Here is a 288,358-nt window from a genome sequence, read left to right as displayed (position 1 = left end):
CCAATGAGGGATATAACTTGTGGAGAGTGGGCATGGTCAAGGATGACTCCTGAGATTCTTGCTAGAGAAGCCTGGACTGTTGCATGTCAGAGGTCACCCATCTCTGTTATAAAATCTCAGTGGCTTCTACAGACATCTACGAGATTTGCATTGGCTAAGCATAGTGTGATGGATTTGGATCTGTTATAGTGACAATAACCTGCAGAAACTTTCAGAAGCAGAGGTTTTTCTGTATGCCTCCAGTACCAGGTCAATAAATATGCCTGGAGCCAAAACACACACGGAGAGGAGAAAACCCAAGGCCTACATTGAATTTTTTCAACGGCAGGAGCAGTTATCTAAAGGTGCAGCAGAAGCTGTAGAAGCCTCTTGGCAAATTTCCATGGCAGCGCCAGGCTGAGTTAAATAATTAATACATAGCTGGTATATTAATCTCAAATTTTAAAAGCTACAAATTCACATCCGCTTGATAGACTTCATCAAGAGGAGCCCATATTCAATGTCAACGGATATTGAGGGAATGAACGGCAGTGGGTGTCACACAGATCGCTCTCCAGACTCCTAATTCGCAAAGAAGGCACCTTCTCAGAATACTGAGAATGCAGTCGGAGGGCCTTTCATGACACGATTCAAATGACTGTGTGCCAGATTTAAAGTATATGAATATGCTGACGGTGTTGTCAGCCACCAAGAAAGGCAAGGGAATGAAAAACGAACTCTTGGGGGGCAGGGGAGATAATCAGCCTATATGTATATACAAAGATAAGCATATATTTCAAATACACTTGAGAAGATGTATTTTTAATGAAAGAATGAGAAGCAGATATCTCTTATCTTTCTTGCTTATGTTTCAATACAAGAAGAAAATAGGCTCATTTGAGCGTAAGGAATGGATACAGACATCCTATTACATTTTATTATGTAGTTAGTCTACGTTGGTGTAAGCTATACAGCTGTGTTAAAAAAACCCCTCATTGTTTATATTTTTGGTGTTCAGGGTTGCCTTGGTAAATTCCAAGGATCCCACATTCACATAGAATCAAAGAACCATAGAATTGTAGAGTTGACAGGGGCCGCACCTCTACAGTACTGGAATTTATCACCCAACGGGGTTCAAACCCACAACCCTGGGACTAAGAATCTCATGCTCTACCACGACCATTTAATGGTCATCTCCATTATGGCATGAGGCTTTTAGAGCTGTAGTGAATATTCAACAATGTTGATGTTTGAAACAAAACTATTTCAGCATGGCAGACATCATTCCAGAAAAAAAGAGACATGTACGCAGCCCAGATACTCACTTTTTAAAAACATTGCCCAACACTGTGGCTGGTGCTGGCACTTCTTACTTTTTTGAATTAGTCACATGGTTGACTCCACAGAGGCTGGCCCCTCTCTCACTGTCCTTGGAGCTTGCATACCGGTAACCTCCTCTGGCTGACATCCAGACAGACCAGGGAGATTTTCATAGGCTACATTTTCCCAAGAGTGGGTAAAATGCACAACCCCTCCCTCCTGCTTCCGCAGGGAAAAGAAAATAAGTCAGAAATTTATTTACATGATGTTTATTTCTGACATTACAGCACTAGAGAAAAATACGTCCTTTCAGTTCAGTTCTTCTAGCACGTCTGACAAACTTCCTGAACATGCGCACACAGAAGGTTTCAAATTACACTCTTCACAAAGACTTATCCAGCCTGTGAACGTCCTGGGAAATTCTTCTTTCCCACAGATAGGAGGATCATGTGATGTCAACAAACTGGCTGTCTGCAGCGGTGATGTTTCCATATACTGACAGACCCCACCCAATCAGGTCACATATAGTGAATTCTTTGTTTCTGCTGCTGTTCATTTCATTTCTATACCACATAGAATAATTAGCAAGAGAATAAAACTCATGTCTTAATACTGTGACTAAACTGATGATATCATTAGATATGATTAAGCTACATGATAATGTCACCAAGCATAAGGGCTTATCCACACTAACCTTCCTCCCCACTTTCCAGGCATGATCTGTGTCTGAGCACCTTTGTTGTTGTTGTTCCAGAACTTTCCCCATGAAAACCTGCTCTTTAAAGCTCAGATGGAGCAAATGACAATCTGTGAATAACACGAATTGACATTTCCTCTGATAGAGCACTAAAGAATGAGTTTTCGCTACTGCATATATTAATACTGCACAATTTGAAATATGAAATAATTGCAACAGACTTAGAAGCAGAGGTCTGTCACTCCCCACAGCTTGCATTCCAGCCTGCCTCCTGCCTTAGGCTGTTTACTTGGAGAGCTTCATTTATATCTTCTCTTTCACAAAGCCTGGGAACAAAAAAAAACAACCTTCCAAGATGGCGAATTTGCAGTTTCAGTACCTCTCATGTGATCTAAGGTTAAAACACATGTAAGCTAACAGAAAACAACAATAGTTAATTATCAACTTAGATAAATTTCAGAATCCCTTAGAATACTACAGTGGAATTTTCTTGTGTTAAACCCTTCCAGCAATACAGAGGCATTCCAATTTCAGTGTGAATCAAGAAAGAAAGGAAGGAAGGAAGGAAGGAAGGAAGGAAGGAAGGAAGGAAGGAAGGAAGGAAGGAAGGAAGGAAGGAAAACCATTATTTGAATTGAAATTTTAAGTGCAGGCCTGTACCTGGAATGAGCAGGGCAAAAGAAGTGTGGTTAAGCCCTCAATGAAGTCAGCTGAAGGATGGCAAATGGGGGAAGCCAAAGTAACTAAGAAAATTTAAGCAAGTGCTCTTGAAAGTCACTGAAAAATAGAAATATTTATTAGGTACTGTCTAAAATGTTGGTAAATGATGGGTAGCCCCAAAGGGAAGTTGCTCAGAAAAAATATTCAGGGTCTAGGCAGAGAAACAGCACATCCTCTTTGTGGCAAAGATGTATATTTAAATCAATGGGACTTAAAAGTGCTTCACTTTGCCTGGATCATGTCCAAATGTTTTTTAAAATAGCATGCAATTTGAGGTGACACAAAATGTGCCTAATCTGCTGGATAGTTAAGAAGCCATCCTGGCTTCACATTTTTGTGATGTTCTGAACATGACCAAGGGGTGTATATAGAATGGGTGTATCTAAAGAAAAGTGTGAGAGCATATGCTTTTTTAACCTTGTGCACACTAATAATGTATATAAAATTATTTCCTGCAGAACACCAGTGCAGTAATTTCGATTTGTCAGTTTTCTAAAAGGAGCAAAAGGAGATTATCCTGGTTGTTATGGAGCAGTCACAGAATGAAAATGTATTTCCAAAGGAAAACGCATCAGTGTAATGGAAGTTTGCAAAAGCAGTTTGGAGGTTGACATCATTGTTGGCACAGAGGGAATGGGGACTGCTGTGATACCATTAAGAAGCCCATGTTGTTAAAAATACAGCAAGTTTCTTTATGTACTGTTTCTGGTGGATCCAACATGAAATTTCACTTTTCAGCCCCTTTCAGTGTTCCTGAAATAGGTTTTCTTCACTTCTTTAATTCAGCTTGCTACAATACTGAATATATATATCCTATACAATTTCTTCAGAGATTCCTGAGTGCCAAAAGTGAACTATGGTTTCTAAATAGAGAAATTAACTGGCAGCCAGTTAATTTATTATATACGGTACCAGCTCACAAAACTGACAATCTGGATTTTGGTGCTGGGGATTCCATTAACATACAATAGATTCCAAAAGGAAAACACACACATAAATGGGATTTTAATTCCCACAGAATGTATCTTTTTCACCAAATACGCATTCATTTTGTGATTTAAATATGAAGACGGGAATATTTTTTCTCTATCAACTCTGCAAACAACATCAGTTTCATAATTATTTTAAAACAAAAAAAAAATCCTTCCAGTAGCACCTTAAAGACCAACTAAGTTAGTTCTTGGTATGAGCTTTCGTGTGCATGCACACTTCTTCAGATACACGAAGGTGCTACTGGAAGGAATTTTTTTTGTTTTGACTATGGCAGACCAACACGGCTACCTATCTGTAACTATAATTATTTTACTTACTGGACTCCTATCGAAAAAGGGCTTTCTGCTGTGTTCTGACTTATTTCCCAGTGAGCAGTTAAATGTTTGCACTTGTGTGTTTGTCTTTAGATCTGCTTTTAGGGCAATGCTGAAAGGAGTGCTGGGAACCTAAAGGGCAAATTCTGTCACCCTTGTTCCCTGGAGACTGTGATGGGCAGAACACTGCGTCACCACCCTGGAGAAGTTTGCCTGATCACGGCAAGGAGTACCTACTAGCACTGAGTACTCAGAAACATACTGTCTTTGAAAATGGAGGCTGAAAGCCAAAGAACTACAGTACCGTAGTGATGCTCATGAAGTAGAGTCTCCAGTTAGATTTCCACTTTCCCCCCGCTTTCAGCACCAGAGCTCCAACCATGCTCTACCACAAACTGCTTTTGAAAAACCCCTCAATTTCGGAAGCAAGTTGCCAAGTGGCAGAACCAGTGGCCATTTGACATAGACAAGATCAAAGTGCCCTTGGGACACATGGAACTGGTTGTCTGGTTCTTAGATCCCAGCTAGACACACCATTTTTTATGTTTGCGAGTAGAGCTTTTCTCCATGAATTGGCTATTCTTTCTTTTTCAAGCTATATAAGCTCATTCCCATCATATTTTGACAGATTGAATTCCATAAATTAATCACAGTCATGGGACTCATCTCTACCGCTGCAAATAAAACATTTTAAGTGTGCTTTAAGTGCAATATACAATGTGACACTAGATGGCAATGGTGAGCCTTGTGGAAAATTCAATGTATTGTTAAAAACGCTTTTTTAAAAAGCATTTTCAGAATAATGCAGTGGTTCCTCGGATTACATACACTTCAGGTTACATGCGCTTTAGGTTACAGACTCCGCTAACCCAGAAATAGTGCTTCAGGTTAAGAACTTTGCTTCAGGATGAGAACAGAAATCATGCTTTGGCGGCACGGCGGCAGCAGGAGGCCACATTAGCTAAAGTGGTGCTTCAGGTTAAGAACAGTTTCAGGTTAAGTACGGACCTCCGGAACGAATTAAGTACTTAACCCGAGGTACCACTGTAATAATAACAATGCGATCAAACATTAAAAACTTCCCTAAACAGGGCTGACTTCAGGTGTCTTCTAAAAGTCAGATAGTTGCTTATTTCCTTGACATCTGATGAGAGGGAGTTCCACAGGGCGGGCGCCACCGCTGAGAAGCTGGACCTCAGTGTCTGGGCTGAACGATGGGGGTAGAGATGCTCCTTCAGGTATATTGGGCCAAGGCACTTAAAGGTCAGCACCAACACTTCGAATTGTGCTCGGAAACGTACTGGGAACCAATGTAGGTCTTTCAGGAACGATGATATATGGTCTCAGCGGCCACTCAGCGGCCACTCCCAGTGCATTTAATCTCTCTGTCTCTTTCTGTCTATCTGTCTCTCTTTCTCTCTTTCTCTGTGTATGTGTGCATGAGTAATCAATGACTCTGAATTCTACAGGGTGCGGCTGTGTGTATAGAGTTGACAAGTATGGAGCTTATATGTAGGTAGGCTCTGCTCAGGTAGGTTTGGGTGAACCTACAGAGTTTAGGAGTGGAACCACTGGGCACAATCTCGCTCTGCTCTTCCAATGTGTTCATTTCTACAGTGCTAAACTAGGAAAACATACCGTATTTTTCCATGTATAAGACTAGGCTTTTTTCCTAAAAAATAATGTCGAAAATCAGGGGGCATCTTGTACATGGATACATCTCCACCCATTTTCTTAAATCTGAGCCCCCCAAAATGGGGGCCTCTTATACATGGGGGCATCTTATAGACATAAAAATACGGTACTTCCTTTTGTTCTGAACCTACATTTAGTCAATGTCTTTGGATGTTTCTATGTTTTTAATCTTTTGAGAGACTGAAAGAGACCAACAGTGAGCCAACAGTGTGACACGGCAGCTAAAAAAGCCAATGCAATTCTGGGCTGCATCAATAGGAGTATAGCATCTAGATCAAGGGAAGTAATAGTGCCACTGTATTCTGCTCTGGTCAGACCTCACCTGGAGTACTGTGTCCAGTTCTGGGCACCACAGTTCAAGAAGGACACTGACAAACTGGAACATGTCCAGAGGAGGGCAACCAAAGTGGTCAAAGGCCTGGAAACGATGCCTTATGAGGAACGGCTAAGGGAGCTGGGCATGTTTAGTCTGGAGAAGAGGAGGTTAAGGGGTGATATGATAGCCATGTTCAAATATATAAAAGGATGTCACATAGAGGAGGGAGAAAGGTTGTTTTCTGCTGCTCCAGAGAAGCGGATACGGAGCAATGGATCCAAACTACAAGAAAGAAGATTCCACCTAAACATTAGGAAGAACTTCCTGACAGTAAGAGCTGTTCGACAGTGGAATTTGCTGCCAAGGAGTGTGGTGGAGTCTCCTTCTTTGGAGGTCTTTAAGCAGAGGCTTGACAACCATATGTCAGGAGTGCTCTGATGGTGTTTCCTGCTTGGCAGGGGGTTGGACTCGATGGCCCTTGTGGTCTCTTCCGACTCTATGATTCTATGAAAGGGAGTGAGGAAGGATCTTACAAACCCTAGTCCCTCAGCTCTGCAAGTCCTTCTTTGTAAACAAAAACAACAAAAAAAGAACCTTTCATCTGACATTATAACTGGAACAAATTTTTGAGAAAACTGGTAGACACAACCTGTTAATTTCTTCTTAGACTGGAATGAGCCAGTAAGCAGAGTTATTAAAAACGATTGGACTACTTGCAGGGTACAATTATGCATTTAATGAGCCAAGGCATCTGTCCTGTAGCCGAGTCAAATCCAGCCGGTGTCTATCTGTGCTGAATTTGGCCCATTATCATTTAAATCTTAATCTTCATAAAATGGTAATTTATTTACTTGTGCGAATTCATTAGAATGGCAGATCAACCTTGTAAGCCTCTGCGTCCTTTCTCAAGGTTAGCAGGAGCTGTTGATTTTTCAACCTAATGGATTCTTGCAAGCAATTAAAACACCCTTTTTATGAAGATCAAGATTTAAGAGAAAATTATTGGAGTAATTACTTTCTGATGAATGCAGTCTGTGCTTTTTCATTGTTAGGAATGGATTGATTTGATAAGAGTGCAGCCTACATGACACTGAATATTTAGCACCAAAAGGTGCTTTATAAATACTTGCATATCGTCATGTTACTCAGATATAATTTGCGTGTTCAGACCCAGAAACCAACCCCCTAAATAAATTCAGACTTGACTCAAATTTTGGTTTTTGGCAGGATTTAGGCCACCACTTTATTGATTACAGAAAGTGACTGGTTGCATAGGCTCTGGTTCGACTAGCTCCCTGCCATTCAGGTAGCGCTGACCCAGGGATCCAGCATAGGTCAGCCAAGGGTGAACACCTGGATAAGCTGGGAACAGGCTATCCCCACCACCCAAATGTCCCCCTGGACTCAGGCACGGGCACAACCCCTTCTTAGGGGTTGGCCAAACCATTGAATCCCTGGATTCCTTTAACGGAATACCCTTCACATAGGAATGGTGAGAGCGTTCTCCCATCCCTATCACCTGAACCAAAGCCTATCCGCAACCTTACAAGTTGTGACGATTTGCTAGGTGGCAGGCGAAACCCAAATGGCAACAGCTAATCAGCCGGGGGGGGGGGGATTCATGGGACACCCCTGTCCCAATGTCAGACGACACCTAAATAGCAACGTCAAGCTCAAAGCCCTAAAAGTAGGGAAAGGTGGGCGTGTGTTCCAAATGAATGTGCTGAAAGAGGAAGCTCTGGGTCATGTGCATGGGCATAAATAGGTCCCTCAAACTGTTTGGACTGCATCTCATTGGCCAGATTGTACCCAGCTTCGAGGGACCTACCAATCGAGTGTTGTGGCTGACCAATTGTACCCACCCACAACACAGGGTGTCGGTTTCCAGGTCTCACCTCAATACATGCCCTCTTTAAGGGAGGACCCGATATACAGTGCTGAACTGGACACAGCAGAATAGCATGGCTTCAGTCCAGAAATAATTCAATGTGGGATGCACTGTGGAAAACATGGTAGACATAATAAACTCTGTAGAAGACAGAGGGCTAAAGGGGGGGGGACCTGGTGCAAGTCTTACCCCAACAGATAACTGGTACCATCAGCAGTCAAAGAGCATCATCAGTGCCCCCCCCCACTAGTGGCTAGATGCTGGTATTTTTCCCTGTAAGGATGGGAGCCTAAATTCAATTCAGTTTGCATTCAAAGGCAAAGCTAACGTGCACTTTCTGAAACAATATGTGAACTGAAACTCAGCTATCCTTCAAAATGTGCACATCTCTGAGTTCTCAGAAGCCTCTTTCTATAGTTTGGGTTGATTTTATGAAATGTTCATTGACTGCAGGAGGAATCCTATATCTGTTGGGATGAATGGGTTAGGCTCTGACACCTCAGCATGCTGCCAGGTGAAAATAATCCAGATAAAATTCTCAGAAAACTTCCATCAAATAGCAGCAAGAAAGTCCCTTAAGAGTCTTGGTCAATAAAAATAAATATTTATGTGATATTGGATAAATAAATATTTTTGTGTCAGGCAGATATAAGGACAGGGTGCAACTGCAAAAAGGCCAATTTTCTGGTCCTCACTTAATGGATCTAGATGGATTGGGGAACCTGTATATGAGTTGTTAGAAGTTCTTAAAGAGCAGACAGATTCATATGGGATCCCTTGTGAGTTAGTCACACGCAACACATTGTCACTGTCTATGGACTGAGGCCACCATTTGCTATTGAAGAAGTGTGTGCTCAAAGAGCATATTTGTAATATAAGTGGTGTAGACTTTCTGGCTCACAATTAATATTATTTTTCTAAAGAGCATTTTTAAAAGTGAACAATACAATAGTTGGACCGTTACATTTTTTAAAAAGGCCTTTTTCAAGGCTCCCACCCAGGAATCATGTGGCTTGAAGTCTCTCATTATTTGCTCTTAATAATTCATCAAAAATAGACCAGGAGAGCTTATATCCAGGTTAGGAAAAAATGAGGGACACCTCAAGTGAGGTGAGTGTTATGTGAGGGGAAATGCAAGAATGGCACAGTTTGAGTCAGGATACTGGCACAGATCCAGGCAGGAGAGGTCACGCTTAACTAACCAGCTGGAGTTCTCTAAGATATCCCTTCTATGTGAGATGAAGAAAATTCAGTGGATGGTGGAACATTGAGGCTGCCAAAAAGTATTTAACAAGATTCCATATAAGGGATTATGGGTTAAGGCAAAACTTTAAAGAAATTTACATCAGTGGTAAATTTTAAGTTTTCAAAAGGATTTAATGAACAATAATTTAGATATTCCATTTTGGGACTTCACTTCACAAAGCCTCTAAGTTATGTCTCCCCTTCAAGTTTAGGTGTCTCTCGAATGAAGATCAAACTATAGATTTCTGTTCAATATTCAGTTCCTATGGAGATTAGGCAGGACCCATCCATTGCTGTCCTATCAGGGGTATTATAAACTTACCCCTCTCCTTAAGGGCTTTTCTGCTTTATATAATAAGGAGCTATAAACCAGAGCTGGCTCTGACTTAGGTTTAAGGTTGTTTCCTCCCCTTCTACACTGAATATTAGGTTTTTAGTGTTGCATGAAATGGGTATTTAAATTGTTATGAAATGGATATCATAGATGGTTTTTATACTATATTTTGTTCAGACTTGGACTTTGTATTTTTTTGTGAACTGCTTTGTTGAGAATGGTTCTCAAAAAAGCACATTATAAAGTCTTTAAAAAAAGAAAGAAATGCTGATAGACATAATGAAGACTATTCAAGCTATGGGCATGATCCAGTCCTTGATGGCTATTTGTTCCACACCCAGAATGAAGACTCCACAATACAGGATTTAGTAACAGGTTGTATTTATTGAAATAAAACAACAGAAGAGGAGGAGGAGGAGGAGTAGTTTGGATTTGATATCCCACTTTATCACTACCCTAAGGAGTCTCAAAGCGGCTAACATTCTCCTTTCCCTTCCTCCCCCACAACAAACACTCTGTGAGGTGAGTGGGACTGAGAGACTTCAGAGAAGTGTGACTGGCCCAAGGTCACCCAGCAGCTGCATGTGGAGGAGCGGGGAAGTGAACCCGGTTCCCCAGATCACGAGTCCACCGCTCTTAACCACTACACCACACTGGCTTTCTTGTTCCAACTACGAATCCATCTAACGAATGCAGGTAGGCATAAACTGTACAGGCAGGTAGAAAATATCCTGCCTACTATGAAGGACCTAAGATAGACTCTCTTACCCATGCAGACATGATAGAAAGCAAATAGCATGTTCTGATAAGGACAATTGTGCATTTGTGACCTCACCAATGCCAAACACCCCTGCTATTCAGCATTCAGCTGCTGACCCATGCCAGGCCCCGAGTGCACCATATCAAGATGTCCTTACCCCCCACCCCCAGCTGGCCAACAATAGGAAGTGGCTTCTTGTTTCATGGTGCTGACCATATACCACTCTACTTCCCTGTCCTCATGAAATGCCCAGTAAACCAAACCAAATAAACCAAACAATCAGGATAAAACCCAAGCCCGCCATAAGCCGATCAAATGAAGCAAGCAGAAAAAGGTCAGGTAGGTTTCAGTGAAAAATCACTGCTCAAAGGGTTGGAGCAGGAAGGAAGGAAGACTTTGAGGACAGTCTATCTTTTGTAGGCAAGCTCTCTTCCAGCTTATTGGCTAATAGAGGCCATATAAAAAGAGTGAGTCAGCTTCATCTGAGCTGGAGCACTCACACCAGGGTCTGGGATGTGGAGGCTCAAACCAGAGACCCACCTATTCCAAACCAATTCCCATTGGATTTTAGGTTTAGATTGCTCCATTAGTGGATCACCAGTTGATCAACCCAAGATAGGTTTTGTTGTTGTTTTTATTGCTGTTTTGAGTGTTCCATTAATGGTTCATCTCCAATATACCCATCTCAGATTAGTACTATGTAATGTGTTGGATAAGGGACGCGGGTGGCGCTGTGGGTAAAAGCCTCAGCGCCTAGGGCTTGCCGATCGAAAAGTTGGTGGTTCGAATCCCCGTGGCAGGGTGTGCTCCCGTTGCTCAGTCCCAGCGCCTGCCAACCTAGCAGTTTGAAAGCACCCTCGGGTGCAAGTAGATAAATAGGGACCGCTTTCTAGCGGGAAGGTAAACGGTGTTTCCGTGTGCAGCTCTGGCTCGCCAGAGCAGCGATGTCACACTGGCCACGTGACCCGGAAGTGTCTTCGGACAGCGCTGGCCCCTGGCCTCTTGAGTGAGATGGGCGCACAACCCCAGAGTCTGGCAAGACTGCCCTGTATGGGCAGGGGTACCTTTACCTTTAATGTGTTGGATACGTCTTATTCTATCATTAGGCCAATCTGTATGCTTATCCTCATTCCCCCCCCTTTGCATAAGAACAACCACATTATAGAAATTGAATACATTATCTTCATACATAATCACAAGAATATATTATGGAGATCACTTTCATATTCTCTTCTTCCAGTCCTGTTCGTGATCCTTTGGAGATACTTGGCAAAATCAACACGTTTTAAAATACAGAAAAATAAAATAAATCCAGATTTAAACCATATCTCAGAGGTATTATCATGTAGAGTCAAGCTGTGTTTGGTTCATAGAAAATATGATCATGTTCAAGTATTTTTTTCCAACAGCAGGTGGTGCTAGCAGTTTCTGCATTTGCTGAACTTATATTATCTCAACAATACAGAAGGGTTTGCATACCAAAAGGGTATATTGTTGCCAGAAGAAAAACCCTATAATGTAGCGTTTGTCATGGTGGTTAGCATTGTTTACTAACAGGATCAGTTAAAATTGCTGAATATTCTTTCTTGAGCAACATTCCTGGCTTGGAATTCTGCTGAAAAAGAGGAAAAATGAGAGTTGGCTGAAGTGACATGAGCATTTTCAAAGAATCTGAATTCATATGTAATTCAGTAAAACAGAACTAAGATTCCAAATAACTGAAGAAAGCATCCTATGGGCACGGAATCACAAGATACTTTAAGCACTATGGGTGAAATAAAAGATATGGAGAGGAATGCAATGCAGCCCCTCCAAGTGTCCCTATTTTCCAGGGACAGACCCAGATTCTCAGAAGCTGCTCCGGTTTCTTATTTGATCCCAGAATGTCCCACTTTGCCTTAGGACGTCCCTGTTTTCACTGGAAAAATGTTGGAGAGCATGAGAATGTATAGGGATGGGCAAATGTGTCTATATCTGCTCCATGCCATTTTTTTCCTGTGTTTTTTAAAAACCTATAATTCCATTCTGTTTTGCTTCCACATTAATCAGCACTTCGAAACAAAAATCCTCTCAAAACACATAGTAAAATAAGTATCTTATTTTAAAATGCCCTGTACTTGGAAATCCCTGCCACAAGAAGTTAGATTATCTTCCTCTTCATTTGTATTCTGCCAGCGATTGAGAGCATTTATTTTTAAACAAGCTTTTGGTTCTGTTGCTTCTTAACGTACTTATTGTTAATGCTGCTTGTTGCGATCTTTGCAGTGGGGTGCTGCTGTTGCTGTTTTTAGTTTGATATTTTGTGCTCTAATAGATAGATGAGTCTTGCTTTTGTGTGTGTAAAGCCACGTTATGTGACTCCTTTGTGGAGGGGGAAAGTAGGACATGTGCTTTTAAAAATAATTAAATAATATGTATTTACATATGTATTTTTTCCTCAAAGACAAATTAAAATGCACATTTCCCCCTTAAAAGACATATTTAAATGTATATTTTGATACATGTAATCTGCTGAGAACTGTAGTAGAGCAGGCATGTCCAAACTTGGCCCTCCAGCTGTTTTGGGACTACAACTCCCATCATCCCTAGCTAACAGGACCAGTGGTCAGGGATGATGGGAATGGTAGTACCAAAGCAGCTGGGGAGCCAAGTTTGGCCATGCCTGTATTCTTCTCAATCCACATCTGTTCTGAGGTGTTGTACAAAATTTCACTGCATTCAAGTAACGTGCAGCTGCTCATATAGGTGGCTCTGGAAACCCAGAAGTGGGGAGGGGGGGACCTGTTCCATGTCTTGCAGGCCTTTTTCACCTGGCCTGGGAGAGCAGGGCTAGACTGACTCCAGCTACAAAAGCTGAGGCTGCTGGGGGATTGTTGTGGGGAGGAGAGTTGTCGATGGTGGTTGTTTTATATCTTTATTTCAGATGGTGTTGTAATTTTTGTGGAAATTGTTCAGTTTGGTTGTGTGTTTTTAATGTTTTATTTATTGTTCATGACTACTTTTGTTGTTGTAGTTATATATATATATTTCATGTTGTATGCCGCCTTGATAGATAGATAGATAGATAGATTCTTTATTGTCATTACACAAGTGCAACATTGCACAAGTGCAACGAAATTGGATGCCATCCCTTAAAAACAACAAAAGCAAAACAACAACAACAACCAAACAAACCACATTCCAGCCACACCCACACCCACACCCATCAAACTCCCAGGTCACACTATCGAGTTACAGCATTCAAAAAGGCCACAGCTCTTGGATAGAAACTATTTTTCAGTCTATTTGTCCTTGACTTGATGTTTCTATATCTCCTGCCAGAAGGCAGTAGTGCAAACAGACTGTATCCCGGGTGAGATGAATCCTGCAGGATGTTGTTTGCTTTCCTAAGACAACGGGAACCGTACAGTTCTTCCAAAGATGGGAGAGGATGACCAATAATCCTTTGGGCTGTGGTTATGACCTTCTGGAGCACCTTCCTCTCCCTAGCTGTACAACTGGAGAACCAAGCACAAATACAGTATGTGAGAATGCTCTCTATGGAGCCTCGGTAGAAGGACACCAGCAGTCTCTCACTCAGATTGTTCTTCTTTAAAAGTCTGAGGAAATAAATTCTCTGCTGGGCCTTCTTCACCAGAGCAGTGGTATTTGCGCTCCAAGTCATGCCCTGATCGATAGTCACTCCCAAAAACCTGAATTCCGCCACCCTCTCCACCCGTTCCCCGTTGATATACAAGGGCTGAATGTCCGCCTTTTTTTCCCTGTAATCCACCACCAATTCCTTGGTCTTAGCCGTATTAAGAGCCAGATTGTTCTCTCCACACCAAACACAGAGCCGCTCCACCTCGTCCCGATAGGCGGACTCATCCCCTCCTGAAATGAGCCCCACCACCGTAGTGTCATCAGCAAACTTGATGATTTTGTTGCTGGAATAGATGGCTGTACAGTCATACGTATAGAGGGTATAGAGCAGGGGACTCAACACACAACCCTGTGGTAAGCCGGTGTTAAGGCTAAGGGCTGTGGACATATGTGACCCTACTCTAAGCCTCTGAGAACGTTCTGACAAAAAATCCAAAACCCAGAGACAGGTGGAGTTGGAGAGTCCAATCGCCTCTAGCTTGGACACCAGTCTATGGGGGAGGATAGTGTTAAAAGCAGAGCTAAAATCCACAAACAGCAGCCTCACATAACTCCCCGGCTGCTCCAGATGGGACAGACCAGCATGGAGAGTGGTGGTGATAGCGTCTTCTGTGGATCTATTTGCCCTGTATGCAAACTGGTAGTTGTCAAAAGTTGATGGAAGACATGGTTTCAACTGTGGAAAAATGACATACAAATAAAATAATGTACGTATGCATGAATGTACCACAGGGAGGAAGAGCCACACACCCTCAATAGCATTTGGTTCCAGCTTGTAGTTTCTAGGAAGAAGATTCTAGAATGTATCAGAGCAACTTGGGAAAGGGCTTGGTGAACATGTGTTTGATACAGCTAATAATTGAATGCACACTTTCAAATTTCGCTTTTCAAAGGAATGGCCCTTTCATATACACAGTAATCATCTGCCCATCAGAATTACGTTTATTTTCTAATTTTCTTTCTAAGCTGCATCTGCTTTATCATTTAAGTTTTAATCTTAAACACAAGAATTTGTGTGATCTCAGGGTAATAAGGAGTCAACGATGAACTGGACACAAGGTGGCAATAACTGCTTTGGTCGTGAGACTTGAGATATACATTGTTCACAAGCAAACAGATGAACATAAAATAAACTATCTGCCAAAGTAACCTTGAAGTGTATATGCAGATCTATGATTCAGGAATTTGGCATTGCAGCGGGTATGAATGGTATATGAACGACTGATCTGTGAACTACTTTTTTGACAAATGTATCAATTCCACAATTTCTAAAGTTCAGCAGTAAATGTAGATCCTTATGTAGCCAAAACCATGTTGGGTATTTGTAGATTAGTTGTGCTGCAGAAAGCTTGCTGGGGAGACCACACAGTACAAGGAACGCAAAATAACTTTGCGTGGACAGGCGGAGTCCCCAGATCCCGCGCGGTCTGTTGGAATCAAGCCTTGTCAGAGGAATGTGCCACTCTCCAGGCACCCAGCTGATTTCCTTGTCGACCTCCCCGTCTGCGACTCCCGGCAGGAAACAGGCGAGGTCTCTTTTCGGTGATCCTTCTCAAATGTGAGAAGAATACACCACTCCTCCCCTCTCCTCCCTGCTATCCCCAGGGAGGGGAAAGAGACAGACAGAAATATATTTACATGCCTTTATTTCTGTCTTTTGCAGCAGTACAGAGAAACATGTCTGCACTCTCTTAACATCAACAGCAGAGAGTGATTAGACTCCTCCCATGTACTTCCAGTACAGGTCAGATGACACACTGAGCTAACATCCGGTGCTCAGTACAGTGAATGGACTGCCCCTTTCTTCCCACGGTAACAGTCACAAACATCAACATCCTGTTTGGCTTTACAGCCACCTGCTGAAGCTGCTGCTCGCTGCTGCATTGCTCCTTTTTGGTAACACGGTCCCCCCTTCATGTGGAATAACGACTCAAGACAACATGCTATGGGATTAAATTGGCCACAACTTTATTAAATTTCAAATGTGGGTAGACCTTGGCTCAGGCATTGGGCGTTCTCCCTCCCCAGTTCCCGGCCGGGGACCTAGGGAGCATCAGGGTTATCCAGTGTGTGGGGGGGGATGGGCCGGCTCTGGAGAACATATGTTCAAGCAGAGATAGCCGCCCCCGTTATGCCGCCGCCGCAGAGGAGAGCAATGACGACCTTTCAGCGTATGGTCAAAGCCTCCCTTCAGAAACCCCTTTAACGGGGAACCCTGGTATCGCCGCCGCAAAGAGGAAGATGGACAAAAGGATTCCGCCCAAGGCCTGATACCACCAAAGTTGTGACGTTTTGCTACGGGAAAGGTGAAACCTGCCAATGCAGGGAAATTCCTTTCCGGCCCTTTAACAGCGACCTTAACGTAGCAGCGCCCGCATACCTGTGAAGAAAAGTTAACCTGCAAAACCTGTGAAGAAAGGTTAACCTGCAAAATAAGACATTAACTGAGGGTGGGTAGGGTGGGAGAAGCTCTGGAGCCAAGTGAGGATTCTCAGGTAAAATCCTCCCTCTATTGTGTGGGCAGGTAATCCCTCCCCTACCTGGCCTGGTTTTCTTGGCAACGCTTCCCCCAGGTGGGGTTGGACAACTGACTGAGGTAGGCGGAGACCTCCAGGTATCCCACCTGAGGGAAGGCAAAGCCAAGCCTATGCTGTTGGAGCCGCTCCAGATCTAGGGGCTGCACGCGTCCACGCAAAGGGCACCCCCTGTTTTAAGCGGGGAGCGGTCATTAGCTAAGTTTTAATAACAATAACAAAAATTCCTTTTACACTTAATATATCAATAAACATGACCCAACCACCAACCCAACCACCAGGGTACTCAGAGAGCTAGGTGCTGCTCTTTATATACTATACCCAATTGCTGACACAGCTTAATTAACACAACATAGCAGCACCTGCTATACTGTTTCACAGCTGTAAAACAAGGTCACGTTATTTGCTCTTGCCCTTAAAGAAATACACATCTTGTGGAACAATAATGAACCTTCAAATTTAAAGAGACCATTCCACAAACCACGCCATCCATGTCACTCAAGAAGAAGGTTTCAGCAAGGTTGGGAGAACCCAAAGGGTTGCAGGAGGACCTTTTGTGGGGAAGGCTAATGGAAAGAAATCCTCAAACAGCCTAGTAAAGACTGAGTGTACAAAGGAGCCACAGAATGCTGACTAATGGCTTCGGTGGGGGTGTAAAACCAGGTGGGAGAGGGACAAAATGGCTGGCTAGCAGGAACACTGAAAAGGAGCAGACATCGCAGGAGTTTGTTGCAGGCCCTTCCCGTCCAATATGACTACAAATTTCCCCCAGGTCCAGTCCCATCTTCCCCATAGAAGAGCTATGACAGCCATTCCGCTACACCCCATAACAGTGCCATCCTTTCCACCCATAGAAAAACCAGGATGTGCATCTTCCAGGGCCGGGTTCCTGTGCAAGTCACAAGACCCGCATGAGATCGTGGCCTCAGAAAACATGCTCTTTGGGGGCTGTGCTCTCAGATGAGAGCATAGCGCCCTAAAACACATATTTTGGATGACTATGCGAGATTGTGGTGCAAGAATTTCTGTATGTTGTGAGTTTCTGCATGTGGAATTTGGGGCATCACCCTGTCTTTCACATCACACAGCAAAATAACTTATGCTGGCCCCAGTTAATGGTGGAAATGGAGAATGGTTTCATTGCTGATGCGGCTGGTCTCCTTGTAATTTCTCCTTTGGTCTCCCTGTCATTCACTCCTTCAGACGGTGGCAGGTGCTGATGTTCTACTGAATCCTTAGGTGAAATCCCTGTCACTAGGAATGGCTCCGGTCCTCACACACTCTGCTGCCTAGTTCCTAAGCTTAAAGGTAAAGGGAGCCCTGATCATTAGGTCCAGACGTGAACGACTCTGGGGTTGCGGCGCTCATCTCGCTTTATTGGCCGAAGGAGCCGGCCTACAGCTTCCAGGTCATGTGGCCAGCATGACTAAGCCGCTTCTGGTGAACCAGAGCAGCGCACGGAAACGCCGTTTACCTTCCCGCTGGAGTGGTACCTATTTATCTACTCGCACTTTGACGTGCTTTCGAACTGCCAGGTTGGCAGGAGCAGGGATTGAGCAACGGGAGCTCACCCCGTTGAGGGGATTCGAACCACCGACCTTATGATCGGCAAGTCCTAGGCTCTGTGGTTTAACCCACAGCGCCACCCGCCACTTATCCTTTGCCCATGGTGGAGAAACAGGTATCTATGCCATATGTATCATGTGATATCCACACCCATTCTACTAAGAATTATGAGCATTAGCAGTCAAAGAATTGGAGACTTTCTATAAACTTCATGCAAAATGATTATCATCATTGCCAAAATGGGTCTGTAGTAAATTATTGTCCACCTTTCCCATGAGGAAGTGAAATTCATTTGTTCGTTTACACATATTCCACACAGTCTTATCTAATTATTGATTTTTTAAATAGTAATTCTGATTAAGCATGTCTTCTTCGGTGAAGGAATCTCTTGGAAAGTTACACTTTCTTCTGACCCTGCCAGTCATTTTTCATCTGATTGTTTCTTATGTACTCTTCCAGATATTGAGTCTCATGCTAAGCATGAAAAATGGATATACTTCCAATCAGCATTTCTTACTCAGATATGAAGGTTTCACTTTTCTGGGATTGATGCTATGTAGCAAGTTCTTTTATGCAAGCCCCATTGAAGTGAATGAAAGCTGCATTTTATTTCAGATTTTGCAAGGTTTTGTAGGATTACAGTATTACATTCCACCACTACTGCATATTATTTCTCATACTGTTCATGAGACATTATTGCACTACAAAAAGTACAAACATTTGAATGTTATAATAACGCTGCTTAACATTTATGTAGCACTTTTGAATGCTCTAAGTACTTATTAGGAATGTCAAATCTTGAATGGAAAACCAGGACTGGGTCAGGTGAATTATCTATTGAGGTTATTAATATTGCACATATGGAAGCAAATTGGATGAATAAAAACTGGCTCTTCTTCGAAATACAAATTCTCCAGTCCAAAAATATGGTTCGAGAGCTTTACTACAAAACTTTACTCCAAAACAACTTAAAATAATAAAGTTACATTCAGATAGTTGCATATATTTAGTGCTATTTTTCAGCATGAACACCTCCCTCATTCTCTTAGAATGGCACCGACAAGAATAGTGCTGAACCCACCTTAGAGATGTCAGAACTGAGTTCCTGTGAGTTCCTCCTGAAAAAAGCCCTGAATAAACTGATCCCAGCATAGGTAAAATATCTTAGATTATTACAATCGTACATCCAGAGCTAAAAATCAAAGCTCTATCTCTCCTTCATTCCAGCCTCCATTAGCCCAAGACTGCTTTGTTAGAGAAAGATTAGCATGTCCATTCTCTCCAGTAGTTTGAGGACAAAGACTCACTCCACCCAAAATGGAAGCCCACAAATTAGTTTATGCATAGACTTGTAATCATATCTCTGTCATGTGATTCTTCTCCTTATGAGTGAAGCACCTAGATGCAGTCCCGTGATGCAGTCCTGCTTAATCATTAACCTGTTATGCTCTCTTCTCAGCTTTTTTTAAAAGCTTCAGTGGAAATTTCCATGCCACGCTCAACAGTACACATACAGACACATTGCAGAGCTATTTTCCATTTCATTTTGCATTGACCAATTAACATTTTCTTGGGTTGTACATGCCTAGCCTCAGAGTACTCTTTGAGCACAGAAGAGATTAGAGTGCAAGATGGAGTTCTACAACCAGCAAGAGTCATGGAGCCTCTTGGCCAAGCCTCTGTATCTGGCCCTCAGGACTCTTGCCACACCACATTCCCATTTCTCTACCCACACTGCATCTCAGGCCACTCCTCACACTGCCCCTTCTCACACCCTCCTGGTTTGGCTTTTCACCTGACTGGAATTTGTCCTTGGACTCTGACAATGCCCTGGATGGAAGACAGAAAGGAGTCTGAGTATTGAAACCAGCCCACTAGACATTTGGGCTGTACCCATTTTTGCCTCTAGCCTCATCCACCACTGCTGTGTGGACCTTGGAAGGTTGCCCAGAAAGGACTGTGGCCCTTGCGAAACAACAACTGACCTCAGAGTATTAGGGACTGCAGTTGCCAGATCATTATCTGTGTTACACGTACATTATCTCAATAACCATTTCAACAACAAACATGTCTCTCCTTTATTGGTCTCTACAATCACACCAGGCTTAGCTGTCAACTTTTCCCTTTTCTTGCGAGGAATCCTATTCGGAATAAGGGACTTTCCCTTTAAAAAAGGGAAACGTTGACAGCTATGACACCAGGAGCTCTAACTCTCTAACTTGACCCTTAAAGGAACACTCTTCCATGGTTTCTCGAGACAGACAGATACCAACGATGTGCTGGATTTCAACAACATTGGTCAATATTATTCTCCTTGTACTATAGATGGAAGGAGGGAAAAAAGTTAATTTCCAAGAGTATTTTCAAAATATCCATACCACTTATGTATGCCACTGTTAGAACAGTGTGGAAATCGAGCAGGTTTTGTATTTTAGGAGTTAGTAGGCCATGGAAATTAAATAGGTGTATATGCAAACTGCGGGAGGCAGTGGAAGACAGGAGTGCCTGGCGTGCTCTGGTCCATGGGGTCACAAAGAGTCGGACATGACTAAACAACTAAACAACAACAACAACAATATCTGGAGCAGGGTTTACTTTCAGATATTGCCTTGGAGTGATTTGCCAAATTTGGAGCAGCAATAAGTTATCACAGAGAGGGTGTAATTAAGGTATCACAAATGAATGTAATTATTTGGTGAGCTGTGTCTAAATTTCCTAGCAAACGGTGAGAAATATTTTGTTCCTTGCACGATTCTCTAGAATTCCCTGTAATTCTCACTGCCTATGGATGCATGGGAAAGTTTTCTTTTACTGCTTGATACCATGGCAGAAAGGTGCTGTCAAACACTGTAATTCTTTTGCAACGTTAGCTATGCAATTCCTCTGCATGCTTACTCAGAAGTAAGTCCCATAGTGTTCAATCGAGTTTTCTCTTGGGTTTGGGTAGACCCATTTCTTAGCAGAACCACGTAGGATTTGCACATATAAATAGGATTGCACTGATTTGTTTACATCATGTGATGTTGTAATGCTATAAGAGCATTATCATCCCCCAAAGTCCCTCTGTGGAATGGGGAGAGTGCACTTTTTACTCAAGGGCGCCTGCAGACATGTGTTTTATTGTGCATTCATGATGATTATATTGGGGTTGTAATACACAATCCCACTTTCAATACTTTATATGCCTGCAAAGGTTCCAGGGCAGACATAATGCTTCATTCCTGATCCTGTCACTTCCTGCATGGTTCCTACATCACAGGAGGTTGGCCCAGATGACATCAGGAGGTACCTTCCAACTATTCTCTGATTCTAAGGTTTTTGCAGTATAGTAGTTGCTACCAGGATTCAAATATATGGCTGAGCAAGAACCACCATCATACAAATCATCTGTAGAGCTAAGAAAACAGAGTAAGGCATATAAACATTAAGATTAGTCCTTTAAACGTTGCACTTTTGGAGATGCCCAGAGTTATAAAGTTGTATTTACGTTATATGTGGATCCATGAAAAAAAAATTCAAGTTCATTCTGTTTATTTTCTTCTCCTCTTCTCCCATCCTCTGCAGAGGTCGTTGACTTCCTTTTAAATTTGTCAAAATGGGTTGTCAGGACCTCATTTCCTGCTATATCTGTAAATGACTCTTCATAGAGCCAGAAATGCACAATTACTTCTTACCAGCAGCCTCATTTAAGTGTCAATATAAAGATATCTCCAGAATATATAATCAAATAATAGTATCAAATGTACCCGTTATAGCTTCCGCATCAGCAGTAAAGAAAATCATGCCAAATACTTAAAAGAGTTCTCCAACAATCCATTTTTGTTTGGAAATTTACAAATGGCTTTTATGAGAAACAAATCTTAGCATTCTCTAAGTGGGAGTATATATGTTTGTGTGTATATATATATATTTGGAAGCTAGAGGGCTGTTATAAAAATGCAAGTTTTAGTTACAAGTCACAGAGCCTTTTTTCATTTGCAAGTTGCAAGACTTGAGACTGCAAAGAGTTCCAGGAACATCAACCTTTCATACACACAAACACACGGCCATCTTCTCATTTGGGGAGATATTGGCAGCCAACTGTGCTATCTTCAGACAAAAAAAAAATACGTCTGTGATCCTCACTCAACCTACCTAGAAACTCCACTTAAGCATGTTCATTACTGGTTTGGCAGATGATGTAGTGAAATTTCAGGATTTACAGATAATGCTAAATTATTCAAGACAGTTAAGTGAGAGGCAGTCTGCGAGAAATTACCGAAGGATCTCATAACACCAAGAGCATAGGCAATGAAATGGCAGATAAAATTCAATGTTGGAAAAGACAAAATCATGTGCATCGGAAAAAGAATAACCACCTCAACATACTCTGAAGATTTTTAATCCAAACTTGCTATAAGTTTTCAGTAAAGACTCACTGGAATTACTGGCCTTTCTTAGCTCCTTGAAAAATCCATGTATTGTGTTGCAGCTATCTTCAAAGCAAAGAGACCAAAAGGGACACTCAGGAAAAGGATAATATCCTGCTGACCTTGTATGAGACAATGGTTTGGCTACACATTCATTAATTTTATTTATTTATTTATTTGCTATACTGCCTTCGTCCAAGGACCACAGGGCGATTAATATTATTGTGGGTAATATACCACCTGGTCAACTTTTTCTAGAAGCAAGCGTATGAGAGAGCTGGAAAAGTTACAAAGGAGGGAATAATGATTTGGTATAAAGTAAGTTCCCAGAACATGTGTGTGCCAAGATTCCTTTTTCACATATAAGTCTTGCTCATAGCTACTGCTGTTGCTGAAAATGAGCCATTGGTTTGGGAGAACTTTATAAAGTCCACAGGTTAATATGAAGCTACATAATTCTCATTTCCTAAACTAATAAGCTAATTGAAAATTGTTTGCAGAACTGCATACATTAATATATACATTAGGAGAGCTAGACCCCAAATACATATGAATTGTCATGCAGGTTTTTTTGTGTGTTTTTAAAGAAAAGAAATCATAATCTGATGTGCAAAATGAAGTACAACTGAAGTCTGGAAAAATCAGAATGTGAAATTGACAAATTCATCCATTTTTAGCCATCAGAACAACCATGGATTGAGGTGGTACTGGGATGGCTGATAGCAGATATAGGAATTTATGCAGAATGAGTTCTTACATGTCCTAGGATCAGTCGCCTAAGGCTAATTAATAATGGCATAATTGATCAGCCTCAAGATGTGATTCCATGATTACCTCTACCAATGGTAAAATCAGATTATTATTAGTTTACTTTAGTTTTTTATTATTTAATAATTTATATAAAGGTAAAGGTAAAGGGGGGACATGGGTGGTGCTGTGGGTTAAACCACAGAGCCTAGGACTTGCCAATCAGAAGGTCGGCGTTTCGAATCCCCGTGACGGGGTGAGCTCCCATTGCTTGGTCCCTGCTCCTGCCAACCTAGCAGTTCGAAAGCATGCCAAAAGTACAAGTAGATAAATAGGTACCGCTCCGGCGGGAAGGTAAATGGTGTTTCCGTGTGCTGCTCTGGTTTGCCAGAAGTGGCTTTGTCATGCTGGCCACATGACCCGGAAGCTGTCTGCGGACAAACGCCGGCTCCCTCGGCCTATGGAGTGAGATGAGCGCACAACCCCAGAGTCGGTCACGACTGGACCTAATGGTCAGGAGTACCTTTACCTTTACCTTTTAAAGGTAAAGGGACCCCTGACCATTAGGTCCAATTGTGGCCGACTCTGGGGTTGCGGTGCTCATCTCGCTTTATTGGCCAAGGGAGCCGGCGTACAGCTTCCGGGTCATGTGGCCAGCATGACTAAGCCGCTTCTGGCGAACCAGAGCACTGCACGGAAATGCCGTTTACCTTCCCGCCGGAGCGGTACCTATTTATCTACTTGCACTTTGACGTGCTTTTGAACTGCTAGGTTGGCAGGAGTATAATTTATATAGCTATCTTTAAATATTCCCTGGCTAGCTTACAAACAAAATGATGCTATTTGTTTGCTGCTGTGTATGTACCACAGTGCCACCAGGCAAAGGTGCCCAGCATGGAATGAGGCTTAAAGATAGGCAAGAACCTCTTGACTCATATTAGAATGGGCTTGCTTTGAAAGTTTAAGCATATAATTAGGGACATTCCACTTCTGAACAAACTTGTTTGGAAACTGTTTTTCCCCTGTTGAACTCAATAGCCCCCATTGCTATAGGTATGTATATTCATGCAGATGTGCTTCAGGATAAATGAATGAAAAATATGAATTGTGCTCGTTAATTTGAGTATCAGCATTTCTCAGCTCCCCAATAAAATCATAAAAAGGGAGCAGATATTTTGGTTAATCTGGAAGAGAATTTACATCTACTTTAGAACACATCTCAAGATTGTAAGCACACATATATCTCCAGAAGCCGTTGCAGTGTGGTTATTACTATCAACATATTCATTTTAAACTTTAGAAAATAGTTCTCAATAAAAAAAGTCTTCTGTGCTGTTTGCTTTTTATGTCTTCTTATAACATGATGTATTTTCCTTTTAAAGCTTCTGTTTAAATGATCATGTGACCCTCTCTGCTGAAATATGCTCTGAAGCAGTTAACAGTTCTAATGAAACTCTTGAGATATATATATATATATATATATATATATATATATATATATATGCACGTAGGAGCTTCTGTTGCTTTTACAGCCTTCAAGTCTTGCAGTCCAGTTTTAGTGTCAGTTTCAGTCAGATCAGTTTGGGGACAAATCTATAAATTCTTCAAAGTATTTGCCATTTGCCACTTACATTCCCTTTTGCTTTGATATTAGTTTTCCTTCTGTTTCAGGCTGAAAGCCAGAGGTGACCTTCTGTGGCACTATTGCGCTTTGGACAATGCAAAGCCGTAAAATGAAAAGGACAGGAATAAGACGGCAGCAAGGCAAGTCCAAATGAATAAATCTTGCCTTCTGCAAACCTCAAAGCATTCCCTCCCCCCTCGTATTTGATTATGTGGCATCAACAAAATTCAAGAGGTCGAGGGCCACTTTGGAGACGATTTCTTTTGAGTGGGTGTGCATGCAGAGGTCTACAGAGGAGAAGAGGAGGAGGAGGAGGAGTTCTCTTGCACAGGTGGAAATCTATTGCAAAATTTGGCAGGCCTCACTGGAGGTCACTGGCTTGATGGATCAGGAGTGGTAAGGAGACATCGGAAGTGCATTCCAACTGCACTTCATTGCTCCTAGTGGCATCTACATACAAATGAGTACTTTGTAGCACGTTCTTTTTTTAGAAAAAAAAAACCCAACAACTGCCCAGCTACTGTTTCAGCAACCACAGTCTAGAGTTTGATTAGAGTGTATGTGTATTACTATATCTGCAGCTTAAATCAGCATGGATTGTGGTAAAACTCAAGCTGCACTAATTCATGAGCAAACATTTAGTTGGTTGGTTAGAAATCTATTAAACATAAATGCAGGCCAAACCAGACCCTCCAAGTGTTCCTATTTTCCTAGGACATCCCTGATTTAGAGAAACCATCCCAATTTCTGATTGGCTGTTCCTTAAGGTAAAGGTAAAGGGACCCCTGATTGTTAGGTCCAGTCACAGACGACTCTGGGGTTGTGGCACTCATCTCGCTTTAGTGGCCGAAGGAGCCAGCGTGCAGCTTCCGGGTCATGAGGCCAGCATGACTAAGCCGCTTCTGGCAAACCAGAGCAGCGCACGGAAATGCTGTTTACCTTCCCACCAGAGTGGTACGTATTTATCTACTTGCACTTTGACGTGCTTTTGAACTGCTAGGTTGGCAGGAGCAGGGACCGAGCAACGGGAGCTCACCCCGTCACGGGGACTCGAACCACCGACCTTTGGATCAGCAAGCCCAAGAGGCTCAGTGGTTTAGACCACAGCGCCACCCACATCCCTTGAATTTTGCTTAGGATATCCCTATTTTCATTGGAGAAATGTTGGAGGGTATGGAGTTATCCAACCCCCGAGTTGTCTGAAGGCAATCCTGTAGAGTTAAGGATTTTTTAAAAAATGTTTTATGTTCCATTATGTTTTTTATATATGTTGGAAGCTGCCCAGAGTGCTGGGGCAACACAATAAGATGTGTGGGGTATAAATAATAAAATTGTCATTATGGATTGGGGTGTCCGTATTTTCATTGGAGAAATGTTGGAGGGTATGCTATGCCATCATTTTCCAAAAGTGACTGTTATTAATGATAGTCATTAGCAACTCTCCCCCTTGTTCAATATTGGGGGTGGGGGACAATGACACAGTTTAGTCAATAAGATGCCCGTTAAAAATATCTGGGGGTGTGCCACCACACACAATGGTAGGTGTGGAGTGCGGCATAAAACAAAATGGCTACCAAACCTGAAAGAGCAGAAAAGGAGGCAGAGCCACAAAATGCTGTGCAGTGTCTCCATCACTTTAAAAAAACACCTACACCAGTCACTGCCACACTTGCTCACGGAGAAACGGTGTTTGCACCTTTTCCCAGTTCTGATTTTTTTTGGGGGGGTGGGTCATCTATGCCTGAAATCCAAATGGAATGTGGACATGCTTATGACATGTGAGTTCAAGAGCAGTCCAAGTTGGTGGGAACGACAAACAGTTTCTCCTGCATTGTGGATTTTTGCTGGGGTATTTAGTGAGCTCTTTAATGAGCACCATGGGATGTATTGGCAGGTGTAAAGGTAAAAAGGTAAAGGACCCCTGGGTAGTTAAGTCCAGTCAAAAGTAACTATTATAATCACTTCTGGCACAATGGAACACCGTGACAGAAACCAGAGTGCACGGAAATGCCATTTACCTTCCCGCCGCATTGGTACCTATTTATCTACTTGCACTGGTGCTTTCAAACTGTTACGTTGGCAGGAACTGGGTCAGAGCAATGAGAGCTCACTCTGTCATGAGGATTCAAACTTCTGACCTTCTGATCAGCATGCCCAAGAGGCTCATGGTTTAGACCACAGCATCACTTGTGGGCACTGCAATGAGTAACCCACGATATATATTGTGTTGGAGTTGCTTTATACCAATGCACTTCAGTCAAAATTGTTCTCTTTGGGGTATATGCTAGAATGATAATGATAGTGTACCTATAACTGGTGCACAAATCATTTAGTATCACTGTACAAATTGGAACGAAATGCTAATGAGTCTAATTCCAACAATACTTTTAAAACATGCCAACGAAGTCTGTCTAAATTGGTTCTCTTTGGATCGGCCACTGCTGATCTTCATATGTTCATCTTCATATGTTCATTTATCACATTAAAATCTTTATTTTGACTGTTACACAGCACAGTATGCAATAGTGATTCATTTTCTAGTTGGGTTTTAAAATTGTTCATACAAGTCAGCTGGAATCGGCGTTCAGTGAACTAGCATCAAACTTGGATTTTACAGAGCCTGGGCAAACAAGTGAGTTTGACTGACAATATTTGCAAAGTGCAATGACACTTTCACAGTCGGGACCAGCTAATTCCATTGATTAGTCCAGTAGGAGAAAGTCAGAAAGTCACTCCTGTTAGCAGACACAACAAGCTAGGTCATTACAAAGTTGCCGGCAAAATGTCTCCATATTCTGCACTGGATGAAAGCCAGTCTGAAATTGATTATATAAATCATACCAGTACTTTGCCGAGTAAACTATAGCTGAGTGGCAACCACTTTTCAATACCCTTTGATGATAGCAGCGGTTTTGGAAATTACATGGCAGTTTTCAGGGTCATCTCTTGTCAGCTCTGGTTTTTCAGAGGATTAGTGGGGCATTATTATTGTGATTATTACAGCAACAGTTTAGAGATTCAAAGATACAGTAAGTTGTACAGGTGCCAAGCATTTTTTAAAACAATACTATCTAAATATTCCCAGAGTCAACCAGAAATGTAGCAGTTTTCCTAGCAATAGTTGGCGGCTCCATTATGCATGAAATATTCGTTGTTAATTAGCAGTGAATGTTAATTAGGTCAATGCAATTAGGTCATAGCCGCTGCTAATGTGCAATGTTTTCATAATCCTTCTTATGATTCTTCACAATTGCTTTGTGGGGTCCTCTTTGACACAATCAATTTTCTTTACTTCTTTGCATCACAATCTCATGTGCTGAATGCAGTCCTCATATATCTTGTTTCAAGACCACTTCCAGTCTGAGTGACTGAATGTGATTCATCCCTAGTTCTTGTGAGTGACAGATTTATGGGAAGTAATGAGAAGAAGAAGAAGAAGAAGAAGAAGAAGAAGAAGAAGAAGAAGAAGAAGAAGAAGAAGAGGAGGAGGAGGAGTTTGGATTTGATATCCCGCCTTTCACTCCCTTTAAGGAGTCTCAAAGCGGCTAACATTCTCCTTTCCCTTCCTCCCCCACAACAAACACTCTGTGAGGTGAGTGGGGCTGAGAGACTTCAAAGAAGTGTGACTGGCCCAATGTCACCCCGCAGCTGCATGTGGAGGAGCGGAGACACGAACCCGGTTCTCCAGATTACGAGACTACCGCTCTTAACCACTACACCACACTGGCTCTCGAGTGTGGTGTAGTGGTTAAGAGTGGTAGTCTCGTAATCTGGGGAGAATGACATAGACCCTCATAGACCCAAATAACAATAGGTAAGTGCAGATTGGGGGCAGGCATGGCTAAAAACATTCCAAACTGAGCATCCTCATGGCCATAGTGACGTGGAAGGAGTAATGTCTAATCTAGAGGGACCACACTGGGAACTGCCTCTTTCAGGTGAACATGGGCAGCTTCCAACATAGTTTCTTCATGTAAAAAATGCTTTCACTATCTTGCCCCATCTATGGGGATACATGGAGGGTATTGTTTGAACCAAATTAGGTAACTCAACAGCTCCTTTACTCTGCACTTCCCAAATAGTTCCGTGGACTTCCTTTTAAAAAGTTTCTTTTAACATTTTTCAGAGTCCCTTGCTGTGCAGATGCAACACATCACTCTCACCCAACAACTTTTTAAAAGCCTGTATAATAAAGCTACCCCTTCTGCATAGCTACACTATACTTTTTAAATCTTTGATAATAGTGCTCAGAAGCCTCTTTTAAGTAATAAGACAGAAGGGGTGAGGAAAATTAAGGCATGCCATTAGTTTACCTTGAATAAACTGGAAATCTGCCACAATGTCCATCAGAGTGCAACAGTGGGGATAATACACCAGATGAGTCTAGAAAGTCTCTATGCTGCACACATTTATTTGAGCCTATGGTCCCCAAAACAGCACCCAATGAAGAAATGTCAAAACTGAACTGGTATCATATTTGTAGGTGCAGAACAACCTAGAAATTACTGTGTTTGACCAGAAATGCTTTTTAACCTACAGCCACCTCCTAACTTTGTCACGTTACCAGTTTCATTTCATTTTCAAGAAACCTCTACAATATTTGCATCCCTTCCCAATTCTATATTATGTGTCGATGTGACAGAATAAATGTACAATCCTATTCTTCAGTCAAAGCAATCTATGAAAATGTCAGAGAAAATTGAATCCAGCAAGCCATTTGCTGCTATTTTTGTTAAGTCTGATCATTAATTAATACTGTATTGAGTGTTATTTCCCCCCAACCATTTTGTTTTCATCTTATGGTAGGCCCTTATTGCTCATATTTTTAAAGCTCTTATAGAAGTCGCCATAAGGGCCATTGAAGTCTAAAGAGAGTTTCTAATGCACTCTTCAAGGCTTCTTAGAGTGAGTCTTCATACAAACAAATAGACACATAGGGATGTTTTTCTATTCCATGTGGGACCCTAATAATGAAACACATGTTGAGCATTATAGAAAAGGTTTTGCACACAATTCCTTGTTTCTGCTTCTTTCCCACAATACCTGATTGTATAAAATGAACTTCTTATTTTTCTTCAAGCAGGAATGGAGAAGGAATTTGTGTGGTTCACATTTTTACAGTGAGCTGACTCAAACCAAGCCTCCCGAACTCACTTGTGGTTTGGAACACAACAACCATTTTGGTTACTGGTTTTGGGGCACTACAAGTGCACACAAAAACAAACCATATTTTCTTTCTTTTTAAAACAAAAGGTATTGTACAGAAACTGCATTGAGAGACAAAGCTTGTATTTTATGCAAAATGTTCGTAGTTTACATAAAAATTGTGCACAAAATGCACATAATATAAATGTGGACTTTTTGTGTGTCCATAAGGGAAAAAAATGAAGCGGGATGGAATGGACCTGTGTCAGCAAAACTGAAACAGGACAGAACTGAGTTGTTTGATCCATCCCTACAGGAAAGTAATAAATAATGGAAAGAGCAGGAGTTGTGGAAGCTAAATCAATATATCCCCATGTGAAAACCAGTGCTTCAACTCCACCATTACATGTCACACTATAGTGACACCTAGTGACAGAACATAGACATTGCATCATCTCAAGCCTAGCAACTAGTTTCCTTGGGCTCCTGACATTGTGCTTTTTCCCTGCTGCCTATCAACTCTCCATTAGCAAAGTATATGTTGCACAATCCGCAGCCACACAGGGGACCGAGGCAGAGTACAGTGGTACCTCGGGTTAAGAACTTAATTCATTCTGGAGGTCCGTTCTTAACCTGAAACTGTTCTTAACCTGCGATACCACTTTAGCTAATGGGGCCTCCTGCTGCTGCCGTGCGATTTCTGTTCTTATCCTGAAGCAAAGTTCTTAACCTGAGGTACTATTTCTGGGTTAGCGGAGTCTGTAACCTAAAACTTCTGTAACCCGAGGTACCACTGTATATGTCTTCATGGGGGGTGATTAGGGTGTAGACAGCTGTAGTGGCACAACATATCTCAGCAGTTTCCTGGGGATGCTGGTTGCTCATGCACAGTCTTATAAAGGCAACCCAAAAAGTGGTAAGAGATGGAAAAATCCAAGCACATGTTGTCCCCACCCCTGCAAGAGGACATATGTTTAAAATATAAAACCACCACAAGATTCAACAGCTAGGCACAAACCACCAAATTAGTTGTTACAAATTAATTTTGCCATGGTGGAACTAATAAATTACCAGTACTAAAGGCTTGCTAAGGAATCTTTACATCCTTGGGATTCCCCCTTGATCCTCTGCTCAACTGAAACAGTATTTGCTCTTCTCTGGTCATCTGGGAGTACACCTGTTCTTCTCAAATATAATAAGTAATGGCAGCACTATTTGCCCAGATGACTCCTTCAGGGTCCTGGGGTGAAGTCCATCAGGGCCTGCTGTCTTGAATTGATTCAGGTTGTCTAAGGACATCTAGTTAAAGACATAAAAAGGCTGTAAAAAAGCAAACAAAGAGATGTCTAGAGCTCCAAGAAGTGTTTAATTGTCTTTTTAAAAAATCTAGCCATAGTCAACTGTACTGCAAAAGAAGCCTTGATTTTCCCCCTCTCTCTCCAGCATGTGCTTTCAGACCAATCTCTAAGAGGGGGCATTTGATTAAATTAATGACAAGAGCATTTGAGACAAATTAAAGAGAAATGCTCTTTGCACAGCCTGTAGCTGGCTGATGGAATTTACTCCATAAGTAGGGGAAGGAGGTCATAGCTAGAATTTGAACTTATTTTTATGAGGTGAATGGAAGATTGCATTACAGGTAACAACATTAGCAAGTGCCCAAGAAGATAAAACTAATCAAATTCTTTGCTTCAGGATGTGAACACCTTGCTGCTGAGGCCATAATGAATTTGTTTCTTCTCTGATAGGTTTGTTTATGTTGATAGATAGATAGATAGATAGATAGATAGATAGATAGATAGATGATAGATAGATTAGATAGATAGATAGATAGATAGATAGATAGATAGATAGATGATATAGATGATAGATAGATGATGATGATGATAGATAGATAGATAGATAGATAGATAGATAGATAGATAGATAGATAGATAGATAGAGATAGATAGATAGATAGATAGAGATAGATAGATAGATAGATAGATAGATAGATAGATAGATAGATGATAGATTAGATAGATAGATAGATAGATAGATAGATAGATAGATAGATGATAGATAGATGATAGATAGATAGATAGATAGATAGATAGATAGATAGATAGATAGAGATAGACAGACAGATATGGTTGGGTCTCTCATGAGAAAATTGTGCATCCATAGGAGCTCTAGAATAAGGTGTGAGAAGAAGGGAAAAAACCACTTATCTCCTAGCTTCTTCCCATAATGTGGGGATGAGATTCAGATGGAACGCTATAAGCAAAGGGATGAGCTAAGCTGGTAAACTGCAGTGTCAATAGGCACCTGCCATCCAAGGATAGCAAATCATACAACTAGCAATATAGGCTGTAGTTCACAAGTGTTTATGCCATAATAAATTTGTTAGCTAATTTGTTTATTATTATTTTTTAAAATGCCTAAATTGCTTGTTATATGGCTGTATTCCTGGGAAGTGTATAATAGCAAGAATAGCATGTAAAAAAACACCCTAAACTGTGTGGGACTGAGTCAATACAAAGGCTTCACTCAAGCCAAACCTGTACATAGCTTCTAATCCACAGCAAAGGCCCTGCGTGGGTGCCTGCCTTGTGGAAGGAATGCTGATGGGCACATGGGACAGAGTCTCCACTGTGGTGGCCCTATATCTATGGAACTGGCCTCCAAGTGAGATCTAAAGTCATGTTTGTTCTCTGCCGCTTCCAGAGTGACTGGTCAGATTGTTGTTTAGATGTGCTGGTTCATTTTTAGCCTTTGGAATGTTCAAGGTTTTGAATTGTTTTGAAGGGTTTTTTAAAACTGATTTTTAATTTCAGGTTGTTTTGAAGTGTTATTGTATGCTGTCTTTGCCATTGTCTTAGGAGGGCCTTCTAAAAAGGAAGAAAAGTGGGGTGGGGGATGATGACACCACCGGGGATATCTGACAGGATGTACTTTGGTGCATTGCTCCCTTCCCCTTCTTGTACAAGGAAGTATGAAGATGAATGGAAGTTTTTACATGAGAGAAATCAAGAAATCAAGCTACTCTACCCCTCTGCAGAGAGGAAAATAAGAAGAACAGGTGTTTAGTCTTGCTTGGGACACAGTAGGATGGAACTTAACCCCCTCCCCCCTGGTTTCATTATGGGCATCCATTTGTTATTTTAATATTTTCTGTCTCACACAACCTGTGCCACCTATTAGATTGTCATTAAGAGTTTCTGCAATGAGTGCTGCTGTGCTAAACAATCAGAGTCCTTCGTTGGAGGAGCTATTTGGGTTTTGGACTCCAAATTTGATTGCCCCGGCTCACCTAAGGCTTAATAATGCAACAGTTGCCTGTGGGTTCCTGCCTTCTGTGGATACACTTTTACATTTCAATACAGAAATCATTAAGCTGCATAAATCTACAAAGTCAGTTAAGACAAGCTAAAATCAGACAAAACAAAATGCAACCTCCAGGAGGTAAATAATTTCAGCTGTGAAGGAAATGAGAAAAGAAAAGTGATAGCTGTGGAGAGCAGTTGAATACAGTTCAGATTATACGCAGATGGGAGCTGTGTGGTTTGTGTTCAGCATGGCTCCCTTCAGGGCAGAAAAGGGAAATGGACAAAGGCAGATACAAAATGCCATTGCAGGATAGTGACAATATGTCAGTGGGTGGGGTGGGCAGTCCTGAATTTATTAATTCTAATTCTAATTATTAATACTAATTCGCAACCAGTGGATCTTGCACTACTGGAACCAACCTCACCCACCACATGCTATTTTTAGTTGATTACATTCAATCAACTGTACAGTACAGTAGGTTGCTTTAGAGAGTGAGCATATAGCTCTGGTGTCATATCATTTGTGTATTACTATCTGATTATTTTTGGCTGTTGCCAATGCCAATTGGACATCCCTGGTAAATAGATGGCTCTATTATTACCCCTTTTTTGTGGGGATGGTGATGTCTTATATAAAAGGTGAAGGTGAATTGCTCATGTTTTCATTTGTCTGAAGCGCACTGGATTCCATGTGCAGCAGAGGGCAACAATGTCAGTCTGTGGAAGGCCAGTGCTTCTCCTTCCATAAATTTACTGTGCCTATGGAGGCAATGCCTGAAAAGGGCTTACTTGTTATAACGTAAGGAATGAATGGCACTATGGTCTAAACCACTGAGCCTCTTGGGCTTGCTGATCAGAAGGTTGGCGGTTTAAATCCATGCAACAGTGGTGAGTTCCAGTTGCTCTGTCCCAGCTCCTGCCAACCTAGCAGTTCGAAAGCATGTAGATAAATAGGTACCACTAAGGCGGGAAGGTAAACAGCATTTCCATGCACTGTGGCTTCCGTCCGGTGTCCCGTTGCACCAGAAGCGGTTTAGTCCTGCTGGCCACATGACCCAGAAAGCTGTCTATGGACAAATGCTGGCTCCCTTGGCCTGAATCCAGATGAGTGCCATACCCCATAGTCGCCTTTGACTGGACTTAACAGTCCAGGGGTCCTTTACCTTTACCTTACTTGTTATAATAAGATATGTCTACACAAGCTCTGTCTCATCAAACTGAACACCATCTCCCAACAACAAATAGTGGTCCCCTGGAATCTCAATAAGCCTCTTGTTACTGGCTGCCTCGGGACTGCAATTCTCCTGCAGTCCACCATCCATGGTTGGTAGTTCATAAGCTGGGCAAGTCTATAGTAAGAAGTCACAGTAATGGGAAAGGAACTTTGCTGCTAGGGAGTCAATGCATCTCAAGGAATCACAGTTCTATGTCTTCATTTGTTGCATGCACATTTTGAAACTCTCCCCTGCAAAAATAAAGCCGTTTACTTAGCTTCAGTTGATGGGGGAAATCCAGTTTTTTAATTTACATAATATACGTAGGGATAGGTGACTCGGTCAATTTTGAGCTCCCTCCATTTGTCATTTTCCAGTCGTAAATTTGGTTCTCCACACATCCTCATCGGTTTATATTTATAAAGTAATAAGTCATCATGAAAATTCACCAGCATTTTAGGACAAATTTATCCTAATTTATATTTTTGCAAAGCATTCCCCCTAAAATAATACATTTTTGTATGCTGTTTTCACTAAATGATGCACTGTTAGGCACACTTTACCTCAGCATATGCATTTTTTGTAGAGATCAGCGTTGCAACATCTGGAGAGTTTCAACTTTTGATAGCTCTGTTTCGGCTCACCTAATGTGAAAAATGTAGGATCTCTTTTAAAGGCAAACTGAATCAAATTTCTTCCTCATCCTAATTACAAGCAATAGGAAAGTTGCTCCCCTAGCCCATGTCCATATCATGAAATTGCATAGGTAACTCATTCATAATATCTAACCTACGCACAGCTCCATTTAAAAGTTGCAATCTTCTGTGACGAAGGTTGCCACTTTACAAATGTTTTGGCTGTGGCACATTTTTCAAGGCTTTAAGCTTCCCTTGACTAGCGGGGTCATTAAGATCATTCCCTGCCTTGCTTAGCTCTGACTCCTGCAGTGAGGCATTCAGGACAGAATCCCAGTAGCCGCTCCTAGGCAACATCAAATACTCCGTCTTCCATAGGAAATGACAGGACTGCCCTGTGTATCAGTGGTTTCACAACATGATGCTTTCCCACAGAATCTCCTGGCCTAAGAACCCTCATCCTTACTTGACAGTTGCGCAGCAAAGGGTTTCAGAGTAGGAGCCCAGTTACCACACTAGCTGGCTGACAGCTTGAACACAGCAAGGGCAGCCCAGGTCTCCTTTTGTAGTTATCTCCTTTACTACTTATCGAATTCTGTTCCCCCGACCACACTCAAAGGCTACCCAGAACAAAGATTCTGTTGGCCCCTGACCTGATAGCCAGTCCTGGGAGGTTCTTGGAGTCAATTGTCCACTTAGTTTACAGCACAGTCTTGAACATCTTGTACTCTGAAGTGGAAGGTGCTGCTGCTGTTTGTGATCCCAGTGATGAGCCTTGCTTACAACTGGGGACCTAGACTAAGATCCAAACTAGCACATTTTCTGCGGTAGTGTTCCAATTGCAAAACTCCCTCCACTTAGAGACACAGATGCCTACAATGGGTTTCCATCACATGATGAAAAGCCACTTGTTTTCCCAAGCTCTCAGATACCATGTTTAGATTAATACTGTCTGGTGGACTCCTTGTAATTTCTGGTTTTGTTCTTTTTAATGTTTCTGAGTTTTTTAATATCTGATTTATTCTGCTGTATTGGTATTACATATTTTATATTTTGTCATGTGCCACCCTGAGAAACTTCAGGCTGAACAGCAGAATATAAATTTAATATAATTGGATAACTTGAAATGAATAAATATCAGCCTTTACTCTATTGGCTTTTTTGTTGGCTTGAATGGTATTTTATGAATTCTGCAGGTGTTATTGTTGTGACTGTTGCAGGTAAACCACTTTGGGTCATGTGTGATATGCAATGAACACAAATGTCAAATCAATCAATCAATCCAATTGATGTCAGTGATGCTTATGAATCCGGTTTCCGTCACCTTGGCTTGGAAGAATATGTAGCCCAATTTTTTGTTTTGTTTTTAAGAGACCACTAGGAAAGTCTAATTCACTGGACCTCATTATTGATAGAAATGGCACACCAGAAGACTGCAGGTGGCATCATTTGTCTGTGTTCATGCATGAATGTATTACTTATAGTGCAAGTGCCTGATGAAAACAAAGATTCTTGAACTATTGTGGGAAATGGAGAGTTTAAAAACTGAGCTGCTTTCCCAAGCTGTGATGAATAAAGGCTACAAATAATTCCTCTAGATGTCAATAAACATGCCTCTTGCAGAAACATACAGAGAAGTAACAGTATCATGGGAACTAGAAATATATTCTGTATTCAGGAATGGAGATATTAGCTTCAGGTACAAAGGTGGGGGGGGGGAGTAGGAGCCCATAAATGTGGGCTGCTGAGATGAATCCCTTTTTAACTTGGTTCCTATTTTAGGTAGCTGACTGACAATCTTAATATTAGAAAACCAGCACATTTGGGTGGTTTCTCCTTTGCATTCTTACCAGGAATTGCTTACAACCAAAAGCTTTCGTGGGAAAGATCCCTGAATAACCATGTGGTGTTTACAGCTATGTCTGTGTGTTCTCTTTTACAGCCCTGTGCTGCTCTCCCAACAACCAAAGGACAAAACCTAATGTGGTATTTATTCTGCCAAGTAGTCCATAGGTGCAAAGCACTTCACAAACCACGGGCACGATGGCAAATGTTAGCTGCAGCTAAAGGCCCCTCCCTGTGTGACATTGGCACAGCTTCTTCCTGTGCTCAGAAAAGTGGATAAGGTGGGAGACTTGTATACTGAATGTACCCCATATTTTCATGAAGGAGTCTTCAGCCATATGAACTCCAACCCTCAGTTGGAAGAGGGAGAAACCAGCTGCTGTCTGTGAGAACTAAATCAACACCAGAAGCCTCAAATGATCTACCATCATAAAACGAGAGGAGACCATACTGACCAACCCCTTGTTTCATGTAGGCAATCCATGGTAGAATCAAAGAGTTGTTAAGCCACTTACTCCAACCACCCACTTATTATAGCTACAATATCCCCCACAAATGGCTGCCCAGCCTCTATCTGAAGGCTCTCTCCTTTAAGAGAGAGCCCACTATTCCTCTAAGTAATAGATTCCATTGTCAAACCATCAAAGAGTTTCTTTTCTCTCCATGGTCACTCAAAATCTTCCTTCCCGAGCAGAATCAAAGAAATGTGGCTCCTTTCCTACTATAAACCATGAAGGTAAAATTTGCAGGAATAAGTAATGCTTTCAAGGTGCGAAATTGAGCTCAGTCACACTGGTCAACTGGAAAGAGAATAAACTGAAAGGGAGATAACCAAGGACAAGTATATGTGTCCCAAGAGGTTAGTGAGCCATCCATTATTTGCTTAAACATAGATCAAAGTTTATATTTTGGGAAAGTATTGAAAATATGGATTTGGGGCCATATAAAGCAGTGGCGGTCAGCACTAACATAGCTGACCTTAAGAAGCAATTTGAGAAATTAATGGAGGACAACGGCATCAATGACTATTAGTCTGGTAACTAAAGAGAACCTCTGTATTCAGAGACAGAATACCACTGAATACTGAGTGGTGGAGGCACACATTAGGGAGGGATATTCATGCTTTACATCTGAGTTTCCAAGAGACACCTGGTTGGCATAATGGACACTTACCCCTTCCTGGGTGGGCACTTGTTGTGGCCTCTCACGCTTGGCTGCCATCTCTGGGCAGTGAGAACAGAGCACATATGGCCAGGCAGCTGTTAGGGCAGGGGTCTGCAACCCACGGCTCCGGAGCCGCATGTGGCTCTTTTACACCTTTGCCGCGGCTCCGGGGCGGATACTAGCGAGGGGGCATGTACGCTGGTCACTGTTTTGAAGGGGAGTGAAGAACACACACACAAAAAAGGTAACTTGTTAATTTAACGTTTATTTCTATGAGGAGGAGTAATTCTGAGGGGTCAAACAAAGAAATAATTTTAAAAAGTGACAAAAAAGTTATTTTTATAATGACGAGTTTTGCGGCTCCCAGTTTTTTTTTCTTCGGAAATGGGTCCAAGTGGCTCTTTTTGTCTTAAAGGTTGCAGACCCCTAACAGTTAGGGGAATTCCCCCTAGCTGCCTGGGCAGCTGGCTCGACTTCCTGCTGCATCTCAAATTGACCAATCATTGGCTTCTCCTGCGGGGGGGGGAGGTGTATCGCAGGCTGAAAGGGCATTGGCTGCACACGTTGGAACAGCTGCACCTTGGTCCAATTCAGTAAGACCATTTTTAAGTTCTTTTTTAAAAAATAATTTTTATTATTTTCCAATACAAAAATACAATTATACCAAATTTTCACAGATTTTCACAAATTTGATACTTTTTAGACTTCCTTCGGCTTCTCTGACAATCATCCATAATTACTTCTCAGTTTACGCATTTCTCTGTTTATATTGCCATTAAACTTCCCTCCCACTCCTGTTTTTTTTTTTTTAACAATATATCTCTGTTTTCACAGTGCTTCTTGAAATCCCACCGGTGTTGTTTGCACATCACATGTTCTTTTCAGATATTCAACAAATTTCCCCCAGTCCTCGATGAACTTTTGGTCTTGAAGATATCTAATTTTTCCGCTTAATCTGTCCAATTCTGCATAGTCAGTCAGCTTCAGTCTCCAGTCTTCTATTGTCGGTATCTCCTCTTGTTTCCATTTCTGGGCCAGTAGAATTCTTGCTGCTGTGGCTGCATATTGAAAAAGTTTACAGTCTTTTCTTCTAATTTCATTCCCTGTAATTCCTAGAAGAAAGGTCTCTGGTTTCTTTACAAATGTATATTTTAACATCTTTTTCATTTCGTTATAGATCATCTCCCAGAAACCCTTCACTTTCTTACATTCCCACCACATATGGCAAAACGTACCTTCTTTTTCTTTACATTTCCAACATTTGTTGCACGTCTTATACATTTTTGATAATTTTACCGGTCTAATATACCATCTGTAAAACATTTTCATGACATTTTCTTTAAGTACTGTACATGCAGTAAATCTTAAATTCTCTTTCCACAGTTTTTCCCAGTCCTCAAACTGAATATTATAACCAAAATCTCTGGCCCATTGTATCATTACCGATTTGACTTCCTCATCTTTGGTATTCCATTCCAACAATATTTTATACATTTTTGACAAGATTTTACAATTATTATTTATCACATCTGTCTGAAACTTTGAGTCTTTTTCAACATAACCCCTTTCTTTAATATCTTTTTTAAACATTTCATTTACCTGGAAATAGTGCAACCAATCATATACATGTTCTTTAACTTGTTCATATGGTTTTAGTTTCCATTTTCCTCCCTCTTTAATTATCATTTCGCCGTATGTGATCCATTTACCCCTCATATTTACTTTCTTTACACTCATAACCTCTAACGGTGATAACCAGTGTGGAACTTTCGGTTCTAATAGGTTTTTATACCTCTCCCATATTTCAATCAATGAACTCCGGAATATGTGGTTCCCAAAACCTTTATGGACTTTCTTCTTTTCAGCCCATAGATACGTGTGCCATCCAAATCTGTTATCAAAACACTCTAAGTCTAATAGTTCTTTATTCTCTAATTTTATCCATTCTCTCAACCAGCAAAGACATGCTGCTTCATAGTATACAGTGGTGCCTCGCAAGACGAAATTAATTCGTTCCGCAAGTCTCTTCGTCTTGCGGTTTTTTCGTCTTGCGATGCACGGTTTCCCATAGGAATGCATTGAAAATCAATTAATGCGTTCCTAGGGAAACCGCCCTCAGACCAGGTCCGGGGACAGTCTGTCCCCGGACCTCTTCTGAAGGCTGGGGGGCGGGGACAAGGGCTTTTCTTCCCACCCCCAGCATTTTAAAAAACCTGGGACAGCGGAGGACTTCTCCGCTGTCCGGGGCGATTTAAAAGCCCCTGGGAAGGCAGGCAGGGGGGACAAAGACTTTCGCCCCCCCGCCCGCCTTCAGAAGGTGTTCCCGCCCCCCGCCCGGCTTCGCAGCAGCGCTACGAAGCCCGGCGGCTGGGGCAGGTGTTCCCGCCCCCCCCCACCCTGCTTCGGAGCAGCGTTCCGAAGCGGGGTGGCTGGGGCAGGTGTTCCCGCCCCCCCCCGCCCGGCTTCGCAGCAGCGCTACGAAGCCCGGCGGCTGGGGCAGGTGTTCCCGCCCCCCCCCACCTTGCTTCGGAGCAGCGTTCCGAAGCGGGGTGGCTGGGGCAGGTGTTCCCGCCCCCCGCCCGGCTTCGCAGCAGCGCTACGAAGCCCGGCGGCTGGGGCAGGTGTTCCTGCCCCCCCCACCCCGCTTCGGAGCAGCGTTCCGAAGCGGGGTGGCTGGGGCAGGTGTTCCCGCCCCCCCGCCCGGCTTCGCAGCAGCGCTACGAAGCCCGGCGGCTGGGGCAGGTGTTCCTGCCCCCCCCACCCCGCTTCGGAGCAGCGTTCCGAAGCGGGGTGGCTGGGGCAGGTGTTCCCGCCCCCCCGCCCGGCTTCGCAGCAGCGCTACGAAGCCCAGCGGCTGGGGCAGGTGTCCGGGATCTCTTTTGAAGCAAGCGGCTGCGGAGAGACGCGATCTCCCCGCAGCCGCTTGCTTCAAAAGAGGTCCGGGATCTCTTTTGAAGCAAGCGGCTGCGGAGAGACGCGATCTCCCCGCAGCCGCTTGCTTCAAAAGAGGTCCGGGATCTCTTTTGAAGCAAGCGGCTGCGGAGAGACGCGATCTCCCCGCAGCCGCTTGCTTCAAAAGAGGTCCGGGATCTCTTTTGAAGCAAGCGGCTGCGGAGAGACGCGATCTCCCCGCAGCCGCTTGCTTCAAAAGAGGTCCGGGATCTCTTTTGAAGCAAGCGGCTGCGGAGAGAAGCGATCTCCCCGCAGCCGCTTGCTTCAAAAGAGGTCCGGGGGCAGCGGGAAGAGCTGCCCCCGGACCTCTTTTGAAGCAAGGGGCGGTGGGGAGAAGCGATCTCCCCGCCGCCCCTTGCTTCAAAAGAGAAGACCCGCTGTCCCCGGGGCAAGCTTCGTTTTGCGAAGCAAGCCCATAGGGAAATTCGTCTTGCGAGGCAACTCGAAAACGAAAAAACCTTTCGTTTTGCGAGTTTTTCGTCTCGCGAGGCGTTCGTCTTGCGGGGTACCACTGTAGTTTCAGATCTGACAGGGCGAAGCCTCCTCTTTCCTTTGCATCTGTTAATAATTTAAATTTAATTCTCGGCTTCTTGCCCTGCCAGATATATCTTGAAAGCACTCTTTGCCACTCTCTAAAGATTGCTACCCCCTTTAATATGGGGATAGTTTGAAATAGAAATAACATCTTTGGAAGGACACTCATTCTTATCATAGATATTCTACCCCAAAACGATAATTTCATTCTTCCCCACACTTCCAAGTCCCTCTTTATTCCGTTCCAAACCAGTGTATAATTATTTTGAAACAAATCAATATTCTTAGGAGTTAACCAAATTCCTAAATATTTGACTTTTTTCACCACCTCAATCTCTGTCCTTTGTTGCAATATTTCTATTGTACTTTGATCCATATTTTTTGTAATTATTTTAGTTTTTTTCTTGTTTAGTCTAAACCCTGCCACACTTCCAAATTTCTCAATCTCATCCAACACTTCTTTTACACTTTCTAAAGGTTCTTCAATTGTAATTACCAGATCATCAGCAAAGGCTTTTACTTTATATTCATTCTGGCCAACTGTTACCCGTTTTATTAGTTCATTTTGTCTCATTGACTTCAGGAAAACCTCTAGGACCATTATAAATAGTAATGGCAAAAGTGGACACTCCTGTCTAGTTCCTTTTGTTATTTTTATATCTTCTGTGGTTGACCATTTTTAAGTTCCTAAACTTTAGAGTCATTATTCTGAAAATTTTGTATTCTCTATTGTGGTCTTTGTTTCTTGAAACTTTGCTTCTTCAAACTGTTGTTCTGCTGTGTTAGGCAGTTTGAAAGTAAGTACACAGAACTAGTACATAGACTTCACCTGCATAGCAACTTGCTTCCCTAAGATATTTGCATTTTCAGCTACATTCCATCATCTGCATTGTGTGTGTGTGTGTGTGTGTGTGTGTAAATATATATAAATAAAGATATATAAATTATATAAAATGTAATTCATTATTTATACCCCACCCATCAGGCTGGACTTCCCCAGCCACTCTGGGTGGCTTCCAACAGAATATTAAAATACTGTAATGCATCAAACATTAAAAGCTTCCCTAAACAGGGTTGCCTTCAGATGTCTTCTAAAAGTCTGGTGGTGGTTGTTCTCTTTGACATCTGGTGGGAGGGCGTTCCACAGGGAGGGCGCCACTACCAAGAAGGCCCTCTGCCTGGTTCCCTGTGAGTTGGCTTCTCACAGTGAGGGAACCACCAGAAGGCCCTCGGAGCTGGACCTCAGTGTCTGGGTAGAACGATGGGGGTGGAGCCGCTCCTTCAAATATACTGGACATATATGTGTGTGTGTGTGTGTGTGTATGTAAAGGGATCCCTGACCGTTAAGTCCAGTCACAGACAACTCTGGGGTTGCGGTGCTCGTCTCGCTTTACTGGCTGAGGAGCAGGCGTTTGTCCGCAGACAGCTTCAGGGTCATGTGGCCAGCATGCCTAAGCTGCTTCTGGTGAACCAGAGCAACTGGATTTCTTCAAATCTCCATCTCTGCTTGCAATTATTTCCATTCCAAATCATCATTGTAGCATATTGAAACAACCTTGTATTTTCTGCATCTATTCATATTCTACACTGGCTCTGTTGATATTTTCTCACACCTGAATGTGTGAAGTGACTCCATTGTAACTCTTCCAGCTGTGTCCAATGAAATTCTCCTCAGACTGGACCCAGGGAAATCAGTGGAGCCATGTTAGCCATGTCAATGGGTTTACTCTGATTATGACAAACATTTGAGGCAGCATAGAAGTTCAGCCTTGGGCCTTTAATCTGTGATGGCCCATTCCCAAATGTAAATTGTCGCTTGATGTTTCAGCCATCAAGCAAGTATGAATTAATTAACTTGCTGCCCCTCACCTTAAGGTCCCAGGGAAGGTCACAACAATTCAAAATACACAATTAAAAACAGTTTAAAACACTGATCCCAAGAACTGCGAACTTTAGATAAGCTATTACCAAAGGAAAATGGAGAAAGAATGAATAGTCAGGGCAGAGAACCAACAACGTAATTGTAAAGGATAAACATTTCGAGACCAAGTAAAGGGTTTGGTTTATAAAAAATGCAAGATGAGAGTTCAAGGAGAAGCCAAGTAAGACAAAATAACAAGAAATAGTGGAAATACAACCTGCCTACGCAGGGCACAGATATCAGCTGAACTTCGGGGTGGGGGTACATTTGTCGTGAAAATGTTAATGCAAGGGGGGGGGGGAGAGACACTACAAAAAGGAACAAAAGCCAAGAGCCATTTGTTCTTGCTTGTGTTGTATGTGAATCCTTAACAAAAATATGAAAGCCTCAGTTTCTTTACAATGTCTTGAAAGTCAGAAGAATAAGATGAGGACATTAAAGGCATATTGTAGGCAGGTGTGATGAATTTTCAAGGTTTAATGGGCGGGAAATATGAGGTCAGTTCAACATATTACAATGATAATTTAGAATGGGAAAAGTTACAAGTGGAGAGGGAAACAATCTGTTAATTTTATTTTTATTTATGAATCATTTTTTTTAATTGCATGGTCAAAGTAGACAAATGTTCACATTCACTATTTTCACAGGTTGTTGTCATAAAGTGCAACGTTTTCTTCCCCTATGATAGTTATGTTCAAGTGAAAATCATTATTTTACTCAGTTTTTTCTTCTTCTATCTTATGAAATTAAAAAAGCCACCCTGTATTAGTTCATCTCTAACTTATTTCTTTGTCCTCTTGCATTTCCATTTTACTCATTTGTTGTCCAAGGCTGGATCTAGACACATCAAAGAAGCATTTCAGAAAAGCGTGTTGTAAACTTTGTTGAGAAATCGCGTTGGCAAAGATGAAAGTGCACACTGCCTTCTGCTGCCACAATGTTAGAATGCATATAAAATGATTTTTCTTTCCCCATCTACCTGAGTCCCGAGTTAAATTCTGACTTTGCTTTCCATCAGCATATTATTCACCAAGGCAATAACTTTCCTTTAACTTTTCCATCACCACCATCACCATTATCAGAAAATCATTTAGTGCAATCAGTGTGCTGTATGCTATTTCCAACAGGTGCATCCTTATCGCTTTTGATCTGAGTTTTATTGCTCTTATTTTTGGCATCAAAGGGATAAAGATAGCTGTTCAGTGGCTTATGTGATTTGTGGACTGGACAGCATGTAGCTGGTACAGCAATAGAAAACTTTCTTCTTTCAGAATCCCCTCTATGTTTGTTTTGTTATCAACTCTGTCAAGCAACATTCTTTTTCTTTGTAGAAACCCCCTTGCAACACATAACATTATATTAATCAAGTCTTTACAATTTGTGATCCAACAAGCCAAACACAGACCACCATGCATGTTTGTGGAAGGTAGGAAAAAGAGGGTACTTACTGAGCTCTTGATGGCTCCTGAGACATTGACAGCTTAATGGATTACAAGATATGCATGCATTTGCGGGCACTGTTTGAGTCCAATGGGCCCTGAAGCTGTGGCTAGCAATCAGCTGATTGGCGGTTACAATGGAGCTCCTTTGAAGCCAAGTAACTTGTCAATCAAGGGCTTTGCAAACACCAACAATCAGCTGATCACTGAGACAAAAGCTTTGGAGCCACTGCTGGAGCAAGTGGGCATTGCTTAACAAAAGTGGCATTGTGGGCCAAATGTGGAAGCCTGTCAGGCCTAATCAGGATTTACCTTTTTTAGCTCTTATCAATAACCTTTCTTTAGCACCTTGCTGCTTCAACAGAATTTGAACCAGATTTGGAGGTACCTCCTCAGGCAGAACATCTGAAAGTTCCTCACTAGCACCTTGCACTACTCTTTGGATCAAAAGCAAAACAAATGAGGCAAATTGAGAGGTTTTTGTTTTGGTGAAGCCAACTTTTTTAAAGGCCTGTGGAATTTCCATTCATTACTACACTGAATGTTTTGTGCCATCTGTGTTACTTTGTAAGTCAAATGAATGTGGACTATGCAATGTCTGAGTTATCAGCAGAACACCAGTGATGCTCATCATCATCATCCATTCACCCGCCCATCCTCACCTATGGTTACATTATGAACTGCTCAAAATATTGAAAATATGTGCCTTCAATTTGTATATGAAAGATTAACTTTAGGAAGCAGATATTCTTCCTTCTGCATTCCAAATTTTTTTTTTTTATTATTTTATTTTTTTTGCCTATCACACATCTTGTCTGGCAAAAACAAAGCAAAACAAAGCAAAAAAACCGTTGGTACTTCTAAAATATTTTGGAAAGCCTTCAGGTGAAAACAGATTTGAATAGGATAATTAACCTTGACAGTAATTTCTTCATAGCTGAGCCAAATAGCAGTCGAAAAGATGAATTCAGTTTTCACAGAGTACTAGGTTCTGATGGGCTGGAAAGAGGCTATAATGTCTTCATGGGAAGAATATTTTCTCAAAACATTTTTAAACAAAGTACTAAGAAGTCTTCCAACATGTATCTTGTTAATCAATGGCCTGGAAATAAGCATGCGTCTCACAGAAAGTAAATTGGAAAAGAGGACTTGTTCTTCACAGTATGCTATTCAGGAAGCTCCATTGAGATTATTTCTGAACCATCTTCAAAATGCCAGAGGTACCCAGCTAGAGTTACAACAAGCACTTGAGATGTCTGACATCATGTACACCACCATCTTTGATCTGCTGCCAGGCTGGATATGGCTTTAACAACAAAGAACAGATTTATGTAATCTGAAATATTCCTGTCCCAAATAAAAGGCTTCTGCCAGTAGTACCAACACTATTAATTACACTTCGAGTCCCAGGCTAGGAATATGAAAATGAATAGTGGTTTTGCTTCCAGAATGTCAAGAATAAAGCAGCCATGTGGGTTAATTAACACATTATAGCAATTAGAGTAAACACCTTCTATACAATATGGTTGTTGTGTTGTTCTCTCTATAATGTATTTGAGTCAATAGCCCTATCTGGGTTTTCTCCTGAATTGACAAGGGGGGAAGTAGGAAAGAATTAGATAGTTGCACCTCCTCAGTGCCATCCCTGTTGGTGTCTCTGCTGCCCTCCACACACTTTTAAATTAATTAACCAATGTATTTATTTTACAAATCTACAAACTGTTTCACAGCCGTTAAAGCCATTGAAGCAGGGTACAGTATGATAACACGATATAACATGACCAAAGATTCCAGTTCCAAAACCAGTAAAACCATGACTACAATTGTAAAACCATTATTCCATAAAATGGCTCTATCACGGTCATGGAACAGCAGCGGTCTGCACCAGGGAGCTGGCTGCACTCACGGGTGCTCCCTGTGTGACTTGGCGCGCAGATTGTGCAGGGATCTAAATTGCATGGGAGCTTCCACAAGCACAGCCATCTCCTTGCTGCGGACGTTTGCCCTCCAACGCATTGAGGGTGACAAGAGCCTAGCATGATGATGGAATGGAGAGAGGGAAGAGAGCAAACCCATCTCCACTCTCTTTCATGTGGTTGTCATCATGTGAGGGAATTGAATGTTCTAGCAGGGCCAGCTAGAGTCATCCTTTTAATCAGGTAAAGAGGTACGCAGTGTACACACATAAAGGGAAGACAGCAAATATTATGGGAAACATTGGGAGTTCCCATGATATACAGAGACACGTATTATACATGTATCTTACTCGTGGAATGTAGCTTACTCGTGGAATGTGTACCTCAGCTCCAACTTTCTAGACATGTAAATAGATGCAAGTGCTTATTTCTCGAGATGCCAAGGCACAGTAGATTTCTGTCGACACCTGCTTTTCAAGTTTTCTCTAAAGGCCTTCCATCCACTTTTTCAGAAAAGGACTCTGGGAATAATTAGCCAGGATGATTATGTCAGCTCAGCACAGTAATGACACGAAAAAATATGCCCGCAGTGAGATGTTTTAAAAACAGTTGTTTTCTTTGTCTGTTTTTCTAGTTTGTTTAGGGCTTAAAATTATCTCATTACCTAGCATAACCTGTTGTTGTTTTGCACAGTCCATTTCATGATGCTGTCACCATTTGCATCTATATTTCCTGTATTCAAAATGGAAGTAAAGCAAAAATGGAAGCAAGGAAGAGCAACTCCAGGAGATGTCTGAATGATTTGTCACTAGGCATGGCTTCACTAAAATAAATCCCTTGGAAACAATGGTGTTTCTATGTACACTTAACAGTCTACATACTGAAGTGTCCATGGCCCATATGACTTCCCTCAAACTCTTGGATCTTTGGGGGATAGGCTCCACATGCCATTCTGTTGTCACGTTGCTTGTTACAAGGGGAAAGGCTTTTCCTGCCCATTCTGGAAATACAGCTATAGAAACTCGTCTGACAAACTGCTTGTTTTGCTCTGTCCTTGGTTACATGCCAAAAGGTGGTGAAAACATTTTAAGTTGTAGTCAACTAAGTTTTACTTAGCATAGACCTACTGAATTTAACAAATGACTAAATTAGGTTAAATAATTTCAATGGGGCTATTCTGAATAAAAGCGAGATGAGTGCTGCAACTCCAGAGTTGTCCGTGACTGGACTTAATGGTCAGGGGTCCCTTTACCTTTATTCTGAATAAAACTCAGTTAGATACAGTTCTCCACATTTAGAACACATTCTGGAGTGGTGTGGTTTTTCAAAATTGTGCTGTGTTTGATATTTTCACTGTGTATAACACTTTTTTGAAACAGGAATTCATTTACATACTTGTAACCATAGCTGTCAACGTTTTCCTTTTTTTAAGGGAAATTCCCTTATTCCGAATAGGTTTCCTCACAAGAAAAGGGAAAAGTTGACAGCTATGCTTGTAACCAATCATCAGTCATGAATGTCACTGAGTGGCCTTGGCCAAATTACCCCCAAGCATAACTTACTTAATGGGAAACCCGTTTTCTCCCCGCTCTCTCTACAATTTTCCAATCACACTTGGATTCATTAAGCAGCAACCATATTAACTATCCAAGACAGGGAGCAGTCACAGTTTCAAATGTGGGGGTGGATTGGTGTAAGCAAATCAATATCATGCACCCACCATCCAAAATTTAATTATAAATAAGTGTTGAAGATTAGACTGCTATGATTAAGAGACAGGGGAAGGCATGACTAATACCTAGACTTTGCAAATGGGCAAAAGTGACATAGTGCAGTTGCTTTGCTGTTGCAAATTTTTGGAAAAGGAAATCTCTCCTTGGTTAGTGCATTTTGCTTGAACATAATGGAAAACAACAGCTGCAGTGCTGTAATTATGGGCATTTCAGCCATAAATCTATTCTTGAAAATGTTTCTCCAGTCACATTCCATTTTTATTCTCTATTTACTAGCCTTTTTATCTTCCTATTTTTCTTTTCGCAGCCCGAGATGTAAAACACAAGAGACCAAGTGCATTAAGCTCATTAATGTCAGCTAGGTTATAAACTAACAGATTCTAGGTTGATATGCTGACAGTGTAAGTTATGCAAAATACTTCAGTGCATTGAAAAGTATGTTTTAAGTATTTCTTTCAGTTGAAAATGCTCGGGTGGTATTTATCGTTTTGCAGTTCTCCTCTACTTCTTTCTCTCTGTTTATAACAGCGTCAGTTTCAAAGCCAAAAAAGATCGTGGTTGTCATATTCTTTCAAATGCCTGATTGATTAAATTCTGAAGTCACTGAGCCCACTGACAAGGTCACTTTGAGCTTGCTACATTTCTTTCAATGTGGCCATCAACCATTTGTACTTCAGAACATAATAAAAAGCTAGACAAGTAGCATGAAATACAGCTCAAGAATTAAGAACTTTATGCTCTGGTAGCTTACCTTGGAAACATCTGCACAACTGTGTGACCTCTGCTTTCAAAATTGAATATAATGACGGAGGATTAAATCCAGCTAGTTGTAAGAAGCAGATAGAAAACCAAGCATATTTTGTTCATCTGTTTACTCTTACACATTCTTCCAAAGAACTTGCCCCTACTTTTATTTTAAAAGGCAAGCCAATGGCGGAAACTACTTTGCGTTTTCAACATGGTCAATTCAACTGACATGTAACAGATTAGAAATCCTTGATAATTAATGCTACAATACTTTAATGGGCTTGAATTTGCAATCTGGTGCATCTAATGAACTTTTATGATTTATTTATTTCTGAAAAAGACATAAGGACACAGGAAGTTGCCTTAAAATAGGTCCGATCTTGGTCCATCTAGGGTGCTTGATGACAGTAAAATATGCTTGATGGCAGTTTCTGAAGACTTAACAGACAATGTTGCTGACATGAGCCTCTAAGTGGCTTTTACCTCATGCCAGATTTTCTAAACTCCTCCGGTGACAAATCCCAACTGTCTCTTTCACTGACAGTTAACTCCCAACTTGTCAGAACTTCCAGCCAATCAGAATCTGCTATCATCCAAAGCAATCAGAACACATTGACATGATTCAAGCCCCACCTACAAATTCTCAAAGTGATTATCTCTGGGTAAACCACTTGGGAAGCATCTATATGAAGTGGTATAAAGTATTATTTAAAAATAAAATAATAAATACACATTGCTTTGCGTTCTCCTGTTCTGTAGCTGTCATAGATTATACTTGATTCAGCCAGACAAGTCTAGCCACAGTCACAGACTGATGATTTTATTGCCTGGCCTTGATGTCTAGAAGTGTCTGGTCACCCTGTGACCTATAAGGCAGGGCCTGGACTTCTTCTTCCCCTTCTTCTTCTTCCCCTTCTTCCTCTTCTTCTTCTTCTTCTTCTTCCTCTTCTTCTTCTTCTTCTTCTTCTTCTTCTTCTTCTTCTTCTTCTTCTTCTTCTTCTTCTTCTTCCCCTTCTTCTTCCCCTTCTTCTTCTTCTTCTTCCCCTTCTTCTTCTTCTTCTTCTTCTTCTTCTTCTTCTTCTTCTTCTTCTTCTTCTTCTTCTTCCCTTGCTGCTCTCCTAGGAGGCAGCACAGAAGGCTTGATCAGTTCCACAAAGGCAACAGTCTGCACCATTTGGCACTTTGAGATCTCCAATCAGCCTTTGCAGAACTGGGGGAAACTACCCAAAGCCCTTCAGAGCCAGAGTCCAGGTATAAAGTCCTCCTCCGCAATGTGCATGCTAGTCTATGGAATATCTCCAGTAAGTTATTTATTTACTCATTATATCAATATCTTGCCCTTCCTTCCAGGGTGGCAAAGAAACAAATGATAAAACAAATATAATGATGATTAAAACATGAGGAAGGTATTCAGCAGACACCAAAGAGACAACAGAGAGCTGCCACAACAACATGAAAGGCCTGATTCCTATAGTGTGCAGAATGGACCTTCTGATAAGATGTGGCTGCAGGAGGCTTCACCTTCAGAGCACCTTTAGAGTTGATTGGGTCTACAAGGGGTATCACAAGGGACGCAGGTGGCGCTGTGGTCTAAACCACAGAGCCTAGGGCTTGCCGATCAGAAGGTCACCAGTTCAAATCCCCATGACGGGGTGAGCTCCCATTGTTCGGTCCCAGCTCCTGCCAACCTAGCAGTTCAAAAGCACATCAAATGCAAGTAGATAAATAGGTACCACTCCGGCGGGAAGGTAAATGGCATTTCCGGGTGCTGCTCTGATTCGCCAGAAGCGGCTTAGTCATGCTGGCCACATGACCCAGCGAACAAATGCTGGCTCCTTCAGCCTATAGAGTGAGATGAGCGTGCAACCCCAGAGTTGTCTGCAACTGGACCTAACAGTCAGGGGGTACCTTTACCTTTCTTCCACGTATCCTAGTCACAAGCTGTATAGGACTTTATATACCAATTAGCTGGGTAGCTAACTGGTGGTGATTTCCTGTAACAGTGAGCAGTGGAGCTGCCACACTTCTCATGAGTTGCAGATCCCTGGATAAACCAAAAGGCAGCCCCACATAAAATGCATTGCTGTAATCCAACCTGGAGGTTACCAGAGCATGGGCATTTGTGGTCAGACTATCCTGACTTGAACTGAGAAACATTTTACATTCTGACTACATGAAACTGCCCTCAGTGTACCATTGTGGATGCCAGATAAGCCTATACAATTGGGGATCTCTTCATGAGATCTTTATCAGGGAAGAGAAAGAGCTCTCGGGAATGCCTGCAATGGACACAGCATGAAATTATAGTGAAATAATCTTACTCATTTTTTCCCCTTTTGACAGATAATAGGCATTATTAGAGTCCCGAGACTCTCATCTTGCACCTGTGTGTGGTTTTTGAAAAAGAGAAAATTACTTCCCAGGGTTCCAAAAATAATTCTGCAAATGTGAGTTTAAGGCTGCAGTCCTAAGCACATGTATTATTGAATAGCTCCCATTTAATTCCCTGGGATTATTTCTGAATAGTCATGTGTGGGATTGCACAGCACATCTTTTATTTAGCTCCAATGGGGATGTTTCCATTTGGGAGTCTTTGTCTCTGCCCCACCCTTTCTCTCTCGATTTCTTTCTCTGAAAACTTCTGTCTCCCTTCCACCTATAAGACAACCATTAGAAAGGGGTACCCAAGCTTTCCATAACCTGGGCCTATTATATATCTCTTAGAATAAGTGACAGAATTGGTTATAGACTGAAACATGCTCATTATTTTCTATAATTTTCCTTAAAGTCTTCTAATGGCATCTTTACATAGAAGACTCTGAGGGATTTATTCATCCTTGGGTGAGGGGAATAAAGGCAGTTATATAAAAAGAAAAGGTAAATATTTGATATTGCAGTTGGGAAGATTACAGTGTTCATGTTATATGTATACATTCCCTCAATTGACAGAAATGCTTTGGGTAGGCAGTTCTCTGAGGTGCAGATCTGTAAACAGAATTCTGAACGCAACAGGACAAATGAGCATTTATGTTTATTGCTGGCAACTGGATGTTGCACTATATATTTCCACAAGACTGGGGCACAAAGTTGGTGGCATTTGTTGAAACATTCACTTAAGTGTCTTATTCTCCATTTTAAACATGAAATTTCAACAAATTCTCCGAGACAGTTCAGTATGTGGCTATATTCTGTTTTATAATACTGTTTTACTATTTTTATGTTGTATGTCTGTTATGATACTGCTTTACTGGTTTTATGCTGCATTATTTTTAATACTGCTCGGGCAATTTTAAACATTAGGCACTTTAGAAATGCTTTTTAAGAAGTACTAAAATAAAGGATGTCACATCACAGGACCCTTTAAACCTGAGGGCTACATTCTCTTCTGGAAACTTTCTCAGGCACAGGCCAGATGCAAAAGCGGGCAGAACAGAGCCCCAGATCAGACATATCTCCATCTATTGCTACAGCTCTTTTAGAAGTTGATCAGGCATAAGATCCAGGCAACGTGGGGTGGTTGGCCTATGTGATTTGTGAAAACCAGTAATGGCGTAATTTCACGTTCTGTGCTGGTACTTGAATCTACCAATCCACAAAATCCATTTTTACCCTCTGTCATATATTTTGTCTAAATAACCATTCTAATCATAACAATTGCATGGTTCTTGCTAATTCCACTAAGCAAGCTCATAATGGTATTTGTTGATTATGGCTAAATTCCTCAAGGTAATACTGAGCTAAGAATGTGCACTGCAGACATCTATGGAACACACTCGTCTCCAGCATAGATCTACCGTATTTTTCGCACCATAGGACGTACCGGACAATAGGACGCACCTTGTTTTAGAGGGGGGAGAACAAGGGGAAAAAATTCTCCCCCTCTCTGCACAGCGCCCCTTCAGCGAAGCGGCAGGAGGCACTGCGCAGAGAGGGGGAGAATTTCCCCCCTCTTGTTTTCCCGCTCTAAAACAAGGTGCCGTTTAAGGTGCGTTCAGGCGGCTACCTTGGAAGCCTGGAGAGTGAGACGGGTCGGTGCGCACCGACCCCTCTCACTCTCCAGGCATCAGGTTCCTTTCGACCTGCTCTTTGGGGCTGGCGGGGGGAAGCCCACCACCAGCCCCAAAGAGCAGGTCAGAGAGCAGCAGAAAGGCGCAGCGGAGAGGCTGCTGCGATAGTCGTGCGTCACCTTTCCAGCTGGGAGAGGATCGCGGGGCTATGGCTTCTTTAGCCCCGCACGCGCTCTCCCAGCTGAAGAGGTGGCGTGCGGCTAAAGAGGCTCCTGCCATAGCCGTGTGTCACCTCTCCAGCCGGGTGAGGGTAAGCAGGGCTTCTTCAGCCCCATGCGCGCTCTCCCAGCTGGAGAGGTGGCGCGCGGCTAGAGAGGCTCCTGCCATAGCCGTGTGTCACCTCTCCAGCCGGGAGGGGGTCGTGGGGCTTTGGCGTCTTCGCTCCATAGAACGCACACACATTTCCCCTTCATTTTTGAAGGGGGGAAAGTGCGTCCTATAGAGCGAAAAATACGGTATATATCAATAATTCTGTGAACACATATGTATGTAAAATATGGGTTATACAAGTCCATAAAAACCTTTAGGCTCAGACAGAGTAATCTGCTCATGCATTTTTACTACATTTGGTACAGAACTGAACAACCTTTGTGTGATTCTAAATCCAGATTTCTGTTGAAGGTTTCCCTGCATATATTTCTCTGCATATGGTCCAAGGCAATGTTTTGCCAGAGGTGGTAATATTTTTTTTTGTAAATTACAATATTTGTAATTAAATTTTTATGTGTACTGAAAGAAAACATTTCTTTGAACAGATGAAAACTACAGGTGTTTTTCTGTTTTCTGTCCACATTGTGGGGGGGGGGGAATCACTGCTCAGGTAAAAACCACACACATGCACAAGCCTTTCAGAATCTAGAGAATTGAATAGTCCCCGAGTTAATGCACAGGACACAGTTAATAAGCCTGAGCCTTGGGATCAAGGCTGCTGCACAGTCCTTGAATTTTCCTGATTCAGTTCTAGGCACAGGTTCTGGGTAAATATGGTTTTCAGGGTGTCTTTCACTATTGGAGAAGAGAGGATAGGCAGTTGGTACGTATTTTTTCTCTCCATTCCACTCCAGAATCTGTGAGTCTTTAGTAGTAATACCAGCTCAGCTTACTCTCCAATCTGCTGCTGCTGAATGCCAATTCAGCCCTTAATACAGGGGTCAGCAAACATTTTCTGCAGGGGGCCAGTCCACTGTACCTCAGACCTTGTGGGGGGCCGGACTACATTTTGGGTGGGGGGAATGAATGAATTCCTGTGCCCCACAAATAACCCAGAGGTGCATTTTAAATAAAAGGACACATTCTACTCATGTAAACACAAGCTGATTCCTGGACCATCCGCGGGCCGGATTTAGAAGGCAACTGGGCCAAATTCGGCCCCCAGGCCTTAGTTTGCCTACCCGTGCCTTGATACAACATGACTCATCTGTGACTTCATCATGGATGAGGGGGCCAAGCTGGCATGCCTCACGGAGACCACCATGATACTTAGTGGTCCCTGCCTGTTGCAGGAGGAAGTCAAGGGGTTTTGCCTAAGGTTTAGCTGCAGAACACACATTTTACCTAGAGAAGGTTGCTCTCACAGCTTGCATTAAAAAGGAGCTCAGGATGTAGGAGCAGTGAAAGATAATTACCTGAAAAACGTAGAGTGACACAGCCACTGGCAAAGAGAAAGGGTGGGATTCACCAAAGAAACTACATCAGAATAAGTCCTGAGTGAGGACTGAGGACTTTCACTTGCTCAATAGGGCTTCTCTACCCCCCCCCCCATGGCTCTTGGGGTCAGGGGAACCTCTAGAACACTGTATAGGGGGAGAGAGGATTGTTCCATCTGGCAAGCTGAAATGCTTGCACAAATGGAAGGTTCATAATAGAGCCACTTCCGAACCTGGGGAGGAGGTGGGGTTGCGGACTTCACGCCCACCCCACGTGCGCGGGGGCTGGCTTCAGCCCCCGCAAGACTGAGGGAATCCCGGCCGCATTGCCCACCCAGCCAGCCAATCGGTTGGCAGGGGGGGCGTGGCCTGCCCTATTTAGGACCGGCGCAGCCGGGGCTTGCCCTCTTTTCGCCGCGCCAGCCAGCTGATTTTCCCACCCTCCCTCCCTTTAGGCAGGTTCCTGACGGTGCTATGGGCTTTCGTCGTCGGTCGCCGCAAGGGGCCTGGTAGGAATTTTTCCCAATTGGCAATTTCAGCTGATCGGTTTTTCACCTACCTTGTAGCAACTCGTCACAACTCCTCGGCATTGGCAGTTAGGCATTGGTAAGGGTAGTCCGTTAGAGGATTCCGGGGGGGTGCGTGGCCCTGTCTGAAATCTATGGAGGTGTGGGCCTAAGGCACGCCCCCAAGCAGTGACCCGGGGGAGCTCCTAGTTGACGTGCCTCAGCAGGACTCCCTCTTTTGCTGTTAACCCATGCCGGTCTTCATGCAATCGGGCTGGAGCCAGTTAGTCGATAGGACCAATGCCTAAGCCAATACCTCTCATTCCTGAAATCAATAAAGTTGTGGCCTAATTCGCCCATTAACCTTAATACTTGGTGTCCTGTGTCATTATTTCTCCTTGCTGGGGGGGCGGGAACTCGCCACGCAATGCAACATTTAATTCCACCCAAAATATAGCTTGATGGATAAACAGCAAGGATAAACTCAGTATAATGCAGTTCATTATCTTATATGCCTTTTTGCGTTTGTTTTGTGAATACGAACGTGCGTGTTTTAAACAGAATTATATTGTTGCATCCAATATCTGCATTCAGCCAGTGTTAACACTTTAAAGCCCTCTACCATCACTTATAGGTTTACCAAGCAGATAATGCCATTAACCTGGGCAATTTAGCTCACGGTGCCCTTAAAATGAACAGCATTCCCTACTGCTGACTACTTGACAACACTTCAGCAATTTATTTTCTACTAACCTGAACAATATAAAAGCTCTCCACCTTTTAGCTATAAGCCCATTGGGACATGGTTCAACAAGATTCATTTGAAATAAATATCCACTGGTGTTGCTCACAATGTAAGCTAAACAATACACATTTTCACTTAATGTTATCGACTATCTTGGTGAGATGCATCTACTTAATTACCAATTATCATCTAAAGCAATGACTTCAGAGTGGGGTGGTATTGTGGGAGTGTTTGTAGAACTGGTGAACTCAATCTCTCCTGCAAATCTTGTTAATGTTTCTAATTAGTAGTGGTGACCAATTTCAGAACTGGGGGGAGGAAATTCCGATTCAGAAATCTCAGTCACATTGCAAGCCAGGATCAAACCTCCTCTGAATTAACTTCCCTTTGGATAGGGTTATATGTTGATTTAACAGTACTGTTCCATTTAACGGTAGGTTGCTCCTTATTTTTGACGTAAAAACTTTTCAGCCAGCCATAGATTTGCTGACTGCACAAAGAGACTACCAATGACTAGTATATTTTAAGAGCAGTATAGTGGATATATTTTTAAATTTAAAAAATGCAGTGACTTTTATAAATGTACAAATTGATCCTAAGTAGGTTTGCAGGAGGGACGCAGGTGGCGCTGTGGGTTAAAGCCTCAGCGCCTAGGACTTGCCGATCAAAAGGTCGGCGGTTCGAATCCCTGCGGCGGGGTGCGCTCCCGCTGCTCGGTCCCAGCGCCTGCCAACCTAGCAGTTCGAAAGCACCTCCGGGTGCAAGTAGATAAATAGGGACCGCTTACCAGCGGGAAGGTAAACGGCGTTTCCGTGTGCAGCTCTGGCTCGCCAGAGCAGCGATGTCACGCTGGCCACGTGACCCGGGAGTGTCTCCGGACAGCGCTGGCCCCTGGCCTCTTAAGTGAGATGGGCGCACAACCCCAGAGTCTGTCAAGACTGGCCCGTACGGGCAGGGGTGCCTTTACCTTTACCTTTAGGTTTGCAGGAACTCCCAGCATGGAGACACACATGTTAGAAAAAGCTTCAGCTTTTCAATTGCTGCTGCTTCTGTACCTAAGAAAGGCCTAGAGTCCATTTCATAAAAGGCAGAAACTCTAGCCTAGGGTTGTAGGGAAATTCATTCAGTCTGCTTTCTGCAGCAGACCAACACAGAACCCCAATATTCTTAAACTTGTTTGTGGATCTGGACACAACTTCCAACTCACGTCTCTAGATTATGCAATGCCATTTCATTATTCAAAAAGCGCACACAAATATGGATTTTACATAAAATATGAATACAAAATGTATATTTTATGAAGGAATGAACTGAAAAGTACTGATAACGTATATTTTACATTAAAAGTTCATAAAAATGCATGCAATCTAAATATGGACTTTTGGGGAGTGCTTTCAGAAATCTGCAAAAATGGGATGGAAAAGACCTGTGATTGAGCACCAGCAAAACAGAAATGGACACAATCTATTTCTTCTCTAGGAACAAAACAGTGAAGAGAGTTAAGGCCTGTGTAGTTGCCTGAAGTTGACTTTTATAACCAGACAAGGGACATCTATACCCTTTGTTTAATTGCATAAGAAAGGTTTTCTAATGTGGTGATGCCATCTACTTTAATGTTTCAGATGTAGTTACAATACGTTCTCCACAACACTGAATTCAAACAAAAATTTACCGTACTACCTGAATTCACCATACTACCTGATCCCAATAATGTTTGTGTAGAAGTCACTCAAAGTAAGCTTGTTGGAATTTACTTCTGAGTAAACATGCATGTTTTCCCAGTAGTGATATATGGAAGTGAGAGCTGGACCATAAAGAGGGCTGACTGCTGAAGAATGGATGCTTTTGAATTATGGTGCTGGAGGAGACTCTTGAGAGTCCCGTGGACTGCAAGAAGATCAAACCTATCCATTCTGAAGGAAATCAGCCCTGGGTGCTCACTGGAAGGACAGATCCTGAAGCTGAGGCTCCAATACTTTGGCCACCTCATGAGAAGAGAAGACTCCCTGGAAAAGACCCTGATGCTGGGAAAGATTGAGGGCACAAGAAGAAGGGGACGACAGAGGATGAGATGGTTGGACAGTGTTCTCGAAGCCACAATCATGAGTTTGACCAAACTGTGGGAAGTAGTGGAGGACAGAGGTGCCTTGCGTGCTCTGGTCCATGAAGTCACAAAGAGTCAGACATGACTAAATGACTAAACAACAAACATGCATGTAAAGAATATGTGCTAGTTAAAGCTCAGAAATATCATTACGTAGACTCTGAGCAGAATAATGCAAATGTTTTCACCTATTCTGAATTCATTAGCTCTAATATGTTCTTCCATTGCCAGGTATCCATCAGTGTGGTGGCTCAAATTAATTTAGGATGAAAAATGCTTCTACCCAGACAGCAATGAATCCAAAACCTGTATCAATCTCTCCTCCTCTGATTTCTCCTCTATTAAAAGGAGGAAGCCTAATGAACTCTGTGTAATTAAAAGCTCTCACAGCTTGACAACAACTAAGTCCACCCCATTGCTACTTACAGAGCTTTTTGGAAAATGATCAACCTTGAGGTAAAAAAAAAAGAGAGAAGAAGACGAGGAGAGAAAGATGTTACTAAAACTACCAAGATCATAATTAAAGTTGCAGCCAGAACAACTGAGCACAATCGTTAATATGTGATACAAGTGAGAGAAACACTTTGCAGAGTCTGTTACTTGATGTAAGACCAAGTTCAAGCTATTGCTTTCAAGTTCTGATGTCTGCCTGCAGGGATGTATGTGTGTGTTTAAAAAAACTTTTATTTTCCTTGATTTATAAATAGACAACACCAAAACTCTTTCCAGAGGAAAAGATGGTTCTGTTGAGTGTAGTTTGGGAAGGTTTCTCTTGATAAATTATTTTAATGAGCTTTATAATGTGCAGTGTTTTAGAATGGTTTTTTTATTTTTAATACATAAAGTTTAAGAGAATGAGCTGTGAACCAGAACATCCCTTCTGCCACGAAACTCATTCAGTGGCCTTAAGCAATATTCTTATCAACTTCAGGCTACTATCAATTCCACCTTTTATCTGCAATATGGAAACAACAATAGTTTTAATGCACGAGGCAGAGTTTAGGTTAGTATCGTTGAGACAATATATATGAAAACACTGAATACTCCATAAAGCTAGATGATGGAATGAATTTTTATTATTATTATTGTTCCAACTGGTCCTTAGGTATTACATTTTATTGATGCCAGCTATGTAGCTACCTAATATTATGAACCTGTCATGGCACAAATATTTACAATTATCTGGATTATAGAATGAATTTGACCGGCTTATATTGCATGAGTGATTTATGAATTAAGTGCTACCCTCTTCCCCTAAATTCTCCATTGGCTCAGAAAGATTACAAAGTTGTTCTTAGTGTGTGGACTATATGAGGCAGGCTTTCTATCCTTCCGCATTTAAGGTGGCGGTTTTGAAATAGCCTAAAATGACACCTAACATGAACACATATCATGTGTTGGGCAATATATATCCCAGCCCCACTATATGTAGTGTAGCACATCCTTCAATCTGATTTGGGTATTCCATATCTCAGAACTTTTGCTTACCACTAAGCAGAGAGCTAATGTCATTTGTCTGGAATATAAAAAGCTGCTTTAGGTAAAACTCATCATTGTTAACAGTGGTTGATGGGCTCCTAACTGGCAATGTAGGGGACTGAACCCTAGGCATGCAAACCATGTGCTCTGCTACCACTGAACCATTGCCATTCCATATGAAAGCCAAGGAACCCTACAAATACAATTAAAACCCTTAGGCTCCTGTTCTGCCCTATGGTATAAAAGCATAAGAAAATAATTTCACAAGGCATTAGCCTGAATCCAAAGGTATATCATCATAACCCTTTAAGTATCTAATTCCTAATATTGTATTCCACCAAGACCAACACATTCAAATTGGAACACTCAATTACAAAGTGGAATATGCAATTCCATTAAATGAAAATCACTGCCATAGAGGCAGAAGCATGGAGTGTCTGGCAATCATAACAAGTTGCTCATTTCTACAGAACCACATGTGGTATTGGTTCTTTCGAAAGTAATATAGGGCAAAACAAAACAATTTTTGCACCCACATCAAATCTACCATCACGGCCATGCTTCTTTTAACAAAACTCTCTTAGAAATTCTGAAATCTTCACATTAACTAAAATTACTTAGAAACAGTGAACTGCCCCCCCCCCCCTCTGCCCGCCACTACAATAAATCGCAAAACACCAACAAATAAATAAATTCATCTGGATGCTTTCAAAGATGCAAGAGCTGCCTTAGATGGCAGGGATTAAAAAGTGTTTCTCAGCAGGTCATTCTCATATCTGATCATGGTGCAAAATAAAGACACTCAGGAGGGATGCAGTAAAGGACTCCCCATCAAATATGAGACTTTATTCTGCAGTACTTGGATGTCTGGGCTTGTAGCACAGCTACCTAATGATGGATCGCTGCCTGTTGCCTTCTGATTGCTATTTGATAGACCTCAACATGCACCCTTGCATTTCTCTCCATCTGCGTAATCACTGAAAGGGAGGAAGGCAGATCAGGCACCAGCAGATAATCAGGTAAGGAACTGGCCATGGTTCTGAAGGGCCCCTTACTGCCCGGGCCATACCACCATTTTCAGCAACAGACTGGGCTGCTGTTTTTGAACAGGAGCCAAGCTCAGTTCCCTTCTGTAGTGGTCACCTTCCAGTTTAAGTCACCAAAATGTAATGCCCCAGCTCCCATATCTGTAGTCCAGATAGGATTTACTAATACCTTGATATGTTAGATCACATTCAATTTTTGCCAGTGCACTAAGGAGAAGTTTGTTTCTTCTGTTCTTCATTTGTCTATTTACATTTTTAGAAACCACTTTCCCAACAATTTCCCAAAGTGTTTTTTTAAATAAAAATATACACAATTAAATAATCTATAATACAATTTTTATCATACCCCTGCCCCCAAACTTACCCCCCCACACAACCAGACTAGAAGAGATGTTAAAAGCAGCAGTAAAATTGCCAAGGGCATGTACAAAATTACACTAAAGAAGTTCACAACAGAATTAAGGTAACTTTTAGGTAAGACCCTCAAGTCAGTCTCTCTCTCTCTCTCTCTCTCTCTCTCTCTCTCTCTCTCTCTCTGTGTGTGTGTGTGTGTGTGCGCAAAATAAAAAAACAAAGAAAGACCTTAATACCGGTAATTTTCTAAATACAAATGATTGCGGGCCCTTTGGGTAATGGTGTTCCACGATGTGTGTGCTGCCACTGAAAAGACCCTGCTTCTGAGCAAGAAACATATTTCCAAACTAATGCTTCCAAGTTTTCATAAACATAATTCATTTTCAAACTATAAACTGTATTTTCCTATTTTTTAAAAAAGTAAAACTGTTTTGCAAGTGATATACTTGCCTAACTCAATGAAACAACAGGGCCCTATACAACAATAACATTTTAAAGATAATACTAAATGTTACAGTAATAATTAGCAGCCTTCACTATTGCATGTAATATTTATTTTTCCTAAGTTCTAACCTTACCCTTACTGCCCTTCAAAGAGTTTTGTTTCCTGAGCAGCTTTTGTTTGCACAATTAAGTTCACAAATATTCCAGAATCCCGGCTCTACTCATGCAATGACCTGTAACATTACAGAAGATTGAGTAAAATATGGGGGCAAGAATGAATAAACATTCTCTGCAATTATAGGACAGTAAATGGACCGTTGCTGATCAGTATTATGGCTATGTGAATTTCCAAAGTGTTTCATTTGATAGGTTTGCTAGAATGTCCATCAGATAAATACCTTGGGTGCACAAACAGCATTTGTTCAAGGAGTCCCCGAAGCACTGACTCACTATATATAAAACAAAAGCAGCAAAAACCATTTGAAAATTGTCCTTGTGCGAAGAAGAACAGCTATTTGGACAGTTACAAAAACGATCAGCATTTATATAGCACTTTAGAATCTTTAGTTCATTCACATGGGCTGCCTCATGGCAATCCTTTGTTGTTGTTGTTTAGTCGTGTCCGACTCTTCGTGACCCCATGGACCAGAGCACGCCAGGCACTTCTGTCTCCTGCAGTTTGGTCAAACTCATGCTGGTAGCTCCAAGAACACTATCCAACCATCTCGTCCTCTGTCGTCCCCTTCTCCTTGTGCCCTCCATCTTTCCCAACATCAGGGTCTTTTCCAGGGAGTCTTCTCTTCTCATGAGGTGGCCAAAGTATTGGAGCCTCAGCTTCAGGATCTGTCCTTCCAGTGAGCACTCAGGGCTGATTTCCTTAAGAATGGATAGGTTTGATCTTCTTGCAGTCCATGGGACTCTCAAGAGTCTCCTCCAGCACCATAATTACATGGTAATCCTTACAAACAACCCTATTAAGATAGGTGAGTCTGTTTCTCCTTGTGTTGCAGGTGAGGGACTGAGATAGCATGACTTTCTGAGAGAGAGTGACTTGATTAAGGCTTGCTAGGGAGTTCACAGAGGAGAGGAGACCTGAAGCATGGATGTGCTGTTTCACAGGAGGCTCTTAGCAAATTGTGCCTGGGGAGCAGCCAGCACTCCTATCAATGAACACTGGCACCTAAGATGTATGGAGCCCCCTTGGGTGGGTGAGCCTCACTGCCACACCTTCCAGAGGAAGAAGGCAGGCAAGTGAGTGAGAAAAGGCATCTCTTTTCCACCATTGCCTGCCCTGTGACGTCAAGGAGACAAAAGGATGGCAAGGAAGAGGGCAGAGGTTGCCTCTCCCCAAATCTAGAGCTGGCCCTGTTCCAACAAAGCAGGTCTCTTTCTTCAAGGAGCCTTGCTTGTTATTTAGGACATTCCTAGTTATGTGGCCATTCTGGAGAAATACAGCTTGTATAGAAATGATGGCAAATCTATTCTAAGGCTTCCCTCAGGGTATCTGGAATCAATCCTGCAACTGATTTTCAAAGGGGTAGAATATGAATTGGTTTTGAGTTTCCAGACATGCTTTATTTTCAAGGCTAGGTTTTGAATTTGTTTACTTGTTCATTCTCAGGTGTTTTTTTACAGTGTTATATAGCTAACTACACTAAAAGGTCAAACTAAAGGGCCTAACTGCACAACACTAAATGTAATGCTGCCATCAGTGTTTTGTTTTAATAATTACTAGGAAGTGGAGGAAACTTTATCAAGCCCACAGCAGGCAGAGAAATGTTATTCCTCTTTTGTCACCAGCCACGATTTCCATGGAAATTGCCCCCACACTGCAGCTAGCGAAAGGGAAAAAGGTCCCATTAGGTGCCAATGCAGCACCTATCCACCACCATTACTAAATTAATCCCCTCAAAACTCAGATCATCAGCAATGAACTTACTCCATATGTTGCAGTATCTAGCTGTTTAAGATCGTTATATCTGCTCTAATGAATTATTCTACCTGTTGTTATAATAGATTTATTCCAATATAAGAAGTACTCTTTATTCTCAAGAATAGGCTAGGAAGGAAGGCTATAATTATTTTTGTAGCAAGGGTTTGGATCTGAACTGATCAGTTGGTATCACATACCTGGCAGGCCATAAATAATTACAGCAACCTAATTTTGCCCGATAGGATGTTCTGTATTAAAGAAAGCAGGGTGCCCAACAATTGCATGGACTATTGTTGGGGCCGTCAATATGGTGCCCATCACCTCTCATGGAACTCCCAAGATTTCCTGCCCCACCTGATTGTTTCTAAATAGGGTAGTATTTCTCTCTGTGTATATTTTTATACGCTGACCTTCAGGAGAAAAACTCCAGTTTTCAGCTACCCAGCCTTTTAACTTTCTTCTCCCCAGAATCTCTCTCTATGCTCCAACACCACCTACGTCTGTCCCAGGGTCAAACTGGAACTCCTATGGACAATGGCTATGCCTCCACCCTGGCCCTCTGGTTAGGGCTGGTATTACAAAGCGTATCTTAGTGGGAACAGCTGAGTTAGGTGAAGCCCACCCATCTCACCTATCCAGGTCTCAGCAACACATGCTGTTGGCTACATTTCTCTGTTAGCATTTATTTATGTATTTATTTAATTTTATTTATATAGCACCTTTATGTTACAAAAAGGCTTTAAAAAGCCCGTTTCATCATCATTTTATCAATATTTTGTTATATGTATCTCAATTTCAATTAATGAGTTAAAGTCATTCCCACATTATCTGCATATAGTTTAATTTTCTCACTTTTTATTGATTAGAGCTATTTTATTTTTATTTTTTCTTGATTGCTCACGCCAGCAAAATGGCAGATTAGGAAGGATGCACTGAAGTAATGATGCTTTGTTCTACATGAATCTTTACTTTTTCAGCAGGGAAAATAATAGGAAAAAGTTATTGGGGTATGCCTGTTGTTTTACAACTTCATTTTGGCCAAATGGCTTACCCCATCATTGCCTAATTCTGATACTTCATTTCATTCAATAGTTCTTCAATAGTCCTTCTGAGTGGAACAACAACTATGATTATAGCAAGCAATTCTGCCTTGTTATCAAGAATAATGCCTATCCTCCTAAGTAAATTGTTTTGTCTCTAAGATAATACTTATTGCAATCTATCCTTTTATCCATGTATGATTTTCCAAAACAGCTTACTATTCATATTTATAATATGGGTTAGTTAATTTGGAAGCCTACAAGTTAATCCTTTTTGCTGGTGTAATATTTTCCTCCCACTCCTTTATATCTAATTAATCAAAATGAATTTGTGAAAGCTCGGACAACCCGCAATTACTTGATTCTGAACTGCAATCATGTTTACAACATTCAGCACTGCCTTCTCATCCACCCTTGCCCATTCACCTAGCATCACGGTTCTCCCTTGGGTCTCAAGCCCAAAGCAACTCTACCTACAATGGCATTACCAACTGCTTTGTTCTTTCTCTTCTCCCCCTCCAATGAGTTCAGGTTACAAGCACAGTGATTCTACCCATTGCACCACCAGGCTGACTGAGGAGGACCTGTTCCCCCCGCCCTGAAAAGTCCTTCCATTGTGCCACATAACATGCTCCCCACCCCCAGAGAGATGAACTTGGTGTCATTTAGGTACCATGGAAACACCAGTTTCTTGTGATGTTTATAATGCTGCTAATTACTGTTTGGATTTTATTTTTAAATTGTTGTACGAATAACCCCATTTTCCTACTTATTTTGTTTTTAGTGTTTGTTTGATATATATATATCAAATATATATATATTAGTATATATTTGTGTAAAAGTCAGTTAGAAATGTTTTAGGGAAATATGTAAGAAGCAAATGTACTAATTTTCAAAATAGTTTTTTGTTTTGTTTCATTGTGTTTGGTCTTGAATAACAGTTTTAAAACATGGACCCTAAATAGTAGAGTAAAATACTTCTTTTTGGATCCCCTTTATTGACGTTTTGATGACTCCCTAGTGAATCACTCGCCCGCTTTCGGCCTTTTTGTTAAAAGTTTTGTTATTGTATGTTGGTGGACTCCTAGAAAGGGTTTCTATGGCTGCAGTGCTATACACAAGTCCCTGGGAGAGAGTCCCATTGAACTCAGTAGGCCATGCCGGAGTAGACATGTATAGGGCTCTTTAAAAGACACATGTGGGCATCAAGTACAAACCTGCCAGTTCATATTCTGTGAAGCCCTCCGTGTACTGCTGATAACAGGTTGTAAGAAAGTATTACACCAGTAGCAGTTGGTGGGTCACATTCCCCCTGGCTCAAGTCATCAATAGGATAACAAAAGTTGCTTCGGGACAAAAGTATGTCTGAAACCACAATGAAATGGATCTAGAACATGAGGACATCGCCTGAACAACCTGTGTGTGTACCCCATGTGGAAGCCAATACTGTGGGGTGGGTGTAGAGAAGTCACAATACAGTGACATTACATTGTTATGTTATGTTATGTTTTATGTTATGTTATGTTATGTTATGTTGTTATGGAGTAGGGTTGAATCCCTTCATAGATCCAAGCTTTTCATAGAAGGATCTTGAAATAATGAAGGAATGGGTTTCTGTGTAGCAAGTTTAAAACTGACTCAAACCTCCCCTTTTTGTTCTTTTAAAAGAGAGCACTTTTAAATGTGTAAAACTTGAGCTGTTGAGCAAAAACTTAAACAAGCTCTCTCCTTTATCAGTCATGGCAAGGGATGGCCTTGGCTCTCTAGGGGAACAAAGAAAACACGTCAGAACTTTATCTTATGTGCTGACCACAAAATACGCGCAGACCGATGTCTGGGAAAAACGCCAAAAGCGTGTTCCCGGAGATGATGACCTCGTCCCAGATAAGAGTAGGAAGAGGAAGATCATTTTATGGTCAGAAGTACAGGAAGGAAGATCCTTTTATGGTTGAGAGTACCAGAGCAGGAAGGAAATCAACCCTGAGTGCTCACTGGAAGGACAGATTGTGAAGCTGAGGCTCCAGTACTTTGGCCACCTCATGAGAAGAGAAGACTCCCTGGTGAAGACCCTGATGTTGGGAAAGATGGAGGGCACAAGGAGAAGGGGGCGACAGAGGACGAGATGGTTGGATAGTGTTTTCGAGGATACCAGCATGAGTTTGACCAAACTGCGGGAGGCAGTAGAGGACAGAGGTGCCTGGCGTTCTCTGGTCCATGGGGTCACGAAGAGTCGGACACGACTAAACGACTAAACAACAACAACAAAAACCAGAGCAGGAACATATGTGATGTCAACCTGCGTACATAGGCCGACGTGGTTGGGCTACTGGGGGAGGAGTGAGAGGGCGCCTGGAGGATATATATACTGCATGAAACTTGTCATTTCTTTGGACTTGCTGTGGACTTGATCACGCAGGTGCCTTCTGCTATCCAGAGAGCAGAATAAACTCTTTCTTTGAACCAACTCAGTGTCATTTGACTTCCTTCCTCCTGTCCCGGAGCAACGCAGACCCAATCGGTGAACTCCAATAAGGCTACAATAATAACTACTCAAACTACATTTAGTCTTGTTCTTGACCTAAAAAAAAACCTTTTTATACTTTTTGCAGAAAATATTATTTTCCTTTCTCTGTTCCCTTAACTTTTTACTCAAGCAACCGACCAACTGATATCCATAATTTGCCATGGAATAATTCCTAAACCTGCCTTGTGCAGAGGGCAGTCTGTGTTTGCCTCATACTTGGTGGCTGCAGCAGAAGATATTCATGAGAACTGGTGAAGGTTCCTCATTTTATAAGCACAGTGACACTTCTTAGTTTTGGCAGCGGCTGAGACAAGTTTGAGGATGACATTCTATTCAGAAGATAGATAGCGATGAACTTATCTTCAAAAGAATGCCAACCTTTCCTAACACCAATAGTTCAGTAATTTATATTTCCAGGAACCATAGCCAAAGGGCATTTTGGATTAATTTTTCTGTGTGTATCCAATGGTGCCCAATCTATTATTTATCCATAAAATAATCATTAATCATTGCAACTAAGGTGAGTGCTTTTTATCAGAGATGCACCCCCCAGAATGCCCCAGGTAATTTCATCCAATTCTAGGCAGGTATTCACTCCATCACTGGCGGCTGAGACTGGATGCAGCAGGGTGCAAGTTGAAGACTGCATAAAGCAATGGCTTAGAAGATGGAAGACCTTGCAGTTTATTTTGGCTTTGCCCAAGGCTCATTCAACTATCTGCTTGAGTTCTGTTCTTGTTTCAGTGGAAGTCCAGCTGAGGCTGGTGAATATTTCTTTTTCGCTGAGGGAGGGGGAGAAAGCAAGCAAGCAAGCAAAAGTCAGAGCCAAATGTCACACAGCCTCCTATTACAGGTCAGTGGGTTATTCACGGTCCATATTCATTGAGCTAACTGATATATGTAATTGCAAGAATGGTGTTGGAAGGTTGTAGTTCAAATATAAAATGAGGTTTCGAACACTGCAAGCCCAAATTCTCTTGTTCTTTAAGTGTACCAGTGAAAACATCTAAACAAATCAAACAGAAAGAAAGCAAAGAAGGTATGCAGGGAGTATGCTGAGAGAGGCTGAATTCACAGTCTTTCTCTTTCCTCAACTTACTGCTGGGACTGGGGGCACATTACACCAGCCTTAGAGCTGGTGTAATATATTTCCCTTATTGAAATATCGTTCTTTTCCGTGTGTAAGATGTCTCCATGTATAAGACCCCCCCCCCCTTGTTTGGGGGACTGAAACTGAAAATGGGGGGAGATGGCAAAAAGTTGTTGAGCTTTTTTTGTGCCCAGAGTTGTTGAGCTGTCTCCCGTCTGTCCCCTTGCCAGGAGAAGCTGCCAATCGCCCGCCCAATTGCCGCAGCACTGGCCAATCAACACCACCCACTGATGCAGCAACCAATAATATGCACAATAGCTGATAACAGCCATGGCAGCACCCAATCAAATGTCCACCCTATGCACTACTCATGTATAAGACAACCACCACTTTTTAGCATGGTTTTTAAGGAAAAAAACCTAGTCTTATACACGGGAAAGTACGGTAAATGGAAAAGAAACTTTTTCTCATCCGTGTGTGTGTGTGTGTGTGCGCGCGCGCATGCACACACACACAGGAACAGTAAAAGACACCCCTCCCCCATTTTCATCATACTAGCATTAGCCAGACAGGACACAGGAAAGGGCAATTTGTCTACATTTGGTTATTTGTCCCGTTCCTCCCACCCCCCCCAAAAAAGTCACTTGCCCTAATAGTCACATACTGTATCCGTTTCCTGAAACTGGTGGACTTACATACCTAGATTCGTGTTGGAACTATAGTCTAATTAGTGTTTAGCAGTTTCATTCATTGTGCCTTGTAAATTCTGAAAACTACTATTTCTCTCTCCTTTACACAATAGCTAGCAAAGTTTCCCATCTTTCAAGTTACTGTGGCTATGAAACCCACAAGATTAAGGTATAACACTTGAACTCCATAAATAAATAAATAAATAAATAAGAATTCTCCCTCCACATTTAATAATAGGAGTTTTGTGAGTTCAAAGCATAAAGACTCTAGTATCCCAAGATACATCAAAGCAAATGAAATGTATTCTTTGATCTTCAGAACTTACATCTTGCTTATATTATGCAAGCGGTTTCTTTAGTAGGGGGAAATGGTCTGTTTGACCAGTGATCACACAGTCGTTTCATGATACCTTTTAATTAGTTAGTTAATTATTTAATTACATGTCTACACCAGGTTCTCAAACCAACAGGGCATTTAAAGTACTGCACTATAAAATACAGCCATGAAAACCTCAACGAAGTCGAAATCCACTAAAGCAATAAGCAGCAGTAACAGCCAAGGAGCAAAGGACTATGCTATCTCTCCAGTGACTCAAACACCTTTCTAGACACAAATGTATTGCGTAATCCTCTGCAGCAGCAGAAGGAATGTGGCCAGGTGGGCTCTGTCCTCCAAGTCTGCTCACAATCTACAGTGGGCAGTGTTGCGACCAGGTATTGGGCCACGGAAGTGATCTAGCAAGTGGCAGGTAGGATCACCTGGCTGCTGACTATTAGCCAATGCCAGCAGACCTTGGACGAGTGTTTGCCTGGTGGTGGGCCAATAGGAACGCTTGGGTCTGCTCCCAGGGGTCATTAAATTGTGGCCTGCTCGGTCGTCTTCCCTGCTCTTTCATCCCTATTTTCTCTCCCAAACGATGTGGCTAAAATCATAATCTTGCTGTCCCTAAAAAGCTGGGAGGAAGGTACCCAAGGAGACTGCAGAAAGACTTGAATGGGAGGCACAACAGTTTTGCCTTTCTTAATGGTTCAAAGCAGGGCTGAACAAAAATGCCTTTCAAAACATTCTCCCTGCAAAATTAGAAAGCATTTTGACAAATATTTTTAGTAGGGAGGAGAAGGTATAATCCTCCAATAGGTTTTTTTCCCCTCGGAAAATTCTCTTTTGAGAAATTACAACTCACTTAATGTTGAATGAAAATCTCTATTTAGTTCACATTAGGCACCAGAGGACAAATATGTCCTGTCCAATTTTTATAGCAAACAGACCTGATTCACCAGTCTTCGAGTTTGGGTTTGAAGACTGCACACAAAAATGTGAATTTCACAGGGAATTATATTGATAAATTTACAAGAATGAGTATTTTAGGGGAAAATGGCATATAAAATGTGTTCAATTTAAATGTATTTTCCATACTTACCCCACCCCCTCCGCAAAAATACGATATAACAGACCTATGGCTGAGCACACAGAAAATGGACACAAGACAGAGATGGGCTTAAATATCCAGGGTTTATACTGATTGAGGAAGCAACGGGCTGAGAGAGGTAGATTGGAAGGAGGAAAGACCAAGCCTAATACTTATTTTAATGATATTAAAGGTAAAGGTAAAGGTACCCCTGACCATTAGGTCCAGTTGTGACCAACTCTTGGGTTGCTTTATTGGCCAAGGGAGCCGGCGTACAGCTTCCAGGTCATGTGGCCAGCATGACTAAGCTCTGGCGAACCAGAGCAGCACATGGAAACACTGTTTACCTTCCCGCTGGAGTAGTACCTATTTATCTACTTGCACTTTGTCGTACTTTCGAACTGCTAGGTTGGCAGGAGCAGGGACCGAGCAACGGGAGCTCACCCTGTTGCGGGGATCCGAACCGCCGACCTTCTGATCGGCAAGTCCTAGGCTCTGTGGTTTAACCCACAGCGCCACCCACATCTCTTTAAATGATATTAAACTAATACTAAACAACTAGGGGCTGGGCCCCTGTTCATTCCACTCACCAACCCCTACCATCCCCCACTATATTAAACCACCAGAGCTTACCATTCCCACCCTATGCAACTAATAAGATTGCTTTTAACCTTCCCAATCCCATTTCTGAAGCCAATTCTCCCTTCCTTTCAGCAGCTTCACTTTGCACCCATTTCTAACTTCACCTCCATGTCTATGCCTCCCCCTCCTTTTGTGCAATCCCCTTTCCCACAAGCCACCTCCATGGTAACTTCCTGCATCAAATCCAGGATTGTCATGAAGCACTGCAGGTTATCCAATGGGAGCAATGCTCTGACTTCATGCAAATCCAGTACTGTGATGTGGCACTACAAATTCCCCAATGGGGGCTGCGTGATGACAGCCTTACATTTTTATGTATATAGGAAGATATTGAAAATGACTCCACAACTGAACCCAAGATTCACAGATGGCAAAACATGTAAAGCTATTTCACTAAATATTCTCCAGGGGTGAAGGAGCTCAAAAAAATGGAAACTATCAAAAACATGTCAGAATATTCTTTCCTGAGAAGAAGCTTTCCCAGCTCTAGCTGCAAATGCCTAGAATTGAGCTTGGAACCTTCTACTGTGAAACATGCACTCTGTCACTGAGCACTGAAATGATATAATTATGGTAAATTAATGTGTATGGAGGGGGAAGGAGGATCTGGGCAGCAGCCCACCCCTCTGACCTAAATGCATTCAATTAAACATCTGCAGAGAAATAATGCATAGCCCCCTGTATGTGCATAGGGCTTTCTCCAGATCACACCAGGGATATCAGTATATAAATGCACATGGGCCCTTCTGCTATGCTCTTTAACTCCCTCAGGAATTTAGGAAGTTGAATTATATTGAGTCATGCCATTGGTCCATCTAGTTCAGTATTGTCTCTGCTCACTGGCTGCAGCTTTCCAGGGTTTGAGACAGGACCTGTGACCTTCTGAATGAAAAGCCAGTGCTCTGCCACAGAACTTCAGCCCCGCTCTGTATGTGTTGGGGTCAAAGTCTCTCTTTCTAGGGCAATGGGGATGTGCTTGTCCCTTTTCTCCTCTTGGTGCCACTTGGAGTATTCCCTGATAAATCGTGTCCTCCCTAAAAGAGGGCACGTGTTGTGGTGAGACCTGAAGATTGATTGTGGATGGGTCTATTGAATAGCCACAACACCCGATTGGTAGGTCCCTCATTGCTGGGTTTAATCTGGCCAATGGGGTGCAGTCTAAACAGATCGAGGGACCTATATAAACCCTTGCACGTGACCCAGAGCTTCCTCTTTCAGCTCGTGCATCGGAACACCCGCCCACCTCTCCCTAATTTTAGGGGATTTTGCGATTGACCTTGCTATGCCGTCGTGTGTCGTCTATCATTGGGACTGGGGCACGGCAGGAATTTTCCCCACTTGGCTGTAGCCATTTGGGTCTCGCCTGCTGCGTAGCAATTCATCACAACTTGTAAGATTGCGGATAGGCACTGGTTCATGTGATAGGGATGGGAGAACGGTCTCACCATCCCTATGTGAAGGGTATTCCATTAAAAGAATCCAGGGACTCAACTTGGTTTGGTCAACCCCCAAAAGGGGGTTGTGCCCCTGCCTGAGTCCAAGGGAGCATATGGGTAGTGAACATAGTCTGTTCTCAGGCTTTTCACCTGCCTCAGGTGTTCACCCTTGGCTGACCTATGATAGAGCTCTGGGTCAGCGCTACCTGCAAGGGTGTAGGGAGCTAGTCGAACCAGAGCCTATGCAACCACTCACTTTTCTGTAATCAATAAATTTGTGGCCTAAATTCTGTCAAAAACCAAAACTAAAATTTGAGTCAAACGTGTCTTTATTTAGGGGGGAGGTCTCTGGGTCTGAACACACAAATGAGTGAAAAGGGGGGTGCATTTTGAGCACTGCAAAAACTCCTTCCTCAAATTTCCCTCAGTACTTCCCCCAGCTGTGAAGATGAACCAAAAAACTGAACACCACACTCTTCAATCTAACTTTACAGTTAAATTTAGGAAGTTTCTCAAAAATGCCCCTCATACAAAAGGTCAGAGTGTTTTTATGTACGGTCTACAATGGAAAATAATAAACTATAACAGATTTCTGCATGCATGCAATCTGTCAAAGGGGTGTGTGCACTGACCGTGCTCATATTAAACTGCTTATGGGGTAAGAAAACAATGGAAGGAGAGACTTTCCTGCTACATGGGGGAAAATGTAAAATTCTTCAGCATTTGCAGAAATTCATGGAGGAATTCTGAAAGGTGGAAGCAACCTGGGAATCAGATTCTAAGCACTACACTGAAATAAAATGAGGAAAATCACAACTTTTCTTTCTCTTTTTTGCTCACAGCTTACAAACCGAGAAAGAACTGCAATTCACCACATACATTATTCACTGGAAATTATTTAGCTTGGCTCTGTTGGGTGAGTCATGCTTAGGCTGAGTGGAAGGTTCTGAGCACTCTAGGAAGCATATAAATTATTTGAACTCAATGTAAAATTCATGGATTTATTCTCTTTCTCACCTAACTTCTCCCCAAAATCTCCGAGATTCATTGACTTCAGATCTGTAGGCTAGCATATCTGATGCAACAGCATCAGAATTATCTTCCTGTGTATTTTGTATGTATGTATGCATGTATGCATGCATATAGGGATATAAAATCCTGCCAAATGTGACTACATTAAAAATTTACACTGGTGAAGGTGGTGGAATTTCTAATCAGAGGTTATCATACAACAAACTGGTTGTAGAAAAGAGAAATGATTCCTGGGGATTTTTACCATGGCAACTGGGGATAGTCTGCTCTTATAAGAAATCAGCGCCCCTTCATTGGGCTAGCAAAATGCTTTCTAAAGCCTGTGTAAACATCAGGCTAACTTGGGTCCCATCAAGCAAAACACAACCTACCAGCCATATATTATAGCCTAGACACAAATTTGTTGTTGACCAGTGTAATTTTTTAGAGGGAAGGCATGACTGTTTGAAGGGATATGGACCACCATATATGGCAGGGATGGGGGTTGAATGACTTTTATTTCCCATAAAAGGCAAAAGGAAATGGGTGTATCTTTTGTGATTGGTTCTAGCAAACAGCCAATGGGAATTTCAACCAGGCTGATTGGACAGAGGCAGCCAAAGGAGGAGCAAGGAGGCTGGGCTGAGGGAATATAAGTGCTGGCCATAATGGCAGGAGCCCAGGCCAGAGCTTGGTAACCATATACCACTGTGCCTCTCATTTATTTGTCTGACAAATAAATTATTATTTTAATTTCTCTATTGCTGTGTTGAATATTTCATTCCAGCTAAGCGTTAAGCACAAGCAGGGTGCTACATACATGCTGTGTTCCAATCTGCAAGCACATTTGGGAGTGTTGAATCAGATTGATCCACCATGGGGGGTGGGGAGAGAAATTAAACAAATTCAACCCCCATCCCTGCCATATATGGTGGTCCACACAAAACTTGATATTGAATTTTCCTTTTCTGCTGAATAGAACTGGGAAAACAAGAGTCCCAGCATGCATCTGGCAGAGTCACCACACACAGTTCAACTTGAGAGTCACCAATGCCATGCTCACACCATACATTACCTCACTGCGATATCCCTTCAAACAGTCATGCCTTCCCTCTAAAAAATTACACTGGTCAACAACAAATTTGTTGTCTGCGTTTTTTTCAGATGATTTAGGACGAATCTGATGGGCTGAATCCAAAAATCACATTGGTTTTGCTCAATCAGGTCAAGTTTTTGAGCTATGGCCACATGTCTTTTTTTTTTTTTACGTTTTTGTTCACATGTATGCTTGTGTGGAGCATTTTAGAAGAAGTTGGTGGGGGTAAAATGCCATGTCGAATAATTGTTTTGATTGGAAATGATTATTTTAATGACAAGAAGTATTCAGGTCTGATAGTTCTGGGTGATTATGGGAGATTAAGTGGAACTGGAAGCGTGGAAGGCATTTGTTCTGGTAGTGAAGAACTTTCTTGGCAACAATAAGGCCAGAAACTATGCAGAACTTGTCAACAACATGCTGACTGCTTTCAGAAACCTGGGCTGCAACATGAGCGCCAAGATGCACTACCTATTTTCACATATGGACCGGTTTCCTGAGAACCTGGGTTCAATGAGTGACGAGCGGGGGAGAGATTTCATCAGGACATGAAAGAGATGGAGAGCAGGTATCAGGGTTGCTGAGTACTGTTGGACTCAAAGCAACATGCAATTTACGTGTACTTACCTTTATTAATGCCCACCATTCAGTTTACAGTAATCGATGTTTCTATCAGGTAATCAATATATGTTGTTGGAAAAACATTTTTTTTCTCTTAAAAATATATTTAGGATGATATGTGTTGACAAAAACCAGCTGATAATGGCACAAAAATGTAATCGATTTTGTCACAAGATCAGATTTTTTTCAAAAAACCCTGACCTGATGGAGAGAAACGGATGCCATTTCCTGATTCAGCAGTGCAAAAGTACTCTAAATCATTTGTAGAAATCTAGACAACATTCAAAAAAGTAAAAAAATGCTGACCAGTGTTATGAGTGCTGCCATTGGTTAAGGGTGCTGAGACATGTTAGGACACTGCTATTCCATTTCCAGAGCTACAGTTCCCAGGGCGGTTTAACAATCAACACCTCGTCACATGGAATTCTGGGAACTGTAGTTCTGCAGGAGGAAAGGGAACTCTTAACAACTCTCAGCTCCCAGAATTCTTTAGGGGAAGCCATGACTGTTTAAGGTGGCCTCCTAGTGCTTTAAATGCCTGGCTTGAATGTGGCCCAAGGTGTGCAGTCCTGTTTCATTCTCTTGTTTAATGGCTGCCCTAATGTTCCACATTGCATTACTTCAATTTATCCTAATTTAAAACTAAAGTGCCCTTCTTAAGGTGAGGGTGTTTTGGTTTGTTTATTTGTTTTCTTAAAGACGTACGTGATGACTGTTTGATTTTGCAAAGTCCTTCCTTATGTACGGCATCATTACTGTCACTTGGCTTGTCAGGCCTTTCTTGAAAATGAAACTCTGACTCAACAACTTTGCCCTTGGTTAAATAAATAAACCGTAACTGTAGTTGTAACATCATTATCAGAGTACGAACCTGAAGGTCTGCTTAGGATTTATTAGGGCTACACGGCCATTACCAATGCTACTTAAACTTTATTGCATTCACCTTGCTGCCTAACAGCATGTGTGCTGCTCTTGTGTCATTGGGAGAAGACTCAGCAACTCCTCCAGTTCTAGTCAAATACAGCTTTCTCCTGTACTGCCCACTCCAGCCTTTGTGCTTTGCTGAGCTTATCATGCCTTCTCCTTTTATTTTTAAGCTCAATAAAAGGGTGCCATATGTGGACTTCTTTGGTGAGGCAAAACCCACGGCAACATTCAGACGTTTGCCCTTCTTTAGTACAGTGGTACCTTGGGGATGCAGGTGGTGCTGTGGTCTAAACCACAGAGCCTAGGGCTTGCCGGTCGGAAGGTCGCGGTTTGAATCCCCACAATGGGGTGAGCGCCCGTTGTTCGGTCCCAGCTCCTGCCCACCTAGCAGTTCAATAGCACGAAGTGCAAGTAGATAAATAGGTACCGCTCTGGCGGGAAGGTACAAGGCATTTCTGTGTGCTGCTCTGGTTCGGCAGAAGTGGCTTAGTCATGCTGGCCGCATGACCCGGAAAAACTGTCTGCAGACAAACACCGGCTCCCTCAGCCTATAGAGCGAGATGAGCGCACATCCCTAGAGTCGTCCGCGAGTGGACCTAATGGTCAGGGGTACCTTTACCTTGGTTTACAACCATAATCCATTCCGGAGGTCCATTTGTAAACCAAAACAGGTTGTAACCCAAGGCGCACTTTCACCAATGGGGCCTTCCCCCCCAAATTGTTATATAAAAAAATGGGTTATAATCCCAAAAAAAGTTTGCAAACTGGGGCATGCACTTCTGGGATTGACGTGTTTGTAATCCAAAACGTATGCAAACCAAGATGTATACAAACCAAGGTACCACTGTACTGTTGCAAGATATGTGAGGATATCGATATGTGTCCAGGAATCAAGATACTCTGTGCTAGCTTTGAATCCTTTCCATAATAAATATTTTAAAAATCCAGGACTTTGCGCCAAAGTGCTAATGAGCAGCACAGGGCCAGTCTGCAGTGTGGAGCGTGAATCTCAGGTAAGAGTGCAAGTGAGAGAATGGGGTGGTCACTACAAACAGCCCCGACTCGACTGAGAGAGCCAACACAGGCATTTCTGAAGAAGTAACCTCAAGTTTATGAGCAGATGTCAACACTGTGATAAACATTCTGCGCTTGTTCCTAGAAGTGAAAGACGTGACTAGCAAATACTTTATTTTCAGCTCAAGGCTGAAAGGCACCTGGAAGGATGCATTTATGGGAGCACAAATATTGGAAAGTGTCCTTCACTAAGCTCCACTTTACATTGCTTAAGAACAAGAGCTGCTATTGAAATCTCCATTAGTCAAAAGGTGGCTGGTGAAGCATCTCCTCACAGGCCAGCAGTGCATGGGGGGGGGGATCCCAACTGAGATGCTATTAAGCCATTTCTCACTCTTTCTTCCTTGCCTTCAGCCAGAGTACGGATCAACCAATCTCTTCCTTTTCATTAAATCTACAATGGAACCTCGTGTTACGTACCGTCCTCCTTACAAACGCTTCAGGTAATGAGCTCCTCTCACCAGGAGGTTGATGCTCCTGGTAGCGAACTTTGCCCCAGGATGTGAGCGGAAGTTGTGCTCCGGCGGCACGGAGGCCCCATTAGCTAAAGTGGTACCTCAGGTTAAGAACGGTTTCAGGTTATGAAAGGCAGGACTATGATGCTGAAAGCGCTTTGGAATTCAGACCGTGGGAAGCCAAAACAAAAAATTATTACAATTTGGAAGACAAATTTGGAGGACTTTTTATTTTACTTTTTTATTTTTATTGGATTTGGTATGTTAATTGGATGTTCTTATTGGAAAATTAATAAAAGCTTTTTTTAAAAAAAAAGAACGGTTTCAGGTTAAGAACAGACCTCCTGAACGAATTAAGTTCATAACCAGAGATACCACTATATTTGAATATGCATGGTATTTACATGAATCTTGTGCAATAATTAACACATTTTTATAGGCACGTATTTTCACCATCTTTTAATCCTGATCTCTCCTTTGATTCAATCCAGCATCCTCCTTGGCTCTCTAATTTTCTTCTCTCCTGTTCCCTCCGTTTTAGGAATCAAATTGAATGCCCTTGAATAAATTTCTGCATCTCCTGCTTTCTCTTCCTTTCCTCCTGACCAGCTAGGGTGCCTCCTTTCTCTATGGGTTTAACCTGATAATTTCTAGTGTAACCAAAGGCCTGTCTTTGAAGATCCGTAAAGGTAAAAGGACCCCTGACCATTAGGTCCAGTCGTGACTGACTCTGGGGTTGTGGCACTCATCTCGCTTTATTGGCCAAGGGAGCCAACATTTGTTTGCAGTCAGTTTTTCCAGGTCATGTGGTCAGCATGACTAAGCCACTTCTGGTGAACCAGAGCAGCGCACGCAAATGCCGTTTACCTTTCCGCCGGAGCGGTACCTATTTATCTACTTGCACGATGTGCTTTTGAACTGCTAGGTTGGCAAGAGCTGGGACCAAGCAATGGGAGCTCACCCTGTCGCAGGGATTCGAACCGCTGACCTTCTGATTGGCAAGCCTCAGCTGGTAGAGCAAGAGACTCTTAATCTCAGAGTCATAGGTGCACGCCTCATGTTGGGCATAAGATTCTTGCATTGCAGGAGGTTGGACTAGATGAGCCTTGTGGGCCTACAATTCTACGATTTATTGTTGTTGCACTATTATATAGGTATAGTTTAACCACAGATATGTGGAACTGCATTTTAGGATTTGAAATGGCACATGGACTTGTGGGAATAGACAGTCTGATTTATGGATAATTGCATATAGTGTAAATTCATAACATCTGAAAATGACTTTTTGCTGTGCAGATTCCTCAAGCATCCCGAAGCAAGACTTGTACATGCAAGAGGAAATACCCTGCTCATTCTCTTATTCTCTTCACTGCCAGCCTCACACACTTTGCCTGAACAGAAATATAAACAGAGATATATAGCCTGCATACTGGGGACTTGGAAAAGATGGGTGCCATCGGCATACGTCTATGTGTGATATGGAGGGCCCAGGAGGGGTAGTAAGGGTAAAAGGTGGGCAGATTCTGTCCACATCCACATCATATATTTAAAGCACTATGGTACCATTTTAAAATAGCCATGGTTTCCCCCATAGAACTATGGGAGCTGTAGTTTGGTACAATGGAAGAGAATGAAAAAAGAGAGATTTGCAAAATTATCTATAGTTTCTGTGAACATTTGTGTGTCGCTGTGTGGCAATTAAAGATCAGCAGTCTGCAGATTACTTCTAAGCCTTCCTCGTTCAGAGTTTGCTCTCTGTGTGAAATCTTTTCTTCCCGCAAGGAGATGTTCCTCTTTAAGGCCTTGAAAATACGTAAAGACCAAATTCAAATTCACTGATTACAGTAATTCACCTGGTGGAGTGACACTTGAATAGGTTTCAGTTTTTAGCATTTCCCCCTCACCTGTAGATTGCTAGTCATTCTACTGTTAAAACACCCCGATGCTATTTAGTGACCTATGATATTTCTATTGTGTTTATTAATCATAGGTGATAAGTGGAAAGACTCATTATCACAAATTACGTTTCTCCCCCAATTGCCTTTGGCAATGAATGCATTTTACATAATTGCCTGATAACTGAGGTTCAGCTTTTAATTAATAGAATCCTGTGTAGGATGCAGGGCTGTAATTGGGGAAGGACAAGTGGATGTAACCACCTCACCTCACTTGGAACAGTGGTTTTTCCCACTGTAAAAATGAGGCGGGGGGTATATATGCATTACAGAGACTAACAAAACAGAGGCATGTTTTTAATTGCAAAACATTGTAGCTCCAAAAACAAGGGTTTCCATTTCGAGAATTGGGCCTTAGAATAGGAAAGAGGGGGGGAGAGAGAGAGTAATCAGTGCAATATTGTGCCCCATCCCCATGCCAGTAATCCATATTCCATCCCTGAGCCCCACCTAGGATCACCTGATTAAAGGAAGGATCCCAAACTCTTAAAATACGATTGTGAGCACTGCAAGGAGTTGACAGGAAGAACGAGTAAATTTAAAAGGGCGATTATTTTTAACGATCACGTCACTTTAACCTGCCAAACTTACAATGGGTGACTAATGCTTGTCCTCACTTCTGCTAGTCCCATGCCTAGGAAGCATGGGTTTGAGTGGTTTTCTGTTTGCACTTCCACTTTGCCTGGGAAAACCTGTTCTTTAGCGCTGAATCGAAGCAAACATCAACCCATGGAAAACCCAGTTGACAATTGCTCTGATTCAATGGTGAAGATTGGGTTTTTCCAGAGGGAAAGGGGTGGGACGTGTGTAAGGTGGAATCTAGACACATATAAAAAACACGGTGAAAAAACACTAAAAAAAAAGTTTTGAAAAATAGATTAAATTTGTCATAGCTCACCATCGCCATCTAGTGTCACATTTGTATAATGCACTTTAAAAAGGTAAAGGTACCCCTGCCCGTACGGGCCAGTCTTGCCAGACTCTGGGGTTGTGCGCCCATCTCACTCAAGAGGCCAGGGGCCAGCGCTGTCCGAAGACACTTCCGGGTCACGTGGCCAGCGTGACATCGCTGCTCTGGCGAGCCAGAGCTGCACACGGAAACGCCGTTTACCTTCCCGCTGGTAAGCGGTCCCTATTTATCTACTTGCACCCGGAGGTGCTTTCGAACTGCTAGGTTGGCAGGCGCTGGGACCGAGCAGCGGGAGCGCACCCCGCCGCAGGGATTCGAACCGCCGACCTTTCGATCGGCAAGTCCTAGGCGCTGAGGCTTTAACCCACAGCGCCACCTGCGTCCCATAATGCACTTTACAACACACTTAAAATGTTTTATTTGCATCTGTATAGCTGAGACCTAAGTCTGGATGAGCCCTAAATGGTATGTTTCTTCCTAGCCTCCTCAGCTTTTATGGTTATCACCCTTTTCACACATGGTTGTCCTTTTAACAATCCCTCCTTTACCTGTCACCATGCAGATAAGATAAGATTGCCAGGTGCTTTAAGGGCACAAGGGCCAAACAGAAATGTGTATAAAGGTGGGTGGTTTTTTTGTGGAGGGGTCTCACAAAACAATTGAAAGTCTGAAAACCTCCACCTTCTATCACTGGATCTCTTTCTAGTGCCACAGTTCTTCCCCTCTATGGTTCTAGATCAAGAGCACCAGCATGTATAGTACTCCTGAATCCTGCTTGAATTATCTCTCATGGTTGCCGGCACAAATTGGGGAGGGCTCCATAAACTCCCAGCACTCCCAGTGTCCTGTTGTTCAGTTCTTTCAATTGCAGCCCCTCGACTAATGGGTGGGAGAAGTAAACTATGAAGTTGTCCAATTCATTGTTTGTTGCCCTGCCTTATTTTACCCTGTTATTATGAAAAATGTGCATCTTTTTAAGCAGGAATAGGAAACCTGTGACCCTCCCAGATGTTACCGAATTGCAACTCCCAGCATCCCTGATCACTGGCCATACTGGTCAAGGCTCATGGTAGTTGAAGTCCAAGAACACATGGAGGCCTGGAGGCTCACCATCCCTGCTTTAAAGTGTTGATTTGAAATTCCAGCCTCTTGAGTAATATTTTATTCATTTTTTATTGAACTTCTTTGATTTGCATTCAACATACAAATTGAAATAATAGAGGAGGATGCTCATGGTTTGTGAAATATACCATGTTTAGGATGATCTGAAGAGCCTTCTCAATGATTCAGATGCTAAGTGAAAAGCAATAACAAGATTTGTTTTACAAAACAGCCCTTGAGCATACACCACACTTCAATTTGATAAACACTAAAGTATTGCATTCTGTAGTGACACCATTCATGCAGGTATATAATGAGGGTTAAATATCACATTTCTCAGGCTGTCTTTATATATTCATCACCATGTCTGCCATTATATGCTTCAGAGTAATAGCTTTCAAAGCAGAAAATACTATTTTATTTTTCAAACGTATCACTTTCAATTGCCTTTTAACATATGCTTACCAGACATTCCCATTTCCTGGTGACAGTCCCTGGATTTACAAATCTGTCCCCAGGAAAAATCCATCCCCGGAATGTCCCTGGATTTCATTTAATCTCCCGGGTTTATATTTTAAGTGCTGTAGATTTATTAGTAGGGAATGAACGTTGCGTGATTGGTTCAACGACACAAGACACATCATATGGGGACTTCTGGCAAGGCAAAATGGCGGGCGCCACTGCAGTGAGCAGCTCCTGAAGCCAGCCAGAGCCAACTGCACTACCAGGCTGGCTCCGGGCTGCTGAGGCTGCCACTGCCACCACCACTGGCGAGGGGGAACCAGGGACACCTGGCACATCCACTGGGGGAATTGCTGACACCCCCCTTGACCCAAATCGAGCTGGGTGAGAGAGCGCCCGGCCGATTGCCCAGCAGCGCTCCAGGGCCAGGAAAACCCCAGAGCTGACGTAGGGAGACATTGGAGAGGAGGAGGAGAAGGAAGAGAGAGGAAGAGGAAGGACAAAAAAGAGGGGAGCGCCAACCTTGCCATGCCACTGCCGCCGCCGCCACTGAGGAGGAGAGGTAGGAGAGCACTGGGAAGGCATGGACACATGGCTGAGCTCAGGCCCGACCCAAGCCTATTCCACGGCAGCTAGTGCTCCAAGAGAGCAGGCCCAGATGAAGGCCACGCAACAGAGGAGACCACAAAAGAGAAGGTATTAAAAAAAGGTGTCCCCGGATTCTTTAAAAAATATCTGGTAACTTTATTTTAACCTGAGCTGTGCTGGGAAATATGGTTTCCAGCCCTGCCTTCATTAAGAATGTGGAAAGGCAGAAGTGAGGTTCTGGTTTGGATCTGCACTGGTGCCCCCTGGTTTCACAATGTTCTCTCTCTGTTTCTCTGCAAAAGAACATAATAATCTAGAAAAGCATTAGGAAGAGTGCCGGATGGATTGCAATGCTGTGTTTGCACCATGCTGACCTTTTAGTTGCCTTCCTCCTCCCCAAAGGAGCACCATCACCCCTCCTGCGAAGTTAGCATCTCCACCATAACATGCCACCAGCTACTAGTCTTACTGGGCTCTAAGCTATGCAGGCTTGCAGTAAGCTCACCTTGCTCCCAGGTGTTTTGAAATCACCAACTGTTACAGACTTCAGTTGCCAAAATCTCCTTTACATAAGGAACTAACGGCAAATCCATAGTAGAGTGAAGTGAAACCTATGCAAGGCGAGTTGGGGGCAGGGGCTACGGTGTTAAAATGTTTTCAAATTTTTAAAAGCAAGGACCTGAGGATGAGAGTCTGTTAACCTTTGCTTTTTTCAAAATGATCCTTCATTGCTAGTCATTGCTTCTTAGGTAGTTTCTAATATGTTACTTTCATCACTCTTCTCTCGCTTTATTCTGCCTCCATTTTTTATAAAAAGCCTTTTAGCAGAGACAAAAAGTTAATAGCCACTTACAAAGTCCATCAGCTGCTGAAGTGTCTTCTTAATAATAGCTTTAAAATTGTTAGTATTTCTCGTCTCATTTGGGGGGGGTTGCCTTTTCCATTTTTTTTTCTGGGGCATAGCTCCTAAAAAAATATTTTTTATGCAATTGTAGGGCTTTACTTCAAAACATCAAAATCAGTATATTTATTTTAAAAGTGAAGCCTCAGCTTTCCTTCCTTCAACTGGTGGCAATAGTAATTGAAACAGCAGGAAAAAATTTAAGGACTATTTACAAAAACATTATAAGTTATATGAATGTTGAGAATTTGTTAAGTCTTTAGATAACAAGCTTCAGATATCAAACTTTGATTTTGCTGGAATTTAAGTTATGACTGTGAAATGACTAAAGTCTAGGGTAAAGTTTTTATTCTTAGGACCGTTGGAAATGTGAACCAATAATATTTACCCTAAATCCAAAACACAATTGATGAAAGTATAAAAACACAGGAAACAAGGTATTAATTTGCTGTTAACTTTCTTTATTGAAAAAGATGCAGGGGATGGAGGATGTGGGGAAGTCCAGTGGATTATGAAAAATCGTTTGTAAAGCATGATTTCTTTCTTGTCTAATAATCTTTCTTTTTTCCTTCTGTAAAATCGCTTTTGTTGGATCATTGACGATGTATTTGACCTTGGAAAAAAGCAATAAAAATATTATTAAAAAAAAAAAAGAAACAGCAATTCATTTTCCCTTGTAGAACTGTTGGGTGTGAATTGGGCCAATCAGCTCATCTTGCATAAATCTTTGCTATTTCTTCTTTTCTGTGTAATCTGAATCACAATTATACTTAGTTCAAATGCAACTAAATGTAACTTTAAAGTTGTGAAATGCCAAGGTAGGAAGGAATCACCTTTAACATTCAATTAATTACTTTTCTTTCCAAGAGCTACAAACTATTTATTTAGTTTTCTTCCCACTCAATCTCAAGGGTTGAGCATGGATTACGTTCTGAGTTTCAAGCTTTATTTAATTGAATCAGTGCATTAATTGAAGCTCAGCTGATCCTCACTGGTGCCAAGGAACTCATCTCACTCATTAGGTTACATCTGATTGAAATTGCAATGTGATGCAAAGATTTCACTGTTTTATTTCATTACAGCTTGTTATAACTAGGTTGAAGCCTACCACCTAAGGAAGTTTTTCTTTTCTTGACTTCTAGTCACTGGTTACGTCAGTCACTAGATATTGAAGAATTTTCAGCAGGGACAGGCGAGGAGTGAGTAGCAAGGACAGGAGAACATAGAGGTTTCAGCAGACGGCAAGAATCTAAATACCTTTTAAATCAATCAATCAATTTTTTATCCTTCCCTTCCTGCCAAAGAAGCTCCAGTCAACGAACAACAAAGCAACAAAACAATACTTAAAAAAAACTAATTTTTTTTTAATTTTATTTATTTACAGAATATACACATTTTACATTATAATTCTCACATTTTACATTATAATTCTCAAGAAGTATTACAAGAAAGAAAAAAACAAAAAGAGAAGAGATAGGTGAAAGAAAAAGAAGAAAAAGAGCAAAAAATACAAGAAGAAGAAAGAAAAAAACTGAAAAAAGAGAGAAGAGAAAAAAAAAACCCGATGAAACATATACAATTACAAATAACAGAACTTCCGTCCAGCTCAGTCTTGGAGTTGTCTATTCTCATATTATTTCTACAGTATTGCTAAAACATTATACCTCGGTGATTTTAGTTATCGTCTATTGATAAGTTCTTTATTCCCTGGATAGTCTCAAAATAAATTAAAAACTTATTCCATTCATCTTTGTGTTTTACTGTGTTGTTTAGTCTTATTTTTTGTGTTAATCTTGCTAGTTCATTATATTGATATAGCCTCATTTGCCACTCTCCGACCGTGGGTAGGTCAGGAGTTTTCCATTTTTGTGCAATTTGAATCCTCGCCGCAGCCATGGCATATTGGACAAAGGTTTGGTCTATTTTCTTTATTTCTTTACCGAACATCCCTAAAAGGAACAGCTCGGGAGTCTTAGGAAAATTATACTTCAAGATTTTTTTCATTTCATCATAGATTTGAGTCCAGAATTCCTTCACTACATCACAGGTCCACCAGATGTGGAAAAAGGTCCCAACCTTGTCTCTGCATCTCCAGCAAATATTATCCACAGTTTTATACATCTTTCCTAACTTTGCTGGGGTCAGGTACCAACGGTACACCATTTTCTCTAAGTTTTCACGAAGGGCTACACATGCTGTAAATTTTATACTTTTCGTCCAAAGTGTCTGCCATTTATCATAATCTATATTATAACCAAGGTCTTTCTCCCATTTTACCATCGCTCCCTTCACTATATCTTCTTTGGTTTCCCATTCCAATAATTGTTTGTATATTTTGGAGAGGAGTTTATCATTACTTTCCAAAATTTCCACCTGAAACCAAGATTTTTTTCCACTCATCCCCACTCTCTTATGTTCGCCCCAAAGGGCGTTAATCTGGTGGAAGTGAAGCCATTCTTTTATTTTTCCTTTCAGCTCCTCATAAGGTTTCAGCTTCCATCCTTCTTCTGTCTTTACCAGAAGGTCCTCATACGTACATCTTTCATCAGTCATGTTGATTTTTTTAATCTTAATGATGTCAGTTGGGGAGAGCCACCATGGGGTACCTTTTTCAATCAGTTTTTTATACCTTTTCCACACTTCTAGTAATGGGCCTCTAATTATATGATTGGAGAAGCCTCTGTGGACCTCCCCTTTCTCTTGCCAGAGATAGGCGTGCCACCCGAATCTAATATTAAAGCCCTCCAAGTCTAAGAGATCTGTATTTCTAAGGGTGGCCCACTCCTTTAGCCAGCTAATACATGCTGCTTCATAGTAGAGTCTAATGTTCGGGACTGCAAATCCGCACCTGTCTCTTGAGTCTGTTAAATGTTTGAACTTTATTCTGGCTCTTTTCCCCTGCCATATGAACCTGGTCAGGGTTTTTTGCCAGTTTTTGAAGAGGGAGGTGCCTTTAATTATCGGGATGCTTTGGAACAGAAATAATAGTCTCGGAAGGATGCACATCTTAATTGCAGACATCCTCCCTGTCCATGAAAGTTTCAGTCTATACCAAGTGTCTAAGTCCTTTTTAATACCCTGCCATACCTTGCTATAGTTATCTTCAACCAGGTTTATATTTTTAGGTGAGAGCCAAATGCCTAGATATTTCACTTTGTTCACAATTTTAATACCGGTCTTTTCTTCCAGTTGGATTTTATCCTGTTCAGTCATGTTCTTTACTAGACTTTTTGTTTTCATCCTGTTTAGTCTAAAACCCGACAGTCTACTGAAATCCTCTAGAAGTTCTATCACCCTGCTTGCACTATCCACTGGGTTCTCCACAGACAGGACCAGGTCGTCGGCATAGGCCTTAAGCTTGAATTCTTTCTTCCCAATTCTTATCCCCCTCACATTTTCTGCCTCTCTTATTCTATTTGCGATTACTTCTAGTACCATTATAAATAATAGGGGGGACAGTGGGCAGCCCTGCCTTGTACCTTTCTTAATCTTAAATGGTTTAGTCAGATTGTCATTTATAATCAACCTGGCCTGTTGTTCTGAGTATATTGCCCTAATGCCTTTCATATAGGGGCCTTCAATGCCTGCCTTTTCTAAACATTGTGTCAAAAATTCCCATGAGACGTTGTCGAACGCCTTTTCGGCGTCTACAAAGATTAGTGCTGCAGGGACATCTATTCTCATATCTAGATATTCAATGATGTTTAGTATATGACGAACATTTTCTTTCTGGTGTCTGTTAGGGAGGAATCCCATTTGGTCTTTATGTATATACTTCACTAACAGACTCTTAAGTCTGCCAGCCATAATATCAGCGAAAATCTTATAATCATTATTAAGTAAGGAAATTGGTCTGTAATTTTTTTATGTCTGTTTTCCCTTCCTCTGTTTTTGGAATCAGAGTTATATAAGCCATTTTCCAGGAGGCCGGAATGTTCCCTCCTTGAAAGATGTTATTGATCACGTCTTTAAGCACTGAGGCTAGATATTCTTCTAAAGTTTTATAATATTTTGCGGACAGTCCATCTGGCCCTGGGGCTTTCCCAACCTTCATCCTGCTAATGGCTTCCTTAATCTCCATTACTGTGATCTCTTTATTCAATTGTATTCTATCCTCCTCTGATATATATTTCCCTTCCTTTTGATCTAGGTAGTTCTTAATTTCTGCACTGTTTTCCCTTCCTCTATCATACAGCTTTTCAAAGAATTGAGTGAACCTATTTTCTATTTCCTCTGGGTCTTCTATTATCTTATCTTCCATTATTATTTTATTTATCACATTTTGTTTCCTTCTTTTTCTTAATTGCCAAGCCAGTAGCTTCCCCATTTTATTTGCTGATTCGAAATATCTTTGTTTTGTGAAATTAATTTTCCACTCTATTTCCTGATTTAATATTGCTGAGTATTGAGATTGAAGTACCTTAGAGGCTCGTATAGCGTCCTCATCTGTTGGGTTTGTGACCAGTTTTCTCTCGTATTTTCTCAGTTGGGAGAGTATATCCTCTTTCATACGGTCCCTCATCTTTCTCCTGTAGTTATTTTGTTGTATTAAGAGGCCCCTCAGAACCGCTTTACTAGCGTCCCAGACCACGTCTATGGGGGTTTCTTTATTCAAATTTAACTCCAGGTATTCTTTTAGGGTGCCTTTAATTCTTTCCCTCACCTCATCATTGTCAAGTAGGTACTCGCACATCCTCCACCTCTTTTGTCCCTTTGCTTCGCTTTTTATTTCCATTTCTAAGGCACAGTGGTCAGACAATGTCCTAGGAAGAATTTCACACTTCTTGACCCTCAACGAGAGTACTCTTGTCATCCAGATCTGGTCAATTCTACCCCAACTCTGATGAGGTTCGGAGTAGTGCGTAAACTGTTTAGAGGTGGGATTTTTATGCCTCCATATATCAAGTATGTCCAAATTTCCTTCCATATCACTAAATGATTTTGGTAATTTACCCCTATCCGATTTCCCCTTCTTTTCACTCCTATCTAGCCTCGGCTCCGGAACCCCATTCATATCCCCCAGCAGAATTAATTTGTGAGCTTCCAATTCTAATAACATACTTTCAAGTTTCTCAAAAAACTCTGCTCTATTTATATTTGGGGCGTATACCGTCACAACATTGATTTTTCCCCCCCTGAAATTTAGTTGGATCCCCAGGATTCTACCTTCCTCATCTTTGCAAATCAGAGTTGGTTCCCACTTCTCTTTGACATATATTACTACTCCCCTTTTTTTTTTTGCATCAGAGTTAATAAAGTCTACTCCTAGCTTTTTGTTCCCCAGGATATGTTTATGTTTCTTAGCAATATGGGTTTCCTGGAAGCAGATTACATCGTACCTCTTATTTTTCACAGCTTTCTCAATTTTATTCCTTTTAACCTTCTCATTCAACCCATTCACATTCCAAGATAAAAACTTTAGTGTGTGTGTTATTGTTTACCTTTGTCTGCTTCTATATCTTTCACCAAAATCACCAACTAAAATCTGTCGCCTTTGTTTCCTGAGAGCTCCCCCTCTTCTGCCGTCTCCACTCCCACAACGGCCTCCTCATCATCTTCATCTGATTCTATTACCTCCTCCCCTGCTCTCCTCCCCTCCTCCTGTCTACATCTTATCTCTCCTTCCTCTTCTTCCTCCCTGCTCTTTGGTCTGATCTCTGCTTTTCCCAGGTCTTTCTCGTACCTTCTCAAAAACTTATCCGCCTCTTGTGTGTCCAACAGTCTGAACTTTTTCTCTTTGTAGTAGAAGCTAATCCCTTCCGGGAACTCCCATCGAAATGGTATCCCGTTTCTCTTCAAAGCTGCTGCCACTTGTTTGTATCCCTCTCTTTTACGAAGTAACCTAACCGGTATTTCCTTGTATATGATGATAGGCCTTCCATCAATTCTTAATCTGTTGTTATAGCTCTTTCTCAAAATTAAATTTTTCATTTCCAGAGAGTTAAAGATCACCAGACAATCCCCCAGGAATTTACTTGCTTTCATATGTTTGGGCCTAGTCATTCTGTATACATTATCTACACTAGCTGCCATCTCTTCCTCCCTTAAACCTAGCCAATTAGATAGTTCTTTGATCATTTTCCCTCTTATATCTTCATTTCTATCCTCCACTACTCCTCTGAATTTAAGATGCAGCTGTTTTAACCGCATGTCTGCCATGGCTAGGTTATCCCAAATCTTATCCTGGGAGATGCATAGCTCTCCCAACTCTTCTTTTACCTTCTGAGTCTCCTTTTTTTGTTCCCTCATCTCTTTCTGCAGCTTTTTGTTACACTCCTCAATCATTCTAGACTTAGCGGAGAGATCTTGAATTTTAGTTGAGAGCTCGCCGACTGCTCCTTCTATTTTTTTATCAATCATCTCCTGAACCTCTCCTAGTTTGTTTTCCATACATAATACATTCTGCCTAAGTTCTTCCTTTATTTTAGCCCACAGATTATCTAAATCTTTGATTTCCTCTTGCCGCGATAGCTTTCTATCTCCCGGGGTCCCACTCCCTTTCTTCCAATCTTTCCCGTCCCTTCCCGCCATTTCCGAATCTCCCCCCCCCCCTTACTTCCTTCTCCCTTCGATCCTCCAGTAAGCCCCGGTTTTGAGCAGGGATTGTCAGTGGTGACCCTTTATACTGAGTCAAGGGGCCAGAAAGGAGCCAATTTCCAGGCAGAGTTAAATGGCCCTCTCGGTACTATGTCCCAACATAAACTTCAAACGTCCCAAAACAAAGATCTTGTGTTCAGTCCAGCAGGAGAGGTTGAGGGTGAGGCAGGGTAAATCCCTCCCAGCTCCTGGCGATCTCTTTCTTAACCCAGTTCCAGTCCACTTTCCCACCTGCCCTACGTCACGCGGGCGGGGGATTAGCGATCCGATCGTCAAGCCTTAAAGCCTTAAAGGTATAAAATCCAAATTAGTCCACTTTTATCCGTGTAGCCAGAGTCCAGAGTTGCAATTATAATCCAAGTTATAGATCCAAATTATAGATCAAGCCCGGATTCCAAAAGCCACAGTCGCGTTCCAGGTCACGGTGTAGTGTATTCGTCTTTCTAAACCACATAGGATTAAGTAGTACATCGCTCCACCTCGCCTGCTAAATAATCCGTCGCTTATAACCCCCTATTTAGCTCCCATCACCCGGAGACTTCCTCCCGGGGATGAATAGGGGGTCGACAATGGGGGGAAAAGAAAGGGGGGGAAAGAAAGAGAGAGGAGAGCACCGAAGCAGGGTGTTTCGGCAAACAAGGGGGCTTTAGCGTCCACTCACCCTATACCTGCTGCCGCCCCGCCCCTAGCAGGTCCTTGGCCTCCTTCCAAAAGGGGCTTAGGCGCCCCAAGTCTTAATTGTGAAGTTATAAACTATAAACTATAAACGCCAGGAACTGTTCGTCCCTGCCTAGCGACAAACACAAAATGCACAGTCACCAAAGACGAACTGTAGGGCTCACCAGGGTCCGAGTAGTCCTTAATGTCCAATTCTGTCCAATCTTAAACCCTCGTAGCAAATTGTTCTTACTCAAACAGACTCTTCAAGATCCCCTCAAATCATCGAGCTTCCGTCTGCGCCATCTTATATCCTCCACTGAGCGGACTCCCAAACACAGCTCGAAACCCTCCAGGCACCACCCAGCTTCACTACTGGCTTAGCGCCTTACACACGTGCGTTTTATAAAAAAAGAAAACACATTAAAAAGAACGCTGGGGGTCCCCTTCTTTTCTTAAGGCGGCCCGTCGCCTATCCTGGCCGAAGCTTGAGGCGTCGCCCTGCAGAGTCGGTAAGTCCCCACTTCGCGCTCGCGGTCTTTCGTAGTCTCTTCGCACCGGAAGGATGATACGACCGCTCCCACGCTGCTGGGTACCTTCCCCCAAGGGTTCCCCCCTTAGGGTTTTGAGGTGCGCTGCGCCCTGGCGCCCCCAAAGCTTCCGCAGAGCCCAGAAAGCCAAGAGCAGGCTTTCCGCGCTTCTTCGCAGGTTGCGACCGGAACCGGAAGCCCCCATCTAAAAAAAAAAAAAACTAATTAAAACATTAAAAACCTGTCTCACCTTTAATAAATAGAAGGCAGTCAAGGGTTTTCCGCTCCACCACCATTTAAGAAGTCTTGCTGCCCTTTCAAGTAGCGGCTTGGCTGCCCAGAATGGCCTATTGGCACCACAGACATTCAGTCAAGCAGTTAAGCTCACCACAGGAAGCAACTGTGGTGTTTACTTGGCAAACAGAAACACAGATGCTATAATCCACACTATTTACAGTTGCTACAAGGCTTTACTCTCTGAGCCCAGAGAGGGTTCTAGTTTACAAAGTCCTTCCTTAGTCCACACAGCAAGTGCAAAGCCCGGTTGCTATGTTCTGCAGCTGCCTTAGCTCTCTAAGTCCAGAAGTCTTGCAAGTTGTCCAGCATCCCTCAGACAAGCTCTTCATAAAGTATTCCATGCTTTCACAGGATCATTCCATCAGTCTCCCATCTCCAACAGATTCTCCTGGGCTCCCCGACTATGAATGCTGTAACTGGAGTTCTTTTCTACCCAGTGGTACATGAAGGTTTGCCCAGCAACACAGATAAGACAGCTGCAAAATGCTTGCAGCTGCACTTGGGGGGGGGGGGGACACACGACGACATTTCCGCCAACTCATTGTGAATTAATTATTTTTCTCACTTTTCATTTTCTTTTTTCCTCAAGAAAAATAGAGTGTATATATATGTATGTGTATATATATATACACATGTGTATGTGTATATATATATATACACATAAACTATTTGTATATAGCTCATTCTCCCTGAATATCTCACCTAAAACAGCTCACCTTTGTTTTGGAACAATGGGGAATTAAGCAAGCTCTTTCTCCATACTTCTTGCTCTCCTTTCTCTCTCTCTATATATATATTCTGTTTTACAATTTTAAATACTCATTTTACATCCTTAAAATATCAATGACTTCCCTTCTTCTCTTTCCATGGTTCATTTACATATCATAAATCCCTGCATATTTTACAAAAACTATACCATTCAGTATTCCATTATTGCATCCATCAAAACTTACTTATACTGTTGAATTTATCTTAATTCTGCCGGCGTTTTGAGCTATACACAATTATTTCCCATATATTCAATAAACATTTTCCCTTTTAAAATAATTTATATTAAGTTTTTGAAAAAACATTATACATATAAAACAAACCCATTTCAAACATTACAATACAGACTTCTTTTAAACCCTTAGACCTCCTGAGAGCCAGTGTGGTGTAGTGGTTAAGAGCGGTAGTCTCGTAATCTGGTGAACCGGCTTTGCTTCCCTGCTCCTCCACCTGCAGCTGCTGGGTGACCTTGGGCCAGTCACACTTCTCTGAAGTCTCTCAGCCCCACTCACCTCACAGAGTGTTTGTTGTGGAGGAGGAAGGGAAAGGAGAATGTTAGCCGCTTTGAGACTCCTTAAAGGGAGTGAAAGGCGGGGTATCAAATCCAAACTCCTCTTCTTCTTCCTCCTTCCCTCCCTCCATGGGTTCCATCTTTAAGATTAAATTTACTGCATCTTTTACCCTTGTCTATTATGTAACCATAATTACCATTTTAAATTTTAAATTTCACATTATAAGTTTCTTTACATCCCTGCCAAAGATTTTAACTGTTTACAGTGGTCTTTTAAATAAATTAGAAATTTACTCCAGTCTTTAGAAATGTCAGTTTTGTCATTTCCGCATACTCCATCAGTTTCACCTGCCATTCTTCTTTTGCTGGTACTTCTCCTTCTTTTCATCTCTGGGCTAGTTGCATTCTCGCTGCCGTCGTTGCATACATAAAAAGTTTTTTATCTTCTCTTGGGAATTCTTCACCTATTATACCTAGTAAAAAGGCTTCTGGTTTTTTGACAAATGTATTTTTAAATATTTTCTTTAACTCATTATATATCATTTCTCAGAAAGCTTTTACCAAGGTACATGTCCACCGCATATGACAGAAAGTGCCCACTTTCTCTTCACATTTCCAACACATTTTAGAATTTGTTTTGTACATTTTAGCAATTTTCCCAATCTTCTTTAAACATATGTTCTTGTTCTCTTATTCTATATGTTAAGCCTGCAAGTTGTTCATATTCTATCAACTTACGTTGCCATTCTTCTTTGGTTGGGACCTCGCTCGTTTTCCATCCTTGGGCTAACAAAACACAGACCGCAGTAGTAGCATACATAAATAACCTTTTCTGACACCTGGGAATTTCAGTCTGAATTATCCCCAACAGAAAGGACTCTATTTTGGGAGGGAAAGTACATTTAAACATTTTTTTCCAATTCATTATGGATCATTTCCCAATACTCTTTTACCCTTTTACAAGTCCACCACATATGAAAGAATGTTCCCTCCACCTCTTTGCATCTACAACACTTACCTGATTCAGTCTTATACATCTTAGCAAGCCTACTCGGAGTTAAATGCCACATGTGAATCATGTTCAAGTAGTTCTCCTTCAAAGAATAACATGCTGTAAACTTCAAGTCACTTTTCCAGAGTTTTTCCAAGAGGTTAAAATCTATGTTGTGTCCTATATCTACTGTCCGCCTTTTGTTTCCCAGTCCAATAACAGGTTATACATTTTAGACAAAAGTTTCTCTTTGTTTTGTAGAAGTTCTTTTTTGAATTGTGAGCTTTGGTCCAAAAAACCATTTTTCCCCCTATCTAATTTAAACATTTTGTGTAACTGATGATATTGTAACCAGTCTGTAACATGGCTCCTTACATTTTCCATTAATTTCAGTTTGCGTCCCACAGCAATTCCCTATAAGCTGCCCCCTGTTTGTCCATATTAACTCTCTTAATAATAATAGCCTCGACAGGAGATAGCCATAAAGGTGTTTTCCTTTCCAGCTTTTCTTAATATGGGCTGGTAACTGTTCCTGCACTGACTGTTCCATTACATTGGCAAAGCTATGTCTTGAATCAGTGGCAAAGCTTTTTAGTATTGATTGACCTTGACCTCAGTTTTTATGGGTACTGGCTGACATACCAATCTGCAGATCAGATCAAAACTACACCCATATGAAAACTTAATATAGCTCCAAAATAAACCCCTTCATCACCTGCTATGAGCATCCATCATGACAGTGTGTAGACTTGGTCCAACTGTTAGCTATATTGGACTTTGCCAAGACTTGGAGCTTACACTGTTTGTGACATCATGAATGATATCAGGATGTTATGTTTGCATTCAACTAAGCTGTTTCCATGCCAACAGCAGTTGCCAATAAACTGCTGCAAGGAGGTAACCATCAGCCTGACAGCTAGTTCAAGGTTTAATTTTGTTTTCAGAACCTAAGCTTGAAGAGTGGTTACATATATATATATAACTTTAAAGCTGACTTCTAGTACTCAAAAACAAAACACAATGATTTAGTGAAACAAGGTGATCGAAAGAAAGGCGTGGTCTTACTTGCTGTGAGTAGGCTCAAATGTGATCCAGTTTCACAAACAGAATCTATCGTAGTAATAGTGTTTATATTCAAGATAGTTCCTTGACTATACACTACATCCTGTTCTGAAGAGTTTTTTTGGGTTTTTTTACTCATACCGGTTCTTTGTTTTAAGTGAATGTCTCTATAATATGAAAGCCCATGGATCATAATAATATTTTTGACATGGTTTATTCCTGCATCTCACTGCATGGTTTAATGCACTTGCTTCGATGGGAAAATTCGGCTTAACACTTTGTCAATATTCTAACTCAACTGAAACCAAGGTTATTCTAGGACCAAAATACCTAGGATTAAAGTGGAGGGATCAGGTGCTTACAGAATGACGTGTTCTCCAAAAAGCACAGTAATTATAAATTAAGGTCCTCCGGCTTAACAGAAGCAGAAAATAGATTATGCAGACTCACATATTGTGCTTGCTTATAACTTAGCTCCAGTACATCCCCGTGTTTTATTGGTCTTTCAGTCCCAGTTCTTTCACTGAAGATTAGGATACTGTGAGGGCAGTAGCTAATGAGCTGCATAATGGTCTTCTGCTTTCTCTTTATGTTGGATAACATAGAATAGTGATGTCCTAGTGATGATGAGTGGTATGGGGTGGGGACTGGTTGATGAATTGAAGGTGTATGGCGCCAAAGCGTGTTCTCCTTCATGGAGAGCAGGTGTTGCGGTGGGGGCCGCCAGGACACTCCAAAGTTGGAGGGCGGGCTAATTGATTGTTGGCCACTGATGCGATTGGAGCTTCCCTTGTTGTTGGGAAGAAGTTAATGTTGCCATTTATTGATTGACAGCCAGAAATAGTAAAACTCCTTGCACGAGGCTAGGGCTTCCTCTTTTCACCCATGCATCAGATTGCCCGTCCCTCCCTCCCTAGAATAGGGTTGTTCGCTTTGACCTTGCTATACCTGTCATGGGGTCGTCTGCTTTGGAGCGGGGGCCTGGTAGGAATTTTGTCCATCTGGCTGATTGGCTGGGGCCATTTGGTTTTTGCCTACTGCGTAGCAAATTGTCACAACTTGTAAGGTTGCGGTTAGGCATTGGTTTATGGTTTGGTTGGTTGAGGGGCATGGATTGGCTGTGCCTGCCCCTCTAATGCTGCTGCTGCAAGGGATTCCGTTAAAGGAATTGGGGGCTAACTATTGCTTGTCCACTCTGTCAAGGGGGCTCGGGCCATAGCAATGAGCTCCTGGTTGCATTTGGGGTGAGGGCAGGTTCCCTGCTCCGCGTAACCCCCAAGTGTATTCCCCCATTCTGACTTTCGCATTGTGCGGAATGTCAGTCTGTCCCCCATGGTGGGGGCAGATAGTCGCAACCAATGCCTAAGCAACCACTCACAAATCTGTATTTTAATAAAGTTGTGGCCAAAATTATGCAAAAAATCTTAAACAAAAATTTCTGTGTGATGTGTGAGTTATTGGGGTGGACCTGGGGACCTCGACACGCAAGAGAGGGTTGTCGCACTCAGGTCCTGTTCACAGGCTTCCCATAGGCATCTGGTTGATCCCTGTGAGAACACTTTGCTGGACTGGATGGGCCTTTAGACTAATCCAGCATAGCTCTTCTTATGTTCTCTGAGAGTCACAAACGTTGGAGAAAATAATAATTTCATAAAACTGTATTTTCATTATTCCATTTTCTCTTGAGTCTGTGACCTAGATAAACTGAAAGGGCCTGTACCTGCCTTTTACAGTACAGAATGAGCTGCTTTTAGGTACTGTACATAGTGAATGTCTAATCCAGAACACTGGAAAAAATAAACTGTTAGACTCTATGGTGTAAGCACGAAAAGAAAATCAGCTAGGCATGGCAATTGCGATTATTCTTGAATTGTTTTGTAGACGGATGAAAGAGAATATTGGGGGGACATGTAGTGAACAGGAAAATTAGTCAAAGTCTTAATAAAGAAAGACACTGAAAAATGGTTATATGTAGTCACATGATATTATTGATAAGGGCTGATCTGAAGAGCCAAATGATTTTGATTGGTTCAGGATGATGACATTGGGTTGCAAGTATTAAGTTTGCTGTGATCCTTTGATTGGTGAATAGAAATGACATGTGTATTCTGGAAATGTATTTTTTAAAGTTGCTTTGTATGGGGTTCTTTGCAGCCTCCTCCTTATTTTTGAGGCTGTCCCTGTGCACATTTGCATTTCAATAAAGACCTATCTTTTCACTTGGAGCTTGCATCCTTTTCTTCTGGGTTTCTGTGGGTATACGCTCCAGGCTGGAAACCCCCTTTTTAAATTTCTCCTACGCAAGTCAGGGGGCATACAGTAATAGAACTAGGCCATACTTTGAGAAAACATACTTAGACTATACATATTCACAGATAATAGAAACTAATCATTCAGGAAAGATTTTAAAGTCTTGGTTTAAGAGTCATATATGTTGCTATTACTCAGTAAATGTGGCATCTTTTCTAGGGTTGGAAAAGACTACTGTACAATCTTTGCCTCAAAAGCAAAACAATATCCAAACTTTCAGTGGTGTAGAGGATCAATGGAATTGGACCACGTTGCGGTTTATTTCTGCCTAGAACTTGACTTCTGCAACTTGATCTTACAGAAGGCTGGTTACTGAATATCAACAGATACTACGTGGCAGATCTGAGCATATTGGTGCATTTTGTGCATCCCACGTTGTACCTGCACTGTACAACATCTAGACAACAGTTCTCAATATAGCATTAAAAGCATTGACAAAAGCTGTAGCTATGTTTGCTTCAATAATGCTTGTATAGGTGGCACAGTTCTTCAGGGGTTGAGTTGTATAAGCTTCATCTGCTGCTTTGTGTATATAATTAGGCCATATTGATGTCTATTTGTCCAGCCCTCAGTGGCTTTAAATCTCTGTAGTCTTCTATACCATCTATCCTTTTAAAGTGTTTTTCTCCTTTCTTCAAACTGCCTACTGTCCCATTGTCAAGCTTATCTTTTATTTCCCAGCTACATTCGTAATCATTGAAGTATCATCAGCGGTGTATTTCCTTCCAAATCTACATTTAAACTTTGTTTAAACTGAGCATGCTGTGCCTTAAATTTCAGTTCTAAATGCCCTATCCAGGTATTAAAGCTGCATTGAGGTGTTTTGTACTTAGATAATTGATAGCTTAAGTTCCTGGCTGCCTTCATACATGCTGTTTCTATGGGTTCATTTCAAGGTAAGGCCTCGTCAGCGCGAGTAATTCTAGGTTTGTTAGCTGAAAGCAAAACTGAATGTAATTCATCTTTTATTGTTGTGCGGTGTATTTTTATCTTCCTCCTCCAAAACGATTCACACAGTTCCAGGTATTTCAATTCAACTGAGAACTGTATGTAGTTGTTTAGGAGGGTGCCATGGGGTCTCTCTGTTTTCTTAAGTCTCCTGGGTCACCTTAGCAAAATGGAACACAAGGCAAACAGTTTGAATAGCAGTAGAAATTTCCCTAATTAAAGAAATAGCTAGAGTTGTCATATCCACGTGCCATAGCTGTATGAAATGAGCTGGAAAGCATTAATTCTTTTACAAATTGGCTGACTAAAGTCAGGCTGTTTTGTTGCATTAGACGATACATCACCATATTCATAGCCTACACATGGCAACCATTTAGATTTGGCTTTTATGGAAGCTAAGCATTACTCACTGCCTTTGCTAAATAATTGATGCCCAAGATGTCGATCTGCCTAGCAATTTAATTCAGCAAGGTTTCCAACTCTAAATTAAAAAAAAAAAGGTGAGTCAGGCCAGTTCAAAGACTTGGTTCAGATTCAAAGTTCTGTGAATGGAGGAGAACAGTTTATAGCACTGTTTTAGAGATTCTTAAGAGCTTGCACAAGACGACAGACATCACTATAACAGGTAGATTTTGCAGCATTTCTCATTGTTTCAATTGCATAGGTTCTTGTGAGAATGGAATAAAATCCTTGCAGAGTTTAGTTGTACTTGCACTGTGCTGTAATGCAAGGAGTAAAACAGTCCTTCCATTTGTGGAAAAAGACATTTTCTGCACCTTTTGCTTTCATTACATAGTATGTGACTCCTTGCTACCAGGAAATGGATGGCAGGCCACAAGGGGCCGCAACCGGCGACTACCCAATGCAGCCACTTTCCACACCTGAGTTTTACAGCATCTGCCCCAATCTGACATAAAAGTTGTCATGCGACTTAACTTACTTGTGTTTTCTTATCAGTACTCTGAATTCAACTTTTACCAAATGGTAACCATACACCAAGAGTTTGTGGTAGGTGGTTAAGAGGGGCTGGCCTGTTGGTGAATGCATTTTCTGGGACCACTGACCCCCATGTGGATGTTTTTAAGTCTCCAGCAATGACCTTTTATATCTCCCCAGACCTTTACCCTCACATATATATTTTTAACTCTCTGCTGAATACCGCCTCTTACCACTGAAAATGGCATTACTACATTTATTAGTTGTTGGAATTTGCTCCGGAAATTATGAGTTGAATAATATATTTCAAATAAAATAAATACCGGTATTCACCATTGACAACACTGCATAATTTGGCTTGACAACCTAATTAATGACTAATTTGATTTAATGACTTCATAATGTGGAACAAAGGGGGAACATGGCGTGGCTTTTCCATGGCAGCTCAGCTGTTCTATAAAGCACCGTTCTGTCCACTGAAGACTTTCAAAATGATTTGCTCATGCCTAGCATTCCATATATATTGTAGTACATATTCAACAATATTTTCCACAACATTGTATGATTCCTGTATGCGTCCTACTGGGGGGGGGGTGAGGAGGGAAATACTAACAGAAGAGGGGGAAATGAGGCACTTTTGTGAGGGCAGCACATAAAGGTCACTGTAACTTCACATAAACAAGGCTTTTAAACCAGCAGCTTCTCACATACTTTGATTATTTTTTAACTGCAAATTATATTAATATTGTTCAAGAGAAGGCACTGCAATTCTGATTTATGTGACAGAAGACGGGGAGCAATCTTTTTCAGTAGCTTTAGCTTTGACATGCACTTATCTGCATGGTAAGCCTTAATAAATCCTGAGTGCCTGGTTGTTTATATCAAGCATTGTTTCCCGAACTAAAGTAAATAACACAAATGGTCTCCAATAGATTGACTGCCCACAGAGGAATCTAACCTTTAAGATGATGTGTGGGGGAAAAGTGGTCATTTGGCAGGAAAAATTCCCTGCAGACGAAAGATGCCAGTATTAGCAAATGAATCCAAATGTTCAACAGATGGTAAACTGAATAGGGTACAGCTGGAATTTTAGTTCTTGTCTGGGGGAGGTGGGAACATAGAGGCAAAAATGCAAAGGAGGAATAATAACAAAGTTATCTTGAAACAATGGTGAAACAAGGTCACACTAAATCATATTAATAAGGAAGGTAACAGTACTCCACTGGATTAATTTGGTTTTCAAATTATGGTATGACCTTTGGGCATCACGTATGGCATTCTAACACAAGGCAATTCTTTGTTACAAGTTAGATTTCTCTCCAGTAAATTGTCTCAAAATTATGTTTGCATGAATATGTATTTTATATTCCTACATGCATACAAAACCCCAGATAGCAAAACATATACAAGCAGTTACATTGGTTTGCCCTTTGAATCTGGAGCATGTAATATTAAATTTACCCTTGTTTTCAACTTAGGATTTACTAAATGATTTTAAATACATCAACAAGAAATATCAACATGGAATTTTAAATGGAGCAGGAAAATGTTAATCACTAAAAATATATGCCACCAGCCCACTTTTTCTTACTATTGCTCTCTACTGCTTAATGTCACATCCTTCATTGGTGGGAACCAGTTTTCAGTAAATATAAATTGTAATTAGTAGGCACATTACTTTGTTATTTTAATTGGGATTAAAACATAGTGTCCAAGATGCTCCTTCATTTCCTTTTAACGATGACTCGTTTCTTGTAAATTATATTGTTTTGGGTGGTTTTTTGGGTTTTGTTTTTTTTACAATTCCTTTAGTAGGTCAGAGATTTTGTAATTTAACGCTATTTAAATATGATGTGTATTTTTCCTGCTGAAGGTTTTCACTCTCTTCAAACAGGAGCAACTTGCAGCAAGTACAGGTACAGGAAACAAACAAACAAACAAACAATATGTTGTGCCTTTAAAAGCTGTGTAGCTAATGCAAATTAAACAAGGCAAGCCTAGAAAGCATCTTGAGAAGTAGAGACGTCACCTTGCCAACAAAGGTCCATATAGTTAAAGCCATGGTTTTCCCACTAGTGATGTATGGAAGTGAGAGCTGGACCATAAAGAAGGCTGATCGCCGAAGAATTGATGCTTTTGTATTATGGTGCTGGAGAAGACTCTTGAGAGTCCCATGGACTGCAAGAAGATCAAACCTATCATTCTGAAGGAAATCAGCCCTGAGTGCTCACTGAAAGGACAGATCCTCAAGCTGAGGCTCCAGTACTTTGGCCACCTCATGAGAAGAGAAGACTCCCTGGAGAAGACACTGATGCTGGGAAAGATGGAGGGCACAAGGAGAAGGGGGCAACAGAGGACAAGATGGTTGGACAGTGTTTTCGAGGTTACCAGCATGAGTTTGACCAAACTGCGGGAAGTAGTGGAGGACAGAGGTGCCTGGCGTGCTCTGGTCCATGGGGTCACGAAGAGTCGGACATGACTAAACGACTAAACAACAACAACAACAAGCCTTTTCTAGTATGAAAATACTAGAATACTATATGGAATACTAGAATACTATATGGAAAGCTTCACCAGTTGGCATTATGTCTGTCAGACATCTTATTACCTCTGTGAGGTCCCTGATTTACCTTTGGACCTTATACCTTAGCACAGCAGCTTGTAACGTTCTGATTTCTGGGGGTGGGAATGCTAGTTTGTTTTGCAAAAGGACAAACTTGAACTAGTTCCTTTTCGGACAGGATGAAATAGTTCTTTTTAAAAATGAACCTTTCCGCCACATGGTCAACTGAAGCTTCTTTGATTTACAGCTCTAACTTTAATTACACCTAGTGAATCCTATCCATTTCAGAGCAACCCCCTTTCAGTAACTGTTTTCACAATCTGAAGAAGCCTGAATTTGCATGACCTCAGTGCAGGGCAGCAGATACCATCATTGGAGGCAGTGGCGGAGCTTCATGCTCCAGCACCGGGGGGCAGAGAGCAGGCAGGGGCGGGGCTGGTGTGCGTCCCGTGGGCGGGGCGCACCACCTGCAGGGGTGGGGTGCCCAGCACAGGTGGGGGAGCAGCCGTGATGGCACCCTGGGGATTGTGCTGCTGAGGGCAGTGTGCTCTCCCCACACTCCTCTTCCTCCACCAGTGATTGGAGGGAAGCAGCTTGCAAAGCAAGGCCCCATATTCTGAATGATGGCAGGTGCAATCAAGGAAGGGGAGGAAGGAAGTTCGCTGCTCTCTGTGCCAACTCCTCAAATCAGGGATGTGTGTGTGTGCCATAACCTAGTTCTTCAGCAATCCTGGTTCCAGTCTGCTTTCTTGCTTCATTTCTAAAAATTCAGCTCCCCACTGTTAGGAAAATGCCAGGGAACTGCATCTTTTCCTCCAAAGCGGCCCTTGGGATGATTCATCAGTCTTCTGTCCCAAGTTGCTACTGCGACATATATCTGAAGATATATGCACACACAAACATAGCAGAGTTCAAAGCAGAAGCTGGACTTGAGGTGTAGAATACTAAGCTAATTTATTATGTACAAGATCAAGTGTTACAGAACAAAGAAATCATGGCTCTTCTCTCCTTCTTGTCCAAGAGAGAACAGAAAATGCAAAAGCATAATGTAACGGAACAGTCTAACTCAACTTATGTTCTCATGACTCCAACAGTGTGGAATGTCAACACAGACATGTGATGAAAACAATCACACATCAGCAGTGGGAAGGAATGAAATCCCAACACCCATATGTACTTGCTTATACTCCCTCTGTAGCTCTGATTGTTCAACACCACTTTCTCTGCCCCGCTGAAAGCTCTTAAATACACAGATCCAATAGATCTAGCTACCATACATCTCAAACCCCTACACTCTATCCCGTTCTTCTTGCAGGTCTCTTATAAAGCCAATGATGGAACAACTGGTTTTACATAGCAAGCACCTTATCTCTATGGTAACCCCATCATGGCCATGACAGCCTTCTTTAAAACAATCCTTGGTAAGAACTGAAAACAGAAAGACATGCAGAAGCTTTTTTTAAAACTCAGCATTTCCCGGTGAGGAAAAAGTTGCATCCTCTTTTTCTTACCTAGAAGCTACAAGTTGGATATGGAGACATCAGCCCTCCCTCAGTTAGTTATCTACTAAGCAACTGGTAGCCAGACAAAACTTCTGAAATTGGGGCCCCCGTTTAATTTATGAAAAATACTTCTATGTACCCAAAGTGCTGGTTTCTTCAAAAACATAAAAACACATGAAACTAGTGAAGATTCAGGACACCTCAACTCTAAATACCCGTTTCTGGACTTTTTGGAGGAAGCTTGAAGTTCCTATCAGTGACTCTTATAACTCAGCTATAAATATTTGGCAAGAAGAAAGTGTTGCAAGGCCTAGATGAACTCTGACAGAAGAGGAACATAAGTTACAACCCATCTATTGCTAGATGAAATGCTGTTTGATGGCTTCTTTCCCAGTAGAAAGCCTTATAAATATATAGCCAGAATGAGAAGATACTGCCCTAGAAGTCAGTACTAAACTTGTGTGCAGAGACCATTGAGCTTTACAAGTGAATCTATAGTTCAAACTAATATAATCTTCAGAGTCTTGAACGAATAAAAAGGTATGGCGCTGAAAGAAGAATCATTTAGTGTTACCATCACATTCTGTGCTTCACTTTTTTCCGGGGACTAAAGCACGTATTAGGATCAAAGCACGTATATCAACCATCACTTCATTTTCACCTAACATGTGCAGAACTTCCGGTCACTTGTCATGTAGCTGCATCGCCTGGACAGGAGGGCCCTGAAAAATATATTGGTGGTTCTTCCCCTGAAAAAGTAGTCTGAAACTTCTGGGTTGGCATGAGGGAAGGGGATTCTTTTTTATATATAGAATATTTATTAGGATTTTTTATAATGATACAATAAAAAAACAAAAACAGAAATACAAATACAAAAAAACACACCAAAATAAAAATAATTTTAAAAAAACAAACCACAGAGAATTTCCATTACTTATTTTCCTTTAGCTTGTTTCCCAGACCTCCTCATACCTCCCTTTTTTGTATTCCACTTCAAATTGTTGGTTCAGCAAATCCTTGCCCTTAAATTTTTACCTATTTCAAACCCTTTCCCCCCCCCCCCGTATTCTCTTAATGCATTACAGCTGGAAACCACTTAATTTCTATCCAACATCATTCTAACATTCATTAGTTTTACAATATTTCTGTAAGTAATCTTTAAATTTCTTCCAATCTTCTTCCGTCGTCTCTTCTCCCTGGTCCCGGATTCTGCCAGTCATTTCTGCCAATCCCAGAGGGAAGGGGATTCTTGTGCCTTTCACAGTTGCATGACAAGCATAAGTTCAATGAGTTAAGCCTTTACTAGCATTTATGGGGAAAAGTTTAACCATGACTGTAACACTCTAATTATGTCCTATGCCATCCCCATAGCAGCCATGGTTTTTGTTTTTTGCCATTAGCAGTTTTGTGGTTTTGTTATTTTAATGCAAGTTGTTTTAACTGTGACACTTTTGTAAGCCCTTTGGTTAGGGGGGGCTGTAAGTACAAGTAATAAACAAACGTTAATGGTGTCCTGAGTGAAGTAGTAGTTATAATTTCTGTTCTGAATCTGTGACACTTAACTTCAGTGCATAACCCACAAGTTTTTAAATTATACAAAGGAGAGAGAAAATCTATTTAATCTCTGCAACAACCATTACTCTATAAATATCCTCCTCTTATTTGACTTATTTTCTTAATTAACTTCATGTATATATGTCTTAACGCACAGTTCAAGTGAGCATAATAAATCATTCACTCAAATCCGCAATTGGTACAATGAATGTTAATACAACCATTTATTGCAATGAATAATTGCTCTGTTCCAGAAATCTATGCAGAGGTTATGCCTTCAGCTTCACGTATCTCTGGAAGTTCTTTCCCATGCATCAGGTCCTCTTGAAGATAGGGGCAGAGAACCAGGGAAAAAGTGAATTGTCTTGTGTGCGAGAGAGAGTATTTGTCCACCAAAAGCGCAATATTTACTAACTTCCCAATATACAAGCAGCAGAATTAAAATTAGAAATTCTATTGATGTTCAGCCTGAAGTGAGATTCAGCAGAAGTACGAGGCTCCTTCTCATCTGATGAATGTTATGAAAAGTGCAAAGAGCCTTGATAAGGCTGCAAAGTGCAAGGACTGTGGAATGCCCTCCCTTCCAAGGTGTGCCTGACCTAGTCAGCCTATACAGCATTTAATTGTACTACACAGTATACATATGCCCCCCATGGGGAAATACCTGAGTCACGTGACAAGACAATAGCAAATGCTAAACTCTTGATGCAGTCTCACATTTCTGCCTCTATGCATGTGCTATGTTTGTCAGTCTCTACATGGGGTAAGTAAATGCTAGGAGTGTTTTTTAAATTAAATTATTTTTAAAATATATACAGTGGTGCCCGCAAGACGAATGCCTTGCAAGACGAAAAACCCACTAGACGAAAGGGATTTCCGTTTTTCAAGGCGCTTCGCAAGACGAATTTCCCTATGGGCTTGCTTCGCAAGACGAAAACGTCTTGCGAGTCTTGCGATTTTTTTCGCTTTCTTCCCCCTTTTTCTAAGCCACTTAGCCGCTAATAGCTGCTAATCTGCTAATAGCGCTAATCCGCTAATCCGCTAATAGGGTTGCTTCGCAAGACGAAAAAACCGCTAGGCGAAGAGACTTGCGGAACGGATTCTTTTCGTCTTGCGAGGCACCACTGTACATTGTTTTTCAGCCAAAGTGACATGCAATCATAAAAGACAAAATATAATCTAAAACAATAAGGAATCAACAGCTTGCTATGCAGAAGAGAGCACAATCAGCTACAAGATCAGGCAGCAAAACCCATAAAAGGTAAAGGTAAAGGTACCCCTGCCCGTACGGGCCAGTCTTGCCAGACTCTGGGGTTGTGCGCCCATCTCACTCAAGAGGCCAGGGGCCAGTGCTGTCCGGAGACACTTCCGGGTCACGTGGCCAGCGTGACATCGCTGCTCTGGCGAGCCAGAGCCGCACATGGAAACACCGTTTACCTTCCCGCTGGTAAGCGGTCCCTATTTATCTACTTGCACCCGGAGGTGCTTTCGAACTGCTAGGTTGGCAGGCGCTGGGACCGAGCAGCGGGAGCGCACCCCGCCGCGGGGATTCGAACCGCCGACCTTTCGATCGGCAAGCCCTAGGCGCTGAGGCTTTAACCCACAGCGCCACCTGCGTCCCTTAGCAAAACCCATAATCTGGTATTAAAAGCCTGCTGAAACAAGATGGCATTCACATTTTTCTACTCGTTAAGAATTAAATGGTTAGTGGAGAAAGAGTTCTAGAGAAAGGGTAAGGAATATTTTTTAGCATGAGAACTGTTGTGCCTTTGGGGGCAATTTCTTAAGAAATTTTTTTTGGAGGGGCACATGCCATTGGTTGGCAGGGGCAGATACAAAATTGCACAGAGCAATGAATGTTATCATTTTTCTGGTAGGCTAGCATCTTCACAGTCACACTTACTTCCTTGTCCTCTATCAGGTGAGCAAGAAGCTTTATCAGACTTCCAGGCACAATTCAGTCAGGCAAAGCAGTTTGGTTCAAGAGGGTGCATCTTGCCCATGGGCAAGATAAAGAAGCCCTGGGCCTGAGGTTCCCCATCTGTGTTTTAGAGCTTAGACACCACAACCAAAAAGGCCCTGTGCCACATCCACACCAGCCATACTTCATATGTTGGTGAAATGCAGAGCCTCTCTAAAATGGTCACAGTAGGCTGCAAGCTACTCTCCCAGTTTCAGCCCAACCTGCCATAGGCTTTAAATACCATTGGACAACTCTGCAAGGTTGTTGTAAATCACCTAGCCATGGTCCCTTCCAACTTGCAATATCGAGGTAGCGAACTGCATTTGCTTTGAAGTGTGCATTAGCAATGTTATTTTTTAAAAAAGGATTTCAATTAAATAAGAATGACTTTATGTTGGATTCTCAGTTTCTTTAGAAGTAAATTAACACACACTCATAAAAATTGTGTTGCAAGCCATTTTTCATAGTTAACAGTGTACAATATGCATGTATAGGGTTGTAACCTTCCATTTGTATTTCTTCAGCTCTATCTCACCTACTCCTTGACATTTGTTGTTAGGGCAAATATTCCTGCAGGAAATGTCTAGCTCTTTCTTGCTAAATGAAATGGCCCTCTGCTAACACAGCTTTGATGGTTCTGCATGGACTCTCTGGTCCCCCTTTAAAATTGCCCATATTTTAAGAACATTTACAAACAAGGGGTGGTGGTGGTGAGTTCTTTAAAGAGCAGAGCTGCAGTTATGGTTCCTGGAGGTGTTATTATCCAGGTAGCAGACTATGATAGAGTTGATGTGGTACTGCAGCAAAAGAGGTAAAATGAGCCCATGGTTATATTTTTGAAATATGACTTTGGAAATTTGGAGTTTCTTCCTAGCTTCTGTGTGATCATAAGCAAGCTACAAAGGACCTAGTTTAAAGAATCTTCAACTAGTTGTGGGTGCTCAGTGCATTTGAAAATTTCATTCCCTGCCATCTTCTTTTATAGCAGACAGGCAGTTTCTAAGCCTTTGTCTTCGCAAACCTGCGTACAGAAAAGAACTGGATGTTATTCTCAAAACAATCGTTATTTTTGCCACCACTGTGAAATTCAAGAGAAACTTCACCAATTTACAGTTTTATTCATCTTATTTTCCTTTTATGGGCATTCTGGAAACACATGAATGGCCAACATGTGGTGGTAGCACTAAATAACATGATGTTTATAGGCCAACCTTACATTGGTGATAAACTCCTACGGATTTAGCATGAAATCGCCAGAAAAGTGTCATCTTCATACAAAAGTGTAAAAGTACAAATAACAAAAAAATGACAACAGTCGCCCAATATAAGAGATGAAAAGACGAAGTGATTATTTAAGCTTAAAGATATGCTTGGGCACAGTGGGCTCATCCACTAGAAAGCATGGGACTAAGCTGTTTCCTGCTTAACACCTGCTTTCTAGACACGCCCTACTCATTTCCCCAGGAAAACCCACCCTTTAGCGTTAGGTTGGAGCCAGTGTTAAGCTGGAGAAAATATGAATTGCTGTTGGCTCCAACTGGGGGAAAGCAGGGGGACAAGAGGAAGTGTGGATATTCCCAGAGCTTTAAAGCTTGGACCTGAGCTTAGAAACGTGGCACAACATCAGATCAGAATTCTAAACCAGGTAGGAAGCCTTGACAAGTAGAGAAGACTCCATGCACCAGACATTATTCCTCCAGCTTAGGAAGAGGGTCAGGGGACAGTCCTAACTCTCTTGTCTCTGCTTCCCTTCACCACATAATTCCCCCTATCCCCATTAATCACTGGAAAACAAGGAAGGGATTTATCTTACCCCATTATTGCCCTTTGGTTCTTCCAACACCTGCTTTACCAGAAAGTATATCATTTTAACTGGAGCAGAAAACATTAATACGATTTATTCATGCATTAATTGTTGAGTTAGTCACAAATTTTTGATCAGGGCTGTCCACTATGAAAGGTTTTTCGGTTGTTGCTGCTGTTGCTGCTGTTAAGTTATGCATGTGTCCCCACCCCACCCCTCCCTCCAAGCATATAAATTTTGTTCTTTTGGCCAGTCAAGAACATTTTCTCACAATCATGAATGCAGATTAGCATTACCTCAACATACTTCATCATGCATTTTGAATATGTGCTAGTGATTAGAGTCTCAAAATGCATGTGGTGCCTCAGGCATCTGCTGAAGGGGAGGGAAGGAGGAGAGGCAACTGCAAAGCCACCAGCTCAGAAGTGAGGGCGATAAAACAGTTGAGCACCCAAGGAAAGGCAATCATTCTGCCATAACTATTGTACCTACGTCAAAAGCATTTACTATATATACCCTATAACAGCTGCAACAATGTTATCAACACAGACCAAACAACCTGAAAACTAGATTTAACTCGTGGGATGGTGGCACAGGAAGCAAGTGCCCAAACAGAGGAGCAACTCAGGAGCCCACCTGAGGATGTGAATGTTAATTTGAAATATATTGGTTATATCTCTTTCATCAAATTAAAATAACACTCACACCCACAGTCCATCACCAGAAATGCAGTCTTTTTTTTTTCTTTTTTCTTTTTTTTAAATATTTTTTATTAAGTTTTCACATTTTATAGACATACACACACACAAACACAAAACACAAAAGAAAACATATATAATGTTCATTACCCTCTTTCCTTGACTTCCCCACATCTCTCCTTCCCACATTCCAATTTCAATAGTTAATTCAGCAAGTTATTTCCTCTTCTCTCTATTGTATTGTTGTCCTCTGTTCTTAATATTTAACATCTCTTGTTAGGCTCAAGTTTACTTATCCTATTTTTACACATTAGCTCCTTTCTCTAAGGTCGACCTACCCTCTCTCCCACGAAATCCTCCCTTTTTATTAAACAAATCATATCAAAATTAGAAAGAACAAAAATCATAAATTTTTACTATTCTACTCTCCCCCTCCCTCCCTGGCCCGGTTTCTGTCCCTTCCCAAATCACTATTCTAAAAGAACAGTTTCAGCCCGGATTTCTCACATCCGAGGCTCTCAAGCCCCAGTTAGTCTTTCTTCGTCTGTTTTGTTGCTTATTGGCCTTCAGTTCTCGAAGGAGTTGTGTCCCAAGTTCCGTCTTCTTTCCTTCCACCAAAGTCAGTAGCAATTGCTGCCAAGGATCTGCCAATCTCCCATGCTCAAACTTAAAGAAAAGGTCCCAATCATGCTTGTTCTTTCCTTCCACCGAATCAGTCAATAGCAATTGCTGCCAAGGATCTGCCAGTCTCCCATATTCGAACTTGAGGAAGAAGTCCCAATCATGTTTGTTTGTTTTTTTGTATTCCAGTATTCCAGATATTCCAGGGGCTTCTTCCTTTGTCCTTCTCTCCTTTTGCAGATTTACGGTCCACTGGTCTTCTTCTTCAGTTCCTTTGTTTCCTAAAGCTGCAGGCTTTTGGTTGGTGCTTTCCATCTGAACATCCTCTCCTTCTTCTTCTTCTTCTTCTTCTTTCCCCCCCATTTCCAAAGCTGTCTCTTCTTTTCCGGCTGCCAGGTTTTTTTCCAACTTTGTATCGTCAGCAGAGTTGCTCAATTTCAGATTCAAGGTCACAAGTTGTTTACTCATATCTGCAGTCTGCTCTTGTAAAGTTCCCACGAGAAAAAACATCCTTTCTATCTCTGCCCATAATTTTCCTTCTGCAGCCATTGCAGTATCCTTTGTTCCCTCCAGGGGGATTGCCAGTCCAATAGTTCTTTTCCAGCAATTCGTTACTTTGTTGTTCAAAATACTTTGTTTCCAATCAGTTCAGATACAATATGTCACCTTTAATCCAAAAAGAAATTTCTAAATATCACAGTTCCAGCCTCTAATCGCCCGTTTGACAGCTCTTTTGACAGCTGTCAAACTTTCTTTCTCTTTTTCCTCAGGCTCACACGCAGGACACTCCCGGGTCCAGAATGGGGGGGGATTACACAAAAGCTTCTAATATTCCTCTCTCCTCTCCAGCACAATAACTTTTAATCCATTTCGTGCAAGTTGTCTTTCTAAACACAAAAGTCTTTCCACCTTAGTGCTCCTCTCCTTGCTTGAATCTTTTTGTGGGGGGGGGGAGTGTGGACTTCCTTTTAGCACATCCCCCGGTCGTACTCCAATCAAAGGTAAAATTTTAGTGTCGAATTTTCATTTTACTCACGGGTTCTTTGTTTCAGTCCAAATTTCAGGAAGGAAGACAGCGCTCTCCGGCCATGGCTCGCGGCTTCGCTCCGCAGAGGTAGCGATGGACTCTCAGCACCGCGCCGCACCCCAGTCCACTCCGCAGCCTTTAAAAAGGCTCTTCGCGGGTCGGGGAGGGCGTTTAAGGTGCCCACCGAGTCACCAAGTCCGCAGGCTTCAGCGCCTGCGGTTTTTGAGGGTCCCCGTGTCGCCGGCACGGCAAGACCCGTCCTCTGCGGAGCCGATTCCCTCCGGAGCTCGGAGGGAATCCGCCATTACCGGATCGCGCTATCCCGGAAGTCCACCAGAAATGCAGTCTTGCCCTTCTGTGCTCATACATACAGTTTTTTGACGTTTCCACTGAAAATTCAAGCGAGGAATTTCAGCGTTTGGCATGCTTACTGAGTACCTGGAACCATTTTGTTGTGTACAGCATTCAGTCATCATCACCCAAGGTGTTCAAATATTGGGCTAATATAAGTCACTAGGCTTGTGCATTGTGGCTATAGAGTACAGGAGAATTTTCGTTGTGGCAATAGCAACTGAGTTTTCCATGATTAAAGACAGTGGAAGGATTGCCTAATTCAGTAGCTTCAGTGAAATACTGTCTCTCTCAGCAAAGCTTCCTGTTCATGAAGATAGCAATGCAGAATGCTCCCCCAAACCCTTCTTCACCCAGGCTTTAGTGTTGATGAATTCTGCCACCCCTTCTGCCACCCTTCTGTCCTCTAATAAACCAGGCAGAGAGGGGTGCTTCCACTACAACTGGCCTTGGACTTAGTTCTGATTACTCTCTAAAACTATTATTGTTAAGTGGCTAAATGTCTAATAAAGATCAGCAGAAGGATCGAGAACAGGACCTCTTCCTCCTCCTTAGGCATAGTTTTAGCCTATTCTTTAAATTGTTTTAAAAACAACAACACAAAACCCCTAATAACAAAATACAACATTCTTACATTCTTAGAACAACTTTCTAATAAGATTGTATCATTACGATGCCAGTATCCCCAAAATGTAATTCACACATTTTGTTATTTCTGCACTATCTGGTTCATTAAGAGCTGCATGTGATTGATAGACACTGACTTTTTTCATTCAGTTCAGTAACCCACAACATTTAGTCAACCATGCCTGAAATGAGATAAAACATTTGTTTCAATCTTTTAACACTCCCCATACTTCGAACAACAAAACATAATGACTATTGGTTCCAAAATTTAGCCGTAAGTTAACGGAAATTAAATAAAACACCACTTTTACCGAGGAATAAATAATCCTCTGACTTTTCTTATCCCATCTAAATTGGGTGATCATTTTCTACAAACTTCTCAAAATTGTATATTGCATTATGTTAGGATTAATGTAGGTCAAAGGGAAAGTACATTTAAATGCCCATGATCTAGCACATTACAAATATTATCACATTCTGGAAACACAGAGAATATCTGCCGGATGCTTTGGATGCAGTAAAATGAATCCCATTTTGGACTACGGGTAGGACAAGTCAAATGTAAAAAATGAGATGAGTGGCACTCCTTTCACACATTCTATGAAAACATGGGCCTGCAAGTAGGTTTGTGTGTAATGTCCCATTTCCTTACCTCTTTAAAAACCCGGTTTCCAAATGTGCAGAGAGAATCCTATACACACACAGTTTATGTCTTGCTGCTGTTCTGTCCTTAGAAACAACATGGTAGAACTGCCAGAGTGCTCCCATTCACCTCCTGTCCATTTAGCCTATGCACTTTGAATACGGAAAGAAGGCTAAAGATCCCACCATGTTGGGATGCTGCCAGGGAGATGGGGGCATCAGGCAGGCCTCCAGCCACCGGCCGGCAGCCAGACGAACTCTGGTCTCCCTTGGAGCAGCATCAGTCAGCAACACATAGCTTCAGAAGCCTTCAGAAACTTGAGCACGCTCTATCAGCAGAGTGAATAAATCTTCACGACGGAAGTGGCGGACAGAGACATGTGTAAGCATTATTTACAGGCGTTTATTCAGCATAGTTCAGGAACAAAGGAAAAAACATGTCTGCTTCCCTTTGTGTCCAAGCACACAGCAGTATAGCAAAAGCAATATACAAATGGAAATTCCCAGCAGACTGTGCTGGAAGTAAACAGGCATGTCACACACAACAGTCACGCCTGTTCCTTTTAAGGTGGAATGGAACTATATCCTAACACACCATACCTCTCTTCCTAGAGTTGTCCATCACAGATAGGACAAAATTCCTCATGAAGCCCAAGTTCTTGACAATATAGTGGACAGCTAGTTGTTGGTATTTCACTCCTCCCATTGCAAGGATCATCTGATCCTATTGTTTACTTTCTGTTCCGTGAGAAAGGAAGCCTGTCTGTGTGACTTCTGCCTCTGGTACTATTGTGTTTTTCCTTTTCTGCTCTGTCTTGCGACCAGACAGGATGTCCATACGAGGGCTGCTCCTCTCATACGTGTTGGTTATGTTCTTTAATCTGTAATTAGTAGAAATAAAGTAGGTATGCCCAGATACCTACTCACCTCCGTCTGTGCTGCTTTTACTCTATAAAGACTGGGTGCTCACAAGAGAGCAACTGTGAGCCCCAGAACACCAGGACCCCTTCCTGGGAATGCTGTGTAGCTGTTCCAGTTGCCAGAGGAGGCCATGGGGCCTGCAAGAGTGTTCCATTAGTGGTATCACATGATTTTCATCAGGCAGGTGTCATCATGTCCGGATGACCTCATTGCTTTGTGACAGAGCCTTTGTTAGTCCTCAGACTCACAAATGGGAGCTTGTTTCCCATTGCAGGTTTTCTCACTGGCAGTGAGGCGATGCAACATCCCTGCAGCCTTCAGGCCTACAGCCAGGGATGGAAGCTAGACTGCGGTGGCCTTCACCTTATTTCTATATCCACAGAGGAAGTGCCAGGGGCAGCGTTGTTATCTTTGGTTGGGTGTAGAAAGCAAACTCAGTCAACTGACAATGGACTGAAGCGTTTTTCTTTACATTTGCACTTGAAACAATAGCAACCGGATGCTGAAAGTCAGAGCACAACAAACAGGTAGAATGGAGAGAGTTCTATGGGGTTCCAAACCAGCAGAGGGCCTGGACTTTTAGCTTTCTTTTCTTTTTAAAAGTAAATTATAAGTTGTGGACCAAGGAGCTTCTAGGGGTCCAGCGCATTTTCCTGCTAAATGCTGTGTGCAGGAGGAAGCCACCCCAGCCCTATTCCAAGAAAGCCAGTAGTGGAGGCAATGATCACTGTCTCTCTGGGGCCCAGACCCTTTCTCCACTCCTCTGTATAAATTTACCCCAATGAGTTAAGATTTTCAAAATTTTATATTATTCCCTGAGAAGCAGGAATTACCATATTGGTCAAGATTTCTTTTATTTTAAAAGGGTGAGGCCATGATGGAGGAGGCGTGTGGTTTGAGGAGGAAACAAGGCGCCCACAGATACCCAGTGCCAAAGGACCCCCAGAAAACTGGAGCCAACCCTGGTTTCTTTCCAACACAGTGCTGGGTGTGTATGCAAGGGGCCCAATTCATGTTCTACACCAGTATTGCAAGGTATACATCTAAACCCACAAGCATGTCCACTGTGCACGTAAATCCTACATATACAAGTGAGAGTTATGGAGCCTTTTGTAAGGAGTCAGGATGTGTGTACATTAAAAAGACATACATACATTTAACCTTTATGCTTAATAAAGAACTTGTCACACCACGAAGTAGAAAAAGCAAGCCATGGATCTGAGATCTGTGTCTTCTGTGAGAGTTAAGCTCTCCCTTCAAAACCCCATGATGGCAAGGTAGCAGAGTCTCTCAACCGCTCTTTTTGTCTGTGGTTCAGGGACATGTAGGGCTGATCCTTGAGAGAGTTTAGCAAAGAGGTGTCCCATTGGAGCTGTGTGATAACTAGTCATTAAAAGCCTAGGGTCTAAGCTTAAAATAAAGAGTACAATGCCTTGGTTTAAGGAAGACAATGACTTTATCTCTGTAATTCCTGACTTACCTTAAAAGAGCTCTTACTTGTCTGTTTGGAGTTGGTTCCTACTTACAGGAAGCTGAGAAATAGTAAACAGACTTTCCTTGCAAATACAAGGATTAGTGCTCTGACTTTTTCCTGCAACTATTAGGGTCAGGTTGTTCGCTGATCTTTCCAGGTCACGCTGGAGATAGGTACTTGTACCAGGATCACAAATAGTTCGTAAGGGGTATATTTTATATTAAATTCATGCCAGCTGTTACAGTGCCATGATCCATAGATATAAACCATGTGAATTGTCCAGATTAGCATCCATCATTATAACATGCCCGGGAAATCCTGTTGGTATCCCTGCATGTCAGTACTTCAGTTAATAAGCTTCCTAGATGCTTGATGTACTATTGGCCTATTTTCAGTAGAACATTTCTAAAGATGAGTACATGTCAAGATGGTGTTGAAGGGCTGCTTGAATTCTGAGAGAATTGTACAACAAGCAAACAAATCAAAGATCAACTTCATCAGAAGCAACCTCTGATCATAAAACAATCACCCATGAAATAGGCATGGGCTTCAGTAAAGGACAAGTGTTATAGGATGGGAGAGAGAGAGGGTGGGGTGGTGAAGCTTATGTAAGCAAGTGTATGCATGGGGTTTTTGTGACAGTATCACTTAGGTAGGTTCTCTTTCTATTCACTTGTTATATTTCGCTACAGTGCATAGAACACCAATGTCTCACAACAAATGTAACTGATCTGTAGAAAACACAACTTGAAGAAAGAGACAGTCCATGTGCTTTTGTAAACAAGGGAAATCTCTCTCTCTCTCTCTCTCTCTCTCTCTCTCGCCAGTGTAGTGTAGTGGTTAAGAGCGGTGGACTCGTAATCTGGTGAACCGGGTTTGATTCCCTGCTCCTCCACATGCAGCTGCTGGGTGACCTTGGGCCAGTCACACTTCTCTGAAGTCTCTCAGCCCCACTCACCCCACAGAGTGTTTGTTGTGGGGGATGAAGGGAAAGGAGATTGTTAGCCGCTTTGAGACTCCTTTGGGTAGTGATAAAGCGGGATATCAAATCCAAACTCTTCTTCTATATATGAATGGAGGGCTCTTTAATGTGATACTTTAGGTACTTATCATATTTTGTTCTCTGTTTGTTGAAACTATTCCTGAAAAATTCAGGCTACCTTCAAAGATAATGGGAAAGTTCTCCATGGGTTTTTACAGGGATTGTTGTAGCCAGTGACGTTTGATTCCCCCACCCACCCCAATAATCACAAAACAGGGAGGGGGATTCCTTTGCTGCCTTCCTTGATGGCAACATTTTATGAACTTGAATCCTCAGAGTGACTTTAGAAAATGTATTGCCTTATCACCAGTAAATAAACCAATACTAAATTCTGAAGCAAAAACAAAAGAAAAAGTTTCATATAAGATAATATGGGATATAGGCTTCCCATAACTACCGTTTCACATAATATTTCATCCAAAGTTTTAGAATTATTAGCATATTTTCTATTTGTTATTGTATTGGAAAACCTGATGTAAGGTGGTGTACATTTAACTCCAGCTAGGCTAAACAGAAGGTTCAGCTGATTCCCCCTCCTGCATCCCAGCTTTTGTTGTAAGGCATCTTTGCCCAGACTCAACTGGTTTTAATAGGTGTCTCTAACATTTTGAAGACTAACCACAATTAAGGACAAGCTAATTAAAGTATTAGACAAAGTTGAAATCATGTCATGGAGTAAACTCATCACAGGCATGGACTTAGAAACCACAGCTTCAATGACAGAAAATGTAAGCCTATTTATAATGCTCAACATCATATGGTCTGAAGCTCAACATAAAAAAAAACTAAGATCATGGCCACTGATCTGGTCCCTTCACGAAACAGACAAACAGAAGGGGAAGAAATTGAGGCAGTGAGAGATTTTACTTCCTTGGGCTCCATGATCACTGCAGATGGTGACAGCAGCCACGAAATTAAAGGACGTCTGCTCCTTGGGAGAAAGGCGATGGTAAACCTAGACAGCATCTTAAAAAGCAGAGACATTACCTTGCCGACAAAGGTCTGTATAGTTAAAGCCATGGTTTTTCCAGTAGTGATGTATGGAAGTGAAAGCTGGACCATAAAGAAGGCTGTTCGCCAAAGAATTGATGCTTTAGAATAATGTTGCTGGATGAGACTCTTGAGAGTCCCATGGACTGCAAGAAGATCAAAACTATCCATTCTGAAGGAAATCAGCCGTGACTGCTCAATGACAGATCCTGAAGCTGAGACTCCAATACTGATGTTGGGGAAAATGGAGGGCACAAGGAGAAGGGGACGACAGAGGACGAGATGGTTGGACAGTGTTCCCAAAGCTGCCAACATGAGTTTGACCAAAATGCAGGAGACAGTGGAAGACAGGAATGCCTTGCATGCTCTGGTCCATGGGGTCACGAAGAGTCAGACAAGACTAAACAACTAAACAACAACATAATGCTCTGTCATTCAGACGTTAACTGTATTATGCTGTTTCTACTGACATGAACCAACCTGGACTTTGCAATCGTCATCTGAGGCCCTTGTTTTTGTGCCCTCTCCATAAGAGGCCTGGAAGCTGGCAGTAGGAGAAAGGCCTTTACACTGATATCTCCCCACTCATGGAATTCTCTCTCCAGGGAGGCTTGCGTGGAACCATCTTTGTGTAGTTTTAGGCATGAAGTAAAAAGGCCATCGATCTCATGTCCTTTCAAGTAGCTATTGCCTCTTTTTGTTGAGCAGGATCTGCTAATTCTTTCTTTTATTTGTATTGATTTTTGAAGGTTTATATTGGTGGTTTACTGTAATTGGTTTTAATGATTCTATCATGTTTGTAAGTTGCTTCGAGTCATTTCTGCGACTAAAGCAACCAATAAATATAATTTTAATATTATTATTTTGTATTGATATAATAAGAAATAATGTTCTTTTAAAAATGAACTGGTTGCAATATAGTAGGTTAGATAGAGAATTAGATGGGACAAAGTATTATACCACAGCTTTTTGTGATCATATTATGTTAATGCTGGTGGTATCTCCATAGCATGTATGCACAAAATGGCATTTATATTTAAATGTTTTATTTTTCTGACTTTCGTAGATTTCATTGAAAGTGGTTGATATAGCCAAAGGCAGAGAGCAGTTCCACCTTTCATGGATTCAGCTCACATCCAGGCTTTTAAGCGGTTTACGGGTCTACTTTAGTGTTCTCCTAATCTCTAATTGATTTTCCTGAATGCTTTGCATTGTTATGCTTGTTCTGATTAATTAACTTCCAACCTTTTCAATGTAATCATGATGATCTCATTAAAAAGGCCTATCTAGTCTCTTTCTCTGTGGTGGTCTATTTTCCTCAAAAGTTTACAATGAAAGCAAATGCTGGTTATGAGTATACCAACACATGCCGTTCATGACTTTGCGCTAAAACAAGGTTCACATTGGTAGCCCATAGCAGGGCATAAGATATCCAAGAGGAAGGTAATCATGGCAGCTGATATTGGAAGAACTGCTGTTTCAGGCACAGGTATGTTATAATACAGACCTAACTCCCATTACCTGTCTACATGTCTGTCTGGGCCTCCTCCCCCCCGACCCTTTCCAGATTTTCCCTTTTCCTTAACTTCAAATGAGGTGCTAGCAACTAGTGGCAGAGGAAGGGGTGGGGTGGGGGGCCCACCTTGGGAGCCATCTGTGAGGGGGTGACAAGAAGGCATCCCGTGGGAGGCTTGCCCGCCAGCCCCGGGCATGGCAGCGTGAGCCGCCATTGCACTGCACAGCTGCATGCAGAGGATCCTGCCGTCGTCTGTATGGCACTCGAGCAGCACCGTTAGCAAACCGCCCGGCGGTGCATGTGCAGAGCCACTACGTACGGCGCATGTGCATGTGCCATATGTAGCAGCACCGTGCATCTGCCGTACGTACGGTGCACGCGCATGCGCTACCGGGCGGTTTGCCCTGCCTCTGACACCCTGCACCAGGTGCTGGTTAGCCTTCTTTCACCCCTGCTAGCAACAGAAAGAAGAAAAACATTCCTTCTCCTTCTTCCCTGCAGCTTTGTCCCATTCCACATGAGATGGAACAACTGGAACCACTGGTTCCATCTACGGGTTTCTTAGAGTATGAACATGCCCTTAAACTGCAGCGGCAGGAATGTACAGGAATGTTGTTTCCACGTCACCAAACCTCAGTCTACATTATTTTGAGCTGAGAACATATGCCTACAATTCCATTTTGTGTCCATTTGAAGTGCTGCAGCAGTGGAAAGTGGCCAGTCTTCCTTCAGGACAGAGCTAAATACAGGTAGGGCTCATGCTTCACATCAAAATGCAAAAAGCAAACATTCCAGGCGAGGAGCCTTACCAATATAGATGCATGTTCCACGTAGCAAAGTCTGAAGATTTTAAATGTGTAGGAGACTCAGGGTATATATGCTGTCCCTTCCATGTTGGCCGGCAAGGTCTGAAGGTGGCTTGCTAGCATGAACACACTTAAAAGACTCATGATTGAGAAGACCAGTCATGCAGGGTTCCCAATTCCAGGAAGGCTTACAGCATGTTTAGGCAGAATTTGCAAAATCCCCCAGAGTTCAAGAATCCATCAGATTTCCTAAGAACTTCAGAAATTGACCATTTTATTTAAACGCTCATGTCTGAGGGCTGAGGAGAGGGTATGGGGCAACTGGTGCTGAAAGACGGGAGCTCACTAGGAAATAGTATTTCCACATCCACTCTCCAGCCTTTAGGAAATCATTTTTTTAAAAAAAATAATATTTATTACTTTTAAGAATTACAGAAAAGGAAAAGAAAAGAAGATAAGAGAAAAAAACAAAAGAGAAAAAAACAATACAATACAATATATAGACAATACAAAACACAACCTAAACACATTAAACTTAAGCACATTAAACTAAACTAAACTAAACCCTATCCCTAACCCTAACCCTGAATAAAATAAAACAAAAACAATTTAAAAACATACATCACACCCTTTCCATACTCTTTCTTTCATTCCCTTGTTTCCTCGACCTCCTCACACCTCCCTTTTCATATTCCGCTTCTATATTGTTTCAGCAAATCCTTTCCATCTTTCTCTATTTTCTATCATATTATAAATATCTTAACATATTTTTTAACCTTATTTTCCGTTAAAATTAAAATACTTATATATGCTTAACTCCTTATAACATTTCTGCTAAGGCCATAAAATTTCATTGCTTGTCGAGTCCCCAGGTCCACCCCAATAACTCACACATCACACAGAATTTTTGTTTAAGGTTTTTGGCATAATTTTGGCCACAACTTTATTAAAATACAAATTTGTGAGTGGTTGCTTAGGCATTGGTTGCGACTATCTGCCCCCACCATGGGGGACAGACTGACATTCCACACGATGCGAAAGTCAGAATGGGGGAATACACTTGGGGGTTACGCGGAGCAGGGAACCTGCCCTCACCCCAAATGCAACCAGGCATTGGTTGCGACTATCTGCCCCCACCATGGGGGACAGACTGACATTCCGCACGATGCGAAAGTCAGAATGGGGGAATACACTTGGGGGTTACGCGGAGCAGGGAACCTGCCCTCACCCCAAATGCAACCAGGAGCTCATTGCTATGGCCCGAGCCCCCTGGACAGAGTGGACAAGCAATAGTTAGCCCCCAATTCCTTTAACGGAATCCCTTGCAGCAGCAGCATTAGAGGGGCAGGCACAGCCAATCCATGCCCCTCAACCAACCAAACCATAAACCAATGCCTAACAGCAACCTTACAAGTTGTGACGATTTGCTACGCAGTAGGCAAAAACCAAATGGCCCCAGCCAATCAGCCAGATGGACAAAATTCCTACCAGGCCCCTGCCCCAACGGGAGACGACCCCATGACAGGCATAGCAAGGTCAAAGCAAACAACCCTATTCTAGGGAGGGAGGGACGGGCAATCCGCTGCACGGGCGAAAAGAGGAAGCCCTAGCCTCGTGCAAGGAGTTTTAGCATTTCTGGCTGTCAATCAATAAATGGCAACATTAATTTCTTCCCAACAACAAGGGAAGCCCCAATCGCATCAGTGGCCAACAATCAGTTAGCCCGCCCCCAACTTTGGAGTGTCCTGGTGGCCCCCACCATCTCCTCTCCCTGGTTTCGGATTCTGCCAGTCCTTTCCGTCAATTCCATATGGTCCATCAACCTGGAGATCTTATGTCCGAGGCTCTTAACTCTTTTCCAGGTCCCTTCTGCAGGTCTTCTTCATATTCTTTAATGCTAAAGAGCAGATCTCGGGAAAACTCCAACCTAACAATACTTTTATTCCTTCTGGACAGGTCAGCCAAATTTCCGTAGTTGAAGCTAAGATCCATAAAGTGTTTCAAGACATGTTTCAAAATTCCTCCAAATCCAAAGGCCCCCAGAACTTCAATCTCCCCCAGACCCAAGTCCATGTCCCAGAAGTCAGTTAATCCCTGCATAGAGGAATCTTTCCAACTTTCCTTCTTCAGTCCAAGCCGGGATCCGATCCTCAAAATCTGACTTTTTCTAGATTCAATCATAAAAGGCCTCAACTTGTAGTCCTCAATTTGCTTCTGTAAGACTGAGGATCCCGCTTGTATTACTTTAGGTTCAACAACAACAGCTTTTTCCTTCTCCTCCACAATTTGTCCAGCCTTTAGGAAATCAAGCCCTGGGGCAATTTGAGAAAGTGTAACATGTCTCATTCACTTTCTGGATAACAATTTGAGAGAGTACCATAGTCATCCTAGAGCAGGGATGTCCAGCCAGTAGATCCCCCCCACGCTTCTCCTCCCTCTAAGGACAATGGGTAGATCACTGCCAGTTTTCTTATACTGGGAGTAGATCACAGTCTCTTGGGAGTTGGATATGCGTGTCCTAGAGGTTATGAGGTCCTGAGATAGCCCAGTAAGGGAAGCCTCAGTGTAAAGGTTGAAGTCTCCTAGCACCTCCGCCCTGGAGTTTTCCCACACATTGCTTGCATCTACGGTGCACTTCTGCTTCCTTGCAGTGGGGCTGCACTTTTAGCCCTGCTCCTCGATGTCAGATCTCCTCAAACAACCATACATTGCCTTTTTCTTTGAAGAGAGACCCCAACACGTGAGATCCTGGTGTTCTGTGCAGGTGTCCTGATCATGCAGAGACTCTACATGACAGCAAGAGATCGTGTGTTTAGGTTCCTCTTCAAGCAACTACAGTTTCACATCAAACTAGTATGTGGTTTTTTGAGAAAGGAGACACAAAGTCCAGGACAGGACTAAAAGCACTGCCTCACTATAAATAAACACAATTGTACCCTGCACATAAGCAGCATATGAGTAATGGGTGTCTCCTCATTAGCTGAAAGTTCTCATCTCTGAAAAACTGCTTAAAATTATCTTTTTGTAAGACATTTTTTTCCTGAATCATCAGAGATCCTCCCAGTTCATAGCAGGTGTCTTCAGTTATGACATATTCCACCTTTTTCAGTTCTGCTAAAAAATATTTTAAAATCTTATCATTTAATCATTCAGTATAAATCCAATGGTTAATTCACAACTGTCTTTTATATAAAGAAATAAACCTTTAGAGGCTGAGTAGGTAAGAATAAGTTCAAAGTTTCCTAAATCTTAGTAATACACGATCATGGAAAACCATTCTTCCTTTAGGCCACATGGCTTTGTGAGAGTAAATGCATCATTCTAAATGCATTGCATACAGAGAACGTATTGATATCTCTAAGCAAAGGGCTTGCCTGTTTCTTTTCTGAATGTCACTCAGCAGCTTTAAGTGCCCACAGAGAAAGGGAACCCAGCAGTTCTAACTAATCAAATACTTATGCTCACCTGTAATAAGAAAGTCATTTGCTATGAGTTTTTGGACCACACAGTGGTGATCTTCTTTTGAATAAAAGAGAGACTGAATTTGGAATGTGGGAGATTAAAATACAGAGTTTTGATTCCTTAAAAACACAACTGGGGTGAAAGCTGATTGAAGTGCCATTGAGGCAGAGAAGAGTTTTGAAAACAAAACCGTCTTAACAGGCAGATAGATGCCTGTTAAGATGCTTTTCTTGATATTGAAAAGCTTGAATTTTACTACCTGGAATCAGTGTAAATATAGTTGAGATAACATTGGAAAGTGCTTTCTTATTTATCTTCTGAAATGTGTCAGATAACTTTGTTTAAGAAATAAAACAATCTGAAGATGTCCACTGCATACTGATTTTGAAGTGACTAGGAACATCAAACATTTACCATTGGCAGGTGTGGTGCTAACATCGTAAAAGCTCCGATGATCAAACTAAAGGTCCATTTAGTCCAGCATCCTGTATCTCACAATGGCCACCCAGATGCCCGTAGGAAGCCCATAATAGCCTCCCCTGCTGTTGTTATGCTGTAACTTGTATGTAGAGGCATGGGGCCTCTTATTCTGTAGGAAGTTAGTACAAAATCCTCATGAACAGTAGTCAACAGCCTTTACTGCCATGTGTTTCTATATAAATTCATCTAAGTTGGTGGTCTTCACCACATCTTGCAGAAGCAAATTTCATCATTTAACTATGCATTGCCATTGAAAAGCTGAAAAGAAGGAAAGGAATTAGCTAGAAGTCTTTACAGACTCCTGATTGCACCCTGTGGGGTTTTCTGTTTTTAGAATTTCTGAATTTAGATGCTTTTGTTAGCAATGACAGTGGTAAACTCCACAGTTTCTGGGTTGGAAACCTGACTGACACAGAGACAAATGGCATCTCTCTCTCTCTCTCTCTCTCTCTCTCTCTCTCTCTCTCTCTCTCTCTCTCTCACACACACACACACACACACACACTGCAAATGGAGAGAATTTCCTAAAAATCCATGTTTATTTACATGGATCACACAGAAGTCTAGCAATAACTTGTATTCCATTTCCACTGTCTGTCTTTCTGTTCCATTCTGGAGGGCTCACCTGCAAATGAGGCGGGTGTGAAGGGGAATCTTACGTTATATATACTGCCAATTTCCAATTTAAAAGCTCCTGCATCAGTCTTTAGGGCAGCTGCATCCCTGCTTTGGCACCCTTCTCCTCCATTATTCAAAGCATGAGAATGGCAGACAAAAAGAATGAGAAATTTTAAATAAACCCTCTCTCAAATCCACCCCTCATGCACACTGTCTCTCCCTACTTGAAAGAAAAGGAAGGCGTTGTTTTAAGGGATTGAGTGCTGGCTGGAAGGCCTTTGGGAAGGCTTTTGGCTTGAGTTTGAATGTGAACCAGGGAATAATAATAATAATAATAATAATTTGAGTGGTATACAAAATCTAATAACATGAATAAATAAACTTAGGCATGGATAGGCCTAAATGTGATTTCTATAAACCATGGTTTTCAGAGTTGTTTCTACCTGTTTCCAAATTATGACTAAACCAGAAGCTCCACCTACATGTAATATTAGTAGTGACTATGGATGAGGAGAAATTGAATTCAGTTCACATTTAAAAGTGAACCTATCTAATTTGCACTTTCGGAAAAAAATATGAGAACTGAAATACAGCCATCCTTTGAAATTTGCACTTCTCCTAATTTTGCAATGCAGTTTGTCACCCAACCAAAGTTTACCAATAATCATATACTGGGGTAAATTGTGCCTAAAAATGCACATGCTAATCACTGGAAGGACAGATCATGAAGCTGAGGCTCCAGTACTTTGGCCACCTCATGAGAAGAGAAGACTCCCTGGAAAAGACCCTGATGGTGGGAAAGATGGAGGGCACAAGGAGAAGGGGATGGCAGAGGACGAGATGGTTGGATAGTGTTTTCGAGGTTACCAGCATGAGTTTGACCAAACTGCGGGAGGCAGTGGAAGACAGGAGTGCCTGGTGTGCTTTGGTCCATGGGGCCACAAAGAGTCGGACACGACTAAACGACAACAAATGAAAATATCATGCAAAAATGCATTACATGAGGGAAAATTGCTTTGCAAAAATGTTTATATTGAGCAGAATTGTACACACGAATGCATATATTAGCAGACATTTGCAGTAAACCACTTATAAATTTTCACGAGGATGTTAAAAAAAATCATAAAGTGCTGCGGAAATGTGGAGAGCTGAACCTAAAATTGGAAAAAGGAGAAAATGAGATGAATCAAGATTGAGAGATTTGTTCATCTCTACCACTGGCATACCCCTAAATGTAGCAAAGCAGTTAAGGGAGCGGGTGCGGACTATGTGCTTGCTCTGGGAATGGACTGGGCACAATCAATTTTTCACAGACAACAGCCATTCCCTATCCTGTGTTTAAGAGATCCATGTATGGTGGCTCTTTGTGGCCTTGGTGCAATTAGAAAAGGAATCTACAAATCTTTATTGACTAGTTTTGCTTGACTGGTATTATATATTTTAATTCCAAAAGTAGGAGTTGATAAGGAACTTTGTTACTAAATTGGACTGATTGACTTTCTGTACTTTTCTTCCTAAGAATAAGCTCTGTCTCTCTTCAAGCATTAACAATTTTATGAGAAGGAGATTTCAATCTACATATAATTATTATGCAGTTTTCATTTTCTCCCCTTTGTCTCAAATAACTGTGATTTGGGTGAAGAAGAAGAAGAAGTTGAAGAAGAAGAAGAAGAAGTTATCTGTGATTTTGAAAATATGTTTGGGAGTTAATCTTCTTGATGTGTAAAGGAAGAGTTTAAAAATGCTTTTGTGGAAAAATAGTAACAAGTAGGGCAATAGTATATCACCTAAGGTATCAAATTACAAACTTATTCTTTGTGAATCTCTTTGCTTTAAGGTGTGCACAAAATGGGCCTTTTGTATTATATGGATACTAATTATTCCACATTTCAATGGAAATATACAGTTGAATTCCAGCAACCTTTTTTTTTTCAGACTTTTGGGTTAACAACTCCTAATAAGTTTTGGGTGGGATAACTTTTTTAAAAGTTTATCATAAATAAGTGCACATAGCCAATAGCTCGTAGTGACCCAACTAAACTAAAACATTTAATTCCCATGAATGTGACATTTCCAGTTCCCCAAATCATGGTTTGAAAGACTGGGGTCGTGCTGCAGGCACATACCCTTCTTCTCTTACCTGGTTTGAATAACCAGTTGATGGGATCCAGCCATCCTCTTGAGTAAATGGTAGGGCTACTTCCATTTATGCAGGGAACCAGGATCCAACAGTCTTCTCAAGAAGGAAGGGGTGAGGGTGGTGATTTCTGCCAACTCCCCTGTCTTCTTGCAGCCCCTCACTCTTCCTGACCACATCCAGAGCAGTTTTTAAGGGAGCGCAGGAAGCTGCAGAGGAGAGGAGGAATCAGCAAAAAATGCCACCCAACACCAGTGGAAGTCAGCTGATCAAAAACTAAGACACACCCCTTGTTTGCTGTTGTTGGCTTTTGTAATTGTTATTTGGTTAAAAGTATCAGTTCTAGCTATAATAAAAGGAGAATTCCCTGGTTGCCTAGAGAGAGCCCCAGCAGAGATTTAAAATCACAAAACATGCAGCAAAGTGTGGAAATATAGGCTGTCAGACCTTTAACATATCCCCTTTTAAGTTGCTTCCAAAGTTCCACACTTCGTTTGGCATAGAATAAACTGGACTTTTAATACACCAGACATGATAACTGTAAAGCAAACCAAGTTTTACAGAATGCGTTTTATGTTCGAAAAGTAACAAAGTGATTTTTTTATGTGTGAAGAGTACTTTAAAAAAAAGATTGCACCCCACCCCCTATTCCTGAAAATTTCCATATACAGTGGTACCTTGGTTTGCATACGTCTTGGTTTGCATATGTTTTGGATTACAAACCCGAAAGTACGTGTCCCAGTTTGCAACCTTTTTTTGGATTACAACGCTTTTTTTGGGGATTACGAACAAATTTTTTTGGGAGGCCCCATTGGCGAAAGCGTGCCTTGGGTTACAACCTGTTTTGGTTTACAAACGGACCTCCGGAACGGATTATGGTTGTAAACCAAAGTACCAGGAAAAACCCAAAGCTTTTTTCCCTCCCGGCTTCAACATTTCCAGAAATTTTATATCTGTTGGTGAGACATCCATGAGATGAAGCCTTGAAACTATGCCAGATTCTTCTAGTTTTTCAGGACCACTTTCGCAGAGGTTTCCTCAGGTTCTGAATTGAGCAACATCCTGACATTGCCAATGAATTTCTCCTAAATCAAAATATTGAGGTGAATTTATGGGAGGGGAGAGTAAAATAAATTCAGAGGATCTTAGAGGGGAGTAAAAAAAAAGAACTTCAAGCAGATTAAAGAAATGTCTTGCAAGGGTCCTGAACATCGCAACCAGATTGACTCCAAAGCACTCTGTTTGAACCCAAACGTTATGCAATTTGCAGTTCGCCTCTTATTCATCTTTCCAGCATTCAAGTTGCATAAGAAGCTGTTTGACATCTTTTAACAGCTTTATCAAATCTCTAGAAACTGAACATTCTAAAATAGAAGGACCTTGAGAAAGTACAGGCAATTGCTCATGTGCAAATTACATCAAGTCTTGGGTTACATAAACACAAAAGGCACGTATTTGATGCTGCTTTTCATATGTCTAATTTCAAAGGACTTCATTTACTTCTTGTAAAAAACAGAAAGATAAAGCTGCTGTTTATTACCTTCTTTGTACTCTAATACAACGGCCTAGATTTCAAAAGTACATTGAAAATCCAAAGAAATGATTTTTGTATAGCAGTAGCTGCCACACTGGAATGACTAAAAGACAAAAGGTTAACTTTGGCTCTGGGCTAGTTCCTCCCTCCCTTTAGTTTATGTTAAGGTTCTAACTGAAATGTTCATTCCACCCCCCACCCCGTCTTCATTTCTAGTTTCTGCTTTAGCAACGTAATATCAACACTCTTTGGACTTAGCATCAGTAATGAGAGCAGTAAAAAAAAAAACTTCCATGCATATCTTTTGATTCTAATGACACAGATCCAACCAGCCACCATTGTGGTGACATCTGCATTAAATATCATTAAACTGGATAAACTGTTTATCTTTTCTTACAGCTTTGCAAACTGCTATCTGGAAGTTCATGGCTAAAGCAGATTTGCATGTAAAATCACAGAGCACCAGTAAGCTAACTTCTGTGACGCTTACAGAGATGGGAGGGGGGGATTGGCCGGATACTGCGAAATCTTGAAGGAGGGGTGAGCAGGCTCAATCAAGATTTATTTTTATTATTATTATTATTTTAAAAAAAGTTTTCCAGGAGTCTGAATAATGGAATACAAATCTATCATTCCTCTCACCACTAAGGAAGCATTTGATGATCCCTTTGCTAAGCGTGCTAGAGAAAAGGAACTTAGCTTAGCTGTAATTATCTGAAAGTGTCATTAATCTGTGTCATAGAAACAGTGGGACATATTCCTAGTGGGATAGAAATTTAAATGCTAAATTCCTTCCCAGGATCCTATGTTCTATCCACATGAAAGACTTCAGGTGTGAAATTCGTGTGCTTGTGAGCATGCGAACACCCATGAAAATGAAAGAAATGATGAGATTTTTTTGTTATTAAAAAATCTGTTCTGACTTCCCCTTCTTCATTTCCAATCTATTTTTTTTTTTATTGATTTATCATAAACAAACAAATTACAGAGATGCAGATACATATAGCCAAGATTTTAAGATGGGTTTATGCAGCCCAAGCATTTTGGTTGTTTTAAGGAGTGAGTCATGGAAGGAGTACTTACATGACTCTCACTATTTATATAATTTAAAAATTGAAATCAGTCCACACCCAAACTTTCTGATTGGGCTTCACCCTAAGCTGCATGTCTTTGTCTGATCATATGTTCCAATAAAGCAATGTTCCATGTAAGCCCTTCTTCCTTCTTAGGAACTTTTGATGATTTCCATTATCAGGCTCTTACCAATCTGACTTTCCATTTGAGGAGACACAGATGCAGATACTACTAAGTCCACTCTGGCTGCTTCTCTCCCTGCCATCCCTCCTCAACCTAAGTTTGACTTCCTTTAGCCTTTGTGTTTGGTGGGAAGGAGCAGAAGCCCAGAACGGAACAGCTAGGCGTCTTAGCTCCAGCCTGACTAACAACAAAAGGCAAAAGGCAATCAGAATCTCTTCATGCTGAGAGGGCGCAGGTGCTCTATTCATATTGCAAGAATAATTCAGGAATTATAGAGAGATAGGGACATCACAGCTACTTTATCAAGGAGTTTGCAGGGAGTTGTGGACCTAATATAGTCATGCTTGGTGAGTGTTATGGTCCAAGTCCTAGTCAACCGCACTTCAAGCGTCCCTCAGTGCCTCCACAGTTGCTATCACCTGAGTAAGGAGCCTCTCAATTTACTCGAGAGAAGAGGAGGCAGCAGAAGCAGTTCCAGCTCCTGGCTGAATGTGCTTCTCACTGAAATTGTCACCAGGGCAGCACACCCATGGTTTCTCTTGAGAGGGAGGGACACGGAGACAGCAGCTGCAGAACTCAGTGGCCAGCAGTTGAGGATTCACCGACATTTTGAGCATGGTGTCTTGGAGCAAATCATTGGTCCTTTGAGCACCCTTGTCTGAGGCCCGAAAAAAGGTTGAGCCCCCTTGAGGTGAATTGACGCATGCCTATATGAAGCAAAGGTTTATTTGGTTCATTTCATACTTAATTTCCTCTGCTTTGAGTCTCTTCTGTTTTCCCTGCTGTTGAGCTGAGTCACTTCCTGGAAGTTGCTGCCTTCCATCTGCCACTGAGTTATTGGTTGCTTTTTCTAAATCTCTCCCACTAGATATCATCTCAATGCTGCGGCGCTGCATGAAAATTCAGAAATAGAAATGCCAATGACTAATGCCTGGTTCACACATGCAAGTTTATCATTTGATGGCCACAACACCATTTGATTAATATCTGGTTCAATATATGAATTTGTCCGGGTTGTAATTCTCTGCTGTATTATGAGTCAAGCAGTATTTCTCTTAGCAATTCTTCTCCATAGTATGTACTCTGTGCTGATATAAATGCCCAAACTACACTATTTGCTCATGGAGCAGACTTCGTTTTTTCCGTCTGGAGTTACCACTTCATTTCCTTCCAACTGAATTTGAGGCAGATACAGAGATTCTTCCTCATTTTAAATGACTGAGAGAAACTTTTGTGGAGATGTTTGATCAAACTAATGAAACTTTGTGGGTGAGGTCCTGCATAAAAATAAATAAAATCAAATCAAGGTGAGTCAGACTGAGCAGAAATGCAACTTGAGGAAATTCAGTGAAAACTGAAGGCTATTAAATGGGCAAAATATCTTAGTAGGGTTTTACATATAATAAATCATGCTAGTGATAAAAGGAGATTGATATATATTTTTTATGACAGGTGTGACTGGTTTCATTATCAACCTCCACGGTGGCTGCTTGTTTTGTTAGTCTCATTTCCCTCCTCAATGAGGATTTGCTCAATACATTTGTCGGGGAAAATATTGATTTTTTTTAAATGTAGAAACATAAACTGTCCTCACGAAATTTTGACAAAGGAAACTGGAAATTTTTATTTTCTCATTTTGCCTACAGTCAATTAAATTATTAGATTCCTGTTATCGATTTGATACTCTTCTGCATGATTGTCATGCGCTGAAGGACTAAAGAACCTTATTTGCTTTTAGTCTTATTGGAAAATAGGTCAGGTGTGCAACCTCTGCAAGCCAGCCATGAACTGTAAGCCATTACCTTGATGAAAATATTCATTTCATTTCCCCTCTCTCACAAGAATGAAAAAGAAAGGAATATATCAACTGAACAGCAGAGCTGTGCATATATACTCAGGTGAATAGGTTCAAAGTCATGTGTCATAGAGTCAAACTGCATAACTTGACAGCTATGGAAAGGAGCTAATTAATCACCGGCAGCATCTGTTAAGACAAAATAGACTCTCCTTTTTTAGCTTCTTTGGCAGGTGACTTTACTTCCTGTAGTCCTTTGTAGCATGTATGGCATAATGAAAAGTCTTTCCAAGACTCCAGAGAACAAAAAAGGGGTCCATTTTGACGGATTCAAAATGTGAAGGCTAAGACACAGATCTGGAAGATTTTGGCTGGGAGACAAGTGTTGAAAAAACAACAGAGGCACAATTTCCCAGGTAGAAACAAGGTAAGTTAATTTTTTTCAGCTTTGGTTCTCCTTGTGTAAAATGGAAATAAAGAGCAATTGAGAACTTAATTGTAAGGATGAAATGTTTTTTGGACCCATGTATGTGGCGCTGTGGGTTAAAGCCTCAGCGCCTAGGACTTGCTGATCGAAAGGTCGGCGGTTCGAATCCCTGCTGCGGGGTGCGCTCCCGCTGCTCGGTCCCAGCGCCTGCCAACCTAGCAGTTCAAAAGCACCTCCGGGTGCAAGTAGATAAATAGGGACCGCTTACCAGCGGGAAGGTAAACGGCGTTTCCGTGTGCGGCTCTGGCTCGCCAGATGCAGCTTTGTCACGCTGGCCACGTGACCCGGAAGTGTCTCCGGACAGCGCTGGCCCCTGGCCTCTTAAGTGAGATGGGCGCACAACCCCAGAGTCTGTCAAGACTGGCCCGTACGGGCAGGGGTACCTTTACCTTTACCTTTATGTACTATTCCTGGGACACGGGTGGTGCTGTGGGTTAAACCACAGAGCCTAGGACTTGCCGATTGGAAGGTCAACGGTTCGAATCCCCACCACCAGATGAGCTCCCGTTGTTCAGTCCCTGCTCCTGCCAACCTAGCAGCTCGAAAGCATGTCAAAGTGCAAGTAGATAAATACTTCCAGCGGGAAGGTAAACAGCGTTTCCGTGCACTGCTCTGGTTCGTCAGAAGTGGCTTAGTCATGCTGGCCACATGATCTGGAAGCTGTACACCGGCTCCCAGATGAGCACCGCAACCCCAGAGTCGGTCACGACTGGACCTAATGGTCAGGGGTCCCTTTACCCTTTACCTTTATGTACTATTCACTACAGATGGACAAATTTTTGTTCCTCCCAGCTCTTAAATTTTCCAGTCATCAGTTTCCCACATTCTGATTTTTGTGGGGGTTTTTTCAATAAAAAAACTTCCTCATAAAATAATTATCAACATTGTAGTGCACATTTCCACAATATACACATTTATGTATATGTACACTTTTGCCTAATATCCACATTTTTGCAAGCAATGTCCCCTAACATGATGCAATTTTGTATGTGTTATATACACACGGGCACACACACACACACTGTACACAACTGTATCACAAAAGCTAAAGAATTGAAAAATTCACTTTGATTCGCTTACCTTTCCAGGAACTGTGCAACCCAAATTTCCCCCACTCCTACTATGTGTTTGTTTCTGTTGTATTTGCTTGTCGTACCCGTTTACATTTCGATCTCTAATCGTATTTTGAGAAATTTTAATTTGAAGAATTCACAATGTTTGCAGTCTGGATTTTGGACCATGATATCAGATTTAGACATAAAATTGTCTGCTTTTTAAAACTAGCCATTGATTTAATGAATTCGTAAAATTATCGCAAAATCTACGAAACGCTAAATTGCTATCCAACATCAGCTATTAGATTTTTGGGTTAGGGTAATGATTTAGAGTTCATGTGACATTTAAATGAAGAATGAAGGAAACATTTCTAAAATTGGCAAACCCCCTTAAGCACGCATCTATAAAAGGAAAGAAGTAAAGCATCATTAAGAACCAGTTCACAAAAAAGTGTGAAATGAGGCCAAATTGTGGCCATCATAGAAGGGGGAAATGGCTGCTTCGCCATCTTAACCTGGCCAATGCCATTTATCAACTCACAGCTTCCAGCACTTTTCAATATGATGCTACAAGCATGGCTTGACTTGTGAATTGTTGTTTCTCATGGAAGCCATTTCTCCAACCACTTTCCAGGAGCGCAATTCAAAGCACACATACACAATCCACCTTCAGATTTTCAATTTGCTTCTGTTAATAGGTCCTAATCAATGGAACTTCACGTTTCAGGTCATTAAAAGCTTCTGCTACATAAGAATGTTTCTTCCTTGTGTGTATGCCAGTAAGCAGATAATCGATGCTGAAGGACTGGCTGATCCCTCCACCCAGTCAAATGGACGTATGCTGCCATTCCATGCTTGATAACATCCATTAGAAAAGTTGTCAGCATCGGCAAACTTAAGAGAGACCTTCCTTAATCACCCTTGGGGGATCATTTATTTCACACATATCAAGGAACCTTCACAAGGTGGTTGAAAAGGGCATTGTTAAAATGTCCTCACCATAATTAACTGTGATGTGAGTGTTAATTGAGTATATGAGTATAATTTCATGGTCTGTACCCTTTGTAACCCTCCAATACTTTGTGTACATTAATTGTAGGGCACTATGGATTTACCTATGAATTATAGTATGCGATAATTAATTTATCCTTGTTGAATCCGGGGTTCTTAATTCAAAGTTTATGATGTTTGTTTCCCACTTAAATTAAGATGGACCACTATCACGTTCCAGTAGAGAACTCTTCTGGTACTATTTAAGGTAAAGGTAAAGGTATCCCTGCCCGTACGGGCCAGTCTTGACAAACTCTGGGGTTGTGCGCCCATCTCACTTAAGAGGCCAGGGGCCAGCACTGTCCGGAGACACTTCCGGGTCACATGGCCAGCATGACATCACTGCTCTGGCGAGCCAGAGCCGCACACGGAAACGCCGTTTACCTTCCCGCTGGTAAGCGATCCCTATTTATCTACTTGCACCTGGAGGTGCTTTCGAACTGCTAGGTTGGCAGGCGCTGGGACCGAGCAGCGGGAGCGCACCCCGCCGCAGGGATTCGAACCACCGACCTTTCGATCGGCAAGTCCTAGGCGCTGAGGCTTTAACCCACAGCGCCACCTGCGTCGAAAACTCTAAAAAGATACAGATTTGAAACATATAATCCAAAGGCACGTGATTAATGTACATAATTTATACGTGCAGTATGACTAACCTTAGGCTATAACACTGTACCTTGGTCACTTGCTATATAGGAGTAACCTGGGGTCATGCCCATCTCAGCAAGCAAGAATGGATCTGGACAACAGGTTCAGTGCAGGAACAGACTGGAAGAACTCTGGCTGCTTTGTTTCCTACTTCAACCACAGATGGAAAGGTCCCAAGTTTGAGACAGCAATTCTACTTATATTTTGTGATGTGTGACTTGCATGTGGGGATGTGAGCAGGATCTACATGTTAATTGTGCCAGGGTGAACAAAATCAAGCCTACCTGTCAGGGATAAATAATAGAAAAATCTTGAAGATGGAAGCAACCAGAAGATCTACTTAGCTATGTTATACAAAGTCAACATCACCTCCGCTATGCACATACTTCTGAAAGGTGAACCAGGGTCACAAAGACAACTTTGTTTGTTAAAAGAGCAGAGCAGGAGAGGGCACAACTGTACCATGCTAGAGAAATCAGTGTTGCATTGCTTATGACTGCTTTCCAAAGCAGCACAAAGAGCATCTCTCTGGGGCTAGTAGGACTTTTGCAGGAGGCAGGCATGTGAATTAGCAGCTTTATCTACCTGCCATCACACACATAACTCTTTCATAAGATCTATATTGACACACATACCTAACCAATATCTTAAATTAAAAAAAAAATCATTTGGAATTTTAGATAGCATTTCCCTTAGTTTGTGCCAGGTAGCTGGTATTTTATGGAACAAAAGTTACCTATCCAAACCCTACTTTAATTTTACAAATATTTATTACTGTTTAAAGGTAAAGGTAAAGGTACCCCTGCCCGTACGGGCCAGTCTTGCCAGACTCTGGGGTTGTGCGCCCATCTCACTCAAGAGGCCAGGGGCCAGCGCTGTCCGAAGACACTTCCGGGTCACGTGGCCAGTGTGACATCGCTGCTCTGGCGAGCCAGAGCTGCACATGGAAACGCCGTTTACCTTCCCGCTGCAGCGGTCCCTATTTATCTACTTGCACCCGGAGGTGCTTTCGAACTGCTAGGTTGGCAGGCGCTGGGACCGAGCAGCGAGAGCGCACCCCGCCGCAGGGATTCGAACCGCCGACCTTTCGATCGGCAAGCCCTAGGCGCTGAGGCTTTTACCCACAGCGCCACCCGCATCCCGTTCTTTATTACTGTTTACTACATTTTAAAAAAGATATCTCACCATTTTTCATCTTGGTGCTCATAGAAACATACATGGAGCTTCAGCCATTGGACCTTGTCCAGTGAAGGGATTTGAAGAGCAGTTTCAGGGTAATCAGCAAGCACTGTGACTCAGAAACGAGAGGTTGAAATCCTGTGCTAGAGACAAGCTATCTCCCTGTTGGTTGGTTTGGATTTGACCATAGTCCTCAGAATCACAATAGCTTCACACATTCCATTCTCATTTGCAGTAATGGAAAGTGTGTCATTCAGAGTCTTCAACACCTGGTTCTCCTATTTCAGACTTGTATAATTTGTGACCCACCAACCACAAAATTTGTCCAACAAGAGCTTTTGCTGCCTTCCTGGGAGTGAGATTTGGGTTGTGAGAAGCGTTCAGGACCCTGGAATGCCACACAATATGGTTGATGGGCCGAGTTCAACTTTGAGAGCTCTAAGTTGCACAGACTGAGCTAGTCAGAAGACATAATTTGATGAAAATGAAAATAAAGATTGAAGGAAATTAAGTATTGCTGTGAATTCGACTAGCCTGGTCACAATGGAAAATGGTGATCAGAGTGTTGACAAAAGATTGCTAACGGCTACTGATAGTTCTCCAAATGGGCAATATACCTGCATGTGTGGGGTTTGAGAAAAAGACTGTGTGTGTGTGTGTGTGTGTGTGTGTGAGAGAGAGAGAGAGAGAGAGAGAGAGAGAGAGAGAGAGAGAGAGAGAGAGGCACAGATACAGAGGGCTGTAGGTTTGGCATTTGAACTGACACAGAGAGAGTTCTAGTTGGAGCTGGCTAGAAATTGCCATGAAAATTTGTGTAGTGTGCTGCTATTCTGGGATTTGCTGCCTGCTGTCGGAGTGCATCTTTGCTTCCAACATGCTCTGCTTGTATATTTGTAAAAAAGCAACTACTCTAAAAATGATACCCATCTTCTCCAGAAGGCTTTCTCACCCAAAGGAAACCTCTAAACCTTGTAATGTTGCCCCAGAACCCCCTACCACTTAGGGAAGTGGGGAGCCTGTAACGGCATCAAAACAAAAAGCATGAAATGTATCACTTGCAGGACTGATTTGACACTCAGTGTCACTATCTACTACCTCTTTTGCCCTCACGTGAATGTTCTAAAAAGAAACAGGTAATTTATTTAAGCTGTTAATGCGGTGCTTTTATTTAATCTCAAAGCATATTTACAAATGCTCATTTTCATTTTGGTACCATGATGTCATTTAATGCCCAATAAAATGTGCAAATAGCTTATAAAAGAAATGCACTCTCAGCTTATCAATTAACTACTATCCTAAGGAAAGGAACAAATCTTTGAGGCAAATCACTCAGCAAAGATGCTAGAAAAGTTGATAAGACAGAGTCATACTATGCACTACCCAGAAGTCTCAAATGTAATATTTGAACTGTCTATGTGCACACATGAAACAGCTTTATATGTGCAGGTCCCGCTATTGGAACATTCATTATCTGACATCTGTTATCTGAACACAAAGAATTATACCCAAACCTCATGACACAAATGACTGATTCAGATATCCAAACAGCCAGAGTTTGTCTGCTCACTTATTTACAGGTAGGTAGCTGTGTTGGTCTGCCATAGTTGAAACAAAAAAATTTAAAATCCTTCCAGTAGCACCTTGGAGACCAACTAAGTTTGCATGCACACAAAACCTCATACCAGAAACAAACTAAGTTGGTTTCTAAGGTGCTACTGGAAGGATTTTTATTTTTATTTTGCTCCCTTATTTGTTGGTGTTTTGCTGGTTGGCCATAGCTATTTTGGGCAGAAGGCCCTTCCCCTTTGCCTCACTGATGTGGTCCAAAGGAAAGCAGAGCAATATGTTTGGCCCAGCTTTGCTGCAGGAGTTGCCAGAAGAAGGCATACAAGACACCATCCAATCATCTTAGGGATTCCAGATTTGTGTAGGGTTTACTCTTTAGCCCTCTCTTCTCTGAAGATGTCCTGCAAGGCAGCTTAAATGGCCTTGAAAAGATCTCTAGACATAGAGATGGAGGAAAACACCGAGACACAAGTTCCAAAGCCACCTGGCTGGCCACTGGTCACTGGTAGAATCCAAGGCTGGTCCAAGACATCTTGAATCCAGAGAAGGAGGAGGAAATTGTATTTCCCTGCCTCCAAAATCAAAGCGCATAAGTATCTAAGGCTAGTGATTGTGAGACCTGAGACAGAAAATCTCGCAAGCACCTCTCCACTTTCCTGGCTATAAAAATACAATCCTGGTAAATGAAATAACTAAGAATTTGTTGCACTTTCGTGACACCCAAAGGCAGCTGTCTCATGCTGCCTAATGGAAGGGCCAGCCCCTACAAAACAGAATGTGGGCTAGATGACGCCACGTCTGAACCAGCAAGCATCTGTTTATGTCTTGAAAATGCATTTTCCTAGCGCTTTTCTTGCACACTGTAATTTTGATTTATGCATTTTTGTGGGACTGTGACTGTATTGTCTTTTGCCTATTGAAGATCTTTCAGCAAGCCTTTTAAGTGGAGACCTTTATTCCAGTTGACATCTCTACAGGATGTGAATTGTTTTCAAATATGAAATGGGTTTTTTTTTCTTTTCATATATGGAATTGTTATTAATTGCTTGTATAAATGGAACCCCTTTTCATTGTTTTCTTGTTGATTGTTGCTACTGTGGAATTGCTTTGATATATTTTATGGATGCAATTCCTAAATGGAATGAAATAAATATTTAATTGGAGGTTTTCTAGTCTCAAAACCTAGTTCCAAACATGTTTATGCTATTATAGAAACCTCTTGGAGATAAATAAAACCTAGATAAGAACCAAGTATGCCTAAAACTGCAGCCTTAAGCCCTCTTCAGGTGCTCAGAATCCCCATAGAACAGTGTTTTTCAACCTTTCTTGGGCAAAGGCACACTTGTTTCATGAAAAAAATCACGAGGCACACCACCATTAGGAAATGTTAAAAAAATTAACTCTGTGCCTATATTGACAATATATAAAGTAATTCTCTTGAATAGGAATCAAATAAACACAAAGAAAGTATTTTATAATTACTTTGTTATGAAATAGTAAGTAAACAGAAATATGAAAAGTTATAAAATACTTTATTTTTAAATCTTTCGAATTTTTCAATTTTTCCCACGACACACCAGGCAACATCTCGCGGCACACTAGTGTGCCGCGGAACAGTGGTTGAAAAACACTGCCATAGAAGACAGACACTTCTAAACACATTCTGCTCCCCTACTTGTTGCTTGAGTGCCCAATTGCATAGTAAGTTATACAATTAACTATCTAGTTTCGGTGGTGATTAATTTCTTTCTCTCATCTGAATTCCCTTCCTAGGCTTGTTTCTGCCTAATTTCCTCATGCATTTGATCTTCAGATACAACGCAGGATCATGTAATCCTGGTGTTAGCTAATGATGTTTTAGGGCAGTGGGTTAGATTAAATTATTATTGCACATCACCCCAGTCTCCAAACAGTGCTAGATTCCAGGGCTTTCAGGCAGTTACCCGGGGTTCGTGTTTCCTTTGGGAGTGAGGCACAGCGGAGATTGCGCTGTCTTTATGATATATGGTTCATTTACACATATGTATATACAACCTGAGCCTGCGATGGAGGGTCTTGTTTCTCCCATAGCCACAGCCTTGGATTCAAACAGAAATCAATCATTGCTCTGCCTCTTGCTCCCCAGATTGCTGCTTTGCTTCTCGTGCACATCACTGCAACTCAACTCCAAACTCTGGCTTTGTTCTCCTAAGTAACCGCAACATTTGCTGTCTCACGCAGGGTCCCTTTCCTTTCCTTCCCATAATGGCCTATCACCCAGGCTATCACCTCAACACAGAAAGCTAACCTGGCCTATATTTTAACACTTGCGGTATCCTGGTGTTAGATCTCACATAGTCTACTCCCCCCTAAAAAATAATAACATTATTTTGCAGTCACTTTCCGCTGCTATGACTGTATCACCTGAAATCTTTTACTTCCAGGAAATTGCTCATGGGATTTCTGTGCAAGCATCAATGATGCAGTTTGTGTTATACATTTTCAAAACAAAACAAAACAAACAGCTAAAATAAATGTTTTAAAAAGACCCGACAATGTAAGCAGCATGAAGGAGAAGGGGGAATTTGATCTTCAGACAGATCTTTCCACCCTGAGCTACAAACCTCCATGTTAGGAATTGCATCTATTGTATTCCATGATTCTCCAAGGACTATTTATATTTTCTGAGGTTGTATAAAACCTCTGACAGCGATAGCTGAACGCAGACAACCAATTACCAGCTTGCCACACTGTGCATGCAACTATTCAGTAAATTCTTTGTCGGGTTCAATACAAGTGACTATTCTGTCAGACATTTGCACCTGAAGTGTGGTGCAGTTCTTCATGCTGCTTGTCAAGTTGTTGCAAATGACTGCCTCGTGGTACTTTGGCCATCTTTAGGGGCTCCCTGTTCTGCCAAATGGTTACATACAAAGTATGACAATGTGCATTTAAATGCCATGTACATTAAAGCAAGTGTACCCTGGTGTGTTCCCTCTGTCAGTGGACACCTGGCCATGGTGGCAGTGCTGGGCAGCTGAGTCTCGGCACTCTTCAAATTTACCACATTTCCTCAGCGTGACGCTAGTTCAAGGGCACTGGGGGAAATAAAAATGGGAGCTGGCTCCAGCTGCCTGGTTGCACTCAAATGAAAGGAACAGTTGTGAAATTGACACATACTGAAAAGAGACCGCTCAGTCAATTCCCACTTCAAGCATTGAGAAGAATGCATGAGGGCACAGGCAGGGTTGGGATGTGGCCGTGCGCATGCTGGGTCTGCCTCCCATTTGTGCCACCCTGCCCTTCCTCTCCCATTTGCACATTGATCACAAAGACCTGCAGGGAGATTCAGCTGGCATGCTCCCTCTGATCAGGAGTCTGACCGCAGGGGATTCTAACCCTGTTCAACTCAATGCAGTTACCATGAGCCTTCAAAACTTTGTGTGGTATAGGAGGAGGCAGCACACAGAGGAATGTTGTGTTTGGTGTGTCCACATGCCCCCTGCCAAGGTTCAAGTGAGCTAATCTTGAGAAGCTTAGGTTTGACAGTTTGTCGGATGAGAGAGTGATAGAGGATCCAGAGGAAATTGAAAATAGGTTTGTTATGTTTTTTGAAAAGCTGTATGAAAAAGGAGAAGAAGGCAGTATAGAAATAGAGAACTATCTAGGCCAAGAAGAAAGAAAATACTTCACAGAAGAGGATTGCACACAATTAAACAAAGAGGTGTCAGTAAAAGAGGTCAGGGACGCTATTAATAAGATGAAGAATGGAAAGTCCCCTGGACCGGATGGCCTGCCCGCAAAATATTATAAAAAATTAACAGATCTGTTAGCGCCGGTATTAATGGAAGTTATAAACAATATTTTCAGAGAGGGGAGAATCCCTAGCTCCTGGAAGGAGGCGTACATCACTCTTATCCCTAAGAGTGAAAATGAAAAGGCAGATTTAAAAAATTACAGGCCAATTTCACTCCTAAACTGTGATTATAAGATCTTCGCAGATATCATGGCAAGCAGGCTTAAAAAGCTTCTAAATAGATATATACATAGAGATCAAGTGGGATTCCTCCCGGGGAGGCAGTTAAGGGACAACGTCCGATATGCTTTAGATGTTATTGAATATTTAGAGGCAAGGCCAGACATACCGGCGGCTCTTATATTCATAGATGCGGAAAAAGCATTTGATAGCGTCTCTTGGGAATTCCTGTTACAAAACCTCGAAAAGGTGGGAATAGAGGGTCCTTATCTGAAGGGTATAAAGGCGATATATACAGAACAACAAGCTAGGCTGATTATAAATAATAATTTGACTAATCGCTTCTCAATTATGAAAGGCACAAGACAGGGCTGCCCTTTGTCACCCTTGCTGTTCATCACGGTGTTAGAAACAGTAGCAAATAAAATAAGAGCGACCTCGAACATCAGGGGCTTAAGAATTGGAGAGAAAGAATATAAATTAAAGGCTTATGCCGACGATTTGGTCCTATTTCTAGAAAATCCAGCTGAGAGTACGAGCAGAGCGGTAGAACTTTTGGAAGAGTTCGGCAAACTGTCCGGATTTAAGTTAAATAGGAAAAAAACTAAAATATTAACAAAGAATCTGACAGAACAGGAGAAACGACAGTTGGAACAAAAGGTGGACATTAAAGTAGTAAACAAAGTGAAATATCTGGGAATTTGGTTATCCCCAAAGAACATAAATTTGATAGAGGACAATTACAATAAGTTGTGGAAAGAAATTAAGAAAGACATGGATACCTGGCGTAGACTTAACCTATCATGGACCGGGAGAATGGCATCGATCAAGATGTGCATTCTCCCGAGGTTGTTATTCTTATTTCAGAACTTACCAGTCATAAAAGGTACGGCCTGTTTTAAGACTTGGCAAAGGACCCTGACCAAATATATTTGGCAAGAGAAAAAACCCAGGGTGAAACTTAAATACCTGATGGACTCCAGGGAGAGAGGTGGTTTTGGAGTACCGAATTTAAGGTTGTATTATGAGGCGGCATGCCTACTTTGGATAAAAGATTGGGCCACTTTGAAAGATACAGATTTACTAGATCTTGAAGGGTTCGATCTAAGATTCGGGTGGCATGCCTACCTTTGGCAGGAGAAGGATAAAGTCCATAGAGACTTCTATAATCATATAGTCAGAGGTTCCCTTTTAGAGGTTTGGAAGAAGAAGAAAAAATCGATTGAACAAAGCACCCCCTGGTGGCTTTCACCCGTGGATATTATCAAAATAAAGAAATTAAACATGACAGGAAAAAGGTGGACGTACGAGGACCTCCTAACTAAATCAGAAGAAGGGTGGAAATTAAGACCGTTGGAAGAATTGAAAGAGAAAATTAAGGACTGGTTCCACCTGCATCAAATTAATGCATTATGGAGTGAACATAAGAGATTAGGCATGGGAGATAATAAATCTAGATTTCAAGTGGAGATACTAGAGAGCAACAATAAACTTCTCTCCAAAATGTACAGGCAACTATTGGAAAGTGAAAATAAGGAGGAGGTGGTTAAAGAGGTAATGATTAAATGGAATAAAGACTTAGGATACGAGATAGGATATAACAAATGGCAAACTCTCTGGAAGAAAGGCATGAGATTCACCGCATGCGCGGCTCTACGTGAGAACCTAGATAAGATGATGTACCGTTGGTACCTGACCCCGGCAAGAATAGGGAGGATGTATAGAACAGCAGATAATACTTGCTGGAGGTGTAAAAACAGAGTAGGGACTTTCCTCCATATTTGGTGGACCTGTGAGGAGGTGAAGGGTTTCTGGGGACAAATCTACGAAGAACTAAAAAAAATTTTGAAGTATAACTTCCCCAAGAGACCCGAAGCTTTCCTCTTAGGAATGATTGGGGAGGAAATAAAAAAGACGGACCAGACGTTTTTTCAATACGCCACTGCTGCTGCGAGGATTTTAATAGCAAAAAAATGGAAATCCTCTGAAGCGCCCACAATGGGAGAGTGGCAGGTGAAACTCTTTCAATACCTGGAATTGGCGAGACTTACACAATATATTAGGCGGGATAACTCCGTTAAAAAGAAAGAGGATTGGACTAAATTTGTAAGATATCTTGAGAATAATCTTGGAATTAGCAATTTAACAGTAGACGATGCGTAACTCCTACGACATGTAAAGATAAAATATAAATAACTGCAGAAGAACTATGTAGAATATTTAATCCAAAGCTGAGGTAAATGGAAGTCAATTGTTTGGTAAAGGTATGAATGGAAATTTTTCTTTTTTCTATTATGTTTATTGGTATGTAATTTTATTATTCTTTTTTTTCTCTTGTTTATTGTTCTTTTCTTTATTCTTTTCTCTTATTGTTCGGTTTTTTTTTGTATTTTGTTAGATAATCTTTTTCTCTTTGTATGTGGCATTTTGTATGTTTGTAATAAAACTTAAAAAATTAAAAAAAAAAAAAAAGGTTTGACAGTTTGTCAACAGGGGCAAGCCCAAAGTATAGGTGTGGGTGCAGTTATCAGGGTGTTGGTCCTAACGCCCATGAGAAAAGGTCTTTCCTCTTTTCATTTTGACCTGGGAGAGGATTTATTTGCTAGATAAAGATTTCAAGACAGGATAAAGTGACTTCTCGAAAAGCTTCTCCTGAAAGATAACTGAATGTATTCAGTTCAGTGAAGCTATTCTAGCAACTTAACTCTTCTGCTTTGCCAACATAAGCCTACCTAGGCTATTGTGATCTTTTACAATCTGGAGGCTAACTGACCGAAACGGAAGTCTGAATTTATTGCACCTTGCAAAAGTGTAAAAGTCTTTTTCATGCCTGTCTCAATTCGTTACCCTTCAGCTGAATGAATAATCGTTTTAATAATATCATCAGCATATTGGTACATGCAGCTCAGTATTCCCTTCTGTGCAGCCATAAGGTTACTAGGAACAGATTGTATTGTTATCCTTTACTTGTCATTCCGTTTGACTACACATCTATAATGCATCTTCTAACACATTAGCAAGTGCTTCTATTAATGTATTGTTTGCATAGTCGTCGACCCTTTCTTGGGCCATGGATGTGTAAGACAGAGGCCCAGATGCTGGTAGTCTACATGCACAATTGCCTGTGGCTGCGCATGGGCTTACCGTGTTTGTGCAAAGGCTGAAAGATGCATGTGGGACTAGATTTGAATTTATTGCATAAATATTCTTCAGAAAAGAAAAGGCAAGCAAGTCAGAAGATTGTGTGGTCAAGAACTTTGCGTGACTCAAAGACAGTAGCATAATAAGATCTAGGGTTGCCTGTTTTAAGGCCTATACCAGGTTTATTACAACTTAATCCCATAATATTTCATAAAAGTTATACATTGCTTGACTGTAAAAAACTTCAGAGTGCTAACTGCTAATGCGCCAAGCAAAATGCAGCACACAAGCCTTATATGGAAGCCAAAAGGGGTGGAATCTACACACATATTAAAACCATGCTGGAAATGCCTTTTTTAAAGCATTTTTAAAAATACATTGACTTTTCCATAAGGCTCACTATCGCCACCTAGTGTCCCATAGTATATTGCACTTAAAACACACTTAAAACGTTTTATAGCTCAGTCCAGGGACAAGATAAACCTTTTGGTTTTACTGCTGCCTGAGACCGCAAAGATGGGTTTGCAGGGCTCAAGCACCTAGCAGGCCACAATACATGGCTGTTAGGCTGTGTTTGGCTTAGTGGCCTGCAAATTGTACATGCTTCAATTAATTGCAGATAACTGAAAATGCGCAAGTAAATGTATCATCAGACAGCAGGATTGTACAATGGCTGCTTTGCCTCTTCCATGAATTCAAGGTATCAAAATGGTGCAAATGCAAGTACGTACATCACAAAGGTCTGATAAGGTACAATCCCTCTCAACAATGCTTAGTACAGGTTGCATATATTGGGCCTTTACAAGTTGAACTTGTGTGTGTGTGTGTGTATGTGTGTGTGTGTGTGTGTGTGTGTGTGTGTGTGTGTGTGTGAGAGAGAGAGAGAGAGAGAGAGAGAGAGAGAGAGAGAGAGAATACTACAAATGAGCATAGTGATTTAGTGAGTAACAAGCAAAGTGATGGTTTCGTATCTCAATAAATGTGCAATCAAATGGGGGAGGCAGCAAAGGAAGGGTAAGAAGAAGATAGGGGAATGAAGAGTGAATAGTGGCTATCAATAACATTTACAGTGGTACCTCGGTTTAATAACTTAATTCATTCCGGAAGTCCGTTCTTAACCTGAAACTGTTCTTAACCTGAGGTACCACTTTAGCTAATGGGGCCTCCCGCTGCCACCACACGATTTCTGTTCTCATCCTGAAGCAAAGTTCTTAACCCAAGGTATTATTTCTGGGTTAGTGGAGTCTGTAACTTGAAGCGTCTGTAACCTGAAGCGTATGTAACCCGAGGTACCACTGTAAAGGAGAACAATGGTATGGGCAAGCCTGGCAACATAGTTATTTCCCAGAGAAGTCTCACTAGCTGCTGACTATTAGTCACAATGGTTCAGAACAGTATACAGTGAGTACCCAGTGCTGGGGGTGAGCAATCGACAAACAGAGTGAACTTCAGGCTCTGCTTATGAGCTTCCCAAAGGCCGGGTTAGCTGTTGCAAGGGAGAGCAGAGGTGCCTCAGGAAGGTGCCTTTGGGGCAGAAGTCCAGGCTTCATTCAGAAGAATGAGCAGCCCCTAAACTCAGTACAGCTGGCTTAACACATTTTGAATAAGTAAAGAAATGCACATTATCTTCTAAAAAGCAACACGCACAGCCCGGGAAGATTAAATCCAGAGTCTAAAATAACCTAACTGCACCTCTGAGAGACAAAACCCTAAACAAGGTGAACCTCAGGACTGTTCTGGTAAAGCAATTGTCATGCGCTTAGTGTTGGTAGTTTTGAGTTGTTGTTAATGTTTTATGCAGAGCCAAGTGGGAGCTGAAGAGGATTCTATCGTGCCAACATTTGAAGAGTAAAGAGATTACCTGAACAGTTCTTGTCCACCCAACCATTTTGAAAGAGGCAGGTCAGGAAAGAACGCCGAAGCATGCAGAGGATGTAAATACTTTCAATTTCTGGTCAACGTTACAAAAAGCAAAAAAACCCGAACAAAATCTTTGTCTGCTCCGTCATTCTTTTCATGTTCTTTGGAGAAGTCAAAGGCCAAGTGCTAAGAAGACATGCCGTTTCTAATTTAATTCTAAAACTATACAGCTTCATAAACTCACTGAAGTGAATACGATCATATTACCCAATGATTCCGGCGAGTCTTAAGTCATTTTGTCTTCCTGCTAACGGGGGAAAGAAAAGAAAAAACACACCTTGCATGCTCATTGTAGGAATCATAAACATGGATAATTATGCATAATTATGGAGATTAAGTTCCAATTAAGGTTCACTTTCTGTAATAACCCTTTCTTTAAAAAAAAAATCTTTTAAGGTTTTTCTTCTTCTTCCAATAGCAGTAATGAAGACCAGGGTAACTCAGGTTAGTGAGCATTCTGATAAACACCATAGTTGTCAATCTGGGTTGTTTGCATGCCCTGCAGTTCTCCAGCAGCGTTTAGTATTCAAGTGTATTATTCCTTTTGCTTCAGCAACTTTTAACAATTCCCCATAGCAGCATAACAGTGCAGATGTTTTATATTGTACAGCAAACACTCTGTTAGCCACACTGGAAGAGGCATAAAGGTGAGGTTTGCCTTTTGAGAGAAAAGAATTAGGTATTTCCCCCCCCAAGCTATTTCTATGTTTGCCAATTCCGTTACACCTAAAAAAATGACCTTTAAGTCTCCTTGTGCCTGAACTTAGCAATGATTCACCCATTACTTTAGGTGGTGATGAGGGTCATTGTGAGACATTTCCCCCTTGCCTATTCCAGACTTGCTACTGACATTTCACATGAAAGTGAAATTTGCAGACATGCCATCTCATACAAGAAATGTAAAGTAAAGCAAGATGTTCCTACTCAAGCCGAACATGTAGAAAACCATTGACAGTGTGTATATAATAAACAAAGACCAGTAGAGCTGAGCCAAAACTTCTTCTGAGATATTTTTCTGACAATATTTCTGAGGTTTTTCTTTGCTTAGGGTCTTCTCCTTTCATCTGCCTTTACCCCTCACACAGTTTTAACAGTTTCTTTCATTTATAAAAATACTTGTGTACCACAATTTCATTTTAAAAATCAAAGCAATTCCATACAAAAATGCATACACACAATAAAAACCACATAAAAGTTAAAATCAGAGCTCATCAGCTAACTGTTCCAAAAAATATTCTCCTAATCATCTGCATAAGCCGGACAGTTTTCAGCAAACATTTGAAGGTTAAAATAGAATATGACTCCTGAATCTCTATTGGAAGAACACGCTGCAGGTCAAGGCTGACTAGACTAAAGACCCAGTTTCATATCCATGTCAAATGAACCTCGACATCACCAGCTCAGGGGACAACCAATGACACTCCTGCCGATGACTAACCTGAGATATAAGAGTTCTGGCAATCCCGAAGGTGACACAAGTTGTTCAGGGATTTGTAAATTAATATAAGGCTCCTGAACCTGGCTCAATAGTATATGGGCAGCCAGTGCAGAAGCTTTCACAATGGTGCCGCATGTCGCCCACCAATCTACACCATGGTCTGCCCCTGTACTGAGCCAACGTCTACTATCACAGCCTAAGGTCCACCAATACTTGAGGAGTCAGATATCTCCCTTCTCTCCACCACTGCAATTTCTGACAAAAGATTCCATTTTATGCAAAAGAAAGCAAGGAAATAAAGTCTAATATACTATTGTCAGTTACATAATTTATTCTGACTGCTGAATTTGGCTTGTCTTATAACAAAAACCAAACTAACTATAATTTTGAAAGAGGTGATCTGTTTTCCAGATAGTGTTCAGAGATTATCAGTCCTCACAATATAAATCTGTGTAATTGAGAAAGTGTGGCTCTCTGTTGAGGAATGTCATACAAAACTCAGAGAAAGATGACATTAAAACATGTATTCTGTCTTACACACATTTTATTTTATTTAAAAGCTTTTATAAATGGCTTAATATTTTGTATATAAAATCTCTAAGGAGAATACAACATGAAAAATAAAATAGTATCATAAAAACCGATCTATAACATAAAAGCCAATAAAAATGTGATTAAAAACTAGAATTCAGGGACAGCGTGGGGCAATCTTTCTTTTAAAGATAAACACAACAAGGACCAATCTTTAAGAGTCAGGAAACACCTGGGCCAAAAAATGTCTTTACTAGATGCTTACCATGTTTAAAGATCAAACATTTTGAACCTTTTGGTGTTTGGGTGTGGACTCAAAGGTTTATGGGATTAAATATTTGCTGGGTTAAATCAATGGGCAGGGCTTGCAAATAAAATTCTAGGACTAGGACTGCGCATGGGACCATCAAATGAGGATCCTTGTAATAAAGAAATTATAATGCACCAATAACATGCTGGAAATATTTAAAAGATCTGGGTGTGCTGTAATATTTTAAGTTTTTTTTTTTTATTCTGCAATTGTAGTTGGGTAAGAAGAAGAAGAAACCCAATCCTTACCTTTGTTTCCCTGCAGCTGCCTCTACACGTTCAGGCACTTGGGGGCACATTACTTTTAAAAGATCATCATCGGAGATCGGAGCTCTTTCCTGACCTCTGCGAAAGGACCATTCAACAGAAGTCCCCAGTGAAATGCTGGTATGCATCTGAAAGGCAACAAAGGTTGTCAGCAGATGGTTCTTTCAATGTACAATATGTCACATCATTTCCTCCACGAGGCCCTTTCTGGTGCATTCTCACTAGGGACCAGGTCAGTCTGGATCAGATACCCCTGTCAATCATGCAAGCTGCTTGCAAGCCAGGAGTGCGGTTATGATGGGCAAAGATCAATGACTGTCCTTCAAAACACTGTAGTACTTGACCTCACCTTGTACAAAACCCGGTGGAAGGAGAAGACATTCACTTCTCTTATGATTAACATCTAATGAGCACAAGAGATCAAGACAGGCACAGTTGCAATCCATATTTAATTATGAAACTAAGTGTCAGTTCTCCTGAAATAGAAAAGGTTTAGAAAAAGTGAGCATCTGAAGATTGGCTAAATGGTTACCACTCAGTGGTCATCACTTGTCCCCATAGAGACAGTCTGAGAAGGCAGTAGGAGGCCAACACCTTGGTCCTACTTTCTGGCAAGACCTGTTCCTACAAATGCCACTCTTTCCACACATCTGTTGGAAGTGAGAAATTTAGTTCCCAAAACTGACTTATTGCGTGGGCTCAGTATAGGAGGCAGTGAGAGGGAGAAGCCACACTTTACGGCCAAAGCATTTATACTTCCCTGAGAAAGAACACTGTGGAGTCTAAAAGTGTTCAGTGATAATGCTACAGCTTTCACATAGCACCCTTTTGCCACAAATAGCAATTAAACATAATAGTTAACCTAAGGGGGACTTGTGTAGACAAAGGCAGTATATCTGGCCATATACCATCAGGGAAGGACTTTTGCTATCTGCCTTGCTTGGTTTGGGCTGGGTGTTCATCAATATGCGGATGATACTCAGCTCTACCTCTCTTTTAAATCAGAACCAGTGAGGGCAGTGAAGGTCCTGTGTGAGTGTCTGGAGGCGGTTGGAGGATGGATGGCGGCTAACAGATTGAGGTTGAATCCTGACAAGACAGAAGTACTGTTTTTGGGGACAGGAGGCGGGCAGGTGTGGAGGATTCCCTGGTCCTGAATGGGGTAACTGTGCCCCTGAAGGACCAGGTGCGCAGCCTGGGAGTCATTTTGGACTCACAGCTGTCCATGGAAGCACAGGTCAAATCTGTGTCCAGGGCAGCTGTTTACCAGCTCCATCTGGTACGTAGGCTGAGACCCTATCTGCCTGCGGACTGTCTCGCCAGAGTGGTGCATGCTCTGGTTATCTCCCGCTTGGACTACTGCAATGCACTCTACGTGGGGCTACCTTTGAAGGTGACTTGGAAACTACAATTAATCCAGAATGTGGCAGCTAGACTGGTGACTGGGAGCGGCCGCCGAGACCATATAACAACGGTCTTGAAAGACCTACATTGGCTCCCAGTATGTTTCCGAGCACAATTCAAAGTGTTGGTGTTGACCTTTAAAGCCCTAAACGGGCTCGGTCCAGTATACCTGAAGGAGCGTCTCCACCCCAATCATTCTGCCCGGACGCTGAGGTCCAGCGCCGAGGGCCTTCTGGCGGTTCCCTCATTGCGAGAAGCAAAGCTACAGGGAACCAGGCAGAGGGCCTTCTCGGTAGTGGCACCCGCCCTGTGGAACGCCCTTCCAGCAGATGTCAAAGCGATAAACAACTACTTGACATTCAGAAGACATCTTAAGGCAGCCCTGTTCAGGGAAGTTTTTAACGTGTGATATTTTACTGTATTTTTGGTTTTTATGGAAGCCGCCCAGAGTGGCTGGGGAGGCCCAGCCAGATGGGCGGGGTATAAATAATAAATTATTATTATTATTATTATTATTATTATTATTATTATTATTATTATTATTCTGAGCCTTTTGGAGGCAAGTGGCTCACCACTACAGGAAACAGGGTGTTTGACTTGATGGGTGTTTGGTCTGCCATTTGGCAGAATCAGGGGAGTTTCATGGGCCAGGAATTGGCTTCACCTGCTGAGCAGCAGCCTGAAGAAGCAGAAGGCGGTGTGACTCCACCTGTTGCTGATCAGCCTTCTTGGTCCTGATGTGAACCAGCTGGCTCCAGCTTTCTTAAGCTGGGTTTCCAGCCTCAGTCAGTTGCTGGAAACAACATTTGTTGTTCCTGGCTAGATCTTGCTGTTTCTTGTGACCTTGGACTCTTGGCTTCCTTGACCCCCAGACCATCTGACTATGTGAACTGAGATACTCATGACCTTAAGACTGGACTGAACCTTGCATACCGACTTTGCCTCCAGGCAAGTACCCCCCTGAGCCTTTCTTTGCTGGTTGGCTGGCCTCTCCTGCCATTGAGCTCTGCCATGGTTGGGCAGCACGGGACTACAACAGGGGGTGCATCAGGTCACAGATGCCAGGGGCAATAGATGCAGCCTCCCACCTTTTCTGATTCCCCTGGCTGCAACGCTTCTTTTGAAGGACAGAGCTATGTGTGCCAGTGGCCTATCCTCCACCCCAATGACTACTCCACTGCAATCAGGTGCAGTGGGGGCCATTAATCCTGTTGATCCCATTGCTCTGTCCCAGCTCCTGCCAACCCAGCAGTTCGAAAGCACACCAGTGCAAGTAGATAAACAGGCACCGCTGTGGCAGGAAGCTAAATGATGTTTCCGTGTGCTCTGGCTTCCATTACTGTGTTCTATTACTCCGGAAGTGGTTTAGTCATGCTGGCCACATGACTCGGAAAGCTGTCTGTGGACAAATGCCGGTTTCTTCGGCCTGAAAGCGAGATGAGCGCCACAACCCCATAGTTAGTTGCCTTTGACTGGACTTAACCATCCAAGGGTCCTTTTTTTTTTTAAACCTAATCCTGTTGCTACCATTGAAGTGGGCTCTGTATGTGCAATGGGGAGGGGGTGACATCTTGTGCCGTCAGCAAAACGTGCCACACAGGCAGAAGGTTGCAGAAGGGCATTTCTTACATTCTTAAAAGCTTGCGAAACACAATCAAAGTCTTCTGTCCCATTTTGATACTGTGTCCAGCATTCCCTGGGCCTCTGCTTTCAGTTACGGACTTCGTGCAGAGACAGTGCTAAGTAAAACACCTGGTGTTAGAAAGCAAATCAAACAAAAAACATCTATTATGTGGAAGGACCTTTATTATAACGTCGATTTGGGGATTCTACAAAAGTCTGGCCTTCTAACCTCCTACCATCTCTTCTGCTGCAGCCCGTAACTAATAGCCAAACAACAGATGACACCCCCAAGGCTCTGTCTTTTGGCTGTCACTTGAAGGAAAGTGCCTGCAGGTAAAACAAGGACACTGAACCTTCCTTTTTCGGGTGCTGGCTAGGAGTCCTGCTGGCAGGAGTGCCCTCTGCAGATGCATCAAAAAGAAATGATGAGCGGTATGTAGAGGGGGACCTAACAGGGAGAAGTGAGGAAAACAACAGAAAGGCATCAGTCAACCACTAATAAATGTAGATGAGCGACCATGTAAATGGCTGCTTCGCACAATTATTTCGGAGTACATCTAAGATTTTGTAAGTCTAAACATGTAAGATGGAAATACAATGAAGAGGTATCTGAAGACACAAGTATTGCTCAAGTATTAGGGAACTGTGATTGGCTGAAGCAGTGGTGTGTATATACCTGGAATTTGTGTGGTCTTTACAGCAGCAGCAGCTGCTGCTTTCATCTTGTCTCTTTCCAACCACAAGGTACATATCTGATCAGCCAGCTCCTCAACTGCAAGAGTGAAGTGCGCCACCAATATCCATTTGGCCAAACTGGGTGCTTCCTGAACCAGAAGCTTGAGAAACTCCTTTCCCCCCTGTTCCCTGCCTACCATCCACATTCAGTGCCTCGGTTCTTCTGAAGTGCCCAGCTTTCTCTCATTCCTCACTCTGCCACAGTTGTTAAATATTGTTAACAGTTGTGACATTTTGCGAAAACGCAAAGGAATGTGGAATCGGCATGTCACCCTGTTAATGAACAGCGCCGTTCAATGGACAGATCATAGCTAAAGAAAGAAAGAAAGAAAGAAAGCATCCTGCTATAATTTCAACAGGATAAGCAATCAATCAGGCTGCCATAAATTCAGCTCCCAGAGAATTTGAAAGATTCCTTTGGGACCAAACCTTGCCAGGGTTGGGCATACACACATCTGCCAGAATAATAATGTGGTAATTACCCTTCAGTCTTACTGTTTATCTTGTACACCATCTCCAAACACTTCTCACATAATATAATACAATTATGTTTTTGCTAGATAATCAAGGTTGTCATTCTTTATTTCACTTCTTTGAAAAGTTGAGGTAATCTTTGGGGTGCAGAAAAGAAAAATCCATAATGCATACATACGCCGAGCTCTGTCAACAGCTATTAGCTGTGATGGCTAAGTGGAACCTACACATTCAAAGGCAGATCAGAATACTAGATGGGAGGACAAACCGGCAGAAGTTTGGGTTGCCTTGCAAGTCCTGCTTCTGAACTCCCCAGAGGCATTGGCTGACACCATGCTGGATTTCATGGACTTTTGGTCTGATTCATCCAAAGGGCAGGGCTCATATTGCCACATAATGCAAAGCAATGGGCATTCACAGTATAGACCAGATGGCTGCAATGTGGCACCCATTAGCACCAGCCATAATGGCCAGTGGGGACAAATGATGGGAGTTGTAGTCTAACAACATTTGGAGGAGCACCACATTGCCTACTCCTGGTACAGACCAACAAATGGGATCTGCAACAGCCTGTTGCCTGTGGAGTTCACGGCTCATTTTGGAGAGTCAGCCATGCCCTCTGCCAACATACTCCATTTCAGTCCTCCTCTCACATAGTTTTCCATTACTCCTTCCTCCACACCTGCTAGCAGAGTTTGACTATTTCATGGCCACTGAGTATGCTCACAGCTCCTGAGTCTGTTGGTACCTTCCTTTTTGTGCATGGGGGGGGGGGTGTCAGTCTGCCTAACAAAAGCATTGGCATTCATGCCTGAACTCCAGTAATAAAAAACAAGTGATAGATAAGACCTTCTGCACTCATCCAGATGGCCTACCTTGCATATGGCTTGTTAGCATGCCAGGGCTCTGGCCTGGGCAGGAACTATACTGGCATCCTAATATGGCACACACAAGCAAGAAGATCCAATTTAAATTAAATGGCTGGTACATGGTAATTCACATGGATAATGTGCTCAGCATCCATATTTAAATTGTGCCGAAATTTCAATTATCCCAGCGGATTCACCTTTGAGATAGATGTACCTTTAATCTCAGTCCTCAGCTTAATCATTACCTCTGCTAGGAACGTTTCTCATAGCATATGGTCTGATTTACACATCCATGTTCATGATTTGAAAACTGCAACTTCAAGAGTTGGCTCACATTTTTTTACTAGGCCATCAAGCCCAAATAGGATGTCCACATCATCTTGGGGCACACACACTGCTTTTCAGTAGAGCTGGTTAACACTTTCAGTCATCAAGGGGAAAGTAATGAAGACTGTTGCCCTTGAGTGATATGCATACATTGGTTCTTCTTCAAAATGGGAAGCATAATGGTTCAAATTGCAGAACTGAGCTGAGAAATGAGATAAGGAAATGTTTGCTGCTGTCTTCAGGGACACCCTAAGTGATTGCACAACCGCACAGCAAAAGGACTGCATGGTGTTTTCGCAAGAGGACCAATATCCCACTGGCTTGGCGGGGCACAGCTGGTGTGCGTGCAAGGAAAGGGGAGGCCGCTGGCAAAGCCACACAGCTCCCCCACTTGCTGGGGTGCCCCTGAGAGGCCAGCACCCTAGCGCAACGCGCCAGGAAGCCCAATAGGAAAGACAGCTCTGATGTTTTGGGTGCACAACCTCAACATTTCACCATGATGCGATCGCTTGGCAGAACATAGGCACAACACTAGCTTAAATATGGGTTTTAACTTGATACCAGAACACCAGGTTCCAAGGTTTTGCTGTGGGGCTCCTCCTACTTCTCTCCTTAAACCTGGTAGAAAGAAAGAAAGCTTTTAAAATAGTGTTTTATGTGGTTGCCAGATCACGTGATTGAACTAAACATGTTTGAATCTATCTAAACTTTCCCCCACCCCCAGTTACCCTGGAACACCACTTTTGGGGGGCTTTCTGTGAGCTGCCGTTTTGAGCTGGGGGTGTGGACTCAATGCTGGCTGAGCTTGGAATGGGTCACCTGAGCTGGAGATTTGTTGTGCCCTAAGCTGCTCATGCCAGCAGATCTTGCCATAGTATTGCCCCCTTAAACTAGGTTCCATAGTAACACACTAGCAAAAATTAAATAGGTATTCGTCTCCCAGTTGATTGCTCCTACAATTAGCATACATTGCCTCCAGCTAAACTAAAAATAAAAGTCATTTCCCTGAATTGGTGTTCAAATCAAATAATAAAAGAGGACAATAAGAAATCTGCCATGATTACAGGGGTCACCTAGAAATTTGCAGACTAACAGCAGGTTCTAACAGACTGGGGTTGAATCCTGGCAAGACAGAAGTACTGTTTTGGGGAGATAGGGGCGGGTGAGTGTGGGGGACTCCTTGGTCCTGAATGGGGTAACTGTGCCCCTGAAAGACCAGGTACGCAGCCTGGGAGTCATTTCGGACTCGCAGCTGTCCATGGAGGCCCAGGTCAATTCTGTGTCCAGGGCAGCTGTCTACCAGCTCCATCTGGTATGCAGGCTGAAACCCTACCTGCCCAGGACTGTCTTGCCTGAGTGGTGCTTGCTCTAGTTATCTCCCGCTTGGACTACTGCAATGCGCTCTACGTGGGGCTACCTTTGAAGGTGACTTGGAAACTACAACTAATCCAGAATGTGGCCGCTAGACTGGTGACTGGGAGCGTCCGCCGAGACCACATAAGACCTACATTGGCTCCCAGTACATTTCTGAGTACAATTCAAAGTGTTGGTGCTGACTTTTAAGGCCCTAAATGGCTTCAGTCCAGTATGCCCGAAGGAGCGTCTCCACCCCCATCATTCTGCCCGGACATTGAGGTCCAGCATTGAGGGCCTTCTGGCGGTTCCCTCATTGCGAGAGGCCAAGTTACAGGGAACCAGGCAGAGGGCCTTCTCGGTAGTGGCACCCGCCCTGTGGAATGCCCTCCCATCAGATGTCAAAGAAATAAACAACTGATGTTTAGAAGACATCTGAAGGCACCCCTGTTTAGAGAAGTTTTTAATGACTGGTGTTTTAATGTGTTTTTAATCTCTTGTTGGCAGTCATCCAGAGTGACTGGGGAAACCCATCCAGATGAGCGGGGTATAAGTATTATATTGTTGTTTTATTTAGAAATATCTGGTGTGCAGCACAGGAAGCTGTTTGTTATCAAGACAGACCACGGGCCCATCTAGCTCATACTGGCGGTGACTCGTAGGATTTCAGACTGCAAGTCTTTCCCTGTCCTATCTGCAGATTAAACCTGGAACCCTTTTCATGCAAATCATGTGTTCTATCACTGAACAACAACCCATTTTAAACACATTTACCCTAAAATTAGCAACAGACAGCAAATGCTGATGTCAAATGTTTGTATTAAGAAATGCCATCTATTAAATACTTTAAAATTCTACTAAATAACATAAACCTCAGTAACAGAAACAGGTTTTCTGTCAGCATAGCAGCCTTGCGGAGAATAGTGTTGAGGTCCTTAATGAGTTACTTAGAAGTACTTAGGGCTTCATTCTCAGTACCAGCTCTAGATCTCAACGCTTAACTTGTTAGGTTGATACTACATTAACTTCTCAACTTCCACAGCTGAAAAGTCTGCAGGGGGCAAATATTTAAATACAGATGTGTATTTAAAACACTTTCAGACTGTAAGCTTCATGGGAGCAGGGAACTAGGGCTGCCATACGTCTACTTTGCCCTGGATCTTAGACAAGTCCATTGAAAAATCACATTTTTTGGCGTTTTTCTAAAGAAAAGCTCAACAATTTCAAGGTCTTCCCAAAAAGCTCAAGAACTTTTGGGGTTTTCTGGTTTTTACTTTTTGAAATATGGCAACCCTATAAGAAACTTCATTTGTATTAACCACTAGCCATAGCAATAAGATAAAATATACTGGGGATAGAGCTAAATAGTTACGATATGCCACTGGCAGGGGACATGTTCAGCCTAAGTGCTTGTCTTACAAGTCTAAATATCCTCATGTAAGCCTGTGGCTACCATTTATTTCATGCGGGAAAGTAAAGTTCTTCACTTGGGGCCAGCACAGCTGTCTGGGGATATGTCCTGCACGGTGTTTCCTGACCCTTGGTGGCCCAGCCACCATGCAAGAGAACCAATGGGGGAAGCAGAAATGTTCCTCCTCCACCTTCTGAAATGAAGCTCCAAGATTAGCAAAAGGGACATTCATTTCCACTGCCCCCCCTCCCCATTACACACACACACACACGCACAATCCAGGAGCCTAAACTAAGACGCAGGAGTCAGCAAACTTTTTCAGCAGGGGGCTAGTCCACAGTCCCTCAGACCTTGTGGGGGGCCGGACTATATTTTGAAAAAAATAATAATGAACGAATTCCTATGCCCCACAAATAACCCAGAGATGCATTTTAAATAAAAGCACACATTCTACTCATGTAAAAACACCAGGCAGACCCCACAAATAACCCAGAGATGCATTTTAAATAAAAAGACATATTCTACTCATGTAAAAACATGCTGATTTCTGGACCATCCGTGGGCCGGATTTAGAAGGCGATTGGGCCGGATCCGGCCCCTGGGCCTTAGTTTGCCTACCCATGTCTAAGAGGAATGTTCCACCTCCTTTCTCAAACTTGATGGATTTTCATCTTTTGAATAGTAACACTCACCCTCTGGTTCATTTCATGTGGGACTCTGAATGAACTTGGTAGAATTAGGGCTGTGGTTTAAACTGTTTCATTTTCTGTCAGGCTGGCGCCTCAGGCAGCATCTCAGTTCCCCACCCCTTCGACTTCCAGCGACATCACCCTGCTATTCAGAGCAGCTTCTTTTTACATGGTGTCAGTATTATAATGGTTTACCAATAATAACATTTCTGTTTCCGCTTGATTTCCCAGACGCACACTTTGGGAAATAGAATGGAGAAGTGTAGTAAAAAGCTTGGCAAATGCAATTATTCCGATGGAAGGAAATGTGACAGAGCTCTAAGTACTTGCACCATATTAGAAAAGAGAAGTGGGTAATTGTTCATATGACAAGATAGAAACCAGGCCGGGACCACCTGTCACCCAGAATGCTGAATGGAGCCCACCAGCCACAGATGGTCACTCGTTGAGTGTGCTAAATGAATGGCCGTTTAACCCTTTCTACCATGTGATTTATTGGATCTATGCCCCGCCCACTCTTCCCCGCCCCCAGAACCCTGTATACTCCACCGGGGGCAATTGCCCCCCTCCAATCCTATCCTATTAAAAAAAAAGTTGGCATCCTAGATTTAAATCTGTTAACAGAGGTCTTTGCTTCTTTGCACAGATGGTGATTTTGTATACCGAAAAAGGAACAAATGTTCTCAACTTTACATTAATCAAATTCATGTACCCTATAGAGACTTTTCACAGGTGGAGAGTGGGAAGATAGTAATTGCTACTACTAATTACTATGAAGTTCAGACCCATAATGCCCCCCACCCCCGCTTTCTCGGACCTAACAGTTTTTTGAGAGTAGTATTATGTGGCAGCAAAAAGGATGTCTCTTCCAAATGTCGATAATTGAATCCTATCGTCTAAGCATTAGTATATAAATATTACAACATCTACAAGTTTATGACTTGGGTTGCTTGACATTTGCTTTGGCTTTAGCGCCAAAGTAAGAAATCAGCAGGAGGCTTGCAAGGCAGTGCTCTAAAAGACAATATTCAGTCCAGACGGTGAGAAAAAGATTACAGAAAATAAAAAAGGTGAAATTTCATGCTTGAATGTGTCATGGTATGAAGCATCGATACACTGGGGGAGGTGTCTTTTTTTTAAAATACAGGGGTTAAGTTACCCCAGCTGATCAATGGTTATAAGCTACAGCCTCACACCAGAACTATCACAAAGGTACATAGTCTTTTAAATTGAATAGATTAGTTAACTCTAAATGCTGTCTAATAGCCCTGTTCATGGGGCCATCCTCACCTCCTGATAAGAAACTAAGGTCGGCGGGGAGGACAAGGCCCTAATTCCAATCCTCCAAAATGGCTATCTAGCACTCCTGAGTCTGCTATTCCCTCCATAGCCCCTTTTCATTCTTTTGCAAGTGGGGAGATCATGCATTGCCCCACCCCCAAATTAGCTGGATTTGGCCCAGAAGCATGCAGTTCCCGGTCCTTCAACAAATCCATGGCTTTGATGGTGACTATCTAATTGAGTAGCTGTAGTTCTTCTTGACTGATTAATTTGGAATCCAACAATGATGTTTCCTATATTAAAGTTCTTCTTCTTCTTTGGCGATCACTTGTAGCCAAGTAAGATTGTCTTCCATAAACACGGTTTTAACAATGAGTCCATAAGTGACTGTGGAGGCCAATTCTGGATCCACACATCCTACCACAGTGGGGACATAGGTTTCCAGCCAGGAGTTGATCATGGTGAGGGTTTGCCAAGTGTGCCTTCCTCTGGGCATGTTTCTCCCTTGTGTTCTGAGTTCAAGTGTCTTCAAAGTCCATGACACCTTTGGTAAAGACTGTTCTCCAACTGGAACGCTCGCAGGCCAGTGTTTCCCAGTTGTCGGTGTTTATACTATATATTTTTAGATTTGCCTTGAGACAGTCTCTAAAACTCTTTTGTTGACCACCAGCATTACGCTTTCCATTTTTAAGTTCGCAATAGAGTAGTTGCTCTGGAAGATGATCATCAGGCATCTGCATAACATGACCAGGCCAACAAAGTTGATGTTGAAGAATCATTGCTTCAACACTGGTGATCTTTGCTTCATCCAGTACACTGATATTTGTTCGCCTGTCTTCCCAAGTGATGTATAAGATTTTTCAGAGACACTGTTATTAAAGTTAAGGCATCGTGCACACTGGACTGGAGGAACACTGATTTCTCTATTTGTGTTTATTATTTGGCCGATGGAAGTAATTGGACCAAATTGTGGGTTTTCCCTCACCCAAATAGCAGGTGCAGTGAGGTCACCTGGACCTGGGCCAAAACCATCTGTCCTCCACACTAGGGTCCTATTCCAGATCAGGAGTGGGTGAAGGCAACACTGGCAATTTCTTGAGGGGAAACTATGTGATTGAAGTAACATGTAGTTTAGCCCTGAGATGCTTGGTGATGTGGGCTTTCCCTGACGTGAACCCAAATCAGTTTTTTACATGCAGGGTAGGTATTTATTTGTACAGCTTGTCAACTAGTCCATTCATTTATATTCTGCATGTTTCACAAATTTGTGCTCAAAGTAGTTCAGAGAAAATAAATAGCCCACACTTAGAAATACATAAATAGCAAAATCATAAATCATGGTAAAGGGATGGGGAACCTGTAACCCTGCAGGTGTGACTGGACTACAATTTTCATTCTTTCCCAATCCTGTGTTAAACAAATTGCCCCAAGCAAAGGAAGATACTTCAGGATACAACAGTGTGTGATGAAAGGAGGCAGGCTTAGCAGGTAACCATTGATGCGAGGAGAGGGATGTTGCAAATACACAATATCCCTCTCCCTTCTAATCTCATCTGTGGCATGGAGAGCATGGAGTGGATCTACCGAAAAGTCCACTTTCAAGGGCTGAGCAGAGCGCTAGCCCTTTACTGTCAATCAATCACCTTTCTGTTAAACTAGTTGCAGTACACACTGAGAGCCAGTGTGGTGTAGTGGTTAAGAGCGGTAGTCTCGTAATCTGGGTAACTGGGTTCACGTCTCGGCTCCTCCGCATGCAGCTGCTGGGTGACCTTGGGCCAGTCACACTTCTCTGAAGTCTCTCAGCACCACTCACCCCACAGAGTGTTTGTTGTGGGGGAGGAAGGGAAAGGAGAATGTTAGCTGCTTTGAGACTCCTGAAGGGGAGTGAAAGGCGGGATATCAAATCCAAACTCTTCTACAGGAATATCAAGAGCATTAGTGGGGGGTGGGAGTGGGGAGAGAATTCAAGCCATCCATTTCCCCACCTGCAGCTCAAAATGGTACCGCCTTACAGGACATATGTGATATCAGGCTGCTGGTTGCTCTTCTAAGCCAGACGTCTTTTCAGCTCACAGCTGTGCTACACAATCTTGCTGCATGCGAGCTTTCCGAGTGTCATTCTTACATGGAAGATTGCAGCCGTAGTGGATGAAAAGGCAGGCGCTCTCCCCCCCCCCCCTCGGTTTAGAATTTCCTGAGATTAAGTAGAAAGTGGAAAATACACAGTGGTGCATCTTTGGGATTTAGGTGTGTATATATATTACATAGCTTGTAGAAAGCTTCAAAGCATTATTGCAGCCTATAAACCATGTTCTTACAGAGTGACTAGAGCCATATTGAAGCCTCTGCAAGAAATGAAGTCCTGATGATAATCTTTACTTCATTGACCGTGTATTCTTTTGCTATCTGTTTCCCTGCCAACTTTCCCATTCTCTGTTTCAAATGCTCTCTCTCCCTGCTAAGATCTGGGGATTCATAATGTAATGCTCACATCTGGGTAATTCAGACTCTGTACTGATTATCCCATTATGCTCTGCAAGACTGTAACTCAAGCCTCATCTTAACAGAAAATGCTCTTTTAAGAGTTCCTTTTGGGGGGGATTATGCTAAGGCTTTTATAATTCTCTGCATTGCAGAAGGTGTAAATAATATATAGTTTAGGGTGAAGACAGATGTAGGATTTTAGGAGCAGTCAGTCACAAAAGGGTCTTCATCTGTAGTATGTTCATCTTCATAACTTGAACATACCAGCTCCCAGTCCTGCCTGTCACACCATGTGGGTGGTGGGTGGGAGCCTCGTGAAAACTGTCTATAAGCTACATATGTAAATCATATCTATTTCTGTCTATCTTGCAATATGCATTATCTTTCATCCTATTTTAAAAATCACAAATATATTTGAAAGCATTCCATATCAAGATAATGTATCCTTAGGAAATAAAAGCAAACGATGTGTTTAGGATTAGAGCTGGTGTAGGAACTAAGAGTTCTGCTTTGAAGAGACAAGTCTTTCTTTAAAATAAAACCTCCATCTTTTCTTTACTAGATAGCCTTAGGGCTTATCCATACTTCCTCTTCTCCCTCTGCTTCCCCCTGGGGAAAGTGCTCTTTAGTGCTCAATCGGAGCAAACAGCAATTCAGGTTTCCAGTGGGTTTTCCCAGGGGAAAGTAGCAGGGAAAGCAGAGGGAAGTGTGGATGAGCCCTGAATTACACAAGAGGTCCTAATTCCAGTTCTGCCCTGATTGGCACTTAAGCTACCAAACTGAGTATTGTCCCCCACTCTGTCAAAGTGAGTCGTGGTACTGATAACCGCCATGTTGCAGGTTTGATCCCTGTATGGGACAGCTGATTATTCCTGCCTTGCAAAGGGGTTGGACTAGATGATCCTCAGGGTCCCTTCCAACTCTACAGTTCTATGATTCTATGTCTGAGACACATAAGATGTTTCCCATAAAAACATGCAACGAAAGCGCTAGCCCACTAAGAGTCATGTGCAGTGGCTCAGTTCTGTAATTCAAGCAATGCCCTGCTCCATTCTGTTTCCTTCACTCAAAAGCATCACAACTGTATTGCCACACAAAAAAAAACCACACTGCTGCATGTGCGCGCAGACACATATTTGCTTGGCTTAAAACACAGGTGTGACTCTTAAAAGAGGGAACCTGTGTGTTTTACAAGCACCGTTTAAAAATACTGCAGGAGCTTTTTTGTGGGGAAGCAGTGCGGCAAACATAATTAACATGCTGGCCCATTTATTTTGCTGTCTCTCATTACTTTATACAGCTCCATAGATACTCCACAGAATTTCTTTTTCTGTTTTAAAGGAAAATGTTGATACAACTTTTAACTGCAGCTGCATTGCTATTCACCAGTAATAATTGCTACTGGGGAAGCAAAATTGTTTAGGGAAAGCAGCTGATATAAATATACCGACATTCTGTGCCAACAACCTCTATCTTTAGCCATAGGCAAAGAAGGTCAAGGATATAAAACAAAGAGCAAAAACTCAATTGCACTGCAGATTTAGCTACAGACAAAGGAAGGGGAAGGAAGATTCCTTGGCCAATGCAAAACCGTGCACCGTCTGAACACTGTCACCTTTCTCATGTTCTTCCTTTCTTGCCAACTTGTATCATTGCCCATATTTTAGAAAGTTAACCCAGCAGTTGTGAATTACCCATGTTCAAGGGCATCTCCCTTGTCTTTTGTCCAAACAGGAGTATTCTGCTTGCTGGGCCTCCACAAGCAACAGGCCGCTTTAACTAATCCACTTTTCTTGAGGGCTGGCGCATTCCAAGTACAGCACATGACAATGCAACGAGAAGCCATCATCACGCAAAGCTCCATTTGCAAGCAGGGATGCCAAATGAGCAAACAAGTGGCCTGCTTTGGGCCATTTAAATTTAATGATCTGGATCATTCTTCCCATGCAAGGTGGAAAAACCAAGGCTGAGCTTGCCAGCTTTTCTCATTGGGTGGCTCCAAGTCATGCAGCATATTTATAATTAAAACCAAGTGCCATTAAAATTACATCAATGTCATAACAGTTACTGCAAAACAGTATCAGATTCCCCACAACTATTCCCTCGCCTGCCTATAGGAAATGCCGCACGGTTTCTACTTTGTGGCAAACATCAGCATGTATTTAATTTCACATTTCACTGTAACAGCAAACTTTGAGCATGTTATGAGATGCGCTTTATGAAATATTGAGGGGGAACATGAAAGCACTGCTGTTTTCCATGGTTAGCACCATTTCTCAATAAGGTTAATATTATTTCGGCTTGTCACAACCTGCTGAGGGAAACAAAGAGTGTTGTGGCACCTTAAGTGGGTTACATTGGCACAAGCTTTCGGAGACAAGAGCCTCCATGAGATGAATGAATGCAATAAAGGAGCTGATAGTTTTATTTGCATATACATGGAGTACAGTGAAGAATCAAGTCAAGACGAGAGTTAAATATAAGGACAGAGGAAGCTTTATCAAACTCAGACAATTTGTCAATCTACTTCAGTGATCTGAGTACTGGCAGTGGCTTGCTCCACAAGGGTGTTTCTTAGCCCTCTACAGAGATTGCACTTGGAACCTTTGGCACACAAAGCATTGTTCTAGCCCTGAACTAAGCAAGATGCTAGGAGAGTATTCAGGCAGTGATTCTTTGCAGGACTATCAACGTGGCACATGCATACAATGCTGTCCATATTTTCATTTGTGACGTGTTAGGAGATATCAACAATAAATCATAAAACACACCCTGTCTACCTCCCCTCCTCCTAAACAATCAATCAGTTAAAATGTGTGATCTGAAAAGTTGTGGCAGTATCTTTGGCCACAACCAAGTGCCTATTCCTTTTGGAAACAGAGATGGCTCTCTCAACATGCTGGAGAACAGGCACTAAACGTAAGCTTTCTGTTGTTCCAAATTTCCATTTTAATGTGCCCTCAGATTACATTGATTGTATCGTCTAAGCTTTACCACTGAACCACTGGGGTGAGACTTCCTATTGGCTGTCCAATAGTCAAATGATTACATTGCCACACAATGCCAACACACTGAAACTGGTGTCAAACTGACTTTATCTCTTAGAAAATTAAGCTCCATTATCTTGCACAATGCAGACTTTTTATGATAGCAGCATGGTAAATCTAGAGGATGGTTGTCAGTAGATAATCATACCCCATGGGAATTATGGATATTCGGCTAAACCTTATGTCTTTTTACTGCTGTAGGGAAATAGTTATATTATGACAAATACACGTCTAGTGGATTACTTACATTCTCTTTTTTTGGCCCAAAGCTGCAGTTTTCAGAAAAATCTGGCTAGATCACCTTAACATGGCACTGCTTACCAAGGCCTCTTTAGGTGTTCAGCACAAACCTATGAAGGGGCTCTCATACACCTGTAGACATTGGCATTCAGCTAAAGTGAGCCCCATGCATGCACATATATATGAAGCCCCCCCTTCAGACTGGCACGAATCATGCATGAGACTTCGGACTGACACATCCTTGTCCATGAGCACCTCTTCACACATTCATAAAGATGACTAAAGAGAGCCAGACTCTGTTATTGTCCAAAGGTTGCACATTCACCCATCAGTTACTCAGTGAAATACACATTGAAGTTTGCATTTAAAATGGTGTTAGCTGACTAAATATGACACCAAAAATGTTGTCATTGTTGAGTGCTGTGCTGAAACCTTCACTCTGTTTTTTTTCTTCCCATGTGGGGCGAAAAAAAAGACGTATGGGTGGTTGTGGTTGTTGCCTCATTTGCAGGAAACTACAGAATTCCTGTACAATTTTGGTGGGTACTAGGCTGGCCTTACCTTATTGTTATGAGATGGTGGGGGATAATGTGTGTATTGTTCTTTCCATTGAAGATTTCTCTTGAGTTCTGCACCCTTTCCAGCTGCCTGTGAATCCTGATCTGAAAAAGCTCCATGACATCTCCCTTTAATCAAAGCATTTTTGCTCAATCCTAAGAAAATTATTTTATTTTGAAGAGATGCAATCCAATAGATACTTTTTGAGATCCAAAATACCTGAAAGCAGCCAATATTCTCAGTCTCAAGAAGCTGCTGAGTAGGAATCCTTGAAGAAAGCAAGGTATGTTTTATTGTGTTGTATCTTCAACATGTTCTATTGGTGGTCAGAATGATATGGTCCATCTTGAAGCTTCAGAGTCCAAGTGGAGGCAGGATGCTTAGTCACAGTTGACATGAAGGCATTACACAAGCTAAATTATTCCATTCTTCCAATCCAATCCAGAAGGAACATTGGTTCACTTTATGTGGAATTCCCTCACTCAGGGAACCCGCCAGGCCCAATCTCTTAGCTGTTATGTCAGCAAAAAGGCTGGGTTAATTGAGGGCCTTCAGAGTACTGAAGCTGTTGTGGCTGTAGCAGATTTAGAAGCTGCCTTTTGCTGCTTTTAATTGTTTTATTTGTTGTTTTATGGTGGATTTAGAATGATTTGTCTATAGAATTCCATCTTGTAAGCTGCCTGGAGGACCCTGCAAAATAAGTGAATAAATGCATGAAATGGAGCTCTGCACCGCTAGAAGAGATTAGAAGCCATTAGAGGAGAAAAAACCCTTATCTCACACAGTGTACAGTTGTGGAACAGAACCCACCCTAGTCTTTGGGCACATGACACTCCACATGCATGCAATATGTGTGTGTGTGTGTGTTTATTACCTATAATTACGTGTGTGTGCTACATTTACTAGTCATGGACCACATCTTCATGGATATCAGGCTCTTGAATATCTCACCACCACATGTCCTGCTTCTTTCCCAGGCAAGTGGTCCCCGGTGTATGGTCTGAAAGTCCATGAGGCTGAAGTTAAGTAGGTATGAGACTAGGCAGTGTCTAGATGGATGCATGCCAGGAAATAACACCTTGAGTTCCATGGTAAAAAAAAAAAAGGCTGGACATAAAACCATAGAACTGGAGAGTTGGAAGGGACCCTGAGCAAAGCCGGATTTAGGTTTGATGAAGCCCTAAGCTACTGAAGGTTTATTTACTGGATAAATAGGAGCCGCTGTGGTGGGAAGGTAAACAGCATTTCCGTGCGCTCTGCTTTCCATCCTGGTGTTCTGTTGCACCAGAAGCGGTTTAGTCCTGCTGGCCACATGACCCGGAAAGCTGTCCGTGGACAAACGGCGGCTCCCTCAGCCTGAAAGCGAGATGAGCACCACAACCCCATAGTCACCTTTGACTGGACTTAAATGTCCAGGGTCCTTTACCTTTTTTATGACTGAGCTGAGCAGACCTAGGATCCAGCCTAAGATTTCCCTCCATGTTCCTGCCCTCAGGAAGCCCCTTGCTATACGATTGCTCTCTGTATTTCTGATGTTCCAATACAGGGCTTTAAAGAAACAAAACTGTCCCTTCCTGTGTCTATTTTTCTCAGAATTTCCTTCCCTGAAAATTGTTTGCAGAAGTTGACATCACATATAATTTTGTTGGGTTGCTATAGCAATCGCGATGGGACCCAAAAGCATAAAGGATGCCGAATTAATCTGCTCATGTAGTTGAGCTTCATAGAGTGTGCCCCCTATGGAGAGAGCATAGTAATTATGCCTTGTTCACTAGGTTTTCCATTGCACCTTTCAAATTACAGGTGTCAACACTGATTCCTGCCCCCCCTCAGGTTGAAAATCTGGAAGAAATAACAATCACCTTCATCCTTATGAGCGAAAGGAAAGTGGGTGTTTTACATTTACGATGCAACATAGACATCTCTTCTCTAATCGTCGCAATCCCCCCTCCCTTTTTTTTCCTTGTTGCCTTTTGCATCCACCCTACCTTTACCTTACCTCCAATTCAAACTTGATTCCCCCTCCCATTTAATCCTCATAATAATCACATGAGATAAATTAGGCTGGGAAACAGTGACTGGCTCAAGGTCTTCAAATCCAGACACCCCAAACTGAGGCCTCACCTCAGTATCATAAATCAATGCCATACAACTGTGAACAGACATGGCTTTCCCCAAAGAATCCTGGGAACTGTAGTTTGTTATGGGTGCTGAGAGCTGTTGTGATATTCCTATTTCCCCCACAGAGCTACAATTCCCAGCGTTCCTTGGGAAAGAGGCATTGACTGTTAAACCATTCTGAGAACTGTAGCTTTGTGAGGAAAATTGGAGTCTCCTAACAATTCTCAACACCCTTAAGAAACAACCAATTTCAGAATTCTTCAGGAGAAGCCTTGACTCTTTCAAGTGGTATGGTGCAGGTCTGGCCTTAGCCGGGCATTCAAAAAACAGTAGTTTGTGGACCACAGTCAAAAGAAATGTGCATAATATTTCAGAGCAGGAGAAAAGTAGGGAGCCCAACACAAGTTCTATTTTTAAGTCGTATTTTCCTCTGCCATTCTAAAAAAGGTCTGTCTTAGCTTTAAGCAATGTTCCTTCTCAAGCAAAAATGAATATTGGCTGTGATTATGCACACAGTACATAGCTCTAGAAGCATGGCCTGTTGCTTGCCCACAGCACCTGGCAATGGGAGGCACACTGCTAAAGGCCTCCTGAAATGAAGAGGGCTTCATTCCCTCCTTTGCTAGTGCCAACACTTGAAAAGGCCCTGTTGCACCATTCATTCACCAGTCCCTGCTTTGACTTATCACCATCACCCCTTCATATTTTGCCCTGTTGCCTGGCAGGGGTGGCCTTGTATACTTCTGGAGTCCTCCAGCTCTCGTGGCTTATAGCTGTGAATCTGTCTTATCGTTTTCCCAAAGCCATCTAAGCTAGCAGCCACCATCTGTCTTGAGGTAATGATTTCTTGAGTTAATTATAGCCCTCCTCAGGCATTGTCTTTAAGAGCAACGGAAACGGGGAGGGATCAGTGGGGACAAGCGTGCTAGTTCTGCCCCAGGCAAAGCAGAGAGAGCCTTGTGTACTCAAGATGGCACATTTTAGCACCTGGGGAAATCAGGGTTTAAAAACATGTGGGAAACCTCCACCAGTTGAAGAGCCATGAGAATAGTGATGTTGGCTGGTGCGCACATCCCCAAAGCCCACCTCACATGGTTGCTTGGCTAGTAAGAATTGCATCTGAACTTACATGCTTTACATTGTCAGCTCAGCACCATTGTTTAAGCACCTAACCAAAGAACGGCTGGTCCATACATCCATGTACATCAGGCATTTTTAAAAGTATTTAATTTGTGCAGTATCTGTTTAGAATTCTAGCAGGGATTTCAAATAATGTAAAATCTAGATGAAGTTTACCAGGTTCCTGTTCGGCAGAAACATGAGAGGAATGTTGAAGAAAGCCAAAAAGAGTTTTGATAACTGGAAATATATATAACTTTTTTTTGGGGGGTGCTTTACACCTATGGTTTGAATCTAGGTACAAATGAAGGCACATTTGTTACTTCAGTTCTGTGACATTTCCACAAATTGAGGTTGGGATTGTTATTTTGTTGTTTAGTCATTTAGTCGTGTCCGACTCTTCGTGACCCCCTGGACCAGAGCACACCAGGCACTCCTGTCTTCCACTGCCTCCCGCAGTTTGGTCAAACTCATGCTGGTAGCTTCAAGAACACTGTCCAGCCATCTCGTCCTCTGTCGTCCCCTTCTCCTTGTGCCCTCCATCTTTCCCAACATCAGGGTCTTTTCCAGGGAGTCTTCTCTTCTCATGAGGTGGCCAAAGTATTGGAGCCTCAGCTTCACGATCTGTCCTTCCAGTGAGCACTCAGGGCTGATTTCCTTCAGAATGGATAGGTTTGATCTTCTTGCAGTCCATGGGACTCTCAAGAGTCTCCTCCAGCACCATAATTCAAAAGCATCAATTCTTCGGCGATCAGCCTTCTTTATGGTCCAGCTTTCACTTCCATACATCACTACTGGGAAAACCATAGCTTTAACTATACGGAGCTTTGTTGGCCAGGTGATGTCTCTGCTTTTTAAGATGCTGTCTAGGTTTGTCCCTGGTTTTCTCTCAAGAAGCAGGCATCTTTTAATTTCGTGACTGCCATCATCTGATGTTATCATGGAGCCCAAGAAAGTAAAATCTCTCACTGCCTCCATTTCTTCCCCTTCTATTTGCCAGGAGGTGATGGGACCAGTGGCCATAATATTAGTGTGTTTTTTTTTATGTTGAGCTTCAGACCATATTTTGTGCTCTCCTCTTTTACCCTCATTAAAAGGTTCTTTAATTCCTCCTCACTTTCTGCCATCAAGGTTGTGTCATCTGCATATCTGAGGTTGTTAATATTTCTTCCAGCAATCTTCCAGCTTTTTTATTTATGTTATTTTACCTTGGGATTATTCTTTTTTCTTTCTTTCAAAGGTACACATTTCAATCCTTCATTCCCCAGGACTCAAGAGAGAGATCCCATGCAGGAATTGACTAAACCCAGACTTTATTTGCTTTTGCAAAGCTGATAAATACATTATGTGTCAATTTCCCCCTTCATTTATTGATATAAAGATTAAATTTTTAAAGTGCCTTCTTACACTGCACTGGTATAGAGTATATGTTATTGTTGTTGTCACTATTTTTTGTATGTATTGGTATGCCAGAATGAGGGAAGCAAGGAGACAGAATCAAGGCTAGAGTGATTTTTGTCTGCTTTAGTTTTACTTTTTTGAGAGAAATGACTATAGACTCACAATAGTTTGTGCAGGGTGGGGGTCTGGGGTTCTGTGAACGATGGCCAAAGCATTTGCTCAGAGGCAGAAGTGAATCATTATTTAGTGGTGAGGGGCTTTGCATATGCTCAAAAGTACTTTTGTTGTGTATTTATGTACTGAGAAGATTTATATCCAGCCTCCTGGCTACAAGAATTTAGAAGAAACCATGAAGGTTTGTGTAAAAGAATAAAAGTGGGGGATAGGTTTGAATGGGGATGGCAGAACCTGCATTCGTAGAGTTTCTGGAATGAGAATGAGAAGAGAAATGAGGAGTGGATTTTGTGTGAAGAGAAAACTGTGTGTTCACTTGGTTGTAGTTAGTTGGTAATGGAGGTGAGATCAGGCTTCATTCCAAGGTGCTGGAGCTCTTTGATCTTTCTAGGAGGTAGGCCATCGCTCAGTATGCTTGTTTCTTAATTCAAAGTACAGTGGTACCTTGGTTTTCAAACGCCTTGGTTCCCAAACGCTGAAAACCCAGAAGTAAGTGTTCCAAACGTTTTTAGGTTTCAAACATTTTTCAGAAGCCAAATGTCTGATGCAGTTGTCAACTATTTTTTCCGGGGCGCCTGCACCAATCAGAATCTGTGCCTTGGTTTTTGAACATTTTGGAAGTCAAACTGACTTCCAGAACGCATTAAGTTTGGCGCTTTTGTTTTTGCTATTTATTTTGCGGTTTTGTTTTTGAGGTTTTTTCAGTTCGTTTGTTTTTGTGACTGTGTGGAACCCAGTTGATTGATTGTGTGACTGCGGAAATGGATAAAAGCAATCCAAACAATGACTATCATCAATGCAGGTAATAATTTTTTAAGTTTTAATCTTTATCATCTACAATACTGTTTTATTTATTTTAGAGTATAGTACATTGATTATTGCTTTCATTTTGTGTTAAATTGCTGTTTTAGGGCTTGTTTTGAAAAATCTGGAATGGATTAATTCATTTTGCATTACTTTTTTGGAAAGCATACTTTGGTTTTGGAACACTTTGGTTTTGGAACGGACTCCCGGAACGGATTAAGTTTGAGAACCAAGGTACCACTGTATATGGGGGAGGGAAGGGAATGCAATTGCTCCAAGGTGAGAACACACTCTGCATATGCTCTGGGGTTGTCTTATCATTTAACTTTTATTTCCATTTAAAATTTTATTTCCATTTCAGAATTCTCTGCAGTGAATTTACTGACTGGCCTTGGACCGATTACTCATTGGCATGCCTCAGCATTCTTCAGATTTAAAATGGGACAGATTATCATCTAAAAATGATGCAGTTCATCTATGTTTTTAACAGGTATTGACTTGTTGTGTAGCCTGTGGCTTCCCTTAAAGCTTGAGCCATCTGGGGCCATCTGCTTACATACACTTTTGGGTTTCTGCAGTTTCTTCTTATGACACATTTGAGTCTCATTCTTTTCCGTTCTTTCTGCTTGAATTTGGGGCATCCTTCCTAAGCGATTTCAGCGTGACTGTGTTTCTGTCAAACATCTGTGGATGTGTCGAACCGCCGTTTCAGGAACCCAGCAGCAGCTACCTCTAAAGTGACTCAGCCACTTCCATTTGCATTTTACATTTTCTGAGAGGTAACTCAAGCCAGCCAAGACAAGGGAATTAGTTTTGAATTTTTCACCCCTCCTAGACTATGTAACTCATGAAAGGGGAGAGAGAGAGGAAAACACACATATGAACTTTCTTGTGTTTGCTTAGATTAAATTAAACAACAGGGGGGGAAATGAAAATGCTAATGAAATAGGCTGCTGGGCTCTGATAAGTGACTCTGAGAAACTTCAAATGTTTCCATTAGAGTAAATCACTCTATTTTACACCATTGACACATGTTATCTATTCAGCCAGTGCAACACGGTGCCCTTTTGTTCTGTGCCATGTTGTGGCGGCCTGCAAAAACCGCAAGTCATTGTTTCTGCTAAAACAATGAAGCTCACAAGCTAGAAGTGGCATGAATGCCTAATCTCCTCACAATGCAGAGAGACTTGTGTGTATCCTGCACTGCAGTGTGCATGCAAGGAAGGGGTGTGTGTGTGTGTGTGGGAATTGCAAGCCCAACAGCAAATGAAGCTGTGACCTGCAAGCTATGACTCCTCAGCACCCCCACCACCAACACACACACACACACACAAACCCTAATTGGGGATTAGCAATTAGTGTCTGGAAATGATCGACACAAAACTGGAGGGAAATAAAGTGACACGAAAGGACAATGAAATAATATTTTAATTGGGAAGAGCAGGCGGAAAGTACCTCTAGAGAATTGTTGCGTGTCTTTCTTTCTTTCTTTCTCTCTCTCTCTTGTTACATCACAAGGCCACTGTTTCATATAATGTAAGCACAAGATTGCAAAATTGCAATGCAATGTAGGCAGATGAAAAGGTCTACAGCAGCATGTATTATGTATCTAATATGTCTTTTTATACTGCCCTTCAATTATTATCCTTGGGGGGAATTTGCAAAAAAGGATAGCATTTTTAAATATATGTACAAAAAAGCTGTAGTAAGCCAGAAGCAACAAAAATCATAGAAGCAGCAGAAAATAGGCATTAGAGATGAAAACTGCATCTAAAAGCTTGGGAAAGTCATTGCGTGGTTCTGAAAAGACAGTAAGGGGGTCCTCTCTATGAACATTGTTCTGCAGCAAGGTTTGCCTTCGCTTCAAAGGTCCTTTCTCTTCTAGTCTGCCACCCATCTCACTTCAGATGGAAGGCTGTGGGACCTGCCCTCTGTGTCTCTCCCTACAGTCATTCTCTCCAAAACCCCTTTCCCAGATGGGCTCGCTGCTGATATTGGAGTTGTGTGGCAAGTCCCCTCCCCCCATGAGAAATGAAGACACTGGACACATTGTTTAAGGTTAATGGGCATAAAAAGGCCACAACTTTATTGATTACAGAATTGAAAGGTATTGGCCTTAGGCATTGGCTCCTATCGTCTACCCGGCATGAAGTTGTCCACAAGCCGTGGGAGTCCTGTTGAAGTACGCCAACTTGGATCCCACGGGTGTCACCGCTCGGGGAAGTGCCGGGGGCCCTTACCTCCCTAGGTTTCGGACAAGGCAACGCCCCCCGGAGTCCTCTTTTTTTATAATAAATATTTATTGAAATTTTTAAGTTACAATATAAAAAACAAACAAAGTTATAACATAGCATGACATATTTTCTTATCTTCTTAGGACCTCCTCACGTCTCCCGCCCCTACCTTCCACTTTAAAAAATTAATCCAGCAAATAATCACCTTACTTCCATCCTTACTGTCTAATTTTCAATGTTATATCTCAAATTTTAGGTACCTTGGTTATGCTCCATAAAAAATTAAATTTAGCCAAATAGTTATCCAAAAAAATTTGTTTTTTCTTACATTTTGACTTATCTTCCTACTTCACTTCATCTATTTTAATGGTGACAAATTGTTTATAATCAAGCATCCTGCTTAACATTCATACAGCTTACAATATTTTTGCAAATAAATCTTAATTTTTTTCCAATCTTCTTCTACCGTCTCCTCTCCCAGGTCTCGGATTCTGCCGGTCATCTCAGCCAGTTGCATATAGTCCATCAGTTGCATCTGCCATTCTTCCAGTGTGGGTAAATCTTGAGTTTTCCAATGCTTGGCGAGAAGTATCCTTGCTGCTGTTGTTGCGTACATAAAAAATGTTCGGTCCTTCTTTACCACCCCTTGGCCGACAATACCCAAAAGGAAGGCCTCTGGTTTCTTAGAGAAGGTATACTTAAATACCTTTTTCAGTTCATTATATATCATTTCCCAGAAAGCCTTCACTTTAGGGCAGGTCCACCAGAGGTGAAAGAATGTTCCTTCATTTTCTTTACATTTCCAACACTTATTATCAGACAAGTGGTATATTTTTGCAAGTTTGACTGGGGTCATGTACCATCTGTATATCATTTTCATTACATTTTCTTTCAAAGCATTACATGCAGTAAAATTCAACACAGTAGTCCACAACCTTTCCCAGTCCTCAAACATGATATTGTGCCCAATGTCCTGTGCCCACTTTATCATGGCCGATTTTACCGTTTCATCTTGTGTGTTCCATTTTAACAGCAAGTTGTACATTCTTGAAAGTACCTTAGTCTTAGGCTCTAACAATTCCGTTTCCAACTTCGATTTCTCCACCTGGAACCCTAACTTTTTGTCAAGTTTAAAAACTTCCTTAATCTGAGCGTAATGTAACCAATCTCGCACTTTATCTCTCATTTTCTCCATACTCTGCAACTTCCAATTGTCTCCATCTTTTTCTAGTATTTCCCAATACTTTGGCCAATTGGCCTCCATATTGAGTCTTTTTCGGGCCTTAGCTTCCAATGGTGAAAGCCACCTTGGAGTTTTATTTTCCAGTAAGTCTTTATATTTTGTCCAGACATTAAACACTGCTTTCCTGACAATATGATTCTTGAAAACCTTGTTAATCTTAACCTTGTCATACCATAAATATGCATGCCAACCAAAAGCATTGTTTAAACCTTCCAAATCCAGTACATCAGTGTCTTCAAGAAGTAGCCAGTCTTTTAACCAGCAGAAAGCTGCTGATTCATAGTACAGCCTTAAGTCTGGCAGGGCAAAGCCCCCTCTTTCTTTCGCATCTGTTAATATCTTAAACTTAATTCTGGGCTTTTTGCCCTGCCAGACAAATTTAGAAATATCTCTCTGCCACTTCCGAAAGCACTCTGTCTTATCCACAATCTGTAATGTTTGAAACAAAAACAACATTTTTGGCAATACATTCATCTTGATAGCAGCAATTCGGCCTAACAAGGAAAGTTTCAGTCTTGTCCAACTATCTAAATCTCTTTTAATTTCTGACCAACATTTCTCATAGTTGTCCTTAAATAAACTCAAATTTTTTGCTGTTATGTTTACCCCTAGGTATTTTACTTTTTTAACCACATTTAACTCTGTCTCTGAAACCGTTCTGACTCTGCATCTGTCAGATTTTTTCCCAATACCTTAGTTTTCTGCTTGTTTAATTTAAATCCCGCCACCCGACCAAAGTCTTGAATTAATTGTAATACTCTTTTCGTGCTAGATTCTGGCTCCTGCAGGGTCAAAACTAGGTCATCTGCAAAAGCTTTGAGTTTATATTGTTTCACTCCGACCTGGATTCCTTCCACCAACCGGTCTCCTCTAATCATATTCAAGAGCACCTCCAGAACTGAGATAAATAACAATGGGGAGATAGGGCAACCTTGTCGTGTTCCTTTTTCAATTTTAAACTCTTCTGTAACCACATTGTTAACTATCAGTTTGGCCTTTTGTTCTGAATAAATTGCATCAATCCCATTTTCAAAACCCCGTCCCACTCCCATCCCTTCTAGGTTCCCCTACCGGACTACCCTTTCCATTGGGGAAGGTGATGGCGCTTCCTTCCCCCCATTCAATTGCATAACAATTAACCCCTGCCAATGCCTAACCGCCAATACCGAGGAAGTTGTGACGTTTGCTACGAGGTAGGCGAAAAAACCAAAAGGCATGAAGTGTGCCAACTTGGAAAAATTCCTACCCGGCCCCTTGCGGCGACCAACCAAAGTCCATAGCAAGGTCATAGCTAGCTAAACCTAAAGGGTGGGTGGGATGGGAAAACCACTCGGCTGGGAAAGGGAAAAGAGGGCGGTCCCCGGGCATCCCCGGCCTTAAATGCGCTAGGCCCCGCCTCCCCAGCCCGCCGATTGGCGGACGGGGTGGAAGGCATGCCCGGGGATTCCCTGTCCACGCGGGGGCAAGGTCCCGCCCCCGCGTGTTTGGGAGGAGGGTTTAGCCCGCAACCCTCTCTCCTCCTAGGAGGAAATGGCTCTGTAGGAAGAGAAACTTCAGGGGACATTTTACAGGTGGACAAGCCCCAGGGCTAGGGAAACCAAGCAGGTCTATGTCTAGTCCGTGCCAGGATAGGATGCTTCCCAGGAATCACATGTATGGCATCTTGGGTTTCACACTGGAGAAAGATGGGATACACAAGTAAGCGAATAAAATTAAATCAAATCTGCACCCCATGAAGCTGAGAGAGGCGGCATCTCCCAAGGTTTCCCCGGCCTCTAGGGACAGAGATAGCAAAACTTTGCAGAATACCTTCCCTCTTGTCTAGTAAGGCAGAGAGGAAGCTCTCCCATCAGACCAACTAGCAGGCTAAATGGGTGTTGCGGATGCAGACATGTGGACAACACCAGGTTCCCAATTCCTGTTCTGCGTGATTGTGACAAAACTGGGTTTGGGTTGTGGCCTTGTGCAGCATCTTTGAACCTATCTGATGAAAGGGACAGGGACATTGCTGGTAGTGAGCAGTATGGGTTTTTGATGTTGTTGAGGTGTTCGGCTGCCAGGGGACTACAACACAGAACTGAGGAATTCAGTACAGCTGCAACACAATGTAGAAACCTGATGAGTTTCAATTTGCTCTTCATTGCTGCTTTGGGAAAGATGTTCTTCGTTTCCTTTGATTCTTCATTTTCTTCTCCCAGGGCAGCCAAAGAACACCACGGTGATTCTCCCACTGAAATGAAGCAGTACTTGTGCATGAGAACTTCCCAGTCTTTTGTCCCTTAAAACATTTTTCAGTGTTGGGATAGTTCCATCAAATCTCATCAACTTAAGGCTACAATAAAAACACTTATTTAAGAATGTCATTGATTTCAGAAAAACTTACTTATGAGGTGGTAGGTTCAGTCTTGGAGCCTTAGTGTGATTGAGACTGACTGAGTGAAACTGAGTGTGTAATTAAATTTATTCAGGCAATGAAACAGAGACACGCTGGGATGGGGGGGGGGAGTTCTTGGGAGTATAATACTGGGTAGGGGCCAGTCAGGCAAATCTCTTCCTGCTTATTTAAGGATTTGGGTTGTCTGTAATAATGTGATAATCAGCAATGTTGTATATGTAAAAATATATATGTAAAAAAATGGATGTCAGTACTGGTGGTACTCCATAGCAGTGAGTACAACCCCTCTGCCCAAAAACAAACCCTATAAATTATTATTTTATTATTTATTAAATTTCTATACCTCCCCTCATCTGAGAATCAGAGGGCAGTTTACACTATAAAAACAGGAAAGTACCCAACATTTTATTAGCTATGCTGTTACCTATTTCACTTATTGGTTGGTTTTGTGTTTGTTTTTTTTTACAAAAGGTCTCAAAGCAACTCACATGGTAGAAATTATAATACAATTCTACCTTAAAAGCAGTAAGAGCAAACCAAAAGCAATCACCACTAATAAGAAAATATTTCCTCCCGTCTCATTCTCCCCACCTAAGCCACAATATAATTGTGGTTTCGAATAATCCCATGCTCTGAAAGAACTGACCATCTTCATTTTGTGTTCCAACTTCCTTTTTACAAGTCCCCTCTTTTTTGTTGTTATTTTTAGAAGTTTCCCTTTTAAAATTAATCATGACTGTGTTCAACGTTCTTGGCAATTTCCCACTTACATATAGCCTAAATTTGATTTCACTGCTGTAACTGTGTCAAATCTGTTTCAACAACATTTGTGCCTCAAACCAGGTTCTGGGTACCATTTTGGATTAAGAACAAAGTCACCTCCATCTGGTTCATTCCATGACCAACTGTTCTATATCACAGTCGTTTAGGGTATCTAGAAATTGCCCATTACCAACATCACCCATTACCGACGTCATTGGGGAGTATTATTGGGCTGGATCTTTGTCTTCTCCAACCCACTGGCCAACTTTGACATGCTGGTGGGGCCAGTCACATGTCAACCATTGACATCATGAGGAAATCATGTGACTAATTGTGTGGGTAGTGTCACCCATGTGCCAAAGTTAAACTAAGTGGGGAAGGGGTCTGCTTCACCGGTTCATTCCTTGAAAGCAATGCACCAGGATTGAACCATGCCCACCCCCACCTATCAGCTAATATCATACAGTCAAGTCAGCTGATTGACAGGTGGGCACAATTTGGGGGGGAAGGGCCTTATTGGGCTAAGACAGGTGGAGGACCTTAACCCATGCATTACCAACATTCTCTCCCTCCTTGGATAGCTCCCCGATTTCATTCTTCATTTCAACACCATCACTTAGCTCAGGTTCAAGGGGGCAATAATACATAATGCTCTCTGTCGTAAACTACTTTTGGGGCCTGATATTCCCACCCAGAGCAGTTCTGTGACGTTCTGCTAAGAATTCCAGTTTGACTATTCCCTGAGAGATGGTCCTGTCTTCCCTGTATAGTCTGAACCCAGAGATAACTGTATCCCACTTGTTTTCCCTATTCCATCAGGTTTCTGTTATACACACACACACACACACACACACAGTGGTACCTCGGGTTAGACACTTCAGGTTACAGACACTTCAGTTACAGACTCCACTAACCCAGATATAGTATCTCGGGTTAAGAACTTTGCTTCAGGATGAGAACAGAAATCGTGCAGTGGCAGCACGGCGGCAGTGGGAGGCCCTATTAGCTAAAGCAGTACCTCAGGTTAAGAACAGTTTCAGGTTAAGAACAGACCTCCAGAATGAATTAAGTTCTTAACCAGAGGTACCACTGTACATACCCCATGTATGCATTCTCCCTCCCCCCCCCAGCAAATGTCTAGTGCTCCATTTTGAAAAGTCAGTTTTTCTATAGTGATTTAACAATCGTTTCCCCTATGCAGGGGGTTGTAGCTCTGGGCCAGGTATAGGACTCTCCCCACAACTCTTGGCACCCATAACTAACTATGCCTTCCAGAGCCCTCTGGGGAAGTAATGACTGTTTAAAGTGATATCATAGTGCTTTAAATGTGTAGTGTGGATATGGCCAGCACACCAAATCAGGGAACACACAGGTAACGTGTCTATGATTTGATGATGATTTCATTTCCTGGAGAGAGGCTCCAAATATCAAATGAAACCTCAACGCCAAATTTTAAGTCTGGAGAAGAAAAATGAAAGAAAGTGGCCGGGCTGAAAATGAATACAATAAGCAGATAATTTCAAGCAAACAAAATATTTGGTGTTAGGAAAAGACAGGTGTTAGCTTTTCACCTTCTGGCAAGTGATTTGTTCCTGTTTCTCTTGGCCTACCTCCTGTTATTTTACCTTGTTCTTATTTGATCAACCGAACTTTGTTTCATATTCTGCTTATATATTTTAATATAGGGCTTTGGGGGGCCTTCAGGCTGATAAGTGGAAAAAAGTAAATATTTTGCTTTCCTTGTTTTAATTAACCTTTGTATGAGAAGAACAACAAATATGATTAAGATATTAACTCACAAAAGTCAAAAGAAAATCGGATGGAATTAATGGGACTATATCATTGTGTTCTCCATGAAGACCCAACACAGTGCTGCTTGTGCAACAAGGGCAAACAGTTGGGAAATCTTGGCAGCGGCTTCTCCCACAGAAGTCTAGACTTATCTAGAAGGCAATATAAGGCATTTTTAAAAAATGAAATAAGTACTGACAATGGCTGTGGTTGAGCAGATGTTGCGGTGGTGACTGTTAGCAGTCTGTAGTTGAACAGGGCAACTTTTAATAATTATACAGTTGAAGATTTCTAACTTTCCAAATGGAGACCTGTGAAATATCATTAAATGGAGGGCAGGGTGACTTTCAAAGCTAGTCTTTAGACAAGCTGTGAGGGCACTCTGCTGTTGGAGATGTGAGAATGAGGTGTCAAAGTTAAATACTAGACACAAAGATTTGCAGGGGAATCAGAAAATACAACGAAGAAAAAAGGTCCTGTGAGGAATTGCTCAACAGAGGGGCTGTTTCTGAGGTTTGCCATCTTCTGTATCAACTGGTTCCTGACTCCATCTGTAGGTCATTTTTGCCTCTTCCACTCAAGGAAAGAGTTGGCATTCTGGATTATTGAATCAATTGCCTTTCTGAATCCAAAAGAGCTGCTGTCTTTGGCAACCAAAACCTTTGGCAGAACAGGGATGTGATGTTGTCATACTTTTTTTGGGGGGGGGAGCTAAAATTAAGGTGACTTACTGCTACTATGTGAATATGTTAAACATTTTCATGTTAAGTATGGGAAATATATAAATGGCACTGAGGCAGCAGCAAATGAGGAAAGGCAGTTGGAATATCTGAGAATTGTGAGGAAGGCATTTGTTCCACCCAGTCCCTTCTTGTATGAGGCAGCAGCAGCAGCTGCCCCCCAGTGGGGATGTCCTGGACTATGTGAGACAATAGTCTCACTGCAGATGGTGACAGCAGTCATGGAATTAAAAGACGCCTGCTCCTTGGAAGAAAGGTGATAGCAAACCTAGACAGCATCTTAAAAAGCAGAGACATCACCTTGCCAACAAAGGTCCGTATAGTTAAAGCTATGGTTTTCCAAGTAGTGATGTATGGAAGTGAGAGCTGGACCATAAAGAAGGCTGATCGCCGAAGAATTGATGCTTTTGAATTATGGTGCTGGATGAGACTCTTGAGAGTCCCATGGACTGCAAGAAGATCAAACACATCCATTCTTAAGGAAATCAGCCCTGAGTGCTCACTGGAAGGACTGATCGTGAAGATGAGGCTCCAATACTTTGGCCACCTCATGAGAAGAGAAGACTCCCTGGAAAAGACCCTGATGGTGGGAAAGATGGAGGGCACAAGGAGAAGGGGACGACAGAGATGGTTGGACGAGTGTTCTCGAAGCTAGTAACATGAGTTTGACCAAACTGCGGGAGGCAGTGGAAGACAGGAGTGCCTGGCGTGCTCTGGTCCATGGGGTCACGAAGAGTCGGACACGACTAAATGACTAAACAACAACAACAACATGTGAGACAAAGCACTGTATCTGAGTGGGGTTTCCTTGTTTTGGTGCTATTCCTGGGGAAGCTTGCATTTTACTGCTGAATCGGAGCAAGCAGCAAATGGGTTTTTCATGGACTACCATTTCACTCCAATTCGGCGGTATAAGACGGGTTTCCCTGGAGAAAGTGCCAGGACAAAAACAAAAAGCCCAAACCATTTGCTTGGACATGGGGCTTTAAAGCACAGACCTGTGCATGAGGGATCTGGATAAGCCCTGGCAAAACCTGCTTCAAGAGCCAGGCCATTCAGTTGCAGGACAGCATAGAGAGCCAGTGTGGTGTAGTGGTTAAGAGCGGTAGTCTCGTAATCTGGGGAACTGGGTTCGCGTCTCTGCTCCTCCACATGCAGCTGTTGGGTGACCTTGGGCCAGTCACACTTCTCTGAAGTCTCTCAGCCCCACTCACCTCACAGAGTGTTTGTTGTGGGGGAGGAAGGGAAAGGAGAATGTTAGCTGCTTTGAGACTCCTTAAAGGGAGTGAAAGGCAGGATATCAAATCCAAACTCGTCTCTTCTTCTTCATTTGTTCGAACATCAGAGAGCAAGGGGAGGGGGGCTTATATGAAGCTCTGCCCAGCTCTTGTGACTGTTGTATCACAAATTTATTGTGTTTTAAATGTATTGTGAGCCACCCTGAGAACATTGATTAGTAGGCAGGGTATAAATACTCTTGATCAGATACATTGTGGAGGGCAATGGCTATGATCAACAGCCCTGTGGAACTCCCTCCCATCAGATGTCAAGGAGATAAGTAACTATGCAACTCTTAGAGGACATCTGAAGGCAGCTCTGTATAGGGAAGTTTTTAATGTTTGATGTTTTATTATGTTTCTATATATGCTGGAAGCTGCCCAGAGTACCTGGGGCAATCTAGTCAGATGGGTGGGGTACAAATAATAAAATTATTATTAGTAGTAATAGTAATGGTATTTCGTTTTGAGGATTAAAAATTGGCTTTAAATAGTATTGTTTTGCCCAGTTTGATTTCTTTGTTAAATTTCCTTCCTTTTCACTTTTTAAGAAAATAGATCTACAGTTAAAAGCAGCAATGCAAGCAGTACCAGTACTTGATCAAGCACTCCAACTTTCCCAACAGACATCTGTCAATCCTGTTACCCTCTAAGCTACCAACCAAAAATATTTCTACACAATGTTTCATGACTGGCTGGTTCTCTTTTATGTGCATTTTTTCCTGCTAAAAGACACAGTAAAGAGAATAAAGTCTCTGATTATTTGGTGCCCTTGTTTTTTCAGTATCTCAGCAAGCACAATGTTCTATAATTGCTGGAACCACCTGTTACAGGTAAAGTTCCTGCGTATTACCCCATTGCCTTGCCATTTACAGTTTTACAGGTATCAGCATACTTTTTGGTAGTTAACTCCGCTGCAACTGTAGGAAGAATCTGCCCATGACCCAATAATTAAATGCAGCCAACTTTATTTGACTTTGCTAATGTTACCATGCCTATTTTTTCCAATAGTCACATTATACTGTTTTTAAAAAAACTGTACAGAAAATGCAATCTCTTCATGAACTGCTGATATACTTCACTAACACAAGATTACATTTGCTGCAGCTACAGCCCTGGCATTAATAAGAAAAATATACTTGTGTCTAGAGAGGGAGGTGGGTGGGAACCAACATTTTAAAGTCACTCAATGTCATTTGCATGCAGAATTGGGATCCTCTGAATTTTAAACATGTGTAAGTCAAGAGAATCATATCAATTTGACTTATTCAATGTGGAAAATAATAGAAAGCATTTACCATGAATGTGACACATATCGAGGTTTCCGGGAAGAATTGTTGTGAAAACTATGACCATTAAAGGCAAGACTCCAAGCATTAACATCCACACCACCAAATAATGTAAATAGTGCATGATTAAAGGGGCAGATAAAACAGTGGGAACTCATCCTGACTATTAAAAATTGAGGCTTCATTCTTCTCTCAAAAAAAAGTTTTTGTTTTGTTTCTTAAATCACCACAACCAAATTCTGTTTCCAAAAGTATTGACATCACAAAGCTATGCAGTTTTAAAATGTAAGTATTTTTTTCAATCCAGATCACACATACTAGATATGTGACTATGTATGTGTTTGTGTGTGTTGAGGAACCTGGAAATGGTACGAAATTGAGATGTCTTTATTTCAGTCAGTTATATTTACTAATATAAGCATCTGTCAGGTCTTGGCTTCCGTCAACAGATACTCATTCTGGAATCGCCCCCTCTGCCTGTAGCCAGGTGTTGTTCCACTGCAGGCCTATTTTACACACCCAAGGTGCCTGGAGCTGGATCATATTCAAGGTCCTGCTAGCCTACACTAGAGTATCGCTCTTAAAAGGAAAGAATGGGATTACATAAGCATAACTTCAAAAACACAATTGGGGGCAGATACATTATTCTCATTAGCATACTTCAATTCTAGAGCCTGGAGGCGGAGAGATAACTCACATGGGATTTTGTATGTTATGCTTTGTGTTCCCTTAATATGCACTTATTACTTATTGTCTCTGCTATAGCACTGAGATCAGTGAAATATGAAAAGCATAGTTAAAGGTAAATCCTTTTTTGTTTGGTCTCTCTGGAATACACAACCAGCAGACAGACCACTTTTCAATCTATTTGCTTTCTCATTAAGACTCAAATCTATAATTGGAAACTTGTTCCTGGAGAAAGATCAAACAACTGTTCTGCATTTTGGATGCAACTGAGACAGGTCCACATAAACACACACAGAGAGAACTGAGTGATAGATTTGCATGTGTGGAGAGAGAAATAAAAAGAATTTAAGATAGACATAAGGGGGATGTGGCTCATAAAGTATATAGTTAATTGCCTGAAGGACTCTCCTTCAGTTACACATAAGAGAAAGAAATGTCTTCCCAACGAAATGCAGATGTGAACTCATTAAAAAAAAGTTGGTAATGCAATCATCCTTTGTTCATTTCAGTGTTTGGGATTATAGTACTTACTTACTTATCAAACCTTTATTAGGCATTATGCGAATAAAACCGTAAAAGAGAAAATAACATATAAAGGCCTTGAAATATATATAAAAGGGCAGCAGTTGGCTACATACATATATATATATATACATATAGAGTCAATGGTTTTCTTTGTTAACCTGCTCCTTGGAGGACTGCTACCAAAAACTCGGCTACCCCCGCCGTTACCCTTTGGTCAACGTCGGATAGGTAGAGTCCCACACATTTCCCTTGCTGGGGTTCCAGACCACCCGAGAGAGGGGACAGCACGCGTTGACGGAGCGTACTGTACAATGGGCAATGAAAGAGAATATGCTCTACAGTGTCCGGGACATTCATAGAACATCTGCAGAATCTCTTGTTTCTAGGAATATTTTGATATCTTCCCCTGACAAATGCTGAGGGAAAAACATTCAAACGGGCCAGCATAAAAGCCCTACGTTGGGCTGGGATTATTAATTTAGTGACGTAATTGGCTCTGCTATCTAAGATATTTAAATCATAGAATATGGGGGAGCAAATTTTGTTTACAGCTGCCATAATATTTTGTCTCTCGACATCCTTTAGTCTAGTTTGGATATTATGGAAAATGTATTGCTCATTAGAATTGTACAGGGGCTCCAGCTCGATGCCTAAAGATTCAATCTTTTTTTCGAGGTGCTGATACCATCTTGATTTATAGGAGTCATTGAGCAAATCGGCGAGCAGACTTGATGGAGGGCAGCGAAAATGGCAGCGTAACCAGTACTTTATTGAGGTGGACCATGCCCAATATTCCATTGTGTGTATGCCTATTTCTGCACACATTGTTTCATATTTGATCATAGCTGGGAGTCCAAGAATGCGTCTCAGAAAGCTGGAGTGAATCTTTTTTAAATCACTGTTATATGCTTGGACCCATAGCGGGATTCCATAGAATATCTGGGATTGCACTTTTGTTTGGAATATCTGATTGGCCGCAGGAATAAATTGATTACCTTTCTGATAGTAAAAACGGGCAACTGCTGATGAGGTGCACTTTGCCTGTTTTATGGCGTTTGTGCGATGGGTTGCCCACCCTAAATTGCTCTGGAATAAGATTCCCAGATACCTATAGGTTTTCACTTGTTGGATTTCTTGCCCTCTTATTTTCCATTTCTCTAATTTCCAACCATTCGAGAAGACCAAAATTTTTGTCTTCTCATAATTTATAGAGAGTTTGTTGCATTCGCAGTAAAGGATCAGTGAAGATATAAGACGTTTCAGACCCAAGCTCGTTAATGATAGTAGGACAGCATCGTCTGCGTATAATAAGAGAGGAACTGGTTTCTGATTAAGTTTAGGGGCATGAGATTCTATTTTTTGAAGGTAATCTGGCAAGTCTGATAGAAATAAATTAAATAGAAAGGGGGCAAGGATACACCCTTGTTTTACCCCTTTCGAGTTAGGGATGTCTGATGAAAGGTGACCTTTGGTGTTAAGTTTGACTTGGCAGGTATTGGAAGAGTATAGATTTTGCATTAGAATCAATAGGCGCTGATCAATTTTTAATTCTGCGAGTTTCCTCCACAACTTTGGGCGGTCAATTGAGTCGAATGCACCACGAAAATCTACAAAAGCAGCATATATCTTAGATTGCCTTTGGAATCTGTATTTTTCAACCAAGTGCATAAGTACAAGACAGTGGTCTAGTGTAGAGCAACCTTTGGAGAAACCTATTTGTTCTTTCCCTGGCAAATTTAGATTTTTCATCCAGGTAAGGAGTTTAGATAAGAGGTGCTTGGCGTAGATTTTCCCTATCACTGATAATAGGCTTATCGGTCTATAATTCCTTGGTTCTTTTGGGTCGCCGTTTTTAAAGATTGGAATAATTATTGATCTTAACCATATCTCAGGTATGATCCCATATTTATCTATGAGAGTAAACAGTTGAGCTAAGGGTTCTGCCCACCAATCTATATAGGTCTTAAATAGTTCTATTGGTAGACCGTCTGGCCCAGGAGATTTCCCCGATTTGAAATTTTTAACTATCTCTCTAATTTCCTCTTCCTCTACCCTTGGCCACTCCTGGAGTTTATTAATTTTATTTTTAGTGGTTTCATTTCCTTTAAGTTCACTGTGTAGATTGTTAAATACAGATGTAAAGTATTGGGACCATTTGGATTCTTCAATTGGTGGTAGAGTTAGTTGATTTTCGGCTTTCAATCCTCCGTACACTAAGTTCCAGAACGGATTATAGTAGATTAGATGACTGCAACGTGCTCTGTGTGGGGCTTCACTTGTGCCTGATTTGGGAAATGTAGTTTGTGCAGAATGCTGCAGCATGGTTGCTGACATGATACCCTGTCAGCAACACTTCTGCTCACAGATCTGCACTGGTTGCCCATTTGCTACTGGCCCACATTCAAAGTCAACCCCTCAACAGTTGTTTGCTTCGATCTGCAGAACCGGTACTGTAAAGCGTGTTCTCCCTAAATGAGAGCACGTGTTGCAGTGGGGTCCGCTGAGTCACCCCTCTGTTGCCAGGTAGGGTGATAAATATTACCCTGGCATTTAATTGGATGGCTGTGTTGCTGGGGGAATTTACTTGTTGCAAATTTGGTGGGAGGGACAGAACTGTTTAAATTCAGAGCACGCAGCTTGATGCTTTCTCTTTCGCTGTGTGAGCCGAATCACCCACCCTGAGTTTGGAAGGTTTTGCTTGACCTTGCTATGCCTGTCATGGGGTCGTCTGCCGTTGGGGCAGGGGCCTGGTAGGAATTTTGTCCATCTGGCTGATTGGCTGAGCCATTCAGTTTTTGCCTACTGCGTAGCAAATTGTCACAACTTGTAAGGTTGGCAGTTAGGCATTGGTTATCAATTGATTGGAGGAGGAGTAAGGATTGGCTGTGCCTGCCTCTCCAATGCTGCTGTGGAAGGGAATTCTGTTAAAGGAATCCAGGGGCTTGCCATGATTTTGTCCGAATCCCTGGAGAGGGACTAGGGCCGGCAAGCCCTGGGAAGCATGCGGGTGAGCGCTAAGGGCCTGTGACTCAGCTCCATTGCTCCCCAATATTGTTTTCCCTTACCGGTATCCAATGGAGTTCGGATGTCAGTTCTGTCCCCAGGCTGGGGGGGGGGGGCAGATAGTCTTAACCAATGCCTAAGCAACCACTCATAAAAATTGTATTTTAATAAAGTTGTGGCCAAAATTATGCCAAAAACCCAAACAAAAAAATTATGTGTGAGTTGTGAGTTATTTGAAGGGTGGCTTCGGGACCTCAACACGCAACAGGTGCCAGGCAATATTTGTTCCACAATTGTAATCCATTGTTTTACTGGTGTGAGAGCAACTACAGTTTGAAACTTTCATATAGCCACTGCCCATTCCTCCACTCTCATTATGCCAGCTTCTGCCCTACCCAATTCGCCACCTTAGACAGATGAAGGCAGAAGGAGCAGGTCCATCCCAGCCCTTTTATTCTGCCTGTGTCTTTCTCTGTCTGCTTCCCTCAACTTCTTCCTTTCCACATGGGTCGTGGAAGCTGAGGGAACCCAATCACTCCGTACCCTGTGCCCACGCCTGTGTGTGAGAGAGGATAGGAGGGGAGAAAGAGCTGACAATGACCCTGTCATGGCTTTCTAAACCAAGGGGCCAAACACACATTTATTTTACTTGGTGTCTCATCAGTTGATTATTCAGCACCCAAAGATTTGGATCTGAAAAGGTGAACTGCCTCCTTTGGAAGACATTGAGTTTGAAGGGATACCTGTGAGATGAAATCTCTGGACATGTGTTTGATTTGTGTAAGCTGTCACTTGAAAATAGCAGTCATTAAATAACCAACATGCTTCCATGAACTCATCGCAGCTCTTTTCTTTCACTTCTCTACACATGGAGAGAAAAAATGTGCTCACCCAGGCCAACCATTTTGTCCTCCACCAGCCCCAGCCAAGCTTTCCACATGTTGAAGAAAGTTCTGGAGGGGGGGAAGCCTGTTGAGGTTGCCACATTATAACTGTCCTAAGGTAGGGCTGCCATACATCTGGAATTTCTGGACATATCCAGGATTCATCCATCGAAAATAGTGTCAGGGTGGAATTTTCAAAAATTGGTTAAAATGTCCAGGGAAACCTGGATGTATTGTTGATTTTTTGATGAATTTCCTAAAATATATCTTTAAATTTTGATTTATTTATTTTTTGGGAGATTTTGCCAAAAGAGCTAACAACTTTTGTTGTGCTTTGGATTTTCACTTTTGAAATATGGCAACCCTATCTAAGGTCATCTGGAGGCCTAAACATCTGAAATTATGACACTCCACTCCATTATCAGAAGACTCAAAGCATGCATTTGTGCCTTGGTACCATCAGTCAAAGTCTTCATCAATCACACATTAATATGCAGATTTTAATTAGGTTTTAATTCAAGATGTTCATTGTAATAATATTTTAAAAAGACAGTGCTTTGGGGAATGACAATGATGTTTACCTCTTAAGTCAGGTAATGGTTTTTAGATGATTTTATAAGAAGGATATTATTTGTCTGTGTTATTTAATCAAGAGGAACAGTTGTGCTCATTAAATATGCTAAAAGTATCATTTACATGATGGGCTGTTATATGGTGGATGAGAAGGAGGAAAATGTGACACAAGACTATGTCAATTTTTAAGATTAAGTTGGATAGGGATTATTGCAAACTATTATCCCTGTGAAAGTTCTTACTCTCACAAAAGTGCTTGGAGGAAAATTACTACTACTACTGCTACTATTAATTATTATTATTTGGACATTCTTCAGCCATGGCTCTCAGAAAACAAAGTGTAAAGACGCAATATAAATTAACCAACAGCTGGTTACTAACACAGCACTGTTGCAGCAAAATGAAAATGGTGTAAATAAGGAGATATGAGGTCTTCTCATCAGACTACTTGGAAATGTGGGCACTGTGTGTAGCAGATAATTGTACCTCACCCAAGAATGGCATGAGTCTGCCATGAAAAATGGCACCTCCTGGTCTCATTTCTTCCTAACCATGAGAATGAGAAGGATGCTCCACAAGTAACAGGACAAACAAAGATAAGCCACTTTGAGGGTTGTTGGATTTTTTTTTTTTACAGTCAACCTGTATATAAATTTAATGAAATAAATAAAATTAATGCAAATGCAATATTGACTAAATTGTGACCATTTTGCAAAACTGACTAGGTAGATGGCTTGTGAGCATTTTACCTTATGTTGTAAGGGTTCCAATTTAAGGGGGGTGGTGGTCATTTTTCATACTTACCTTTGTACTTTTAATTTTGTCTTTAAAAAAATTATTTGTATATCAGAATTTGAATTTGCCACCCTAGACAGAGTTCTCAGAACAAAACAAAATAAAAATGAGGTGTATTGAGGTACAACGTCTTATTACAACATTGTTCTGCATGAGAAGTTATAGAGGGAGTGTCATAAAATGAAACTTCATACCTAGCACTATAGATTAATGATTGTTTAACACCATGCTTTTCTGGAATGGATTTCTTTTTAATTCTATCCTTTGTTGTTACCTTAGCGGAAATGCCTCATATTAGAAGTGATAACTTTATATGGGTTCTTTTCAGCACCTAACATAAAAGTTGATTTTAAGTCTGCCTTTATGAGTCTCATTTTTGTATCACTTGGTACATTTCAGTCTTGCAAAAATGCTATCCAAGCTTAGCAAAAATTTCCTTTCGGGAAATGTTTTTTTTCTAGAATTTACATTTCCCCACCTTTAATGTGTGTGCATATATATAGAGAGAGAGATAGAGATAACCCAATTAGAAATCCCAAAATGCAATATACGAAGTCAATATGCAGACTAAGTATATTTAAAATAGAAATGATCCATTTTGTCAGTTGCTTACCTAAACATGAAAGTTGCAGTAGTAGGTCTAACGAGAGCTTTCATTGGCAGTGTGTGTATCATAATCTTGGACCTGCATAACAGTTTGATCATCTTGCAGTCCATGGGACTCTCAAGAGTCTCCTCCAGCACCAGAATTCAAAAGCATCAATTCTTTGGCGATCAGCCTTCTTTGGAGCTGAACCATAAAGGAGGCTGATTGTTGAAGAATTGATGCTTTTGAATTATGGTGCTGGAGGAGACTCAAGAGCATCAATTCCCATGGACTGCAAGAAGATCAAACCTATCCATTCTGAAGGAAATCAGCCCTGAGTGCTCACTGGAAGGACAGATCGTGAAGCTGAGGCTCCAATACTTTGGCCACCTCATGAGAAGAGAAGACTCCCTGGAAAAGACCCTGATGTTGGGAAAGATGGAGGGCACAAGGAGAAGGGGACGATGGAGGACGAGATGGTTGGACAGTGTTCTCGAAGCTACTAACGTGAGTTTGACCAAACTGCGGGAGGCAGTGGAAGACAGGAGGTGCCTGGTGTGTTCTGGTCCATGGGGTCACGAAGAGTCGGACACGGCTAAACAACTAAACAACAACAACAATGCATGTTTAATAACGAAGTTGTGTCATCAGTTTTTCACCAATATTGCATATCCCGATAAAGCTGTTAGCAAAATTTTCACCACAGTGGATAAGATCTGGGAGGACTGTGACCAATTTCTGCCAAAAGCAAAACCTAGAGGTAACCGTGGAAGCTCCCTTCTTAGAAAAAATACATTTGAGGGATTTCAAAGGAAATAAAAATACAGATAGCAACTTCTGGAGGTTGGGATTTTCCACACCCCTAATCCTGGTAACAAGGGGGTCCTTTCTGGTTCAATGGGTCCTAACAAAGAATGAAAGGAGATTGTGATTTGGTTCTCTCTATTTCTCATTTTTCCAATTTTTAATTCAGTACTCCACATTCATTTCCTTGTGAACACTGGTCAGCATGTTGTATGCATTTCTTCTAAAGTACACATTTTTGTATGCAGTTTTTTACTAGTGTGCACATTTTTTTTTGCAAGCAGAAACTCCTGCTATAATTCTATTTTCGCTATTATAACCATTTTTATGCACCTCCCTCATGTATTTATTTATGTAAACATTGGTTGGAGAATTGCATCACAAAATTCAGATAAGTGCGAATTTCAAAGGATCGCTGTGTTTCAGTTCCCACATCGTTTGGAAAGCGCAGATTTGATAAATGTGGCTTTATGTGAAAACTGCTTCTAATTTCTCCCCCATCTTTACATCCTAACCAAGCATGAATACTTAAGAGAAGGGGGTTGTGGAATATATATATATATATATATATATATATATATATATATATATATATATATATATTTGCTTTCGTAGATTTTCACGGGTACAGGAATGCAGGTTTTGGTGTCCTCGGGTGTCTTCCCGTGTAAAAGTTGGGGTGTCTAGGCGACGTTTCGACGAGGTCTCACTCGTCATCTTCAGGCTGGTGCTTTCGGCTTCTTGTTACTGGAACAGAGCAGGATCTCAGTGTTTGAGTTCCTATAAATACTGTTGAGGGGGTGTGGTGTATAGCCTCCAATGTTCTGGGCAGAGAGGAAGTTCCCAGGCTAGTGTGCCTTTTCTTCTTTTGTTCCTTAATTACTTGAGGGATGTCCTGAGTGATTTCTTGAGTGATATCCTGAGTACCACTTAGGTGGGTCATTAGGTGTGGATTAGTTGCTCGCCCCTATACACGAAGCCAAGCCAGAGCACAACTAAGTGCAGTACAGCCATCTTCTCAGAAAAACTCTTCACAAAGTTCAAGAGGTCAAGACACAAAGACTTTAGCAACTAATCCACACCTAATGACCCACCTAAGTGGTACTCAGGATATCACTCAGGAAATCACTCAGGACATCCCTCAAGTAATTAAGGAACAAAAGAAGAAAAGGCACACTAGCCTGGGAACTTCCTCTCTGCCCAGAACATTGGAGGCTATACACCACACCCCCTCAACAGTATTTATAGGAACTCAAACACTGAGATCCTGCTCTGTTCCAGTAACAAGAAGCCGAAAGCACCAGCCTGAAGATGACGAGTGAGACCTCGTCGAAACGTCGCCTAGACACCCCAACTTTTACACGGGAAGACACCCGAGGACACCAAAACCTGCATATATATATATATATATATATATATATATATATATATATATATATATAAAATCTCTCTCACACACCCACCTTTAAGTTTACATTGCAGAAATTGCATAACACTATGTTTGATTGAGCACAAACCTCCTTCGTTCTGTTTTTCATTACATCAGGGCCATTCTAAAAATACCTACTCGGTTCCATGGATATTCATTTTGCATTAACATTAACAGCAAGGGAGCACACATTAATCCAACCCAGAGAAAATAAAACTTAATTACTACACAATTAAAAAAGAAACACAAAATAACTGTGCTCATTATTTTAATTCCTCTGAATTTATTTAAGATCAAAATAAAAACACTGTCTGCTAATCAATCTGTCAAGGAGCCAAGGCAACAGAGAAAATATACGAGTCAGTGAGGAAATGGAATTAAATGCTTACTTACCATCTGGCTTAGTGAACCCCGGCTGGGCACTGTGATACACAAAACCAGCACTTGCCTCCCCCCCCCCTCTTCTGTGTCATGGCAGCAATTGCTTGCTGTTTCCCCCCGGCACAAAACCATCTCTGATCTGACATCATGCCTCAGGTGTACAAGCTGCTGGTGGGTTCTCCCTGAAACTCGCACTGGCACTCCACAGGGATGCATGCTAAGTCCATATCTGTATTCGTTGTATATATATGATTGCATTTCATCTGACCCTTCTACTGCAATTATTAAGTTTGCTGATAACACCACCATAATGGGTTTAATTACAGGCAGAGATGAATCTGCGTACAGGGGAGAGTTCAAAAGGTATCCACATGGTGCTGAGAGAACAATCTGCACCTAAACATTGGCAAGACAAAGAAGATGGTGTTGGACTTTCGAAGGAAGAGAGGGGAGCTAGCCCCGTTGTATATTGAGGGGGGGGGCAGCTGTGTGGAGAGAGTCTCTTTCTTTAAATTCCTGGGAGTCCATCTTAGTGAAGACCTTACTTGGAAGGTCAATATAGCCCAGGTGGTTAAGAAGGCCCAACAGAGACTTCATTTCCTTAGGGTCTTGTGAAAGAACAATGTTAGACAGTAACTGATGATTTCCTTCTATCAGTCCATGATAGAAAGTGTTCTCTCATACTATATTACGGTGTGGTACACTGGTTTGACCAAACTGCGGGAGGCAGTGGAAGACAGAAGTGCCTGGCGTGTTCTGGTCCATGGGGTCATGAAGAGTCGGACACGACTAAACAACTAAACAACAACAACACTGGTTTGACAGCCATGGACAGAAAGTCCCTACAGAAGGTGGTGAAGACAGCACAGGATATCATGGGCTGTCCCCTGAGTCCGCTAGATGTTATCGCAGGAGACTGTTGCCTCAGAAGAGCGAGGAACGTTCTCAGGGATGACACACACCCTGGCAACACCTTTTTAATCCGGGCAGGAGATATAGAAGCATGATAAGCCAGACCAACAGGTTAAAGAACAGTTTCTACCCGTGGGTCATGAGGCTGCTGAATGGAAGACAGCAACATTGCAGCCGACATTTGGGGTTGGTGGTCGTACGACAGCACACAGAGTGTAACAAGGACTGAGAGATTGGGGAGGAGGGGAGCTCGCTTAATCTCACTGTAAACAAGTGGTACAGTGACAATAAAGTATTTCTATTTCTCCTCTTCATCCCTGTTGGAGAAGCAAAACCTCCTTCAATGAAAAATTAAGCAGTCAATGATCAGTTTCATATGTTACCCATTATTTCAAAGGACTATTTTAATTTTATTTTATTTACCTTTAGAGCTCTGAATAGCCAGGAACTGGGTTACTTCAAGAAAGGCCTCCCATATCCATCTAGTAAAGGCTGGGAGTTATCAAGTTTCTGGCCAATGTCTGAGACCTCACCAGGCATTATAACGGACCAGGTGTTATCTGAAATCATTTATGTGGGATGGAGTTCCATATACTAGACCCGCACCCAGTGTCCTGGTGGATGCAATCACCTCTCACAATTTCCCCCACCTCCACTCCACCACAGTCTTCCTGTGTTAAGTGGGAAGGGCAGAAAAAAAATGGTATGTTCAGTGGAATGCACATACCATTATCACCATTATTGGGGGTTCTCCACAACTGGGAATTCCTGAGTGCAGGAAGACTTCTAATCCCTTCCATCTGAATGTGCTTACACCACCACCTTTAGACTTTCCCACTTAACACAAGGAAATCACTTGCAGGGATGTGGATCGGAACCATCCTCTGCTACCATTTGTTGGGATTTATGATGCTCTGGGGTCACCTGGAGGCCTCCTCAGTCTCCCTGACCTTTCCGAGTGTCCTCCCGGTAAGCACAACTCTGGAATAGCACGTCCCTTCATTGCAGTGTGCCCTTCAGCGACATAAACCAGCTTGATTTATGCACACTAATGTGGCATAGCACAGCAAGAAGAATGAAACATCCGTAGATCTAAACTACGTATTTATTTACACTATATACAGACACAGAATCATGGCTCTCTCTCATTCAGCGCCAAGAGAGAACAGCAACAGAACAGAATGGAACAAATAAGATGGAAGTGGCGCATAATTTCTTCCGTTCCCATGCTTCCAAAGAATGGAATGTCAACACACAGAGCATGTGATCTAGTAGTCACACACACTCTGCAGCATGGGAGAGAATGAAAATCCTGACAGTTTCTGTGTGTGGCCCCCATTGCCCTTTAACCACATTTGGAGTGAATGCCTGAAAAGGGTGATCTACCTTTCCATTTGGGGTGCAATCCTACCCCCTCCTGCCAGTGGGGCTTTGCACTGTGGCCATAGTGGAAGGAGATGAAGCAGGACATTGACCCTGATCTGTCCAGGGCCAGGCTTGATGCTGTCATGCGACAGAAGTGAGCTACTTGGGAAACAGCAAACTCTGGGCTGGCACAGCCCCAGACCTTCCCACCCACAGAACAACCCATTTCAGCTCTTTCCATTGCCTGTGGCTGGAGGGAATCCTACAAGCAGGCCTGGGGCCTGCCCTTCTACACAGCTGGCAGCCAGTGGGAGGCTAGCTTAGTCTGGAGAACTTGGCAGCAGGACACCATCACTCATTCCAAAACCCCTCTCAACCCAGCATAAGCAGGGTTGGACTGCTTGCTTAATCACTTGACAGTAAACCTTATGACTTTGTATGATGAACCTATGGCAAATCTTCAACTATGGGTAAGCACTCATAGTAGGTGGCAGGCAGAAAGATTTCTGGATTTCCTGTTTGATTAAATTCTGTTCTATTAGTGTAAATATGGTTGTTCCATGTTAAATAGCTTGGCAGTGACAACCCATTTTCCCACATGGGGTATGCCTTTGGAAGCTTCCTTCCAAATTAGCACCCTTCCCATAGGACCTTATTTCACAAAAAAAGAGAAGGAGGGTCAGAAGTCCACTTGACTGCCTCCTCTAACTGATGTTCTAGCTCGACGTTCCATTCTACTTAATGACCACACCTGCAAGCAGGCAGGACTTAGAGACACCCACTCATAGGCCAGGCTCTCTACCTGGATAGGTCAGGACTCAGGAGAGATGTACTCGGTGAGCTCACAAAGGCTTACTCGCTGACATCAGGGTCTGGCCTCACTAGCAGGGACCAGCACCAGATTTAGAGTGGTTCCCTGAGCCGAGAGGGCACAATATTATACTTGAGAAGATTCATTTTGGGGCACCAAAGTTTGGCCGCACACTAGGTGGCATGTTGTGAAAGATTACTAAAGTCTGCCTGTGCAGGGAGGGAGCAGCCTGGACTTCAAGCAGCGTGGTTATAAAGCCTGTCCTACTGACCAACCTCTCTTGGCCTGGATAGCACAGCTAGCTCAGGGAGGGAGCCCCAACCTCCCAACATTTGGGGAGGGCAAATCGGGACACGCAGCCTCTCACCATCCCACTCCCTGCTTTCTTGTTCTCCCTTCCGACCTTCGCTTGCCATGGCCTCCCCTGAGTCAGGTGCAATGCTGCTGACTTGTGTCAGGGTGCCAGTCCTAAATGGGACATTACTGGATCCAAGAGGGATTGGCTTCTGTGATCCAGGATGTCCCACTTAAAAGGGGATGGTTGTGGGGTATGGGAGCCAGAGACCACTAACATAGAGGGCCTACTATGATGTCAATTTCAAATGAATCTTGTGGTGAGAAATCCTCTATTCAGCAGTATTCCACCTGCTCTTGCAAGTTTTGGCAAGTTGAAAGGGGATTAAGGGCCATGAGGAGATGTGATTTGGCAAAGCCAATAGAGGGAAAGCAGTAAATCTTTTGAAAAATGAAAGTAATTGTGATATATTCCTCATCATGATGAACAGTGGAGAGTTTTCATAATTACTAGTTCTCGTCTGGTGCTTCCCAGACAAAACAGGTTTGCTCATTAAAATAAATTAAGTTCGTGAAATCAACTTCCCAGTGGATCATAACCACGACCCTGCCCAGAGATCTTTCCATTTGAGTTATAGCACTATATGTGCAAAACATATGTTTTAGAACATGTCGAGGCATTGGGGGCCTGTTCCGTTTTTGTTATGTTCTCGCAACAGCATTAATTAGTTCATTTTTTTAAAGAAAAAGAAGCCCCCCCCCCAAATTACAGAAGTTTAAGTAGTGCTATAGTGAAATCTGGCATGAGACAATTGAGACTGTTGTATATGAACAAATGAAAGAGGACTCTATTGTACAGTGGTACCTCTGGTTAAGAACTTAATTTGTTCCGGAGGTCAATTCTTAACCTGAAACCGTTCTTAACCTGAGGTACCACTTTAGCTAATGGGGCCTCCTGCTGCCACCGTGCGATTTCTGTTCTCATCGTGAGGTAAAGTTCTTAACCCGAGATACTACTTCCAGGTTAGAGGAGTCTGTAACCTGAAGCGTTTGTAACCTGAGGTACCACTGTAATGGAGGGGTCAGAAGGGTCTTGGCATACAGTCTACTCCCCTCATCCTGCCTGGCAAAAAAATCCTCCTCACAACAATATGCTATAACAGTGGCTCCCCAAATCCCCTATCCTCCGCCATGGACCACTTGGAAATTCCTGGTGACCACTTAATGGTTTTTATTCCTCTTGAAACAACTGAAATGCACCGTGCTGGATAATTTGTGTTTTCATTGCTTATTTCATTGATTTCAAGTCACTTTCTCCTGCTCTGTCTTTCACACACCTAATCTTCTCCACTCCACTCAAGGGCTTCTCCCCCCCCCTTCACCTCTGGTCCATCCTGCTCATCTTGTGGGTAGACCACTGGCTTCTGAGCGTGATTCAGCAGCTGCAGCTTCCACCATTCCCAGCCCCTGTCCCTGCCACTCTTCACAGACGTGCTATGGACCACTTGGGTGAGGGAGTTCACAAGCCACAGTTTGGAAACCCCTGTGCTAGAGGAAAAGAACAGGACATGGCTATCTCCCTGCTGTGAGCTTCCCATGGTATCCAGCTGGTTAGTGGTAGAAACTGAGGGGCTGAACCAGAAGCCAAAAAATACATTTCCATGGCCTGTAAGCTGAAGCTCAACTCTAGAACATGCATTTAAACAAGTTGTATGAGGCAGCCGAACAGTGCTTTGCTGTCTCCGTATGTTGAAAAATGAGAAATAATTGGCCCACAATGCAGCAGCAGACAAGGAAAACTGGCCAAGAAAGGATGTTACTTGGCTGTTTTTTGTTTTTTTTGGTTTTTGGTTTTTGTCTGGAGACAATCATAGAAGTGATTACAAATTGCAACAGGCAAGGTTTTGTAAGTACTGTACATTTCTGATAGGGTGGCTAATTAAATTGGCTCCCTCAGTCATCAGCATTAAACAGTTCATTAAGTGTGTTTCATCAAGGAAAAATGAAAAGCAAATAGATAAAAGAAATGTTCATGTGTCTTCTTCACTTGACAGAGGGGTGTGTGTTTTTTTGACCCATATGGAGTGGCTTCTAGAAGTGTCTTCCTTTGTTAATTTTGGTGCCCTTTTTGTATGGCTATTTATTAGATACCATTCAAAACCAACACAAACTGTTATGCAAAACAGAGGAAAGTGGGGCAGGGAAAGAAGGCAGGTGCAGATGGCTGATTTAACTCTCTAATGAACCAGCAAGCCCCATCGCGTTAAGCTGAGCTTTCTCCACAGGACTGGCAGAAGCCTCGCTCGTTTCAATGTTTTCTGTTTGGATTTTTTATATATTTTTTTGCATCAGCAGAGTGCTTTGATTTTCTGGCAAACAAACAAACAAATAAATAAATAAACAAACAGGAAGCTCAAAAGCTCCTGTTTATGAGGTGCCCTCACAAGCTTTCCTGCTTCATGAGAGGATCAGAGAGAGCGTCCTCTCAGGCTTTTACTCTTCAGAGTTGAGTTTTCAAAGCGAAACTTCAGCTAAAATAATGAAAGAGAGACAGACAGACAGAGAGAAAAGGGAAATTGAGCACACCCTGAGCTGCCTACATCATCTCCTTCTGGAGTTTTCCTATCTAATGATCTCAGCCAACATTCAGGCTCAGCTGGTAAATAAGAGCCAGCTGTTCTCTGTAAGCCTTTTCACCAGCAGTGCTTCCCCAAAAGACCCTTGAAACCATTGCAAGATACTTTGTCCTATCCAGAGACATTGACCAGACATTGTGGTACAGGAGGGAGAGTTGGGAGGTGGCAGGGAGGTGTGAATGCTCTGGTGAGAGCACTGGGTTGGCTCTGTTGCGATATCTGTGCCACAGCAGCCTTCTCATCACCTCATCCCACCTTGCCGGTAACTTGTAGTGACACCTGTGCTGGGAGGCCAGGTAAGCACCACCACCCTTCCCCGCCATTCACTCCTGTTTAGAAGCTCATCCACTCATGACACTAAACTCAGGTACAAGATGTCTCAACACATGGACTAGGACTAGGGGGACTGGGGTTCAAATCCCCACTCGGTTATGAAGCTCACTGGGTGACCTTGGGCCAGTCACCCTCCCTCAGCAATCACTTGTGACTCTCCCCCTTAGCAAGTCCCATGGAACTCAATGGGAATTCATCTGAGCAGAAATGTGCTTGTGCAGCATATGTGGAGAGCACCAATTCTCACACTAGGGATCATTAACAAAGTCCCCTTGCAAAACAGGGTGAAAAACAGCCAAATTGCATTTACTAGTGCAGGAGAGGGAATTGCAGCAGGAGTCGCTTGTCCTCTTCCTCCCCCTGCCCTTGAATAATCCCAAAGGCTCTTTTCTTTCATTGGGATGCTGTATCCATTGCTTGTCGATAACCTGTTCTGCAGCAGGTTTCTGAAGGTGACTATGTTAGTAAGCTGCCCCTATCGGTTTTCTTTATATATAAAAAAGTAGGAATATTTTATCTCACAATTGATTTGGCTTGACTTACTATAGAGCAGGTGCAACTCAAACTCAACTATTTGTTATAGCGAGTTATGAGGGAAATGGATCGGAAGCAGTTCCATGGGGTTTTGTATCCATGCACGCACACACACACACACACACACACACGCACACACACACATGCGCATATATATATATATATATATATATATATATATATATATATATATGCTTTCGTAGATTTTCACGGGTACAGGAATGCAGGTTTTGGTGTCCTCGGGTGTCTTCCCGTGTAAAAGTTGGGGTGTCTAGGCGACGTTTCGACGAGGTCTCACTCGTCATCTTCAGGCTGGTGCTTTCGGCTTCTTGTTACTGGAACAGAGCAGGATCTCAGTGTTTGAGTTCCTATAAATACTGTTGAGGGGGTGTGGTGTATAGCCTCCAATGTTCTGGGCAGAGAGGAAGTTCCCAGGCTAGTGTGCCTTTTCTTCTTTTGTTCCTTAATTACTTGAGGGATATCCTGAGTGATTTCTTGAGTGATATCCTGAGTACCACTTGGGTGGGTCATTAGGTGTGGATTAGTTGCTAAAGTCTTTGTGTCTTGACCTCTTGAACTTTGTGAAGAGTTTTTCTGAGAAGATGGCTGTACTGCACTTAGTTGTGCTCTGGCTTGGCTTCGTGTATAGGGGCGAGCTGTGGTTTTGTGGCTTGTGTCAGCCAGATCTGTGTAGGGATTGCAGGGGGGTGCAGCATCCGGAGGTGCCTCCATGGTTTGGCTACTGGATGGTGTCTGTAATTTATCTGTGGAGAGGGTCTGGGTTTGGGTCTGGTGTGGTTGATTGGTGATGGCGTTCTGTGTGCCTCTGGATCTGGTGTCAGTTTTTGTGGGGAGGGCTAATTTCCAGATGTCTGGCAAGCGGGATGTCTGTGGGGAGGGCTAATTTCCAGATGTCTGGCAAGCGGAATACATCTTGGACCTGACCAACCACTGCCTAACCAACACGTACTTCATCCACAATGGACAAAGATACAAACAGATAGAAGGAGCACCTATGGGATCACCCCTCTCACCGGTCATCGCAAACCTGTACATGGAACACTTTGAAACCAATGCTTTAGACAAGTCAGAACACAAACCCAAACTTTGGCTCAGATATGTTGACGACACCTTTGTAATTTGGCCACACGGGAAGGAAAAACTGGATAGCTTCCTCACACATCTCAACAGCCTACACCCCAAAATACAATTCACTATGGAAATAGAAGCCAACAACCAACTTCCCTTCCTTGACGTCCTAATCTACAAAAAACCGGATGGCTCCCTAGGACACACTATCTACCGGAAAAAAACACACACCAACCGCTACTTACATGCACAATCACACCACCACCCTGCACAAATAAACTCCGTAGCCAAGACTCTCATCTCCAGAACCAAACGCCTGGCTGACAAAGACCACTTGACAACTGAGTTACAGAATCTCTCAAATGTGTTAATTGCCAATGGATACCAGCAAAACAGGGTTACGAAGCTAATCCAAAAAGAAACACCCCCCAAAAACCAAGACACAGAAGAAAACAATGGCATGGCCCTCCTTCCTTATATCAAGGGCACTACAGATAAAATTAGCAAAATCCTCCATAAACACAATATCAAAACAGCCTTTTGCACCAACCAAAAAATAGCCAATATCCTCAGAAACCCCAAGGATAAAATCCAGTTGGAAAACCAAGGGGTCTATGAAATACCCTGCAAAGTCTGCCCAGCCACGTACATTGGACAAACAAACAGACGAATAAATGCACGTATCGCAGAACACAAGAATGCCGTCAAAAAAGAAGAAAAAACTTCCTCTCTTTTCCAACACATGAAAGAAACAGGACACGAAATTAATTTTGCAGATTCCAAATTGCTCTTTAACATGGAACATCACCACAAGAGAATAATCATGGAAGCCATCGAGATAGAGAAACACCCTCACAACATGAACAAGCGTGACGACACATCCCGCTTGCCAGACATCTGGAAATTAGCCCTCCCCACAAAAACTGACACCAGATCCAGAGGCACACAGAACGCCATCACCAATCAACCACACCAGACCCAAACCCAGACCCTCTCCACAGATAAATTACAGACACCATCCAGTAGCCAAACCATGGAGGCACCTCCGGATGCTGCACCCCCCTGCAATCCCTACACAGATCTGGCTGACACAAGCCACAAAACCACAGCTCGCCCCTATACACGAAGCCAAGCCAGAGCACAACTAAGTGCAGTACAGCCATCTTCTCAGAAAAACTCTTCACAAAGTTCAAGAGGTCAAGACACAAAGACTTTAGCAACTAATCCACACCTAATGACCCACCCAAGTGGTACTCAGGATATCACTCAAGAAATCACTCAGGATATCCCTCAAGTAATTAAGGAACAAAAGAAGAAAAGGCACACTAGCCTGGGAACTTCCTCTCTGCCCAGAACATTGGAGGCTATACACCACACCCCCTCAACAGTATTTATAGGAACTCAAACACTGAGATCCTGCTCTGTTCCAGTAACAAGAAGCCGAAAGCACCAGCCTGAAGATGACGAGTGAGACCTCGTCGAAACGTCGCCTAGACACCCCAACTTTTACACGGGAAGACACCCGAGGACACCAAAACCTGCATATATATATATATATATATATATATATATATATATACATATGCACTGGAGAGAAGATTATTTTGCCCTTGTCAGACTTTACTATTTAAGCTCTAGAGATGCAAGTGGGTGGAAGAAATCCACTGTACTCCAGTGCATGCTAACCAGTTTTATTATATGCCCTCCCCTACCAAAAGGCAAAAGAGATATAATGTTCCTTTATTTTTCCAGGTGGGGAAAGGGAACCAGCAAATTGGACTTGCAGCAAAGCATACAAACACACACCCTGGTCTCAATGCACTTGCAGATATAGCTATATCAAGCTTCTTTTTGTGTAGTGCTTTGTGAATACAAGGTTCTTTGCATATGAGCCCATTTAGGATCCCCCCCCCCCCCCGCTGATCTCTCAATGTGTACATAATATAAATAGGAAGAGATTCAAATTAAGAGAAGGAAACCTTTGTGTTATTTTAGTTTTTTGAAAAAAGGGATAGCAAACTGTGGGCATGGTCTAATTCTGGAATGATTTGTAGAAATTATAGCTAAACTGGAATTCAGGAGTGGAAAGAAGCAGGAATGTCTGGTGGGGAGGGGAGAGGCTGTAAACAGCATTGGTGCATGGGGTGCCAGAGCATCCAAACCACTCAAACGTCATCTCTACTCTTCCCTGCCCTTCACCATCTTGGGACATGGGAGCACTGCCACTTCTGAGGCCAGGTCCATGGTTCTGTTCCTCCCTGCCAGCCTCTCTTGATATACCACAAACCCATAAAGCACAACACCAGGCAACACACTCATCTCCATGTCCAGGTCACATTGCATTGAACCATTATGTCTCTGGGTGGAGAGAAGTGTTATGTGTGGCATTGGGGATTAAGAAGAAGAAGAAGAAGAAGAAGAAGAGTTGGGATTTGATATCCCGCCTTTCACTCCCTTTAAGGAGTCTCAAAGCGGCTAACAATCTCCTTTCCCTTCCTCCCCCACAACAAACACTCTGTGAGGTGAGTGGGGCTGAGAGACTTCAAAGAAGTGTGACTGGCCCAAGGTCACCCAGCAGCTGCAGGTGGAGGAGCAGAGATGCGAACCCGGTTCACCAGATTACGAGTCCACCGCTCTTACCCACTACACCACACTGGCTTTCTTCTCCCTTGTAAGACTGACATTACATTGTGATTTCATGTTCCACGTGATTTTGCTGTTGGAGATGATGGGAATACACACAACACGATAACATTGCGAAATGGGGTAGCTGGGCATTACAGTGAAGAGAACTCAAAATAAAATAGAAAAATTGGTTAATTGCTATGTAGTGCATAATCCGGAGTAGATGTTAAAAGCCCCATTGAGAGGATAAATCATGTTGCCCAAACAGGCAAAGCCATGTAACTTAAATCTTTCACAAGGATGCAGTCTGGGTCACAGAGTGGAAGATTTTCTAATTGTGTTGTTTTTGAAGACAGACCTGCATTTTAAGTGTTTGAACCTAGTGCTATAAGACAGATAACACTGAATTGTTAATGCTAAAGATGTGAATCCAAATTAGGAAGAGGGTTTAAGAGGAGCCTGTTCCTCTGTGAAATCCATAGGCTTTTAAAAATACATCAGTTACCAAATAAAAAATGTTCATTCATGTTGTAAACTAGAGGGAATCAATGTTGGCTCATCAGCTATGTGTGACTCAAATCCAGACATTTTAATGAGGCATCGGGGTAAAGGCAATAATCTGGTCACTGAAGCAAATAAATTCCCCCCCGTGAGTTCAAATCAGTAGAAAGGTCTGGACACTTTTTTTAATGCAGCAAAGATTAACCAAAGGGGATTTTCGCATTGTCTTTTAAGTGATAAAATCTTTATAAGTTGTGTGTGAGTGTGACCATCATCCATGGGCAAGCATGCATAAAGAAGTTAATTACTATTATCTCCCCATACCTGTCTACATATAGCATGCAATAAATAGCCATGGCAGACACAGGTATTTCAGAAGTGGCTGCTATTCATTCCATTGCTAGAACAACTGGTGGGGAACAGCATTCTTCCCTGTGGCATTGGGAGGGGCACTGTTGGAAACAAAAGACTGAATGGGATGGATCTTTAGTTTGGCCCAGTAGGGCTCATCTTAGTCGGTGCATATAACTCTTAGGTTGCAATCCTCTATCCATTTACTTGGGGGAAAGTGTGGAAGGATCTTTCAGTTTCAGTCCCCCCCCCCCCATTTCTCATTTTTGCAACCTTAAATTCAGTTCAACACATTTCTGCAGCAGCGTGTGTGTGTGTGTTTAATGCTCATGAAAAACCACCAGCATTTTGGTGCATGTCCTCAAAATCTGCTCTTGCTGGTTCCGCAAACCCTCTGGAACAGATTCTGAGGAAGCTGCACCGAGAAGAGGAAGGCAAACTCCCATTGCCCATGTTTTGCCAGCTTCTTTGCAAGACTATCATCAGGGACTTTGTAAAAAGAACCTTTCTGAAATCAAGATACACTACACCCACAGCATTTCTCTGACCCCCCAAGCTTGTAACCCTATAAAAGCATGACAAAGCATGCTTGTGTCTTTCTGCATGTGTAGGCAATTACTTTCCACAGTGCATGTGTGCAGTAAACATATATGTGCCAAGATGCTTCACACATGGAAATGTACAGTATGTATGAGATACATGCAATTTCTTATAGGTATTTCTATACAGAACTTATCTGAAGCTGTATTTTGGATTGCATCTGTACTGTAATTCTACTGACTTCAGTAGCTTGTGTTCAGATTAGATTTATATTGTATCTGAAATTGAAATAATGTAATCAATACTCTTGAAGATTCTCTTGACAACCACAATTTGTTTGGCCTTTCCCCATTTCATTTATGAGTTACTGATCATGGCAAAGTGGTAGAGAAGACAGAAATCAGATCGTCATCAAAACGAATCAGGTATATCAAAATAAAATTTCCTTCTGCATTGAAATGATATATCATACAGTTTTAAGAATTTTATATATAACTTGGCAGTCTCGTATCACGGCCAGGATTTCAAGCAGTTAATAATCCAGAGTGTTATAAAAGGTCATCTTGGAAACATATTAACTGTACTCCCATTTTAAATTCCAGTAGATGAAATGTATGTTATTACGCAAGAAGAATACGGGTCTGTGAACATTTTGGGGATAATTTCTTTCCTTTCTGTATGATTTATATGCATGCACAGGGATAACTTAATTCACAAGAGATGTGCAAGTAATTTATTTTCCAGCCACTGAACTAAAACTGGACAATAATTTATCTGACTTTTAGTGTGGGGTTGCAGCCAAAGCAGAAATGACATTGAATGATAACCGAAGAGTTGCCATTTTGCTGTTTATCTTTGGCTCAGGGCACTTATGTATTTTCTTTGCAAAGCCAAATTACTCTCTCCCCCACTTTTTTTTTTTTTTTAACGTGCATGCAGAGAACAGATTTCCCTGGTCAGATATTCAATGGAAACCAAATGAGCAATAGTCATTGTTGACTATTTTTACTTCAATTGGACAGCTCAAGAACTGAAATAAAAAAAAAGAGGAGGGAAATTACTACAGCACTATCACGTACCTAGTACGACTAAACGCTCAACCTCTTTTTTGCCACTCCACATAATCAACATATTTCATTCTGTGTAGAATTCAATTTTCAATGCCTTGCAGTTTGGAAACAAAGTGCTTCAAATTGTGCGCTCTCTCTCTCATTCTGATTTTTACCAATTAGATTGAAAATATGCCTTTCCACTAGAGCGATATTACTTGATACTGAATGACAAGAGAGGCCTCTATATTGTCTTCATCTTACATGTGTCAGAAAGAGCTTTGGATACTAAAAAAATGATCACATCAAAAGGTGTGTGTGTGTGTGTGTGTGTGTGTACCATCCTGGCTTCGATTAACACACTGCAATTGCAGCACTTGAGGTTGTGTGATGGATAAGTCTTTATTGAAGGCCAGAATTTCACCTATCCCATATTCAGCAGGGAGTTGGGGCCTGATTCCCCCTTTCCCACCAGCTGATCAGTAGAATCCCAGCTTCCTTTAAAGAGTTATGTCAGGGATAGCCAACCTGGTACCTTCCAATTAATGCTGAACTCCAGCTCCCATCAGCCCCAGCTGATGGGGCTAATGGTCAAGGATGATGGAAGCTGTAGTTCAACAGCATTTGTGGGGACAACTCTGGCTTCCACATATATGCACACAGAAGCCTAATGGAAAGGGTTTATGTTGTCCATTCTCTCCTCCCACCCCATGTATAAATGGTTCTTATTCTGCCTTATCAGATCCCTTGTCACCCCAGGTTAGGGCTAAGTGTTTGATCTCAAATCAAGTAATATATGCTTAGGATCAAGGCACTGATTTGCTACAATTTGATGCAAAATTGAATAACCACACCATTATGTAGAACTTTGAAGCAGGAGTTCATTCCTACAGGAGTAGTCAAATCTTCTACCATTAAAGATCATGTTCCTCTGAGAGGATCTACAAGGGAACACATGTTGGAGATAGCAATGGGTGCGGTCAGTGCCACATCACTTACAGAATGTAAGAGAGAGAAAATGAAGTGAGGCAATGAACTTTTAAGATCATCACTATCAGACGTATCTTTTCTTTCCACATATTCTTCAACCATCCGTACACACACACACACTTCTCCCAACCCAGACAAACACAAAACCACCCCTTCAACACAGCTCCATGCTTTCAAAGCACCCTGTCCTCTCTACTCAGGTGCAGCTCCTCCTCACTTGGAAAGTTTTTTGTTTTAGAATAAAATTGAATCTGCTTGTATCTGCCAGTGCTCAGCCTCTACCTGGAATATGTTCCTCAAGCTCTGTGCTATTTCATGGCCTGAAAGCAAAGGAGGAGAGCAGTGGCATACCTTGGGGTCCCAAATTTCATTGTTGCCCAGTGCAATGCCAAAATTCAGCCCATGCCCCCATCTTCTATTTTACCTCATAGTTGCAAACATCCCCTGTGGTGGTGGGCTCCGTGCTCCCAAGGAGAGCAGCCAAGGTGCTGCAGACAGGCCCTCTGCTGCTCTAAAAGGTGCACTGTATGTAAGACACTAGAGCTAAATGTTTGAAATGGAATACTTGAAATTTAAATAAAAATGAGCACGGAATCATTTCATCATCATTTAAATTTGATACTATATGAATCAACTGGAATCACTAGCAAGATATCTCCAGCTCTTATAAGAAAAGTAATAGGCTCCAATCAGCACTGGTATGGTGGCCTCTCCTTTAATTCAAGGTGACAGCAGTATTGATAATCTGCTAATGGGATGATGATTTCATCCCTATCAGCAATGGCTATGTCCATCCTGCTGCAGATGCAAGTTTTCCACACATAAAGAGTTCAATGAAATTAAAGGTGAGTGTGTGATCTTACAGCACTAGTAAGGACACAAATGGTTCGGAGTTTGTAGTCATGACATTGCAGCACTGTCAGGAGCAAGGTAAAATATGGCCTAGTGGCAGGCAGAAGGTTCCAGATCCAGTTCCTTGATGTCAGTAGCACTTGGGAAAACAACATTTCTCAGAACAATTTGCACTTCATGCGCTGTATGTGGCAAAGGAAGGAGCAGGGGTGGACATTGGTCGTCTTTGGTAAGAAAGTGAGGCCAACATTTGGTGCTCCAAAATGGATCTTCTCTGTTTTGCACCTCCTCAGCTGGAGGGACAGGTCTTTTTCTTTCTTGCCACTGCAAAAGCAGCAACCATCAGACAGATGGATGGGAAGGAAGGTGAGCAGAGTTTGGAGTATCAGTGTCTAGGGGGCTGGGTGCCTGGATGTTTGGCAGGGAAAGAAAGAAGTTGAATTCTTTTCCAAGTCAGATGAAAATTAGTGCACTTGTGATATGTACCCCTCCATTTACACAATTAAGTGGCAGTGTAAACACAGGGGCATTCTGGCAACATTTTTAGGGTGAGATGTGAAGATTATTTAACATTTCAGGGGGCATGCTTGCTATTTTCTGGTGGTGGCAGAAACTTAACATTATGCTGCTGTTTGGTCATCAATAAGAAAGAAATAATGGTAGAACTCTCTGTAGTGGGCACATATTGGCAACTGCCCCTGCCACCCCCTCAATGTCCTAGAACAAGGCTACATCAAGGCATAGTGTCCTTACTATAGGAAAACTCTGGGATTGGCTCTGCCTCTGCCGGTTTCCTACAGCAATGAGCAAATACAAATCAGAAGGAGCATATATATTCATTCTCATTCTCTCTTTCCATATACAGTGGTACCTCGGGTTACAGACGCTTCAGGTTACAGACTCCGCTAATCCAGAAATAATACCTTGGGTTAAGAACTTTGCTTCAGGATGAGAACAGAAATTGCGTGGTGACGGTGCGGGAGGCCCCATTAGCTAAAGTGGTACCTCAGGTTAAGAACAGTTTCAGGTTAAGAACGGACCTCAGGAATGAATTAAGTCCTTAACCCGAGGTACCATCTGTTGACAATTAATTACACGTAAAAACACACATGCTGTGAATGCCTATGGGTTGCATTCAGTACAAGGAATTCCAGTTCTGAACACCGAACAATCCTGTGAATACAGAGAATCTCCATATTTGTCTCTTCTTAGAGTCCAATTCTCTGACATCCACAGTGACATCCAAGGTTCAGAGGCTGAGCTTTTCCCCTTTCCTACTTTACTTGGATTCAAATTCACTTTCCTTATCTTTAAATATAAATCAATAAGATTTGCCTGCCATCAGTATGTGAATAAGCAGAGAATGCAATAGATCACCAGGACTCAGGTCCAGAAATTCTATGCATTCATTTGCAGCCATACCAATGCTCTGAGCAGTAATTGTTAATAAATAAAACAATAAACACCTCATTCTGTTACTGGTTTAAGAAAAAACGTATTTGTGACAGGGGGTGAAAGCGCCCAAACCATCATTTGTGTATAGTAAAATATCTATCATAAACACTGCATAATTAAGAGGAAGGACAAAGGAGAACTGGATGTATGGTTTTGAATAGTTCATATCTTTTTTCAGTTACGTTTAATGCTTAATTATTTGGTTATTTAAATAAACACACAATGATTTTCTCTTGCAGCATATAATTCTCCCAGCACTGCATGTTGAATTTAGTTGTAACCTTCGTTATTGTTAAAGAAAGGGAACAATCCCTCCCCTTTACAAATTTCCTTTGTTCTGAGGAAAACAAAAAATTGTGTATTTCTTACCTACTCAAACTAGGAGAACTCTCTATGATTCATTGCAATGTGCTGAACAATTTTTTTACTGCAAAAACGTGATTTTCAAAATTACCATACAACTACCTCTTATGCATTCAGAAAAATAAGACAACTTTTAAATTATGATGATGAAAATGATCACCTTTTTCTGTGAAGATATCTGGATGTTTGCAAACTACTGGACTGGCAGCAATTCAACTGCTGAAGCCTTTTCCTTGTTGTTTTAACTAAGTTGTGTGGGTTTTTTTTTTACCAGGAACAGAGGCAGAATATCCAGCACCATAAATCTGTGGGAGAGCACATGTTTTGCACAGAAAAACCACTATCTGATACCAGAAGGACTAACGATCAGAATCTTTATAAAGGAAGTTTTCCAATCATCACTTCTGGTCTAAAACTTCCCTGAAAGGTGCCCTGTTCACCTACTGATTACTTATGCAGATATTTAAGGGAAGGAACTCTGTGTGAATCACAGAAAGGAGTTTGGTTCTACTGGCAGGTCAAATAAGAAAAACTAGGAATTTTTTTTATTTAAAATGCATCATGTAAAGAATTCTATGGTCACTATCATATTTTCTTTTATTTCCTCAGCCTACTCCAGATTTTTGCATCCTCTTAAAATGAAATGTCTGGAACAGAGTATAAGAAATATTTTTTACTTGATTAAATGTCATTACTTTTTAAACAGAATATTCATTATGTCTGAATATATTTTTTTAAAAAAAAAACCCTCTGAATTATGTAAGTGATGAGCTTCTTGCAGCAGAGAGAAAAGCTTTCCATTTTCCAGACAACCAGGAATGTAAGAAAAGACCTTGTACTTTATTTGTCAAAAGTACAGCATTTGCTCTTTGTGTATAATATATTTGTATTATATCAGTACCTTATGTTGTTTGCTTGACCTCCACATGGCCAATGATAGCACATCATTGAAGAGTAGCATAACTTCTGGGGAATTTCGCATGTAGAAACGTGACACTCGCTTGGAGATGTATGATACCATCACCTAACATTTCTGTCCTTAATAAATACTGTACTCTAAATGCCAGGTCCACAGCACGATGTTCACGAAACATTTGTTCTTGCTTTTGAGGGAAACATTTTTTCCATGTCACTTGATGTGAGTGTGGACATATGAATTCCTGATGTATAGCACCACACATAGATGGGTTTATTCTGTAGCTCCTGGCGCAACTGACTGCCCAGAAAACTGAGTAAATGTTGAAAATGTAACCTGTTTCATGTATTCACTAGGTTCAAGAAAATCTGTGCATGGCTGAGCAGCAAGCATGTCTCCAATAGCAGATAGAGCTAGGTGAGAGATGGGTGCTTCACGTCAATGCCAAATGACACCGGATCTCTTTTGGAGGAAGAATAATGTGAATTGGGCATCAAACTGAAAAGCTATCCATGTGGAGCGATGCAACACACACAATGTTATCTGCACGGTAGACACAAAGGCAAAGGGATATCCACCCCATTGCCATTTGAACATGCTCACTTTCAAAGGTGGCAGCTTGCAGGTCAGGAGTCAGGCAACACTTTTAACGCTTTATTTTTCTACAGAAAAGAATTAAAATGTTGTAGCGTTCCAATCGACATTATGTCAGTCTTTTGCCAAACATAAAGCCATCAATCCATTCAATGGGCTTTTCTCTCCACAACAGCTTTGGAGTTTGGTCTAGCTTTGCAAAGCCTCACAAAACGGAGCGGGGGGGGGGAGCTGTCTATTGAAACTGAAAATGAATGAAATGAAATGTGTGAATTACAGCAGACTGCATGTTCTGTTTTGACAGGATAAATAATTATTTTAAAAATCCACCATACATTATGCTTTTCAGTGGTAACTACTTAACGACTCTGTTACCAAGGACATTTTTATTTGTGTTTCTCGGCTTTGAAACTGAAAAGAAAGATGTACTGGCAAGGACCTATATGCGTACTGTGAAGATGTCGCTTCATTAAGGCTTACTGGTTCATTACTTTAGAAACTAGTGCACAATTCACTCTTTTCAGCACTCTCTACTGTATATATATTATTTATTCTTCAGTGCTGGAAAAAATGAAAGACTGCTGAATCTGGACACAACTCATTTTGGGAACAGACCTCCAGACCCTCCAAGCGTTCCTATTTTCCATGGACAGTCCCAGATTTACAGAAGCCGCATGATCCCAGAATATCCTGCTTTTCCTTAGGACATCCCTATTTTCATGAGAAAAATGTTGGAGTGTATGGAGTTACGTGACCCTCTAAGCCAAGGAGATAATAACCAGGGGAGCCAGCTCTAGGTGGCCCTGGGTACCCACAAAAATTTCCTGTGGGTACTTGGACATTGCCCACCACCACCGGCCACCAGCTTTCCTCTGGCGCCGTGGCACCTCAGAGGAGAATGGGCCAGGGCCTGCACCTCCGCGGAAGGGCCTCTGTTGGTGCCCGCTGCGGCCACAGACACACGCCAGAAGCATGTCCGCAGCAGGTCCCAACAGAAGCCCTGTGGCAGAAGCACAGCCCCCTGTTCAGTTGTCTCCACAGCGCCGGTGGACTTGTTAGCCGTGTGCCACGCCATCATGATGTAGTGATGTCAGGACATCACATGGTGTTGTGATGTCATGACAGTGTGGCACATGCATTCTGGTCTCCCAGTGTGGGGTCCAAGTTGGCGCCGCTGTAAATAATTATACAACCTTTAGAAGACATCTGAATACACTCCTGTATAGCGAGGTTTTTAAAGGTTAAATTATGTTTTTATACATGTTGGAAGCCACCCAGAGTGGCAGGGGAACCCAGTCAGATGGGAGGGGAAATAAGATTATTACTACAGTGGTACCTTGGGTTATAGACGCTTCAGGCTACAGACTCCGCTAACCCAGAAATAGCACCTCGCGTTAAGAACTTTGATTCAGCATAAGAACAGAAATTGCGTGTGGTGGTGCGGCAGCAGCGGGAGGCCCTATTAGCTAAAGTGGTACCTCAGGTTAAGAACAGTTTCAGGTTAAGAAGGGACCTCAGGAATGAATTAAGTCCTTAATCCAAGGTACCACTGTATTATTAAATAGAATGTCTCTATTTTCATTGGAAAAACGTTGGAGGTTACGGAACTCTCTTTTTATTCTATTTGCAGCCAAACTATCAACAAGAGCTTTTTTAAAAAAATATAATCTTAGAATAGGCCTTTTAACCCACTGAGCCAAACACAGTTCACCGGCCATGTATTGTAGTCAGAACAAGTGCATGGTTTGTTTCTGCAGCTCCAGGAAGCCCGGTTTATCTAGCCCCTGGAGGGCTGCAATTGGCTTGGGCAAATTTTGAACACACGGTAGAAATGAACAGGCAACATCCTTAAAACAGTACTAAACACAATAACCTCGAGGCATTATCAAACAGTTCTGTTTAGCTATAGTGTTTGTGACTTTGCAGTCATCCCAGTGGGAGCTCAATAGCATCGTGGCTTTTAGCCTGTGTTGCAGTGCGACAGGCAAATGGTGATCAATGGCACCTTCATAATTACTTCCTATTAAGTACCAGAGTCTAACCCTGTGGCTTTGGTTGTTACACAAATAATAGCAAGTACCAATTATGTTCGGATTATCATAATTTCAGCTACAAGAGGCACTGCATCTTGGCTTTCCATAGAAAACCTAAGGTTTACTCCAAATAACTCCATCATCACATTATGCCAAACATTTTATGACATTCCACACTTTTCACCAATTTCCTCGGTTCTGTCATTTGAAATCAATACAATATCCACATAAAAACTGGCACAAGCCACAAAACTCATTCGAAAAGCAACATTTAAAATCCAGCTATAATAATTAAATGCAAGTGTAGTAAGTACAGTGGTACCTTGGGCTAAGTACTTAATTAGTTCCGGAGGTCCGTTCTTAACCTGAAACTGTTCTTAACCTGAAGCACCACTTTAGCTAACAGGGCCTCCTCCTGCTGCTGTGCTGCCGCTGCACAATTTCTGTTCTCATCCTGAAGCAAACTTCTTAACCCAAGGTACTATTTCTGGGTTAGCGGAGTCTGTAACCTGAAGCGTATGTAACCCGAGGTACCACTGTATTTTGCAAAGTATTAGGTGTATGGAAAGCCTTTAAGACCACAGACTACCAGAACTTTCTAGCAGCATCAGGGCAATGCTAAACATATTTGTTCAGAAGTAAATCCCAAATTAAATTAGACTCCAGTAAGTCTGCTTAGAATTGCAACCAAAATACACTTGTAAGGAAAAAGACCATGAATAATAGAGGAGTGGTTGTTGCTGTTGTTGTTGTTTTAATCTACATTTAGGGAACACTTTCTCATTTGCTGAGTAACCTTTGAGCACCTGCTTTAGAATCCTTCAATGCTGCATACAGTTCTGAGGCAAGTTCTTGGTGCTCAGTCATTTCATCCAAAGCTTTCTCTCTTAATCCATGTGAACTGAGGGCATGCAATGTTTTAATTTGCTCTGGATCACTGCTGTATTTTTTCTTGCTTTGTGGATTACTACTATTTTAAATTGCTTAGGGAAGAATCTTATGCACAAGAAGGTGGCATAAAGCAAGCTGGTGCGAATTAAGCTGGCATAAAGTTATGCCAGATCCAAACACCATTCTGCAGTGGGGCTGCTTCTGCTCTGCCTGGGGGAGGGAAAATCGAACTTTATTAAGATGATGTTTTATGCCAGGTCACCAGGTCACTTGACAAAGCTGAACAAGCAAAGGATTCAAACAAAGTCCTTCCTGTCTGATCCCACCTCTGCCACAGCGGTGGATTCTTGGGGGACTTGCATGAACCAGCATGAGCAAATTATGCAAGCATATTTTTGGCTGAGCCAGGGCTGGGCACTTAACATCAGCTGAGCCTGGATAAACCAGGCATCCTCTGCATCCTAAGCTCCTCATCTTGGCATCCATCCATCCATCCATCCATCCATCCATCCATCCATCCATCCATTATCCCATCCATCTTGGCAGGTCTTGCCATAGGATCATCTCCTATGTTGTTATATTTTTGTAGGCTGCCTTGGGATTCCACATGAAATACCTAAATGAAATGAAGTGAAACCAAATGCTAGAGCACTTCCAATATTTCCCTCCTTTATGTGTGAATCAGAGTATGTCTTCACAACTATTTATAGAGAGAGTGCAGCAACTGAAGGTTTTGAACAGCTGAGCCTTTCACCCCCACCCTTCATATAGTACTTACCTGACAGAATGGAGCCTCCTTTTCTCCCATCCTGCCAATTTACTTAAGATCATTTTGAAACTTTGACCTTACAGAACTTGTAATCTTTACAGTGATGACATAATGCTTTCTTTCTGCAGAGAGAATTTTAATGAGATAAACAAATGATGGGTATTTCCTGCCACAACTGAGGCATAAAAAATCAGTAATAAATGGAAATAATCTCATGTACTATATATTTTGAAAAATGAGCTCCAACAAGCCTTTTAATAAAGTCATTATTCCCCCTTTCCATAAATCACAAAAGCTTATTTTTGTCCAGTGGATTTGAAGCAGTCAAGGACAACTCTTTTAAATTTGTCCTTGCATGTAATTTATGGCACCAGAAGCGTCTTCCAATTTTTCATTAAAGAAGATATGAATATTATGTGTGCTCTATGTTGTTATTATCATATGTAAAGGAGCTTTTTATAGGATGGAAAGTTGTAGCTCCCTGTGTGCAAAAAAAAGTCCATATCTTATTGCCAGCTAGTAATGGTGCTGCTATATAAGAAGTATTTTTGCTATGGGGGGGGGGGCGGTGAATCACCAAGCAGGTATCCTGCAGCTCACATATTATAAAACTTGTTCTTGTGCTGCTGGGGTAGTTGGAGGGGGAAGTAACAGGGATCACAGATCTTCAGCAAAATACGACAGAATCCAAATTGGTTCTAGAGCAGATGAACCCCTAATGAGGACATAACTTATTTAGTACATCACCACCAAAAATACACTCTCCCTAGTGTCAACTCACCTCACCTGCCCCAATAACATTCCTGTACGTAGGGAGAGACAAGGGCGACAGGAAAAATTCTGCCACAGGGAATTTTAACCTTTAACCCAGCACCGCTCCCAAAACCCTATGGCGGAAACTTCCATCCAAGATGGAAGAAGTCTACACCTAGGGAAGGGGAACTGACATTTAGCCATTCCCATAAGAACCCAGCATCAAAAAACTATGTATCCTCAAGACCAAATGCTGGTGATATAGCCAGCCATACTGGAACTGGTGCTACAGAGACCACCTGAGAGCTCTCATTTCTTTTTTTCTTTTCTTTTTAAAGTAAATTTTTATTGTTTTCCTTACATATTCTTTTCCAACAAATTATAATAACACCATACATTCCCTTTGACTCTGCCGAGTCGCAACTCCCCTCCCTCCCCACAATTGGTAAAATAGTACTATTATGAGAACGATGTGCGCGATAGAAAGGGGTTAAATATACCAATTGTGGAGAGCTCTCATTTCTGACTTAGTAGACCTCAGAAAGATCTTAATATCCTCACCTGGAATTTGGCAGGGTGGGACAACAAGAAAGGAGATGAAGATTTAACTACGTTCCTGCAGAATTTAGATATCACCTGCCTGCAAGATGCTAACCTCCCACATTTGCAGGGATACTCTCAGCATAGCCTCCCTGCAGTCAAGAGGCATCAAAAAGGACAACGAAATGGGGGGGACTGACCACCTTTACCTCACTGGATCTGGCTGGGGAAATCAGTGTTGTGGAGTCAGATCTCCCTTATGAATATTTCCTGCCACTACAGTTTAGTACAGGGGCAGGAGGCCCATTTTTCCTTATTAACACTTACCTCCCACCAGCACGCACCCTAGATGTGGTGGTTAAGATCTGGACCGACCTAACTCACCTCACCCCTTAAGGCTGGGAAACCTGGAGAAGGGTCTCTAATGGAGATCTTGAAGCATATACAGGAAAAGGTGATCCTTCAGGTAACACTGAGCTCCAAGTCAGTTAGGGCTTTTTAAAGGCTCTGGTTACCTATGTTCAGATAGGATTGAAAGCTGGTGTATCAACCAAAGCTTACAAAAGTTCTTTATGTCAATAAGGCTACCTCTGCCTCCATTGACAATGCAGGTTCTAGTAGCTCCTTAAGACTATGAACTTGATCATTTTAGGTAAAGTGCAACCCCCAAGAAAAGCAGGATGAATGCCACTTAACTGCTCAAACAAATCACTCACAAGCAGCACCCTTGTCTTGATTGGATTGAGCACACTTTACTGGTCCTCATCTAGAGTACTATTGAGCTTAAGTAGAGGTGCTGGAGGAGACTCTTGAGAGTCCCATGGACTGCAAGAAGATCAAACCTATCCATTCTGAAGGAAATCAGCCCTGAGTGCTCACTGGAAGGACAGATCGTGAAGCTGAGGCTCCAATACTTTGGCCACCTCATGAGAAGAGAAGACTCCCTGGAAAAGACCCTGATGTTGGGAAAGATGGAGGGCACAAGGAGAAGGGGCGACAGAGGATGAGATGGTTGGACAGTGTTCTCGAAGCTACTAACATGAGTTTGATCAAACTGCGGGAGGCAGTGGAAGACAGGAGTGCCTGGCATGCTCTGGTCCATGGGGTCACAAAGAGTCGGACACGACTAAACAACAACAACATGACATGGGCATTATTCAGCCGACATTCAAAAATAATCCCCTCAAAAACGCACTTTCTTCTACTACAAAAATCTCTTATGCTCCCACAAGATTTGAATTCGGGATTTCTAGACATTAATAACAAAATAGCAGGAGGGAGCCATGAAAGGGCTATCTGCATCCGTACATTCCTAACTCTGACACACAGGAAGCAATCCTATACCTGAGAAGCTGGCATAAAACAAGGCGGTGTAAATTAAGCCAGCATAAAGTTACACTAGGTGAAAACTCTGTTCAGCAGTGGGGCCTAACCTTGGCAGAGGGAAAACAAGCCTTTAAAATAGTGCCAGAGGATCACCACCCTTTTTGCCGGCTTAACTTCTGCCATGCTTGTTTAGGATTGCACTATAAACTGGCAAAGAACTGCTCTAACTCAATTTGTATTTTCCATGCCACTATTAAGAACAGCGAAAAAAGACTTGCTCATATCATCAGGTTCTGTTGACAAAATTGTGTATCAAAATTAGGAGTCACATTTCAGGTGCGAGGAGGCAAGGCACTATATCTCTTTATTTTCATTTCCCCCTTTTTAGTATTATTAATACTACTACTATATTAGCATCATCATCGTTATTTACAGGTGTTGTACAAAATTACCCCCAAGGAGTGGCTGGGACAGAGCAGGGGGGAGAATCTGACTCAAAGCTTAAAACTAAATAAATAGCACAACAGAAAAGTGGATAGAAAAGGGGAGTGGGGAAAGAAAAATGGAAATAGACGAAAGATCTCCTCTCAAATATACAGTAACTGAAACAAATGCATGTTAAAACATTTCTTAAAGGCGGCTAGAGATTGAATGTGCCAGGTCTTATTGGCAGAGTATTCAAAACAAACAAAGAGATCATGGAGACGAATAACATGAAGCAGAGAAGATATGAGGGAGCCATGAAATGGATACCCTTCAACTTTAATAATAATGTATTGAACTGAATACGGAAGGGATACGGTAAATGTTGCTATCAAAGGGTTAAAAGAGTAGCAGAAACGCTCTAATCACTGAGCAGCTGGAGGTCATTAGGCTTCCAGGAACATGAGTCTGTATAAATAGTCCCCCTGTTTGTTTGTTCTTCCCCTTCTCCCTTTGGGTGTGTGTTTTGCTGAGATGTGTGGTTCGTCGCCAGGGTTGTTTTTTGGTGTTTTGTAAATAAACCTTATTTTTGATTTACAAACCGCATGCTCCAGGACTCCTTTTTGGGAAGATGCTGCCTCTCCTGCCCTTCTTAGCTGCTGCGCGAAATCCTCTGCCGTGGTGAGACTTTTAAAGAAGGAAGTGCACTGGGCATTTACATTAAACTAATTAAAGTTTAATGGGACAGGTTATGGATGTTTGTACGTCAAGAAGGAGATAAGGAGAGCAGTTCAGAGTGATTTATGCAAGGACTGGAGTGAAGACAGAAGCGGTTGCTGACAACGAAAGCCTCCAAAGCAGCTTGAGTCCTGCAACGTGCCTAGAAAAGTTTTAAAGAGGCACTGCGCAGTTTGTACTCGCTGGAAGACGTCTGATTCCTCAAGGAGCCACCTCAGCAGCTGGGAGACGGTCTACAGGTGTGTGAGTATCGTTCCTAAGCCCCAGGGAGGATGGCAGAGTCCCAGGAAAGTTTTACTGTCCCGTTTACGCGACTCAATGGGAAAAATTGGCAAGATTGGAAGGCTAGAGTAAGGGTTTGGTTGCAAGCAAAAGAGTTGTGGAGCTGTACTGAAGCACCGCCTTTACAGGCAGCTGCAGACGCGTCTGCAGAAGCCAAAGCAGCAGCAGCAGCTTCACAGAAACGCGACAGGAAAGCCCAAGGTCTACTAGTTTTGGCAGTGGGACCAGAGCAAATGCCTTATGTTTCTGAGTTAAAGAACACGCATGAGGTCTGGACGGTTCTGCAGCGGTTAAATTCCAGAAACACTGCGGGGGCCAAGATCCATGCTACAAGATGTTTGTTTGATTTACGTCTCCAACCGGGAGCGTGTGTGAAAGAACATATTGCCAAAATGGTGTCTGCCTTTAATCAACTAAGGCAGCTGGGCATTCCTTTCTCTATGGAGCAGCAGTCATACATATTGTTGTCTTCTCTTGATAAAAGCTATGAGACTCTAGCTCTAACTTTGGAAGCTATGCCTTCAACTGAATTAACCCTTGAATACATTTCTTCTCGGCTTGCGGATGAACAGGATAAAAGGCAAAGAGAAAGAGGTTTGTCTTTAAAGGTGAGTTATGCTGTGCCTAAGAGTGTTGATGCTGAGTTTGAGCACACAGTAAATGCTTTTGCAGCTAGACACTGTTTTCGCTGTGGTTCCCCTTCCCATCTAATCAGGAATTGCACACGTGAACCTGGTCAAGACAGCAACAAGGCCGTTACCCCTAGTTACCAGACAAGGAGTTCCAGGGGACGTCGAAGAAGAGGAGGAGGTCGTGGCTACTCCCACAGCACACAGCACATGGCTTCAGCAATGGCGTTGATGCAAGGGCGTGGCCAAGGCAGCAATCTACGCTGGTTGATCGACAGTGGTGCATCTCACCACCTGGTGGCGCCATCTAGTGTACGTTTGCAGAATTGCAGACATTTGCAAACCCCTAAAGTTGTGACTATGGCAGATTCAACTAAACGTTCCTTAGAGACTGTAGGCACAGTGTTCTTAAATTGTTTGCAAACAGAAATTGATGCCTACGTGCTAAAGGGACTGAAGGGGTGTATTTTGTCTGTGTCAGAACTTGATAGAAATGGGTTTAAAACTGTGTTTGAAAATGGGGTTTGCACTATTTCAAAGAATAACGTATCTCTTTTGCAGGTGGAATGCAGAAATGGGTTATATTATTTTGAGACAAGTCCAGATGAAGTTGAACAGGTTCATGCTGGTTGTGTGAACACGCCTACCCATAATTCTTGTGTTCATTTATGCCACCGCCGTTTAGGGCATATTAATTTTCAGTATGTTAAAAGGCAACCTGAATTATCAGAAGGGTGCAAATTGAACAAATGTACTAAGTATTTGGATTGTACTGCATGCAAAAGTGCGAAGGTTCATAGATGCAGCTATCCCAGTTCAGATAGGAAATCTGACAAAGTATTCCAACTTGTGCATATGGACCTATGTGGCCCAATGCCTGTTGCTAGCATGGGAGGTTCGAAGTATGCACTGTGTCTCTCGGATGACAAAACAAAGGTTACATGGTTTTTTCCTCTCAAAACAAAAGCAGATACTGCAGAAACAGTTAAAAATTGGGTTCATGCGGTAGAACTTGAATTCGGTACTAGAGTACTTGCTTTTCAGACAGACAGAGGGTCAGAATTTACCGGGTCTGTGTTGCAGAATTTCTTTAAGAAAAGGGGAATTAAGCATCGTCTGTCTACACCTTATTCCCCCCAAGGAGGAGGCGTGGCCGAACGTAAAAATAGGGTTCTGCAAGAGTTGGCAAACTCTATGTTGTTTGATGCTAAACTTCCTCAGAGTTACTGGGCGGAAGCCTGGCAGGCGGCTACTCATATTCTGAACCGAGTATATAATTCGGTAATTGATACTACGCCTTATTTTGCTTTATATGGGAAGAAGCCCAAAGTTAATTACTTTCGGGTGTTTGGATCTCAAGCCTATGTACTTATCCCAAAAGCGTTAAGGAAAAAGGGAAGTCCAAGGGCTAGGAAACTCATCTTTTGCGGGTACGAACCACATGCCAAATCTTGGAGGTTTGTGGACCCAGGTGGGGATACTACAAGAGTGGTCCTCAGTAGGAGCGCTGATTTTTGTGAGCAGTCCGGATGGACTCACTTACACGCTAACCCTGACATTTTGAGAGACGATTTAGGCATTCATGCTGAGAAAGAAAGTCCAGAGAGTGATGAGCCAGAAGGGGATGGTGCACATGGTTCAGATGCAGATTCTGATCAGGCACGAGGTTCTTCTCCTAAGGTAGAAAAGCCAGAATCTAGGAGTGCTCCAACTTCGCCAGTCAGTAGGCCTAGCAGACAGCAAAAGCAAAGCAGGTCACCTGCAACACCAAGCCCAAGGGAGGTATCTAAACGGAGGTCTTTATCCCTAGAGGCACGTCCAGATATAAAGTCTGAGACAGATTCTGACAGCCAACGGTCAGAGGGGGCACAAGAGGAGCAATTGCGCAGGTCAAAACGCGCCACGAAGGGCAAGCCGCCAGAGCGGTTTAAGGTGACAAGTGTATACGTAAATATGGCACAGTGTGAGCCAGAAAGCTATATGGAAGTACAACAGCTTCCAAGCTCAGAAGCCGTAAAGTGGCAGGAAGCAATGGAAAAAGAGATGGCTTCAATGAAGTCTCTCGGTGTGTTTACAAGTACAGAGCTTCCGAAAGGGCAACAAGCTGTAGGTTGTCGATGGGTATATCGTTTAAAGCCCACAACTACTGAAGAGTTGCAATATAAAGCCCGACTAGTTGCAAAAGGGTTTTCGCAGCGCAAAGGTGTTCACTATTCTCAAATCTATGCCCCTACTTCAAGATCGGAGTCACTAAGAATGCTTCTAGCCTCTTCAGCTAAGAAGGGTAATAAGCTGTTTCATTTTGATGTCAATGTGGCTTATTTAAATGCAGACTTACAGGAGGAAGTCTATATGACACCACCACCAGGTTTTGAAGGAGACAAGCCAAACCAGGTCTGGCGCCTACACAAATCCATTTATGGGTTGAAACAGTCCGCCCGTAATTGGAATTCCTGCTTAAACGATGCTCTAGAGAGCATGGGGTTCAGAAAGAGCGCAGCAGATGCGTGTCTTTATCTAAAAGGCTCGGGATGTGAACAAGAAGCAGTTTTGATATTTGTTGACGATTTATTATACAGTGGAAAGGATGATAAACTTGCACAACAATTTGCCACAAAGCTTGGAGAAAGGTTTCAGATAAAATCACTAGGCAATGTATCTGTTTATCTAGGAGTTAAAATTCAGCAAGATGAAAATGGTAACTATTGGCTTAGCCAAGAAGCTAAAATCCAGCAGTTGCTGGAAAGGTTTAAAATGAACAACTGTGCTGGTGTTAAAACCCCAATGGAGTTAAGTTACACAAAGGATGCTCAAACTGAGCAAAAGGCAGAGTTCTGTAATCCCGGGGTTTACCAGTCAGCGATAGGCAGTCTACTCCACATTGCACAGTGGACTCGGCCCGATATAACATATGCTGTCAACATGCTGTGTAGACAAGCTGAAAAACCATCAATGCATGCTTGGCAAGGAGTAAAAAGAGTTTTAAGGTATCTCCAAACTACCAAAAGCTTTCGCTTAAAACTATCAGCAGAGGGCAGCACACAACTTGAATGTTGGGCCGACAGCAGTTGGGCAGATGCTGGACCAGATAGAAAATCAGTGTCAGGAATGGCGATAAAATTTGGAAATGCACTAATTGGTTGGAGAGCAAGAAAACAATCACTTATAGCTTTAAGTTCAACTGAATCTGAGTTCAATGCGTTATCAGATATATGTAGAGAACTGGAATTTTATAAGCAACTGGTACAAGAATTGTTTGGAGAATGTTCCCTACCTATCAGAGTGTGGGAAGACAATCAACCTTGTATTAAACTAGCTAAATCAGGTCAATTCAAGGCGCACACAAAACACTTGGATATCCGTTATCAAAATGTATGCCAAAGTGTAAAACAAGGTTTAATTGAACTAAAGTATTGTCCAAGCCAAGAAAATCTCGCAGACGGTTTTACAAAAGCTTTGAGTCCGCAATCTCATAAATGTTTCTGTTCAGGTTTAAATTTGTATTAAGGTTGGTACAGCTCAGTGTTACGAGCGAGAGGGGGTGTTGCTATCAAAGGGTTAAAAGAGTAGCAGAAACGCTCTAATCACTGAGCAGCTGGAGGTCATTAGGCTTCCAGGAACATGAGTCTGTATAAATAGTCCCCCTGTTTGTTTGTTCTTCCCCTTCTCCCTTTGGGTGTGTGTTTTGCTGAGATGTGTGGTTCGTCGCCAGGGTTGTTTTTTGGTGTTTTGTAAATAAACCTTATTTTTGATTTACAAACCGCATGCTCCAGGACTCCTTTTTGGGAAGATGCTGCCTCTCCTGCCCTTCTTAGCTGCTGCGCGAAATCCTCTGCCGTGGTGAGACTTTTAAAGAAGGAAGTGCACTGGGCATTTACATTAAACTAATTAAAGTTTAATGGGACAGTAAAGCCAATGAAAAGAAAGCAGAAAAGGCATGAGAGGCACAACACATAGAAATGCACAAGTAGAAAAATGAAAGACAGAAATAAGAAACCTAAAACGAGATAAGGGCAAGCCAACATGGAAGGAATTGAAATAATCCTACTGCAATAAATGATAATAATCAAACAACAAGCTTAAGAATGAGGAGTGTCAACAGAAAGAAAAGAACAAATCTTTAAAGATTAGGAACCTAAGAGTAACAGAACTCAGCAATGGAAGTTTCATGGGATGAAAAATGAAAAGGAGAAATAGAAACAGAGTGCCCAAAATTTCTGGCAGAGGAAGGAAAATGCCAGGAACAGCCAATGAAAGAGGAATGTGCAGACATAATGGGAAGAGAAACAACCACTGCTTTAGCTAAATTGGGTTTCAGAAAATGAAAAGACAACCAGGAGAGGACAGACAAGCTAAAAGATTAGGAAATGATGCTAGAGCGATAACAGGGACAGAAAAGTCTAATTAAATATCATTAGCCTAGAGGCATTAATCAAAACCAAAAGGACCAAGAGGATGAAGACACAAAGTAAACATATGAGAACCAAGAACTCAGTCTTAAGGAACACAGAAAGCTGAGAATAGTTAAAAGAAGGAACATTATCTGTAGACAAATGAAATGTGAAACGAGAGAGGTAAGAGGAACACAGACTCTGGATGTTCATTTGGGAAATCAGAAGAAATTAAATATCAATCGGGTGGGATGGGTTGTATATATTTCAGATTTAATACATATGGATTAAGCATAAGACATACTCATCCCAAAAGAATTGTTTGCTTTGGGTTTCTCTTTCTTTTGGATTTATTTAGTTACACACATACTGGAGACTTTTGCAGACCTGGGCTCCTTTGAGAAGAAGGGCAAGATAACAAATCGTGTCCTCCATCACGGAGAGCACGTGTTGTGGTGAGGTCACCCAAACTGCCCTGCTGTTGCTGGGGCGGGTACGATTGGATGCCTCAGCTCCCAATTGGTCGCCCCTCAGTTGCTGCGGAAGGAATTTGGCTCAGGGAGCTCGCGATTGGCAACCGAGGGGCTATTTGTATCCCTGCACGCATCGTTGAGCTTCCTCTTTCTGCTGTGTACACAGGATCACACACCCTCCCTATATTTGGGGGCTTATTGACCTTGCTATGCCTGTCATGGGGTCGTCTGCTTTGGGGACAGGGGCCTGGTAGGAATTTTGCCATTTGGCTGATTGGCTGGTGCCTTTTGGTTTTTGCCTACTGCATAGCAAATCGGTTAGACATGTGAGATTTTGACCAGCTTCGGCCCATCTGAAGCTGATACAGGCTCGTCTTATCTTGAGCCCAAGCAGAGCGTCGTCACACACAGCGGAAGGATAAGCAGTATGTGCTACATTCTTAACTTTATTTACACTCTATGCTGAGAGAATACAAACGTGCATCTTGCCTCTGCGAGAGCAGAGAAGCAACTCCTCTCGGAAACAAAGAACACCGAGAGAAACAGTGAAAAACAAGAAACCAGTGTATGTCACATCCAGTCTCCCATTCCCGTGGGAATCCAACAGTAACTCAGACTGTGGAATGCAGTCTTGTGACTGCAATTGCTGCTCAGTGAGGGAAATGGAAACCAACAAGACATTGGTTCAATTGGTTGGTGGAGGGGGTGTGGTTGGCTGTGCTTGCCCCTCCAAGTTGCTGTGCAAGGGTATTCTGTTAAAGGAATCCAGGGGCTCGCTTTGCTCTTGTCCGAATCTCTGTCAAGGGGCTTGGGCCACACCAGAGCCCCTGGGAGCATTTGGGGTGAGGTTAGAGACTGGTGTTCAGCTCAGACTTCCCCCAGATTGTTTTCCCTTACTGAGGTCTGCTGGAGTCCAGGTGTCAGTGCTGCCCTGCTGAGGTCAGGTGCAGCTAGTCAGGAACCAATGCCTAAGCAACCACTCACATGCTGTAATCAATAAAGTTGCGGCCAAAATTATGCCAAAACCCTTAAACCATAATTCTGTGTCTATTGCGAATTATTTCAAGGGCGGTTTGGGAACTTAACACGCAACAACATATTACTGAAAACAGGCCTGCATTTATTTGCACTGGGGTAACTGCCCGTCATCCGCTAAGGACATTTGGGACAAAGTTCCCTACTACTAGCACCATTTTGGAGTACAGCCTTAGTTCTGATTTATGAAATGTGAATTGAAATCCAAAGTACAAATGTACTGAATATGAATTTTAAAAAACGAGATGAAAGCTCAGCTCAGCCAGAAGGAAAACAACATTAAATCCAAAACAGAGAAAAATACATTTCTCCCCACCCTTTCACATCCCTCAATAGAATAAACCCCAATATCAGATAAATAAAGAAAAACCAAGTGAACAACAGTATGAAATGCAGACAAAAGATGGACAGCAAGAATGGAAAATGAGATTGCAATCCTAACAATCTCTATCGAGAAGCAAGTCCCATTGAATTCAATGAGGCTTACTCCCGCTTAAGTGAGGTGTCGTTTGCAGCCTTAGGCAGCAATCCTACACACAAGAAACTGGCACAAAGCAACCCCAGTATACATTAAACCAGCGTTTACACCAGATCCAAAGAAGTGGGGTTACTACTGGTTGTGTCAGCCTAAGCCTGCCAGGGGGGAAACAAGCCTTTAAAACAGTGTTTAATATACATTGCCCTTTCTGCCAGCTCAACTTATTTGGGATTGCTCAGCCGGCTGGGTCCCAATTGAGCTGCAGTGGAGCCGGCCTGAGGATGAGAGAGTTAAGCCTGTATCTGCTGGATCCTAGCCTCTCCATGCTTGCAAATCTTGCTCTAGGATTGCTCCCAAAGTCATTGGGAAAGGATAAACCATTCTATAAGCAAGGAAACAAAGGGAAGTAGAGAAATTGGATACCAAAAAAATGAACATGGATGATAAAAAAATGTATGGAAAATTATAGGACAAAGTAGAATGAAGTAGCAAATGTGATCACCCATCATTGGATACAGTGAACACGATGAGGCAATCAGGACAAAAACAATATTATGCTGGAGGATGTTGTAGATGTAATCTAATTTCCCACTTTTGAATCCATCTCAGACTTGCTTTACACATAAAGCAGAATGAAATAGATAGAATGCTGAGGTAGCAGAGAGGTTTATACCGCTTCAGGCTATACGTGGGGTTGGGCCATTTTTTGAACGCTCCCGTAGGTAAAAAGAAATTTCCCGAAGAAGAAACCCAAGTAAGCAATGAAAAACTAAGATTCTAGTATTCAACTTGCAGAGATGTTTGTTGTTGGCATCAGTGTCTCTTGAGAAACAACGGAGTAAACCTCTGGGGGTGAAGTCAGATCACTGGAGAATCACAGCTCTGCTGTAGATGCAGAGGATAGTAACTCATGACTGCTGCCTCTGTTAGCAGCACCAAAGTGACCTCTCCAAGGCGCCAGCCTGGGCAGTGTGCATGGAGGTCCTGGGCTGCACAGACGAGAAGACTCCCTTCTCAGCCTGCCTTATGTAGGAGAACTTTAAATCATGGGATTCCTTCAGTCTGTGTTACTTCAGTATTATATCATCTCATTTTACTGCATGTGTAGACAAACCCTACCATTTCAAACTTCAAGTGGGGGGGTATGACCTTGGAGTCTCCGGTTATGAACTTAATTCGTTCCGGAGGTCTGTTCTTAAGGCGAAACCGTTCTTAACATGAGCCGTCCTTTCGCTAATGCGTGTCGAGGTCCCCATGGCCACCCCAATAACTCACACATCACACCAAAATTTTAGTTTAAGGTTTCTGTCATAATTTTGGCCACAACTTTATTAAAATACAAACATGTGAGTGGTTGCTCAGGCAGTGGTTGCGACTAGTTGCCCCCACCATGGGGGACAGTCTGACATTCCGCACGCATGTGAAAGTCAGAAAAGGGGAATACACTAGGGGCTAGCTATGGAGCAGGAAACCTGCCCTCAGCCCACCCCAAATGCAGCCAGGACCTCTTGCAGTGGCCCGAGCCCCCTTTACAGAGTGGACAAGCAATAGTTAGCCCCCGATTCCTTTAACGGAATCCCTTGCAGCAGCAGCATTAGAGGGGCAGGCACAGCCAATCCATGCCCCTCAACCAACCAAACCATAAACCAATGCCTAACCACAACCTTACAAGTTGTGACGATTTGCTACGCAGTAGGCAAAAACCAACTGGCCCAGCCAATCTGCCAGATGGACAAAATTCCTACCGGGCCCCTGCCTCAAGAGCAGACGACCCCATGACAGGCATAGCAAGGTCAATGCAACAACCCTAATTCTAGGGGGGGGGGACGGGCAATCTGATGCATGGGCGAAAAGAGGAAGCCCTAGCCTCGTGCAAGTTTTAGCATTTCTGGCTGTCAATCAACAAATAGCAACATTAACTTCTTCCCAACGACAAGGGAAGCCCAATCACATCAGTGGCCAACAGTCAATTAGCCTGCTCCACAACTTTGGAGTGTCTTGGCGGTCCCAACCGCAACACGCACTCTCCATGAAGGAGAACACGCTTTAACGGAATACCCTAGCATTGGAGGGGCAGGCACAGCCTATCCACATCTCCTCCACTATTGAACCAATGCCTAACCACCAAACCTTACAAAGTTGTGATGATTTGCTATGCCGCAAGCGAAACCCAAATGGTACCAGCCAATCAGCCAAATGGGAAAATTCCTACTGGGCCCCTGTCCCAAGAACAGACGACCCACGACGGCATAGGAAGGTCATAATGATCCCTAAATATAAGGAGAGTGGGCAGGTGATCCTATGCACGAGGCGAAAAAGAGGAAGCTCAATGCAACATGCAGTGGTATCTATGTGTCCCTCGGTTAATGCATGAAATGATCCCATTAGCTGGATTTACCCCAGCAACCAGGGGACCACCAATTGGGTTGTTGTGGTTAACCAATCGCTCCCACCCACAACAGTAGTGAGGTCAGTCTTGATGATCTCACAGCAACGCGTGTTCTCTGGGAGGAGGACATGATCTGCCGCGCCACCGGCGCACGACTTCTGCTCACATTCCGGGGCAAAGTTCGTAACTAGGGGCATCTACTTCCGGATTAGCGGAGCTCGTTACCCAAAGCATTTGTAAGGAGGATAGTACGTAACCCGAGGTTCCACTGTAATGTGAAAGGAAAAAATCTCCATGCAGATATAAAGCTTGTATGGTAGATATAAAGGTTTGGGCCACATTGCTCTGCCACATCAGGTTGTTTTTAACACAGGGGAGCATTAAAAAAAAAGTTAGACCCACCTGCCATCTATCACCTCCAGATTTTATCATTTTGTCATCAGCATGTGTAAACCAGCTCATACCTGCACTTTTTGGCTTAGTTGGGTATGCATTTTTGGGATGTTTCAGCTGCTTCAGAATTCCACAATGGGCAGAAAGCAAATGGCCTTTCATTGCCCAATGCAATACACAAACATCCAAGAAAAAAAGTCAATGTAACAGAAGAGATCTGTTCTTATTGTTATGCATCCCAAGAATGTGAGAATGGTCTTCACAAGTAAAAACCATTACATGTTTGCACGCAATTTTGACAATTTTGTCAATTTCAAATGCTTCAAAATAACTGAAGCTTTTTAAGCTTCATAAGCAGCACTTGATGATTTAAAATGTTTTTCTCCATTAAAATGAATATATTATTCAGTGATGCTATAATTTGTGTTTCACAAAGTGCACAATTTCAGCCTAATTCAACTTCTAAGTGTACCAAGTACCACAGTTACAGTCATGTAGATCTTCTGATATACAAACTGAAAGCAATTAAGCCATTTATCTATCATTTTGTGAATGGAGAAATACACTCTGAATCACCTGAGAGCTCAGTATCAGACAATAGCGCCAATGCAAAAATTTAATGGTACTTGGGTGGTCTAGTTGCTGCCATTTCCACAGTTCCTCTTACGCTATTCAAGTCATATGTAAAACATCCACCTATATGGGCCATGACCTGAGTCACGTGAGATCTATCCATCACACCACCGACCCAGCAATGTTCTTTTGGGAAAAGAAGAAAATAGGCAGGCAGAAATGAGAAAGGTAAAGAAAGTTATAGGCATAGCCGATGCAAAGATGAGGAGAAAATAAGAATGTGTGAATCCCGTAAGAGGGCTAATGTAAGTATATAACATCACCCAGAGAATAAAAGCTGTATGTTAGGGAATAAAATAGTAGTTCCACTATTTTTGGGAGGGACAAAGGAGAATCACATAAGCATGGACTGTTTTTCCCAAAACGTCCCTACACCACCAGCCTCTGCCTTCACCTGGTCAAATTTGTGTTGGTGATTAATCTCCATCATTTGACTCCTTTGGAGCAGTAGCCTAAAGGAAAGCCAAGGTCTATGCTGCAGGGTGTTAATGCAGCTGAATGCCCATACTGCCACTATTCCCGCTGACAGATTACTGCTGCACCTGTGACTCTTTAAATTAGCCACAGCTGGGATGGATGGGGCCTAATAGGAGCCAATTGTCCAAAAGTAGCTGACATCCTGTCTCTCTTTTTCTCTCTCTAGATTGAACTGGAAAGGGACCAGATACAATCCTTTTACCTGTTCCCTCAGGCAAAATCTCCCAGTCATGTTGTTTAGAACTAAAAATAAAAACAAAGCAATTCTGGGGGTTTTGGTTTACATTTTTAGATGATGCTCAGTCTTCCAATTATAGCTAAATGGTGCCAACTTATATCACTCAATTAATACCTTAAATATGGTTCTCAAACTATTGTGTTTATTTTGGTCTACATTAGCATAACCTGGGAAGGAAAAATGAGACAAAGTTTGAAATATCACAGACAACATATATATCCTATATCCTCTGAACACATTATGCATGTATAATAGCCATAGCTCTATGGTAGAACACATCTGTCTATGCAAAAGTTCTATGGTCCAGTTATTATTTATTAAGATATATCAGATCCCACCTTTTCACCAGAACATATGTAAATCTGTGTCCTCTTTTTGGTGATGCATTTCCTCTTTATTAGCTATAAAAGCTATTTGCTTTCTATACTCAAAATATAAGATTAATAAACGATGACTATAACAAACTGCAGTGGTACCTCGGGTTAAGAACTTAATTCGTTCTGGAGGTCTGTTCTTAACCTGAAACTGTTCTTAACCTGAGGTACCACTTTAGCTAATGGGGCCTCTCGCTGCCGCCACGCTAGTGCTGCATGATTTCTCTTCTCATCCTGAAGCAAAGTTCTTAACCCAAGGTACTATTTCTGGGTTAGCGGAGTCTGTAACCTGAAGCGTCTGTAACCTGAGGTACCACTGTACTTGTTTTCAACCAAAGACCCTTTCAAATGCAGCAATTAGAAGGCTGCCATTTGATGATTGTGCACCATGGGGGGGGGGGGGACTTTTCAAAGGTTAAAGTTCTGAAGCTGACAAAAAAGAAGTAAGAGTTTAACCTTCCAAATATGTGGGGTACAAATTCTGCATCTATTGAAAGGTGTGAGCTTACAAAAAGAAGTTGCTATTTCTCTGTTATACTAAATATACTAGTTAAGTCTCAAAAAGTGATGTACAATCAAGGTCAATGCCAGATTCCACCCTTGTTTTCCGATCCCAATGATTGTAGCATGCATTTAAGTGTTTTAATAGTGGACACAGAGCTCATTCGACATAGGAAATGCCCTGTTTCTATGAACTAGGGCAAGTTCTACACATCTAATGGGAGTACCCAATATCTCAGCCATTGAAGAAAATTGGCTAATGTCTTCTCCAAATTTCTGCAATTCACAGAAGTCAATGGCGCAGCTCCTAGGTCTAAAGAGCTCTGTGTGAAGTATTACAGCACTTGGGTTCACACTGGAGTCATTGCAGTTCATACTCGCCTGGATCTCAGTGGTTTACAACAAACCTGAAGTGCACTTCATTCTTATGCTTTAGTTAGAGGGCTGTGCAGCTAGCTTAGAGGAGCCCTGCAATATTGTCCATTGATAACATTGCAGGTCAGAGCTGATGCTGATTTGGATTCCTAGTCAAAAATACCCATACCTCTTAAAAGGTAAAGGTACCCCTGACCATTAGGTCCAGTCGTGACCAACTCTGGGGTTGCGGCGCTCATCTCGCTTTACTGGCCAAGGGAGCCGGCGTACAGCTTCTGGGTCATGTGGCAAGCATGACTAAGCCGCTTCTGGAAAACCAGAGCAGCACACGGAAATGCCGTTTACCTTCCCGCCAGAGTGGTACCTATTAATCTACTTGCACTTTGACATGCTTTCGAAATGCTAGGTTGGCAGGAGCAGGGACCAAGCAACGGGAGCTCACCCTGTCACGGAGATTCGAACCGCCGACCTTCTGATTGGCAAGTCCTAGGCTCTGTGCCACCTGCATACCTCTTAGGTGGCAGCAAATGTCAATCTACTTATATATAACCTTATGTTATGAACCTCAGACCTCATCGCTGGCTAAATTAGACACTTGGCTGCATGCAGACGTCTCGTGCTCTAGTAACTTGACTGGTTGCACTTATAAAAGTTCAGTAGGTATACTCCTGGCATTGATGCTGACTTTAATTTTAGTTTTTCCTCAGTCACAGACCAAGGTAACACACAAGGGATACACTACCACATTTTTGCTGCAGTCTCCCGCTTGTTCATTTCTATGTCTGAGGAAGGCTCTTAATTTCTGAACCTCTGCCTTTGACTGGATTCAACAATATAAATAGTAAGGGGAGCCAAGGTCTCAGTTACTAACAAAATTTGGTTGAAGTTCTGCATACATTTGTTCATACTAGTTATGCTTAAAAATGAACTAGGAAAGGTTTATATTCCACTGGGTATTTTTCCTTCGGACTCTAAAGAACACTCTCTTTCTGTGTTACAACAATATGGGTCAAATGCTAACAGAAAATAACATAATTACATCAGGTATAGAAAAGCATGATAGCTGCCCCTTCTGTTTTCTAAATGACATTGCACAGAGAAGTCAGTAAACCTAAGGGAACAATAAACATTACCTACATGCAGTGCTCCATATAATTTGGAGCATCTCTTTAACTACGAATTGAATTGGTATGCCGATCTGCTGTTTTTCAAGGCCTCGAGCTGGCGGGAGAAGGGGAACTGTATCTGACAAAGAATATTTTAATACAGATTCACTCAAATGAACAGATAAAATTTATGTTTGTTTTCGTCTTTTATTGTCACATTTTATGAGTTTGTTTAACAGCAGATTCTGCAAAATATCACTACTATCATGTTATTGTCAAATCTCATAGTTATTGTGCAAAGGCAGGTCAGGTCAGTTATGAGGCTATTGAAATTTTGCTGTTTTGCACTCTTGTACTTAGCCCCTTCAGGAACCCAGAGGCAGGGAGACAGATAGCTTACATTTCTCAGAAACCCATTGTAGTCATATACAATGCGGTTATTTTTTTTATTAAAAAAATACACATTCCACACCTGCATATTCAGCTTTTGTGCAGAAGAACCAGTTAATGCATGGAGCTCAGGCTGTGGGAAAGGTGGTGTTGACCCCAGTTTTGCCTCCACACATTATCTCTCAAATTGTCTTCTGTACAAGGTAACCATGACAGGTGGAAAGCCAAATTCTCAGTTTGCCGTTTGGGAAAGGAGTCTTAACACTAGAGGAATGCCTTTTCCAGCTTAAAAACACCTTTAAAAGCCATATTTTTTCAGGAGAGCCTTTTTCCTCAGCAAGTCCCTTTTGATGCAGCAGAGTTGCCCGAGTCATATTTTGAAGGGACATTTTCGTGCTCCTCCTCCTTGGTGTTGCAGGCTACCCGATTCCAAAAGCTCATGTCCCACCTCCCGGTTCTCTTCATTGTATGTTTCCATGCCCACATTTAGTTCCATTGGCTGATAGCAACAGTCCTTTTATCACATTTCTAGCATAAGCATGCAGAGCAAGGAGCAAGACCATGCTTTTTGTCCTACCCCAACGTCACATCTGTGTGTGCAGAAACCCAGTATATGAACTTCTGCTCACCATGGCCTCTGTGAACAGGAACATTGTGATTTCTGCTCACACAACTAACTGTGAACAACATGTGGTTATGGAGTGATTTTTTTTTAATGCTAAATAGAATATGTTAACTTTGCAAAAATAAATAAATAATAAGGTAAGTAACAAGTGGCTAAAAGGATGAGCCCATTCCTTGCGTTGTACACTTACCCCCTGCAAATGAATAATGCTTATGTTTCCCATGAGGACCACATCATGTTTCCTATGGGGAGGGGAAAGAAATAATCACCATGGGGGTGTTCTCTCCTAGGGTGTCATCCATATGGCAGGCTTAGCATATATCTGGGAAGGGTTGATTCACTCACACATGCCTGTCACTTCTTAACACTTGAGGACTCGTCATTCAGTGCACTTGGAGCTGAATGTGTGATAGCTCTTCTCTTGATAAATATTGTTTCTGATGTGAAATGAGATGGAAATGCCAATGACATGTTGGTGAGCTGTGTCCGGCTTCGTGAGTCACTCAGAAATTGAATTTCTAGAGACTCCCAGGAAGGAGGCTGAAACCTGACGAAAGACAGCTCTAGCAAAAGCTCTAATGGACATTATTTTAATGGTATCTTCAACATCTCATCAACGGGGGAAATAGAGTGAAACATTGACAGTCATTTGTCAAGCATCAGTACCAGAAAAGAGGGTGTCCGCCCAAGAGGCATATTTGGATTACATGCAGCAGCCATGTTCAGCAACTCAGAAGGGATGAGCAAACATCGGTTGGGGGGGGGGGTTTGAGATGGCAAAATTTCATGAAGGGCCAAATGTCCCCCTCAAATGGCTTCATAGGAGAGTAGAGGCTATATATGTGAATGGTCTGAATTTCAATCCCCAACATTTCCAGATAAGGCTGAGAGATATTCCTGTCAGAGAACCTGAAGAGCCACCACCAGGGGTAGGGCCTTCCAGATATTGTTGGACTCCAAATCCCATCAGCCCCAGTCAACATAGCCGATAGTCAGACATGTTGGAAGCTGAAAACCAACCAACACCACCACTGGTACAGACAGGAATGAATTAGATCAGTGTTTCTCTCTCTTTTTTTAAAAAAAGATTTTTATTAAGTTTTCAAAAGTTGTATAAAAACAAAACAAAACAAAAATAAAAACAGACAAAAATAAAAGACAAGTATAATTTCAATCCCTTTTTTTCTTATAACTTACTTCCCCGACTTCCTCATACCTCCCCTCTCTGTATTCCAATTTCTAATTTATTAATTCAGCAAATCCTTTCCCTTGTTTTTCATTTAATTTTTAGCCTTTCTTTTCATTTTACTTATCCATTACCGCTGGAAACCACGTAATTTCTAAACCAACGTCATTCTAACATTCATTAATTTTACAATGTTTCTTAAGATAATCCTTAAATTTCTTCCAATCTTCTTCCGCTGTCTCTCTCCCCTGGTCTTGGATTCTGCCAGTCCCATATAATCTATCACCTTCATCTGCCATTCTTCCAAGGTGGGTAGATCTTGTGTCTTCCAATACTTTGCGATGAATATTCTTGCTGCTGTTGCAGCGTACATAAAGAATGTTCTATCCTTCTTTGGCACCAATTGGCCGACAATACCCAAGAGAAAGGCCTCTGGTTTCTTCAGAAAGGTATATTTAAATACCTTTTTCAGTTCATTATATATCATTTCCCAGAACGCCTTAATCTTTGGACACGTCCACCAAAGGTGAAAGAAAGTACCTTCATTTTCTTTACATTTCCAACATTTATTATCAGGCAAGTGGTAAATTTTTGCAAGCTTGACTGGGGTCATGTACCACCTATAAATCACTTTCATAGATCAGTGTTTCTCAGACAGGGGACCACAATACACTAGTGGGCCTTGGGCTACTTACAGGTGTGTCTCAGTGCCACAGCCTGCCCAATGCCTTCTCGCTTGCCTGCCCTGCCCACTAGCTGTGCCATTGGCTTCCATGCTGATTAAAGGTGGTAGACAAGCACCTTGGGGGCAGAGAGGAAAATTCTCCCTCATTTGAGGGGAAAGGACCAGAGGAAGAGCTGAAGGAAATTAGAAAGATACATAAAAGGTTAATATTTATTACTGGTAATAAAATAAACAAGGAATAAGAAGGAAGGGGGTAAGAGGGGGCAACTATTATAGGAGGAAGAAGTGAATGCAAAAGGACCAGAGAGGTGGATGGGGAACTGAGAGAGGGGAATGAGGTTCAAGTAGAATGTGAGAAGAGAATGGGAGAAGGAATACCTCCTTTTGAGAGGAATTTTTTTAAAAGAAAAGGCCTTTTCTACACACAGCCTCCGGGTCAATAAATTCTGCCTAAAATGGAAAGGCTGTCATAGTAACTCCAGAGCAAATGTCTGTACTTAGCTTGAGGAAAGCAGAGCTGTGCTACACCTTGCCACAAGGAAAATGCTGTACCAAAGAATTTAGCCATTTCCAAATATAGATTAAATACCAGAAAATGAAATTAGTGATTTCCATTTGATTATGCCAAACTGCCTCCACATGACACCATTTTGTAAATACCCATGTACCAACATTTTGTTGCTGGTGTCCCTCGGCAATTTTCAGAACCACTGAGCTAGGTGGATCAATGGATTTACTTCCAAACAAAGACATTTAACATCAGAGGAAAAGTTTGTTTGTACTTCCTTGCTTTATATTCTGGAATTGGAGAATATAAAGTGATTAACAACAATACTTCGGAAGAGTGATGTATTATTAGCTTAGGTTTGCTGTTCCCAAATCAAATGCAGCTATAGGATTTTAATGAGGGCATGTTTATTGTTCTTAAAGTTTTATTCTTTTGTTATATGCATAATTTTTGCTCAACTGTACTTTTGTATGAACTATTGTCAAGCACCATGAATAAAACTTGCTCCTTCATTTCACACACATATGGATGTACACAAAGCTTGACTATTTTCTTTATAGTGTTAATTACTCTCTCTATATTTTTAGAGAACTAGAGTGTTTTTATAAGCAACCTGAACACTCACTTTAATTATCACCCATGGCCTTATATTGAACTGCACTCTAAAATAACCATTTTCTATGCAATACACACACACACACCTTTTTTGCACACCTTTGGAGACTGAAACAGCATAGCAAAAATGTCTGTAAACTGATGATTCTGCTCCAGTTTGCAAGCAGGTTTGAGAACGCAAAATCAGGTTGACCCACTGCCAAAGGTTAGCCAAACAGACTCCTCCTTCATTCCCCTCAAAACAGTTTAAAAAACCAAACCTACTAAGTTAATTGTATTAACTGGTGGAGTGACCACTTCTTCCCCTGCTGTGGCCTAGAAAATTCATCTGATGAAGGTAGAATTTGCTTTGGGAGAAAATCCCCAATGATGACAGGAAGGGATCTCTTCCCCAATCTAAAATATCACCTTCAGAGGAGGGAATTTCCTCAGGACATCAGCAGGGCTAAATTCCCCTTACATGCCTGCTCTGATCATCAAACTTTTAGCCTTGTACAGTGGTACCTCGGGTTAAGTACTTAATTCATTCTGGAGTTCCGTTCTTAACCTAAAACTGTTCTTAACCTGAAGCACCACTTTAGCTAATGGGGCCTCCTGCTGCCGCTGCGCCGCCAGAGCACGATTTCTGTTCTCATCCTGAAGCAAAGTTCTTAACCCAAGGTACTATTTCTGGGTTAGCGGAGTCTGTAACCTGAAGCATCTGTAACCTGAAGCATCTGTAACCCGAGGTACCGCTGTAAGAGGGATTGCTGAAATCACACTTTGCAAGTCTGGGCAAACAGAAAACTCTGGTTCAATGAAACAAGGGAGAAAGGATGAGGAAAGAGAGATGGGATGAAGGAGCTTTGAGTCCCTCACTTGTCACCGATCCAAATACCTAGAAACCATGGGTCCAAAGAGTTTTCTGTTTGTCCTGCATTATCCAACATGGGTGTGAGTGGTTTTGCCTTCGCCCTGCTGCTTTCCCCTAAAGTGGCAGGGCAAACAAAGGTGTGGTGAAGCTCGGAGAGGTTTGAGGAGGTTGGTGGTTTCAGCTCAGCAGTGAAGGCAATCTGCTGGTCCCACTTCTAGGAATGCAGCAACTCATTCCCCATTTTGATAACTGCAGACCTTGGAGTCAGGAAGCTAGGTAAGCACCCCCACCCTTCCCAGCACTATTGTAAGAGAACCATGCTTTTGTACGCACCTGCAGTAAAAGAAAATTGTTATTTTCAGTGGTGGAACTGTGTTGTGGAACTCCCACCTCAGAGAGGCTGGCCAAAATGGCTGGAATACTTTTCTGCCTTTGGAAGTGCTCCTGGTCCTTTCAGATTCTGTTGCTCTTTTTCTTAATTTTAATTATAACTATTATGGAGTTTTTTATCTGACTCATCCCTCACATCCCAAGCTATCCTATGGGAATATTTGGCCATAACTGAGTGTAATTTTTATTTTATTGTTATTATTTTTATCACAGGAACCATTTCATACTACTTGAACCACAACCACCTGAAACCCAGAGGACTGTTTCATTATAATTTTAAAAATCAATTTTCAGCAGAAGAATGTATACTTTAGTTTAAAATAGCCAAGGTCAAAAGAGTTAAAGATGTCTATCTTCCCTTCAAGAATCACCAGCATATTCTGCATTTTCTTCCTCCTATAGGAAAAAGAAGCCATGATGTCTAACATTAATGTTTTAGTTGAATGTTCAAGCTAAGTCCATTATTACTTTGGCTTAGCTGTTGTACTCTTAAGATGTCGGCTAATGTACTTGATTGAAATGAAGTCAGCACATAAGCCTACTTTTTGCTTTGTAGTCTTTGAGTATTCAGAAATAGACATAAAAATGCATTGGATTTTGACCATTTCCCTAAATGTCCATTATAATCATACAGCTGTGCAGAAAACCTGCCATTGATACAAAATAGTCCCACAGCACAAAGCATGTTTACAAGTAAGTGTTTTGTCATATAAATATTTGGTGCTTTCTTTTCATATATATGAAAATGCAGCAAATCAGACCAATTCCCATTGGAATAATATTTAGAGCCAGTTCACACATTGCCTGTACATGCTACTAGCCGTGGCTGCTAATTCCATGTTCCACATCTACTGTTGGAGTCAGTATGCTGCTGAATACCATTTGCTGGGAATCGCCTGTGGAGAGAATGCTCTTTTGCTCATGCCCGGCCTCTGAGCTTTCCATAAGCAGCCAGTTTGCCATTGTCAGAACAGGATACTGTACGGGAAAGGCTTTTGGTCTGATCCAGCAGGCCTCTTATGATGTTCTCGTGCCAAGAGTCCTAAGTAAACATCACACGCCCACACAATGCACCACTCTCACACAGAATCTACCATATGATTGGACAAGCGCATGCACACATTCCCACGTGAAGCTTGCACTCAGGGCCAAACACCACTCCAACACCAGCAAAGGAGATCAGGGGTGTCGTTGAAGGTGTGTGAGTGTATGTCTGTGAAGTAATAAAAGCAACAGTTTGGGGGACAGAGTGCCTCTTCTTGGAAATGTGTGGGGTTGCAGATTTACTGGATAGAACAAGTGCACATGCCGTTTCTCTCCGCTTGTGCTATTTATTTCTAAGTGAAGCAAATATGACAAAAACACTGTAATCATCCAGTGCTGATTCATCCAAAGAAAACCAAATTTCCTGCAGCTTATTGCCTCTTGGGAAAGTAAGGAGTTTGCAACACTACATGTAGATACACATATGCACACACATTTTTAATATATCTCAATTGTTTTTGTGCTGTCACATTTTTCTCTTTCTCTGACATATTTGATATTAGCACTTAAAAATATCCCTACAGTCATGAATACATTTATTCTTGGCTGGCATCTTTACAAAATGGAATAAAAACATCTTTTCCAGAATCTGAAAGGGCATGGTAGATGTTTTCTGACAACTGTTGGTAAGTTGCAACGTATTTATGTGTGTGTGAATTTCTAATTATTGTGCTTATTGCTTTTTCAGAGTACCTTGATCACTCGAATTCTCTAACTTTCTTCTCTTTCAGCTCATCTTTCTCATCTTTGCAATCTTTTTTCTGATAACACCTTTTGTTCCTCGCAGCTTCTGTCCCTTCAAGTATGCCCACGGTGGCTCCTAAACTATGCTTTGATACTACCTTTGTGTTTTGAGCTCTTGCTTGATTGTAAGGAAGATTCTCTCTTCTCTCCTTCTGCCCCCACTATATTATTCAGGCTAGCATGAAAAGTGACAACTAAAACAAAAGGCAACTTTCTAAAGTGTTTCCTTCTGACTGAAAATATTTTCCCCTCCACTGGAGAGACACAAAACACTATTACATGCTTTAGGAAATGAAATCATCTTACTCCAGATGAAAATGTTTCCCAACAGAATTTGATGCTGCTTTGCAAAAAGCACATTAACTTAGGGCTCGTCCACATGAAGACAGGCGAACTAATACCAGTGTACTGGAAGAAGCAAAGATCACCGATGTTGAAGCAATGATTCTTCAACGTCAACTTCATTGGACTGGTCATGTTGTGCGAATGCCTGATGATTGCCTTCCAAAGCAACTACTCTATTGCAAACTTAAAAATGGAAAGCGTAATGCTGGTGGTCAACAAAAGAGGTTTAAAAACTGTCTCAAGGCAAATTTTTAAAAATGTAGTATAAACACCAGCAATTGGGAAACACTTGCATGCAATTGCTCCAATTGGAGAACAGCCTTTACAAAAGGTGTCGTGGGCTTTGAAGACACTCAGACTCAGACCGAAAGGGAGAAACGTGCTAAGAGGAAGGCACGCTTGGCAAACCCCCACCATGATCAACTCCCACCCGGAAACCAATGTCCCCACTGTGATAGGATGTGTGGATCCAGAATTGGTCTCTATAGTCACTTACGGACTCATTGTTAAAACCATGTTTATGGAAGACAATCTTACTTGGCCACGAGTAATCGCAAAAGAAGAAGAAGAAGAAGAAATCATGGAACAAACAGAAGTGTGGATAAGCAGGGGTAGGGATGTAAGAAGGCATCATTTCTGTTCAACCCTGTATTTGCCACTTGCAGAGCCATTTTCCATCCCACTGCAGATCATCTTCCATCAAACACTTAAGTTTTTGGTCTCACAGTCTACTGTGGTGAAATAACATAATTTATTAAAGTTATGTTGTGATTACATAATCCCACCCCTTCACTACAACGCAAACATAATGCAAATGCAGAGGGAACGTAATCAATTAAATATTGATTGCAGACTGAACGCAACAGCAAATAATGATCATATTTGCTGGATTGATTTCCATGCTAGACATGGGATGGATAAGCAAATATCTGCAATTTCTCCTCCCATTTCCATTGGATTCTCCAGTGTCCCTGCTCAGGGTGAGATTGTGGCCTTTGAACAGCTGGAAGGGTAGCCTCAGATATAGTTAGGAAAAGGTTAGCAAGAATTTTGCCAGCCGCAGAGATGCCTCGATAGTTTTCGCAATCTGTTCTATCACCTTTTTTAAAGAGATGGATAATTTTGGCATCCCTAAATTCTGCTGGGTTTTGCATTGTTTTCATGATGGTTTCAATACACTTGCTATGTATATTTTGTTCACCACTTGGATATTTTTATGAACAAGTGGAATATACCTCCTCATGTAAACAAACAAACCAAGTTATTTCAGCTAATTATACATTTCCTGCTCTTCTACTCCAAGAGCATTATAAAAAATCACACAAATAATATATTGAAATCAATGCTGATTAAGGGGAAAAAATCAGTGCAGAACAATTTAAAGGGAATTACACATTAAAAGTCAGACTGGAGTGCCCACCATTAGCACTGGAGCCACAATCAATCATTGCAGTCCTGAGATAACTTTTTCCTTCACATATATTTCTTTCCTGATGTTTCTGCTTTGGGACTGTAGACCACAGCATGCACAAGAGACCCACTTTGCCTTTGGTCTGCTGGGTATTCTCCAATGAGAGTCAACAATGACAGCCTAATTGTTTTTATTGTAGGAAGGCTTGGGGGAAGCCCAAACCAATTTCTGCTGGACTTGGAAGGACTCCCTGTTTCAAAGTGTACAATTTGACAAAGACGTAAAGTGATGCTGCTCTATTCCCTGAATGCCCTCCAAAGGGCAGAAACGATTTGACCTTTAAATGAGTAACAGAACTGGCTTTGAGGGGGAATTAAAAGTTGGAATGACACACCAATATCAACTGTCTGAGATCTTTCTCCCAGGATCACCTGATTGGGCAAAGGAGAAGTGGAAATATTCCCCCTTTGAGAGCCATTTGGAGGAAACCTTAAACCCTTGTCCCTTTCTTAACCACAGTTCTTTGGCTAATTCACATTAGAGACTGCAACTTGAGCCCCAAGGAAGTGGAAGAAAAACATTCTCAAACACCACTGTTACCCAATGACTTTAGCAAGGAGACTCTGCTGCTGCATAAGGTGAGTGAAAACATCCTATGATAACAAAATCTCAGAATACTATAAATAAGGAATTGGATAGTTTTTAGACAGATCAAGAGATGAGTATCACTAAGCAGTTTGCCATCAAACATTTCTATTATTGGCTGCAGGGTAACATAACTAAGACATTGGAGAAATGAGTGACCTTGATCAGTTAAACCTTAAAATAGAACACAAAAGTTGTTTTACTGATGAAGTAGCTGAATCTTTTGGATAGGGTTGTATTATATTTAAAGAACTGTAGATTAGAAATATGTTCTGAAGTTTTCGGATGTATGTTTTTCAGTGATGGTGATGTGGGGCGCGCTCAAACTATTTTCAGTGGGAGGCAGATGTTTTCTAAAAATTGGAGGCTTGCGAGTAACGGTGGAGATGGCAATGCCTTTAAAAACAACAACATCTTATTTGCAAAAATATTCTTAGCCACTTCAAGGAGCCAGGAGCAGCTGAATTTGGTGGTCATTGTGGACTGCCATCTCCCCCTCCCCCACCAACAATGCCTCTGGAACAACACTATGTTATGACCGACACATTGTGGGCAAACACAGTGGCCTTTTAGCCCACCAACTTCAAATACCCCTGGCAAGAAGAAAGAAAAGTTTTGTCTGCCCTCCTGAGAAGTTTTTTAAAACTTTTGCTTGCCCCTTGAGGTTGCCGAAGGATGCCTTCTTACTTGTGAGTTGCTTGTGAGTGGGGTCAATGCTATGGTTTTATCGCAGTATGCTTTCACTAACCACAGTTAGAACAAAGCAGTCTCCAAGTCTTGGTGCAGTTGGTAACTGTGCTTAGTTCAAAAGTGAAAGCACAATCAATCAATCTGCTCCTCTTCCACACAAATTAACCTAGAGTAAAGGTAAAGGTAAAAGGACCCCTGACCATTAGGTCCAGTCGTGGCTGATTCTGGGGTTGCGGCGCTCATCTCGCTTTATTGGCCGAGGGAGCCGGCGTACAGCACATGACAGGGTCACGTGGCCAGCATGACTAAGCCGCTTCTGGTGAACCAGAGCAGCGCACGGAAACGCTGTTGACCTTCCCGCCAGAGCGGTCTCTATTTATCTACTTGCACTTTGACGTGCTTTTGAACTGCTAGGTGGGCAGGAGCAGGGACCAAGCAATGGGAGCTCACCCCGTCGCGGGGATTCGAACTGCCAACCTTCTGATCGGCAAGTCCTAGGCTCTGTGGTTTAATCCACAGCGCCACCCGTGTCCCTAACCTAGAGTAAGCTGCCTTATACTGAATCAGGCCAATGGTCCATCCAGTTCAATATTGTCTACAGTGACAGGCAGCAGCTTTCCAAGAGTCTTTTCCGGCTCTACCGGGAGAGGCTGTAGACTGGATCTGGGCATTTTGCATGCAATAGCTTACGCTTTAACACTGAACTACAGCTCTTTCCCTAAGGGAGGGAAGAGCACCGCAGCAGTTTGTTGTTACACCTGAACTGGGGCAAAAGTGAATAAATTTTCTTTAATCAATATTTCCATTCCCACTTTTACATTTTTATAATGCCTTCTCTCCCTATGAAGGTTCATAAAATCAATCATTAACCGCATAAATAAAGCAAACAGAGAGAAATGATGAGCCATTGGTCTGAACTGATACGACTTAGCCCAAGGCTACTGTTAAAACTAATACCAAACTCACATGATTATTAGACTCTTGCAAGGAAAGATTCCATAATTCATGGAAAGTAGCAGCCTCAGAGCTCTATTTGTATCCTGGCATATCTTATGTCCAGTGGAGCTTCTGAATAATTATGTGTGGATCCAGTTTTTAAATGGAGCATTTTACTACTTGTTTACCAAAGCTGGATGTTTTTGATGGGAATGGGGGGGGGCACATTTTTTTCTAAAAATGTGAGCAGCATAAGGTTGGTAAGCTTTGTGGACTTACTTAGGAGCAAATTCCTTGAGCTCAATGCTTCTGATGGAGGAGGTGTATGTGGGATCGCCATGCAGATATACCTGGGTGTATAAGCAGCTCCATTCCACTTTGCCTTTGCCGTAAGTTAATACACTGGGTCACCTTGGCCTGGGGCCAGTCAGTGGTGTCAGTTATCCTGCTGTTAATGTTAGTGTTACAGTGGAAATTACCATGGAACATTTATCAAAATTATAGTGTGAAAGCAATTTCATACTGAGCTGATTACCACCTGGACTCTACTGACTGTAATTGCTTAAGTAGTAAGTGAGGAAGGTTTAAAGGAATAAGAAAGAAAATACTTCCACCCCATTAGAGGCCCTTCTGAGAATTCTGCGACATTGGAACAAGAAAAGAACAAAGCATTTGGGCAATCTGGGTCCACATTGCGTGACAGTCTCTCTGTCTCTCCGTGTGTGTTTGTGTGTGTGTGTTTCTGGGATACGTATAATAAGAACACTAACGTAATTATTCTCAGCTGCTTGAAAGCCAGCAAATGCATATGCACACTTCTGAGCAAAATCCAGTTCAGGTTCAGTGCGCTGCTCGACACATAGATGTGTCCCAGTGGCCTATTTCCCTGCCTCTGCCAACACAACTGCAAAGGCACATAAGCAGACAGCATACGGAGACACAACAGGAAATAAAAAGTCCATACATGCCTCCCACATCCCTGCCCAGCACCTCTCAAAGCCCTGCTGAAAAGACTTTTGCCACAGCTAGTATCGGCACATGAAGATTGTACAAATCCTTAGTCCTTTTCATCTGCAATCTATACAATTAGTCATTTTCTTCTATGAACTATAGTATACAATTCTACAATTACAGAAGTTTTACTCAGTGCTGCATTCCTATTTACCCACGTCCTTTAATTTAGAGGGAAACAAAGTTGGTTTCAGCTTAGGGCTAACACTTCTTGTCCACTTCTTGTAGTTTTTACTCAACATTAAAAACTGATATTACCAAAATTTTGATCCCCACCTCCATTTTTTATGCAAAACAGTATTAACCATTCTTCCATATATCAGAGCTTTATTCTAGGGTCTGGAGAGAAATGCGTTTCTGCTGCCTCTTTTAAATGTGCATTGTTTATGCATTGGAATAACAGGAAAAATGAAGAAAAACTATACAGTGAAATCTCTCCCCATGCCTCTCATACCATATCCTCTAGCATATACTTTTAGCTGCACAGTGGAACTTCACTGTTCTGTCCTGTCCATAAGGAGAGGCTTCCCATCATGGCAGTAAATGTGTAGACTAACAGTTTGCACTCCTCTATTAATCTTGCGTTATATTTAAGTTTACTCAAACTTTTCTACTTGGCTTATATAAAATTTAGAGCATGGACCCCAAATTTGATTTGTCCTCCTGATTTGTAATCTGATTCAGTCTGGAGTGATATCCAGGTCTAATCTTACACCCGCTTCCAACCCTGATCTGGATTGCAATCCAGAAGATGTAGATTTCTGGAAATCCAACTGACTTGCTTTGCAAAACCAGCCATAACTTCCTTGCTTTTTCATAAAGAGCCATGGAATTTGATTAACCCTAAACAAATGTCTGATTGGTAGCTTCAGAGGTTTTCAGGCTAGCCATCTTTACATTTTAAAATGTTTTAAAATCAAAATGGGCATATTTGTCACTAAATACAAAATGCTCCTCTAGTGCATGCAATAGATTAGGGTGATATCCATGCTGGCCTGCTTCAAACGTAACAGTCTTGGTCTAATACACCAAGACAACACCACACCATGTACTCACACGCTTCCGCTTCACCATTCAATTTCTCTCCACATGTACTGGTTTTGGCAGTGATATCCTGGCTTGTTAAATCACAGTTTCCAAATTGAGCAGTTGTCATTTAAGGGCTCATAAGAAACAAGTATCAGTTCAGATTGTTTTATGTGTGGGGCACAGTTGTAAACTATTAGATGGCTCATTCCTCCTGCCCAACTAGGCTCTTCTATTAATTTTGATCATTATTTGCACAGGGATGACTGGATCCGGCTCTGTACATGCAGACTGGATGAGGATGCACATCTTTAAATGCATTCATATCATTCTGTACATCAAGCACTGGCACAGAAGAGGAGGCCCCAATCCACATAACAAAGTGGGTGAGCCTGCACATTTTCCTTCATGTTGTCTTATACACCTGACTTTCTAAACACATCTGTTCTCTCTCTCTCTCTCTCTCTCTCTCTCTCTCTCTCTCTCTCTCTCTCTCGGGCTTTCTGTAAGTGAAATTTGACAACCATTCCAAAATATAATCATCAATGCCACAGACTTGCAATGGGAACAATTCTCACACAAGGGGCTTTATAATCATCAGCATAGCATAGCCAATAAGAGAAATTAATCAGAAACCAGGTCCTATGGGAAGACGTCTAGGCTTCACCAACTAAATCGAGCTATTAATGACTCTGGGGGATCAAAGCCTTTGACAGCAACACACAACAGATATGTCAGTCAAACTAGAAATGATTTTATTATTATTATTTTAAACAGAGGCATAACTTGTGTTGAGCTGGACAATCCATAGGACCATTTTTTACCCCAGGATGAGTTGTTTTCCTAATTTTCAATGAAAACAACATAGTTATGGGCACACAAGCAACTATATCCTGAAAGTTTCTGTGTGATAGGGTGGGTTTCTATCATGGGAAGAACAAAACACAGAGCACAACACTGTCCTCCCCCTGGTCACTTTGGTGGGTGTGAAGAAATCCTGTGTTTTAATGGATACTGACTGTGTAATGTAGTCTTTTGTTTGTAATGTAATGCGTTTGACGGGGCAAGCTTTCTGTCTGGGCAAGGGAAAACTGGTATAACTGTCCCTGGGGACCTTAACCAACAGCTGAAGAGGGATTGGAGATAGAACTCTTAGTAGGCAAAAGAAGGATGAACAGTATTATATAGGGTGGCTGGATCACTTGGCTTAGGCAGACAAGATGAGGGGAGAACCTGTCTCCAAGGCATGAGAGGCTGTGTGAACAGCCAAAGGCCCTACTAGCTACAAAGGTCGCCTATGCCAAAAGGTCACCTATGACCATGATGGATCCAGGAGGACCTCCTGACTATGAACCCACTCATCCTTTAGGAGTATGACTCAGATCAAAGAAGGGAATTGACTAATCACCCACCCACAACACCTCCTTGCCTAGTTTGAGAGTCAGTTTATTGGCCCTCATCCAGCCAGCCACAGAGTCTAAACAACTGTCCATGGCTTCCATGTCCTCTTCTGATTCAGATGTTACAGAGAGGCTTTAACTGTGAATCACCAGCCTACTTATGACCCCTTACTCCAGATCTCTTAATGAAAGAAACCAATGACTCCATATAGATATTGAACAGCACTGAGGATAAGATGTGGCACCCCAAAGCACAACTGCCATTGGGGACAAAAGACAACCATCTAATGCTATTGTCTTAAACTGATCCTAGGGGTGGGGTTAGAACCACTGTAAAACAATGCCTGCACTAAGATGGCTGAGAAAGATACCGTGATCAGTGGTATCAAGAACCACTGAGAGATGAAGAATAACAGGGTCACACGGCCCCTGTACTTCTCAGATGAAGGTCATTCATCAGGTGACCAAGGTTGATTCAGTCCCTAAACTCAGATTGAAATGGGTCAAATCAATCTGCTTCTTTCAAGGGTATTGGTACTTCAGGGTTCAAACATCTTGGGTTAGAAACTCGACTAACCCGGAAGTAGTACCTCAGGTTAACAACTTTTCCCCAGAATGAATACAGATATTGCACGCCAGCAGCAGCAGGAGGCCCCATGAGCTAAAGTGGTACCTCAGGTTAAGAACAGTTTCAGGTTAAGAATGGACCTCTGGAACGAATTAAGTACATAACCCAAGGTACCACTGTACTTGCAATTGTTCTACCACAAGTCTGTCCATCACCTTTCCTAAAGAGGGGATATTTGTGACTGGGCAGCAGTAGTCACAAATCAATAGGTTGAAGGTTGGATGTACAGTACGTATTTATTAATTAAATTTATATACAGTCCTTCATCTGAAGCTCACAGGGCAGTTTTGTAGACATGTAAGAGCACAAAATATATAGTAAAACAAAAACAAAACAAAATGACCCCTCTCCCACAAACATCTTTAAAAGGCCATATAATGTTAATCAGCCAAAGGCCTGGTTATAGAGAAAGGGTTTTGCCTGGCACCTAAAGATATATAATGAAGGCACCAGGCAAACCTCCCTGGGAAGAGCATTCCACAGATGGGGAGCCACTGCAGAAAAGGCCCGTTCTTGTGTTGCCACCCTCTGGACCTCTCTTGGAGGAGGCACACAAAGAAGGGCCCAGATGATGGTCACAGAGTCTGGGTTGGTTCATATGGGAAGAGGCAGTCCTGAGATGTTTAAGGCTTTATAGGTCAAAAACAGCACTTTGAATTGGTCCCAAAAACTGATTGGCAGCCAGTGCGATCGGGCCAGGATCGGTGTAATATGCTCAAACCGCCTTCCCCCATTGGGGAGTCTGGCTTTTTCTAGGACATTTTCAGGGTGGACTATTTAGAAAACAAACAAACACAGAACCTCCACTTTTAGTTTTGGTTTCAGTTTCATGCTGCATTTATTATTGAGATTATTTTTTTTAAGCTTGTTATTTGTAAGTCAGCCTGGGAACATAATTAAAGGGTAGTATTAAAATATATAATAAATAAATAAATCAAAACACAAATTCTCAATGGAAAGTCAGCACTGGCTAGCAGTTCAGTAGCTTGACATTTACACACATGTAAGTTAAAAGTGAGATAAAATTATTGATTGTTCTCATGAAATAGCTAGCTAGCCATTGGAAATCTGCAAGTTCACAGTTTTTGGATCACTGCCTGTAGGGAGATAGGCAAACACAACACAGATGCTAGCTTTTGAACCTAGCTAAGATGACTTCAACACTAGTCCATGTCTATCAAGTATTTCTTTTTAATTTTCCATTTTCATTCATTGATAGCACAGATTTCTGGCCTTAGAGGTATAATGAATTTGCTGACTGCACACGATGACGTATTAAATAATCTCATTTTAATAAAGTTTTAATGTCAGATAGTGTGTGTGTAAAGTACATCTGCAAATACCACAAAGTCCTCAGATATATTTGTGTAGAGTAGTGCATTACTGAGGAAAGGCATGAATAATTGCCCCATTTTCAGAGATATGCTACCCTTTGTTTCTATGCCAACCAGGATATAACTCCTCTGCCTAAGAACAACATCAATGTACACAGGTTTAGAGGATTGTGTCATTTAAGGGCAATCCATCAAATGTTTCGTCATATAATTCAGTTGCAATAAATGAGGGTTATGTAGAAGCAATGTTCCTACATCAGTTCAGAAATATTTTATTATGTTTGAAAGCATGATTCTTGACATGTTATACTTATATTCAGCATGCAGCACAGTCTAAGGGGAAAAAGTAAAAAAGAGCAGCAACCTGATCACTCTGAAAGAATTGTTCGTTCACACCATAAATGTACAGTGGTACCTTGGGTTACATACGCTTCAGGTTACAGACTCCGCTAACCCAGAAATAGTACCTCAGGTTAAGAACTTCAGGATGACAACAGAAACCGCGTGGCGGCGCAGCAGCAGTGGGAGGCCCCATTAGCTAAAGCGGTGCTTCAGGTAAAGAACAGTTTCAGGTTAAGAACAGACCTCCAGAACGAATTAAGTTCTTAACCCGAGGTACCACTGTATTTGCCATTGTAGAACTTGAGAAGAACCTTAGGACCATTTAATATACTACATAGGTATTGTAGTAGTCACCCCAAATGTTGTCCACTTAGTAAGCCTTTCACATCACAGTGGTGATGTATATACAAGGACCATGCATGGGTTGCATATAGATCATGTAGCTTTACCACATGCATTGTACCTTCACTAGGAAACTGACACTGGTAGTATGGGAAGCCAATTTTCCTGTCTCTGCTTATGATATTACCACAATATAAAGCTGAACCATGAGGAAGAGGTTTCTCAGCTCCTGGCATATGCCACCAGCCCAGGTAATGTATTCACGATGCAAGCACACTTCCTAGGAAATACATTCAGTGGCACTTATGAGTGAACAAGTGGGCTTCCAATCTCTTTATACAGGTGCTCTTTTGGAGTACTAATAAGAAACCTACATCTAATGTATGCTTTTGCACCATGTAGCATATTTTATTTTCAAGTAAAGAATAGTTGTTGTTGTTGTTAAAAAAAAGCTAACAGGATGCCCAACAAGTTTGGGGGTGCCTGAAATTTGCATGAGAGTCAAAGCTATTTAGTTTTCCAAATTTTCAGTTATCCAAATGGGGAGAGAGCAGAAGGTGAGAAATAGCTGACTGGCAACATATGTCAAAGCAGTCTTTTATATTGCACTGAGATCTTTATTGTACAGCTAGCTCTGGGAGCAGCAGAAGTTTGGGGTGGCGTGTATTTCACATCCTACAGTTCTCATATTTCAGTCTGCAGTTTCAACTTTATGATTTGCAGGCTTAGACCTACTTAGTCCTCCTAAAATATGCATTGAGTACTTATTGGTTATTGTTTCGAATTTGAATTTATCATCTGAAGTATAACTGATACTACAACATGCAGAATACCCGGTAAGATAAAAGCTGTTGAAGAGTGTGGTCACAAAATGGGCTGCTGTAAAGGTGGCACAGCCGTCTCTAGTACTGCTGTACTTTTTCTTTGATCTGCCTAGAGACAGGATGGCTGTATGAGAGCTGCTCCTCTCGTACATATTTGTTACGTTCTTTTATTTGATTAATTGGTAGAAATAAATTAGGTATGCTACAAAAGCTCCACAGCTCTGCTTCCGTTTACTCTGCTGCATTTGGGTGCTCACATGAGCAGATGTGAGTCCACAGCACCAGGACCTGCTCCTCGGAAATGCTGCGTTGGTGTTCCTGTATTCCTGTGATCGGAAGTTCGGAGAAGGTGCTCCCGTCGCCCAGCCCATGCAGGTGCTGAAGACGTGGGCTGAACATGGGCGTATGGAAACCTCCAAGGAGTGCACCACCACAGCTGTTGCTGTCACAGTGACAGCAGCAGTGAATGATGCATTCCTTGGAGGCGGGCTATGCCGCCCCTATGGATCCTGCTGCCCGAAGCAGTCGCCTCACCTTGCCTCACGGGTGGGCTGGCCCTGGGAGGCTTGGGAAAAGGCCTTTGGGTGGTAGTATTCTGTGACTTGTGGGGATGATATCCTTCCTATCTTCCACTAGCAAGTTCCATATCCTAGCAGAGTTCCAAACATCCCCCTTTATAAATTACACAGCGGTTAGCTTGTTGCTGGCTTGTCTGAGCCTCACTACTTAAGATTCCTGGTAAGATCCCTTCTAATCCCTCTTAAAAAGAATAGACATGAGAATCTGATTAAACTTAATATAAAAGTAGTTTACTCACAGATTTATTCAGGTACACAGATAGATCCCTGAAGGCAGGCTTAGGTTACATAACTATATACAATAGTAACTCGAGTTACAAACACCTCAGGTTACAAATGCTTCAGGTTACAAACTCCGCTAACCTGGAAGAGTTACCTCAAGTTGAGAACTTTGTCCCAGGATGAGAACGGAAATTGTGTGCCGGTGGCGCAGCGGCAGCAAGAGGCCCCATTAGCGAAAGCACGCCTCTAGTTAAGAATAGTTTCAGGTTAAGAACGGACCTCCAAAATGAATTAAGTTCGTAACTAGAGGTACCACTGTATTTATATGAAATGTCCCATAAGGGAATTAGTCCTAAGTGACTGCGACCGAGCAGTCACTTCTCCTAACACACAGGAACATACAAAATGGAGAACATACACTGATCAGAACATGGAGGCTGTGTGCTCCTCCATGCTAGTACAACAGACCACACACCCTCTTCAAGTCACATGTAGTGGAAGTCTGTCCCAGCTCAGGAGGAAACCAGAAGTCTTTTCCTGAGTGGTACAAAACATCCCCCAACATGTCCACTGTAGGATTGTTGTGCTTGACTGCAGTTTTTCATCCCAGCAGACTGGACATTATCCCAACAACTAGGCTGGGTTCACAGTTGTCCAGCATTCAGACCAAACTCTGCAGTATTGGGATCACATTTTTATAATGCAAAACTTTCAGAAATGTTTTTTTTTCAATAAAGTTTTCGCCCGTTTTTTTTACCTGAGCTTAATGCATTGGGTTTCTTGTGGACACAAGGATTCTTTTGAAGCCCATTTAACCACCTTTCTGAAGGATTAAATCCACTCACCACAAGATGGCTCCCCAGCAGCTTTCAGTTGCATTGTTTCCCCATCCTATCTAGTCTTGCAGTGAAGGCATTGATTATCTTTTGGAAGTCTGGAGTACTACTGAGCAGCTTGTGGATTAGAGCCTTGTCTAATAAAATAATAGCTATTTTTACATTAAAGCCCTGGGGATCTCTTTGAAAGGTAATTCTGTTACTTTAATTTCTGTACCCCATAAAAGGCTGTTATCTAGTTTGCGCCTCTGTTCATATTTTTTTCTAAGAGACAAAGACTGGCTCAGAGAATTCAAACTGATTTCAAGTTTTAAGCCTCCTGCTTTTAAAGGCTAAAGCTGCTTATGCTGTTAAGATTTCCCCATTTTTTAAGTATGAGAAATTTGAATGTCATTTGGGGTTGTTTAAATCTTTTTGCTGGCCTCAGATTTGTGGAAAGCACATCTCATGCAAAGGGGCATGACTTGTGGTGGTTAGTAAGATGTGTTTTCTGGATGACATGTAATCAAATTAGATATAAATTTTCTTGATTTTAAAAATAAACTTATATTGCATTTGTGCTTTTGTCATTTACCTTAACAAGTGAGGAGTCCAGAATGAACACAGGATACAAATGTTGATCAGATTATTACCATTTAAAAATAGCAGTGCTAGCTTGGGCAAGTTGAAGAGAGAGACTCTTGAGATGATCTATGTTCTTATAAATTAAATCTATATTGGATTGCACTTGCATCACGGATGCTTCTTACACCTATTGGCAGAGCTGCTGAGAATGAACTGTTCTGAAATAAAAAAAAGACTGGAATGTTGCAGCTCCGACACTGACTGTAGGGGGATGTGGCAAAACCATATTGTGTTGAAGTAAAGGGTTTTTTTTTTGTAAGAATGTTTCGATAATTTTTTAAAAAAACTATTTTAAGTGATTAACTGTAAGTAGTATTAAACCCTTGTATTTTACCCCTAACTAGAGCCTTTGCCCAAATTCAGTCTCTTTTCTGCCATGCACATACAGGAACGAAGAAAATTCTTATCAACCCAAACCTACAGGCTGATTGGTCATTAAAGATACATCATCCAGCCACTAAATCCTATTTAGGAAATCTTAACCAGTCAAACATCAATGGCCATTGTATTAAACCATCAGGAATCACAAGACAGCTACTTAACAATACAGTGGTACCCAGTGGCATAGCGTGGGGGGTGCAGGGGGGCCCGGCCGCACCGGGCGCAACATCTGGGGGGGCGCTCGCACTCGCAGCTCTCTGCCCCTACCTGGCTCACTCACTCTCTCTCAGCGCTGTCACAGATTTCGCAAAAAATTCGCTATTGTCACACGGATCCTCCTCCTAGCTAATCAGGAAGTGGGATCCACTTCCTCATTGGCCGGAAGGCGAATGCATGCAATTGCCTGAGCTGCAGAGCAAGAGGTGGGAGGACTCGAGGAGACGCGGGAACTGAGTAGAAGCCACCACTGCAGGTAAGTCTCTCTGCATTGAAAGGGGGCACGCTGGTCATTCTGCATGTTGAGCTGACCAGATGGATTGAAGTTTGGTTGGTTCAACAGTGATGAGACAGATTTCGATCCATATGTAGCTGCTCCAGCTCAACATAAGTTGATGTAAGCCAGTGGGTCTAGCAACCTTTAATTTTTTATTTTTTATTTGCTGAAGGCGTAAGGCAATAGGCATGAAGGTGAATAAACATTATGTTAAGAGTAAAGAAATGGTTATACAATGAAGGGGTGCTGAAAGTGCAGCAAGGCAAGAAAGTGATTTTCTTTTTTTTCTTTTCTTAGAATTTTAACAGAATACTACACCTATATCATGCCATACAAAAAAGAATCTGGTGCACAAGGCAGGAAAAGGAGAAAGATAGAGACAGAGCAACAAGCTAAGTTAGCTGGAAGCCTTCACCAGTTTTTGGTGAGTACTGCTGAAATTACAGCAGGACCACCAGCAGCACCACAGGAGACTCATAATCCTGATCCTGTGTCGGTGGACATTCCTGTTCCTGCATTAGAAGCAGAGACAGTTTCATCTAAGGATGTTTATACTCAGCCAAATCTGCCAGAAAATATTGACCAAAAGTTTAAATTAATCTGTATATACGGATTGATATCTTGCACTTCTATTAAAGAATTACAATTAGAGGTACAGGATTGAGGAAGTTGGCTCCATCTAGCCCAGTCTTGGATCATCTCCAGGGTATGGTTCCATTTTGATGTTTGGTTTTTGTTCTTGATATTTTTTGTCGTTTATGATGGTTGTGAGATGACATATAATAGCATGGCCCATGCTAGGTTACTACATTTATAGATTTGTATTCATAGACCTGCTGAAAATGTGGAGAATGTGTAATGCATGTTCACACTCAATAAAGTGTTTGAAAATAAACTTGTATTTAGATGCATTTTACTTTAATTACATCAGTATTTTCATAACAAACAATACATGTGCTTAGGGGGTAAGGGTTTCTTTAATCTAGTGGAAGAGACTCGAGTGCTAAAATCCACGGGTTAGGGGGTGCAAATTACTTGCCTTGCCCCGGGTGCTGACAACCCACGCTACGCCACTGGTGGTACCTCATGTTGCGTAACCTCCAGGTTACAGAATCTTCGGGTTATGGCCGCAGCAAACCCAGAAGTGTATACTTCCAGGTTTCACTGCTCACGCATGTACAGAAGCACTCTGTGTGCCATGCGCAGAAGCGATCTGCGCATAGAAGCGCTCTATAGTGCTGCGCGCAGAAATGGCGCCTTTAGTTACAGATTTTTCGGGGTGCGTACGGCACCCTGAAATGAATTAAATCCGTAACCAGAGGTACCACTGTATACTCTTAGCAACCTCAGGAAGCAGATGAGTAGAAATGTTTAAGGAGCCGGGCATGTGCTTGGGAAAATCTATTTGGGCTTCAGCACACATTTCAATTATTTTTTTCTCAAAACTAAAATTCACGAAAGAAAAACTAAGAAAACCATTGACATTTTCAGTGCCACTGTCTCATTAAATGAAGTGGCAAAGCCTGTTGCAGCCTAGTAGGTTGGGGGGCAGAAATTAAACTTTGTGCAGTTTAATTTTAAATGGATTTAGGGAGGAAGCATGACTGTATTATACTCTAAAAAGGATTATATGCCAGGGTTGGAGTCAGGTGTAGATCAGCAACAAAACACCCGAGGCCACTGAAGTTAACTCTTTATTCAAGGAAACAAACCACAGCTCCGGTCTAGTGGTCTCAGCAACTCATTCTTAGGTCTTGCGAGGACTAAAGGTCCCGCTTTCCTGGTGCCCACTGGGACATCCTCCTCTCCATGGTGTTTCTCACGCTGTGTCTGTGCACAGTCACCCTTTGCTCTGCCCATTTCATTTCTCTGCATGTTCAAGGAGACCAGGGTGAGGGGAGCTGGTTGCAGCAGAAGGGGGGAGATTCCCTGGCTTCTTCAGCAATCAGCTTCTCTGTCTCCTGGCCTTTCAGCCCCTGCTTCTGCCTTGGAGTCTGAACTGTGCTCTGCCGTAGCTTCTCCCTGTTCACTAAGCCTCGTCCCCTCTTCTACTTCTGATGCCTCACTCAGTCTGCTCCTTCTTGTCCCTCTGACCACTCATCATCACCCCACCACCAATCCCCTGGCTCTGAGCTTCCTTCCCCTGGGGTTTCTCCAGGGGGTTTCCCCGGCTGGTGTCTCCCACTTGTCCTCTGCATCCAGCCAGTCAAGATATTATACCTCTAAGTATAGTATACTTCACAGCTTGTTAGCTTCTGACAAAAGCTTAAGCCATAATAGGTTTGTGGTCCTGTAATTCTAGACTATTCTGAACCTGCTGATCATTATACGCACACATAAAGGCAAGTCATTTTTTACATTTAAAAGCAACTTATCACTTCTACCACATGCTTGGCAGCATTCAAGAAACCTTTCAAAATGCCTCTCTTTCAGATTCTGGGAGACTCTTGATTTTGTTCAACAGAGACCCTTCATACCAACCCACAGACATTTGTGAGCCACTTCTCTGTGATGCTACCCTATGTGGCTGCCAAAACTAGAACTGTGTGGCTTCATTCCACCAAATGGATTTTCAACATCATCCCCAACTTGGGGGGGGGCAATTATGTGGGGTGAGCCATTCATTCATCCCTACTCACATTCTTACTGTAGTCAAATATATACTGCATTCATGTAAAATCACATAAATCAAATGGAAGGTGTGTGCATTATGTTTCTGTCAGTTTCTGTAGGGGGGTGGCATAGCTACCCATCTGGAATAGGTTAAGGCTATTAGCGTCTTGGATTGTTTGTGTGCATTCTCTCTCTCATCAACCTACTCATAACCCCTTTCATGGATTGGTTCAGCATAACACACACTCCTGAAAATATTTAGACTGAGTTATACAGTTCAACAAAGATTTATTTCTGAACACACTCAAAAAGCTATTTGCGAATTCCCTTTCAAATGGAAAAAGAAAGAACTGTAGGTTGTAATATTTAGTCTGAGACACAGAATTGATGTATTGAATTAGCTCTGCTTCTTGAATGAAATGAATCTACAGAGCCCTAATTATGCAGAAGTTTCTAGCAATTGAGTCATTTTGACCATTGTATGTAGTCTTATTACCCCCACATCCAGAAAGGAGACTCAGAACACCTTATTAAGTACAGTGGTACCTCTGGTTGTGAATGGGATCCGTTCCAGAGGTCCGGCCACATCCTGAAGCTTTCGCAACCGGAGGGACCGCTTCTGCGCACATGGTGGTAGGCCAATTCTGCGCATGCAGCGAAACACTTCGGGGTTTGCCGCTTTCGCAACCCGAGGGTAACATAACCCAAGGCTCCACTGGAGTTAAAAAGTTTTATTTATTTAATGTCCACTAAGTGTGACCAGTGGGGAGTGGAGTTTGTGGCCTGGCGTGGGGCCCCGCTGCCCTTGTGGAGCCTTGCTGTGCCATACCCTTGGGCTGGGCACCGCCCCCCCTCACAGTCACTGTGGAGCACCCTGAGAGTTCCCGCCAAACCCAAATTTGAACGGGCCAATCTGTGGCAGCCGGGGGAGGGCAGGTTCAGGAGAGTGGATCAGAGGGGAATAGGCTCCACTCCTAATCTTTAAAGGGGGCCTGAGCCAGTGGCAGGAGCGCACTTGGCCCCAGAGGATCAGAGCATTTTCCGTAGTGTAGTGGTTATCACGTTCGACTGACACGCAAATGGTCCCTGGTTCGTAACCAGGTAAAAACAGAGTAAGATTTTTTCATTGTAAAAATCAAGAGAGCTATCCGCAATGTGATTCTGTGTCTTGGCGGCTGAGTGATTAGGCATCCGGACATTAAATCTGTCAGACAATACCTCAAGGTGGCAGTGAATTAAGGCCTTATCTTTCCTTACCTGCCCACACTGAGTGTGAAACAGCCAAATAATACTAAGTCAACATCAAATTTTCTACAGTGTGGAGGAATTCTCTCCATGTCCATCCGGGGTTCCCCCAAAATTACTACTCAGTCTCATAAAAAGCAAATGGCCAAAGCCCAGACTATAGAGGGAGGGTGCTGAAAATGGGCACAGAGGGAGAAAGGAGGATGGATTGGCTAGTCTGACCTCTCTGATTAGACAGATGCCCCCATATGGCTCACAGCCACCTCCCAGAGGAAGATACGACATTGAGACCCTTTCCCCTAGGAGGGGAGGGGGGAAACTCACCTCTGCCAAGGACAGGAGCAGAACTACCAGGATGCCATGTAATCTCTAGAAATCATTAAAGGTAAATTAATTATGATGAGCGCTTTATAACAAAACCATTACTCTTATTTATTCCTCAAATGGTGAACATTTCAGTATAGTGAATCCCCACCACAAAATATCCAGATGTTTTGGATGAAGAAATATGGCAGATTCCAGTTCCCGGAGTCTGCCACTGGTATTGCTGGGACAAACCACTAAATCTGTCACAAAATTCCACTTTAGAGAGATTTCAGTGGCAATTCTGCAAACATTTAACCTCTGAACATATGGTGACCACCACATTTTATCGCACTTTGAACTGCAACCACATGCCATAGAGATCCAACTACACAATACTCGCAAAAGACACTGTGCAGATGGGGGAATCGTAATCTGAATCCATCCCATGCTGAAGTACAGAAAGAATTAACTATTAAAAGGGAATGTTTTCTCTATCAGATTCTGGCTCATCAACTTACTGCAGAAAGTGGTGGCTTTATATTGAAAGTGGTATACATGAATAGCAGTTAACCAGGGAAGGTTCTCCCTCATTAAAAAAGTGTTTAACCTATGTGGCAATCCTCTTATATTCAGCCTACGCACAGAAGCACGGCTTCTTTCCAGCCCATAGTTCATGGGAGTGGAAATGCCACATATATAGGGGATGGCTCAGGGGGTTAATAAAACTAATGTATTTTTTCCTTTTCATATAAATTAGCCCAAGGTGTTAACTAATAGAATCCAGGCAGTGATCATAAACAGATTATGCTAATAAATAAATGCCAAACCAAGAGTGTGTGTCTCTATGTAATTGGAGAGAACAAATATTCCAGCACAGCTAGCCCTGAAATTGCCTAGGTGTACGAAGTAACTTGTTGAATTTCCACAAACCTATATAAATACTGTTGAGAAAGATATGCCAGTTCAGGCGCTTTGGTTATATGAGCTCTGAAACAGAGCACTGCTTATCAGTAAGGCTCCTGAACTATCAGCACCCTTGCTGGGAAAGATTTATGGCTAACCTTTGCTAGGTTGGTGGCAAATAACAGTGGGGAAATGTTTCTTACAGAACAGGCAGTCAGGTGGCTCAACATGAAATTAGATATGTTTCCAGACTTAGCAGGTAGCTGTAGGTCTGATTGAAATTCGGGATCTCAAATAACAAAAGAAAGAAAGACTCAGTACCTGGTGTATGGTCTTGCCACTGAAGAACCGCTGTGATGTTTTCAGCGCTACATGCACTTCAGAGGAACAGCATGGCTTTGATTCGGTGTGGTATGTTGGTACAGCACGAGGCCTTCCGCTCCTAGGAAGCAGAGCAAATGATATAATTCTCACAAGTACATTACTGAACATCAGCCTCCCCCTTTCACGTGTCCTTCAACTGCTTTGGTGGATCCAGGCTTATAAATAAACATCCCTTGAATAGCCACGACATTTGTATTTCTGTCTTCAGCATCCCAGGGCATCTCTCTGTTGTGCCAAACAGCTTTAGAATGGAGACAAAACCAAGAGAACTCCAGTTCTTATACGAAAACATGAATTTCATACTGCAGCTATGGGAAAGTTCAAGCCATATGACACCTTTTTGCAGAAAGTGCCTTGCTAAAGAGTCAGTGATAATTGGAAATGATACATTACTATCTCAGTCTGATGTTTTACAGAGGAGATATGTTGACCTCCATCCATCTTTGGGAACAACAGTGGGAGACTGTGTGATCTTGCATGATTGCACAATGCACAGGGATGCTCAGCTAATCTGCTCCCACTTCCTTCTCTTCAACCAGCATGGAACAAGGAAGGTACAATCCACTATAACCTTTGCCAAATAGGAAAAAGTCAACTTTTGGAGGAGGTCAAGCAGCAGGGAGGTCTCAATGGTGCATATGGATGGGGGACAGTTCAGCTTGCATTTAAAAGCAAACCTATCTAAATATGTGAAGCGAAACACAGCCATCCTTCAGAATTCACTCTTCTCTGAATTTAAACAAGTAGTTCTCAAGCCGAGTAACATGTAGAAAAGTACGGTACATATACTGGGATGGATGTGCATGAAAATGAATATATTAGTGGAAATAACATACAAAAAGTCATTATATTCAGGGAAATAGAGTTGCAGAAAACACATATACTATTCTTCAGAGAAAAATGTGTAATATTAGGAGAAATTTACACTAAGATACTGCTCAATATTCATGATAATATTTTTTATTGCAAAGTGAGGTGGAAATGTGCAGCACACTGAAGCTAAAATTGGAAAAATGAGAAACTGAGAAATTGACCAATTTGTCTACGTCCCTACTAGTCAATGAGACATTATTTCCTTTCCCTGTGTGTCATTTCCATGGTCCTCAGCAGGAAATGATGCTCCTGAGCATTTCCTGCCTTTTGCAACTCCTCCCAGCTGCTAGTTATCTCTCACATAAAATCAGCAGAAAGCATGAAACCAATATAAGCAGCACGAAAGCAAGATTTATTCTAATACGCCACCACAGGATCTGTTTGATGAAGGCTGCCCTCGGAAATAAATAGTAACGGGAATATGATAGCATAATGTAAAACTAGCCTAAAAACTACCGAGAGGGAAAAATGCTAAGTGGCAGACATGCGAAATGCACCATAAAGACCCAAACAAAATTATGAATGAACAGATTGGAAAGCATCTCAGACCGATGATGGACTGTACTGTCCATCCATACTAGACAGGAAGAGCTCTTTTGCTTGCCACATGAGAAATGGAATATGTAACTAGGCTCTAAATCAACAAGGCATAATTCTGATCAAACATGGTTAGGCTCAGGCTGCAAGTCACAGTTGAGGACATTGTCTGCCGTGTTTTAGCATCATGGACATGGGTTAGTTTAAACTCTGAATTGCAGTTTTCTTTTGAAACACTGAGAGGCACTTCTTTATACATTTATATGAAGTGGCACAATATACTGCCTGATTTTAGATCTCCTTCTGCAGTAGTAAATGGTACCCAGGTGCTAGTGTGTCATATGGAAACTGTGATAAACTACTAGTGGTAATTGGGTTCACTCTAAGTATGGCACTTGCATTATCCTGGAAAGGAACTGTGAATAACATTGGTTGTTTCTGCATACTGATTTACACATATGAAATTGCTGGAGCTCGAGAAGAGACTTCAAAATATGTAGGCGTACTAAATCAGTATGCAAAAATTGCCTATTAAGAATAAAAAAATATGTCTCAAACCAAATATAGTCCTTGAATATATAGAAGTATATAACCATATATCTTTAAGTGTACAGAACCTTGCAGAAAGTATCTAGGTTACAAAAATATCAGCCTCTCTGTATAAAGTATTTCCATCAATTCACAAGTGTGTGCATATTCCCCCTGCATGCTAGTCTCCTGAATTTTGAAACTTCCCATATAGCTTCAGCCACCACTGAAATAAGTTCAGCTGTGGGTGCTCAAACTTTGAAAATTTCAATAGCTTAGCATGTCATAGCAGGACGTAGTCAAAATCATATGCCAACACTTTCTTTGGCAGCCAAGAGGCGATGGTAGGAGTACCCAGTGCATTTTTTGTGTGGGATATTGGGGAGGGGTGAGTGGATCTACAGTGACATGCATGGAAGGATCCAGGAGAAAGACAGAAGTCCTTCTGGGTCCAGAAGCTGTCACTTGTGCAAAATGAAGCATCTAGGCTAGGCAACCTGAGATATTAGATACCTAATATTGGCCTGGTCAATAAGATCTGTTAGTGAGGCCCTATTGATTGTCCTGCAGCCTTCAGAGATTTGTCTTGCTAAAGGAGGGGGTGGGAGAAGAGAAGTCTACCTCATAATCTCCTGGCATTCTGTGTGACCCTCAAACTGCGCAAGAAGAGGGCTGAGGCTTAGCCAAATGATAATGTAGGTGCACAAAGGCTAGGCTTAAAGACTATCGAAAAGGGATAGGGAAACTTTGGTCATCCAGATATTTCTGGGCTCCAACTCCCAACACAGTCGCTGGGACTTATAGGAGGTGCAGGAGCGTCTTACCCATAGAGGCTAGTGGCGTGGGGCACCAGGGCGCCAAGTTCTGGTGGGCCCCAGAGAAGAGGCTGGACGTGGCACCTCCTGGCATCAGCTCGCCGCCCTCACCTGCCTCCGCCACATTGCGTCGAATCAGTGCAATGCCCGGAGCCTCTGTCTGCTAGCCACCACGGCACAAAGCGTCCAGCTGAGCTGGGAGGCGCCGCATCCAGCCTCCGTCTCTTCCCCGCCAGAGGAGCCACCCTCCAGCTGCTGCCCGCCTCCTCCAGCCCCAACATGGCAGTGCTGTCCTCCCTAAAAAAAGGTAGACAACTCTGGGAAACGGGGGGGGGGGGGAGAGGGAGCTTTGCACCACAGCGCCGGATATGCTTAAGACTGCCCTGAGGAGATGGAGTCACTTGCATGAGTGAATTTGCACAATGACCGCTCCCCGCTTAAAACGGGGGGCGCCCTTTGCGTGGACGCGTGCAGCCCCTAGATCTGGAGCGGCTCCAACAGCATAGGCTTGGCTTTGCCTTCCCTCAGGTGGGATACCTGGAGGTCTCCGCCTACCTCAGTCAGTTGTCCAATCCCACCTGGGGGAAGTGTTGCCAAGGAGACCAGGCCAGGTAGGGGAGGGATTACCTGCCCACACAATAGAGGCAGGATCTTACCTGGGAATCCTCACTTGGCTCCAGAGCTTCTCCCACCCTACCCACCCTCAGTTAATGTCTTATTTTGCAGGTTAACTTTTCTTCACAGATTTTGCAGGTTAACTTTTCTTCACAGGTATGCGGGCGCTGCTACGTTAAGGTCGCTGTTAAAGGGCTGGAAAGGAATCTCCCTGCATTGGGAGGTTTCGCCTTTCCCGTAGCAAAACGTCACAACTTTGGCGGTATCAGGTCTTGGGCGGAATCCTTTAGTCCATCTTCTTCTTTGTGGTGGCGATACTAGGGTTCCCCGTTAAAGGGGTTTTCTGAAGGGAGGCTTTGACCGTACGCTGAAAGGTCGTCATTGCTCTCCCCTGCGGCGGCGGCGTTACAGGGGCGGCTATCTCTGCTTGAACATATGTTCTCCAGAGCCGGCCCATCCCCCCCCCCCACACACACTGGATAACCCTGATGCTCCCTAGGTCCCTGGCTGGGGACTGGGGAGGGAGAACGCCCAATGCCTGAGCCAAGGTCTACCCACATTTGAAATTTAATAAAGTTGTGGCCAATTTAATCCCATGGCACGTTGTCTTGAGTCGTTATTCCACATGACGGGGGGGCCGCGCGGGATCTGGGGACTCCGCCTGTCCACGCAAAGCTTAACTGTTCTTATACATTAAGGTTTTTTAAATTTAATTTTAGAAAAATCCATCTTATAACAATATATTACGTTACAGTGCTTTATGCAACACCCTTCCTTTCATTTGGAGAAGATATGGGACCTGCTGACCCAGATTTCTCACTCAAAAACAATAAATTTAACTGTGAATTGATCCTGCAACAAATGCATCTTTTTATTTTTAAAACTTTTAAGGTGCTGTTTGAATGTTTCCCACGCATTTCCCACATTATAAGAGTAATCATAATCATTGATCCTGTTTTCTTTCCCATTATTTCCTTCTCATTGCATTCCTTTCCTTTGCTAGTTCAATTTTTCATGATATTCTCTCATATAACGGGAGGGCGGTTCGTACCAAATATGAACACTTCTTTCCCCACAGAGACTTGCAGAGTGTGAAGAAGAGAAGAAAACCTATTTCCTTTGGAGTGTTTGTTAGCTCCTTTTATGTCCTCTGCCTAATAGATGTGCTACTAACAATGAATTAATCTTACCACTATTTAATGTGAAAATTACTATATCTTGTTTTCTATCACCTGTATGTTGGAGTTGACCCAGCAATTTCATCTCACAATGGATTTAACTTTTTAAAGGAAAGAAATCAAATGTTCTATTTGGGCACCATAAATTAATTAAATTTGTGACTCAGATTGGTGTTCTCAGTTTCCCAGTAGGACACTGGTGCTTTGTGATGACTTTTATTCTAAACTAAAGCATCTCTCACCACATTTTTTAATTTAAAAACATTTTAATACAACCAGAAAAAAAACATAAAATGGAGAACAAGAATAGTAAGTATTATTTAAATTTATACGCCACCCTCCACCCAAGGATCACAGAGCAGTTTGCAAAATAAAAATACAAAATGATACAGATATAAAGATACAATGACACAATAAACATCCTTAAAACAAATACAGTGGTACCTTGGTTCTCAAATTTAACCTTTTCTGGAAGTCCGTTCTAAAACCAAAGTGTTCCAAAACCAAGGCGTGCTTTCCATAGAAAGTAATGCAAAATGGATTAATCCATTCCAGACTTTTAAAACCAACCCATAAAACAGCAATTTAACATCTATTTTACTATCTAACAAGACCATTGATCCATAAAATGAAAGCAATAATCAATGTACTGTACTATAAATATTGCAGATGATAAAAAAAAAAATCTTATCTGCACTGATGATAGTCATTGTTTGGATAGGGGGCTTTTATCCATTTCCGCAGTCACACAATCAATCTATCAGTAGCTGAACTGGGTTCCACACAGTCGCAAAAACAAATGAACCGAAAAAGGCTCAAAAACGCAAAATAAATAGCAAAAACAAATGTGGCAAGCTTAATCCATTTCAGAAGTCTCTTTGTCTTCCGAAATACTTGAAAACCAAGGCACAGCTTCTGATTGGTGCAGATGCTCTGCAAACAACAGCCGACAACCGAACTGGATGTTCAGCTTCTGAAAAACGTTCAAAAACTGGAACACACACTTCCGGGTTTTGGCGCTTGGGAACCAAGGCGTTTGAATACCAAGGTGTTTGAGAACCAAGGTACCACTGTACATCTTCACCAAGCAGTATGGATGAGGCCATCATAGCTGTCAGCAGTGGGTGAGAGACCCAGCTTTGTGTAGCTTTCAGAAAGCAAGCAAGCAAGCAAGCAAGCAAGGAGTCCCCTTTAGAAATGGGAAACATGGTTTTACAAGCCACAGAAAGAAGCAGAATAGACATGATCCAGCCAAAGTTGTGTCAGTTACTCCAGTTACTCCATAAGAGGAGAATTCAAGGGTTGCCATATTTCAAAAAGCAGCTGGAGGGAAATAATGTTACATGCCAGCTTCAGGACTGCAATACCTTTCCCCATGTTTCAAAGCTTCCCCCAATTGGCCCCCTTTTGCCACAGTCACCAGCAGAACAGCAAAGGGGGCAGAGGCTTCTCCGTCCAGAACAGGAAGGCTTGAGAGGGTCGATCTTGCTCTGTCTTCCAGAGCTGAATGTTTCATTCCCTAGGGAACCAGACGGAGAAGCAGTGGCTCCCTGGCCAGATCAGGCCCACATCTCCTTCCGATCCAGCCTACACCATCTCTTGCAGTAGTCCTACCTCTTTGAGCTAGGCTAACATTCAAAGATCACAATGTCTGTCAAAAAGAACGTGGACAGCCTGATCCTCAGCTTGTGGAGTCCAGCTTCCAAGCCAACCATCACAGCAAAGTTCACAAACTTTCCAAACACAGCCCATTACATTCACTTCACACTAAGCCAGGCTTCCTCAACCTCGGCCCTCCAGATGTTTTGAGACTACAAATCCCATCATCCCTGACCACTGGTCCTGCTAGCTAGGGATGATGGGAGTTGTAGGCCAAAAACATCTGGAGGGTCGAGGCTGAGGAAGCCTGCACTTAGCTTTCTGGTGGTACATCTCCCTCCCACCCTGTCTGAGTAACATAGGAGGACTAGACAGATGTAGAAGCCTACCCTATAGAAGCACATCAAATTAGACAAATTATGTATATCCAACAAAAATAATAATGAAAGCCTTGATTCTGTCCTCACGGATATGAGTTGTACGATTCTCTTTGCCTTCATCACTGTTCCTCTTTTCCTGTTTCTAGATCATTAAACTTACTAAGCTTTGAAGGAAGGTTTTGTTTAGCTTCTAAAACATTTCATGGTGTTCCTGTTAGCGAGCTGGTAGGGAAGATCAAACCAAATATTTTGAATTCGCTTGTGAAGAAGTATTATTATAGGTGACAAAAAAAAATACAGGGGCTGGAGATAATGTGAATTGCACTGATTATACCTTCAATACCACCATTCAAAGTGTTTTGAAATGCTGGCTAGTAGGAGGTTTGCACCTCTGCTGTTGAAAGGAGTACAAAATATCTGCTTGTAGCCAATGATGACTTACATGATGCTGAACATATTGTCTATAGATAACTACAAGGAGGATCTGAACATGTCAATGTAGAAAGGAAGCATGATTCAGAGCAATTCCATGGAGATAGAACTTTGGTATAGACTGATCTAGGAACAAATATACATTTTACTAATCTTTTCTTTACTTGCATTCTTAAAAGATGCATACAGAAGTTCCAGGAAACAACAGAAGACGCACACAGAAATAGTATTTTGATAGAGGAGGGCTGTGCTACAAAAAAGAAGAAACAATTTGGTGTCTAGGACTGCTGAACAGCCAATAATGATTCCAATTTCCTTAAGATTTTGTGCTCAGAAAGTACCGTAGCCACATGGGGGGAAACCCACCTCATGTGGGTAATATGTGTCAACAGCATCACATATTCTCCAACAAGTCTGATTAATGGTATTATGAACATATGCTATTCACACCAGTGTACAGTGGTACCTCTGGATACATACACTTCAGGTTACAAACTCCGCTAACTCAGAAATAATACCTTGGGTTAAGAACTTTGCTTCAGGATGAGAACAGAAATCGCACGGTGGCAGCAGGAGACCCCCATTAGCTAAAGTGGTTAAGAACGGACCTCCAGAACGAATTAAGTTCTTAACCAGAGGTACCACTGTATAGTACCATCTATGGATGATTTCAGTGGAATTATCTCATATATTGACCAATACAGAGAAAAGCAGCTTAGTGCACCAATTTTTATTCCAAACAATGTCATCCAAGGTCTCACTGAAATCGACTTCGCATCCTTTAACTGCCTCACGTGGAACAGCCTAATTGGCTGTTCCAAACAATGGCAGAAGTTTGAGTAAAGCAGCGGTGGGGAGACAGTGAGAGGAAAATGACAATTTTAAACAACAGCAAAAGTTTGAGTAAGGAGAGATGGAGGAACATTGTGGGGTTGTTGTCTTTTTATTTAAAAACAACAACCAAAAACAAGTTTCCACAAAGAAATAGGAGAGATGTGTACAACATAAAAGCTGACACCAAAAAGTAAACACAGCAAACGCCCTTTTTAGGATTATTAGAGTGTGGTAATCAGGGTTAGAACTGATAAACCTTAACATTTTGACTGCCTTTCTAGAACTGCAAGAACAATGTGTGTGTATTGTGGTGGTTGGTATAAAGAACTTGGCAGGAAACGATAAATGGGCAGATGGCCAAAATTTAGCATGGCTCACAAGTTGTTCAAGCCTTATTTTGCAAATTGACATAAGTTGCTGGACGTAACTTATAAGAAGATGTTTCATTCCAAGGATTGCAAAAAAGGCATGTGTGGGTGGATGGATGGATGGATAGATAGATGATAGATAGTATGACAATGCCCAAGATTCATTGTTTCTGTTGGTAACTCGTGGAAGATAGTTTGAAAGACAATGTAAATGGCATTGTTTAATTAAAATCCAAATATCATACATCTGTAATGTCAAATATAGATCAAAACTATGTTATAGGACAAAGATGTTAACTAATTAGCAAGTAAAAGAATGCAAAGCAAATGTATAACAATTCTTCAGGGAATTTGCATATATGACCAATTTCCCTCCGGGGGTAGTCTACAAAGCATTGTTCTGAAGATCAAAGGAATAAATTAGCATCAATATCTATACTGTTTATAGCTGAAATGCAAAAATAAAATAAAAAAAGAGCTGTGGGAAATCCCAGCTATTTCTGACCTGAAATCAACAATTCATGGTCTTGCTGTCCTGAAGTATGTCAAGAGGTGCCATAGTGGGAATATGGTCAGTGCTGAATACCCAGCAAAACTGTTCTTCATTTCATCCTACTATTTCTCGGCCTACTTGCAGAGGTTATGATGTGATGTTAAGGAATCCATATTCTGGATGCACGCCAGACTAAGAACACGGGAGCCCTGATGGATTAAACAAATGTTTCATCTAGTCCAGCCTTCTTTTCCCAGAGGTGGCAATGAACTCTCCCTGATCTTTGTCCCAGCATCTGATGTCTGAAGGCATTCCACCTCTGAACAATTCAGTGCTCATATGCAATTTGCACTTCAACTATGACTGGGTTAAGTCAGTCAGAGAATCACTTATTTTTATCATGGCTTTTTTTCATTAGTCACACTTAAAGCGGCTATTGTTTTTGAATTATTTCTGGATGTAAATGTAAGGGGTGCATAAATTGCTTTTGATTTGCTATAGAGATGACATTGTTAAAAGAATGAGGGTATAACATATTCTCTCTCTCTCTCTCACACACACACACACAAACACACACACAGTCTTTGTTTAATGTCTGAAGAAAAGTCCTACAAAGATTGCTAATTATTTTGTCATTTTCGGGTTGGTCCTAATAAAGGCATTATTCCAATGATATTTTGATTTTTTTTAAAAAAATCCTGATGGACCAGTGGAGCTTCAGACATTAGATCCAATGGTAGCAAGAGCATAAGGCAAAGTCTTTTCTTCTTTAGGGGACGATCTGGAGCAGTGGGAACTGCTGAAGAGAGATACAGTGAAAGAGAGGTGGTTCTTGTGCAAATGGAAATTCTGCTAGCATTACCAGTACATTTCCGAGCACAATTCAAAGTGTTGGTGCTGACCTTTAAAGCCCTAAACGGCCTCGGCCTAGTATACCTGAAGGAGCGTCTCTACCCCCACGTTCAGCCCGGACACTGAGGTCCAGCTCCAAGGGCCTTCTGGTGGTTCCCTTACTGCGAGAAGTGAGGTTACAGGGAACCAGGCAGAGGGCCTTCTTGGTGGTGGCACCCATCCTGTGGAACGCCCTCCCTTCAGATGTCAAGTACATAAACAACTACAGTGGAACCTCGGATTGTGGATGTAATCATGATGGAGGCATGACCACAACCTGCAGCGTTCGCATCCTGAAGTGCCGCGTCTGTGCCAGCGCGATTTGGTGCTTCTGCGCATGTGTGAGCGGTGAAACCCAGAAGAAACTCATTCCAGTACTTCTGGGTTTTGGGGGGTCTGCAACCTGAAAACATGTAACTTGAAGCGTCCTTAACATGAGGTATGACTGTATATGACATTTAGAAGATATCTGAAGGCAGCCCTGTTTAGGGAAATTTTAAATGACTGATATTTTGATGTATTTTTAATCTTTTGTTGGAAGCCGCCCAGAGTGGCTAGAGAAACCCAGCCAGATGGGTGGGGTAGAAATAATAAATTATTATTATATATAAGATATCAATCAAATCAAAAGTTAAGAATGGAGTGAAAGCATTTCTAAGATTATATGTCAAAATATTGTTCTAAAAATGACATGTTAATAGGTGTAGAATAAAAAATGTAAGCAATAACAAAATCAGGAATGAAAGAAGGAAAAATCAGAATTTAACAAAAATAATTTATTATAGAATGCAAGGGGGAAGGTAGAAAGAAATATAAAGAAGTCAAATTGCTATGGAGGGAAGTTGAGGGTGGGTGGTGGTTTTTATAATTAAGTGTATAATTATGCAGCTGTTGTAATTTAGATGTTGTATTTTATGTGAAGGAATCATTGGGAATTTTGGTTATTATGTATATATGTCAAGTTTCAATAAAGATCTTTGAAAATTAAAAGAATAAAAATAAAAGTAAATTAAAGAGCTTAAATTTGCTCTTCCTAGTTTTGGACAATCACACTCAGGGGTGGCGTGTCCCATTTCACTGCTTGAGAGAAAACAGTAAGTGCTGCTCTGCCACCCACACCACAGCATCCCTTAACTAGGTTGTGTGGTGGGAGTGCAAAGCAGCGATCAGTTCTGGTGAGGTCTCACCAAAATCTCACAAAATCTTGCATGCTTCATGAGATCTTGTGAGATTTCGGTGAGACCTTGCACAATTTGGGTGAGATCTCATCAGAAACTGGCACCAGTGCTAGCAGCGCTTCTCTGTGGGTGGTGGACGGTTGTGGGGTACCCACAGGGGCACTGCCTTGGGGTCTTCCATCACTCAAGGTGGCTGCTTCACCCCACCTCATGGGCAGGTTGGCTCTGATCCCACTGCAGCACCATAGAACACAGAAGTGAGTCAGGGGACCCTTTAACCCCCTTGGAAGGGGTTTGGGGAAGTATGGTGGTCTCCAGAGTTGGTAGAGTTTCCTTCCACTTGCACAACTATTAAATGCAATCCTTTGTTTTATAAATAGAGATATTTGCTTTAAAGCTTCAATTTTATGTCATATTCCATTGAAAAATATTGAATTCTCTCCCCGAAGAATTTGTTTTCTTTCAAATTCACATTTGAAAGGAGAATGTCTACGAGGCTCAACCATTCTCTCCCCATAACAGAATGTTTGCGGTTTTGGAGAAGTGCTACACTGCTTAAATCACCTTGCACTTCCGCCACAGTCCATCATTTACCGGTAATACAACAAGTGGAAGTAGCTCATCATCTTTTCTAAAACATTTCAGAAGGAAGGGTGACACCCTATTCAAATGGAAGACTGGGAAAGATTATGGGGAAAAGATTTACAATTTACAGCATACTATTCATTAAAGGAAAATTGCTTGAAAATGGTTTATAGGTGGTATGTGATACCTAATAAATTGGCAAAAAATTATAAGACAAATACAAACACATGTTGGAGATGCAACCAAGGGGAGGGAACCCTATTCCATATGTGGTGGATGTTAGGATTCTTGCCCAGTGTTTGCAGTCATGGGATTGCTTTTATCACGTGACAGTGTATGTTTTCATTCCACATAATGGGAAGTGATGGAGACAGGATGTTTTTATTACTGTGTTTCCGTGATGTAGGACTATTGTCCTTTGTTTCTTTCTCTTTGCTGTTTGATGAAAAAGGGGAAGGAGCTAAGTCAGAATGCTCTGAGTGTATTATATGTGTAAATAAAGTAGTTTAGCGAAATGCTGCGCTACTGAGTCAGTCACGCGAACTGCCAACACTCTGCAGAATCCTGAAGTGTGCTGATGCCTCTTGGTGTCAGTCGCTGTGATGTTCGGGAAATTAAAAAAATGTTTGGGAAATTAAAAAAAAAATTGGGCAAACATTTAGTAAAAAACCAGAAGCTTTCCTATTGGGCATTATGACTATAAATATCTCAACGGATAAAAAAAGGGTGTTCCTTTACATGACGACAGCAGCCAGAATATTAATAGCAAAAAACTGGAAAGGAGAGATAATACCAACTAAGGAAGAGTGGGAAAACAAAGTGTGTGAATATATGGAATTAGCTATGATGACAGAGGCAATAAGGGATCAATCGAGCCAAAGATATAGAAAGGAATGGGATTGTTTTGAAAGATATTTACGCAAGCGTGTTGTCTAATGGGCAGGAAAAACATTAAGAGGTGCTGAAAATAAATTTCACAAAGGGAGAAAGTAGTCAGGGAAGAACCATTCTTTTTAATGACAATAAATAAAGCGTAAAACAACACAGTTTGGAGAAAAGGGAGTATGAAGAAGGGAGTAAGGAGGTGGGGAGGAAGTCAACTTGGAGAAAAGGAAATTTATGGTGGGAAATGTTCTTTGGTGACTGTCATTGTACTTTGAAAGGGAAAATTCAATGCATGTAAGTAAGAATATAGTATATATAATTAACAGGGAGTGGAAGAAGATTTATACAGTGGTGCCTCGCAAGACGAAATTAATTCGTTCCGCAAGTCTCTTCGTCTTGCGGTTTTTTCGTCTTGCGATGCACGGTTTCCCATAGGAATGCATTGAAAATCAATTAATGCGTTCCTAGGGAAACCGCCTTCAGACCAGGTCCGGGGACAGTCTGTCCCCGGACCTCTTCTGAAGGCTGGGGGGCGCGGGCTTCGCAGCAGCGCTACGAAGCCCGGCGGCTGGGGCAGGTGTTCCCGCCCCCCCCTGCTTCGGAGCAGCGTTCCGAAGCGGGGTGGCTGGGGCAGGTGTTCCCGCCCCCCGCCCGGCTTCGCAGCAGCGCTACGAAGCCCGGCGGCTGGGGCAGGTGTTCCCGCCCCCCCACCCCGCTTCGGAGCAGCGTTCCGAAGCGGGGTGGCTGGGGCAGGTGTTCCCGCCCCCCCGCCCGGCTTCGCAGCAGCGCTACGAAGCCCAGCGGCTGGGGCAGGTGTCCGGGATCTCTTTTGAAGCAAGCGGCTGCGGAGAGACGCGATCTCCCCGCAGCCGCTTGCTTCAAAAGAGGTCCGGGATCTCTTTTGAAGCAAGCGGCTGCGGAGAGACGCGATCTCCCCGCAGCCGCTTGCTTCAAAAGAGGTCCGGGGGCAGCGGGAAGAGCTGCCCCCGGACCTCTTTTGAAGCAAGGGGCGGTGGGGAGAAGCGATCTCCCCGCCGCCCCTTGCTTCAAAAGAGAAGACCCGCTGTCCCGGGGCAAGCTTCGTTTTGCGAAGCAAGCCCATAGGGAAATTCGTCTTGCGAGGCAACTCGAAAACGAAAAAACCTTTCGTTTTGCGAGTTTTTCGTCTCGCGAGGCGTTCGTCTTGCGGGGTACCACTGTATATGTAATTTTGAAAACGCAATAAAAAAATTCAGAAGGAAAATTTACAGAAAGTTCTCTAGGGTACTTGTGAAGTAGGCATTATAGTCATTGTATTTATGTACATATATTTTGGGCCTATAAATCCTACCAGCAGCACATGCTCCTGCTGTCCCTGGGATCAGGCTCTGAGATTACTATGGTGTTTTGCCCCTCCCACCAACTGCCCCTCTTTCCTGCCCATACACAAATAATTATTGACTTATTTTTGGAGGGAGCATGTCACATAACCCCTATGTTTGTCAAACTATATGTCCTATTTTAACCACACAGACAGACACATAAAGAGTTCTAGGGGCAGCAGCTAACTATTCAGAATGTTGCCCGTTCTGCTTTAATGCTGCTATTATTTTTTTATTGGCTCCAGCAACTCTCACAAGATCTGAACTACAGGTGAAAAAATATTGCCCAGAATGATCTTCAATTTACTTCTATATATTTTTCCTCATGACTGTGGAGTTGCAGCCTCAGCTAGGAACATCTGGATCTCCAAAGGCCAAATAAAGCCTCTTCCCACCTCTCCATGCTTGGGCCATGTGCCGACTCCATGAAATTCTGCTACTCTGATCAATCCGATTTTTGCATTTCTCAAAATGGGCATATTTCCCCTGAACCAGGGACTCCAAAATAGCCTGAAATCTGATCAACTAGCAGCAACAATCACCTTAGCTAAAGTTTAGAAAGATCCTCCTTTTTGGAGCAGTGGAGATAAATCTAACCAGAATGGCGGGGGGGGGGGGGGAATCCGAGAAACTGAGGTACAGAGCCAACTTCTAAATCTCCTCTACTACTATTGCTTCCTGCAAAGAATTCAAAGAAAAAAAATCACTGAGTGGAATCTGCTGTGATTTTGTTTAATTCCACTTGTGAGTTAGTCAGATTAAGAGTGTCATGAGAATGTAGACTGCTAAGTTGCCAAGGATGTTTCACATGTCTTAATTACAGCATGTTGATATTTCTTCTTTATGATGTTCTGCTTCCTACCCAATTAAAGGGGGGAGGGGGAATCTCAAGGAGAAAATTCCCCAGGCAAACGAGACATATGGCTGCATCGTATCAAGCCTAAGAAGAGGAGTTCTGTTTTTTTTTACAAATGCCGCTTATTTTACATAGCACAGAGCATAATACACAAGACAATCTTGTTTCAAAATCTAAAACCAGGGAGCTTTTTCTGCACTGCACATCTAAAGCATTGCTGAGTTGCACTCGCATGTCCTCTTTGGTTCAAATCTGATTGAACCAAGTTGCGTGCACCAACTGTCCTCAAATATGATGCCAAAGCCATATGACCCAACGGCCTCGGAACATGTCTGTGGCTCTGCTTCCAACAAAAGTTTGGTTCTCCAGAAAGAGATGCCATGAAAATTCTTAAAAAATGGCGGCCATACAGCCAAGTTTGCCCTCAGTTCCTAGTCACATGCACCCCATGGTGTGGGTGAATAAGGCCCACTATGGCATCATAAGGCCAATGCAACTAAGTGCCACCTGGTATAATCACCCAGGCGGGCAAAATTTAACAACCGAATTTGGTGCTCCGGGCAATAGACAAGCATCCAAGAAATGAATCTCGGTCCACATTCCTGCCCTTTTCTTAATTGCTCATTCCCAAAGGAACTAAACCTGCCTTTCCTGAAAATAGTGAGCACATGGGGACAGAGAAGGCTAAACAGGATTAATATCAGAAGCAGAAAAGTTTTGTTATTGCAGGGGAGAAAAACGAGAAACATACAGCCATTCCTGAAGCCAGCACTGCAGTCCCTTCTCTAGCTGAGATATAAGGCTGAGCCCCCTAGTATGGCTGGAGGGAAGTCAGCTCGTCCTTTAAATAGGGACCAAGCCCCTCCTCAGACCCCCCTCAGGAATGTACCAATCAGCACCAAGGATTTTCCTGCTCTGCCCCTCTCGCCCAATGGTTACCCTACAAAGTGAAGGTGGTGAAGGTCCTGTGTGAGAGCCTGGAGGCGGTTGGAGGATGGATGGCAGCTAGCAGATTGAGGTTGAATCCTGACAAGACAGAAGTACTGTTTTTGGGAACCAGGGGGCAGGCTGGTGTGGAGGACTCCCTGGTTCTGAATGGGGTAACTGTGCCCCTGAAGGACCAGGTGCGCAGCCTGGGAGTCATTCTGGACTCACAGCTGTGCATGGAGGCGCAGGTCAATTCTGTGTCCAGGGCAGCTGTTTATCAGCTCCATCTGGTACGCAGGATGAGACCCTACCTGCCCGCAGACTACCTTGCCAGAGTGGTGCATGCTCTAGTTATCTCCCGCTTGGACTACTGCAATGCGCTCTACGTGGGGCTACCTTTGAAGGTGACCCGGGAACTGCAATTAATCCAGAATGCGGCAGCTAGACTGGTGACTGGGAGTGGCCGCTGAGACCACATAACACCGGTCCTGAGAGATCTGCATTGGCTCCCAGTATGTTTCCGAGCGCAATTCAAAGTGTTGGTGCTGACCTTTAAAACCCTAAATGGCATCAGCCCAGTATACCTGAAGGAGCATCTATACCTCCATTGTTCTGCCTGGACACTGAGGTCCAGCTCTGAGGGCCTTCTGGTGGTTCCTTCACTGTGAGAAGCCAAGTTACAGGGAACCAGGCAGAGGGCCTTCTTGGTAGTGGCGCCTGCCCTGTGGAACGCCCTCCCATCAGATGTCAAGGAAAGCAGCAGCTATCCTATTTTTAAAAGACATCTGAAGGCAGCCCTTTTTAGGGAAGTTTTTAATATTTAATGGTGTATCATTTTTCATACTCAATTGGTAACTGCCCAGAATGGCTGGGGAAACTTAACCAGATGGGTGGGGTATAAATAAATAATAATAATTATTATTATTATTATTATTATTATTATTATTATTATTATTATTATTATTATTATTGTTGTCTGGAAATATGCCAGTCCCCTTTAGCCAAATAAAGGCAGAGGCGTTGTGGAAAGAGTTCAGATTTATTGCAGACTGCAGTAAGAATGGATGATCCAGAGGAATTTTCCAAATCCCAGACCCCAAATACAAACTGCAAGGCACTTTTGTAACATCCTCTTTATGATTAGCTCATGAACGCTCCCTTTCAGCAACACGATTGGATAACTGAATGTGTGGGCAGCTTGTGGGCCCCTAAAACTAATTTAATTGGTCAGAACAGCCTGCTCCTAAATTACTACGGCAACAGGTGTATTTGAGCACAGCATAAATTCGCGATTCTTCCGCCTCATGGCAAACCTTGCTTTTCCGCTGTCTGCTGCATGAAGACTTGTCTGCATCAGGAGAATGGACAACTCTGAAGTTGTGAAGACCAGTTGCACTTCTGCTATGTGGAGCCAACTTTTCAGCAAAAAAGACAAAAAATGCATATTCATCTCACCGGTGGGGAGGTGCAGGGAGGCCGTGGGATCTAACGAACATTACTCTAAGTGTGTAAAACAAATATATTAACATTTCCCGACTAACACACCTGCATCTGGTTCTATTCAAGGTTTAATTAGCAAGCTGGCAGTTCAAGCTCTTGAATGAAAAACAAGAAAAGAGATGGAGGATAAAAGGCTGGGTTTGTGGGTGCTGTGGGCTCTGACATACTTCCTGGGCCACAATGTCTACCTGGGTCCCAGATCATAATGTCATGTGACAAAGGTACTTGGGAGCAGAAGCTGTAAGGGAAACAGCAAAGGAGTCTAGAAATGTTGTGAAATGCTGAAAAGCTGCAGAATCATTTAGCATGCTGAATCACTGTGACTCATCTTGAGGATGATTCATTCTCTTTATAAATATTGGATCGGCTTGCAGGAAGACTCAGTGAGTGTGTGAGTGTGTGTGTGTGTGTGTGTTGGAGCTTGTGCTCAATGGAGACTGTCTGACTTAGTAACTCTCTGTATGCTCTGAAGCTAGTTTAATCTTCTGTTCACTGTGCTGTTATTTGCAAACAATTTTATTTTAACACAGTAAAGCTTTTATTCTTTTACTGAAGAAGACTCTGTTATTAATTTAACCCAGGGGTAGGCAAACTAAGGCCTGCAGACGGTGTGGGAATCAGCGTGTTTTTACATGAGTAGAATGTCTGCTTTTATTCAAAATGCATCTCTGGGTTATTTGTGGGGCATAGGAATCTGTTCATTCCCTCCCCCCCCCCAAAAAATAGTCCGGCCCCCCACATGGTCTGAGGGACGGTAGACCGGCCCACAGCTGAAAAAGGTTGCTTACCCCTGCATTAACCTGTGTGTCACATAAAGCCAAGGCACCAGAACTTTCTCACTGGGTTACCACCAGCATTCAAAACGCTCATTGTTCTAGGCACATTTTGCAGAGTGGAAGGAAAGGAGGACCTTTTTCTGCCTCCCCTCTTCCAGTTATTCTCTGAAGACTGGATAAGAGACCCTCTTAAAACTATTGGGGGGGGGGACTAGACTGTGTGGAAAATGAACATAAGATTTAAGCTGCAGTTCATTCCTTTTCAGCTTTGTATTCTGGTTATTTAAAAAGTGCACCCGGACATTCCCTTGGTTTAAGGTGCCGTTTAGCTCCTAGCTTTCAGATCTCAGTTTCTAACACTGGTTACCCGCAATGGGCTCCTAAGAATACAAAGAAGACTATCAGTAGAGGGCAGCCATCTTTTTGTACTGTACATAAAATTGCACAGCAAATGGTAACCACACAACCAACATAGCTTCTCCTGTTTCCACTTGCAGCAGCAGCAGCAACAACACCACACCCCTTAAGGAAAATGACAGAAGCTGTACTATTGGCACTACTAATGGTAAGTCCCACCCCTAAGAAACAAATGCAGAATTTCAGGGAAATTCCCCTACCTCACTTCTCTCATTGCAAAATATAGCAAAAAAATTACAAAGGGTCACTTGTACACGGCTCTATTTCCTACCTTTGAAACCAACCTGCTTTCCGGGTTAAAACTTGCACTGATGAAAGCTTACAATCCAGTTAAGGATAAACATTTGATCAAAAATAACAGCTTAAACAGCAAGGAAAGAAAGAACCCGGCTAATGAAAGCATCTTCTGCGGTTATAATCAGACCAACTAATAAAAACGTTCCTGTAAAGGAGTATCATAACTCTGTCTTCTAAAAACTTGAATCCCCAGTTACCTTCATAGAGCTCCCTTTGCAGGAGATCACCTGAGGTACCACTGTACTTTGTTTAACTACTTACCGTAATTTGTTCCGGAGGTTCGTACTTAACTTGAAACTGTTCTTAACCTGAAGCACCACTTTAGCTAATGGGGCCTCCTGCTGCTGATGCGTCGCAGAAGCACGATTTCTGTTCTCATCCTGAAGCAAAGTTCTTAACCTGAAGCACTATTTCTGGGTTAGCGGAGTCTGTAACTTGAAGCGTATGTCACCTGAAGTGTATGTAACCTGAGGTACAACTGTAAGAGCTGCAATGATCAGCACCCTGGTTCTGATAGCCACAGGCCACATTTCGAGTCTTCTCCTGATGGCACAGTTAGGTGAGCACTTGTGGAAAGAGAATTCAGCATTCTAAATTGTTAGAGAGGTGTCCTGAAGCCATTTCTTTACACACAAAATGTATTCATATTGATGATTAAAACTCTTTTTCCTTAGCTTCTAGAAGTGCCACGGTTTAATTTTCTCCCCCCCTCCACCCATCCACCGGTGTGATAAGTCTTCTTGCTAACTTGCAGTATATAACAGCATGATGCACAGCATGTCATAGGAAGATTTGAAAATATGCATATTTAGCTACTCTTGCTTCCTGCATGAGCTTGCTACACGAGTCTTGGAGGAGGCATTAGGGTTTCTCAGGAGGTAGCAACCATGCCTACTTTTCGAAGCTGTAATAACCAACATTAAAAAAATATATTTTGAACTTGTGCAAATCAGCACTTATGGTCATTTGACTTCAGTTAATTATGGACTGGAAATGCTTTTCCATTTACTTTCAAATCCACTGCGGATCATCCGAACTGGTATGCTACAGCGCCACAGGGAGTAACCTGTGTACTATCTCCATTGGCATATGGTAAGAGTTTTTCCCCCTCTCACTTTACTGGCCAGTTTTACAAACAGCCCATTAATTTTTCATGCTGTAGCAGTTTTTGGCATAACTTCTGTAAGACTCAACATTTGCTGACATGGCATTAAAAACTTTGATGAAATGGGGGGAAAAACAAAAACAACCCACTCCTTTTAGGCCATTCTGCTGATACTGCCTAAAAAATATTTTTTTGTCTCTCTCTTGTGCTGTGTTTTTATTCATTGACACAGGTTCATAAAAACTATATCCATTCGTTTAAGAGCTTGTTTGCTTTGACAGTTCATCTCTTTTGCATGCTGCTTCTGGCCGGTTAGTCCAAAGATGCACAGAATGATACAAAATGAGGGTCTTCATTTAATAATAAGGAAGGCATATCTGAGTTGGCAGCATAATGCACAATGAATCTGGGGCTAGAGCACAAAACCAGAAGCATGAGGAGCAACCCAGGTAAGAGACCCTTGCGCTCATTCTGGGATGGCAACTGTGTGTAACTGAGCTGTGCAGGCTGATGGGCAAATGATGTCAGGTGGAAATACACAGTGTAAATGAATATACTAACCAGCACTGTCAAAGCCCATGTAATTCTCTAAATTTGAGCAACATGCTCCAACATTAACTGACAAAACAGGCAAGCTTTATCTTTCTTCTATTGAAAACACCCTTAAGGTTAGCAAATAATGGCTTGATTCAGATGTATACAGTGGTACCCCGGGTTACATACGCTTCAGTTTACAGACGCTTCTGGTTACAGTCTCCGCTAACCCAGAAATAGTACCTCAGAATAATAATAATAATAATAATAATAATAATAATAATAATAATAATAATAATAATAATAATAATTTTATACCCCGCCCTCCCCAGCCAAGACCAGGCTCAGGGTGGCTAACAACCAATAATAAAAACAAGTTGATTAAAATACAATTTAAAAGATTAAGATACAACATTAAAACATTAGGATGCAGCCTCTTCACAGGAGGAGAAGGTTAAGAACTTTGCTTCAGGATGAGAACAGAAATTGTGCTCCGGCTGCGCGGCAGTAGCAGAAGGCCCCATTAGCTAAAGTGGTGCTTCAGGTTAAGAACAGTTTCAGGTTAAGAACGGACTTCCGGAACGCATTAAGTACTTAACCCGAGATACCACTGTAATGGTAAACCATGGTTTGGCATTCCGAGAACAAGCCATGGCTATAGTTTCAGGCTTATTAATTCCCCACTCCGCTCTCCTCCTCCATTGTGCATGAGAGCACAAAATGGAAAGCATCTACTTCCTCTTTTGAATAAGTCACAGTCTCCTCTCATATAAAAAATTTGGGGAAAGCGTGTTCTCCTTCATGGAGAGCACGTGTTGGGGTGGGGGCCGCCAGGACACTCCAAAGTTGGGGGCGGGCTAACTGATGGTTGGCCACTGATGCAATTGGGGCTTCCCTTGATGTTGGGAAAAAATTAATGTTGCCATTTATTGATTGACAGCCAGAAATGCTAAAACTCCTTGCACAAGGCTAGGGCTTCCTCTTTTCGCCCGTGCAGCGGATTGCCCGTCCCTCCCTCCCTAGAATAGGGTTGTTCGCTTTGACCTTGCTATGCCTGTCATGGGGTCATCTGCTTTGGAGCGGGGGGCCTGGTAGGAATTTTGTCCATCTGGCTGATTGGCTGGGGCCATTTGGTTTTTGCCTACTGCGTAGCAAATCGTCACAACTTGTAAGGTTGCGGTTAGGCATTGGTTTATGGTTTGGTTGGTTGAGGGGCATGGATTGGCTGTGCCTGCCCCTCTAATGCTGCTGCTGCAAGGGATTCCGTTAAAGGAATTGGGGGCTAACTATTGCTTGTCCACTCTGTCAAGGGGGCTCGGGCCATAGCAATGAGCTCCTGGTTGCATTTGGGGTGAGGGCAGGTTCCCTGCTCCGCGTAACCCCCAAATGTATTCCCCCATTCTGACTTTCGCATCGTGCAGAATGTCAGTCTGTCCCCCATGGTGGGGGCAGATAGTCGCAACCAATGCCTAAGCAACCACTCACAAATTTGTATTTTAATAAAGTTGTGGCCAAAATTATGCCAAAAACCTTAAACAAAAATTCTGTGTGATGTGTGAGTTATTGGGGTGGACCTGGGGACCTCGATACGCAACTATGGTTTATTTTAAATGTGATTTGTTCAAATGAACTAGGATCAAATCTTGCGTTCAGATCCTGCTTTGATAACTAACTGCATCATAAACCACAGGTTTCTGAGGTAGGATGTAATGAGAAACTGCGGTTTGTTCAAAATTTAAAGTGGAAGCTTTCAATCTCCTCTCCACATGCACATAGGAATTGCCAAGGCTAAGAAGCAGCGTGTGAATCCAACATTCGCCACACCTCATTTTGGTAACACTAAAGTTTAGTGACTAAACCATGGCATAGCGTTATGTCTGAACTCGGCCAATATGTGGATCTCCTCAGTAGCACAGAATTATAGAATCACAGAATTGTAGAGTCGGAATCGTCATCTAGCCCAACCACTGCATTGCAGGAATCTCAACTCAAGACAAAATGTTCATATTTCTTTACTAAATTTAAAATTGATCAATTATCTCAAAAAAAACACCCAAACCCAGCTGAATAAATTGTTGTAGTATCACATATATAACACAGGAAACGATAAAATAAAATGGGATTTGGTAACTGTAAATTGGGAATTTAAAATTGGGACTATAGACTTCAACTAGTTTTTAAACTAGGATTGCAAACATTTTTTTCTTGCAAGTGAAGCTGCTTCAGGTATGGTGATGAAATTATGGGGAAGAGCTCCACTTGCTAAATGCCTTCATGGCACACATCTGTTTAAAAACCCAAAACTAAAGAAAGTAAGCAAACAGCCAAACCTGATTTAAAATCAGTGTAATTGTTGTAAGTTACACAAACATAAACTTTGAGAGGAGTGGTACTTACTTTTAGCTATGGTAAAAGGGTCAGGACCCAGGACTTTGCTCATTCCTTTCTCCCTGTTCTAGCATAAATTCTGCCATTGACTTTCTTAGCCATGGTTCAGCATTACATAAACCACAGTTGACTCTAACCGGGTTTGCAGACACTGTTCAATATCCCCACTTAAGCAGACCATACTTAGCATGCAGTCACTCTAGTCTAGCATCTTAAGCATGGTTCAGGAAATGTCAACAGTAAATCTGTAGTGAGTGATTTCTCTCTGTTGCTTCACTGATGCTGTAATATCCATGGTTGGTTTAAGACTAAAGCTGGATATAAGGATGTACACTTTGATTGCATACTGCAGTTATATATTAGTTATTTGTACTAAGATATATGCAACACTTTTCCAGCAATAGCACCTTCTGATAACACCACCTGCAGTATCAGCAGATAACAATAGTGCCAGTGGTAAGAGAAAAATATAAAATAAGTTAAGCACCTTACCTTTCCACACCAGTCATTCTTTGGAACTAACTCAGCTACAATTCTCTGAACTACCACCAAAGTATCACTGAAAACATTACTCCATACTTAACAGCTCCACAATGAGCTTCTTAACTCTTCTGTTTACCTCAGTATTTTAATTTGCACTGGTCTGATTAGGAGGAAGTAGTAATGGCAAAGCAGATGGTTGTCAGAAATCTGCTTACCCCAATCACGCATTTGAGAGTTTGGTGAGCTGCGCTTTGCAGCTCAGAACGCTATGAAATATTCCTGCATTAAAAAGCCTCCCAAAATCAAGAGCTGGCAGAATGGTTGGTGCTTATCATTCATGTTCTCATTTGGGGCTTTTTTGCTTTTCCTTTTCCAGAAGGGTGATATGTATAAAGTACAAATGCGGAAAAGTGAGACAAAGTCCTGTTTTTTAAAAAAATAAATTAATTAAAAGCACAAACATATCATAGAAGCTTCAGATCCTTTCTCAATTAACTTTCAAAACAACCTGGAACAATGGACTCCTCTACAAAAATCAAAATGATTAATGAGATTTCAAGTAGCTGTGGAATATTAGGCCAAACTCCAAAAGAATGGGGATTTTCTTTGAATATGTCGTGCACAAACATCCTATACCTCTTTGTTTCTTTGCAACAATCTTATACCAAGGAATTCAAGTGATTGACTCAATTAGCAAACAAAGAAATCTGAGGTTGTTTGGATAATTAGCCAGTTAGACTCTGTCAGAAACAGATACATATAACACAATTAAGGGACTTGAAAGTAACTATCCAGAACAACAAGAAAAGAACAAAATTAGTACTCAAAAGCAGAGGTGTAGTTTGCTGTTCTGTACCTGCTTGTCTTTTGATCACATTATCGTCACTCAAACTCAGTCTGTCTGTCGCAGTTTGCATTTCATTAAATTTGTGTTCTTGGCCCAGTAGGGCAAATTTGCATGGCATCACAATGCAAGTGTTTTCCATTGTGGGGAAAAGGAAGAGGGGACAATAGCCTGGGAGGTGTCAAAGGAGGTCAGTGTGGAGTCGATAATATGTGAGCAGGGGAAGGAATTATGTTATGTATTTTTGTGTTTTCATTTTGCAAATTGCCTTGTGATCTTCAGATGAAGGGCGGTATAGAAATTCAATAAATAATAATAATAATAAATCCTTTACTAATCCACGCAAAATCCATTACAAAATGCTTGCTTCTGCATACACCTGCGATAACACACCAGTCCGCAGATTCCCTAGGTCCCAAAGATAAATCAATGAACTTTCTCCATCTCGATTCATAATATGTTCATTCCCTCTGAGTTTGCCCTGCGGCACTGAGAATTTGTGGGGAAATGTTTTTTCTAGCTCTTTACTGATATTTCAGAAAGGCCTGTCTTGCTCCAAATCCCTTCCAGCCAGCCCTCCACTGTTCCCAGTTTTCCCAGTTGCTCATTTGCCCCCTTCCTTGTGAGCCCCCTCCTTTCCCCAGAAACTTGCCTTCCAGCAGCAGTTTGAGTGGAAGTAAACGACTGAGCCCAAAGAAAGTTCCCAATGAAAGATAGATGTTTGGCTAGGGCTCCTGGGTCCTTACAAAGGGGCCTTTGCCATAGAAATACCCTGTTCATAAGGCTTTGAGCCTCATTAAGGCCTAAAATCATCATTCCCACTCCCATTCATTTTAGGGAAAGGGGAGGAACAGAAGTAGCTTGGAACACAGCAAGCATTTCTGCACACCTAGCCAAAATCCAAAGGGATTCTGAATTCAAAACCATGAAACGCTTGTTTAGGTTCTTTCCACCAACCCACCTCTGACGCTTGCCAAGATCACTGGTGAGAGGTCACCAATGGCTGGATGTTAGCATGCTTTATTTAGTTATTCTGTTAGATTTCTGCCCTACCCAGGGATGCAGAGAATGGGGGAGAGATTTCACACACACACACACACACACACACACACACACACACACACCCCAGTTAGGACTTTCTCCCATCAACACTATGGCAACTGAAGCCTTAACGTAATGTTACTTTCTGAGAAGCTTGCTTGGAAATAAATTATATAGCAGTGGGCTAATTTAGATGCAGTGGGAAAATGCTTCCCCTTGCTACACTACATTGCCGTCTTCAAGAAGGCCACGTGCTTCATTTATTTCTAGGTAATGATGTAATCTACATCAATATGCCAGTCCTACCATATAATTTCTCTTTCCCGGTAAGTGCTTATCTTGCACTTTTATAAACATAATCGCAATAGGAGATTTCATTTCGGGGCTTGCAGTCCATTCCCCATATTAATTGCCACCTGCCTAAACACAGCAGTAAACCTCTTGAATGGTCAGACTTTCCCCCATATTAGCCAGTCGTTTAAAAATATTATTACATGAGCCTGGCACCATCTAGAATTGTTCAGACATTTACTATTCCATGGTACATATTTTTATGTTTTATGGCGTGCTTCCCCCCACCCTCCTTCAGACTTCATTCAGATGTGCAGGGGTTTACCAATCATGTTGCATCACCACACAAGGAGTGTTCTGTGCCACCAGGAGCTGGCCAGGTGCTTTTCGAAAGCTTACAATCAGAATACTCCACAGTATACCACTGAATATCAGGTGATGGGTGTCACAAGTGAGAGATACAGCTATTGCACTCATGTCCTGCTTGTGGGCTTCTGACTGGTCAGTGTGATGACACAATGCTGGAGCAGGTCAGGCTCTGTGAGTTAACCTTCATTTTGCACCTGTAAATCTTCTTTTAGTCTGTGAATACAGCAAGCCTCCCATAGCAGAAATGGGGTCTATTCTATTTGTTTAACAATGAAGGGCTTCCTAGGTAAAATCAAAACGCTTAAAAATAAAAAGGAAGCGAGATCTGAAATCCAAAATAATGGTACCCCCTAGGATTGAGTGGAACACTTCTGAACAAGCCTGTGCTAGAATATTAAAGCAAGAGCGGGACTGAATAATTGTCCTCTTAGGCAGGGCAGCAGGGCTGAGCAACTGAATCCATAATGGGTGCAAAACATTCCTTGCTGGCAATTGGCATTACCAGGTTTAGAATGTGTGCAGATCGGCGCAGTACCCCTGTGCGATGCCCCCGTGCACAGATCACCGCAGTGCCTGTAGGAGGCTTGCCCCACCCCCACTGCTCCGGGTGCTGGAACAGCTAGCTGCACCCCTGGGCGGGGGCCAATTAACGCAATTTGTACAATTAAACCAGATTGTATCTTTCCCAGGCCATGTAGTGTGGTTTCCCCTGGAGCAGCCCATATCTAATACCAACCCTGTGGAATTAAGGGGGTTGACCAAAAGGGGCATACCACCCGAGGAATCATAGGGACCCAGGGAACAGACCAAACATTCTCCCCTTTTTATAGCCATCTCCTCTGCTAGGGTTATCCATGTGTTTGTTCACGGCTGCCCTTTTCCATAATACGTCTTCCTCGCTTTCTCCCACCTCAAATGAGGTGCTTATTTTTGGGGAAGGGGCACGAAAATAAAATATGTCCAAAAGGGTGCAGCCAGCATGGTCCAATCTGGAGGGGGCCACCGGTGGGTGAGCACGAAGATTAGCAGCTTGGGGTGGTGACACAAGACACTCCCTGTCCTCTAGCAACCGTGTTACCCCACTCCCTTCCGATTTATACCCAGTGAGTCCTTTTTTCAGTACCAACAACATTAAGACAGACCTCTTACCTTTCATATATAGGAAGCAGCTGAGGGTGTTTCTACTTTTGTTTCCTTTGAGAAGAAGCCTTCCTGAATAGACTTTGCTGTGGGAAAGTGGCAAGTCAGTGGCAAGGCCTTTTGATGGGTTTGTTGTTGTTGTCGTTTAGTCGTGTCCGACTCTTCGTGACCCCATGGACCAGAGCACGCCAGGCACTTCTGTCTCCTGCAGTTTGGTCAAACTCATGCTGGTAGCTTCGAGAACACTGTCCAACCATCTCGTCCTCTGTCTTTCCCTTCTCCTTGTGCCCTCCATCTTTCCCAACATCAGCGTCTTTTCCAAGGAGTCTTCTCTTCTCATGAGGTGGCCAAAGTATTGGAGCCTCAGCTTCAGGATCTGTCCTTCCAGTGAGCACTCAGGGCTGATTTCCTTAAGAATGGATAGGTCTGATCTTCTTGCAGTCCATGGGATTCTCAAGAGTCTTCTCCAGCATCATAATTCAAAAGCATCAATTCTTTTGCAATCAGCCTTTTTTATGGTCCAGCTCTCACTTCCAAACATCACCACTGGGACAGGTTGGCAGATCAATTGACAGAGTCCAAAATGCTTTTCCTGCACCAAAGCTTGATATAGGCTCCAAATAAACCCTTTCATCACCTCCTATCAACATCCCTCTTGACCATGTTCAGAGATGGTCTGTTAACTGTCTCTCACATTAGCAGGACTTAGAGCTTAGACTGTTGGTGACATCATGCATGACATCAGAATGTTATGTTTGCATTCGGCAAAAGCTGTTTCCATGCCAATAGTAGTGGCCAGTAAACCTTTGTAAGCAAGTAGCCATCTGCCTGTCTGTAGTTCAAGGTATAATTTTGTTTTCATAACCCAAGCTTGAAGAATGCAGTTTCTAGTATTTAAAAACAGTACAATGATCCAGTGAAACAAATTGACCCAAATACAGTATTAATGTTCAGATGTGATCCACTTTTACCCTCAAAATCTACCATTTTGGAATATTGCTTATATTCAAGATAGCTCTTGACTATGCATTCTGATTTGAGGATTTATTTTTACTCTTACCGGTTTTTCGTTTTAAACGAACGTTCTGTATGAAATTAAAGCCCATGGATCAAAATAATATTTTTGATGCTGTTTAATCTTACATCTTACTGCTTAAAACTACTGCGTAGTTTAATGCAATTGCTTTTGTGGGAAGAATCGGCTTAACACGTTATCGATAATCCTAATGCAACTGTATCCAAGTTTGTCCTGGGATTTTAAAAGGCGGGTTTAAAGAGAAGATGTGCTTACAGATTTGCTTGCGAGTCAAAAACACAGAGAAATTACCAATTAACGCCCCCTGGCTTAACGTCTGCAAATACATTCTGCAGTCTCACATATTGTGATTGCTTAGTTCCAGTGCATACCCATGTTCTTTGGGGACTGAGCTACATTAGTAAAAAAAAAAAAAACCCACCAGTGTTTTAAATGTGTTATAAACATGCAACACCAGATGGTGCTGTAGAGCACAAAACCTTTCTATGTGGTTTTACATAGAGTTTTTTCTTTCTTTTGTTAGAACGATTTAATTTATGACTTATTTATAGCAGGGTTTTTTCCTGTGTGTAGATCCACCCTTGGTCTTTCAGTTCTAGCTGTTTCTCTGAATCTCAGGATACTGTGAGAGCTAATTAGCTGCTTCCATTTCCATTACATAAAATGGTATGTGATACTAGTAAAGGGTTGTGTATGGTGGGAATTAACTGACAAATGGAAGAGGCAGAGAGTGGAAGAGCACTAGAGCACCCAGGTCCTGCTTGCAGGCTCCCATAGGCATCCGACTGGCCTAATTGAGCGGGGATCTTCTCATGTGCTAACTGCCCCACACTTCTGTCTATCCACAACATGTGGTATCCAAAATTTATCCAAAATTTATGCATCTTAAAACTGAGGCTTTATCTGCATAACATTCCTAATAGCTTTACTTCATGAATTTGGCTATTGTTTCTTTAAATTAGCCTGAGCTAGTGGTCATCACCATATATTGTGGCAGTGAATTCCACAAATTAATACTATTTGTGGTATGAATAGGTCCTTTCTTTTCCACTGCCAGTTAGTTTCCTGTGGTGAGCTGGGCCGTGAATTGAGAGACAGACTCTACCAATTCCTTTCCTTTCTTATTTCTGCTTCTGCCCTTTGGGACAGGATCCAGTCTTGGCCAAAGCACTGAACCCCAGGGTTAACCTTTAATTAATGAACAAACAAATCAAGGTGTTAGAAGAATGAAACCTCTTGATTAAGTCATTGGCAAAGAAAGCTGTTTTCTATATACTATTTAGAAATATTTTTACATACTTTTTAATATACTAACTACTGTAGAAATGAAGTACAAATATAAGTCAGAATAAACTTGTCCCTGCTACATGTGCATGCCCTGAAAGCTGTTTGGGTATTCTGGGCGCTGATAAAGTCATTGATTGGGTGCCTAAGGAATATCAAGCCATGGTGTTATCAGTACAGGAAGTGCTGTCAATGAGTTCCTCTCAGCAATACAGTGGTGCCTCGCAAGACGAAATTAATCTGTTCCGTGAGTCTCTTCGTCTTGCGGTTTTTTCGTCTTGCGAAGCACGGCTATTAGCGGCTTAGCGGCTATTAATGTCTTAGCGGCTATTAACGGCTTAGCGGCTTTAAGAAAAAGGAAACAAACTCGCAAGAACTCACAAGACGATAGGGAAATTCGTCTTGCGGAACGACTCAAAAAACGGAAAACTCTTTCGTCTTGCGCGTTTTTCGTCTTGCGAGGCATTCGTCTTGCGAGGTACCACTGTAAAGCTGTGCAGGCAAAACTTGCTAGGTTAGAACTGGCAGCTTTATGGGATCAGGCAAAACACTATCAGTCCCTTATATCATCTAACCACTATTGAGCTGTTTACTGCAATACCACCTGCTGGTGATCTGCAGAAAAGGGCAATCAAAACCCTGAAAGGAAAGGCTTAAGCATTTGGAGTTTTTCTTTTTTTCATTTAGAAAATGCAGGGGGGAGTTTACTGTGGGGATGGGCATGATAAAGCTTTATAAAAGTTATTTATTTCACAAGATATATTTACCACTTGATTGTAATTAAACCTCAAGGCTATTTATGAAAAGAATGTATCGGGTGTTGTTGTTTTTAAATAAAAAATACTATTTTTATTTTTTTTAAATAAAAAAAACTATTTAAAATAGTCAGAAATTATTTAAATCAGTGATGAGCTAAAAACCAGCTTAAAAAACGCATCAACCTTCTTCATGTCTGGACAGGCTTGCCTAAACAGAAACATTTTTATGACGCACTGAAAAGAGTATATGGAATACTTCTGCCTGATGCCGAGGGAAGAGAGTTCTGAAGGGTGGGGGCTGATACACTAAAAGATCAATTTCTTTCAGGTGACAAACTGGTATTGTGTGGCACCTGTAGGAGTGCCCATTCCACAGATTGAAGTGGCGAAGGGGGCACATAAAGTGTAATGCAATCTGGCAAGTAGAATGGTCCCAAGCTGCCAAGGGTTTTATATACCTTGAACTTGGCCCCGTAGGAATCAGTAACCAGTGTAGGTCTCTGAGCAGAAGTGTTATCTGCTGATAGGGTCTCACTCCCGTCAGTGATGGTGCCACAGCATTCTGCACTAACTGCAGCTTCTGCACAAAGCAAGCCCCACAAAGAGCACATTGCAATAATCCAGTCCTGAAAGAACTCAATGCATGAACTATTGTGGCCAAGCTTTCCTGGTCCAGGAATGGTTGCAGCTATCACACCAGTTGCAACTGGTAAAAGTCTCTTCTAGCCACTGAAGCTACCTGGCTGTAATGATCTCAGACAGGCAAGCAAACCTCGATACGAATCAATGACTCTCTGGCAGTTTGATGGTACGTTTATTTATAAATTACATCCAGAGCTCCCAGCCTACTGCTCTTTGAAATGAGGTTCCTCTGAGTCTTTGCCCCTCTCACAGCACGAAGGGCACCAAATTCCAGTCCTTCATCTCTTGTACTTCCGTTGCATTTTAACCCTTTCAACTCTGGGTTCAGGAAGAAGGAGGGTGGAATTCCCCCCCTCAAAAGAAGAACTCTCAGCACTCTGTTTCTCTGCTGGTTGCATAGCAACCCTCTCACTACCGCCTTTCTCTCCCCCTCCCCCTTCTTGTGAGCTGTTCGTGTCTACTGCT

At 42.2% G+C, this 288,358-nt stretch overlaps 2 protein-coding genes and 1 long non-coding RNA gene across 10 annotated transcripts; 1 reads left to right on the top strand and 2 right to left on the bottom strand.

Moving 5' to 3' along the window:
- Positions 1 to 61,824: 61,824 nt before the first annotated feature.
- On the bottom strand, positions 61,825 to 94,763 carry LOC309367744 (uncharacterized protein). 5 transcript variants are annotated; one of them, XM_081907360.1, is made up of 5 exons: positions 94,658 to 94,763; positions 93,970 to 94,045; positions 93,690 to 93,830; positions 83,544 to 83,656; positions 61,825 to 61,960 (listed from the first exon to the last, which is right to left on the bottom strand). In XM_081907360.1, the coding sequence occupies exons 2-5, from the start codon at positions 94,028 to 94,030 to the stop codon at positions 61,949 to 61,951; spliced, it is 327 nt and encodes a 108-aa protein (XP_081763486.1). In that variant the 5' UTR covers positions 94,031 to 94,045; positions 94,658 to 94,763; the 3' UTR covers positions 61,825 to 61,948. The 5 variants fall into 5 exon arrangements, 1 of the variants encoding a protein (XP_081763486.1); XR_014167310.1 differs by lacking the exons at positions 61,825 to 61,960; positions 93,690 to 93,830 and adding an exon at positions 91,626 to 91,722 and having other exon boundaries at positions 82,822 to 83,656; positions 94,658 to 94,761; XR_014167311.1 differs by lacking the exon at positions 61,825 to 61,960 and adding an exon at positions 91,626 to 91,722 and having other exon boundaries at positions 82,822 to 83,656; positions 93,690 to 94,045; positions 94,658 to 94,758.
- Positions 94,764 to 94,793: 30 nt separating this feature from the next.
- On the top strand, positions 94,794 to 97,754 carry LOC309367768. The gene is made up of 2 exons (XR_014167340.1): positions 94,794 to 94,868; positions 97,474 to 97,754. It is a non-coding gene; the product is annotated as an uncharacterized lncRNA (long non-coding RNA).
- Positions 97,755 to 107,222: 9,468 nt separating this feature from the next.
- LOC309367739 (uncharacterized protein) lies at positions 107,223 to 284,407 on the bottom strand. 4 transcript variants are annotated; one of them, XM_081907353.1, is made up of 8 exons: positions 280,498 to 280,631; positions 257,591 to 257,711; positions 256,385 to 256,429; positions 191,650 to 192,033; positions 148,108 to 148,253; positions 126,000 to 126,205; positions 114,662 to 114,876; positions 107,223 to 107,801 (listed from the first exon to the last, which is right to left on the bottom strand). In XM_081907353.1, the coding sequence occupies exons 1-6, from the start codon at positions 280,512 to 280,514 to the stop codon at positions 126,157 to 126,159; spliced, it is 762 nt and encodes a 253-aa protein (XP_081763479.1). In that variant the 5' UTR covers positions 280,515 to 280,631; the 3' UTR covers positions 107,223 to 107,801; positions 114,662 to 114,876; positions 126,000 to 126,156. The 4 variants fall into 4 exon arrangements, 1 of the variants encoding a protein (XP_081763479.1); XR_014167307.1 differs by lacking the exons at positions 107,223 to 107,801; positions 114,662 to 114,876; positions 126,000 to 126,205; ... (1 more) ...; positions 191,650 to 192,033; positions 280,498 to 280,631 and adding exons at positions 164,551 to 165,310; positions 175,832 to 175,946; positions 232,300 to 232,351; positions 284,183 to 284,407; XR_014167308.1 differs by lacking the exons at positions 107,223 to 107,801; positions 114,662 to 114,876; positions 126,000 to 126,205; positions 148,108 to 148,253; positions 280,498 to 280,631 and adding exons at positions 189,671 to 189,927; positions 192,973 to 193,109; positions 281,345 to 281,489.
- Positions 284,408 to 288,358: the final 3,951 nt, after the last annotated feature.

Source organism: Podarcis melisellensis (genome assembly GCF_964234715.1).
Source record: "Podarcis melisellensis genome assembly, chromosome: 4".
Classification (NCBI taxonomy): domain Eukaryota; kingdom Metazoa; phylum Chordata; class Lepidosauria; order Squamata; family Lacertidae; genus Podarcis; species Podarcis melisellensis.
Note: the sequence above shows the minus strand (reverse complement) of the source record. Positions and strands in the feature narration are given on the sequence as shown.

What these genes read in the sequence shown, in the direction of transcription:
- LOC309367744 (XM_081907360.1), bottom strand. Translation starts at nt 94,030, where the DNA reads ATGATTCACATGTGGCATTTAACTCCGAGTAGGCTTGCTAAGATGTAT. An exon ending in GATGTATAAGACTGAATCAG is followed by an intron (nt 93,831 to 93,969) that starts GTAAGTGTTGTA and finishes CTCCCAAAATAG; the next exon opens with AGTCCTTTCTGTTGGGGATA. An exon ending in AACCAAAGAAGAATGGCAAC is followed by an intron (nt 83,657 to 93,689) that starts GTAAGTTGATAG and finishes ATATTTTTTTAG; the next exon opens with GAGCTATGCCCCAGAAAAAA.
- LOC309367739 (XM_081907353.1), bottom strand. An exon ending in TGCTCCTGTCCTTGGCAGAG is followed by an intron (nt 192,034 to 256,384) that starts GTGAGTTTCCCC and finishes GCCAATGTTTAG; the next exon opens with GTGCAGATTGTTCTCTCAGC. An exon ending in GGGGTTCACTAAGCCAGATG is followed by an intron (nt 148,254 to 191,649) that starts GTAAGTAAGCAT and finishes GTTGCCTTTCAG; the next exon opens with ATGCATACCAGCATTTCACT.